The sequence below is a fragment of the Ranitomeya imitator genome, chromosome 5, assembly GCF_032444005.1.
Source record: "Ranitomeya imitator isolate aRanImi1 chromosome 5, aRanImi1.pri, whole genome shotgun sequence".
Classification (NCBI taxonomy): domain Eukaryota; kingdom Metazoa; phylum Chordata; class Amphibia; order Anura; family Dendrobatidae; genus Ranitomeya; species Ranitomeya imitator.
The window spans coordinates 585518861-585807218 of NC_091286.1; the positions used below are offsets into that span (position 1 = coordinate 585518861).

At 46.0% G+C, this 288358-nt stretch overlaps 1 protein-coding gene across 2 annotated transcripts; it reads right to left on the reverse strand.

The window, feature by feature from the left end:
- Nucleotides 1–55329: 55329 nt before the first annotated feature.
- RYK (receptor like tyrosine kinase) lies at nucleotides 55330–213752 on the reverse strand. Of its 2 annotated transcripts, none has more exons than XM_069727924.1 (16): nucleotides 213363–213752; nucleotides 150628–150749; nucleotides 135661–135760; nucleotides 129912–130046; nucleotides 126363–126422; nucleotides 125710–125854; nucleotides 124055–124155; nucleotides 123394–123447; nucleotides 120874–120999; nucleotides 114256–114342; nucleotides 100336–100405; nucleotides 92909–93041; nucleotides 75300–75409; nucleotides 74921–75080; nucleotides 56611–56747; nucleotides 55330–55962 (listed from the first exon to the last, which is right to left on the reverse strand). In XM_069727924.1, the coding sequence occupies exons 1-16, from the start codon at nucleotides 213712–213714 to the stop codon at nucleotides 55851–55853; spliced, it is 2004 nt and encodes a 667-aa protein (XP_069584025.1). In that variant the 5' UTR covers nucleotides 213715–213752; the 3' UTR covers nucleotides 55330–55850. The 2 variants fall into 2 exon arrangements, with proteins under 2 accessions (XP_069584025.1, XP_069584026.1); XM_069727925.1 differs by having other exon boundaries at nucleotides 124037–124155; nucleotides 213363–213728.
- Nucleotides 213753–288358: the final 74606 nt, after the last annotated feature.

Sequence of the window (288358 nt, forward strand, 5' to 3'; positions counted from 1 at the left end):
GCCTGAACTACTTCTTAATACTTTAGGGGAACCAAACAGAATTCTGGTGGGTTGAGGGGTTGAATAATAAATGACCCTCTGAAAAGACTTTTCACAATTTAAAAAAAAAATAAACAAAGAAATAACATTCTTTTTTGCTGCAGTGCATTTCACACTTCCAGGCTGATCTACAGTCCAAATGTCACAATGCCAAGTTAATTCCAAATGTGTAAACCTGCTAAATCTGCAGGGGGTTGAATACTACTTGTAGGCACTATATATATATATATATATATATATATATATATATATATATATATATATATATATATATATATAGACAGTATATATGTTTTGTTTTTTTTTTAACACATGGATCCCTTGTATAGCCGTTTGTCGGTTTTGCAAGCCTGTGATAAAAACACGCAGTACGGATGCCATACGGATTACATACGGAGGATGCCATGCGCAAAAAACGGTGACACACCCTGCCTACGGAGGAGCTACGGACCAATATTTTCGGGACTTTTCAGCGTATTACGGCCGTAATATACGGACCGTATTTTCATACGCTGAGTGTGACGCCGGCCTTAGACTTTGGTTTCTGAGGCTGTACTGATAGTGGCCCACAAATCTACATGTGGTGGACCTGCCCTATAGCCCAGAAATTCTGGAGTAGGAAACAAAACCAAAGAGGGCACCACCCTATCAAAGGGATCAACCTAAGTCATGTGAAACTGAGCAAAAAGACATAAGAAAATAAATTGGGTATTTATATAACCAGGTGCATGTAGTCCATATTGGACCATCTGATTGGAATTGATTTCTTCAGTATATGTGTTTTCGGTTTTCTGTATTGTCTCCCTATACCAATCCACAAACGCGGCATCGCTTTAGTATAATGACATAAGAAAAGAGTCATACCATGCAAAGAGGGATCACCATAAAATACTAAGTAAAATAAATTAACACGGCACTCTGTAAAGGAGTAGTTGTTGGTGCTCGAGTAGTAGTAGTAGCAAAATGTTTTTGAAAACGAAAGATTCAATTTAATTTGCTTCCAGACATAGAACCAATTGTTAAACGTTTTCGGTCCAAAGTAGACCTTCCTCAGAACAGTTCAATGTTATCTAGAGCAACAAAGTTTTTTACAAGAATAGAAAAAATAGAAAAAAATATATGAGTAAAATATACATAGAAAATCAAAATTTAAAGACATCAAAAGGATAGAATCCTATAGTCTGTCTGATACCGCGTGGTGATGACTATACTAATCGGCATATAAATGTCACAGCTTGAAAACATATGGATAACTAAACGTTGCAACATGAGGCGTATCTAAAGGTACCGTCACACATAACGATATCGTTAACGATATCGTTGCAACGTCACGCTTTTTGTGACATAGCAACGATCTCGTTATGTGTGACAGCGACCAACGATCAGGCCCCTGCTGGGAGATCGTTGGTCATTGGGGAATGATCAAGACCATTTTTTGGTCGCTGATCACCCGCTGTCATCGCTGAATCGGTGTGTGTGACGCCGATCCAGCGATGTGTTCACTTGTAACCAGGGTAAATATCGGGTTACTAAGCGCAGGGCCGCCCTTAGTAACCTGATATTAACCCTGGTTACCATTGTAAAAGTAAAAAAAAAAACAAAAACAGTACATACTCACATTCTGATGTCTGTCACGTCCCCCCGGCGTCCACTGTGTCAGCGCCGGCCATAAAGCAGAGCACAGCGGTGACGTCACCTCTGTGCTCTGCTTTACGGCTGGCGCTGACACAGTCAGTGCAGGGAAACTCTCGGCAGCAGCGCGTGCATTAGCAGCACTCTTGCCGAAAGCAGTTTTAACCCTGTGGACGCCAGCGGGGGACGTGACAGACATCACAATGTGAGTATGTAGTGTTTTTTTTTTTTTACTTTTACAATGGTAACCAGGGTAAATATTGGGTTACTAAGCGCGGCCCTGCACCTAGTAACCCGATGTTTACCCTGGTTACCCGGGTGCTGTAGGGGGACTTCGGCATCGTTGAAGACAGTTTCAACGATGCCGAAGTCTTTCCCCTGATCGTTGGTCGCTGGAGAGAGCTGTCTGTGTGACAGCTCCCCAGCGACCACACAACGACTTACCAACGATCATGGCTGGTCGTGATCGTTGGTAAGTCGTTTAGTGTAAAGGTACCTTAAGGAGCAAAAGATATGCATCTAAGGAGCAAATGGTATCTTTACAGGTATAGCAACCCCATGATCAGGGTACAAAAGAGGTGACCTCTTGTGGAGACATACTAAAAAGGATATATAGGTTCCTCAGTATATAAAGTGCAATTTCCTTGTCGATCTAGTTATATCATACAGACGGACTTCTTCCATGTAGCATGGAGTAATAAAGTGCAAAGTGTGACGTGCCTAGAGAAACAAATATAACAGTGGTGTTTAGAACGTGCTATATAAACCCTCGTGATAATAAGAACAACACATGTAAACAGCATTAGGGTACGTGTCCACGTTCAGGATGGCCGGCGGTTTGGACTGAGCGGCAAACTCGCTCCGCCCCCTTCTGGGGACGCGATGATGCCGGATGTGTTCATTGCACACATCCAGTATTATCGCACCTCACACATAGGGCCCTGTGCTATACCTTGCGGCAGCGCAGCGGCGCCGCAAGGTAAACGGACATGCTGCGATCTAAAAAGAAGCGCTGCGTGTCCGGAATCGCAGGGCCCCCGGGTGCGTGTTAACACGCATAGTGGAGACGGGATTTCATTAAATCCCCTCCACTATGCTGTAACATCTGGACGCTGCATGTTTGACGCTGCGTCTCTCTGCAGCATCAAACATGCAGCGTTTTCTGAACGTGGAAACATACCCTTACAGTGGTGGACACAGTGGTACCGAATCGAGAGGCAGAAGGTGTTGAATAATGGACAGTGTATGACACGTGTGTCCAGATTAGCCTGGTACTGTTCCACAGGTATAGTGTGCAAAAGGAGTAAACAGAGTTAAATTGGGTTGAGAGGCTTAATATTCACCTGGAATATAATGGCAATGCGAATGGCCAGATGGGAACTCCCCCTGTTCTTTTTAGAAGGCTGTCCTCAATAACATGTGCTGTAATGATAGAGGCAAAAAATCATTGGTAAGGTGGTGAGAGGGTTAACGCTCACTCATGTAGATGTCCTTACCTAGTGTATGGACCCAGGGCAGGTGGCGTGCTACGCCGTTAGGTAGTTCAGTGGTCCACGCTCTATAGGGGGATAATGTATATAAATAGTCCGTAGTACTGAAGGGGTGGACACAGGGCGCCTGCTTACCGTTTTAGAGCTCCAGCGCTGGTGGCGTGCTCTGTTGCCTGGGAAAGTGTGCTGTGTAGGGGTAAGCACTTGTTTAAGTGCCCGGGAGTCACGTGATACTGCTCATCATAGCGGTCACGTGTGTGGGAGAGTGTGCGCTGTAGGTCCAGCTTCATAAACGGACATAGAGAGTCCTGGCAGCCTGCCCTTAATGGGTATTACGTATATAGAGCGGTGAATGTGAACATCCCGGGCCATGTATTGTACCAGCGATGTGTGCCTTAGGTTCCCATATGTAATATGCAATATATCTGTGGGAAGGAGGAGGGCTGTGGTGGTGCCCAATTACTGTGGAGAGCCACTTGCGGAGTGAAGTATGTGTGTGTGACATAGATGTACTGGCTCGTGAGTGCATCCGAGAATTAGCGGAAACAATGCACTATAGAAAGTTATATAGCGCTGTATATACCGTATACCATACCGTGGAGAGAGTAGGGTGCACAGTGAGAGACAAAGGAGGAGGACTATCGATTCTAAAGAGGGAAAAAAAGGAGAATGTGGATTAAACATAATACATTAACTGATATTTCTATGTCAACGTTTCAGTACTACATGTCCTAATGAAGTTCAAAAAATGGCATATTCATAGGAAACTGGACATATCATAATCCCTGTTGAGTCCCTTTGGTTCCGAAGTCTGTAGGGTAAATATCCAATAGGATTCACATTTTTTCAACAACTTAGTCCTGTTTTGTCCCCTTTGGTTTTGTTCAATTTGCTCCAAGACTTGAAACCTGAGTTGAGCTACACTATCTCCCATTGTCCGAAAATGGTGTGGAAGGGGGAGATGATCTCTGTTTCAGCGTATGTTAGACTTATGTTGCGATATTCTATCGTGTACTGCCTGAGTTGTCTCACCTAGCAATAACCTATCATACGTATCATACAATTAGGTTCTGTAGAAGGACGTAGATCTGGGAATTTATTATGATGGAATATAGGCTGAACTGGATGGACAAATGTCTTTTTTCGGCCTTACTAACTATGTTACTATGTTACCTATGTAGGCTAAACCACAGGGACATTTTATCATGTAGATCACATAAGAGAATTCACAGGTAAAAAAGCCTTTTATGGGGATACCCCTTCCAGTGTGGGGGTGGAAAATTTTGTCTCCTTTTTGGATATTATTGCATTGTAGACAGTTGAGGCATGGGAAAGTCCCCCGTTTTTGTGTACGCAAAAAAAACTGTCTAGGTACTCTGTTACTTGGTCCAATATCCGCCCTTACCACCTTATCCTTGATGTTCGAGGGGCAGTGGTAGCAGGAGAGAAACGGTTGTTGAAATTCGGGAACATTGGGGTAGCTTTTAATCAAAATGCTCCAATGTCTATGGAGTGAGGCTTGAATCCGCCTAGAGTAAGGATGGTAAGTATTTACAAAGGGTATACATGACCCGGGTGTTTTGGGCTTAGGGGTTGAGTGTCTAGCCACTGATAAGAGTGTCTTAGGGTAACCCCTGCTGGAGAATTTCTCTTCCATTTCTTGTAGTCTCTGATTCCTAGTATCACTATCAGTTACTATCCTTTCAACCCTCTGGAACTGTGATATTGGGATGGATTTTTTTATCGCTGGAGGGTGAAAACTCGTGAATTGTAGGAGGCTATTCCTATCGGTAGTTTTGGTATCAATGAACCTTCGCCATGTATTGGAATGCTGTTTATATAATGGACTAGCTGAAGAGCCCGGCGTTGCCTGGGCATAGTAAATATCTGTGGTTAGTTATAGCACCTCACTTCTCTTATTTTCCCATCACACCTCTCATTTTCCCCCTCACATCTCTTGTTTTCTCCCTTACACCTCTCATTTTCCCCCTCACTCCTCTCATTCCCCCCTGACACTTGTCATTTCGACCTCACATCTGTCATTTTCCGATCACTCCACTATTTTCCCTCACTCCTCTCATTTTGCACTCACAACCTTTTCATTCTCACCTCACACCCCTCATTTTCACCTCACACCTCTTATTTTGCCCTCAGTATATACCTGTATGTCATCTCCCTTATATATAGTATACACCTGTATGTCATCTCTTGTATATAGTATATACCTGTATGTCATCTCCCCTGTAAATAGTATATACCTGCTGTATGTCATCTCCTCCTGTATATAGTATACACCTGTATGTCATCTCCTGTATATAGTATATACCTGTATGTCATCTCCTCCTGTAAATAGTATATACCTGTGTGTCATCTCCTCCTGTATTAGACCGCGTTCACACGTTATTTGCTCAGTATTTTTACCTCAGTATTTGTAAGCTAAATTGGCAGCCTGATAAATCCCCAGCCAACAGGAAGCCCTCCCCCCTGGCAGTATATATTAGCTCACACATACACATAATAGACAGGTCATGTGACTGACAGCTGCCGTATTTCCTATATGGTACAGTTGTTGCTCTTGTAGTTTGTCTGCGTATTAATCAGATTTTAATTTTTGAAGGATAATATCAGACTTGTGTGTGTTTTAGGGCGAGTTTCATGTGTCAAGTTGTGTGTGTTGATTTGCGTGTGGCGACATGCATGTAGCGACTTTTGTGAGATGAGTTTTGTGTGGCGACATGCGTGTAGCAACTTTTTGTGTCGAGTTGCATGTGACAGGTTAGTGTAGCAAGTTGTGTTGGATTAATAATGGATAGGTGTCATAATTGACGCCTCTCCATTATTAATCTAGTTTAATGTCACCTTACAATAGCATGGTGACATTAACCCTTCATTACCACATATCCCACAGCTACACGGGAGTGGGAAGAGAGTGCCAGAATAGGCGCATCTTCCAGATGTGCCTTTTCTGGGGTGGCTGGGGGCAGATGTTTTTAGCCAGGGGGGGGGGGGGGCAATAACCATGGACCCTCTCCTGGCTATTAATATCTGTCCTCAGTCACTGGCTTTACCACTCTGGCGGAGAAAATTGTGCGGAAGCCCACGCCAATTTTTTTTCGGGATTTAACCCTTTAATTTAATAGCTAGAGACCCCAAATTTGACATACACTTCTTACATTACTAAAGAGGAATATGTAATAAAATAAGGGATATGAGATGGTTTACTGTTTGGAAACCATGCCTCATATCCTGTCGGGTTTGAGAAGGAGATAGGAAAAGCCGGCAATTGAATTACCGGCTTTTCTGCTAACTAGCGCTGTATGAAATATTAATATATATATATACCGTATATATATGTGTCTCACTGACATATATATATATACAGTGGGGCAAAAAAGTATTTAGTCAGTCAGCAATAGTGCAAGTTCCACCACTTAAAAAGATGAGAGGCGTCTGTAATTTACATCATAGGTAGACCTCAACTATGGTAGACAAACTGAGAAAAAAAAATCCAGAAAATCACATTGTCTGTTTTTTTTAACATTTTATTTGCATATTATGGTGGAAAATAAGTATTTGGTCAGAAACAAACAATCAAGATTTCAGGCTCTCACAGACCTGTAACTTCTTCTTTAAGAGTCTCCTCTTTCCTCCACTCATTACCTGTAATAATGGCACCTGTTTAAACTTGTTATCAGTATAAAAAGACACCTGTGCACACCCTCAAACAGTCTGACTCCAAACTCCACTATGGTGAAGACCAAAGAGCTGTCAAAGGACACCAGAAACAAAATTGTAGCCCTGCACCAGGCTGGGAAGACTGAATCTACAATAGGCAAGCAGCTTGGAGTGAAAAAATCAACAGTGGGAGCAATAATTAGAAAATGGAAGACATACAAGACCACTGATAATCTCCCTCGATCTGGGGCTCCACGCAAAATCCCACCCCGTGGGGTCAGAATGATCACAAGAACGGTGAGCAAAAATCCCATAACCACGCGGGGGGACCTAGTGAATGAACTGCAGAGAGCTGGGACCAATGTAACAAGGCCTACCATAAGTAACACACTATGCCACCATGGACTCAGATCCTGCAGTGCCAGACGTGTCCCACTGCTTAAGCCAGTGCATGTCCGGGCCCGTCTGAAGTTTGCTAGAGAGAATTTGGATGATCCAGAGGAGTTTTGGCAGAATGTCCTATGGTCTGATGAAACCAAACTGGAACTGTTTGGTAGAAACACAACTTGTCGTGTTTGGAGGAAAAAGAATACTGAGTTGCATCCATCAAACACCATACCTACTGTAAAGCATGGTGGTGGAAACATCAAAACATCATGCTTTGGGGCTGTTTCTCTGCAAAGGGGCCAGGACGACTGATCCGGGTACATGAAAGAATGAATGGGGCCATGTATCGTGAGATTTTGAGTGCAAACCTCCTTCCATCAGCAAGGGCATTGAAGATGAAACGTGGCTGGGTCTTTCAACATGACAATGATCCAAAGCACACCGCCAGGGCAATGAAGGAGTGGCTTCGTAAGAAGCATTTCAAGGTCCTGGAGTGGCCTAGCCAGTCTCCAGATCTCAACCCTATAGAAAACCTTTGGAGGGAGTTGAAAGTCCGTGTTGCCAAGCGAAAAGCCAAAAACATCACTGCTCTAGAGGAGATCTGCATGGAGGAATGGGCCAACATACCAACAACAGTGTGTGGCAACCTTGTGAAGACTTACAGAAAACGTTTGACCTCTGTCATTGCCAACAAAGGATATATTAAAAAGTATTGAGATGAAATTTTGTTTCTGACCAAATACTTATTTTCCACCATAATATGCAAATAAAATGGTAAAAAAACAGACAATGTGATTTTCTGGATTTTTTTTTCTCAGTTTGTCTACCATAGTTGAGGTCAACCTATGATGTAACTTACAGACGCCTCTCATCTTTTTAAGTGGTGGAACTTGCACTATTGCTGACTGACTAAATACTTTTTTGCCCCACTGTATATGTATATATATATATATATATATATATATATATATATATATACAGTATAGACAGTATATATCTTTTTATGATTATTTGAGCCCATGGATCCATTGTATGTCCATTTTGCAAGCCTGCGAGAAAATCTCGCAGTACGGATGCCATACGGATTACATACGGAGGATGACATGCGCAAAATACACTGACAGACCCTGCCTATGGATGACATACGGATCACTATTTTGGGGACATTTCTGCGTATTACGGGCGTAAAAAACGGACCGTATTTTCATACACTGAGTGTGACGCCAGCCTTAAATGGATTACATTGGAACAGGGAGTATTCTGTTGGTTTATTTTAATTTTTTTTCCAGGTGATCGAGGGCTTCAGGGACTAGGTGATTAGTGAGTATATACTGTATATTATATGTACTGTATGTCTATATGTCTATGTGTTTTTTTTTTACACTTGAACACAGTAGCCGGATGATGGGACAGCAGTAGCTACCTGTCACTGTAGCAGGCATAGCCGGATGGGACTAGTAGTCCCACCAGATGATGCCTGCCTACACACAGACACACACACACACACACACACACACACACATACAGCCCTGCACACATACAGCATACAGCCCCCACACCCACACTAGTACACACAGCCCCGCAGACACACAAAGACACACACAAACACCCGCACACAGCCCGCACATCTTCTCCACTCACACACAGTCTCCACCCAAACACTCTTCCCCCTCCCGATCTGCAGCATTTCTCGCCTGACACAATGGAAGTTGATGGGTGCAGAAACGCTGCAGATCCGCAAAAAGAATTGACATGCTGTCGAAAGAAAAACACTGCTATTCCGCGCATTTTTTTCTGCAGCATGTGCACACCAAATGCCAATTTCACATAGACTAACATTGCTTGTGCACTACACTGTGGATTTGATGCAATTTCGCGCATTCAAAAACACTGCGGACCTGCATCAAAATCTGCAACGTGTGCACAGACCCTAAATGTTTATTGAAACTAATGCAAGCCAAATAGTTAGAAACACTTAAAAAGACAGTTGGCACAATACATACTGTAGACCAAATCAGCCCACAATGAAGCTGAATCCCACCTAGCCTATTCACTGAATATATAAATATTAGACATATAGATATACAATAGGTACATCAATAAATGACCAAACACAATACACTATTGTGATGTTTTAATGTCAAACATGATCATTTTATTTCAGTGTATTTTTAGATACTGTTTTATATGTTCGTCCCATTCCCCTTGCGATGGGTAACAGGCAGAATGTTGCCAACTTTTGCCTATAATCTCAAAAAAATACACTTTGAAGCATAAAATATCGGCATTTTTGAGGCTAAAGTTCACACTGCTGAGATGGAGAATTTGAAACAGTCCAGTTTTCCGGTATTAAACCATTAGCACTGTAGATATTGTAGTTGGAAGCATTGGATGGCTCTCTCTAAAGAACTCTGGGTTTTTTGCTGGTTTGCAATCCAACATGTCCCCTATACAAACATTCATGTAACAGGTGTACAGAACTGGCCAAAAGTTCTGAGACTGACATAAGTTTTCATTTTCACACAGTTTGCTGCTTCAGTGTTTTTAGATCTTTTAATCAGATGTTTCTCTGTATAAAGAAGGAAAATTATCAGCATTTCATAAGTTTTGAAACTTTTATTGACAAATACATCAAGTTTCTGCAAAAGTGTTCACCCTTGTATTTGAAAACTTCTGCCCTTCCCCCTGGCAGCTGGATAACAGCTTCTGGGCCCAATCCTGACTGATAACAAATAGTGACGGGTGAGAACTAAATTGCTCAGGTGCTCGTTACTCAAATCGAGCAAATCGTAATGCTCGGGTGCTTGTTTCAAGTAACGAGAATAATGAAAGTCAATGGGAAACTCAAGCATTTTTCCAGCAGAGCCTACCAGGAGTTCTGGGAGGGGGCCTAAAATCGTTGAAATGGAATGGGAAGGGCATGGGGAAGGGACCTGGATGCATCTCTGACTCCCAGGTCGCTACTGGGAATGTTGTCAGAGAATTTTGCCACTTTTACGGACTGACAATAAAACATATAAAACAGAAGATAAAATTGATTTTACATGAAAAAAATGTTAGGAAACACTCTTCCCTGTATAATGACTTGTATTTAAGGCAACATAAAATAGAGAAGAAAAAAAACGCCATCTCTCACCGCATTTCCCTGTCGTTTTTAGCAAAACATAAATTAATAATTCAAAAGAGAGGCTTGCTGTCCCCCTATCTTTAATAACCGCTACGGCTAAACAGGCAGCTGCGGGCTGATATTATCAGGCTGGGAAGGGCCATGATTATTCCTACTTTTTTTCACCAATTTATTTCCCACGCCAGTCTGTTGCAGACCAATGGATTTGCCATAATCCACATCGATGTCCTATGACGAGCTCCAACCAAAAATTCTGCTTATGCAGCCTCGTTCAGCATGAGAACCAGCAGCGGCTGCTACAGCATAATAAGCTTCATTATGTCGGAGCGGTGATCGTGGTGCTGTGGACTATGTCAGATCTGCGTGGGACCTTTACTTTCTAATAAAAGGGTCAATGAGAGGAATTGACGGGGAGTGTTTTTTAAAATGTAGGCCTTTTGTGTGTGTTCATTAGTGATGAGCGATGCCTTCCGATATCCAGAAGTATCGGTATCTGATTGGATCGGCCGATATCCCAAAAATATCGAATATCGCTGATACCGATACCCGATACTAATGCAAGTCAATGGGACACAAATATCGGAATGTAAATAAGCCCTTTCTGTCCTTCTACATCCTGTTCCGGAGGGGGGAAGCCGACGGCCGAGGGCCAATATTTGTAGCCTGCTATGAATATCAGCCCACAGCTGTCTGCGTAGCCTTTACTGGCTTTTAAAATAGGGGGACCCCCCAAAAAATGATGTGGGTCCCCCTATATTTTATAGCCAGAAAGGCTACGCAGACAGCTGTGGGCTGATATTCATAGCCTAGAGAGGGGCCATGGATATTGGCCCCCCCCCCGGCTACAAATACCAGTCCGCAGCCGCCCCAGAAATGGCGCATCTGTAAGATGCGCCAATTCCGGCACTTAGCCCCTCTCTTCCCACTCCCATGTAGCGGTGGGATATGGGGTAATAAGGGGTTAATGTCACCTTGCTATTGTAAGGTGACATTAAGCCGGGTTAATAACGGAGAGGCGTCAATAAGACGCCTATCCATTATTAATCCAATAGTAATAAAGGGTTAATAAAACACGCACACATTAGGAAAAAAGTATTTTAATATTCTTCATTTAACCATACTTACCATACTTCAGTACCTGCAAAAAACGTAAAATTATAAACCGTATACTACCTGTCCGCCGTAGTCCAATTAATAACGAGTGTCCCACGACGATCTCCCCTATAGAACAGTGACATCGGGTGAGGTCACTGCTCTATAGGACCCTCAATGACACATTGACAGGAGACAATGGCTCCTGCAGTGCATCACCGAGAGGTTACCTTAGGACAAAGTCTCACTTTATGGCAATTGCTGCGTGGGAAAATTTCTCACACAGCAATGCCAAAAGTGAGACTAGGGACTATTTTTTTTACAGGAATACAGTGCGGAAGGATACCTTCCTCCCGTCATTGTGTTCCTGGAGCCCCTGGGGAGCGGTTGCATCAGCTGATGCTGCCGTTCTCCACGGGAGATCGTCATGGGACACTCGTGGATATCTGTGGACAGGGAGTATATTGGTTGTTTGTTATTTTAATCTTTTTTATAGATGACACTGGCTTCGGGGAACAAAGTGACAAGTAATGGTGAGTATGTACTCTATGTTATATGTACTGTATGTCGGTATGTATGTATTGTATGTAATGTATGAATGTACTGTATGTAGTATGTATGTTGTATGTATGTAGTATGTAGTATGTATGTAGTATGTATGTATGTAGCATGTATGTAGTATGCAGTATGTATGTAGTATGTATGTATGTAGTATGTATGAAGTATGTATGCAGTATGTATGTAGCATGTATGTAGTATGTATGTAGTATTTATTTATTTATTTTTACATTCAACACATTAGCCGGATGATGGGACTACTACTGTCCCATCATTGGCTAATGTGTCAATCACTGTCACTGTAGCAGGCATCATCCGTTGGGACTTGTAGTCCCATCAGACGATGCCTGCACACACACACAGAGCCCGGGCAGACCCGCACAGAGCCCCCGGCAGGCCGCACAGAGCCCCGGCAGGCCCGTACAGAGCCCCGGCAGGCCCGTACAGAGCCCCGGCAGGCCCGTACAGAGCCCCGGCAGGCCCGTACAGAGCCCCGGCAGGCCCGTACAGAGCCCCGGCAGGCCCGTACAGAGCCCCGGCAGGCCCGTACAGAGCCCTGGCAGCCTGCATAGAGCCCCGGTAGGCCCGCACAGAGCCCCAGCAGGCCGCACAGAGCCCCGGCAGACCCGTACAGACCCCGGCAGGCATGCACAGATCCCCATGGTCATGCACAGAGCCCCGACAGGCCGCACAGAGCCCCGGCAGGCCCATACAGAGCCCCGGCATGCCCGCACAGAGCCCCGGCAGGCTGCACAGAGCCCCAGCAGGCCCGCACAGAGCCCCCGGCAGGCCGAACAGAGTCCGGCAGGCCGCACAGAGCCCCGGCAGGCCCATACAGACCCCAGGGAGGCACGCACAGACCCCCACGGTCATGCACAGAGCCCCGGCAGGCACGCATAGACCCCTGGCAGCCCGCACAGAGCCCCGGCAGGCTCGGACAGAGCCCCGGCAGGCCCGCACAGAGCGCCGGCAGCCCGCACAGAGCCCCGGCAGCCCGCACAGAGCCCCGGCAGGCCGCACAGAGTCCCGGCAGGCCGCACAGAGTCCCGGCAGGCCGCACAGAGCCCCCGCACACGCAGACGCAGTCTCTGCCCACGCACCGCCCACACTCCATTATAGTGCATCATTGCACTATGGGAATTTCCGATTCCGGTATCCGATATCGCAAAAGTATCGGAACTCGGTATCGGAATTCCGATACAGTGAATATTGTCCGATACCCGATATTTGCAGTATCGGAATGCTCAACACTAGTGTTCATTTGTTTTTAAATAACTCACCTGCCAGTTAAGCAGATGTAAATGCTTAATGAATATTCACTGCTTCTCCTGCCCATTTCTCAGTGTTTTGGTGAAACAGTGAATATTCATTTTATCCTCTGATTTCAGAGGACATTGGGCTTAGCATCAGGTCCCCGGGTCTTAGATAGACTTGTTGGCAACATGGCTACTGCATTCCTGTGTATGGCAGGCAATCCATGGATGTTAATTGGCTGTCTAACAGCCGCAAAACATGTGGGACAAGGACTTGAGCAATGGCACGCGAGCACCGCTGATACACGGCTGAGTAACGAGCATGCTGAGCACTCTAATGCTCGATCGAGTAACGAGCAGTGCCACGCACGCTCACTCATCAGTGATGACAACCCATTCTTGCCTAATCTGTGCTTGGAGTTTATCACAATTTCTGTGTTTTGTATCTTCACCCACTTTTTGAGGATGGACCACAGGTTCTCAAGGGGATTAAGATGTGAATCATTGGCTGAAGTTGCCCTGATGCAGCCCCCTTCAGACAGTTTGGGACATATGGTATGAAATAGGAGGGGAGCTGACAGCCTTCAGATTGGAAGGACTCCTATGGCACATCCAGAAGGAGAGAATGCCTAAGAGGATAAGCACAGCTCAGTCCTAAGTGAGAATATTGAGTGAGAATTACTAGAGGGACAGCCCGAGAATGAGGGAACTGAATGGATGAGACAAGTATCTCACAGGGATCTGCCTGTCGGCATGTATGAGTTAACCATTGACCACCAATTACCTACTGTGTGTATATAGTTATTTACCCAGTCATCATTAATAAAGAGAGTGTTTTCCTCAAGTTCACGCAGCTTCTTCATGAATTGGGATAAGGTGCATAAACAACCATCACCCCTTCCTTCCCCACTTAAAGAGGCAGCTACTGTGCAAATCATCATTCTCCACATTAGCCTCTCTGATGTGCGCAGATTTGGGATTAGTTACCAGCCCTCTCCAACTGTCCAATACGCATCTACTATTGCTAAACTACTGTATTTCCTATTGTTACATTTTTTAATATTTTTCTTGTGTGACTTTGTGTGTGTAATTGGAAAGGAAGAAGAGGCTCATCATGACAGAAAGCTTGGCCACCATGACGCAGGCTGTAGACCACCAGGAGCACAAACCCCATTGACGTACACCGCATGAGATTACCGCATCAACAAAGCTTTTTCCATTTTTCCAGCACTGATGAAGACTATGTCACAAGACAAAAGTGATAATAAAGTAGCTCGGTAAACAAAAGATTTAAATTTTGGGTGCATGGCCAAGAAACTCCCCAGATCTCATTGAGAACCTGTGGTCAAATTTAATATAAAAAATGTCAATGTTTTGTCCATTTACTTATTACTTTTGCCTTGTGACATGGTGTCGACCATGCTGGAAAAAGCATTGTTCATCACCAAATTTCACCTCCTGGATTGTTGGGAGAAGTTGCTCTCAGAGGATGTGTAGACACCATCTTTATTCCTGGCAGTATTCTTAGGCAAAATTGTGAGGGAGCGCAGTCAATGGATGAAAAGCAACCCCACACATGAGTGATCTCAGGATGCTTTACTGCTGGCATGACACAGGACTCATGGTAGAGTACCGTATATACTCGAGTATAAGCCAACCCGAGTATAAGCCGAAGGATCAGTCAATCAAGGTATATCTATAAAATAACGCTGGGAGCGTCACTCTGTCCGAAGCCTTTATAGACTGCGCAGGCGCAAGCGCCGGCGCAGTCTGGCCCCCACAGAGTGACGCTCCCAGGAGATCGCGGTATGCGTAAGCACTGAACGCATACCGCGATCTCCACCGGAGAGTCAGGGACCGCCAGGAGGGAGGGTAAGTATATTCACCTTTCCCGGTTCCAGCGCTGTGTGCGGCTCAGTCTCCCGGCTCCTCTGCTCCCGGCTCCGGAAAGCGCGGACTGCGCAGGCGCCAATTCCTGCTGCCGGAATCGGCGCCTGCGCAGTCCGCGCTTTCCGGCGCCATTTTCTTGAAGACACACTCGGCTCCACTGCAGGTGTGTCTTCAAGAAAATGGCGCCGGAAAGCGCGGACTGCGCAGGCGCCGATTCCTGCTGCCGGAATCGGCGCCTGCGCAGTCTGCGCTTTCCGGCGCCATTTTCTTGAAGACACACCTGCAGTGGAGCCGGACGATAGGTGAGTATGGTATTTTTTTTTTTTTATATGGCAGCAGCATACGGGGGCATACACACTGGAGCGTCTTATGGGGGGCATATAATACAATGGTGGCGCAGGATGGGAGCAGCACATGACAGAACGGGCGCAGGATGGCAGCAGCACATGACAGAATGGGCGCAGGATGGCAGCAGCACATGACAGAACGGGCGCAGGATGGGAGCAGCACATGACAGAACAGGGGAGCAGGATGGGAGCAGCACATGACAGAACAGGGGAGCAGGATGGGAGCAGCACATGACAGAACGGGCGCAGGATGGGAGCAGCACATGACAGAACGGGAGCAGGATGGGAGCAGCACATGACAGAACGGGCGCAGGATGGCAGCAGCACATGACAGAACGGGCGCAGGATGGCAGCAGCACATGACAGAACGGGCGCAGGATGGGAGCAGCACATGACAGAACGGGCGCAGGATGGGAGCAGCACATGACAGAACGGGCGCAGGATGGGAGCAGCACATGACAGAACGGGCGCAGGATGGGAGCAGCACATGACAGAACAGGGGAGCAGGATGGGAGCAGGATGGGAGCAGCACATGACAGAACGGGGGCGCAGGATGGGAGCAGCACATGACAGAACCGGCGCAGGATGGCAGCAGCACATGACAGAACGGGCGCAGGATGGGAGCAGCACATGACAGAACGGGCGCAGGATGGGAGCAGCACATGACAGAACGGGCGCAGGATGGCAGCAGTACATGACAGAACGGGCGCAGGATGGCAGCAGCACATGACAGAACGGGCGCAGGATGGGAGCAGCACATGACAGAACAGGGGAGCAGGATGGGAGCAGCACATGACAGAACAGGGGAGCAGGATGGGAGCAGCACATGACAGAACGGGGGCGCAGGATGGGAGCAGCACATGACAGAACCGGCGCAGGATGGCAGCAGCACATGACAGAACGGGCGCAGGATGGCAGCAGCACATGACAGAACGGGCGCAGGATGGCAGCAGCACATGACAGAACGGGGGCGCAGGATGGGAGCAGCACATGACAGAACCGGCGCAGGATGGCAGCAGCACATGACAGAACGGGCGCAGGATGGGAGCAGCACATGACAGAACAGGGGAGCAGGATGGGAACAGCACATGACAGAACGGGGGCGCACGATGGGAGCAGCAAATGACAGAATGGAGGCGCAGGATGGGAGCAGCACATGACAGAACGGGGGCGCAGGATGGGAGCAGCACATGACAGAACGGGGGCGCAGGATGGGAGCAGCACATGACAGGATGGGGGCGCAGGATGGAGCAGCACATGACAGGATGGGGGCGCTGGATGGAGCAGCACATGACAGGATGGGGACGCAGGATGGAGCAGCACATACCAGGATGGAGACCATATACCAATATAAATGCTCTCCCCCCCGGTGTAGAACGGGTTCAATAGCTAGTAAAAATATAACAAACTTTATTAGAAAAAATAATAATACATAGTAACAACACAAAAAATAAAATAGGACTATACAGGTGTATTTGGAACCGGTCAACATACAGTAGACCAACTACAGCAGAAATTCCACAACATACAACACCAAAATAACAACATCAGTTAATTTATAGTAACTTTAGATATGTCCATCTAGTATGTGTAGGTACATCAATAAATAACATGGTCCAATTCTAAAGAATTAGCCCTACACCAACATTGAGCTCTAACCTCACTACAAAAAGCCCATGTAAAAAGACTTAAATTCTAGGTAATTTAGAGGGCAGGCTCTCATGTTGCCACAGCCATAGCTTGCATATTAGTTACCTGTGTCCATGGCAAAGGGATATATTACTGCTGTGACCACCTCGACGTGCGTTTCACCGCAGCTTGCAATTTCGTCAGGAGGTGGAGTAGCATACAATGTGAGTCGGTCCCTATTGTACTATTTCTACTGTGGTGAAATTGATGCCACTTTGGTATTGTCTGCCAATAATTTTCTGAATGTGAACACTCCTGGTTGGGTGTCCATCTGCTGGATTAGATGTAGTGGAAGACCTGTCAGTCCCTATTATACTATTTCTACTCTGGTGAAATGTATTCCACGTCTGTGGTGTAAGGCCCTCATTTGTTTAAATGTGAACACTCCTGGTAGTGTCTCCATCTGCTGGATTGGGCGTAGTGGATGACCTGTCGGTCCCTATTATACTATTTCTGCTGTGGTGAAATTGATGCCACTTTGGTGGTGCCTGCCAATAATTTTTGGAAATGTGAACACTCCTGGTTGGGTCTCCTTCATGCTTGTTGCCTGTAGTAGTAGGCCTCCAAGACGATCAGGGCTCCACTTCCTTGGACTCTATCACCCGTGTTACTATCCTTAAATTTTTCTGACAAAAGTAGTCTACGAAACTGATATTTGTGCCACCTGAGTGTGGCACAGCATGAAAGCAGGCAGAGGTGTTGCATGTGGTATCAGGGCTCCCAGCAAAGGGGTCCTACATTGATCCTTCACCCAACTCATCTTACTGTGACGTTCAATTGAAAACTGTAAATGCTATCTCAGACCCCGATACCTCATGCCTGGCTGATTGCCCCTGGTGTCTGCCCCTAATTTGATGTGTTTTGGCAGCATTTGAGGCCGTTATAAGGTGTTTTGCATGCATTTGTTTTGCCTCCCATTGAGCTGAATGGTGTTTGGTTACGCTCGGTGAATATTTGACAAATCAATCTGCGAATATTTAAATTCAGTAAATAATCCGAACCGAACATTGAAATATTCGCTCATCGTCATCTCTAATGAGGAGCTCTAGCCCAGCAAACGTCTGAAAGCGAAACCTTCCTGCTCATGCCGTGATATATCCCTTATTCCAGTATCACATCTTAATATTTATCATTATCCTACGTAGTTACATGACAATTTCTCTGTGAGCTGTAATGATGGCCATAATAGTTGTAACTTGTTTCCTGGAAATAAGAAATGGCTAGAGTGTTTAACAACTCAATATTTCATCGCTTTGCTTCCTGTGGATGTATTTGCCAAATACAGAAATCTCTACCCTCGCACCAGGAGCTGACGTCATTTTCCACGTCTATACTTTAAATAAGAGTCGATGGGAGAGAATTTCAAGCTCTATATCAGGCCATGCTCGGGACAGGAAGCGGAGTTAGTCAATTCTAGGTAAGTATGACATTACTCTCAGCGGAGGACTTCATTACGGGAATAGAGAGCAAGTAAATGCATTAAGTAAATATCTATACCCGTGGCTTTACCTCCGCCTGGCATCAGTTGTAAACTATGAGAATCTGCTTCCCGTAACTCCAGTAAGAATGTAAACTGCGAAATGTAAGAAGGAGAAAGAAGAGAGATGTCAGCGACTGCAGTCGGGAAGTTCTGCGACCAATCCATAACTTACGATATAACTTACTGTATAGCTCAGACTCTGTTCACATTATTTGGGCATAAGTGCAGTGTTATCGCCCATGGCCAGTGAGAGATTCAGCTCTTCAGTCGGCTACAGCATGAGTGACAATACAAGTGACCAGCAGGGCCGGACCTGGCCCCATTATGGCATCAGTTTTTAACGTATGCATTCTGTCCCTATGTCCAGAGCCCTGAGAGCCTCCTCCTACCCGCTGGCGTCCCTGATGCTCCGTCTAATTCGCATGCTCGGAGCATCGCCATGTGTGCATAATGTTGATGTCATGCTGGGCCTATTAATCAGAAAAGGCGCTTGCTCTGCCGGAAGGTAAGAGAAAGTTTTCAGGGTCCTTGTCCAGCGGCTACGAACTACTGACGGATAAAAACATGTCTGAATGGCGGCTTAGGGCCGGCCTTACTTATCACTTGCATTATCATAGACTCCCGACATCGTTACTAGACTACAGATGTAACTGCTGGAATATGGTACAGCAAAAAAATATTCTCATTTCTAGAAACAAAAAAGAAAAAAAACTGTTTGTGGTTAGTTGCACCAAACCTTTCTGGAGTAAACTGTGTTCTTGGAGTGACTGAAGAGGCCATCATTTCCTTGAGACATCAATCCCGTGAGCTTATCCCTGTGAATTGACAACAATTTTTTTTATTTTACAGATGTTTGTATTTTATATATTTATGTTTTACAATTTCTCTTTTTACGTGTTGTGGTCAGGACCCATGGTTGCGCATCATTGACTGACTGTACACCGCGGTTGATGTTCATCACAGTCATCCCTCGTTTGTTCTTCAGATATCTTTCATATACAAAGCATATCTATAATATAACGCTGGGAGCGTCACTCTGTCCGAAGCCTCTATAGACTGCGCAAGCGCAAGCGCCGGCGCAGTCTGGGCCTCACAGAGCGACGCTCCCGGGAGATCGCGGTATGCGTAAGCACTGAACGCATACCGCCATCTCCACCGGAGAGTCAGGGACCGCCAGGAGGGAGGGTAAGTATACTCACCTTTCCCGGTTCCAGCGCTGCTTGCGGCTCCGTCTCCCGGCTCCTCTGCTCCCGGCTCCGGAGGGCGCGGACTGCGCAGGCGCCGATTCCTGCTGCCGGAATCGGCGCCTGCGCAGTCCGCGCTTTCCGGCGCCATTTTCTTGAAGACACACTCCGGCTCCACTGCAGGTGTGTCTTCAAGAAAATGGCGCCGGAAAGCGCGGACTGCGCAGGTGCCGATTCCTGCTGCCGGAATCGGCGCCTGCGCAGTCCCCGCTTTCCGGCGCCATTTTCTTGAAGACATACCTGCAGTGGAGCCGGACGATAGGCGAGTATGGTATTTTTTTTTTTTTATATGGCAGCAGCATTCGGGGGCATACACACTGGAGCGGGGGGCATATAATACAATGGTGGCGCAGGATGGGAGCAGCACATGACAGAACGGGCACAGGATGGCAGCAGCACATGACAGAACGGGCGCAGGATGGCAGCAGCACATGACAGGACGGGCGCAGGATGGGAGCAGCACATGACAGAACGGGCGCAGGATGGCAGCAGCACATGACAGGACGGGCGCAGGATGGCAGCAGCACATGTCAGAACGGGCGCAGGATGGGAGCAGCACATGACAGAACGGGCGCAGGATGGCAGCAGCACATGACAGAACGGGCGCAGGATGGCAGCAGCACATGACAGAACGGGCGCAGGATGGCAGCAGCACATGACAGAACGGGCGCAGGATGGCAGCAGCACATGACAGAACGGGCGCAGGATGGCAGCAGCAAATGACAGAACGGGGACGCAGGATGGGAGCAGCAAATGACAGAACGGGCGCAGGATGGGAGCAGCAAATGACAGGATGGGAGCAGCAAATGACAGAATGGAGGCGCAGGATGGGAGCAGCACATGACAGAACGGGGGCGCAGGATGGGAGCAGCACATGACAGGATGGGGGCGCAGGATGGAGCAGCACATACCAGGATGGAGACCATATACCAATATAAATGCTCGCCACCCGGGCGTAGAACGGGTTCAATAGCTAGTACTACTATAACATGCAAATGAATAAAAAAATGAGATTTGTTACCCTTTTTCTGGATTTCATTGCACATGCAAAAGCAGAGTGGTGTGTAGCATCGCAGCACGGTGGGCAGCACGGTGGCTCAGTGGTTAGCACAGCAGCCTTGCAGCGTTTGAGTCCTGGGTTCAAACCCCACCAAAGACAACATCTGCAAAGAGTTTGTATGTTCTCCCCGTGTTTGCGTGGGTTTCCTCCCACATTCCAAAGACATACTGATAGGGACCTAGATTGTGAGCCCCAACAGGGACAGCGATGATAAAGTGTGCCACCTGTAAAGTGCTACGGAATATGTTAGCGCTATATAAAAATAAAGATTATATTATTTATTAGCATGGCAGAAGCTCTAAGCTGCACCCCTGCTATAACTGTAATGTCATCATCCTATACATGCCCTCGTTCCAATTGAATGGGTTATTTAGGACTAAATCTTTTTTTTTTTTACTATGAGCCAAAAATTGAACAGGCAGGTAATTGCTCACCAGTTAGCAACTACCTACCTGGCTCAGACGTCAGCCGCTACCCTTTTTGTAACTTTGCCCCCAGATTCACACATCACTTTTTTTCTTTTATGCAATAAAACATTTTAAATCGGCGCTCTAAATCTAATCTTCAGGTTGTTTTTAGTCCAGGTTCTTGCAGTTTTTCTCTTATGAGTAAAATCAAAAAGAAAAGCATGCTGCCATTTTTTATTTTTGCAGGCCCATTCACTTTAACGAGCGAGATTGATACACAAATGAGATCAAAATCCAATATTTATTTTTTCGCGGACTAATGGTCTGCCAAATGAAAAATGGACACGTGAAAACACTCAGACAATAACAGATAAGTGTTTTATCCTCAAAATAAATATACAATAAGTACATGAAAATTGGACATGTGAATGGGGCATTAGTGGGGAAAATGATTAGGATGATCATGAACGCTGTGGGAGAGTAATGTGACTATGGGGTTTCCCGTTACCATTCTACTGGGTTGATATACAGGACATGGGGATGAGGCTTATTAGACTCTTTCTCTACTTTATGGATATTATTGGTAGAAAATACTTGGACACCATTGGATCGGTCTTATAAAAGGGGCCTAGAGTGTTGCTTTAATTTATTTGGATGGTTGAAAAATAAAATGGAGCTATACTGGAAGGCTACAAATACCCAGCTCCAAAAAGCTGACTTTGCTGTCTTTTAACTTGGTTACCGGACAGGAAGCCAGCTGTTCAAATCAAATGCTTCCTCTCATAATTAATATGTCAACATGGCAGCGCATATTATGGGAAATATCTCTTTCCGCTTCAGATTTATGAATATATGTGGCAGGAAATGTGTAGAGTGAAGAATATGATTATAGAGACACCTTGAGAATAGAACACAATGCATAATTCAAGTGAAAAATAATAATAAAAAAGAAAAATAAACAGTAATAATAATATAGTGGACCAAAAATATTTTGGAGGAATTGTCCAGCTTTACAGTATGTAATAAACCCTTAAATGTGTCAGCAAGATGAGCCAAAAACAGGAATACACCCTGGGATAGTAAACAAGAATCCTGTGACAGCCAAAAGTTATAGATCGCACCGCCCCTCAGAGTGCATGGCGGTTTCCCTATTCGCAGCTGCCCAGAAATGTATGACAACCATGTACAATACCAAGCATTGGCTGCCTATTTTTAAAAACACAGTGCAGATCGTATAATGGAGCTGTTTTTCAGGACTTGGCTCCCCATTTCCAGTTTTAGAACCAACCAGACTATTGTTGCTTCCAACTTTGTGACCACAATATGTTGAAGGTCCTTTTCTGTTACAACATTACTCCAACGTATGGTGCACAGAGAAGCTTCATGATGAATTTGAAATGGAGGAACTGTACAGAGCCATAAGCTCAACGCCAGCAAATACCTCTTGGATGAAATTTAAAGATTATTGCAAGGAAGAACTTTTCATTCAACATCAGGTCATACATTTTCAAACACACTCCAGAACTTTTTCAAAGCCTTTCAAGAAAATTGGAGGCTGCAAAAGGAGTCCAACGCTATAGTAAAATTGGTGGTTTGGAATGGGATGTCCAAAAAGCTGAAATACGAGGGGGTACCCCCAAAAAGTGAGAATTATTTTTTCTAGGTAAGTGGGTTGACAGTGCTGACCTCTCCCTGCTCAGTTGGCCAAGTCACGTTCATGTGAAAGCATCGCAGCAGAGTTATTACTGTATATTGTTTTCTTAAGCCCCTCCAAACGCTCTTGGCCAATTTGCAATGACAAACTTTAAGGAGCAATACGCCAACATCATTTCTATGTCCTGTTAAAGCAAACAGTTTCAATGCTTTGGGAAGGAAGCTCTAAGCCAGGCAAGAATTTGCAAGATGTTTGCCTGGTTCAGAAGTGGCTAAATGTCACTTACTGATAAACTCCGTTCAGAACATACAAAAAAGTTCAAAAAGTGCATGATGCCATCATGTTTGATTGTCGCAAAGCAATCAACAAAACGGAGGAAATAACTGCAATTTCCTGGAGTTTATACCAAAGAATCATAACTGAAGATTTGAACATGAGATGTTTCACGGCAAAGTGTGTTCCACGATTCCTTAGCAATGACCAGAGGGAGAACCATCTGAGAGTGTGTCAGGAATTGAAAGAACAGGCACAAACTGACCCTGTTTTTTTGTCAAAAGTCATCACAGGGGATGAATCTAGGTGTTAGAGGAAGACAGTTTAATTGCCCAGACCAAAAACAGCACGGCAATTGAAATCAAAGTTGAAGTCCATGACAATGATGGTTGTTTTTTTTACATCAAAAGAATCATCCACTTTGAATTTGTTCCTCAGGGCACCACAGTGAACCAATATGCAAGTGCTGAAGCAAATGCGTGAGGCAGTGAGAAAAAAATTAAGTGAAGTTTGGCGATGGGATGACTGATTGCTTCATCATGACAATGCACCTGTCCATACAGCTTTGAAAATCAACCATTTTTGGGCGAAAATGGCATGACAACGGTTTCTCACGCCACCTTACTTGCCCGACCTAGCTGCCTGCAATTACTTTTTATTCACAAAAATGAAGAAAAACCTAAAGGGAAAGGATGTAGAAGCACTTAATAGCATTAGTTCAGAAGGGGATTCATGTTTTCAAGATGTTATTGTGAATAAAAAAATGTTTAAATAAATAATTCTCTTTTTTTTTTTTAGATACCCCCTCATAGATGTGATGGCCAGATGTCCACCTACGTTTGGCTATATATACTGTGTGCAAAATTATTAGGCAAGTTGTATTTTGATCACATGATACTTTTTATACATGTTGTCCTACTCCAAGCTGTTCAGGCTTGAGAGGCAACTGCAAATTAAGTAAATCAGGTGATGTGCATCTCTGTAATGAGGAGGGGTGTTGTCTAATGACATCAACACCCTATATAAGGTGTGCTTAATTATTAGGCAACTTCCTTTCCTTTGGCAAAATGGGTCAGAAGAGAGATTTGACGGGCTCTGAAAAGTCCAAAATTGTGAGATGTCTTGCAGAGGGATGCAGCAGTCTTGAAATTGCCAAACTTTTGAAGCTTGATCACCGAACAATCAAGCTTTTCATGGCCATTAACCAACAGGGTCGCAAGAAGCGTGTTGGGCAAAAAAGGCGCAAAATAACTGCCCATGAATTGAGGAAAATCAAGCATGAAGCTGCCAAGATGCTATTTGCCATCAGTTTTGCCATATTTCAGAGCTGCGACGTTACTGGAGTATCAAAAAGCACAAAGTGTGTGATACTCAGGGACCTGGCCAAGGTAAGGAAGGCTGAAAAACGACCACCTTTGAACAATAAACATAAGATAAAACATCAAGACTGGGCCAAAAAATATCTTAAGACTGACTTTTCAAAGGTTTTATGGACTGATGAAATGAGAGTGACTCTTGATGGGCCAGATGGATGGGCCAGAGGCTGGATCAGTAAAGGGCAGAGAGCTCCACTCTGACTCAGACGCCAGCAAGGTGGAGGTGGGGTACTGGTATGGGCTGGTATCATCAAAGATGAACTTGTGGGACCTTTTCGGGTTGAGCATGGAGTGAAGCTCAACTCCCAGACCTACTGCCAGTTTCTGGAAGACAACTTCTTCAAGCAGTGGTACAGGAAGAAGCTGGTATCGTTCAAGAAAAACATGATTTTCATGCAGGACAATGCTCCATCACATGCCTCCAACTACTCCACAGCGTGGCTGGCCAGTAAAGGTTTCAAAGAAGAAAAAATAATGACAGGGCCTCCTTGTTCTCCTGATCTGAACCCCATAGAGAACCTGTGGTCCCTCATAAAATGTGAGATCTACAGGGAGGGAAAACAGAACACCTCTCGGAACAGTGTCTGGGAGGCTGTGGTGGCTGCTGCACGCAATGTTGATCTTAAACAGATCAAGTAACTGACAGAATCTATGGATGGAAGGACGCTGAGTGTCATCATAAAGAAAGGTGGCTATATTGGTCACTAATTTTGGGGGGTTTTGTTTTTGCATGTCAGAAAAGTTTATTTCTAAATTTTGTGCAGTGATATTGGTTTACCTGGTGAAAATAAACAAGTGAGATGTGACTATATTTGGCATTTATTAAGTTGTCTAATAATTCTGCACAGTAATAGTTACGGTACCTGCACAAGCAGATATCCTCCTAAGATAGCCCAATCTAAATAAAACCCACTCCAACTTCCAAAAATATTAAACTTTGATATTTATGAGTCTTTTGGGTTGATTGAGAACATAGTTGTTGATCAACAATAAAAATCATCCTCTAAAATACAACTTGCCTAATACAGTAATTCTGCACACAGTGTAGTATATATTATAAAGTAAGTAATATAAGTATTTTTCCATTATACTATGAATATATATATAGGGAGTAGGACTCCTTTTAACATATTTGCCTGCATTATACATTTTGCTGACTGAGGAATATGCATTCACTACTTTCGAACCCGCAGATTCTTCTTTCTTATAGAAGCTTCATTCATGAGCAGAAAAATCTAGATAATAATCTATAGCTCACTACATCTTTGAGGCTTTAGGGAATAACATTTTTTTAAGTTGGAAACAGGTTAATGTTTGACACCTGAATTCCCCCCCCCCCCCCCCCCATGTTGTAGGTTAAGAGGTCAATATCTATAATGCCTTGAGGAAAAAACTTAAAACTTGAGGAGAAACCTTGCAAGCAGCTGTGGGAAACTTGTTCTTGTTTGAGGAACTCATAACTTAAGGTTTGTGGTAATAACAAGACTGAGTAGACATGAATACACTGGTAGACACAAAAAGAGCACAGCGAGGTCAAAAATACTCTGTTGTAAAGAAGTCATAGTAAATGAGCAAGTGCTAGTCAAAAAATGAAAAAAATACAGGGTATTTAGTTAATACATTTTTTTGCAAAAAAATGTATATTAAATAGCCTCTGTCACCCCCTCCAGCCGTTATAAACTATAAGAGCCACCTTGTGCAGCAGTAATGCTGCATTTTAACAAGGTGGCTCTTTTAGTTTTTGGTGCAGTTATTGCCAAAATAAAGCAATTTATAATTTCGCCAAAATACCTTTCTTTAGACAGGGAGGCAGGTTTTAACCCCCCTGCTGGAAACGCCACACTGCCGTCAATCAAATCTTCAGGGGCACCGCGTGCCGCCCCCTCCATGAAATCCGGCGCCTATGATCACCTCTGTATAGTACCTGTATAAGCAGGGTTCAGAGAGAAAATATCCATGTGGACATGCGGGATGGAACAGCTTTAGTGCAAGCGGCCCACAGAGGAGTGGTGGAGTATTTTTTACCTCGCTGTGCTCTTTTTGTGTCTTCAAGTTTCTTGGTGGTGTGAACAGGTTTCTACAGACTTGTTCACTGTGCAAGTAGTTCATGTGTTTTTGCTTCTATGAATACACTGGTGTATAATCAGTGAGGTTAAGCCAACCAAGAAAATCAATGTTCTCAATTTTGTACAGTGATCACAGTAACTGTTGTGGCTCAGTGTTATCACCATTATAGGTGGCCTATTTGAATGCTCTGAACCTCAGGGTAGTCTTCCTGACTTTGATTATGCAGTTTGCTGTCCCGTAAGCTCACTGTTTTGGATGTATGGCTGGTACCATGACTCCCTCTTCTGACTACCTCCTGAAGCTTGCTTTGTACTTCTACCCTTTGGCTATTGACTCTTGGCTAACATGAACTACATCATACTTACCAACATCAGAATTGGTAAAATAGGGAAATTGAATCGCTCCTCCACCAAGATCACTGTTGGAACAAGCAAAAATAAAATGGCCAAGAATAACACCAATTAACACCAATATAACTTTGCTTCTCTCAGAAGTGCTATTTTTTTCTATATTCCTTTTTGCATATATGGTAACTTTTTAGATTGGAACATGACCAATTTTTCTGGGACTGTTTTGGAAAATTTTGAAACATTTTGGAAACTACCACCAAATTTGAGACTGTTGGTAATTATGCTACACATTTATATGTGTCCACAAAAGCTTGCTTGACATCATTGGCATATCTGCCACAAAGAAATAGGTTCTCTATTGACTATGACCGGGGAATCAAGCCGTGAGGGTCACTGGAAATACTTTCAGTGTATATATCTAATCTAAATGCTACAGTTGCATATATCATCAAAAGTCCATCATTGAAAAACAAAATACCCCCACCCCCCCATAAATAATGCTTTGCACCCTGTGGCATAGGAAAGTACATGTTTATGTATAGTCATCTCATCACAAACGAGAATATCCAGCTAGTTTGGATTAATATTTGCGCATGTTTTTGTATGCAATGTGATGGATGTCAAAAGTTGACTATCAATCTATCTCCCTGATGTGAGACCGTGGAAATGTTTGACATATGAGCCAGGAGCAATAGCCGAATACTTACTGCAAACACTGTAATAAAGCTATTGTAAAACTTGCATGTTCTTCATGGCTTCCTCAGTTGATCTCAGTGGTAGTTGCTACCTACCTGCCTGTTGTGCCTGGCGCCGGTCATTGCCTGTCAGGCATTCAGCTGCCGCTGCTGACATCAAGTCGACAGAGCGGCTGCTTCTTTTCTGCTTTGCTCTGTTGACGGGGCTTCAACGTAATTCTGATTGACAGCCAGATTCCCATTGCCTGAGTGAACAGACTGTCAATTATTATTATTATTTATTTATATAGAACCATTAATTCCATGGTGCTGTACATGAGAAAGGGGTTACATACTGGGTTATAGATATCATTTACAGTACACAAATTTATGATGGCAGACTGGTACAGAGGGGAGAGGACCCAGTCCTTGCGGACTTACATTCTACGGGATACTGGGTAAGAGACAGAAGGTCGGGGATGCGGCAGCTCTGGTGAGGCGGCAGAATTGTTTTGCAGGCTGTAGGCTTTCCTGAAGTTTTCAGATTCCGTCTGAAGGATCCGAGGGTGGTGGATAATCGGATGTGTTGAGGCGTGGAATTCCAGAGAATGGGGGATATTCGGGAGAAATCTTGGAGGCGGTTGTGTGAGGAACGAATAAGTGCGGAGGAGAGTAAGAGGTCTTGGGAGGATCGAAGATTGCGTGAGGGAAGATAGTGGGAGATTAGTTAAAGGGAGCCTGGCACCTGAATTTGGCGGGACCGGTTTTCGGTCATATGGGCAGAGTTTTCAGGTGTTTGATTTACACTTTCCTTACCCATTGGCTGCATGCTGGCCACAATATTGGATTGAAGTTCATTCTATGTCAACCGTAATACATGCCTGCGCAAACACCCGAAAACTCTGCCCATATGACCGAAAACCGGTTCCGCCAAATTCAGGTGACAGGTTCCCTTTAAGAGATATAGAGAAGGGACAGGTTGTGGATGGCTTTGTAGATCACTGTTAGTAGTTTGAACTGGATTTGTTGGGGAATTGGGAGCCAGTGGAGGGATTTGCAGAGGGGTGAAGCAGGGGAGTAGCGAGGAGAGAGGTGGATTAGCCGAGCAGCAGAGTTGAGGACAGACTGGAGTGGTGCAAGGGAGTTAGCGGGGAGGCCACAGAGGAGGGTGTTGCAGTAATCGAGGCAGGATATGATGAGGGCATGCACACGTTTTAGTAGATTGACGAGTTTAGGAAGGGATGGATTCTGGCTATATTTTTGAGTTGGAGGCGACAGGAGGTGGAAAGAGTTTGGACGTGCGGCTTGAAGGACAGGTGCAGGAGAGCGCGTGGTGCCATTTACCATAATAGATAGATCAGGTAGGGGGGATACGCGAAATGGGGGAAAGATGATGAGTTTTAGGAAGCAAGAGTTGAAGAAGGCGGATATGGCTGATACACACTCCAGGATTCTGGACAGCAGAGAGGTGACATCTGGGCCAGAGAGGTAGATCTGAGTGTCATCCGCATACAGGTGGTACTGGAAGCCATGGGACTTTATGAGTTTTCCTAGGCCAAGGGTATAGATGGAAAAAGGAAGGGCCCTAGGGCAGAGCCTTGAGGGACTCCAACAGAGAGAGGGCAGGATGAGGAGGTAGTGTGGGAGTGGGAAATGCTAAATGTGCGCTCGGAAAGGTATGAGGCAATCCAGGACAGGGCAAGGTCTTTGATGCCAAGGGAAGAAATAATCTGTAGCAGTAGGCAATGGTCGACTGTGTCGAAAGCAGAGGACAGGTCGAGAAGGAGGATGGAAAACTGTCTGTTAGATTTGGCTGTGAGTAAGTCATTGGTAATTTTGGTCAGAGCAGTTTTGGTGGAGTGATGGGGGCGGAAGCCAGATTGGAGGTTGTCAAGAAGAGAGTTAGATGAGAGGTGGGAGCAAAGTTGAGCGTGGACATGCTGCTCAAGGAGTTTGGAAGCAAACAGGAGCACTGATATGGGGCGATAGCTGGGCATAGCAGTTGGGTCAAGGTTAGCTTTTTTGAGGATGGGTGTGATAGTGGCATGTTTGAAGGCAATGAATATGATGTAAGCCACGCCCTGTTGACAGAGCAGGGCAGAAAAGAAGCTGCCTCGGTGGATGTAATGTCAGCAGAGGCGTGAATCCCTGGCAGGAGTGGTCGGTGATCTCTCTGTGACGGCGATGAATGGTGCCGTGCACAACAGGCAGGTAGGGAGCAACTTTAATAGTGTTTCACAAAGTCCTGGATATACCCTTTAACAATATTAAAATATTTAGTAGAGCTGTGCACCTGAGCATTATGGGTAATTGATCTTTTTTTTTTTTGCTGGATTAATATTGGTTGTAGCATTAATGCTAGATTGCCAGCTGCATGACAGATACAGCTTGGAAGCTGTCAGCTATCTGGTTTACTGGTGGCAAGTCAAGGGGAGCATTTACACTGCTCAGGCATCAGAAATTAGAGAAACCTAGGAAAATTCATTTCCTGATAACCAGCCAGACTAAACAGGCTGCCAGTCACAAATAAAGCAATTGCTCCTTGGTGAAAGTATGTGTAAGGTTGCTTAAAAACCATTGTTGTCGGCAGCACAACAATGGGTAAACAGAAAATGTGCTGTCGAGAACACTAAGGCTCTGTGCACATTGACATTTTTCTGCACTATTAACCGGTGTCTTGACAGTAAAAACACTTAGTAAAATAAGTGCATTTTTATGCATTATCTGCTTTTCCTCCCTTATTAGTTTGATTCCGTGAAGAAAGCTGCAAAAATGGTGAAAGAATTGCAACAGCAATAAAACAAAAGTGTGAACAAGCCCTAACAGTCTGTGGGCACAGAAACCCATAAATTTAACTTAATGTCCTAATAATGGAAAAAACCCATATTCAAGGGTAAGCCCACTTCACAAAAGCCCACTTCACAAGGGTAAGCCCACTTCGCTACACTCATCAGGAGGGCGTTAAACTAGAAGAAGAGGGGACGGGAAGAAAAACATTAGACTTGAACAAAGAAGACCCAGGAAAACATGCTCAGATGGGAGGTAAGAACATTTCTAAAACAATCCACAGCGAGGAGATTGGAACAAAACAAAATCCTCTAAACTGCATGCTCACAAACGCCAGAAGCCTGACAAACAAGATGGAAGAACTAGAAGCAGAAATATCTACAGGTAACTTTGACATAGTGGGAATAACCGAGACATGGTTAGATGAAAGCTATGACTGGGCAGTTAACTTACAGGGTTACAGTCTGTTTAGAAAGGATCGTAAAAATCGGAGAGGAGGAGGGGTTTGTCTCTATGTAAAGTCTTGTCTAAAGTCCACTTTAAGGGAGGATATTAGCGAAGGAAATGAGGATGTCGAGTCCATATGGGTCGAAATTCATGGAGGGAAAAATGGTAACAAAATTCTCATTGTGGTCTGTTACAAACCCCCAAATATAACAGAAACCATGGAAAGTCTACTTCTAAAGCAGATAGATGAAGCTGCAACCCATAATGAGGTCCTGGTTATGGGGGACTTTAACTACCCGGATATTAACTGGGAAACAGAAACCTGTGAAACCCATAAAGGCAACAGGTTTCTGCTAATAACCAAGAAAAATTATCTTTCACAATTGGTGCAGAATCCAACCAGAGGAGCAGCACTTTTAGACCTAATACCATCTAATAGACCTGACAGAATAACAAATCTGCAGGTGGTCGGGCATCTAGGAAATAGCGACCACAATATTGTACAGTTTCACCTGTCTTTCACTAGGGGGACTTGTCAGGGAGTCACAAAAACACTGAACTTTAGGAAGGCAAAGTTTGACCAGCTTAGAGATGCCCTTAATCTGGTAGACTGGGACAATATCCTCAGAAATAAGAATACAGATAATAAATGGGAAATGTTTAAGAACATCCTAAATAGGCAGTGTAAGCGGTTTATACCTTGTGGGAATAAAAGGACTAGAAATAGGAAAAACCCAATGTGGCTAAACAAAGAAGTAAGACAGGCAATTAACAGTAAAAAGAAAGCATTTGCACTACTAAAGCAGGATGGCAACATTGAAGCTCTAAAAAACTATAGGGAGAAAAATACTTCATCTAAAAAACTAATTAAAGCTGCCAAAAAGGAAACAGAGAAGCACATTGCTAAGGAGAGTAAAACTAATCCCAAACTGTTCTTCAACTATATCAATAGTAAAAGAATAAAAACTGAAAATGTAGGCCCCTTAAAAAATAGTGAGGAAAGAATGGTTGTAGATGACGAGGAAAAAGCTAACATATTAAACACCTTCTTCTCCACGGTATTCACGGTGGAAAATGAAATGCTAGGTGAAATCCCAAGAAACAATGAAAACCCTATATTAAGGGTCACCAATCTAACCCAAGAAGAGGTGCGAAACCGGCTAAATAAGATTAAAATAGAGAAATCTCCGGGTCCGGCATACACCCACGAGTACTAAGAGAACTAAGTAATGTAATAGATAAACCATTATTTCTTATTTTTAGGGACTCTATAGCGACAGGGTCTGTTCCGCAGGACTGGCGCATAGCAAATGTGGTGCCAATATTCAAAAAGGGCTCTAAAAGTGAACCTGGAAATTATAGGCCAGTAAGTCTAACCTCTATTGTTGGTAAAATATTTGAAGGGTTTCTGAGGGATGTTATTCTGGATTATCTCAATGAGAATAACTGTTTAACTCCATATCAGCATGGGTTTATGAGAAATCGCTCCTGTCAAACCAATCTAATCAGTTTTTATGAAGAGGTAAGCTATAGGCTGGACCACGGTGAGTCATTGGACGTGGTATATCTCGATTTTTCCAAAGCGTTTGATACCGTGCCGCACAAGAGGTTGGTACACAAAATGAGAATGCTTGGTCTGGGGGAAAATGTGTGTAAATGGGTTAGTAACTGGCTTAGTGATAGAAAGCAGAGGGTGGTTATAAATGGTATAGTCTCTAACTGGGTCGCTGTGACCAGTGGGGTACCGCAAGGGTCAGTATTGGGACCTGTTCTCTTCAACATATTCATTAATGATCTGGTAGAAGGTTTACACAGTAAAATATCGATATTTGCAGATGATACAAAACTATGTAAAGCAGTTAATACAAGAGAAGATAGTATTCTGCTACAGATGGATCTGGATAAGTTGGAAACTTGGGCTGAAAGGTGGCAGATGAGGTTTAACAATGATAAATGTAAGGTTATACACATGGGAAGAAGGAATCAATATCACCATTACACACTGAACGGGAAACCACTGGGTAAATCTGACAGGGAGAAGGACTTGGGGATCCTAGTTAATGATAAACTTACCTGGAGCAGCCAGTGCCAGGCAGCAGCTGCCAAGGCAAACAGGATAATGGGGTGCATTAAGAGAGGTCTGGATACACATGATGAGAGCATTATACTGCCTCTGTACAAATCCCTAGTTAGACCGCACATGGAGTACTGTGTCCAGTTTTGGGCACCGGTGCTCAGGAAGGATATAATGGAACTAGAGAGAGTATAAAGGAGGGCAACAAAATGAATAAAGGGGATGGGAGAACTACAATACCCAGATAGATTAGCGAAATTAGGATTATTTAGTCTAGAAAAAAGACGACTGAGGGGCGATCTAATAACCATGTATAAGTATATAAGGGGACAATACAAATATCTCGCTGAGGATCTGTTTATACCAAGGAAGGTGACGGGCACAAGGGGGCATTCTTTGTGTCTGGAGGAGAGAAGGTTTTCCCACCAACATAGAAGAGGATTCTTTACTGTTAGGGCAGTGAGAATCTGGAATTGCTTGCCTGAGGAGGTGGTGATGGCGAACTCAGTCGAGGGGTTCAAGAGAGGCCTGGATGTCTTCCTGGAGCAGAACAATATTGTATCATACAATTATTAAGTTCTGTAGAAGGACGTAGATCTGGGGATTTATTATGATGGAATATAGGCTGAACTGGATGGACAAATGTCTTTTTTCGGCCTTACTATGTTACTATGTTAAAATTGAATTAAATTACAACAAATAACCCTAGGTCAATGCGGACCTTGGGTTGAAAAGAAGTGTTTCAAAGAACAGTGTATATTAAAAAAATATTTTATTAAATTGTTAATCTAATAAAAACAAAAGAAAGGTACAAGAAAAGGATGAAGATAGAGGGACTGGAATGTACAAATAAATTTTGCAGCAGGTATATTTTTCAAACTTTCTTGAATCACATCAAGTCGACATGATTACTAGGGTTAAGCGAAACAAATTCAAAAATCGCCGACTTTCGGCAAAGTCGGGTTTCATGAAACCCGACCCGATCCTAGTGTGGGATCGGCCATGAAGTCGCCGATCTGCGTGCAAAAGTTGCGTTTCATATGACGCGTTCAGCGCCACTTTTCAGCCAATGAAGGAGGACGCAGAGTGTGGGCAGCATGATGACATGGGTCTCGGTCCTCACCATCTTAGAGAAGGGCATGACAGTGATTGGCTTGCTTTCTGCAGCGTCACAGGGACTATAAAGGGGCGTGCACGCCGACCGCCATCTTACTTCTGCCAATCTAAGCATAGGGAAAGGTTGCTGCAGCTTCATCAGAAGAAGGGATATAGTTAGGGAGGGAAGATTAAGCCCCGAAACTGCTTGTGCTGTAGCGATTTCCACTGTCCAACACCACCTTTTCTTTGCAGGGACAGTGGAGTTTATATTTTTGTGCATCAGCTCTGTGGCTTATTAGGCTGCCTTATAAGGCTCCCTGATAGCTGCATTGCTGTTTGTACGCTGCTGTGCAAACCAACTGCTTTTTTTAAAGCAAAAATCCTGTTGCTCCTTTCTGCACAGTTCTCTTGTTTACTTGTCCACACTTTTGTGTGCAGCAGTCCTTTTTATTGCTGCCATACTTGTCCTGAGATCATTGTAGGGAGATTGCAATTGTACTACAGTCCTTGTATTTTTTCAAATATCTTCCAGCCACTTACATTGTGCTGTTTTATACACTGGGCCTGAGTTTTGGTTCAGTCTCCCCCCAAAAAAGTGAGATTCAAATTCTCACAAAGTGGATATACTTCAGTCCTGTTAGTTTGTCATATATCAGCCAGACACTTTCTGCCACTTACATTGTGTTGCATTACAGGAGCTTACTTGCCCTGCTGCTAGTTTGCCATCAGAAAGAGTCTTCAGTGCTGCTGGTTCAATACTGACCAAAAAAAGGACACGTCTGGCTACCCAGAATGTTTATGATCTAACCTTCATTAAAATGAACCAATCATGGATTTCAAATTATTTTGCCCCACCTTCTCCTGCTGACACGTAGCTTGCCGGAAAAATGTCTTGCTTTTGGCCTCCTCTTACGGACTTCTCCAATTCCTCCATTTGCAGCTGCTGAATGTCCACCATAGGCCATTTTTATACCTCCCTAAATGGGCTGACTCCCGCCACAGGGCCGTGGTCACCACCTGGCGCAAGCACCCGTGCCAGTGACGTTTGCCTGGACATGTGGGTGCACCCACTCTTGGGCGACGGCACTGGCACAGGGTCCCACATAGTACAATGAAGTGTCTCTGATGGTGGTGGTGGTGCACAACCAACGTCAGACACACCGTCGTAATATGAGGGGCCCTGTGCCAGTACTGCCGCCCACGAGAGTGTTCCGTCCCCCCAGCTAGAACAGTGCTCTACCAATTGCAATACTTACCTCTCCCTGCTCCACCACTGTGTAGTCTGTGCTGTTAAATCTTTCAATGGCACTGCCAATACAAATTTGTTGAAATGATAGATGATAGTTAAAATATACAGGGGCCCTGGCCTCCATTTAGACCAGTTAATACTTTGCACCAACTACCACTGTCTGCTACTCAGCAGAGGAGCCCACCCCAGTACCTAGCTATGCCACCTGTTTATTTATGAACAATTTTTTGGCAGACATTTAGCCCACTTTTTTATTTTCGGCCTACTAACTGTGTCTGCCACTCATTACAGTTTTCCTCCACTGAACAAAGCAATGCCGCCTGTTTAGTCCTGTTACCAATTTTGAACTGCATTTAACCTACTTTATTATTTGGGCCTATATCTGTGTTTCCTCCTCATCCTGCCCATTGCCCAGCCAGTGATAGATGAGTCTGCTGGTATATTGACCCAGACCACTACATTCCCCTTGCACTCTACACAGCCAGAATCTGACCCTGCTGAAAGTCAGGTTCCCCTTCCCGCATACTATACCACCTTACACGGGGACAAAGAGGAAGGTGCAGATGAAAGTGCAGGTTCCTTCATCGGGTGGGGGGGCATACTCGTTGGCACTGGCACAGGGCCCCTCATAGTACGCAAAAGTGTCTCTGGCAGTGGGAGGCGCCACCCGCCATCAAACACACCACTGTACTATGAGGGCCCCTGTGCCAGTGCCAACTAGTGGGCCCCCCCTGCTTACTTACCTCTCCCTGCTCCACCGCCGTGACGTATTCTGCGTTTCCTGGGCCCACGAAAATCTTGAGCCAGCCCTACCCTCCCACAACTTTAGCCAAATGACCCCCAGTTTTCAATGCCTAACTATTATTATAAAGTAAATTAAGATTGACAAGCTTAAGTAATAAGAATTGATGTTTTTGGCATTAAAATGGGCACTGTAGTTGTTTTCCTGTCCTCCACTCACTGCCAACTTTGATTCCCCATTGACTTGCATTGGGTTTCGTGTTTCAGTCGGCCCCCGACTTTTTGCAATAATCGGCCGATTTCACCCGACTTTTGACAAAGTCGAGTTTCGCGGAACCCGACTAGATCCGAAAAAAAGTAAAAGTCGCTCAACTCTAGTGATTACATCAAAATAATTCTAGGTTCAAAGTGCTTAAAAAATGAAAGGTAAAAAATCAATACAACATGCTGAATAATTCTTATTTCACTGAACCTTAAGAATGTCTATTCGAATAGTAATTGGGTCATGTCTTTTGATGTCATGCCATATGAGATAAATATAAAGTGCTAAGGGTACATGAAAAAAATAACTTTGAGAATCAAAGTAAAGTGCAAAAGTGCTCAGATACTAATTAATTATAGATTCATGTAGTGCATAATAGATAACAATTCTGCATGAATAATTTGCAACCAAATATTATTCATTGTACAAACCCCTATGCATCAATTTTATTGCACTTAACGTATAAAGGCAGCATGACGAACGTTAAGGTATGGAATGTCATAATAGCAATAACATAATACTGCTGGAGTTTGTTACCTGAAGTTATATGCAGTGTTAAGAAGATTAAACACACCGGTCCCTCTGCCCCGAAGTGCACATTTCGCCCTCTGTCACACACCGCTCCCGGCACTTTAACTTCTGATATGCTGCAATTGAATGAGATCGCAGCATTCCGGGAGCCGGCAGAGGGCTGAAAGCCCCTCTGCCTTTGGATCGGAAACCCCGTGGCGTGACCCGATGTCGTCATGATGACATCCGGGTCACCAGAGCTAGGAAACTTGCAAGTTTCTCTGTCAGTGTACAGGGCTGAGCTTATACAGCATGGGGATGATGCTCCATCCCCATGCTGTACAAGCGATCAACCTGCAAAAAATGATAGTCCCATAGTGGAACTAAGTAAAAAAGTAAAAAAAAAAAATAACCAAAGTGTTTAAATAATTGTAAGAATTATATATACATATATATATATATATATATATATATATATATATATTTTGTATTTATAAATATTTGAATGAAAATAAAATGTATAAACAATAAAAGTACACATATTTGGTATCGCCACGTCTGCAACGTCCCGACCTATAAAACTGTCCCACTAGTTAACCCCTATAGTGAACAACATAAAAAATAAAAAACAAGGAAAAAGACAATGCATCATACTGCCGAACAAAAGGTGGAATAAAACGCGATAAAAAAGACGGATATAAATAAACATGGTCCCGCCCTAAAACATCATCTTGTCCCGCGAATAACAAGCCCCCATACAGCTCCATGAGCAGAACAATAAAAAAAAGTTATAGCTCTCAGAATAAAGTGATCCAAAAATAATTATTTTGTCTATAAAATAGTATTGTGTAAAAGAGCCAAAACATAAAAAAAGATATAAATGAGGTATCGATGTAATTGTACTGACCTGAAGAATAAAACAGTGTTACCAATTTTACCACACGGAACAGCATAAATCTCCCCCCTCCCACCACCCCCAAAAAATTCCTGAATTACTTGGTTTTTTCATTCTGCCTCCCACAAATCGGAATAGAAGGCGATCAAAAGAGGTCATGTGCCCAAACATGGTACCAATAAAAATGTCAACTCGTCCAGCAAAAAAACAAGCCCTCACATGACTCTGTGGGTCAAAATATGCAAAAATTATGACTCTCAAAATATGGTGATGCAAAAACTATTTTTTGCAATAAAAAGCGTCTTGTAATGAGTGACAGCAACCGAACATAAAAACCCGATATAAATCTGGTATTGCTGTAAATCACACCAATTCGAAGAATAAAGTTGCCTAATCGCTTATATCGCACGAGGAACTGCATAAAAAAATAAATTAAACCAATTTTTCACATGCTGTTGATTTTTTCATTCTGCCTCCCAAAGATCACAGTAAGGCTCGGAGCACATTTATCCTGCGCTCTGCATTGAGCACATACACTGGAGTTTTCATGTAAATCTCTGAAATACGTGACTCAGACGTTACCTCTGGTGGAAGATTCCCTATAATGAGGCAGATGGAGCACTGTGGACGCCGTCTGACCTGTGATCCTGTGGTGTACATCTTTTTAGGATTGCATAAAAGTGCTGTCGGCCACAGTTTTCCACACTTCTGAAAAGGACATCGCTGAGCAGAGGCCAGATGGAGTCCAGAGTAACTCTGCTGCCTCATTATAGTGAATGGATCCCTCAGGGGTTTCATCTGAATCGCGTCACTCGGAGATTTAGATTGAAGCCCCAAAGTAAGTGGTCAGGGCAGAGTGCCGGATAAATGTTATGTAAAATGTTCCCAATAAAAGTTTCAACTCAATCCACAAAAAAAGCAAGTCCCCACTCAGGTTTGTCATCTGTTAACGGAAATATAGGGAGCTTCCACGTTACTGGTAGTAAAAAGGCTCTGGAAAAGCAAAATGGGTTCTCACGCGACAAAAGAAATTCAGCAAACTCTCCACACTCAAATCCAAATGTCTCCACCCTTCTGAGTCCCACTGTGTACCTAAACCACATATTGCATCTACGTTTGGCATTTCTGAAGCAATGAGAGCCTGCCTAACTTATGGGTGGATGCCTCCTGAAGCACGGGCTGGGCATAACATACTGGTGACTGCAACGTACTGGTCACTACAGCGTACTGGTCATTACAATGGCAGTTTGCCATTTTCACTTGGCAACATTCATTGCTGCTTGTTTCTGGAAAATAACCATGGATTCAATCGCCCCTAGGGGTATTGTTTCCAAAATGGGGTCACTGGAGGGAGGATTCTGCTCTTCTAGCAATTAGGGGCTCTGTATATGGAGTCCGCTAACTGTTCTAAGAAAATCTGCGCTCCAGGAGGCAAATAGCGCTCTGTTGCTTCCGAGTCTCTCCGTATGACTAAGAAGTACTGTACAGGCACATATGGGGTATTGCCACGTTCAGTAGAAATTGTGGGAAAATTTTGGTGCCATTTTTACCCACTTCTTGTGTGAAAATGTAAAATCTGGGTCTAAAACAAAATTTTGGTTGTAAAAATGTAGTTATTTTGTCTTCACTGCCCAATGGTATAAAATTCTGTGATACACCCGTGGTGTCAATACGATCACTGCACCCCTAGATGAATTCATTGAGAGGTGTAGTCTGTAAAATGGAGTCACTTAGGGGGATTCTGCTGTTTTGGCACCTCATGGGCTCTAACAGGCCCTCCTTGCCTTCTGAGCTTTGCACTGTGCCTCAAAAATATTTCCCGATTACATGTAGGGTATTGGTGCACTCAGGAAAAAATTAAACTAAGTTTGTTGTAAAAAAAAAATCCTATTAGCCCTTAGAAAAATTAAAACTTGGGGCTAAAATAACATTTTAGTGGTAAAAATGTAATATATTCTTTCTTCACCACTCAGTGGTGTAAAATTCTGTGACTGCACCCCTAGATGAATTCATTGGGGAGTGTAGTTTGTAAAATAAGTTCACATATTGGGGGTTTCTGTTGTTGTCACCTCAGGGGCTCTGCCAATGTGACCCTCAAACCATTCCAGCAAAATCTGAACTCCAATATGGCATCTCTTCCCTTCTGAGCTTTGCACTGTGCCTCAAAAGTAGTAGCAGTGTACTCAGGAGAATTTGCACAACAAACTGTATGGTGCAATTTCTCCTGTTACTCTTATGAAAATGCAAAATTTCTGGCCAAAACATTTTTGCAGGGGAAAAAGTGATTTTTTTTATTTTTAGCTTCACGTCTCAATGTTATAAACTTCTGTAAAAGCACCTGGGGGTTCAAGGTGCTCACCATGCATCTAAATACATTCCTTGAGGGGTCTAATTTCCAAAATGGGGTCGCTTGTGGGGGGGGGTTTCCACTGTTTAGGCTCATCAGGGGCTCTCCAAACTGGACATGACATCTGCTAATGATTCTAGGAAATTTCACATTCAAAAAGTCAAACGGCGCCCCTTCCCTTCCGAGCCCTGCCGTGCGCCCAAACAGTAGTTTTCAGCCTCATATGGGGTATCAGCATGCTGAGGAGAAATTACACAAAAAATTTTGTGGGCCGTTTTTTCCTGTTACACTTGTCAAAATAAAAAAAAAAATTGGATCTGAAGTCAATTTTTTTGTGAAAAAAGTAAACTTTTTTAAAAACCTGTGAAGCACCTAAAGGGTTAATAAACTTCTTAAATGTCGTTTTGAGCACCTTGACTGGTGTCAACTTTGGGTATCTTCTATCATATAGGCCCCTCAAAATGACGTAAAATGTGATGTGGTCCCTAAAAAAAAAATGTTTTTTTGTACATTTTGCTGGAAAAATGAAAAATCGCTGGTCAAATTTTATCCCTTATAACTTAAAAAAAAAAATTGTGGTTCCAAAATTGTGCTGATGTAAAGTAGACATGTGAAAAATGGAAATGTTACTTATTAAGTATTTTGTGTAACAGATCTCTGTGATTTAAGGGTATGAAAATTCAAAGTTGGAAAGTTGCAAAATTTTCCACATTTTCGTCAAACTTCCGTTTTTTCCACAAATAAATACAAGTCATACCGAAGAAATTTTTATCATGAAGTACAATATGTCACAAAAAAAAATCTCAGAATCCCCGGGATGCATTCCAGAGTTATTACCTAAAGTGACGGTGGTCAGAATTGTAAAAATTTGCCCGGCTATTAACGTGCATAAGACCCTCCTCAGGGGTAAAGCAGTTAATATTGGAGTAACCTGCTGCCTCCTCTTTTCCATGAACTGATGGAGAGACGGATATTAAAGGGAACCTGTCACCTGAATTTGGCGGGACCAGTTTTGGGTCATATGGGCGGAGTTTTCAGGTGTTTGATTCACCCTTTCCTTACCCGCTGGCTGCATGCTGGCCGCAATATTGGATTGAAGTTCATTCTCTGTCCTCCGTAGTACACGCCTGTGCAAGGTAATCTTGCTTTGCGCAGGCGTGTACTACGGAGGACAGAGAATGAACTTCAATCCAATATTCCGGCCAGCATGCAGCCAGCGGGTAAGGAAAGGGTGAATCAAACACCTGAAAACTCCGCCCATATGACCCAAAACTGGTCCCGCCAAATTCAGGTGACAGGTTCCCTTTAATATGTCTCTAGCCAAAGTGAATATTTATGTACTTCTTGAATATTCGTGTTGTCATAGATGTGTGAATGTTGCCCAGCTCTGAGAGAATACAGCGGCTTGATCTTAAGGTAAAATGTAGCATTGACATTGAGTTATGATGAAAGCCAGGAAGGTTACAAATTATATAAATATTCCACTTCTAATATCTATTTATATTTCCGTTTACATCTGGGTCAATGAGTGGCAGGTTATTACATTTCTGATGCTTTTTGATATTTTGCCATATACAGTTATAATAATTAATGAACAGAAGATTTATGAATATTGGTACTTGGCAATGTGTACAATATATAAGGAGCCTTTAGAAAAACTAGACAGTCTCAGCACTAAGAAGCGGTAGGATCACGTACAAACATCTAAACAAGTGGATGTCTCTCTGAAGAGGACATTTTCTTCGCACTAATCATCACCTCTAACAGACGGAGAAGGAAAGTTGTGAATTTGGTGGACAGTGAGACTTCCAAACAACCATCTGAAGATCTAAAGAAAAATACCACAAATCCCTGTTGTCTTCATCAGGATGGGAGGCCGACAACAAAAGATCGATTATTTCAATCTATTAGATGTTTTGATCACATTCCTGGTGGAAACACTGCACAGACTTTGGGGAATAATACTGTGGAACAATTTGTAAAAATCACCAGTAAACCACAGCTTTCCACGCTCCTTAAAGGAGACGAACGTTATTCACAGATCAAAAATGTGATCATGTGAATGTTGCTACATACCGGAATCAGACAGTTGTACAATGGCCGTCTTTTTATATAGAATCCTAACCGTGGCCAATGTTCAGTTCAGTAGAAGCACAGCGTAATCCAACTGAAACCATACTTAAGAAATTTCCCCTAATTAGCCAGAACATTAATCTACACTGAGCCATCATGGCATGGACTCCACCTCTGGAAGTGTCCTGTAATGAATGGCACCAAGATCTTGGCAGCTGCTCATTTAGTCCTGAAAGCAGTGGCCTCCATGGATTGACCTTCCTTTTCCTGCACATCCCACAGATGCTCAATCAGATTTAACAATTTGGAAGCAGAAAGTTTTTTGGGTCATCGTCTATGGCAGCCGATGAGCAGAACAGATTCTCCCTCGATGCAACATTCCTGGTTCTCATTGAGCCCTGTCCTATTTCATCTTCACTGAATGGGTTAAACATCACATATTGAGATGTCTTTTGTTTCGGCAGTAGGTGGTAGTTTTCTATGGCCAGAGTGTGAACACGTTTGTAGATTTCTTCTGGGATAGAGCAGAAAGCCATTCTTTATAGTCTTTGTACGATGTAGCTTCGCAATGGACCTCTGCCACATCTCTACGTCATTAGTATGGCGCTTTACATGTGAAAAGGGCTATACATAGTAAAACAAGAACAATAGTCTTGAACAACACAACTCATCGATTGGTAGAGGAGAGGATCTTGCCTATGAGGGTCACAGTCTACATGATGCCACCACGATTCTCCTTCAGCGACTTCCTTTTCAGGAACAGGTATTTTATCTCTATGCGCACTTCGCGTTTCTTCGTTCTTGAAGTGTCACATCTCTTCATAAAAAATATATTTCTCCAGAATTTCAGATATCGTACAGGAAGCTCAGGGACAGGTTCTCAGGGAGATCTATGTCCAGTCTATAGATATTAACGGCTCATTTACTTATAAGAAAAACATGGATTTCTCTGGAATAAGACATCGGGATCACAGATCTCAAGGTATGACTTTATTCAGCTTCTTATGACCTACATGTCCATATAGATGGCTTAGGAGGGATGATCCTACTGACAGATTCCCTTTAACACTAGGTTATGCTGAAAGCAAAATTCTGGTGGTGAAGCACTGTGCTCCTGCCATCTGGTGAAGTGACCCAGCACATGGACCAGGGCTCTCGTGAGAGGAGATCAGGGTGGAGCCCTTAGGATATGTGTATCAAGGTTCAGTGCAGACTTTTCTGTGGTCCTTTTTTTTTTTTAACTATTATTTGCTTTGATTTTTTTTAGTGGCTAAACACTACACAAATAAAACTGTGGATAAGTTCTAAAAACTGGTACAAGAGGAAAGTGGAGCAAATGGCCATAGCATAATATTCTCTAAGGTAGGGGCTTCATAGCAACATGTGTTAAACAGCAGCAATTCCCAGACAAGTCGACCAAAAACATTCATCACACGAATATTTAAGAGCTCTGATATTTCTGTTTTGCTGTGTGTATATATGTAATATTATATATATATATATATATATATATATATATATATATATATATATATATATATATACACACACACATATATATACACACATATATATATATATATATATAAACAGGAAACAGATGACATCAGAGGACAAAAATATACAGGAGACAAATATTTAAAAAAAAAAAAAAAAAAAAAAGCAGAAAAAACTAAGATAAGTTGCATTGAAACCTATGGCAAGCGAGTCATGTGTGACTTGCGAGAGAATCTTACACATTTCAAAACACATGTTATTAATGTCATAATGTGACATCACAGGAAGATGTAGCAACATAAAGCAGGAATCATATCGTCTCACCAAAAAAAAAAAAAATACAGCCCTGGCCTAAGGCTATGTTCACATGGAATTTTTTTTGTACATTTTGGAGGATATTCTGTAATCAATAATCCACATCAAATACTCTGTGATTAAGCTTCCTATTGATTCCTATAGTGCACAGTCCTGTTTTTTTCCCATTTTTTTTTGTTTTTGTGGAAACAAAATCAAACCATGAAAGAGATCGACAGCATATTTAAATATATTTTTTTTATTTCACAACATATTAAAAAAATATATTTGGATAATTCTTTGTCATTTAATTAGAAGACTGTGCGAACTATAATGGCGGATAACCCTACAAATGGCAGAAACTACGGTACATCAAAAGGTAATGTCGATGACAAAAGGGGATTTAGTAGTATGTAAGCCTTATTCACATAGTACAGTTCTGACACCCTAACAAGGCATGGTGATAACATTGGGAGTATAAAAAGGCAGCTTTGTATATCCCATACATTCATCCTTAGCTCTGGCCAATATGCTGAAAACCTGTGTGATACTGCACGGTGTGTACTGGGCCTTATGTGGAGGCTGCAGCGGTAGCAACCTAGAAGTTTTGTGTTTGTGCTAATTCACATGACCGTATTACGGACATTTTTTTTTTTAAATCTAAATAATTTATGGTCGTAGTTAGCGCCGTGATGCGGACTACATTTATATAGCCACGTAATATGGAGACGTGAGCCGTCCCCGAGGATGGATTTATGTGCGGCAGATAGGTTTTGGAAATTTCGGAGACTAGATGCAAGTACCGTATTTAGTGGCACGTCTCTAGATTTCTGCAAGTTCTACTCAGACAAGTGTAGAAATTTCTGCGATGCGGATTCACGCATAGAACCTACACAGTTGTGTCTTGTACCATGCAAATGTCAATGTTCCAGAAGTGATAATTCAGGGGCAAAGACCCCCCAACACAGCCTTATTCAAAAAGTTCCTTGGACTTAGAAATTGCAGTGTCACATGGTTTCTACTTTTTGAAAAGCAGCGGCACTTTTGTTCATGGGCTATTGTGTCAGCATTAGTAACTTGGCCACAAATGGGACCTGCTCACGGTTTTGAGGGAAAGGTTTTCTGGAGATCCCCCATTAAATTATGTTCTTTCAAGTTAACTGTAAACACTTTACTGTCACCATGATCTTAAAAGGTGAGAGGGGGAATGGTAGAGGTAAGAAGTACCAAAGTAACGGAAGCAATTCAGTGTAGTCAATAAATCATTAGAAGGAACCAGTCATCAGATTCAGGTTGACCAAAACGTGGGTTACATGAATCAGACACCATCTTTCAGAACAAGCATACTTTGAAAAGCCGGCTGGGGACTGGGTCTCTCAGCTAACTAGTCCAAGGCAGGTCCCGTTCCTGGTTGTCTCAGCCCCGATAGCCTTTGATTGACAGGTCTCTCCATATGTTCACATATAGGGAGAGACTTACTCAGCCAACTGGTCTGGAAATGTTGCTGGGGACCAGTCTCTGACCAGTGATCCAAGATTCACAGTCTCCGGCAGCTTTTCAAAGTATATGTACTGAAACGCCGCAGCGTTCCACAGTAAAACATACCTGGCTGCAATCACATAGCCACTGTGCGAGTCACGATGGTTGTGGTTCGGGCAGCATGAACCTGATCTCCCTTTAAACGGATATTAGATTTCTGCAAAAGTCTCACTATATCTCACCGATCAGCTATGCTTTTTAGATTGTGATATATAGACAGAAGCACTGGTATTTGCCTTCATTATTAGGTTATCATAAACATTACACAACCGTGGGCTGAAGGCTGGACAATTACCATGTTTCCCAAAAATAAGAACTACTCCAATGATCTTACAGAATTTTTGGAGTATGCTTGAAATTTAAGACCTACTCCAAAAATAAGCCCTAGTCACAGTCCAAGCCAGCACTAGGGGGGAGTCGAAACTGGGCAATTGCCCAGGGTCCTCATTTTCTTAGGCCCCCCCCACGTCCGTGTCGCGCATGTGAAAACCAAGCTCTGGCGCCGGCACTCCAGTGCGGAGCGTGCGGCCGCATAGCAACACATGGAGCCGCACGCTCCGCTCCCAAGTGCCGTTCCCGGTGACTAACCTCTTGAAGCTCATCAAGAGAATGCCAAGAGTGTGCAAAGCAGTCATCAAAGCAAAAGGTGGCTACTTTGAAGAACCTAGAATATAAGACATAATTTCAGTTGTTTCACACTTTTTTGTTAAGTATATAATTCCACATGTGCTAATTCATAGTTTTGATGCCTTCAGTGTGAATGCACAATTTTCAGTCATGAAAATACAGAAAAATCTTTAAATGAGGTGTGTCCAAACTTTTGGTCTGTACTGTACATGTGTGCGCAGTGTGCGTGCATACATACGTGTGTGTGTGCGCGCAGTGTGCGGGCGTACATACGTGTTTGTGCGCAGTGTGCGCATACGTGTGTGTGCGTACATACGTGTGTGTGCGCAGTGTGCGTGCGTACATACGTGTTTGTGCGCAGTGTGCGTGCGTACATTCGTGTGTGTGTGCGCAGTGTGCGTGCGTACATACGTGTGTGCGCAGTGTGTACATACACGTGTATGCGCAGTGTGCGTGTGTACATACATGTGTGTGTGTACATACGTGTGTGTACATACATGTGTGTGTACATACACGTGTATGCGCTGTGTGTACATACACGTGTATGCGCTGTGTGTACATACACGTGTATGCGCTGTGTGTGTGTACATACATGTGTATGTGCAGTGTGTGTGTACATATGGATGTATATACATTTCTGCCAGCACTTGCAAGATTCCCAATTTATCAAGTGGTGAGCGCCTTTTAATGAATTATGTGCATCTTACTCCAGCAGGCCTGTTCATTCAGACTCTGCTGCACAACGTCAGGCTAACTGGATCAGGGTCATTGTTCTAGTTAGCACATCGCCCAAAGTAAACAGGAGATGTGCTGCCGATAACTTGATAGTTATGTGAACAGACTGATCTATTAGTGATCGTTCTAACCCCATCGTTCTTCATCAGCCTGTGCAAACAGTAGACTGTTGTACAGGGAAAGAGGATCTCAAGAAATGAAATGATGGAACTTAGTGTTTGTAGAGTTATGTTAATCTTTCAGAATGTGAGGACATGATTATATTTGGCATAAACATTCAGTTTTTGGTCAAGAATAAATGTGGATTGCTGTTCATGGGTAAAAAATAAGACATCCCCTGAAAATTAGGCCAGGGTCACATTGCATTAGGGCAGTCCGTTTAGCGCATAGTGCTATGGACTGCGCTAACGCAATGTCTCAAAAGGGATCGCGTTAGCCGATCCCGCTAGCGCAGTACCCCAATCTGCGCTAGCGAGGAACGGACCGCGAACGCTGCAAGCAGCGTTCGCAGTCCGTCACTCAAATGACGGCACATCGCTAGCGCACGCCCAATGTGGGCGTGCGCTAGCGATGCGTTCGCCATTACAGGCTATGGCGGCATTAACGGACTACGTTATGCCGCGGTGTAACGTAGTCCGTTAAACACGGTCACATAACGCAATGGGACCCTAGCCTTAGCCTCAACGCATCTTTTGGAGCAAAAAAAAAAATCCCACAAAACCCTGTCTTAGTTTTGGAAAAACATGGTAGATATATATTTTCGTCCATTTTGGCCATTACAGTTGTTTAACCTGGTCATACATGATCAATGACACCAGGAGAAGGACTGAGAATGTCCATTCGAAGAAAGATCATTCATGAGAACAAAAGATCTTGCTTCTGACTATGGGGCAATAAACAGAAACATCAGTAACACCTAGAAGATGTCGGTATGTTACAGGCGGCTAGAACAACTTTTTTCCACCTGCTAAACGCCGATTATGGTTGAAACTTTTGACTAATGTGTATGACCATCTATACGATCAATCAATGTAGACCAGAAGGATGCATGTGATCAGTTAGTCATGTCATGTAAGGATCGTGAATGGGAGAATCGTACCACTAAGATTTTTCCAAGAGTGAATCAAAGCCATTGTGGAGTTTTTGGCACCTACCATGGAAATGAGCGACTCCTTTTATTCTGTATAAGATCAACCTTTTGTTGCAGTGGATAGAAATGCAGGGACTAAAGGCGACTGCACACTCTGGGCACAAATATTAGGGGAGTATTTTGACCAGATCATCACTTTTATGCAGATTTTCACCCTCCAGGCTGTAACAGTGTGGATGCTTATTAGATGAAGCAGATCAGGTGATGTGTATTTGTGTAATAAGGGAGGGTGAGGCCTAAGGATATTATACCCTTTATCATGACAAGCAGAATTATTAGGCAGCTTGTTTTCTTTAGACAAAATGGGCCAAAATAGCGGTTAAAATGGACTTTGTAAAGTAAAAAATTGTCAAATTCTTATCGAGGGATGCGAAGAAAAAAAAATTGCAACGCAGTCTGCAGAGCGCTCAGATGAAAGGCACGGGGCCAGTGGTGAAGAGAATAAAAACCTTTAATCTACAACGCATTTCAACAGCATTTCGCCGTCTTCATCAGGTGGTAACATGCCGTTGAAGCGTGTTGTGGATTAAAGGTTTTTATTCTCTTCATCACTGACTCCATTGTTCAAAAAGAAGTGCGAAGAATAAAACGTGAAGCAACCAGGAAGCCATTATGCTCCAGTGCTGTCATATTCCAGAGCTACAACCTACCTGGAGCCCAGAAGTACAAGGTATTCAGTGCTCAAAGACATGACCGACTGAAGGAACCTGACCACCACTGATCAAGACACAAAAGAAGAAACTTCAAAACCGGGCCAAGAAATATCTGAAGACTGATTTTTCAAAGATTATATGGACTGATTAGAGGAGAGCAACTCTTAATGGACAAGATGGACGGGTTCTTGGCTGGATCAGTAACCAGCACAAACTTCCACTTTGGCTCACACGCGAGCAAGGTGGAGGTGGGACCTGCTATGGGTTCGCATTTATTAAAGATGAGCTAGTTTGACATTTTCGACTGAAGACGAACTAAAGATCAACTCCCAAACCTACCGCCAGATATTAGAGGACACTTTCTTCAAACAGTAATAGAATAAAAAGTCTGAATCTTCCAAGAAAACCACAATTTTTTTTTTATGCAGGACTAATGCTCCATCGCTGCATTGAAGTAAAAATACAAATTGTCTAATACTTGTGCACACAGTGGACATCTTGTATGTCTGCCGGCTGAGTACTTTTTGTTTCAAAGATTTTACTGGACTTCGCAAAGCCTAGTGGTAAGGGGTTTTTAATGGGAGAGTGGTGTAAGTAGTCAGAAAAAGCTAAGGCCTGTGCAACAAACCAGCCTCGTCTGTACCCTCAGGAAAAATGCAGAGATAGCTATGGAGGATATCCACTAAACTAAAACATAACCTTTAATAAATATAATAAAAAATTCCGATCCTAAACAAGACACATACATGAAAAAACACAAAAAAGTGCTCAAGTGAACCAGTGCTCAAAATAAAAAATTGGATCGGTCTTACCAATTCTGACGGACATATGGAATGGATCCCTCACAATCCATGAGGGTGGTGCTCCCAGGTTCTAAGGGCCAAGGGTAGGGAAATATACACTGTCTTCCCTGTAAACCCTTGAAAAAGCTCCTGTCCTGACAAGGACAGGCCCCGAGTGAGCCCTGCTATGGGAATCCACCAACCCAAATGCAGCCCTAAAATGTCTCTCTTCTCCCTACGCGTTTCAACTCCGATGGGGGAGCATCATCAGGGGAGTTTTATGATCAAAAGAGGTGCCAATGGGTCCCCTCAGGAGTCCTAAGTAGGGCAATCAAAAAGTATATGCAAGTCTGTATAAGTCCGTATCATGGGTCCCGCAGTGGCTGGGAGATCCCAGAAAAGTTCCAAGATGTTTGGCTGTGTCCGTGTCTACAGCTTAGATGAGTCCTAACCCGCTGACCGAGAAGCCCCCCCTTTTTATGATAATGATACAGGGTATGCAGCTGTGGTGGATTCCCCCCTAATTAGTTAGAATAATGTCCGTACATACCAAATGTAAGCCGGGTGGCACGCCATAGCGTTCCGGAACAGTGCGCGCACCTTACCGGAAGTGCCGCCGCCATATTGAGCGCGTCACTTCCTCCCACCATTTTACCGGAGCCCCGTGTAACTACAGGGTATCGTGAGTCTGCACACCGCGCCTAGCGCTCCAGCCATCACCACCGCTCCTATCATCCGCTCATAAGGAAAGAGAATGTAGAGGCAATCCCGCCATGCTGCGAGTGTAAATACCGCTATACCTGGCGGGCGCCATCTTCCAGGAGTGCAAGTGGTCAAAACTATCTTTTATGGCGGGCGCCATATTTAGGGAGTCAGAATAGTAAAACTATCATTCATGGCATGCGCCATGTACAAGGAATCAGAATATATAGTATTCAGTACCAACGCCACAACATGTGTGCCACGCATTCTAAGCGGCAAGTTTGATGTCACCAGGTGTCAGTCAAAAAATACATGCATGTGCCACATCCACCTCCAGCCAGAGTCATCAGCTGACAGGACACGAGCACTCTACGTCACATGCCGCTCATAGAATCACTGGCAGATACCACATAAAGTACCAAACAGCCACACCCCAATATGTATATATATCTGCACTGTGTGTAATTAGCCCCATATTGATAGAGTCCGGATGGATAAGGGGAGGTAGATGCCATGACATATATGCTATATCTCCCAGTACCTATGGGCAACAGATTACAGATGTGCCAATATGTCAGCACCCTTAGATGTGTACCAAATACACCGCCATATTTATAAGATCCTAGTGGACACGTAAATTGCTATATGTCATGTCCGCCGTCATGTTTGGGAGGTCCTAATGCATACGTCAATTGTTATACATCATATCCATCGTCATATTTGAGGCGATCCCAATGGGGATCTATCATGTCCACCGTCATACTTGGGAGATCCCAGTGGGGAAATCTCCGCACCCTAAAATGTGGATTATATGTAAGGTCATTAATGAGAACACAGATAATGGATTCCTAGGCATCCTATTGATGCAAACCTCCAAACACTGAAAAAAATACGCCCTCCTATCAGGTAAGGCTAGAATGGGAATAACAAAAAAACAACATGCCCTCTAGAAATACAGGTGCCCTATCAATAAGAATATATGGAATAGTCAAATCTCACAGGCATCCATGTGTAAAAAGGGGGGGGGGGGCTGACAGAAAAAACCATAGATAAACATCAGTATGTACATATTCCACCATATAACTGTCATGTCCTAAAAGGCTACAAATTGGTCAAGAGTCAGCATGAAAAGACAACCTAAGTGACATAAAAGTTAGGTCCGAAATCAAGAAAGAAAAGCTCCCATCAGGGCTAGCAAACGGATTTAAGGCCCCATGAATGGGGTCCCCATTAAATACGCCACTGAAGGTAAATATAGTAGGGAACAGTGGCTCCTATACTACATGTTTAAGACAGTACGAATTATTTTTGTTTTCTTTGGCCAACTCTATAGCTAAGGATCCCCTACAACAGAGCCGGGGTCACTAAATGGAACCCAATAACCAGAATGAAAAGGATGTTCACATAATTAGTCTATGAGTAATCAAAGAGGTCATAGGGTGGGGAGGGAGAAGGGGAGGGGAAGGAGGGAGAAAGGGGGGAGCGGGGGGGGGAGAGGGGATAAGTAGCTCTTACAAAAAACACCCAAAGTTGATCTGGTCGTTCAAACCCCGAGGATGGCAAGTGTCCAGCGTGAAAATCCAGCTGGCCTCTCTCTGCAACAACAATCTATCCAGGTCACCACCTCTAATGGGCATGTCGATTTTGTCAATCCCCATGAATCGCATAACCTTGGTGTCCCCTCCATGTAGACCATTAACATGTTTTGCGATTGGAGTATCTCTTTGATGTCGTATATCGCCAAGGTGTTCCCCCACCCTTCTTCTAAACTCCCTTATTGTCTTCCCGACACACGTGATACCACATTTGCAAGTGGCTCTGTAAATAACACCTGTACTCCTACAGTTAACGAATTTCTTCAGCTTGAAAGTTTCCTGAGTATTGGCATTAAAGAACTCCTTTCCGGTGCACATTGACTCACATGCTATACATCCACCACACTTAAAGCACCCAGCTGGTCTTTGTGGGAGCCATGTTGTTACCTTGGGTGCAGAGAAATGACTATGTACGAGTCTATCACCTAATGTCCTAGCCCTGCGATAGGTGATGACTGGTTCTCTCCCTAGGGTGTCTTTCAAATCCTCATCCATTTTTAGCACATCCCAGTGTTTCCGTATGATGTTTTTGATAGATGATGCTCCATTATCGTACGTACAGATAAGTCTCGTTACTGTGGAGGATTCTCCCTCTTCCCTACGTGGTATAAGGAGGTTTTCCCTCTTTTGTCTATTAGCATATCGGAATGCCTCTCGCAAAATCCGATCCGGGTAGCCTCTAGCCAGAAACCTTAGCCTAAGGTCATCGGCCATGACTTTAAAGTCCCTCTGGTTGGAACAGTTTCGTCTTAGTCTCAGATACTGGCCTTTTGGGATCCCTTTCTTAAGAGAGTAGGGGTGGCTACGTCCCATCTTAACAACGAGTTAGTTGCAGTGGGTTTTCTATATATAGTGCTTTCCAAATGGTCCCCATCCCTCGATTTGGTAATTAGTACGTCAAGAAAGGGCAATTGGAACTCTTGGATGTCGAAGGTAAATTTAAGACCGACAGAATTCTTATTCAAGGACATCATAAATTGGCCAAACTCTTCCTTTGTCCCTTTCCATATCACAAAAATATCATCAATATACCTGACCCATAAATCAATATGGGCCAGGTGGTTGATATGTTGGTCTGAAAAGGCAATATTGTCCTCCCACCAGCCCAGGAACAGATTTGCGTAAGTAGGCGCACAGGGATTACCCATAGCGGTGCCCCTGAGCTGGTGGAGGATCTTGCCATCAAATGTGAAATAGTTGTTAGTGAGTACAAATTCAAGGAGAGTCACAATCAACTCGTTATGTGCATTGAATTGACGGCCCCTAGCACTGATGAAATGGCGCACCCCTTGAATCCCACAGTCATGCGGAATTGAGGAGTACAGGGCCTCAACGTCAATGCTAGCAAGTAAAGTGCCTGGCTCAAGAGATATACCCTCGAGTTTCCGTAGTAGGTCCATGGTATCCCTAATGTAGGACGGGAGTGATAATACAAAAGGTCTCAATATATCATCCAAGTAGATACCAATGTTTTGGCCAATACTCCCTATGCCCGACACTATAGGCCTACCTCTCAAGGGGTCCAGGCCTTTATGGACCTTAGGTAGGGCATAGAATGTTGCCATAACTGGATGACGAGGTAACAAAAAAGATAACTCCTCCTCACTAATAAGTCTGTCTGTCTTTGCTTTTCCAAGAATTACCCCTAGCGTTTTGAGGCAGTTGCTAGTGGGGTTTGAGGCTACCCGTGTGTAGGTGGTATGGTCATTCAATATAGATAAGCACATGTCCCTATATTTCTCTACATCCATTACCACAACATTCCCCCCCTTATCAGAGGGTTTAAAAACCCGGGACTTATCTGTTTCTAAATTACGGAGTGCTGCCATCTGTTCTCTGGTGAGGTTATGTCTCGACTGGTTTGTAGCATGTTCCCTAATGTCACTAATACTCAGGTTAAGAAACACATCTATTGCAGACAAATCTCCCCCCACTGGTGCCATGTTTTTACTTGTGTTTTTTAATTGAGTAAATGGGCCACACCCATTGCTGTTGTAATGTAGGGTCTCTAAGTCTGCCAAAAGGCGTACCTCAGGTAAGATATCTGGCGGAATATTCAAATCATAGCATATCCTTTTATCCTTCAGTTTAAAGAACTTATGCCATCTCAACTTCCTCACAAAGAGATTAAGGTCCTTAACAATGTCAAAAGCCTTAAGGTCCGTAGTGGGTACAAACGAGAGTCCCTTTGATAGTACTGCCATCTCGGCTGTGGTTAACTGTTTACTAGATAAATTTAGAACCTGTGACTCTCCTCCCTGTTGAAGGCAGTCTGACTCCGAAGTTGGTTTGGCCGATCTAAAAAACCGGTTCTCGGATTCGAATTTTGATATTTATTTCCCCTGCGGTACCCACCCCCTCTTCCCCTTTGGCGACCCCTAGGATAATTCCCTCTACCCTCAGTGTCTGAAATATCTGTTTCAGTAGAGGACAGGTCAGTTTCTCTCTCTCTCTCAGTTCTATCTGATGTGACCTGGTAAATTCTCCCCTCTTTGAAATCTTGCAGGTCCCTGAGATATTGTTTGTGTTTCCTTTCTTTGAGATTATATTGAAATTTCTCAATGGAGTTCTGTAATTGATTCTCCTTGACTGTGAAGTCACTTTCAGATTTAAATTTTTTGGTGATGTTAATCTGTTCTTTAAGTTTATTATTCAATTTTTCAAGGTTTAACTTTTCTTCACTCGCCAAAATTTGCATAAATCTCAGGGAACTGCAAGTGGCCTCTTTTTCCCAGAGGCACATCAACTGGGGAGTCCTACACCGTATAGCTGGGAGCAGGGGGATACGTAGTCCTCTTGGGATTTATTAAAGGTTATGTTTTAGTTTAGTGGATATCCTCCATAGCTATCTCTGTGTAAGTAGTCAGACACCTCTGCTGACTGCTTATGTCCCGAAAAAATCCAAAAGATTTGTTATTTTAATTCTGGGAATAATCTGTTGGTGGGAAGAATCAGGAGGCACACACTAGATAAACGTTCATGTGTATGGGGCCTCAAGGTAAGGGATTGGCTATGTTCTTAACCATAGCCAAGAACTCATGTTTTTTCACTTATTCCCTGGACTCACCAAGTGTCTGGTTACCCACTTGTCCTACAGATATTGACTGACCTAGATGACATGAGGTTTAGTCTAGAAGGGGTTGTTTAGAAACTGATGACCTAGTCTAGAAAAGTCATCAATGTGAGATGGGTGGGGACCAATATCTGACACCCCCACCAATCAGCCGATATCGGCTCTGACAGTAGCCAGATGTAAGCAATCTTTAGGCAGAACCTCACTGTTTAGTGGCCTCGACTGAGTTCACTTGACATGGAGATAAAGTGCAGATGCTCTAGGACTAGGGGATAAATATGTACATCCCGGACAACTCCTTCAGGAGGTGAATCCTGCAAGTGTATTTATATCCATGTCAGAAATGGAATAGTACAACTATGGAATAATAATAATAAAAAAATCCAACAGTAAATAAATGTACGAGTGTACCGCAAAATAGATGTAGTGCGAGCGTTGTAGAAAACAAGTTATCCTTTATATACAAAGTGAACTGATGCATCAAAGTCAATGAAAGCATACATGAGGAGGCATTGTCTAGAGTTATAACTTATTTTTCACCCTTTTACAAAGGAACAATGCATCTTAAAGACGTCCAAACATACCATTACAAAATAAAAAAGGTCCTATATATTAAAAAAAAAAAAAGTAAAAATGGGAAGGCTTAAAATAAAATAAAAACGTCCAATATTTATAAAATACAAAATGTCCTCATGGCATTGAGTGTCCTTCGTAGAAACTATTCATAGTGTCTTGCAACAGAGACCAGATGGCGTTGTGTTCTTCTGTATAATGTTCAATCCGCCCAGGTCTACAAAACCAAGATCTAACAGCTATAAAATACTTGATATAAAAGTATTTTACAAAAAAAAAAAAAAAGTAAAAAATGAAGATTAACGTAGTATCCTAAGGCACTGTGCTGTGAGATCTCTGCAGTGCATGCAGTGTTCTTCTTCCGGAGGAGTAATTGCCCTCGCTCACACGTACGCTCCGAGGGCGGAGTGGAACTCAGTCAGACATTGTACCAGTTGCTGGAACTTGGGCCTTTCTTCAGGGTCCAAAGCCCAGCAGCATGCCATGACTGCAAACCTGGAGAACAGGAGGGTGGTAGAAGGTTATACATGGCCATGATGCAACATCAACAGCAAAAATGAAGCCTAACAGGTGTCATCTTCTCTGTATCTGTAGATACGAAGGATGGTCTCAAGATGGAGGAGGTACAACTTTATTAGGGGAGGTGCAGAAGGTGTTGTGATGGGGAGCCTAGGGCTGATAAGTGCACAGTGGGAAATGTCCATGTGAGTAGTGGAGTGTTCAGAGCAGGATGTCCTGCCTATTAGAGGGTGCCCGGCCAGGGGGCCGATCTGAATTTCCAAATAATCCGGTAACAGAACATGCTGTGCATGCAGCTCAATGACTAAACATAACGGGCCAGGACGGTCAACGCAAAAGATGTTCCTACATAATCCTCTATACAATGTTCATAATGGGGCACAAGTTAAGGGGTCTTTTAGAAAACCAAAGTATTTCAACATTCAGACATGTCAATAAATCATACAGAGAACTAAATGACACGGTCTGTAAAGCGCTGCGGAATATGTTAGCGCTATATAGGCATAAATCAAAGAATAACTTGGGTATGAAGGACATCAGAAAGCAGCATCAGAGCCATTCCCACCACCAAAGTCCTGTTTGTCTCCTCTACATACTGGCACGTCGTACAGAACTCATACTTACAGTTCGTCGGGGCAGTTGATCGGCTGAGCTATTCTATAGCCGTCTTTTAGGTAAGCAGCCATCTCGAATGGGTCAATATCAACATAAGGAGTCTGTCCCAACGTCATCAGTTCCCACAGTGTTACTCCAAATGCCCACTGCAAGAAAGCGCAATACACACGGTGCGTGAGAGCAATTCTGCATCCAGACAGCAACCAACCAGCTACTGCAAACATCAGATTATAACTTTTTTAATTGCATTTCTTCATGTAAGATTTTAAAATTTTACAAAAAAACCCAAACAACCGGATTTCCCCTTTGCTGCAGAGCAAAAGCCTCCATTTATGCCGGGTCCTTGTATGACAGAAGGGCTCGGCTATTACCACTACCTCTACAACCCCTATGGCTGCAGATCTGAAACTGCTCCAAATTATGAATCACTCAAAATTATGTGCTTTTTATTTTTTATAAATGTTGATTATTAGATTTTTGATTAAAGGAAATGTACTCTACATGTTTTGGGCAAGAGACATGTTTTGGGTCACCACTGACTGGCGTGGGGCGATCTACTGAAGCTTGCAGAACCTCCGCTGCACACAGATGTATCGAGCTGTAGGTGAAGCTCCACATCCATCCTCCACAGTCAGGAACAGAAGTATCTTAGTTCCTAGTCCAAGTACAGTAACAACCTGCCTGCAGAATGACATAATATAGCAGCCCCCGTAGTAGCGTCTGTGCCCCCTCCGCCACCTTCCAGCTTTGCCAGCTATTTGGTGGGGCAAGGGACAAAGGTAAAACATAAATCCCGATTGTTGGACAATGCAGAGAAGTCTGTAGGGACCAGCCATAGAAAGCGATGATAAATAATAATGACTCCTTGAACCAGGTCATTTTCTACTTTCTGCTGGGAACAAGACTCTCGAGTGTTTCTTCAATAGAAGGAAGTCTGATTTCACAAGTCTGAAATCACACAGATATTGTGGAATGTTCTGGGCACTCGGGACATTTCTGAAGTCTTGGCTGCTGATAAGATAAGTGAGTTTTCATATTTGATATAATGGGAATCAGATTAGTGACATAATAAAACAACACAACCATTTATATAAATGTGAAAATAGAAAACGTGCCATTGTAAAGGGTGCGGAGACGATGATGTAAGGTGCAGGTGACCCCAGACAGGGCACCTTCTGTACAGCCCTGGTAAGACGCCATGAGTGTGTAACACAAGAGATGATTTATTACAGGGCTGCTCTGTGTAGGTAGAGCATGAGCCCAGTAGCACCAGCAGCCCGGTGAGTAAACCAGCGCAATGCTTCCACCTGTCAGCCTTATCTGTGTAGCTGATAGAATAGGTTTCACTTTAGCAAATTATATCTACACTTACAGAAAATCTAAAGTGAAACAAGGAGGAGTAAGTGAGGCAGGGAATTATAACTGGGTGCGGACAGAAATCATGTGATAAAAATAAAAATCATCAATATAATTACCATTAAATACTATTCGTTTGCATATATTGGTGCAGAGGCAGCTGCCGAATTCTTATCTGCACACATTGCACTATTGTGAAACCAGCCGCTCTCTACAAAGTGGGGGAACACAGAATTTGCACCTTATCGGTCTACAATTAGATCCAGAAATATTTGGACAGTGACACACATTTTGGCATTTTAGTGGTTTTCAAAAACATATTCAAGATATAGTCATGTACCATCATGTACCATATTTTTCGCTTTGTAAGATGCACTTTTTCCCCAAAACTTTTATTGGGGAAATGGGGGTGCGTCTTACAATGCAGCTATACCTTATCTATGCTGCCGCTGCGGGTATCCGGCGCTTGCCGCCGTGCTTTGTCCCGTGCTGCGTAGGGAGCTCTGCCGTTCCATCCATGCTTTCCTGTGCATGTTCAGTGGATTCCTTCCGGGAAAATGGCCGCCGGGAGGTGGCGCATGCGCAGATGGAGATCTCGGCACTGAAATTTCACGGAGATTTCAGTGCAGAGATCCCCATCTGTCCATGTGCCGCCTCCCGGCGGCCATTTTCCCGGAAGGAATCCACTGAACATGCACAGGAAAGCATGGATGGAAAGGAAGAGCCCCACACGCCACATGGGACAGATTGCAGCGGCATGCACCGGGGGACAGAGCGCGGCAGCAGCAATCAGCAGCACCAGCAATCAGCAGCACCAGGGACAGAGCGCAGCTGTTGCATCGGACACCCGCAGCGCCGCACATCTAGACTCCACCTCATCCCAGCATGTGTCCTGCAGCAACGTTCCACTCCTGCCTCCTTTAACAGCAACCCCGCTTCACTGCAGCTACCACCCCCGGGATAAGAAACATGGATTATAAGAAGCATCATTATTTTATTTAAAAAAAAAGTTTTTTTTCCTATTTTCTCCTCAAAATATGGGGTGCGTCTTATAATCCGGAGCGTGTTATAAAGCGAAAAATATGGTAGTTATGGGCTTAAAGTGAAGACTTAGTTTTAATTTTAGGATATTCACATCCTAAATTACAGCTCTGTAGCCACCTCTTTCAAGGAACCAAAAGTAATTGGACAATGATCAAAAGCTCTTTAATGGGCTGCATGGGCTATTCAATCGTCAATCCATGATCAATTAAGCAGGTTAAAGGTCTAAAGCGGATTCCAGGTGTGGCATTTGCATTTGGAAGCTGATGCTGTGAACCTACAACATGCGGTCAAAGTAGAACTCAATGGAAGAAACTGACCATCATTAGGTTAAAAAAAAAAAAATCTATCAGAGCTCGAGAACTTAAAAAGGCCTGGACGTCCACCGACGACAACAGTGGTGGATGATCGCAGAATCCTTACCATGGTAAAGAAAAACCCCTTCACATCATCTACCTAAGTGAAGAACACTCTCCAGGAAGAAGGTGTTTCGGTATCTAAAGAGGAGAATTCATGAGAGCAAATATAGAGGGTTCACCACAAGATGCAAACCATTAATCAGTCTTAAAAATAGAAAGCATATATTAGACTTTGCCAAAAAACATCTAAAGAAGCTGCCCAGTTCTGTAAAAGCATTCTCTGAACAGATTTAACTAAGATTAACCTGTTCCAGAATGATGGGAAGAAGAAAGTATGGAGAAGGCGTGGAATGACTCATGATCCAAAGCATCCCACATCCTGCAACACATGGTGGGGGCAATGTGATGGTGCGTGCACGCATGGCTCCTAATGCCACTGGGTCACAAGTGTTTATTGATGATGTGACTGAAGACAGAAGCCGCTGGATGAATTCTGAAGTGTACAGGGTGAAACTGCTCAGATTCAACCAAATGCACCAAGGTTGACTAGATGATGCTTCACAGTACAGATGGACAATGACTGTTGTGAATTCTGTGGCTGAATTCACTCCTGTGGTCACAAGTGGTACTGCAGCTTCTGAGCTTCCTCCCTCAGGTGTTCTGGTGAGCTCGTTAACTGCTTCATTACTTAACTCCGCCTGATGCTGCTATCCTTGCTCCTTGTCAATGTTTCAGTGTTGGATCTGAGCTTCTCCTGATTGTTCCTGTGACCTGCTGCTCTGTATAGCTAAGTGCCTTTTGCTTTTTTGTTGCTTTTTTTCTGTCCAGCTTGTCTTTTGTTTTGCTGGAAGCTCTGAGACGCAAAGGGTGTACCGCCGTGCCGTTAGTTCGGCACGGTGGGTTTTTTTTTGCCCCCTTTGCGTGGTTTTGCTTTAGGGTTTTTTGTAGACTGCAAAGTTCGCTTTACTGTACTCGCTCTGTCCTAGAATATCGGGCCCCACTTTGCTGAATCTATTTCATCCCTACGTTTTGTCTTTTCATCTTACTCACAGTCATTATATGTGGGGGGCTGCCTTTTCCTTTGGGGAATTTCTCTGGGGCAAGTCAGGCCTATTTTTCTATCTTCAGGCTAGCTAGTTTCTTAGGCTGTGCCGAGTTGCCTAGGTAGTTGTTAGGCGCAATCCACAGCCGCTTTTAGTTGTGTTTAGGATAGGATCAGGTGTGCAGTCTACAGAGTTTCCACGTCTCAGAGCTCGTTCTTGTATTTTTGGGTATTTGTCAGATCACTGTGTGCGCTCTGATCGCTAAGCACACTGTGTTTCTGGATTGCCTTCATAACACCTGTCATTAGCAAACATAACAGTACAAGGAGCCAAACTAATGATTCTCAATAGAGGGAAAGAAAAAGTTCTGACATCATTTTTTTTTTTTTTTTTTTCTGCTCTGTGTTCACTTTTTTTTTTTTCCCCCTAGACATTTGGGTGATTCTGGACACAGGTGTGGACATGGATATTCAGGGTCTGTGCTCTTCAATGGATAATCTCGTTATAAATGTACAAAAAATTCAAGATACTATTGATCAGAAATCTATGTTAGAACCAAGAATTCCTATTCCTGATTTGTTTTTTGGAGATAGAACTAAGTTTCTAAGTTTCAAAAATAATTGTAAGCTATTTCTGGCCTTGAAACCTCATTCTTCTGGTAATCCTATTCAACAGGTTTTGATTATTATTTCTTTTTTGCGCGGCGACCCTCAAGACTGGGCATTTTCTCTTGCGCCAGGAGACCCTGCATTGAGTAGTGTCGATGCGTTTTTCCTGGCGCTCGGATTGCTGTACGATGAGCCTAATTCAGTGGATCAGGCTGAGAAAAATTTGCTGGCTTTGTGCCAGGGTCAGGATGATATAGAAGTATATTGTCAGAAATTTAGGAAATGGTCAGTACTCACTCAGTGGAATGAATCTGCGCTGGCAGCTTTGTTCAGAAAGGGTCTCTCTGAGGCTCTTAAGGATGTCATGGTGGGATTTCCTATGCCTGCTGGTTTGAATGAGTCTTTGTCTTTGGCCATTCAGATCGGTCGACGCTTGCGCGAGCGTAAATCTGTGCACCATTTGGCGGTACTGCCTGAGGTTAAACCTGAGCCTATGCAGTGTGATAGGACTATGACTAGAGTTGAACGGCAGGAATACAGACGTCTGAATGGTCTGTGTTTCTACTGTGGTGATTCCACTCATGCTATTTCTGATTGTCCTAAGCGCACTAAGCGGTCCGCTAGGTCTGCCGTCATTGGTACTGTACAGTCCAAATTCCTTCTGTCCATTACCTTGATATGCTCTTTGTCGTCGTTTTCTGTCATGGCGTTTGTGGATTCGGGCGCTGCCCTGAATCTGATGGATTTGGATTATGCTAAACGTTGTGGGTTTTTCTTGGAGCCTTTGCGGTGTCCTATTCCATTGAGAGGAATTGATGCTACACCTTTGGCCAAGAATAAACCTCAATACTGGGCCCAGCTGACCATGTGCATGGCTCCTGCACATCAGGAAGTTATTCGCTTTCTGGTGTTGCATAATCTGCATGATGTGGTCGTGTTGGGGTTGCCATGGCTACAAACCCATAATCCAGTATTGGATTGGAATTCCATGTCGGTATCCAGCTGGGGTTGTCAGGGGGTACATGGTGATGTTCCATTTTTGTCGATTTCGTCATCCACCCCTTCTGAGGTCCCAGAGTTCTTGTCTGATTATCAGGATGTATTTGAAGAGCCCAAGTCCGATGCTCTACCTCCGCATAGGGATTGTGATTGTGCTATCAATTTGATTCCTGGTAGTAAATTCCCTAAAGGTCGATTATTTAATTTATCCGTGCCCGAACACGCCGCTATGCGCAGTTATGTGAAGGAATCCCTGGAGAAGGGACATATTCGCCCATCGTCATCACCACTGGGAGCAGGGTTCTTCTTTGTAGCCAAGAAGGATGGTTCACTGAGACCGTGTATTGATTACCGCCTTCTTAATAAGATCACTGTTAAATTTCAGTATCCCTTGCCATTGTTATCTGACTTGTTTGCTCGGATTAAGGGGGCTAGTTGGTTCACTAAGATAGATCTTCGTGGTGCGTATAATCTGGTGAGAATCAGGCAAGGAGATGAATGGAAAACTGCATTCAATACGCCCGAGGGTCATTTTGAGTATCTAGTGATGCCGTTCGGACTTGCCAATGCTCCATCTGTGTTTCAGTCTTTTATGCATGACATCTTCCGTGAGTATCTGGATAAATTCCTGATTGTTTACTTGGATGACATTTTGATCTTCTCAGATGATTGGGAGTCTCATGTGAAGCAGGTCAGAATGGTTTTTCAGGTCCTGCGTGCTAACTCTTTGTTTGTGAAGGGATCAAAGTGTCTCTTCGGTGTGCAGAAAGTTTCATTTTTGGGGTTCATCTTTACCCCTTCTACTATCGAGATGGATCCAGTTAAGGTCCAAGCCATCCAGGATTGGATTCAGCCGACATCTCTGAAAAGTCTGCAAAAGTTCCTGGGCTTTGCTAATTTTTATCGTCGCTTCATCTGTAATTTTTCTAGCATTGCCAAACCATTGACCGATTTGACCAAGAAGGGTACTGATTTGGTTAATTGGTCTTCTGCTGCTGTGGAAGCTTTTCAGGAGTTGAAGCGTCGTTTTTGTTCTGCCCCTGTGTTGTGTCAGCCAGATGTTTCTCTTCCGTTCCAGGTCGAGGTTGATGCTTCTGAGATTGGAGCAGGGGCGGTTTTGTCACAGAGAGGTTCTGATTGCTCAGTGATGAAACCATGTGCTTTCTTTTCCAGGAAGTTTTCGCCCGCTGAGCGTAATTATGATGTGGGCAATCGAGAGTTGCTGGCCATGAAGTGGGCATTCGAGGAGTGGCGTCATTGGCTTGAAGGAGCTAAGCATCGCGTGGTGGTATTGACTGATCATAAGAACTTGACTTATCTCGAGTCTGCCAAGCGCTTGAATCCTAGACAGGCCCGTTGGTCGTTATTTTTTGCCCGCTTCGACTTTGTGATTTCGTACCTTCCGGGCTCTAAAAATGTGAAGGCGGATGCTCTGTCTAAGAGTTTTGTGCCCGACTCTCCGGGTTTATCTGAGCCAGCGGGTATCCTCAAGGAAGGAGTCATTGTGTCTGCCATCTCCCCTGATTTGCGGCGGGTGCTGCAAAAATTTCAGGCGAATAAACCTGATCGTTGTCCAGCAGAGAAACTGTTCGTCCCTGATAGGTGGACTAATAAACTTATCTCTGAACTTCATTGTTCGGTGTTGGCTGGTCATCCTGGAATCTTTGGTACCAGAGAGTTAGTGGCTAGATCCTTCTGGTGGCCATCTCTGTCACGGGATGTACGTACTTTTGTGCAGTCCTGTGGGATTTGTGCTAGGGCTAAGCCCTGCTGTTCTCGTGCCAGTGGGTTGCTTTTGCCCTTGCCGGTCCCAAAGAGGCCTTGGACACATATTTCGATGGATTTCATTTCTGACCTTCCCGTTTCTCAAAAGATGTCAGTCATTTGGGTGGTCTGTGATCGCTTTTCTAAAATGGTCCATCTGGTGCCCTTGGCTAAATTGCCTTCCTCCTCTGATTTGGTACCTTTGTTCTTTCAGCAAGTGGTTCGGTTGCATGGCATTCCTGAGAATATTGTTTCTGACAGAGGTTCCCAGTTTGTTTCAAGGTTTTGGCGAGCCTTTTGTGGTAGGATGGGCATTGACCTATCCTTTTCCTCGGCTTTCCATCCTCAGACTAATGGCCAGACCGAACGAACCAATCAGACCTTGGAAACATATCTGAGATGTTTTGTTTCTGCAGACCAGGATGATTGGGTGTCCTTTTTGCCGTTGGCTGAGTTCGCCCTTAATAATCGGGCCAGCTCGGCTACCTTGCTTTCTCCATTTTTTTGCAATTCTGGGTTCCATCCTCGTTTCTCTTCAGGACAGGTTGAGTCTTCGGACTGTCCTGGTGTGGATTCTGTGGTGGATAGGTTGCAGCAGATCTGGACTCAGGTAGTGGACAATTTGATCTTGTCCCAGGAGAAAGCTCAACTTTTCGCTAATCGCAGACGCCGTGTGGGTCCCCGACTTCGTGTTGGGGATCTGGTTTGGTTATCTTCTCGTCATATTCCTATGAAGGTTTCCTCTCCTAAATTTAAACCTCGTTTTATTGGTCCGTATAGGATTTCTGAGGTTCTCAATCCTGTGTCTTTTCGTTTGACCCTCCCAGACTCCTTTTCCATACATAATGTATTCCATAGGTCGTTGTTGCGGAGATACGTGGCACCTATAAAATCTCCGGGTCCGGATGGCATACACCCACGAGTACTAAGAGAACTAAGTAATGTAATAGATAAACCATTATTTCTTATTTTTAGTGACTCTATAGCGACAGGGTCTGTTCCGCAGGACTGGCGCATAGCAAATGTGGTGCCAATATTCAAAAAGGGCTCTAAAAGTGAACCTGGAAATTATAGGCCAGTAAGTCTAACCTCTATTGTTGGTAAAATATTTGAAGGGTTTCTGAGGGATGTTATTTTGGATTATCTCAATGAGAATAACTGTTTAACTCCATATCAGCATGGGTTTATGAGAAATCGCTCCTGTCAAACCAATCTAATCAGTTTTTATGAAGAGGTAAGCTATAGACTGGACCACGGTGAGTCATTGGACGTGGTATATCTCGATTTTTCCAAAGCGTTTGATACCGTGCCGCACAAGAGGTTGGTACACAAAATGAGAATGCTTGGTCTGGGGGAAAATGTGTGTAAATGGGTTAGTAACTGGCTTAGTGATAGAAAGCAGAGGGTGGTTATAAATGGTATAGTCTCTAACTGGGTCGCTGTGACCAGTGGGGTACCGCAGGGGTCAGTATTGGGACCTGTTCTCTTCAACATATTCATTAATGATCTGGTAGAAGGTTTACACAGTAAAATATCGATATTTGCAGATGATACAAAACTATGTAAAGCAGTTAATACAAGAGAAGATAGTATTCTGCTACAGATGGATCTGGATAAGTTGGAAACTTGGGCTGAAAGGTGGCAGATGAGGTTTAACAATGATAAATGTAAGGTTATACACATGGGAAGAGGGAATCAATATCACCATTACACACTGAACGGGAAACCACTGGGTAAATCTGACAGGGAGAAGGACTTGGGGATCCTAGTTAATGATAAACTTACCTGGAGCAGCCAGTGCCAGGCAGCAGCTGCCAAGGCAAACAGGATCATGGGGTGCATTAAAAGAGGTCTGGATACACATGATGAGAGCATTATACTGCCTCTGTACAAATCCCTAGTTAGACCGCACATGGAGTACTGTGTCCAGTTTTGGGCACCGGTGCTCAGGAAGGATATAATGGAACTAGAGAGAGTACAAAGGAGGGCAACAAAATGAATAAAGGGGATGGGAGAACTACAATACCCAGATAGATTAGCGAAATTAGGATTATTTAGTCTAGAAAAAAGACGACTGAGGGGCGATCTAATAACCATGTATAAGTATATAAGGGGACAATACAAATATCTCGCTGAGGATCTGTTTATACCAAGGAAGGTGACGGGCACAAGGGGGCATTCTTTGCGTCTGGAGGAGAGAAGGTTTTTCCACCAACATAGAAGAGGATTCTTTACTGTTAGGGCAGTGAGAATCGGGAATTGCTTGCCTGAGGAGGTGGTGATGGCGAACTCAGTCGAGGGGTTCAAGAGAGGCCTGGATGTCTTCCTGGAGCAGAACAATATTGTATCATACAATTATTAGGTTCTGTAGAAGGACGTAGATCTGGGTATTTATTATGATGGAATATAGGCTGAACTGGATGGACAAATGTCTTTTTTCGGCCTTACTAACTATGTTACTATGTTATGGTTCCAACTGTTGAGCCTCCTGCCCCGGTTTTGGTGGAGGGGGAATTGGAGTATATTGTGGAGAAGATTTTGGATTCTCGTGTTTCTAGACGGAAACTCCAGTATCTGGTTAAATGGAAGGGTTATGCTCAGGAAGATAATTCCTGGGTTTTTGCCTCTGATGTTCATGCTTCCGATCTTGTTCGTGCCTTTCATGCGGCTCATCCTGGTCGGCCTGGGGGCTCTGGTGAGGGTTCGGTGACCCCTCCTCAAGGGGGGGGTACTGTTGTGAATTCTGTGGCTGAATTCACTCCTGTGGTCACAAGTGGTACTGCAGCTTCTGAGCTTCCTCCCTCAGGTGTTCTGGTGAGCTCGTTAACTGCTTCATTACTTAACTCCGCCTGATGCTGCTATCCTTGCTCCTTGTCAATGTTTCAGTGTTGGATCTGAGCTTCTCCTGATTGTTCCTGTGACCTGCTGCTCTGTATAGCTAAGTGCTTTTTGCTTTTTTGTTGCTTTTTTTCTGTCCAGCTTGTCTTTTGTTTTGCTGGAAGCTCTGAGACGCAAAGGGTGTACCGCCGTGCCGTTAGTTCGGCACGGTGGGTTTTTTTTTGCCCCCTTTGCGTGGTTTTGCTTTAGGGTTTTTTGTAGACTGCAAAGTTCGCATTACTGTCCTCGCTCTGTCCTAGAATATCGGGCCCCACTTTGCTGAATCTATTTCATCCCTACGTTTTGTCTTTTCATCTTACTCACAGTCATTATATGTGGGGGGCTGCCTTTTCCTTTGGGGAATTTCTCTGGGGCAAGTCAGGCCTATTTTTCTATCTTCAGGCTAGCTAGTTTCTTAGGCTGTGCCGAGTTGCCTAGGTAGTTGTTAGGCGCAATCCACAGCCGCTTTTAGTTGTGTTTAGGATAGGATCAGGTGTGCAGTCTACAGAGTTTCCACGTCTCAGAGCTCGTTCTTGTATTTTTGGGTATTTGTCAGATCACTGTGTGCGCTCTGATCGCTAAGCACACTGTGTTTCTGGATTGCCTTCATAACACCTGTCATTAGCAAACATAACAAATGACCCAAAACAAACCGTGAAAGCAACTCAGGAGATTAAGGAAAAGAAGTGGAATATTCTGCAATGGCTGAATCAATCACGAGATCTCAGCCCCACTGAGCAGCATTTCACATGCTTAAGACAAAACTTACCAATGCAGAAAGACCCACAAACAAGCAACAACTGAAGGCAGCTACAGTAAAGGCCGGCGAAGCATCACAAGGAAGGAGACACAGCGTTTGGTGACGTTTGTGGCTTCCAGACTGCAGGCAGTCATTGCCTGCAAAGAATTCTCTACTAAGTATTAAAAATTAACATTTCATTTATGGTAAAATTAAATTGTCCAATTATTTTGAGCCCCGGAAATGAGGATTCTTTTTAGAAAAATGGTTGCAATTCCTAAACGTTTCACAGGATTTTTTTATCCAACCACTTTGATTAAACCAGTAAGTCTACACATTAATTGCATCTCAGCTGTTTCATTTTAAATAAAAATTAGTGGCCTAAAGAGCTGAAATCACAAAGATTCGGTCACTGACCAAATACTTCTGGACCTACGTGTATTTCCATCTCAAGCATTCGCAGCACATCTATATCCAGGTTTAGGACCAGCATCTATCTCTGGATAGAGCCCGGATACACCACGGTCATGGAGGAGCTAGATTGCAAATGGTCTGTAAATTTATGTACAATCAGCAAAAAAACAAAAAGTTTTTTTTTTCCCTGTGGTCAAAAAATAAAAAATCATCTGCAATTCTTTAAAACCTTTGATCAGTATTTACCGCGCATGTGCTAAAAGAGACTAAGCTGCGCAGTACAAACTAAAAAAGGAGGCCAGAGAAGAAATCAGATTTTCCATTTCCCATCGATCTGCTAAGACTGCCTCTTCTGCTTCTTCCTGTACCACCCGCTCGCCCTTCTCCACACTGCTTTTGGCTCCGAGCCTCTGCCAGTCAGACACCACATTGCAGTTCCAGCAAGTTGGGGGAGAACAAGAGGGAGGAACGTAGGGAGTAGACAAAGTGGAGGTAAATAGTCTCTGCCAGAAGAGACAAGCGCAAACGAGGGCAGTGAAAGAGGGTTCACAGCAGAACGCAAAGACTAAGGGTACCGTCACACTGAGCGACGCTGCAGCGATACCGACAACGATCCGGATCGCTGCAGCGTCGCTGTTTGGTCGCTGGAGAGCTGTCAAACAGACAGCTCTCCAGCGACCAACGATGCCGGTAACCAGGGTAAACATCGGGTTACTAAGCGCAGGGCCGCGCTTAGTAACCCGATGTTTACCCTGGTTACCATCCTAAAAGTAAAAAAAACAAACGCTTCATACTTACCTTCCGCTGTCTGTCCCTCAGCGCTCTGCTTCTCTGCCCTGTGTAAGCACAGCGGCCGGAAAGCAGAGCGGTGACGTCACCGCTGTGCTTTCCGGCCGCTGGGCTTACAGTGAGTGCAGGAAAGCACAGCGCCGAGGGACAGACAGCGGAAGGTAAGTATGAAGTGTTTGTTTTTTTTTACTTTTAGGATGGTAACCAGGGTAAACATCGGGTTACTAAGCGCGGCCCTGCGCTTAGTAACCCGATGTTTACCCTGGTTACCAGTGAAGACATCGCTGGATCGGTGTCACACACGCCGATTGAGCGGTGTCAGCGGGAGATCCAGCGACGAAATAAAGTGCTGGACTTTCCTCAGCGACCAACGATCTCCCAGCAGGGGCCTGATTGTTGGTCGCTGTCACACAGAACGATTTCCTTAACGATATCGTTGCTACGTCACAAAAAGCAACGATATCGTTAACGATATCGTTCAGTGTGACGGTACCTTTAGACCTGACTTATCTCTTGCCTTGGAAATGCCCCTGAGAAACAGAACAATAGTAAAACTGAAGAAATGTCCATGTTGGCTCTGCGCTCACACATCCCGACTACACCCAAGGAAGACTTAGGGAATGGGGTGGTCTCGTGGGTCCGAATCACTTCTCCTGTACTGTATATGGGGTGTAATTCTCAGTATCTGCTCTTATTCTGTAAGTCTTTATTAGGGATGTGGTCTTTCTAAAGGGGCATGAGGAACATTATTAAAAATCAATGAGTTTTTGACCAGTTGTCCAGAAAACAACAACTTGACAAGCAGGTTGGTAACCCTGGTGGGGAGGTGACAGCACATGCCCATCTCTCCTAACATTGAAGAGCACACTTCCTAGTTACATTTAGGAAGCCTTATACAAATCATTAGAGAGCTCCTCACTATTCAGTACAGTGCACAGCAGGACCCCATTATCCAGCTAGACACAGTGGGATCAGCAGCCATCACAGAATTGCCAATATTCTCCCAACTTGGGCGACATGGTCACAGAGCACGTGCCAGCTCTCCTGACAGGTCTGTTCCAGTAAATCCCTCTGCATCAAAGTTTCTTACTTTGGGTCATGCTGTTCCTCTGCTTCGCAACTTAGAACAATATGAAGACAATGACAACTAAGCGTGACTATTTCACGTATCAGTAGTGTGGCCATGTACAGCGGGGCACTGCTGAATCCGTGCTGCCATTCCTCTTATTAATAGGGGTAAGTAACAAGAAGGAAGTAAAGGCAGTGAACGTCCTGAGCCCAATGGAAAACGATCGCCCAAGTGCTGATCTCGTGCCTGAGCACTAAATGACACCAGTATCTCTCCTCCTGTCTGTAATCCCCTCTCCTCGTACTTCTGTGCCCACCTTTGCCCTCTGCGGTGAATGAAACATCTAAGCGTAGAAGTCTTTGTTCTAATCCCAAACAAGTGTCCGACTAACATCAAATAAACACTTCTAAAGAGTGTGGAAAGAATGACCAGAGTAGGATGCTATCCCTGATAGATGGGCGTGCAGCTCCTCTACATACACAGCCATTACCAGATTATCCCATTCTACGTCCGTGGTGGGAAGCGAGCATTAGCTGCCACGCACCGCCACACGCCTCTACGGATTTAAGTCTAATAGGTTTCTTTTTATTAAAAACACTGCAGTCATTAAAGGGTGTAGCTTTATGATAATTGTCCCAGTGGTCATAAAATCAGTGTAAGACAACATACACCCGTAGCCTCCATTGGGCGATACTGTGCAGGGCGAGGGACATCATCAGCGTCGTTCATTCAGGGTGATGGACAGGTCTGGTCACCCGGCCCTCCAGCAGAGGCCATATTCAACCGCAGATAGGAAAGAAAGAAGAACACTAGATGTGCACACTGTCATCACCTTATTGGCATCTCTCTGGAATTTTAGAGATGTTACTAAAGGGGTCGTCCACTACTCAAACAGTCCCATGTCAAGCCATACGTTTCCCCCCAGTCGCGGTGTTCCAGACATTGTTGGGTCATGCGGCAGCTCTCACTTCCTCCGGATGTATTATCTATCTGAAGGATTGGAGAGTAAAGCCAGCGCTGATCGGGTGCAGGGCGCGAGTGACAAAGTCATATAAGCCCATGGAGAGCCAGTGCCAGCACCAGAGGGGAGTATAAGGTGGTGTTTTTATAAAGGGGTAACTGTGATTGAGAAGGGCTTGTCTGAGTAGTGGACAACTAGACCAAACCCAAAAGGCAATGATTATGTGTCAATATAAGAAGAGCAGAGACGAGAATGTAATACCTGAAAATCTATCACCTGTGACTGGTGTTATGGACTTCCTTACTCAGATGCCTCGATCCATCGGCATGTGTAACTGGCAGGACTGGTCTAGTGGTATAATGCTACATTCTGCAGCGTTGTGCGGTCAGACATTTTATAGGAGGATGGTACACACATATGCAGCAATGCTAATGGCAGACCACAGCCCCGGCCCCCAGCTTTACAACCAGTTGGAGCTAGTCACCATTTTGAGCCCTATGATTTTTCTGACACACGTTCTGAAAAAAAAAAAAAAAAAAAAAAGCCGAAAACTGTGATATCATCCAATCCTTAGGAGTCTGGCTATTTGACCCGGTTACGGCCACGCTAAGAAGCCTCATTCCTGCCTGGCCCCTCCAGGATTATACTTAGCCCGAGTCTGCCAATAACCATGCACCTCACATAATACATGGATCTCACCAACAGAATACTCTGATCAGTCACTTTCCGCTCATATCCATAGGTTCTGACAATCTATATAGTAACAGAAAGCTCAAAAGAGAAAACCTACACACTGATGGTGTAGGATATACAGAGCAGGATCAACTTTTGGCCCCGTGCCCCAAAGATTAATTACATGAGTAACAACTAAAGAGCGGCAGCTCCACGTTACAACGGTTGAGAACTTATATACGGGAGGCTGATGTATATCTACATAGTGTGAAAGAGAGAAAGTCAGAAAGACTGGGAAAGGGTTATTTCCAAGATGAGAGTTTCCACCTATCCACAGGACTGGCGATAATGCTGAGAGAGAGAGTCAGACAGGGGGAGTCCGAGAGACTGGACATTTCCACCTATCCACAGGACTGACGATAACGCTGAGAGAGAGAGAGTCAGACAGAGGGAGTCCGAGAGACTGGACGTTTCCACCTATCCACAGGACTGGCGATAATGCTGAGAGAGAGGGTCAGACAGGGGGAGTCCGAGAGACTGGACATTTCCACCTATCCACAGCACTGGCGATAACGCTGAGAGAGAGAGAGTCAGACAGGGGGAGTCCAAGAGACTGGACGTTTCCACCTATCCACAGGACTGGGGATAATGCTGAGAGAGTCAGACAAGGGGAGTCCGAGAGACTGGACGTTTCCACCTATCCACAGGACTGACGATAACGCTGAGAGAGAGAGAGAGAGAGTCAGACAGGGGGAGTCCGAGAGACTGGACGTTTTCCCCTATCCACAGCACTGGCGGTCACGCTGAGAGAGAGTCAGACAAGGGGAGTCCGAGAGACTGGACGTTTCCACCTATCCACAGGACTGACGATAACGCTGAGAGAGAGAGTCAGACAGGGGGAGTCCGAGAGACTGGACGTTTTCACCTATCCACAGGACTGGCGATAACGCTGAGAGAGAGAGAGAGAGAGAGAGAGAGAGAGAGAGTCAGACGGGGAGTCCGAGAGACTGGACGTTTTCACCTATCCACAGGACTGACGATAACGCTGAGAGAGAGTCAGACAGGGGGAGTCCAAGAGACTGGACGTTTCCACCTATCCACAGGACTGGGGATAATGCTGAGAGAGTCAGACAAGGGGAGTCCGAGAGACTGGACGTTTCCACCTATCCACAGGACTGACGATAACGCTGAGAGAGAGAGAGAGAGAGAGAGAGAGTCAGACAGGGGGAGTCCGAGAGACTGGACGTTTTCCCCTATCCACAGCACTGGCGGTCACGCTGAGAGAGAGTCAGACAAGGGGAGTCCGAGAGACTGGACGTTTCCACCTATCCACAGGACTGACGATAACGCTGAGAGAGAGAGTCAGACAGGGGGAGTCCGAGAGACTGGACGTTTTCACCTATCCACAGGACTGGCGATAACGCTGAGAGAGAGAGAGAGAGAGAGAGAGAGAGAGAGAGAGAGTCAGACGGGGAGTCCGAGAGACTGGACGTTTTCACCTATCCACAGGACTGACGATAATGCTGAGAGAGAGTCAGACAAGGGGAGTCGAGAGACTGGACGTTTCCACCTATCCACAGGACTGGCGATAACGCTGAGAGAGAGTCAGACAAGGGGATTTGAGAGACTGGACGTTTCCACCTATCCACAGGACTGGCGATAATGCTGAGAGTCAGACAAGGGGAGTCCGAGAGACTGGACGTTTCCACCTATCCACAGGACTGGCGATAATGCTGAGAGAGTCAGACAGGGGGAGTCCGAGAGACTGGACGCTTTCACCTATCCACAGGACTGACGATAATGCTGAGAGAGAGAGAGAGAGTCAGACAGGGAGAGTCCGAGAGACTGGACGTTTTCCCCTATCCACAGCACTGGCGGTCACGCTGAGAGAGAGTCAGACAAGGGGAGTCCGAGAGACTGGACGTTTCCACCTATCCACAGGACTGACGATAACGCTGAGAGAGAGAGAGAGTCAGACAGGGGGAGTCCGAGAGACTGGACGTTTTCACCTATCCACAGGACTGACAACGCTGAGAGAGAGTCAGACAGACAGGGGGAGTCCGAGAGACTGGACGTTTTCCCCTATCCACAGGACTGGCGGTCACTCTGAGAGAGAGTCAGACAGGGGGGGTCCGAGAGACTGGACGTTTTCCCCTATCCACAGGACTGGCGGTCACGCTGAGAGAGAGTCAGACGGGGAGTCCGAGAGACTGGACGTTTTCCCCTATCCACAGCACTGGCGATAACGCTGAGAGAGAGTCAGACAAGGGGAGTCCGAGAGACTGGACGTTTTCCCCTATCCACAGGACTGGCGATAACGCTGAGAGAGAGAGAGAGTCAGACAAGGAGTCCGAGAGACTGGACGTTTTCCTTTATCCACAGGACTGGCGATAACGCTGAGAGAGATAGAGTCAGACAGAGGGAGTCCGAGAGACTGGACGTTTTCCCCTATCCACAGGACTGGCGATAACGCTGATCGGTCAGGATCTGATCATTGGGACACAGAACAAGACTCTGAAATTCCCAGTTGGAATCAAGCAGGGGAGGAGCAGAATTTCCAATTTTGGGAATCACCCTTTGAGCAATATGGATTATAGACAAAAACTATGTATTGAATAATGCGCCTTTATTGAATATACAGTATCATATCACTGAAAACGACTTGAAAGGCTCACCGTTTGAGTAGCTGAAAGGGGTGAATGAAGACAGCAGCTTTTTAACTCACATCTGGAGCGCTGCCATTTTTTAACGTAATTATTTGGAGGATAAACTGCTGCTTTCATTAGCAGACATGTGCTGAATTATAAGCAATGAATGAAACAGTAAAAGGTTTTTCCCAAAATCAAAAGCTATTTCCTACATGATAGAGAAAACCTTTCTGATTGCTGGGGATCACACTGTTGGGGTCCTTTGTGATCCCAAGTTTGGGGCTGTGGAACCCGAGAATCAGACTCTGTCTCCCTGTCGTGTATGGAGCTTGGTGCAGGCGCTCGGTCTCTTCTGCATTCATTGTCATTTGGAGAAGAGAAAGAATGGCGTGGAGGCTTGACATGCACACCTACCCTCCCATACAACATGGGGCTGCTCTTGGGATTCAACAACCCCTCTATATCACCTGGGGTGCAAGCGGCCTTCCCAGCAATCAGCTAGTTGTTCCCTATCCGGCAAGTAGGTGATAACTTGTGAATTTGGGAATAGTTGTTTAATACATACACTAAAATATTGTAAATACATACATTATAAAAAAATAAGTTCCCACAATATAAGTTTATGACAATGGAAAAAAATTCCTTCCTTCCCGCCACCACTGCATTGTTGCAGCACTAGCCCTGGCTCAATCACCCTCACAATTAAATCCTAAACAATAAGCACCATTAGAGCATGCCTACACTGGGTGGATATGCTGCAGATTCTCTGTCCGGGGTTGTGGGTGGAAATATTGCAAAGTATGGGGCTTGATTTCTATCTGCAGCATGTCAATTCATGCTATGGATTCTCATGATCGATTTTACTCCTTCCAAAGCGTAGGCTGAAACCTGTGACAATTCGCTAGTGGCGCAAACATTTTGCCCCATGTGAACATACGCCGTTCCATACCCTCCGAGGAAGGAAACCAGTAAGAACTTACCACATCGCCAGCACTGGAAAACTCTTTGTTCACCAGACTCTCGAGAGACATCCAGCGTACCGGTCGGTTCTCATTGTCACCCAGACAATGGTAATCCATAGGGAAAAGGTCTCGTGATAGAGCGTTATCTGTGATCTTTACCTGCAGAGACTCGTCAATCCTGGAGAAACCGAAAACTAGTATGAATATAAAGGTCAGTGATAATGTATAAATGGCAAATGGTTGATAAAGTGAAAGTTTATTCCATTGTGATTTTTTGGGGACATCAGCTTCAGTTTCCATTGGATTGATAGGCAGAACAGTCTACTATGGCAGTCTACACATTAATAGCAGAAGACACACAGTGAGCGAGGCCAGCTCTGAGATCCAAACTACTTACACACAATTTCTAGCAGCAAGGTCTTTGTGGATAACTTCCCGCCTGGCCAAGTAACTCATCCCGCAGGCTATCTGAATCGCCATGTGTACAAGATCTTGCTGGGAGATAGCCTAGAGGAGGAAAAAAAAATATTGTAAAAAAACAGGACATCATAGTGTCAAACATACCAAGATCTATTGCTAAGAGGACAACTAGTCAACAACTTATTCTGCCCGGTCTCCACGTCGATAAGCCGGACTGGTGGCTGAAAAGTCAAAGAACAAAACCAAGAAGCCTCTATAGCTGAAATTCCTGAAAATATATGAATTTATCATAAGCAAACCCTGATTATTAATGTCTTCTAAAGCAAGGCCTCATACCCTGGTCCTTTATAATGTGATGTGATCACCGGGTGCCTCCGTTCTTACATGGAATAGAAATGGGGCAGAGTGCAGGATTTTCATAGCTCTTATGGAAAAGAACAGTGAATTGGGACCATAAAGCCGAGAACATTGGAGGGAAGTTTGTTCATTTTAGTTTTAAACTGAAGTATGTATAAAAGTTGTTCTAAGAACACAGCAAAAATACAACAAAGATGTAAATCCTATAGATCCACAGTAAATGTACAAGACTCGGTTCTCTGCGAGTTGTGGCGAGGAATCTCCTGTATGCCATGCACATCAAACATTCGACAACCAATACAACAACTTGTCCACACTAGCTAGCGTGTTTTCACAGACATGAAGGTGAGGGGATGACCGACATGTTATTTTAGAGTATTTTAGAGTTTTTGTTTTTTTACATTTACAACGGTAACCAGGGTAAACATCGGGTTACTAAGCGCGGCCCTGCGCTTAGTAACCCGATATTTACCCTGGTTACCAGTGAAGACATCGCTGGATCGGTGTCACACACGCCGATTCAGCGATGTCAGCGGGAGATCCAGCGACGAAATAAAGTTCTGGACTTTCCCCTGCGACCAACCATCTCCCAGCAGGGGCCTGATCGTTGGTCGCTGTCACACAACGATTTCATTAACGATATCGTTGCTACGTCACAAAAAGCAACGATATCGTTGTGTGACGGTACCTTAACCCCTTCCCGACCTTTGACGCCACGTAGGCGTCATGAAAGTCGGTGCCAATCCGACCCATGACGCCTATGCGGCGTCATGGAAAGATCGCGTCCCTGCAGACCGGGTGAAAGGGTTAACTCCCATTTCACCCGATCTGCAGGGACAGGGGGAGTGGTAGTTTAGCCCAGGGGGGGTGGCTTCACCCCCTCGTGGCTACGATCGCTCTGATTGGCTGTTGAAAGTGAAACTGCCAATCAGAGCGATTTGTAATATTTCACCCATTATAACGGGTGAAATATTACAATCCAGCCATGGCCGATGCTGAAATATCATCGGCCATGGCTGGAAATACTAGTGTGCCCCCACCCCACCCCACCGATCGCCCCCCCACCCCCCCGATCTGGCCGGTACACTGCTCCGGCTCCCCTCCATCCAGTGCTCCGCTCCCCCCCGTGCTCGTGTCCGCTCCCCCCGTGCTCCAATCACCCCCCCGTGCTCCAATCACCCCCCCTGCACTCCGATCCACCCCCCCCCCGTGCTCCGTTCCACCCCCCCGTGCTCCGTTCCAGCCCCCCCGTGCTCCGTTCCACGCCCCCCGCGCTCCGTTCCACCCCTCCCGCGCTCCGATTCCCCCCCCCCCCGTGCTCCGATCCCCCCCCCGTGGTCCCCCCCCACCCTATCATACTTACCGATCCAGCCGTGGTCCCGTCCGTCTTCTCCCGGGCGCCGCCATCTTCCAAAATGGCGGGCGCATGCGCAGTGCGCCCGCCGAATCTGCCGGCCGGCAGATTCGTTCCAAAGTGCATTTTGATCACTGAGATATAATCTATCTCAGTGATCAAAATAAAAAAAATAATAAATGACCCCCCCCCCCTTTGTCACCCCCATAGGTAGGGACAATAAAAAAATAAAGAAATTTTTTTTATTCCACTAATGTTAGAATAGGGTTAGGGGTAGGGTTAGGGTTAGGGGTAGGGTTAGGGTTAGGGCTAGGGTTAGGGAGGGTTAGGGCTAGGGTTAGGGCTAGGGTTAGGGTTAGGGTTAGGGCTAGGGTTAGGGCTAGGGTTAGGGTTAGGAATGTGCACACGTATTCTGGTCCTCTGCGGATTTTTCCGCTGCGGATTTGATAAATCCGCAGTGCTAAACCGCTGCGGATTTATGGCGGATTTACCGCGTTTTTTTCTGCGCATTTCACTGCGGTTTTACAATTGCGATTTTCTATTGGAGCAGTTGTAAAACCGCTGCGGAATCCGCACAAAGAAGTGACATGCTGCGGAATGTAAACCGCTGCGTTTCCGTGCAGTTTTTCCGCAGCATGTGTACAGCGATTTTTGTTTCCCATAGGTTTACATTGAACTGTACACTCATGGGAAACTGCTGCGGATCCGCAGCGTTTTCCGCAGCGTGTGCACATACCTTTAGAATTAGGCTATGTGCACACGGTGCTGATTTGGCTGCGGATTCGCAGCAGTGTTCCATCAGGTTTACAGTACCATGTAAACATATGAAAAACCAAATCCGCTGTGCCCATGGTGCGGAAAATACCGCGCGGGAACGCTGCGTTGTATTTTCCGCAGCATGTCAATTCTTTGTGCGGATTCCGCAGCGTTTTACACCTGTTCCTCAATAGGAATCCGCAGGTGAAATCCGCACAAAAAACACTGGAAATCCGCGGAAAATCCGCAGGTAAAACACAGTGCCTTTTACCCGCAGATTTTTCAAAAATGGTGCGGAAATATTTCACACGAATCCGCAACGTGGGCACATAGCCTTAGGGTTAGGGTTGGAATTAGGGTTGTGGTTAGGGTTAGGGGTGTGTTGGGGTTAGTGTTGTGGTTAGGGGTGTGTTGGGGTTAGGGTTGTGATTAGGATTATGGCTACAGTTGGGATTAGGGTTAGGGGTGTGTTGGGGTTAGTGTTGGAGTTAGAATTGAGGGGTTACCACTGTTTAGGCACATCAGGGGTCTCCAAACGCAACATGGCGCCACCATTGATTCCAGCCAATCTCGTATTCAAAAAGTCAAATGGTGCTCCCTCACTTCCGAGCCCTGACGTGTGCCCAAACAGTGGTTTACCCCCACATATGGGGTACCAGCATACTCAGGACAAACTGCACAACAATTACTGGGGTCCAATTTCTCCTGTTACCCTTGTGAATCTAAAAAAATGCTTGCTAAAACATAATTTTTGAGGAAAGAAAAATGATTTTTTATTTTCACGGCTCTGCGTTGTAAACGTCTGTGAAGCACTTGGGGGTTCAAAGTGCTCACCACTATCTAGATAAGTTCCTTGGGGGGTCTAGTTTCTAAAATGGGGTCACTTGTGGGGGGTTTCTACTGTTTAGGCACACCAGGGGCTCTGCAAACGCAACGTGACACCCGCAGACCATTCCATCAAAGTCTGCATTTCAAAAGTCACTACTTCCCTTCTGAGCCCCGACGTGTGCCCAAACAGTGGTTTACCCCCACATATGGGGTATCAGCGTACTCAGGAGAAACTGGACAACAACTTTTGGGGTCCAATTTCTCCTGTAACCCTTGGGAAAATAAAAAATTCTGGGCTAAATAATTATTTTTGAGGAAAGAAAACGTATTTATTATTTTCACGGCTCTGCATTATAAACTTCTATGAAGCGCTTGGGGGTTCAAAGTGCTCACCACACATCTAGATAAGTTCCTTTCAGGGTCTAGTTTCCAAAATGGGGTCACTTGTGGGGGGTTTCTACTGTTTAGGCACATCAGGGGCTCTGCAAACGCAACGTGACGCCCGCAGAGCATTCCATCAAAGTCTGCATTTCAAAACGTCACTACTTCAATTCCAAGCCCCGGCATGTGCCCAAACAGTAGTTTACCCCCACATATGGGGTATCACCGTACTCAGGAGAAACTGGACAACAAATATTGGGGTCAAATTTCTCCTGTTACCCTTGGGAAAATTAAAAAATTCTGGGCTAAATAATTGTTTTTGAGGAAAGAAAACGTATTTATTATTTTCACGGCTCTGCATTATAAACTTCTATGAAGCACTTGGGGGTTCAAAGTGCTCACCACACATCTAGATAAGTTCCTTTGGGGGTCTAGTTTCCAAAATGGGGTCACTTGTGGGGGGTTTCTACTGTTAAGCCACATCAGGGGCTCTGCAAACGCAACGTGACGCCCAGAGCATTCCATCAAAGTCTGCATTTCAAAACGTCACTACTTCACTTCCGAGCCCCGGCATGTGCCCAAACAGTGATTTACCCCCACATATGGGGTATCAGCGTACTCAGGAGAAACTGGACAACAACTTTTGGGGTCAAATTTCTCCTGTTACCCTTGGGAAAATAAAAAATTGCAGGCTAAAAGATCATTTTTGAGAAAATAATTTTTTTTTTTATTTTCATGGCTCTGCGTTATAAACTTCTGTGAAGCACTTGGGGGTTCAAAGTCCTCACCACACATCTAGATTAGTTCCTTTGGGGGTCTAGTTTCTAAAATGGTGTCATTTCTGGGGGATCTCCAATGTTTAGGCACACAGGGGCTCTCCAAACGTGACATGGTGTCCGCTAATGATTGGAGCTAATTTTCCATTTAAAAAGCCAAATGGTGTGCCATCCCTTCCGAGCCCTGCCGTGCGCCCAAACAGTGGTTTACCCCCACATATGGGGTATCAGCGTACTCAGGACAAACTGGACAACAATATTTGGGGTCCAATTTCTCCTATTATCCTTGGCAAAATAGGAAATTCCAGGCTAAAAAATCATTTTTGAGGAAAGAAAAATTATTTTTTATTTTCATGGCTCTGCGTTATAAACTTCTGTGAAGCACCTGGGGGTTTAAAGTGCTCAATATGCATCTAGATAAGTTCCTTGGGGGGTCTAGTTTCCAAAATGGGGTCACTTGTGCGGGAGCTCCAATGTTTAGGCACACAGGGGCTCTCCAAACGCGACATGGTGTCCGCTAACAATTGGAGCTAATTTTCCATTCAAAAAGTCAAATGGCGCGCCTTCTCTTCCGAGCCCTGCCGAGTGCCCAAACAGTGGTTTACCCCCACATATGAGGTATCGGCGTACTCGGGAGAAATTGCCCAACAAATTTTATGATCCATTTTATCCTACTGCCCATGTGAAAATGAAAAAATTGAGGCGAAAAGAATTTTTTTGTGAAAAAAAAATTACTTTTTCATTTTTACAGATCAATTTGTGAAGCACCTGAGGGTTTAAAGTGCTCACTAGGCATCTAAATTAGTTCCTTGGGGGGTCTAGTTTCCAAAATGGGGTCACTTGTGGGGGAGCGCCAATGTTTAGGCACACAGGAGCTATCCAAACGCGACATGGTGTCCGCTAACGATGGAAATAATTTTTCATTCAAAAAGTCAAATGGCGCGCCTTCCCTTCCGAGCCTTACCATGTGCCCAAACAGTGGTTTACCTCCACATGTGAGGTATTGGTGTACTCAGGAGAAATTGCCCAACACATTTTAGGATCCATTTTATCCTGTTGCCCATGTGAAAATGAAAAAATTGAGGCTAAAAGAATTTTTTTGTGAAAAAAAAGTACTTTTTCATTTTTACGGATCAATTTGTGAAGCACCTGGGGGTTCAAAGTGCTCACTATGCATCTAGATAAGTTCCTTGGGGCGTCTAGTTTCCAAAATGGGGTCACTTGTGGGGGAGCTCCAATTTTTAGGCACACGGGGGCTCTCCAAACGTGACATGGTGTCCGCTAAAGAGTGGAGCCAATTTTTGATTCAAAAAGTCAAATGGCGCTCCTTCCCTTCCAAGCCCTGCCGTGCGCCAAAACAGTGGTTTACCCCCACATATGAGGTATCAGCGTACTCAGGACAAATTGGACAACAACTTTCGTGGTTCAGTTTCTCCTTTTACCATTGGGAAAATAAAAAAATTGTTGCTAAAATATAACTTTTGTGACTAAAAAGTTAAATGTTCATTTTTTCCTTCCATGTTGCTTCTGCTGCTGTGAAGCACCTAAAGGGTTAATAAACTTCTTGAATGTGGTTTTGAGTACCTTGAGGGGTGCAGTTTTTAGAATGGTGTCACTTTTGGGTATTTTCAGCCATATAGACCCCTCAAACTGACTTCAAATGTGAGGTGGTCCCTAAAAAAAATGGTTTTGTAAATTTCGTTGTAAAAATGACAAATCGCTGGTCGAATTTTAACCCTTATAACTTCCTAACAAAAAAAAATTTTGTTTCCAAAATTGTGCTGATGTAAAGTAAACATGTGGGAAATGTTATTTATTAACTATTTTGTGTCACATATCTCTCTGGTTTAACAGAATAAAAATTAAAAATGTGAAAATTGCGAAATTTTCAAAATTTTCGCCAAATTTCCGTGTTTATCACAAATAAATGCTGAATTTATTGACCTAAATTTACCACTAACATGAAGCCCAATATGTCACGAAAAAACAATCTCAGAACCGCTAGGATCCGTTGAAGCGTTCCTGAGTTATTACCTCATAAAGGGACACTGGTCAGAATTGCAAAAAACGGCAAGGTCTTTAAGGTCAAAATAGGCTGGGTCTTGAAGGGGTTAACAGGTAAGCAGCTGGCTACACCTGAGGTGAGAAATGTACAAAACACTCCGAAGAGAGAGAAAACACAGATGTGTGAACGTTTCCATTCTCCGAAGAACATGGAGTAAAGTGGCCTGAGAAAGAAATGTCAAAGGGCCAATTGTTCTCCAGCTCGACAGGACCGCTGCTGATATCACCTCCACACCTAATGGTGGAACGACAATGGCAGCAGTCAGGGACAGTTTCTTTCATCATTTCAGAATTGGAGTGAGGACCGCAAGATCGTCTTGTGCTTGTACGGGATTTTTCTTAAACATGTTGTTAAAAGGTGTTAAGCCTGTATGCTCGCAATATACTGGAAGGACATCCACTCTTGTTAAAGAGGACCTTCCATTTATTTCACTTTGACTAGTGGCAGCGGAACAGAATTAAAAGTTTTTATGGGGGCGTGTACTTTTGCCCCCTGTATGACATTGACCAATCATAAGAAGGCAACAACTTAGAAGTGCATAAGGAACTAAAGATATATTACACAGCAGAGGTGTCGAAATATTAACTCCATGTAATACTTCCGCACTTCTGCAATTCAAGTTGCTGCCTGCCCAGAGAAAACTATCTGATAGCACCTACTTGGTCTTATTTGGTGCCAAATATTTGACTGCCAATATCTCAGGAACAGGGGTGGAATATATTGTGTGTGTGTGTGTATATATATATATATATATATATATATATATATATATATATATATATATATATATATATATATATATATATATATGTATACACACACATATATACACACATTATATATATATATATGTACATACACTACATACATACACACATATATACATATATATTTACTTTGGTTATACATCTGTTTTTATCTTTAACCCTTTTTTTCCTTGGAGATTTCCATAAATCAGTTGCTGGTGCACCCCTATATAACCATCACACATAAAATACATAGATTGGAGGGGATTTTGACAATCTGATTTAGATTAGATAAACTGAAAAATAGTGCTCAAAAGGTAGATAATACCCTTAAGGTACCTTCACACATAACGATATCGTTAACGATACCGTTGCTTTTTGTGACGTAGCAACGATATCGTTAAAGGAAATCGTTCTGTGTGACAGCGACCAACGATCAGGCCCCTGCTGGGAGATCGTTGGTCGCTGAGGAACGTCCAGAACTTTATTTCGTCGCTGGATCTCCCGCTGACATCGCTGGATCGGCGTGTGTGACACCGATCCAGCGATGTCTTCACTGGTAACCAGGGTAAACATCGGGTTACTAAGCGCAGGGCCGCGCTTAGTAACCCAATGTTTACCCTGGTTACCAGCGTAAAAGTAAAAAAAAAAACAAACTTCATACTTACCTACCGCTGTCTGTCCCCGGCGCTCAGCTTCTCTGCACTCCTCCTGCACTGGCTGTGAGCGTCGGTCAGCCGGAAAGCAGAGCGGTGACGTCACCGCTCTGCTTTCCGGCCACTGTGCTCACAGTCAGTGCAGGAGGAGTGCAGAGAAGCTGGGCGTCGGGGACAGACAGCGGTAGGTAAGTATGTAGTGTTTGTTTTTTACTTTTACGCTGGTAACCAGGGTAAACATTGGGTTACTAAGCGCGGCCCTGCGCTTAGTAACCCGATGTTTACCCTGGTTACCGGCATAGTTGGTCGCTGGAGAGCTGTCTGTGTGACAGCTCTCCAGCGACCAAACAGCAACGCTGCAGCGATCCGGATCGTTGTCGGTATCGCTGCAGCGTCGCTTAGTGTGACGGTACCTTTACTGCAAGGAACACCTTTTACTTGGGTACTGGGATCTGCACAAAAAGTGTTCACTGAATGCTATAATATGCAATGGGAAAATAGAAGAGAATAAAGGGATATGGAGATATATATATATATATATATATATATATATATATATATATATATATATATATATATATATATATATATACACACACACACATACATGCATTATATATTTATTAAAAAAAAAAATTATTCTGCTCTTAAGCCACTATTACAGAACATCATGGATCCAGTTCAGCGTGAAAAATTTGGAGGAAATTGGGAGGAGTTTTCACGACAGGAGATACACATGCACACAAAAAAAAAAAAAACAGTGGCCAAATCCACATTTAGTAAGCTTGAAAGTTGGCGGGATCTGGCAGCTAAGTAGTTGAACAAACAAGTTATTTATTGCCGCTCAGCCGCGATAGACCGGTGATGGGGTTGTATAAATCAAGCGATATAGTGTCCAGTGTCCTGTATGGCTTCTCTGGAGGCCAATTATCGGGAACAGGTGTACCTGCATTACAGAGGTTCGGCCTGTTCCAACAAGTGACATTACATTGAAAGACACACATGTCCCTGGCAAAAAAAATAAAAATAGATTTTTTTCAGCGATAAACTTCAGTTTCTGCCAAAATTCTGTCCTCAGTTGCCAGTCGTCAAGCCTTCACATGCATTAATGTAATGACAAACTAATGCGGATCTTCACAAAGAAGCTATTGAGCAGTAAGTTACAGGACCACACATCAGAAAATCACAGATTGTGATTGACTTGCCAAACAAGTATGTCCTACTAACCTTGGGGGACTCTGAAACAAGGTAAAAGGTATTGAGGGTAGAGCACCGCGCACAGTCCTAGGAGGAGGTCATAATAAGGTCCCATTACCCAAGTCACAAAGCACTCTTCAAAGTGCTGGGATCTGTAAGGTGTAGATACACCCTTGTATCCGTCGGTGTGTGGAAAGGGCCATCCATTACATACACTGATGACGCTACGTAGTTCGGGTCAGGAGACCTGTGGCCGGGCCGTGCTCGGACTGACACGCGGATGAGTGAATCCAGAATTAGCACATGTATTAGACCGGGGTCACACGAGTGTATAATCTCTCCTCCCAGAGAATGGCATCGATCATGGGAATGGCAGTCCGACCAGAGACTGAGCCGAGTTTGATCAGAGCATCAGCATAGTGTGATCAGATTATTTCCGATGAGTAGAAGATGGAGAACAAAATGTCTCCATCTTCTCCATTGTGCGAGACAGCGGAAATCGTACTGCACGCTGTTTTTTTTTCTTTCTAATATTGAACCAGTATGAGGGAAAAAAAAAAAATGTATACGCTCATGTGAGCGATGCCAGAATAGCCTAGGGTGATGACACTGCTCGGCACACATCTTTCTAGAGGTAAAGTAAACATTTAACTTTACTTTTTGTTAATGGATTTTGCAGAATCTAAACGCATACAATACTATCTCCCTTTTTTGGCAGTCCTGTGAGGTACACCTGCCAGTCAGGGGCCAGAAGGACACTTGGCCTTTACATGGCAATAGCGAGCTATGAACAAGAAAGAAGCTTCTCCGCCGCACACGTTAATCATAGGGACTGTCGACATGTTCTTGCATTAACACACACTTTGCTTTCCTACTAAGCAAAGACTTCCCAATGAATGTTGGTGTGCAGCAATTCAGAATATAGACTTTCCAAGGGCAATGGACGCTCTTCTTGCCCATGATCGTCAGTGCGCCATGAGGGACTCCGATTGAGCAATCCGGCAGTGCTAAAGAACATTATCAGAGTGGAAATATACACACATTCCTCCGGTATCTCCTGAGACTGGAGCTCATATCCTCATGTTTTCCTCTGGAAGCTGGCAACTCTGCAGCTTTTTAAGATAACCAAGCGTGACCTTTGGGATCCTCCCTGTTTGGGAGAAAACAGGGCACTGGAAGCCCGTCAGCAAAATATGCAATGGATGAACGTAGTCTCCCACTTCAGACACGTATTTCATCGCCGACATCCATCATCACCAAGAAGTACTATAGTGGAAAATGTTAAGGCTGTGTCCTTAAAGTCCACCAGAAAATGACCTACCGAACACACACTGTTTGTGCGTTAAATGCATTTTTATTTTTGCCAATTTTTTTTTTTGCATAGCACAATCTATATTAAAAATAAAATATAGAATTTTGCGATTTTCACACTGTGACTACAGGCCCTTTTTAGACTCAATTTCTTTTGGTTCATGAAATAACACATGTACATTATCAATGGCCAGTCTGGAAGCAATCTTTTACCCATCATTGTAATCCTGCCTATGCTGATAAGAAAACACATGGAAACTCATCCTGAAATAAAATGAAGTAGGACTCCAAAAAAACCCGCAGTGGTCAGTGTTAACATTTTTTTGCAAGATTACTAGGTCCAAAAATATTTGGACAGCGATGCAAGTGTTGTCATTTTAGCTGCTTACCAAAACATATTTAGGATACAGTTTTATAATCAACATGGGCTTAAAGTGCAGACTCTCAGCTTCAGTTTGAGGAAATCCACCTCCCTATTGGAGTAAGGGTTTAGGAATTACAGCTCTTTAATATACAGCTGCCTCTTTTTAAGGGACCAAAAGTAAATAGACAATTATCTGAAGAGCTCGAGGGTATGTGCACACGTCAGGATTTCTTGCAGAAATTTTCCTGACAAAAACCGGACATTTCTGCCAGAAATCCACATGCGTTTTTTTTTTTCGCGTTTTTGACGCATTTTTTATGCGTTTTTTTCCCAAATGCATAGAATTGCGGGAAAAACGCAGAAAATCCGCAAAAATAATGAAACATGCTCATTTTTTTTACCGTGATGCGTTTTTTCGCGGAAAAAAATGCATCCATGTGCACAAAACATGCAAAATGCATTCTAAATGATAGAATGCATAATGTATGCGGTTTTAATGAGTTTTTATAGCGTTTTAGCGTGAAAAAAAACACGAAAAAACCTGAACGTGTGCACATGGCCTTAATGGGCTGCATGGGCTTTTCCCTAGACAATCCGTCAATTAAGCAGGTGATTCTAGATGTGGCATTTGCATTTGGAAGCTGTTGCTGTGAACCCACAACATGCAGTGAAAGGAGCCATCAATGGAATAGAAACAGACCGTCATTAGGCTGGAAAAAAAAAATCCATTAGGGTGTGTTTCCACGGTCAGGAAAGGCTGCGTGTTTGACGCTGCGTAGAGCTGCAGCATTAAACACGCAGCGTCCAGATGTCACAGCATAGTGGAGGGGATTTCCTGAAATTCCATCTCCACTATACATTAAAATACGCATGCGGCAGACCCGCATAAACGAACATACGGCGCGTCTTTTCAGAACGCAGCACGTCTGTTTACAATGCGGCGATGCTCCGTCGACGCACCGTAAATTTCCCATAGACAATCAGATGCGGTAAAACCACATCTAATGATTAGTCACATGCGTAGTAACTGCGTTAATGCAGCTTACTACGCATGTCGGTTAACTAACATATAGAGAGAGAGAGAGAGAGAGAGAGAGAGAGAGAGAGAGGTTAGTGCATTTGAGAGAGAGGTTAGTGCATCTGAGAGGTTAGTGCATCTGTCCTCTCTCTTTCTTTTTTTAAATTAATAGCCTTCTGCGCGAAGCCCAGCTGCTTACCGGAAGAGATGCCCCGGTTGTCACGTGGAATGAATTTCTCGCGGCCAGCTAATAGTACAGGTGACCGGCCATTACCCTCTCCCTGGCGGTGTATTGTATTTCTCACGGCCAGCTTATCGCGATAAGTTCTGTGCATGTGACTGCCGGGGGACGGGGTAATAATCTCCGGTCACCTGTACTCTCGCGATCAGCTTAGCCTGGCATCCAGATGTAGCAGAGCTGGACTCGTCGTGGGACCTTCGTTATTTTGGACAACGGCGGAACAGGGAGTATACTGTTGGTTTGTTTTTGTACAGTAGATCGAGGGCTTCGCAGGAATGAGAGTACAATAAAAAGATGTTAAAACTGCGTTGTGTTTTATTTCATTAAAATATTTTATTCTGGCTGTGTATTTTTTTTTAACCATTTACAAACTTTGGATTAAGAATGGATAGGTGTCGTATTGACACCTCTCCATTATTAGCAGGGCTTATAGGGACTCTGTCACCCCCACCAGCCATTAGAAACTAAAAGAGCCACCTTGTGCAGCAGTAATGCTGCATTCTGACAAGGTGGCTCTTTTAGTTATTGGTGCAGTCAAAGCAGAAATAAAGCGTTTTATAATTTTGCAAAAATACCTGTCTTTAGTCCCGGAGGCAGGTCTTAACCCCCCTGCTGCACACGCCACACTGCCGTCACTCAAGGCTTCTTCGGCGCTGGGCGCCGCCCCCTCCGCACTGTTTTCAAATCAAATCCGGCACCTGCGCTGTTTAGTACCGGCTGGGGCAGGCGCAGTGAGCGCTGCCCGTCTGACCTCAAATGCAGTCTCGCAGACTGCGCCTGTGCGGCCGCCCAGCTTGTAAGTTCCAGCCCCGCAGTGTGTTATGCTTTATGCACAGTGCGGGGCTGGGATTCACTGCCCTGCACTGCGTCTCTATGCAGCCAGTAGTGGCCAAATAAACGGTTTGGTACTCTGCTTTTTTTTTCCTTTTTTTTTTTTTTGCACACTGGTGAGGTGAATGATTGCAGAATCTTTTCCATGGTGAAGAAAACCCTTTTTCACAGCATCCACCCAAGTGAAGAACACGCTCCAGGGAGTAGGTGCTTCAGTATCCAATTCTTGAAGAGCCCAAATCACAATGATCTGTCACTGTCCTATTATTTCCGGACCTGACTGTATATAAAGCATATAAAGGCAACATACACAGTGTCAATGTTAATATAGAGAAATGTGTCAATGCAGAAGGATTAGTCCAAAAGGTTCAGTGCATTAAAGCATATAGAGGAAAAAAACACACCAAAAAGGAACTATAGTGTAAAAATAACAGGTATAACTTTATTGAATTATTAAAAATTTGTACAGAGCTTATAGGATGATGAACAGTGATAACCGGACAAGATGGAGCCGCAGATCGGAGGAACAGAAAGTAAAGAAAGGCACATCAGCAGAAACACGCGTTGGGGCGGTGGCACCGCAGGTCTCCAGTATCTATACAACCATCTACATGCTATACCTCAGCTATCTTTATACACATGTCTACTTTCACTGACGGGATGACACTTTTTCTTGATGTATTAGGTACTTACCTTACTATAGATCTGAACCATCATTCTGTATTCAGACATATTTGAACTTGCTATCTGTACCTCCAACCTGCGGTTCAATCTTTTCTGGTCATCACCCTATAAGCTCTGTACAAATTTTTTAATGATTCTATAAATTTAGACCTGTTATTATTACACTATGGTTCCCTTTTGGGGCGTTTTTTCGCTATATGCTTTAATTTGTATATAAACCTGCCATCAATTCATTTCTTTTACAACCAAACTGGCAACACAAGAACCCGACTGAGACTAAGGGTCATTTTCGGATGGCAGCTTTCCTTTAACTGGACCTGACGGACAATTGGCACCACTATCGCCAGGATCTCCCTGGTGCTTACACAAAGGCCGCGTTCCTACAGCGGCACGTCCCGGTAGATTACATTCTTCAGCTTTATGCCAGCAGAGCTGATGTAAAGATAACTACATACACATTAGTCATGGCGCGGATCTGTGCAGCATGAAGAATATTCCTCAGAGACTTAATTTCTAAGAAATGACGGGGGTCAAAGTACGATCTGCAAGAATGTCGCGTGAAGAATGTCTACATCCAGGTGTGTGCTCAGCTTCTATGCAGCGGGACCCAATATATGGCTGTCCTCCAGCAACAGCTCACGAGGAACAGCCCGCGGCTGCAGGCCTCATCACCAGCGCCATACAGCAACCCGCCGGGACTACTGTGGATATGCAGGACTGAACAGTCCTCGGTGTGTGGGTGTATATGCCAACAAAGACCGACCTGACCGCTGCGCCCAATACTGCCAAGCACATCCTGCCGCCTCCGGACACATGTCCAAGCCGTTCTGGAGGCTTCACAGACCAAGGTCAGAATAAGTCTTATCCTCTGGGTCCCTTCACATCAGGAATGAAACTGGGAAGGGAATTTGTCACCACGTTTTTGCTTCCTCACCTAAGAGCAGCAAAATACCGGGGCAGAGATCCTGATTCCAGCAATGTGTCACTTACTGGGCTGCTTGCTGTCATTTTGATAAAATCGCTGTTTTCTCTGCTGCAGAATTACTCGTGTTAGGAATACGGAAGCTGTGTATAACCCCGTCCACACCACTGATTGGCAGCTTTCTGGGCACACTGTGCATAGGCAGAAAGCCGCCAATCAGTGGTGGTGGCGGGGTTATACAAAGCTCAGGAACAACAGCAGGTTTACTAGTCATCTAGTGATAAAGTCTCTAAATACAGCAAGTAGCCCAGTAAGTAACACGTTGCTAGAATCAGGGCCTCTTTCTCTTCATTACGCTTTTCACAGATCAGGTGGCAAAAACCTTGTGACAGATTCCTTTAAGAGACGCAATATAAAGATGGGCAGAAACTAAAAAATAAAAAAATACTGGGTGCTAGACAAAAATTCAGGACTGTCAAAACATAAAATGGTGTGTGAACAAACTAAAGTTTATTGTATGACAATGAAGAGACACTGTGCATACATACTAAAGACACCGCTGGCCACCCGAGCCCTACCGTAGCCGCTCCCGGCCAGAGAGGGTGTATGGAGCACATATGGACCTGGAGCTTGGCACAGCGGGTACACTTTGGGCTCGGTATACTGGTGCTTTCTTCATGCAGAGGTAGCAGTGCCCATGTGGGAAGGGATAGTCAGTGAATCAAATGATTTAATCCATGGGCTGACACTTTCTTTATGGGTTAAGCTTTGGGAATAGTTTTGTGACGTTCACAGTTTCATAATTTGGGAAAATCTGTCATATAAATTAAAATAAAGGCCCACGGGGAAAAAAAAGAAAACCTGTCCAGGTTCACGGAGAGCGATCCATAGAGCGTAAATTCCTGCTCAGGCACGCCAATGAGCTTACTAATACACGAGCGAGATTACTGTGCACTACACGAGAACTCGCTGCTTTCCTCGGAATAGGAGGAAAACATGAAGACGGCGCTCCACAGACTACAGCGATACATGTGCTGACTGCAAGAAACACCATCAGCAGCAGTGGCGACCACTCCGGGAGGAGAAGGAAGCACACTACTCCGGGAAAATGAGAAACTTTGTGTCATGGTATCGTATACTATTGATTTCTGCAGGAAAATTAAAAATAAAATGACTGATACTTACTAAAGCTAAATAAATATACCGTAATAGGTCCTCACTAAGGGTACCGTCACACAGTGGCACTTTGGTCGCTACGACGGCACGATCCGTGACGTTCCAGTGATATACTTACGATCTCGCTGTGTCTGACACGCTCCTGCGATCAGGGACCCCGCTGAGAATCGTACGTCGTAGCAGATCGTTCGAAATTTCTTTCGTCGTCTAGTGTCCCGCTGTGGCGGCATGATCGCATGGTGTAACAAAGGTGTGCACGATATTGTATACGATGTGCGCATAGTAACCAACGGCTTCTACATCGCACATACGTCATGAAATTATCGCTCCAGCGTCGTACATTGCAAAGTGTGACAGCAGTCTACGACGCTGGAGCGATCTTGTTACGATGCTGGAGCGTCACGGATCGTGCCGTCGTAGCGATCAAAATGCCACTGTGTGACGGTACCCTAAGACATCAGATAAAAGGGAAATGTGATGGGATTATTCTGATACAAGGATCATTACTAAACAAGCCAGGCACTTGTGGATACTACCATCCCGCTCCATAACAGAGTATGTGGGAAACTACCGTACATTGCTTTCCGGTGGAAATAAAGAAACTGCCTGAAAGAGTCAGGACATCAGGGACAAGACCAAAGCAGGTGAATTTGTAACATGAGCACAGGAAATTCTGCATTTCCTGCACTGACTGACCGTGTTTACCTCCACAGACCCCATAGTAATAGGGACAATGGTCAGGAAGCGCGGTGTTTGTTTGCACATTGTATCGGACACATGACATTCTCTCCTGTCTCTGCCGCACAACACTGCGCTGTATCAAAGACGCCTTCAGCGGCTCCGAGCACTGAACGTGATGTGGCCAAGACACAAGGCAGATTTGTTCCTGGTGCAGAGTTAGCAGGACAAGGCACAAACCGGGATGCAGGGCTCTGCTGGAGGAATAAAGCAGCGCTGCAAGGTGGCGTGTGTACCGTGGGTGTACCATAAACATTTCTGCAGAAACATTTCAGAAATTAATTTGTAGATTTCATAATGTATTTAACTCAGATTTCAAGTGTTGTATTACAATTACAAACAAAGCACATTTTAAACAATTTTATGCATTAAAAATTGTTCCTGTGCCAAGATAATCTTACAAATGTGCCCCTGCTATGTACAGTGTAATGGCTGTGCCTGACCATATAGAGCTGCTCCAGTTCATGGCACATACCTCAGCTACTGGGCAGGGGGACAAGCATCAGTCAATTATGATAAGTGAGTATATGGGCAAAACAGAAGGAGCTTGCAGCTGCTGCTTCCTCTTGTAATACCTTTCCCTGCCTGGCGAAACATGAGTGACTGTTTCTTCCCTGTCTCTAGCTCTCTGAGGTCATCAAAAATCAAGTCAGTGATGTAGATGCACCAGTGGCCACTGAGCTTATAGGTCACTGACTTTATTTATGAAGAGCTCACAGGACTGGTCATGCGACAAACACTCACTCATGTGATAAAACAGGCAGGGAAATGTGTTACTTTAGAAAGGAGCAGCTGCGTTCCCCTGCGGTTTCATCTGTATACTCACTTATCAAGTGTTATATGCTTCCCTCTGGCCAGGAGCTGTGGCATGTGCATGACCATGAACTGCAGCAGCTCTGCATGGTTGGACGCAGCAATGATTAGTACAGAGTAGGGGCAACATTTATAAGATAACAGCACAGGAATTATTATTTTTTATTTTTATTTAACACATCCGGTTGTGGAATTTATTATTATTCTAAGAACTAATAATTAAAGTGCACTTTGTTTATGGCACAATCCCTTTAAAATCTGCAGCATAAATTAAAAGACCGTGAATGTCAAATCTGCGCATAGCCGATCAATTTATGCTCGCAAATTCTGATAGTGTGGCGATTATGAAGACGCGGTCAGTGATGTTGATACCTGTGGGTTGTTGGCCTCCACCAGCTTACACTGCCGCAGGAACAGCTTCAGATTCCCCCAGTTCATAAAAGGCAGCAACACCATGGGCTTTTCACCATCCTCTATACAGACATGACCGATAGGGAGAAGATTCCTACAAAAACAAAAGGTGATAATTTTGAAAAAAATCTTCTGTACAAGTCAATTCAGTGTTTAACTTTGAAATTTAAAAACATTTAAAAAAATAAATTAAAAAAAGTTACAAAAACAAACCCCACATACAGAGATGAAAGATTTGGGATAGAACACTGGGCAATGAGACAAAGATTTAACAATGACACAAGTGTTGGCCCCCATAGGAGTACCGAAAAAAGTGGTACAGAGGTCCTGGATGTTTCCCATGTTCCAGAAGCCTGCTCTCAGGATCATTGGGGGCCCCAGTGACCGCACACCCAGTGATCAGTATGGACGCAGAGATCTGTAATCGTGACGAGCGAATGTGGCAATCCCCACGTGTTGAGCCGCAAATCAAGCAGCCGCAGGGACTCGAACATAATATAAGAGCACGCCCAGATGCTCGGATAACACCCGAGGGTGCTCGGATAAGACGTTATCCAAGCACGTTGGCTCATCACTAATCTGTAAGACAGACACGGTCCATATACCTGGCTGCTGCAAAACAATTGAGTGATCAAATGTAAATCCTATTGGAAATAAAAGCGAATTGGGAAGCCTGGCCCACAGTAGTCAGCTGAATCAGGGCTGTGGAGTCGGAGTCGTAGCCCATTTTGGTGGAGTCGGAGTCATGGAAATTGAGGAGTCGGAGGTTTGGCTTACCGACTCCACAGCCCTACAGCTGATCACTATTTTAATAAGGGGCCTTGGGAGACAATCCCGATAATGGAAATTATCTCTAAGGGCCCCAACACATAATCCCAGTGGCAACTTCAATATGTGGTGCTACTAATGTGCATTTCCTACATGGCCTCTCAGATGTGACCATGAGGAGCCATCATCGCTCCGTGCGAACTAGAGGCCCTGGTCTATTCGCTTCATACAAAGCAGCATGTATAAAACTGGCGTAAAAGACAGCTGTAAGGAACGGAGCGTGGAGAGACACAAGTCCCCATAAGCGGACATCATCCCCCAGGATGAGACTCCATGTGTCCATAGCCACAGGGACATGGAGGTGCTGGCACAGAGCAGGGCTATCGCTTACCACATCTGCAGCTGCACACGACATTGCAAAATGTTCTTTACAGCCAGGGAAGAGAAATTGGCGTTCTTTCAAAGTTTAAGCCATGACATTAAACCTCTCCCCACAGGGCACAAGTGAGTAAAACAATCAAACCACTATTTGATATGTACTCGGAACTGAGAAATGGTATTGAAACAGTCACCGGCATCGTGAAGCCGCCTGCGGCTACTGAAAACTACGACACGTGCCTCACTAACGAAGCAAAGGAGGAAAAAAAAAGTGTCGGAGGATATAATGGAGATAAAACACAGAACAGAAGCAGCACGTAATCCCTACTGAATCCGGCACAGTCCACAGATATCGGAGCAGGCAGACCAGGGGCTACTATGTGACTACCACATAACCGGACACCAGAACGGCCACGCGCTTCTGGGTCTCTATGGATCTACTCATTGTACAAAAGTTTCCACAATTTAAGAGAATACGGTTGTGCAAAGTCCATCTACGCTCCCCTCCCTAAATCTTTGGCTGGGAATCCACTAAGAGCAGAGATCACACGGATACACGGGGGCCGGAGTACCGTAATGCAGAGACGCGGCACCGTGCCACCAAGGCTTCTGAAATAGTAGACTACAGGACACCGCATGGAGCGTTACATTCCTCCTGTATACCTGTGACTGAGACCCTGGGCTTCTATGTGTGCTGAACAAGGCGACCATGGCTGTGATGTGGCCTGCATAGCCAAAGACCTCTATATGCCACCTACTACATGAAACTACTGTGACCCGCCATGTTCCAAGACCCAAAAAATCCAAAATAGTTGAGACTTTTTGTGGTACCTTGTGGGTCCCTGTGACTGACTTCACATTGGAGGTGTGGACATAATGTCCCGTCTTCAGTGACTCCTCATCATCATCATCACACCACGGTGATGTGCACGGCGGATCATCACACATCCCTGCATTACCCACTGTGGAAAATCCATGATCTCACTACAGGTTCACAAAGAACTACATGTGGTGGTGCCAACTATCCACGGTGATGACAGACCAGGAAGACGCACTGTAGGCCTCGGAGGGGAACAGCATGGAGCTAGCGCACTATTTATACAGTCGGCGCACATTTTCTGCTCTTAATCCTCCCTCAATTCCAGATGGATACTCTCCGAGCAGATCCAAACACGCAGCAGCTCAAGAAGATTCCCTGACACAAAAGGGGGATTAGCCTTGTGTTTTATGGCCCGTAATGCAGACTCGGCTGAAAAACCTTCCTGCGTCATAACACTGAGGACTCCCCTGTATGGCAGCACACGTGTCAGCAATATGTCACCTACACTATAACACAGCGGGGATTCTCCGACGTCACATCCTACATCCGCAGGCAGTAATATGGAGCCGGCCCATTTATAAACTATAAAAGCTGCTACTCTTCTCCAAAGACTTTCAGCAAGATTTCAGGTGTCTGTAGGAATGATTACTCCTTCATCCAGAAAAACATTTGTGAGGTCAGACCTTGATGTTGGGAAGAAGACGGGCTCACAACCGCCAAAGGTGTCGGATGGGGCAGCACAAACTTCGGCAGCACAGACTCCCCCAGCCATGCCTCTATGGACCTTGCTTTGCACTGGGGCACAGGCATGCAGGAATAGGAAAGGGGCTTCCCTAATCTGTTCTCTGAGACCCCGCTCCACGGCAGAGTTGCTGCGGCTCCTAAACACGTCCACCTTTCATTACGGTCACTCAGAGCTGATCGAGTATTTAGGAGGATCTTATTACAGGACCACACTCAGACACAGACATGCTTACTGTCAGTCTAGCTGAATTAAGCAGAGATTTCCTTGCAGAACTATGAATGCAGCTCTGGGCAATAAAGCAGGTTATACCTCAGGATAACTACAAGTCAAGTTATTTCATGTCAATTCCTTTTAGATACATGAAAATTGGCAAGGAAAGAAGGGGTAAAAAAGGAAGAAGAAGGACGGAAATGAAAAAAATAATGCCACTGTATGAAAATTGACAAAAAAAGGTCTGACTGTGTAATCAGACAGACCCACGAATAAAAGGTAAAACAAACACGGTCACCTCTCCAGTTACCTTAAAACCACCACTCCAGTGTTTTTTTTATGTCAGCGCTGGAGCGGTGCTCCTAACCATAGTTCCCTGCCCCTAGTCTGACACTTACCAGCCGCCATCTTCAACTATTTCCAGAGCCACTCTGATCCAGTGCCTGTATCTTGTATCCGCAACTTCTGACTTACTGGAAGTCAGGGGTAATGGTCACAAGGAGCGATGAATGAGCGTGCCCATTACTCAGGTGCAATCGGGTGCCATTGCTCCAGTCCCTGTCCCGTATGTTTTGCGGCTGTGCCAGGCTCTCGTCATTCCACCGGGCAGGAGCCCCAGGAAGAGCGAGCAAGGCGGCAACAGTGCCGGCACGGGAGAGGTGAGTAGAAGATTTTTTTATTTTAAATCGAGGCCAAGTGTGGGGTATGAGAAGGAGTTGTCCAAGGAGTGGACAACATCAAGCATTTACATCTGCTTAAGCGACAGATGAGTTATATAAAAACAAATGAACACACAGACATGAGACAGAGAGTGAGCAAAGAGCGCCACAGAGAGCGAGAGAGGGGGACTTTTTCCAGCTCCAAAGTTCGGGTCCCTATTGATTTCTATGGGGTTCAGGTTCAAGTTCGGGTACAGTTCTGTTACCCGGACCGACCAACCTTTTATATCAATTACTTTTCATAAATTGATGATATTATTTTAATTGAAATATATATATATATGATCCCTGTGTGGCCTATATTAAAAAAAAAAAAAAAATTAATTAACTGGTTCATGCAGCTTTACATGAACACCCAAGCCTTACACTATGGCTGGTCCGAATAACTATAGCAATTGTTACCATCCACCTCTCGTGTCTCCCCTTTTCCTCATAGTTTGTAAGCTTACGAGCAGGGCCCTCACTCCTCTTGGTATCTGTTTTGAACTGTATTTCTGTTATGCTGTAATGTCTATTGTATGTACAAGTCCCCTCTATAATTTGTAAAGCGCTGCGGAATATGTTGGCGCTATATAAATAAAAATTATTATTATTTTTATTATTATTAATATATATATATAATATATATATATATATATATATATATATATATATATATATATATATATATATATATATATATATATATATATATATATATATATATATATATATATATATATATATATATATATACATATATATATACACATACACTAGATGGTTGCCCGATTCTAACGCATCGGGTATTCTAGAATATGCATGTCCACGTAGTATATAGCAAAGCTACGTAGTATATTGCCCGGCCACGTAGTATATTGCCCGGCCACGTAGTATATTGCCCGGCCACGTAGTATATTGCCCGGCCACGTAGTATATTGCCCGGCCACGTAGTATATTGCCCAGCCACGTAGTATATTGCCCAGCCACGTAGTATATTGCCCGGCCACGTAGTATATTGCCCGGCCACGTAGTATATTGCCCGGCCACGTAGTATATTGCCCGGCCACGTAGTATATAGCAGAGGCACGTAGTGCAGTATAGTGCTCAGTCACGTAGTATATTGCCCAGCCACATAGTATATAGCAGAGCCATGTAGTATATTGCCCAGTTACGTAGTATATTGCCCAGTTACGAGTATATTGTCCAGCCACATAGCATATTGTCCAGTACAGAGCCACGTAGTATATAGCAGAGCCACAGAGTATATTGCCCAGTCACGTAGTATATTGCCCAGCACAGAGCCACGTAGTATAGAGACGTAAAAAAACTAAAAACATATACTCACCTTCCGAAGGCCCGTTGGAAGTCCTGCTATACTTACCATCCGCCGCCTTTCCCGCTCCTCGCCACGCTCCCGGGACCGCTCCATTGCAAGCGGCAAGGTCCTTGTCGTGCAGGACCTGCCGTGACGTTGCGGTCACATGACCGTGACGTCACGGAAGGTCCTTTTCGCGCAGGCGCACAGGACTTGTGATGACGTTGCGGTCACATGACCGTGACGTCATGGCAGGTCCTTCTGCCACACCATCCGTGCCACCTATAGCCTGTTGAAGTCCTGCTATACTTACCCTCCATCGCCTTTCTCGCTCCTCTCCACGCTCCCGGGACCGCTCCATTGCAAGCGGCAGCTTGCGCTCCCGTCCCAGGGCTGGTGTCAGCAGGACCTATGAAGACGTCGCGGTCACATGACCGACCGTGGGACGGGAGCGGAAGCTGCCGCTTGCAATGGAGCGGTCCCAGGAGCGTGGAGAAAAGCGGGAAAGGCGGCAAAGGGTGAGTATAGCAGGTTTTTTGTTTTTTTTTTAAATTATTTTTAACATGACATTTTTACTATTGATGCCGTATGGACAGCATCAATAGTAAATAGTTGGGGACACAGGGTTAATAGCCCGCTCCATAAACCCCTCCACTCACCGCTCACACTGGGTTAATGGCAGCGGTAACGGCCCGCGGTGTAACGCACTCCGTTACCGCTGCCATTAACCCTGTGTGAGCGGTGAGTGGAGGGGATTATGGAGCGGGCGCCGGGCAGTGAGTGCAGGGGAATAGGGGAGGGACTAATTGGACTGTGGCCGTCGCTGATTGGTCCCGGCAGCCATGACAGGTAGCTGCCGAGACCAATCAGCGAACGAATAACCATGACAGAAGGACAGACAGACAGACGGAAGTGACCCTTAGACTATATATATATATATATATATATATATATATATATATATATATATATATATATATATATATATATATATATATATATTTCTTTGGTTATACATCTGTTTTTATCTTTAACCCTTTTTTTCCTTAGAGATTTCCATACATGAATTGCTGGTGCACACCTATATAACCATCACACATAAAATACATAGATTGGAGGGGATTTTGACAATCCGATTTACATTAGATAAGCTGCAAAATAGTGCTCAGAAGGTAGACAATACCCTTACTGCAAGGAACACCTTTATTTGGGTACTGGGATCTGCACAAAAAGTGTCCACTGAATGCTATAATACGTGCAATGGGAAAATAGAAGAGAATAAAGGGAATCTTACAGTATTAATATAATGTCTCTGGTATTCGGGGGAACACAAATTTCCTAGGTGTGTTTTTTTTTGTCTGTTTTTTTTGTTTTTTAGAGAACCTGCTTTTGCTTTTAGTTTTGGAATACTGTATCTTTTCTGCCTCACTGGTGCACAGAGGCTCAACTGTTACATTAAACCTAATTTCTCTGAAATGGTAGCAGGACGCTAAATGATGGCGTGGGTGTGATTACCAAGGAGGATATAGGATGGTCACTTACACAGAAGCCGTAAATGACACCAAGTTTAATGACTTTCTGAACCCACAGATCTTGTTGCATAATAGATTGGGTAACTGCTGGGGTCAGACGGTGCTGCAGTGATTGTACCCAATACTCTAATCCAATGTGGTTCATAGATTTATTCCGCACATACATCTCGGCAGCTGTAGTCATCACATAATTAGAGCTGTTCCAGGACCTGCATTTCTGCCACGGCATGTGTGCACATATTTTATAGTGGAAGACTAATCGGTTTAGGGAAAACTGTGAAAAGAGGTTTTGTGAAACCCGTCGTCTGCCATGGCTGGAGTTTGTGGTAGAAGGAAAAGACCCTGTTCTTTTTTCCTCACCTTATTTTGGTGTAGCGCTCAGTCTCTGCTCCTGGTGCCCATTATTGTCGGCTGCACTGACACCACACTAACAGCACTTAGCCAATAACTAAGCGCAGCAGCTCTGAGAAAGAAAACCGCCCCACCAGCCACACCACAGCATGGATGTATTCTAGGAACTAGACTTGGTGCATGGAGAGTCTCTGTGGGTAGCACACACTTTCCATAGCGGTACACAGATCCGTTATAACAACCCCCTCCTCTTATTATTTGCGGAGTAATGCACTTTGAAAGTTACAAAGCATTCCGGCTTTATTGATCTGTGTGCGTACTTACAGTCAATGTAAGTGGTATTTGAAGGAGGATATGTTGACAATTATACAGTTAACTCCATTCTACTACATAAGACGTATGAAGGATTTACTGTACTCAATACCATGCACTCAGCATTTGCCTCCGGCTGTAATATGGAGTCACATGTGAAAGAAGCAATAATCGGTAACAATGTGTTTCTGATAAAGTCAAAAGCACCAAGAAAACAAATTACAAAGTATAGGAATTTCAGGATCCCGGCACTTACCTGTGGTGCAAACCCCTCAACTTGCAGCTCTCGGTTAGCATCATTGTGATCTGAGCTTCAGATGCTTGATCTAAAAACCAAACGAGAAGGAAAGATTATAGAAAATATCTAACAGCGGTTACTTATCATAGATGTGAAATATTTTATGGATAGAAATAATCAGTACCACAGACATGAAGCTGCTGATCCACAATGGAGCAAACTATTGGTCAGTAACAGTAATAATGCCGACCCCATGTGCCCGTCCTCAGTGACCGCATGCAGTCTCTCAACTTGTGACATTCAACACTTTGTGCTGTAAAAGTCTGTGCAGAGGAAGCGCGGCGGGGAGACGCGCAGACGAAGGGCGGCGGGGAGACGCGCAGACGAAGGGCGGCGGGGAGACGCGCAGACGAAGGGCGGCGGGGAGACGCGCAGACGAAGGGCGGCGGGGAGACGCGCAGACGAAGGGCGGCGGGGAGACGCGCAGACGAAGGGCGGCGGGGAGACGCGCAGACGAAGGGCGGCGGGGAGACGCGCAGACGAAGGGCGGCGGGGAGACGCGCAGACGAAGGGCGGCGGGGAGACGCGCAGACGAAGGGCGGCGGGGAGACGCGCAGACGAAGGGCGGCGGGGAGACGCGCAGACGAAGGGCGGCGGGGAGACGCGCAGACGAAGGGCGGCGGGGAGACGCGCAGACGAAGGGCGGCGGGGAGACGCGCAGACGAAGGGCGGCGGGGAGACGCGCAGACGAAGGGCGGCGGGGAGACGCGCAGACGAAGGGCGGCGGGGAGACGCGCAGACGAAGGGCGGCGGGGAGACGCGCAGACGAAGGGCGGCGGGGAGACGCGCAGACGAAGAACGGCGGGGAGACGCGCAGACGAAGAACGGCGGGGAGACGCGCAGACGAAGGGCGGCGGGGAAACGCGCAGACGAAGGGCGACATCCACAGGAAAGACAGCAGGGAGACATCCACAGGAAAGTCAGTGAGACATCCAAAGGAAAGAATCAGAAAACAAAGGAAAACATCCACTGATGATTTAACAAGTCACAGTAAAGGCATCAACACAGACTAACATTGGCAAAACTCAGATATCAACGTGTTTAGCTGATTGTCTATTGTGTATTACATGTACTGTATAATCACCACTGACATGTCTGCATTACATCCCACGTACTGTATAAACACCACCGGTATGTCTGCATTACATCTCACGTACTGTATAACCACCACTGGTATGTCTGCATAAAATCCCACATACATTATAACCACCACCGGTAGGTCTCTATTACATCCCACATACTGTATAACCACCACTGGTATGCCTTCATTACATCCCACATACTGTATAACCACCACCGGTATATGTCTATTACATCCCACATACTGTATAACCACGACTGGTATGTCTCCATTACATCTCACATACTGTATAACCACCACCGGTATTGTCTCCATTACATCCCACATACTGTATAACCACCACCGGTATGTCTCCATTACATCCCACGTACTTTATAGCCACCACCGGTGTTGCCTGCGGAGCTGTGGAGTCTGTATAAAATGGACCGACTCAGACAATATATAATACACTGGGTACAGTAGTTCAGTGCAGGATGTGCTGTAAATTTTTTCATAAGAATTTGGGAAAGTTATGAAATGTCCTATAAATGTCTGTTCTGTTCTTGATCTAAGGACCTAGGCTTTAAGTTGAGATTAATCTGTGCTGCACGTTATATGTACATGCTCAGTAGTGAGGCCATGTTGTGGAGTCGGGAGTCAGGGAAATTGAGGAGTTGGAGGTTTGGCTTACAGACTCCACAGCCCAGATTGCCTGCATTACATCCCACGTACCATACAACCACCATTGGTATGTCTGAATTACATCCTAAGTTCAGTATAACCATTGGTAGGTCTGCATTACATCCGACGTACCATACAACCATCACCGGTATATCTGCATTACATCCTAAGTACAGTATAACCATCGGTATGTCTGCATTACGTCCCATATAACCACCACCGGTATGTCGGCATTACATTCTAAGTACAGTATAACCATCCGTATGTCTGCATTACGTCCCATACAACCACCACCGGTATGTCGGCATTACATCCCAAGTACAGTATAACCATCCGTATGTCTGCATTACGTCCCATACAACCACCACCGGTATGTCGGCATTACATCCTAAGTACAGTATAACCATCCGTATGTCTGCATTACGTCCCACGTACCATACAACCACCACCGGTATGTCTGCATTGCATCCTAGGTACAGTATAACCATCGGTATGTCTGCATTACGTCCCATATAACCACCACCGGTATGTCAGCATTACATCCTAAGTACAGTATAACCATCCGTATGTCTGCATTACATCCCATACAACCACCACCGGTATGTCGGCATTACATCCTAAGTACAGTATAACCATCGGTATGTCTGCATTACGTCCCATACAACCACCACCGGTATGTCGGCATTACATCCCACGCACTGTAGAGTCACCACAGCTATGTCTGCACATATACTCTGGTATTTGGTAAATTTTAATAATTATGGTAATCCTAATTGACCTAAAACGGGAAAGGTTAATTCTGATTTCATGTCAGATAATGAGAAAATCATGCAAGTGTGTCTTTTTATATAGTGTATGTAAACATCTGGTTTCATCTGTATACTTCTTTACCGGGTAAGTATGGAGCACAGATGTATAGGACATAATGAGTGTGATTACTAGCTGATTTAATGTAAGCAAATGACAGCTTAGAAACACAAGGACAGTATTTGGAGGACAGATCTCTTTGATCTTTTCATGAAAGGAGAACACAAGACTGAGCAAGCAAAACATCACTTACGAGAGTCTCAAATGAGCAAATCAAGGGACGTGCAGGCATTTGCACCTTGCATGCTTACCTAATACTTTGGAGGAGGAATAAGGACTGCTTACTGCTCCGCGTTACACTCACAAGCTGCTTACAAATTGATCCCTTTTTTCTCCCCCTCTTCACAGAAGACCACTACTAATTATAATAAGAGAAAAGCGAGGGCAGAGGCACTGTGGATGAATCCTATGTGGATGCTATGGAGCCCCTGGCAAGAAGATATTGTGCTATAGGTGGCACATCAGCCAGCACAAGGTTGTGGTCACCACAGGGAGTGCAATGGTAGAAAATGAGATCGTAAAAAAAGTAAGAATAGGGCAGAAGGCATCAGGACTTCACATGTCAGTGGCATAAAAGGCTCGGTCCAGTGTGTCCACTGAAGACTCCCAGGATGTAGAAGGCATCATTCACCAGAACGGTGTCCCTATGGCCTCCATTATGCTGTTTTTCGTCACTATACACTTTTTTTTTTTTTTAATACTATATAATAAAAAACAAAAGTGGACCACACTGTTCTATGAAGAAGGATTTATGCCTTGACCTATAGCGACCCATGTATGGTGGCATAAAAGTCAGAAATCCCTCCAGACTAATACGGCCAACAGAAGGCTTGATTTTCCTTCTGGATACTAAGTCCAAAACCAGGCTAGCATTATGGTTCTGTAAAAAAAAAAAAAAAAAACTTTGTAGCAGTTTTGCCATTTATTATAGATGGGGTATCAATGAAAGGCAATGTCACCATTCACAAAAGCTGATGGTCCCGGCTCACCGCCTCCCTGCACAAGGACCTCTGCACAGATTCCAGAGCATGCCTGAAGGCTCTATTGCAGAAGTTAATCAGTTTGGCACATAAATAATTGGCACTGCATTCAAAAGTCAGTCTTGGGCTATGTTCACATGTTCATAAATGATCAGAACGGATCCAGCAGCAATCCGTTGGCAGAAAAGTTGTGACGACAGACTAAGAGGCCTTTATAGACACTGCGGAAGCCTTTGCAGGTGTTTATTGATAATTATTCTAATTTACTGAAATTATGACTTTTGGGTTTTCATTGGCTGTAAGCCATAATCATCAACATTAACAGAAATAAACACTTGAAATAGATCACTCTGTTTGTAATGACTCTACATAGGAGATTCACTTTTTGTATTGAAGAACTGAAATAAATTAACTTTTTGACGATATTCTAATTTAGTGAGAAGAACTAGATTTCCAGAATGGAATGCCTTTCCCTGGCTAGGATTTATTACAAAACAATAAGAGTAATACATTCCCTTTATGTTGCATCTAATGGGCAGTAAGTGAACGGCAGAGGGTAGAACCTTAGATGTTTTTTCTCTTCTTTCAGAGGCTTCTACGAACGCATAGTCTGTAGTGAGCTGCCGCAGATTCTCCAGCCTGAAATACTAATAGAACGCAGTGGTAGCAGACGGGGAAAGATCCATTCCCCCTGCGTTCCCTCCCGGTACTTCAGCCTGCGGCCTTCCTTCCACGGGGACATGATTGATAAGCAGGAATCTGTCACCTCCAACACTTCTCCTTCCCATTGTTTCCTCGCCGTACAAGCAAGACGGTGAGATTTATTTTTCTTGGATTCTGGAGCGGCGGATTGCTGTTCTGCGAGACTGTATGAGGAAACGCAAATCTTATCGGAGTGTACAGTTCCAGCATCCGTATTGTATGTTCTTATCAATATTATTTCCTTCTTTTTCTCCACGCACGCAGAGATGCCATTCAGACCCGGCACAATGCTCTATAAATTTACACAGCGCGATCCGATTGTGAGAACGTTTAAGAGAGATGGATAGGATTAAAAAAAAAAAAAATAATAATAACATTAAATAAATCAAAAAAAGAAATGAGTTTGAACACAGTCGTACCAATGAGGTTCTCACATTGGGACAAAGGGTCCTTATGAAACACGCAAACCAAATCTAAGTGTACTAATCTGGCAATCTAGAAGAACATTGCCCATAGTCCTGCGTAATACCGCGCAACAAAGGAGCGGAAAGACAATTCTCAAAGGGACACAAAATAGAAAGGGCGTAATGGCCAAAACCGGGACATTATGAAGTCAAAAGGGAAGAAAAATAGTTGTTTTGTTAAAGGGACAGGCGTGTACTATGGAGGACAGATAATGAACTTCAATCCAATATTGCAGCCAGTGGGTAAGGAAAGGGTGAATCAAACACCCGAAAACCCCACCCCTATGGCTGAAGATTGTTCCCTCCAAATTCAGGTGACAGAGTCCCTTTAAGCGTGAGGCCCAATGGTCCTGGGACAAGTCTGAACTGCACAAGCACGGGTTAAGGGTAAGTTCACATTGCGCGTTTATGCTGCTTTTTTTATGCTAATTTTCAGCTGCTTTTTACAGTACCAGCAAAGCCTATGAGATTTCAGAAATCTCATGCACACACATTGGTTTTTGTGTGATCAGAATTTTGTGCTTTGTGGCGTTTTTTGTTTTTTTACACAGAGCATGTCACTTCTTTCAGCATTTTCCACCAATTGACTTGAATGGATGGTGAAAAAAACGCTGCAAATACGCAGGTTGACTTTTCTTGCAGCGTATTTGCTGCAGAAAAGTCAAGGACAGCAAAATGTAACGTCACACTCGGCTCTGCTACATCCAGATGACAGGCTGTATGATGCGTCCATGCAGCCCGTCATCCAGCAGCGGACCCGATCCCCATTCACTTGAATGGGGGTCCGACATTACAGTGTTTGACAAGCTGTCATATGCGTGAAATCCTTCCCACTGGTCATAGAGCAGCTGTCAGAAGAGAGCAAGAGCGCTCAGCTGTGATCGGAGGTGTAAACTGGCTTCCAATCACTGGTGTCAGATGATGGGACTACTGCTCCCATCATCTGACACCTACAGCCGCTAATTACAGTGAGAGCAGGAGCGGCGGATCGGAGTTTTCATCTGCCGCTCCTGTGGTATAATTAATAGAAAAAAACCGGCATGTCTTCCCCCCATTCTTAATAACCAGCCTGACAAAACTCACAGCTGGGGGCTGCAACCCCCAGCTGTGTCAGCTTCAGCAAGGCTGGTTATCAAGAATAGAGGGTGTGGTGAATATATATATGTGTGTGTGTGTGTGTGTAGGGACATATGTCTAGGGTTATATGTGTGACTAGTGATAATGTAACATCTGTCCTGAAGGCAAGCCGCACCTAGGTGTTAATAGGTACTTCCTTGGGACTAGTAGAAATTCTGTCTCCATACCTCACCAGGGGGTCTAGCTAGGGCAGAGAAGAAAAGCAACATTTGGCACCTTCTAGGTCTTGGAGGGGAGATGCTAATTGCGGTTGGAGGGCTAGCTATCCCTGGGAACCACATCACAAGTGTCTCCAGAGGAAAATAATATATTCAGTAGTAGAGCGGCCGTGGCCAATCAAACAGACCGCAATTATGATATTAACCTGGGGGGCCAGTCTAGAAACCTGACCTCAGGCCAAAGTTATAAATTTAGGCTGCAGACAGACTTGTGTTCACATGTGAGGGCTGCCTGAGAAGCTGATATGTTCCACCAACTCCATCCACCCCCACTCAGGGAGCAGAAAGCAAACTACCAGTTAGATGATTTCTGTAAGTTTTCTCCTGTTTATTTTGACACTGTTTTGCATAAGTTGTATGTCTTTTTATTATTATATTTTTATACCTTTTTCTTATTGTAAGCATTGAACCTTTTGCTATTAAAGTATAAAACTTTAACAAGATGAACCTTGAATGTTCTAAAAGAATCCATAGCCTAAAGGTGTGTGAGCCTTATGAGTGATAGACTTATTTTTATTAGTATTATTGTTAGTTCCGGGACTCATCGCCCGTGTATTCGATGAGTGGTGGCAGCACGAATGAGCGGGTGTGTGGCCTGGTTCGGTGTGTGATTTATGCTCCCATTACAGCATAGGACAGAGGTTCAATGCTGGACTGAGAGTGGGGAGATAGATTAACCTTTGCAGGCACAACCCCAAGTCACGTGTGAGAGCAGGCAAGTGACACCACAGAGGGTAGGGATCCGTGACAAGAAGGGTCTGCACGTTTTTTTATTTAAATAGTTTTAAAAAAAAAAAACGGCATGGGGTCCCCCCCATTTTTGACAACCAGCCTTGCTTAAGCTCAGAGCTGGGGGTGGTATTCTCAGGCTGGTAAGGGACCATTGATATAGGCCCCCTCCCAGCGTAAAAATAGCAGCCCGCAGCTGCACAGAAAAGGCACATCTATTAGATGTACAAATTCTGGCGCTTTGCCCGCCTCTTCCAAATTGCCCTATAGCTGTGGCAAGTTTGGTAATGAGGGGTTAATGTCACCTTGCTATTGTAAGCCGGCTTAGTAATGGAGAGGCGTCAATAAGACATCCATTACTAATCCTATAGTACTTAAAGGGTTAACACATGCAGAAAGTCTTTTAATGAAATAAACACCACACAGTTTTGGCATCTTTTTATTGTTCTGCCATTCCAAGCAAAGCCCTCGATCTTCTGAAATAAAAATAAAATAATAAAACAATAATATACTCCCTGATCCATCGCAGTCCAATATAACGAGTGTCCCACGCAGTATCTGGGGGAGATAAGGCTTACACCCGGGAGCGATGCTAATGTGGCCACCACTGGCTGTAAGCTACTGGGGAATGAATGAGATGGAGCGGGCTCAGGCTCAGTAACTAGCGGTGACGTCACCGAGCCTGCGCTATCAATCTATTCCACAATCTATTCTTTTCTCTGCTATAGATGCAGCAGTGGTCAGAATGCTGAGCTATGTATAACCCACCCACATCACAGATTGACAGCTTCCTATGTATCTTTTCAGCAAGCAGCCAATCAGAGATAAGGGCGGGGTTACACAAATTGCTCTGCACTGCTCTGCATGTGAGACCTAGTCCCGAAGTGATAATCTCCGTCTGATAACACACTGATTGTATGGAGACGACAACACAGCCTAAAAATTGACATATCACTGTATATAGTATTGTGCATAGTATTCTGCTACAGATGGATCTGGATAAGTTGGAAACTTGGGCTGAAAGGTGGCAGATGAGGTTTAACAATGATAAATGTAAGGTTATACACATGGGAAGAAGGAATCAATATCACCATTACACACTGAATGGGAAACCACTGGGTAAATCTGACAGGGAGAAGGACTTGGGGATCCTAGTTAATGATAAACTTATCTGGAGCAGCCAGTGCCAGGCAGCAGCTGCCAAGGCAAACAGGATCATGGGGTGCATTAAAAGAGGTCTGGATACACATGATGAGAGCATTATACTGCCTCTGTACAAATCCCTAGTTAGACCGCACATGGAGTACTGTGTCCAGTTTTGGGCACCGGTGCTCATGAAGGATATAATGGAACTAGAGAGAGTACAAAGGAGGGCAACAAAATTAATAAAGGGGATGGGAGAACTACAATACCCAGATAGATTAGCGAAATTAGGATTATTTAGTCTAGAAAAAAGACGACTGAGGGGCGATCTAATAACCATGTATAAGTATATAAGGGGACAATACAAATATCTCGCTGAGGATCTGTTTATACCAAGGAAGGTGACGGGCACAAGGGGGCATTCTTTGCGTCTGGAGGAGAGAAGGTTTTTCCACCAACATAGAAGAGGATTCTTTACTGTTAGGGCAGTGAGAATCTGGAATTGCTTGCCTGAGGAGGTGGTGATGGCGAACTCAGTCGAGGGGTTCAAGAGAGGCCTGGATGTCTTCCTGGAGCAGAACAATATTGTATCATACAATTATTAGGTTCTGTAGAAGGACGTAGATCTGGGGATTTATTATGATGGAATATAGGCTGAACTGGATGGACAAATGTCTTTTTTCGGCCTTACTAACTATGTTACTATGTTACTATGTTACTGGAATCAGGCTTTCTTGCTCTATATTATGCCATTCTCAGATTATATTGAAAAACCTGCTTACAGATTCCCTTTAAAATAAAAAATATATTATATATATATATATGTGTGTGTGTGTGTGTGTGTGTGTGTGTGTGTGTGTGTGTGTGTGTGTGTGTGTGTGTGTGTGTGTGTGTGTGTATGCACACACACACACACACACTAGATGGTGGCCCGATTCTAACGCATCGGGTATTCTAGAATATGAATGTCCACGTAGTATATTGGCCGTCCACGTAGCATAATGCTCTATGCAGTTATGGCCCCATAGATGCCCCGTATAATGCTCCATGCAGTTATGGCCCCATAGATGTCCCATATAATGCTCCATGCAGTTCATTATGGCCCCATAGATGCTCCGTGCAGTTATGGTCCCATAGATACACTATTTAATGCTCCATGCAGTTATGGCCCCATATAATGCTACATGCAGTTATGGCCCCATAGATGCCCCATTTAATGCTCCATGCAGTTCATTATGGCCCCATTGATGCTCCATACAGCATTGTGCCACATGTAATGCTGCTGCTGCAATAAAAAAAAAAAATTAAGTTAAAAAAAAAAAAATCGCATACTCCCCTTTCGTCGCTGCTCCTCAGCGTCCCGTCTCTCCGCACTGACTGTTCAGGAGGAGGGCGGTGCACACACTAATACGTCATCGCGCCCTATGACCTGAACAGTCACTGCAGAGGACGAAGAAGACGGAGCGGCGCCCGGCGAATGGAACGCGGACAGGTGAATATGAAATACTCACCTGCTCCTGGTGCTCCTGACGCTGTCCCTGCCTGTCCTATGGCACCGCAGCTTCATCGCGCCTGCGCGAGAAGGATCTGCCATGACGTAACGGTCACATGACCGTGACGTCATGGCAGGTCCTTCTCGCGTAGGGCCTGCAATGACGTCACAGTCACATGACCGTGACGTCATGGCGGGTCCTTCTCGCGCAGGGCCTGTGATGACGTCGCGGTCACATGACCGTGGCGTCATGGCAGGTCCTTCTCCCATACCATCATTGGCACCGTAACCTACCGCTTCCATGGAGAGGTCACCGGAGCGTCGCGAGGAGCGTGAAAGGTGAGTATATAATAATTTTTATTACTTTTTAACATTAGATCCTTTTACTATGCAGCGTCAATAGTAAAAACTTGGTCACACAGGGTTAATAGCTGCGGTAACGGAGTGAGTTACCCGCGGCATAACACGGTCCATTACCGCTGGCATTAACCCTGTGTGAGCGGTGACTGCGGGGAGTATGGAGCGGGCACTGACTGCAGGGGAGTAGGGAGGGACTTATCGGACTGTGGCCGTCGCTGATTGGTCGCGGCAGCCATGACAGGCAGCTGCCGAGACCAATCAGCAAATGAATAACCGTGACAGACAGAAGGACAGACGGAAGTGACCCTAAGACAATTTTATATCTACTATATAATTGTCTAAGGCAGTGGTCCCCAACTCCAGGCCTCGATGGCCGCCAACAGTGCAGGTTTTCAGGATTTCCTTAGTATTGCACAGGGGTTGGAATCATCACCTGTGCAGATGATCACATTACCACCGATGCAATACTAAAGAAATCCTGAAAACCTGCACTGTTGGCGGCCCTCGAGGCCTGGAGTTGGGGACCCCTGGTCTAAGGGGTACTTCCGTCTGTCTGTAACGGAAATCCCACATCGCTGATTGGTCATCAGTGACAGGCTTAGTCCGGCCGAGAATTGGCCCCTCCATACTCTCCTCAAGTCAGTGCCCCCTCACTCCAGTCAGCACCAGTGTGTTGACCCATCCCGGACCAACTTTCTACTATTGATGCAGCAAAAAAAAAAGGGGGCTCTCCAGGCTTATAGTATTGATAGCTTGAGTCAGAACAGGTCATTACCAGATTGGAGGGGGTCAGGCACCTGCCACCCCCAATAGCAGAGGCTTCTCTGCACTGAAGGGAGCGGTGCATTGCAGCTGTTTAATATGTAGTTAGGCTAATAGCAGCTTATGGTGGGGCCGCTGGGTGTCAGACATCAACTGATAATAACTGGACAGCCCCTTTAAGGCCGGTTTCACACGTCAGTGGCTCCGGTACGTGAGGTGACAGTTTCCTCACGTACCGGAGACACTGACTCATGTAGACACATTAAAATCAATGTGTGTCTGCACATGTCAGCGTGTTTTCACGGACCGTGTGTCCATTTGGAAAACACGGAGACATGTCAGTTTTCGTGGGATCGCACGGACCCATTAAAGTCAATGGGTCCGTGTAAAACACGTACCGCACACGGATGTTGTCCGTGTGCCGTGCAGGAGACAGCGCTACTGTAAGCGCTGTCCCCCCCACGTGTGGTGCTGAAGCCCCATTCATTTCTTCTCTCCAGCAGCGTTTGCTGGAAAGAAGGAATGAATAATCTTTTTTTTTAATTTTTTTTTGTTTTTAAAATAAAGTTGCCGGTAATCTGCCCCCTCCCACTTCCTGTGCGCCCCCCCGCTGGCATTAAAATACTTACCCAGCTCCCTCGGTGCTTACATCCTCTCAGCGTTGCTGCTTGTTCTGTATGAGCGGTCACGTGGTGCCGCACATTACAGTGATGAATATGCGGCTCCACCTCCCATAGGAGCCGCATATTCATTACTGTAATAATGTAATCATGGCCACCGGTGACCTGACCGCTAACCGTTAGCAGGGTGAGGTGACTGGTGACCAGGACGTCATTGAACCCAAGTCATGTGGAGACTGGCCGAACTGGAGGAGCGGAGGCGGTGTATTCAGCTGATACGTGTTCCTTCTTCCATTCCACTGGGCAATGTTTAGCAGTACTGGTAACCCCTCTTAGATGACCTGATGCCATTCCTGACATGTAATATTTTAGTAAATACTTGTATTCCTCATACAATGTACATTTGGATTAACTGAAGTACCATTCCTCCTATTGATGTCTGCGCTGGGTGTTACCAGTCTCATAGTCTGAATATTATTAATCTCCAGGAGGCCAAACCAGAGGAGCCGCACCACACAGATCTCTAATACATGCTCCACAATACTTATTTCACTGGGAATGCAAGTGTTAAGTAAAAAAAAAAAAAAAACATCTGAAGAGACGGTAGATCCTCCTTAACTGAGGTCTTATCCTACATTGTATGCAGTCTATATAAACGATGTGAATGCTACAGGGTGATCTCTGCAGAACAGGGTGGATGTAACCTTACAGAAATAATGTTGGAAGTGGTGGTGAGAACAACAGGAGGCTTCAGTGGAGCCCGGGGAAACGGAGGTGATATGAAAAAATGGAGTCCTGCAAATCACAGCCCGGCAGCGGTCTACGCCGAGTCAATGTGTCCCACTCCCGCACTGACATATCCCAGGCCTGAGACCTTCAGCTTTTCATCGTTCCTGCAATGAAAACATTGGCTTCATCCCTGCTGCCAAAATAACCCTACACTGTTCATTCAAAGTGAAGAAACCCGAGGAAAGTAAATATGTCAGGACAAAATGTTGCCTCCGGCTTGTTTTTAAGTAAATGATCTGTTTACCGAGGCTGGATTAGCCCGTGCACTCAGCAGGCTTTTTAAGACTTGAGATGTACAACGTTTTTCTAACATTTTGGCTGAACTTCTAACCGAGAGGTCTGAAGAAACACGAATGTAGAAGAAAAAAAAAAAAGACCCTACAGCCCTGTGATAAGCAGCCATCAGGGATATATGGCTATAAATACTTCATTTATAGCTACGTGTGATTTCCACTGCTACAGTGCACCGAAAATATCCAAACTAACAAATGTGACTAATCCGGATTAATAACCTCCTGTGGTTTTCTGTACACAGCTCACCTGCGGGACAGTGTGCGTCTATGGTTACAGATACAAACTAACCCTGATCCGAGCTTATCACCACACAGGTGAATAACCCTCATGCAGCAGCCCAGAGTAACCCCACTCCTCATTCAGGAGATTTGGGGGTTTTGTGTGAAGTTATGTCCAATTGTCCAGTTTTCTTTTTTTTGGGCGTTTTAACTTCTTAACGACCGTTAATACACCTTTTAACGGTGGTATTTAAGAGCACCCGGAAGATCTTTGGGGTCTCGGCTGCCAGGGGTAGCCGAGACCCCAAAGAACATGAACAGGGTCGGTTTTTACCGACCCCTGTTTTGTGATCGCCGGTAAATAACCGTTTACCGGCGACCACAAAAAGAAAAAAAAAGCGGCGTGTCATTCTCTGTCGTCTGATGTGATCGCATTTTTTCCTTCCACATTGTTTCTGCAGTGCGCAGGCGCCGGAAAGGTCAGAGCACTCAACAGGACAGATAAAGTACGCCTGCGCCGAAGCCGCGGCGTGAAGACCAGAAGAGGATGTCATGGAATGAAGATGGGAGGCCCCGGACTGGACCTGGGTGAGTATAATCTAACCTCTTTTTCTCCTCTTTCAGGTTAACATCGGCGGCTTATCTACAGCATTACAGAATGCTGTAGATTATTATTATTTATTATTATAGCGCCATTTATTCCATGGCGCTTTACATGTGAGGAGGGGTATACATAATAAAACAAGTACAATAATCTTGAACAATACAAGTCACAACTGGTACAGGAGGAGAGAGGACCCTGCCCGCGAGGGCTCACAATCTACAATAAGCCCCTGATGACAGTGAGCTTACCTCACCATCGATTTTGGGGGTGACAGGTTCCCTTTAAGTACCAAATTGGCTCTGTCACCAAGGGGTTAATATGCACAAACTAAATAAACATGTGTACAACAAAACATGTGTAACTGCAATGAAATACTTCATTTTCTAGAACAATTTCAAGGATGCCAACACTTTCATGCGTGACTGTATATACAGTAAAATGATATAAATGTGAATTCAGGGGCAGACGTATCATTGGTGCAACCTGTCCGGCCGCACATGGGCCCATATGTAGCTCCAAAGCAGGCGCAGTTTTGCATTTTTTTTTTTTAAGGAGCTCTTGGGCTCCAAAGGATCCATATATTTTTCTTGCCCAGGAACCTTTTCTGTTTTTGTCCGCCAGTGTGTGAATTATAACCTAAGTGCGTGGAAAGTCACACACACAGAACAAGGGAATCTATTCACAGACTTCCACTGGTCTGGAAAATCAACCAGTGCCAATTATCTGTACCCAGGCCTGATTCAGGAGCAGTGACCTACCCTTCACAGCTTTTACAAACACGGGCTTCTCTTTGCTTGGATCCTTGTCGTCCACCAAAATGCCGTGGAATATTCGCCCAAATGTCCCTGGGGAGAAGAAAAAAAATATTCAGAAAAAGAATGAAAAAATACTACTAAAATGTACAAATATAAATAACCTAGAGATGAAAGTGGCAATGACACATCCTCACCACAAAACACAAAGTGACATCTGCAATTCTGCCCACCAGCAGGCACCAATGGGCGCTGGACTGATTTTACTTCACATTTAAACTTTCAATTCATTATCAACTTTTACCAATCTTAAAGGAATATTCCAGTAATAAATGACCACCCATGCGCCGGACATCCCCTTGCCCACCCGCGCGCCGGACATCCCCTGCCCACCCGCGCGCCGGACATCCCCTGCCCACCCGCGCGCCGGACATCCCCTGCCCACCCGCGCGCCGGACATCCCCTGCCCACCCGCGCGCCGGACATCCCCTGCCCACCCATGCACTGGATATCCCGCTCCAATGAAGAGGTGAATTGTTATATTGGTGTAAGTCCCAATACTGTGACCCCTTTCGATGTGAGCCCAAATGTCTGTAGGACAGAAGACGGCAGCCAGGAGGAGCTGGATGTAGCGGCCAGCTGCGCATGTGTTCAGAGGCACCATCCATCGTCTATGGGAGTGAAGATGACGGCCGATCTTCATCAGTGCCATAGACAATGGATAGATCCACACCTCTCCTGGCAGAATTATACAGCTCAGTTGTCAATTTATTCATTCCCAGGATGAACAACAGATACACAAAGTGCTTAGGAAAGATACTACAAAATCATTCTAAGGCTACTTTCACACTAGCGTCGGAATCTCCCCGTCGCAATGCGTCGGGGAGAGATTCCGACGCTAGCGTTTAACGCATTGCACAACGGAGGCAGCGGATGCATTTCTCCGGCGCATCCGCTTCCCCATTGTAAGGTGCGGGGAGGTGGGGGCGGAGTTCCGGCCGTGCATGCGCGGTCGGAAAAAGCGGTCCGTCAGGAGCAAAAAACGTTACATGTAGCGTTTTTTGCTCCAGACGGTCCGCAGAAGCATGACGCATCCATCGCACGACGGATGCGACGTGTGGCAATCCGTCGCAATGTGTCGTCAATACAAGTCTATGGGGAAAAAACGCATCATGCAAGCACTTTTGCAGGGTGCGTTTTTTCTGCAAAACGACGCATTGCGGCGGATTGCAGTTAACGCTAGTGTGAAAGTAGCCTAATAGAAAACAGAAGGATTTATAAAAGTAAATGTCAGGATTCTTCATTAGATGACATAGCAGCAAAAAAATAAATACTAAATAAAACGTTGACTATATCCAGGACTGAACTTCTGACCATAAAAGATGTATATGTAAAATAATCATATGTAACTATATATGTAATCATATGTAAAATATTATAAGTGAAATTCCCTCAAACCTTTCCTGAAAGGCTGTGGTGAAAAGTCAGCTTTGTTCAACAAAAAAAAAAAAATCCCTGAAGATAGGCACACCGTCATTCATCTGATCTGTGTTCATGCGTAAGCAGGCTAGCCCCGAACAAGCCGAGACTCGGCCGGACGTAACGACATGCCATAAATGATGCAAGTCAGAGTAAACTCTGCATTGTTCCACGGACACCGTGCGTTACATGTACGGAGACCCGATCAGAGCACACGTCAACTCACATCACACAATGTCAACCTCACACCAATACACACAGCACACCGCCTAGCCATGTGATGGGCAAACGTGGCACAATTCTGCCCAGCCCATCCATCAGGGAGGCTGTAAATGCTGAGAGTTCTTCAGGAGCTCGGTAACATTATGTGTCTTGTGTGTGGGACGGGTATCCAGCTCCTGCCTCTGATTGATGGGATGAAGGGGCAAAAACACACACTGTACCTGCACTTTCAGGTAACTTTCCCGCATATGCTGTGTACATGAGGCCATTATAAGACTTGTACACCTCATTTTCCACCAGTGTTCTCCTCTGCCAGCTCTACAGTCATTTTCAGATGTCTCTGAGCTAGTGAGAGGAGACTAGCTGCTGTAATCGCTTAGTACAGAGTCCTGAGGGGCTCCTGCCTCTGTGTACGCAGCACAACTAGCAGTATGGATGACATTATACATCATATTATAATATACTGAACTATCGAGATGTGTAGCTGTGCATCCAACTCTGGGAAACACTGACTAGAAATCAGCAGCAGGATCTGCCTGTGCCTCTCCATAGACTTCAGTTATCTCTGTATCCTGACGACGTTGGGAGACCATCTTGACTTGAGCAAGGGAATTCAGCGATTTTTAGAGAAGATGAGGAGTCCTGCGTGGCGGAGTTGGACATGGCACAAAAGTGTTGAAAGAAGCATATTTCTCTGATAAAAAAATATGACATCATTTTCCTATACTATTTATGCAAAGCATGTTGATAGGATAGTTCCTATATAACGGAGCCCTTTGGCTGTGAAGGTCTAAGCCAGACATACACCACCAACCTCACCTCCCCAAAGACCACACAGCCGCATGCTACTGCCCCTACATTTCAATTATAATGGGAGGTCTCAGCACCAGGACAACACTAATTATTATTTACACATTTATCTAGGAGAAGTCAACATTTTTTTTAAAATGACAATTACACTTAAAAACAAAAAGATAACCACAGCTGCCAGAAACAAAACACCAGGAGGTGAAGACTAATGGGTGGGATTTACTGAAGTCTCTGCACTACATGTACAGTGGGTACGAAAAGTATTCAGACCCATTTAAATTTTTCACTCTTTGCTTCATTGCAGCCATTTGGTAAATTCAAAAAAGTTCATTTTGTTTCTCATTAATGTACACTCTGCACCCCATCTTGACTGAAAAGAGCAGAAATATAGTAATTTTTGCAACTTTATTAAAAAAGAAAAACTGAACTATCACATGGTCATAAGTATTCCGACCCTTTGCTCAGTGTTGAGTAGAAGCACCCTTTGAGCTAGTACAGCCATGAGTCTTCTTGGGAATGATGCAACAAGTTTTTCACACCTGGATTTGGGATCCTCGGCCATTCTTCCTTGCAGATCCTCTCCAGTTCTGTCAGGTTGGATGGTGAACGTTGGTGGACAGCCATTTTCAGGTCTCTCCAGAGATGCTCAATTGGGTTTAGGTCAGGGCTCTGGCTGGGCCAGTCAAGAATGGTCACAGAGTTGTTCTGAAGCCACTCCTTTGTTATTTTAGCTGTGTGCTTAGGGTCATTGTCTTGTTGGAAGGTGAACCTTCAACCAAGTCTGAGGTCCAGAGCACTGGAAGAGGTTTTCATCCAGGATATCTCTGTACTTGGCCGCATTCAGGTTTTCTTCAATGGCAACCAGTCGTCCTGTCCCTGTAGCTGAAAAACACCCCATAGCATGATGCTGCCACCACCATGTTTCACTGTTTGGATTGTATTGGGCAGGTGATGAGCAGTGCCTGGTTTTCTCCACACATACCGCTTAGATTTAACACCAAAAGGTCTATCTTCGTCTCATCAGACCAGAGAATCTTATTTCTCACAGTCTGGGAGTCCTTCATGTGTTTTTTTTTTTTCTAGCAAACTATGCGGGTTTTCATATGTCTTGCACTGAGGAGAGGCTTCCGTAGGGCCACTGCCATAAAGGCCCGACTGGTGAAGGGTGGCAGTGATAGTTGACCTTTCTCCGATCTCCCTACTACATCTCTGGATCTCAGCCGCAGTAATCTTGGGGTTCTTCTTTACCTCTCTCACCAAGGCTCTTCTCCAACGATTGCTCAGTTTGGCTGGACGGCCAGGTCTAGGAAGACTTCTGGTGGTCCAAAACTTCTTTCATTTTAGCATTATGGAGGCCACTGTGCTCTTAGGAACCTTGAATACTGCAGAAATTCTGTTGTAACGTTGGTCAGATTTGTGCCTTGCCACAATTCTGTCTCTGAGCTCCTTGGCCAGTTCCTTTGACCTCACGATTCTCATTTGGTCTGACATGCACTGTGAGCTGTGAGGTCTTATATAGACAGGTGTGTGCCTTTCCAAATCAAGTCCTATCAGTTTAATTAAACACAGCTGGACTCCAATGAAGGAGTAGAACCATCTCAAGGAGGATCACAAGGAAATGGACAGCATGTGACTTAAATATGAGTGTCTGAACAAAGGGTCGGAATACTTATGACCATGTGATATTTCAGGTTTTCTTTTTTAATGAATTTGCAAAAATGTCTACATTTCTGTCATTTCAGTCAAGATGGGGTACAGCGTGCACATTAATGAGAAAAAAAGTGAGATTTTTTGAATGTACCAAATGGCAGCAATGAAACAAAGTGAAATATTTTAAGGGGTCTGAATACTTTCTGCACCCACTGTACATTACAAGCAGAGTAGATCTTTTTTCCTCCATGTAGCAGACTACGTATCTAGAGTCAAAAAAGGATGTGATCTCATTGCCAAGTGGACTCTCTTATCTAGGAGGCACTCTCACTGCCGTCAGGAAGGCTGGGACCGCAGGACTTGTGAAAATATCGCATGTAACAATGGCAGAGCGCGGACACTTCAGCCAAGCTTTCCATGATAGTAGTTAAACACAGATAACAGCCGGCACGGATTTCTCAAGTACAAGACGTCCAAACTGCAGACTATTTGTTATAGGTCAGGATATCAGCAAAATGCCGGATGAAAACTCATGGAAATTCATGGATCCGGAGGTGATGAGGACTCCTGCAACCAGTCATTGGGGCCCATTTCCACAAGCCAATAATCAGCTAAACAGTTCAGCAATCTCCCAATGAACAAAACACAAACAACAAAATGCTCGTACATTGGATGAAAAGGGGATTTTTGACGATTGTTAAAAATAATCGTTCTCGGCAGCACATCTTCCTTTTTATACAGATGTGCTGCCGAGAACATGAAGTTCTATGCACAAAAAACAAGCATTCTAATCATCGTTCTACGCACATGGAAGTGTGGCCAGGCCAGCTAAACACATGGCTCATCAGAAGCGGATTACCGGCCTTAAGACGCGTTCACACATTCAGTATTTGGTCAGTATTTTGCCTCAGTATTTGTAAGCCAAAACCAGGAGTGGGTGATAAATACAGAGGGAAAGTGTAATAGAAACACGTCACCACTTCTGTATGCATCACCCACTCCTGGTTTTGGCTTACAAATGCTGAACGTGTCCGTATAGTTCGCTAAGGGGCTGGAACACAGCCAACCCTTACATAGGAGTTTTATACCCGCTGATCAGTGGGCCCATACAACAGGATCACAATCGAAGGAGCCAAGTATCAAGAAAAACCCCAAAGATCTCCTAACTCTGATTGTACACATCAGCAGGGCCCCGGAGACCATATTATGGTAGTCATTATACTATGGCACTGTCCAGCATGTATTCCATATAAGAGCCTGTACTTGGTTTCTTAATGATGGCTCCTGAGCCCGATAAGCAATAAAACCATCCACGACTGCCAAGATAAATGGCTCTGTAATCTGACTAATTACGGCGAGGAAGCGCTCTTATCAGTTCGGAGCGTGTTGTGGGAATCAGTCATTTATGTGGCATCGTTAATTTGCAGGAATTGTTTTATTTCTGAATCATTCCCTCAGAGTATCATAAACACGTGAAAGGGAAGTTGCAATAAGCCGAGTTAATGGCCAGAATTCTCCGAAGGTTGTTCAGTAGTCCTGATGAGAAACTCCCGGAACACAGCGAGAGGCAGAGACATGCAAAGATGGAAAAGGTGAACAAACGAAACACCTACAAATCATGATCATTAGTTCCAGGCTGAAAAAAGTGCCTGATCACAGGCAACAAACATGCTACAATGGTGCAAGGGGTTAATACTATTGGTAAAGTGTCTTTGTACCACCACACATGGAAATTCCTTTAATAGTACAGATCCTCCATTGGGACTCTGCATCGGCTCAGGGAGAATCTTTGGTCCTTCACCAGCTTAAAGCGTCAGCCTTCACACAATCAGAAGTGATGAGAAAACTCTGCAGCCCCCACGCGTCACGCCCCCTGCAGCCCCCCCACGCAGCCCACCCCCTGCAGCCCCCCACGCGTCACGCCCCCTGCAGCCCCCCACGCGTCACGCCCCCTGCAGCCCCCCACGCGTCACGCCCCCTGCAGCCCCCCACGCAGACCTCACACGTCACCCCCCACGTCATGCCGCCTGCAGTCCCCACACGTCACACCGCCTGCAGCCCCCACACATCACACCGCCTGCAGCCCCCACACGTCACACCGCCTGCAGCCCCCACACGTCACACCGCCTGCAGCCCCCACACATCACACCGCCTGCAGCCCCCACACATCACACCGCCTGCAGCCCCCACACGTCACACCGCCTGCAGCCCCCACACGTCACACCGCCTGCAGCCCCCACACATCACACCGCCTGCAGCCCCCACACATCACACCGCCTGCAGCCCCCACACGTCACACCGCCTTTCTTACCCATGGAGGCATCATCCCACTTAAATACTTGCAGCTGAAAACATAATAAAATTGTCCAACATTCCTCTAAACCTACCCGCGCTCCGCGCCTGGCCATCCATTACCAGTACTGAACGCTAGAAGGAACATACAATAGAGAAGGGATTTCGTACCTTCCTGCAGGACATCTTTAAGGGTCACTCTTTCTCTGGAGATGGCGATGTCCTTCACCTTGGCCTTTGCTTCCTGGAGGGTGACACTTTTAAGGTCATTCTTCTCGATCCGGAGCGTTGGATAAACTGTGGAGCCAACAGAGGCAAACAATAGCAATATGAATACCCCGGCTGTGGTCCGTCCCACCCATGGTAATACACTGGGTGCCGATTCATTCAGCCACATCCATCACATGACAAGGTCCCTCCATCAATGCTTTGTGACTATAGATCTCCTTTTACATATTTCCATTGCATTGTAATATTGAAAATAGCATTTCGTGGCTTTTTGGGCTATGGAACTATTTTATGATCAGTGGGGGGGGTCGAATTCTGGGTCCTCCTTGATCCTGAGAATGAATGAGATGCGGAGCTGGGGCAGTGAAGAGGAAAACACCTTCAAATGTTAAAAGTGGGATCAATGGACATTCATAAAAATGACTGCCATCGCGGCACCTTAAATATAAAAGCAGTTAGTTGCCTTGGAGACAGACCACTGCTACTACACCGTAGAATATGGCCGTGCTTACAAGCTCCTTTATGTTGAGCGCTGCTTTGAAGCTTCATTGCCGTGCTTACAAGCAAGACAGCAGCGGTGGTCGGTATCCTAGGCAACGAGCTGTAACCGAGAGTTGTAATATCTCAAAAATGCCTGCAAATTTTTATAAGCAGTAAATCACAACAAAAAACAACAAAAAAACAACAAGTTTTTAGAAGCTCCATCCAACAATATCCATCCATGAAGATGAAAATCGCACTCTGAGGACCAGGGGACGTATTTTTCACAAAGCGTTAAACTGAAATCAATTAGACTGAATAAACAGTCCTCAAAGGGTTAAACAACATCCCCTCTTGGAGCTGTAAGAATTTAAAAAATGGCTTTTTCCCCCCCATCTCTAACGTCACATCAGAGGCAAGCGACCTCAAGGACAAACCAGAATTTTCTTGATCGATATGTCCAGCACTCAACATTTCAGTCATTCCTCTGTGACAAAGTGAACATGTCACTTACTCTGTGGATTACTTCACTAAAAGCAAGACAAAGTCTAAAGGAAAAACATCCCCCGGATTCTGAGAGCAGCTTATAGTAGGGGCAGGGACCCTGATTCCAGCTGTCATTCGCTGAGCATCTTCCTGCAGCTTTGATAACCTCACTGTGCCATCTGCTGCAACTCTGCTAGTCTCAAAAATAAGCCTTGTATAACTCTGCCCGATACGGACGGCTCCCTGTCTCTGAACTGCATGTATGCAGGCAGATGATGGGATATTCAGCCATCATGTGCCTCTAACAGCCGCCAGTGAAGAGAACAGTCAATCTGTATATGTGTGTGTGTGTGTGTGTGTGAGAGTGAGAGTGAGAGTGTGTGTGTGTGTGTGTGTGTGTGTGTGTGTGTGTGTGTGTGTGTGTGTGTGTGTGTGTATATATATATATATATATATATATATATATATATATATATATAATCTCAATATGAAAAATTGATGTTTATAAAAAAAAAAAAGAGCAGAATCATCCCCTTTCCACCCATTAAAAATATACAAAGATAATACACTTATGTGGCATTGCTATGTCCATATTAGTCAAATTTATCAAAATATAAAATTAATTAACCCGCTTGGTTAACGGTGTATTGGGGGGAAAAAAGAAAAAAACAATACTGCCAGAATTGAAAGTTTTGGCTACATCACCACAAAATAAATGGTGAACAAAACAATGCATCTATCCCAATATGGTATCAATAAATAAAAATGTTGGCTCAGGGTGCAAAAACAAGCTGTCACATAACTCCATCAAATGAAAATGTTAGAGGCTTCAGAAAATTGATACAAGTGGTCTTTTTTTTTTTCACGAATTCCTGATTTTTTTTATATTATTTTAAAAAACAATTGTGGAATTGCACTTTTTTTGCAATTTTGATGCACTTGGATTTTTTTTATCTGCTTTTATGAACATCACATAATAAATTCCATGATGCAAAAATACACCGTATCTTGAAAAAAAAAAAAAAAATACCCCTTGTACAGCTCTATCAGCACAAAAATATATGGCTCTTGGATTGAGAGGAAAAGAGGAAAGCACTACAAAATACGAAATCGCCATGTTGGGAAGGGGTTAAGGGCTTATGGATATCACAGGGGAGGCAGTCCAGGGATCTGGGTTAATAAAGAAAATGAAAAAAAGAGAAAAAAAAATTTGAATACATAAGAAAACCTCACACCATGAATAAACTTAGTTTTTTAAAGATATTAAGAAAAAAAGTAAAGAAAAAAACCCCCAAGTGTGCGCTATACTGTATCACAGAGAATGTGGTGACGAGGACTGCCACCTGCTGGTGAAACCAGCTCTAACCACGCGGAAAGCACTAGTGTACAACACGAGAACAGCACGCACTGAGCAGAAATCACAGCATTTTTTTTTCCAGATTTTCTCACATTATGGCTTTTACAATAAGTGAAACCCACACAGTGTCACATACTTACCGTTTAAATTCCGCGCCGTTCCTGCTCCGCTGGTCCCGTGTTCCCCGGCTGAATCTAGACCACCAGGGACACAAATGTATTAACCTTCAAGCAAAGCACCATTCACGAGGGATATCATCATTAACTCCTTAGCCCTCCTAGGAAGATTCATCATTAACCCCTTAGCCACTCCAGACTACGGTCATTCAGTATTAAAGGAGTTGTCGTACTGGTTTTATTTTTATATTTGCTTTCCTGTGCCCCAGCATCTCCAGCGCGGGTCGCTCTGGAGGTCTCCAGTGCTGTGAGTACAAATAGAGACGGCCACTACATGCGGAGACCCCTGGAGCGGGCTGCGTTAGACCAGCAGGAAGGTGGCTTAAAAAAAATAACAACATTTTAAGGTCACAAAAACCCTTTAACTTTGAGCTACGTGTTGCTGATAGGAACTTCAAGATATGAAAATCTCAAACTCCATATTTAGTATCAGAAAAATAGCATACAAGTTCTAGCCTCCCTTGTGTTTGGTTCTAGATACTAGCCACGGGGGTCACATTTATGGAGAGCGATCTGTATGTGCCTGCGTGGCACACAACTGCATCCGTGCTTCCTACGTACACGTCTGCAGACATACAAAAAGATGTGAACAGCGCCCCACACGTACTATGCGGAGGGCTCTTACTGGTGACTGGCGCGGCGTTGTTAGGGGTGTCTGCTCGGAGGTACTGCGTGGTCTGGGTTGATGGCTGGGAGAGCCCCTGGGAGCTGCCGCTGTCGCTCATACTGAAAGCAGAAGGCACCACATCAGTCCATCACATACATGGGAATTATTACACATTTACACAAGGAGTTCCCACGGCTGTCAGGGCTCCATGGACCCACGGCTGTCAGGGCTCCATGGACCCACGGCTGTCAGGGCTCCATGGACCCACGGCTGTCAGGGCTCCATGGACCCACGGCTGTCAGGGCTCCATGGACCCACGGCTGTCAGGGCTCCATGGACCCACGGCTGTCAGGGCTCCATGGTCAGGGCTCCATGGACCCACGGCTGTCAGGGCTCCATGGACCCACGGCTGTCAGGGCTCCATGGACCCACGGCTGTCAGGGCTCCATGGACCCACGGCTGTCAGGGCTCCATGGACCCACGGCTGTCAGGGCTCCATGGACCCCCGGCTGTCAGGGCTCCATGGACCCACGGCTGTCAGGGCTCCATGGACCCACGGCTGTCAGGGCTCCATGGACCCACGGCTGTCAGGGCTCCATGGACCCACGGCTGTCAGGGCTCCATGGACCCACGGCTGTCAGGGCTCCATGGACCCACGGCTGTCAGGGCTCCATGGACCCACGGCTGTCAGGGCTCCATGGACCCACGGCTGTCAGGGCTCCATGGACCCACGGCTGTCAGGGCTCCATGGACCCACGGCTGTCAGGGCTCCATGGACCCACGGCTGTCAGGGCTCCATGGACCCACGGCTGTCAGGGCTCCATGGACCCACGGCTGTCAGGGCTCCATGGACCCACGGCTGTCAGGGCTCCATGGACCCACGGCTGTCAGGGCTCCATGGACCCACGGCTGTCAGGGCTCCATGGACCCACGGCTGTCAGGGCTCCATGGACCCACGGCTGTCAGGGCTCCATGGACCCACGGCTGTCAGGGCTCCATGGACCCACGGCTGTCAGGGCTCCATGGACCCACGGCTGTCAGGGCTCCATGGACCCACGGCTGTCAGGGCTCCATGGACCCACGGCTGTCAGGGCTCCATGGACCCACGGCTGTCAGGGCTCCATGGACCCACGGCTGTCAGGGCTCCATGGACCCACGGCTGTCAGGGCTCCATGGACCCACGGCTGTCAGGGCTCCATGGACCCCCGGCTGTAAGGGCTCCATGGACCCCCGGCTGTCAGGGCTCCATGGACCCCCGGCTGTCAGGGCTCCATGGACCCCCGGCTGTCAGGGCTCCATGGACCCCCGGCTGTCAGGGCTCCATGGACCCCCGGCTGTCAGGGCTCCATGGACCCCCGGCTGTAAGGGCTCCATGGACCCCCGGCTGTCAGGGCTCCATGGACCCCCGGCTGTCAGGGCTCCATGGACCCCCGGCTGTCAGGGCTCCATGGACCCCCGGCTGTCAGGGCTCCATGGACCCCCGGAGCCGCCCGGCCTCCATGGACCCCCGGAGCCGCCCGGCTGTCAAGGCTCCCATTTATATTATAAGCAAATGATGAGTATAAGCTAAATACTTGATCAAACTAGTAAACATTTGAGTAACAGCGCTCTAGTTTTGGAGTAAATCACACCATTAGTCAATGAGTGGCGCCATCTAGAGGACCAAGTCTTACCTGTCATCCAGCTCCACTCGCTTCATGCTGTGAAGATGCAGCACAGCCAGGATAATCGCCACCAGGAAAATAACTGCGCAGCAAACACCGACACTGATATAGAAAACACGCGTGGAGGTGGTCGGGGCGACATTCACAGGGTCAACTGAGAAAAAGAAGATGATGAGGACATTGCAGAAGATTCAGGAGGAACAGTAGAATATCCACCATACCCAGGACACACAAGCCCCATAGTGAGGAGCTGCCATATTCCCCATAATATCACACATCTGGAGAATCTCTTCTTAGAACCTCGCATTGTGCTGCTCCTCTGTTATTCCTCCTGGAAATGTATGAATACACCGAGAACTGAGTGTTCGAAACGCGTCCCTAGAGTCTGACATGGTCAGGTCAATCAGTGCTGTCAGTCTACAGGGACAGCGCCTCTGACAAGGTGACTGGTAACGCCCAGTTGTCAATTTGTGAAATACTTTCTAGGAGGAATAACAGAGGAACAGCTCAATAAGAAAGGAAGCTCCAGAAGTAATATGTTCTGAAGGGAGCCATACTGCCTGCCGTGGCAGCTCAGCAGCTGTACGGAGCCATGATACCCCGCCAGCGTACACGCGGTAAGTGATAGGACCGCACACAATGGAGGACGCTCAGGGACTTACACTGAATTCTGGAGCTGTTCCTGTCTAAAGATATTGGAGGTCTCACCTCAGGCTCAATCTCTGTGGGGTAAAAACAAAAGTCATCACATGTAGTCATGAATATATTCCCATATTCTGCCCTATAGCCAGCAGACAAAGGGTGTGCACAACAAGGGAGGTGCCACCATCGCCAGATCAGGAGCTCTGCCCCTACATCATGCTTCACATTACAGAAAGCAAATCCAAAGAGCACAAGCTGCTACATGTGAATGACTAGGAGCACGTTCACACCGGCCATTACACAGAAACAGACTGAGCAGATACCCTGCTAGAAGCACAGAAATAACATGGGGTACACAGTAAACACGATCCGTCCCGGCTGGGTACACCTTGGCGCTGGTGCGATGGCCTTTCCCGCTTCTTTTGATTTTTCCTTCTTGCAGGGAATATGTTCATTTTGTTTCTATTTCGGGTCTCCCCTGTGTACACTGTACACTGATATACACGCTTGTCACTGTAGACGTACGCAGTACAAATCACCTGCATCACTACACAGACATCTTATACCTGACAAGGACGCCATGTTTACTTTGAGAATCCATGTAAGAATGGCTGTATGATTAAGTATAAACTTTTATAAGATTATCTCCACCCAGCTAGCCTGACTGACAGCTCCTCAGTGTCCCTCCTTCCTGCTGAGATCTCACACAGCTAAGCACAAGCTGCCACTCAGGCTACGTGGGTGCAGTCTGAACACAGCAGGACTCATGAGCCTTCTCTTACTCTTTACCTGAACCTAATTTATTATCAGAATCATACATTTTCCCTGACATGGTTTTTCAAATAATTACACCAGCATCATCAGGTTTAAAGAGAGATTATTTAGTGACAGATGAGTGCCGGAGACCCCTGTGAAAGCCAGCCAGTGGCAGGTATTCATAAGAGACTGATTTTTGCTATATATATTTTTGCTCTATCTAGCACAAGCGATCAGATAAATAAAAATGTGTTTTACATATATTACGACTTTTAAAAAAGAAAAAAATAATAATAAATATATATATTTATATTTTGATATTATATTTTGCGGACTATAAGACGTACCTCAAATTTTTGGCAGGACTACAGGAATAATTTTTAATAAAATGGCGGTGAATCTTATAGTCTGCTTTTAGGTTAGCTTACCGCGGGTAGGCGCCTGCGGTGAAGCAGGGTCCTAGGAGGCAGGGTCGCGGATGCAGGAAGCTGGCGGTGGAGACAGGAGTGGGGTGATGCGGCGGGGGTGGGGTATTTGGCAGTGCGAGGCTGTGGTGGGCACCAGGCCTTCAGAAAATGTCGAGAATCCCATTTCCCATGCTTTTCACTGTGGTCTACTTTGGGAAAATGATCGCTGGGGGTGGCGCATGTGCAAATTGAGATCTCGCTTCCCGGCCATTTTCACAATGTCCACCGCAGTGAAAAGGATGTTAAGTGCAGCCTCGCACCGCCGAACACCCCCTCCTCTCAGTCCAGTGCCTGCAGCATCACCCCACTCCTCCAGCTTCCTGCAGCAGTGACCCAACTCCTGGGACCCCGTCCACTGCAGCCGCCAACACCGTCACCATGCTACTTTTGGATTACAAGACGCACCCCCATTTGCCCCCCCCCCCCCAATTTGGAGAGGGGGGGGCATGCATCTTATAATCTGAAGACGATAGATAGATAGATAGATAGATAGATAGATAGATAGATAGAAATCACAACCCTTTTTTCCGCACTAAAAAATAAGGAAAGTACAAAAAAAAACAAACAAAGAAAAAACACACGTGGCATCACTATGACCGTAAGAGTCTGATTTATCAAACTATCAAATGAATTATCCTGATCAGTGAGTGGCGTAACAACAAAAAAAACGCCACCATTGTGTTTTTTTGGCCACTGCAACAACGCACAAAATGCTATAAAAGGCAATGAAGACTGCATGTACCCCAAAATGGCATCAATAAGTGTCAGCTCAGAGCAAAAAACAAGCCCCGACAGATTGATTACCCAAAAATTGAAAATGTATATATAAACATAAAAAAAAAAAAAAAACAATTGCAGTATTTTGCTTTTTCACCATTTTGTTGCAGCTTTCCAGTACATCACATCACAAAAAAAGATGGTGTCACTGAAAAGTACAACTTGTCCTGCAAAAAAACAAACCCTCACACAGTCATGGCAACAGAAAAGTGAAAAAAAGATTAAGGTTTTCGGAAGAAGGGAGGAGGAAAAAACAGAAGCTCAAAAACAAACAATCGCTCAGTTGGGAATAAGTAAAAAATAGTGCAAATTAAAATTATTAGGAGCAAATTAAAAACAGGTGAAAAACATCTGGTCACAAAAAAAAACACAAGAAAGAGAGGTGCAAATGCAATAATGATTTGGGCTCTACCATCCCAGGGCAGCACAGTGGCCCAGTGGTTAGCACTGCATGGGGGCCCAGTGGTTAGCACTGCATGGTGGCTCAGTGGTTAGCACTGCACGGGGGCCCAGTGGTTAGCACTGCATGGTGGCTCAGTGGTTAGCACTGCATGGTGGCTCAGTGGTTAGCACTGCATGGTGGCTCAGTGGTTAGCACTGCATGGGGGCCCAGTGGTTAGCACTGCACGAGGGCCCAGTGGTTAGCACTGCACGGGGGCCCAGTGGTTAGCACTGCACGGGGGCCCAGTGGTTAGCACTGCACGGGGGCCCAGTGGTTAGCACTGCATGGGGGCCCAGTGGTTAGCACTGCATGGTGGCTCAGTGGTTAGCACTGCATGGGGGCCCAGTGGTTAGCACTGCACGGGGGCACAGTGGTTAGCACTGCACGGGGGCCCAGTGGTTAGCACTGCATGGTGGCTCAGTGGTTAGCACTGCATGGTGGCTCAGTGGTTAGCACTGCATGGGGGCCCAGTGGTTAGCACTGCATGGGGGCCCAGTGGTTAGCACTGCATGGTGGCTCAGTGGTTAGCACTGCATGGTGGCTCAGTGGTTAGCACTGCATGGGGGCCCAGTGGTTAGCACTGCATGGGGGCCCAGTGGTTAGCACTGCATGGGGGCCCAGTGGTTAGCACTGCACGGGGGCCCAGTGGTTAGTATGGCATGGGGGCCCAGTGGTTAGCACTGCATGGTGGCTCGGTGGTTAGCATGGCATGGGGGCCCGGTGGTTAGCACTGCAGCATTGGGGTCCTGTGTTGAAATCTCAGCATGGACATCTGAAGGAGTCTGTATGTTCTCCCCGTGTTTGCATGGGTTTCCTCCGGGTTCTCCGGTTTCCTCCCACAATCCAGAGACATACTGATAGGGAATCTAGACTGTGGGCTCCATCGGGGACAGTGATGATGTCTGTACAGCGCTGCTGAATATGATGACGCTATATAAGCCAGCATAATAAATAATGTGTGCAGCCATCACAGCCTGCTGGGAGTTGTAGTTCGGCACTGCGATCACTGACTGGTTGCCGTTCCATAGTGTTAGGACAGTAAATCTTTACTTTTGAGAATACGCGTTCCCACACCCGGAAGTGTCTGTGGCCGGTGTGTGCGGCGCCCCCCACAGGGTCACACTTACTTCTGTAGCACATTTTCCTCCGCTTGAAATTAAGGACTGTGATGTTTTTGGCAGAGCTGATGGTTATGTTGAGCTGCATGACGAGCATGACCTCCATCTCCATTTTCCCAGAGCAGAAAAGATCAACTCTGAACACTGCCAAGAAAAACAGATGCAAAAATGATTAATGTCAGAAGTGAGAGGGCTGCGTACAACTGGGTGGTGTAACCCGGGCACGCGGAGGGCTGGTGTTACTGATACCGGCACAGTCTGGGGGCACGCGGGGCCGGGCAGCTACCACGGAGGGCCTTCAGCAATGACTTTACAGGACAGGAAAACGATCTGAAGAACCCGAGGAGCAGAAGTGTTAAGGAGGGCTCTCCGACCCACCCGTCTCCCACGGCCTCGCCTGGACACACGCACATTGTGATGAATACGACACCCAGCGGGTGTGCATGACACGCTACGGTCAGCCCCTCTCACCTGCTGCAGACCCTCTATCAGGAGCAGTAATAGAGAAACCTCTTGTCCATGTTGGGGACAGGGCAGTCAGAAGACAAAGCTCCAAACTGAGGCTGCTAAATATTTACATTTAAAAAAAAAACATTTTTGCTACACCATGTGAGAGCAACATTACACATGGACAGAACCTGATTCCAGCAATGTGTCACTTACTGGGCTGGTTGCTGCAGCTTTGATAAAATCCCTGTTTTCTCTGCTGCAGGTCTAGCAGTTCTCTGAATGCTGGGCCCTGTGTAACCACGCCCACACTCATGATTGACAGTTACTGTGTACACCGACTCTACTGAAATTACAAGCAGCCCAGTAAGTGATCCATCACTGGAATCAAAGTCTCTGCCACTACATCATGCTGCTCTCAGATTACAAAGTAAAACCTGCTGACAAATTGACTTTAGAAGGTTATGGACATAAGTTTGGGGCTTTTGCTTTTTTTAAATTACCGTTAAGTCTCATGATCGTTCTGTGGATTGCAGCCACCTGATCAGTAGATCTAGCTCTTCAGCAGCAGTGATGCCAAGTGATGTAAATACACAGGATTTTGCACAGTTTGCCTCCTATAGATTCCTGCACTGCCAATTGCTGGCTGCAGAACAGAGCTCACAGAGTCCGTCAGTAAGCCAGCTTTGATAGAAAAGTTTAGAATTATTATTATCCGTCTTTTTCGGAGCTCCTCTCAGATGACTGATGACTATAGACTGCATCAAAGGTGAGGTGGACATAAATCAGCTGTAAGGAGCTCAGAAAAAAACAAAATAGATAAAGGAGTTACAAGCTTTCCTATGAGAAGGCTCGGCGGGAGTCTGCGGTAACTGCAGCCAGCGATGTGCAGAGAAAAAAGACAAATGGGGCAACATTTCTAATGAAACTGAATTAAAAAAACAATGTCCTAAAAGGTGCTCATATCGCCCAATCACCCTGTAAGGGTATGTGCACACGATGCGGATTTTGCTGCGGATCCGCAGTGTTTCCGTAGCTGCGGATCCGCAGCAGTTTCTCATGAGTTCACAGTACAATGTAAACCTATGGGAAACAAAATCCGCAGTGCACATGCTGCGGAAAAAAACGCGCGGAAACGCAGCGTTTTATTTTCCGCAGCATGTCAATTCTTTGTGCGGAATCCGCAGCATTTTTACACCTGCTCCGATAGAAAACTGCAGATGTAAAACCACAGCGGAATCCGCAATAGAAACCGCAATAAATCCGCAGGAAAAACCGCAGCGGTTTTGCACTGCGGATTTATCAAATCCACTGTGGAAAAATCCGCAGAGGAGCTCTATACGTGTGCACATATCCTAAATCGGTGAGGGTCCATCAATCGCACAAGCAGTTGGGCAGACGTCGCCGGCTCGCCAGGCTGCAGCGCTCACAAGTGAATAGAAGCAGAGAGTACTCTGATATGCCCACGCACAGGGTAAGGTCATTCAGGGTAAGGTCAGGGTAAGGTGGTATGAGCGATAATGGAAACTCAAACACGACCTGCACCAATCTAAAGTATTGGGAAGGAACTACATAAAAAAAGTCACACAGGTCTAGACACTTTACTGGGAACCTGACAGCTGATAATTACTGCGCAAACTACAGGCGGCCCAGAGCAGGTGGCCCACAGCAGGAGGCCCAGAGCAGGTGGTCCAGAGCAGAGCAGGCGGCCCAGAGCAGAGCAGGCAGCCCAGGAGCAGAGCAGGCGGCCCACAGCAGGAGGCCCAGGAGCAGGCAAGCCCAGAGCAGAGCAGGCGGCCCACAGCAGGAGGCCCAGGAGCAGGTGGTCCAGAGCAGAGCAGGCGGCCCAGACCAGAGCAAGTGGCCCAGGAGCAGAGCAGGCGGCCCACAGCAGGAGGCCCAGGAGCAGGCAAGCCCAGAGCAGAGCAGGCGGCCCACAGCAGGAAGCCCAGGAGCAGGCAAGCCCAGAGCAGAGCAGGCGGCCCACAGCAGGAGGCCCAGAGCAGAGCAGGCGGCCCAGGATAAGGTGGCCCAGAGCAGAGTAGGCGGCCCACAGCAGGCGGCCCAGGAGCAGGTGGCCCAGAGCAGAGCAGGCGGCCCAGAGCAGAGCAGGCGGCCCACAGCAGGAGGCCCAGGAGCAGGTGGCCTAGAGCAGAGCAGGCGGCCCACAGCAGGTGGCCCACAGCAGGAGGCCAAAGAGCACGTAAGCCCAGAGCAGAGCAGGCAGCCCACAGCAGGAGGCCCAGGAGCATGCAAGCCCAGAGCACAGCAGGCGGCCCACAGAAGGCGGCCCAGGAGCAGGTGGCCCAGAGCAGAGTAGGCGGCCCACAGCAGGCGGCCCAGGAGCAGGTGGCCCAGAGCAGAGCAGGCGGCCCACAGCAGGCGGCCCACAGCAGGCGGCCCACAGCAGGCGCCCCAGGAGCAGGTGGCCCAGAGCAGAGCAGGCGGCCCACAGCAGGCGGCCCAGGAGCAGGCGGCCCAGAGCAGAGCAGGCGGCCCACAGCAGGCGGCCCAGGAGCACGCAAGCCCAGAGCACAGCAGGCGGCCCACAGCAGGCGGCCCACAGCAGGCAGCCCACAGCAGGCGGCACAGAGCAGGCGGCCCAGGCATCTCTCCTGCCGGGGATGCAGGTAGATCTATAGGACAGGGCACACTAGTTAAGTGGAGGTGATATTTATTTGCAATCTAACTAAATGCAATCTGTACCTGAAGAAGATCCAAGTCATTGACCCAAAATGTTACATAATATCGCCTCAATGTAATGACTGAGTGCCTAGTCCTATTATAAATGGTAGGATACCACTAGTGCACCACCTATCCAGAGTGCCGCGATCTATACCTAGAGGTACACAGGATGTCTCACTCAGAAACGCTGCAGTTTCAGAGAAACCATACATTTAGAGGCTGGCTGAGGATCACACTGGTGACTACTCCAAATGGCCGGCCCCTGCCCTGCTTCCCATGAGGGACTGGTCTCTCCCTGTGGGTATAAGGGGTGACAGGTCTTTTGCAGTGGTCACCTGAGCAGCTTGGCCTATGGATAACGTTCATAAGTATGTTTTTCTCTAAAACGCCGCAGTGTGGTAGAAATTATACCGCCAGACGCTGTCCTGATTTGTGCAGCAAGAATCAAGAGAGTCAGATTCCCTTTAGAATAAATCTGTTCCAGTATCTAGGACACTGCTTGATCTTTCTCATAGCGCCCTCTTCTGCTCGGTTACGGTCCTCTAACAATGCCCACCTCCAGTGCTGGTGACAGGAAGCCTGCACGATACTTAAAGGGAACCTGTCACCCCTTTTTTTCAATATGAGCCAAAAATAGCGTTCAATAGGACCTGAGCTGTGCTTTACAATAGTGCCTTTATTATCCCCTGATTCTCCACCTTTGCTGCCAAAATACCTTAGTAAACTCGCCGTTGCGCTGCGCTGGGAACAGTACAACACGGCGACTGGTAAGCATCAGGGAATAAATACTGTACACACATTACTGATGGCTAACAGAGGAGGCAATGAACAAAAAAAAAAAAAGGCAAAACTTAAAAGCTGCACTGGGCCCACATATTTTATAATGGCCCACATTAGTAAAGCCTGTATTCTGCACGTGCTTTGGTTTGGTTTTGCATAGGAAACCTGCAACTAGCACAGTCATTTGTGACGTAAAAGGCTTAGAAAACTTAATTGTAAGCAATAGAAAAAATTAAAACATCTGTAGCAGATTTCATATCCAGCATGTGAAACAGAGGATAGTTTCTTGTACTGACATTCTTGTACGTAGCAGAAGTCAGGATTCCAGCTCTTGAGTTACATGTGCATTGCTGGGATGTTCAGATTTTTTCCTGCAGTGTCTGCTTCCCAGCACATTTCGGTCAGGTTTGGACCAATATGGCCGTAATCGTGTTGTAAACGTGGAGTGTACCGGGTACCTGCTTATACCATGAAAACCACAAATACCACTCATATGGTATATTCAAAAATATTTCACGGATCCGTACATTCCTAAACAAAGAATCTGCAAAAACCCTAGTCCATGCCCTCATCATCTCCCGCCTTGACTACTGCAGCCTCCTGCTCTGTGGCCTCCCCTCTAACACTCTCGCACCCCTCCAATCTATTCTAAACTCAGCTGCCCGACTAATCCACCTGTCCCCCCGCTATTCCCCGGCCTCTCCCCTCTGTCAATCCCTTCACTGGCTCCCCATTGCCCAGAGACTCCAGTACAAAACCCTAACCATGACGTACAAAGCCATCCACAACCTGTCTCCTCCATACATCTGTGACCTCGTCTCCCGGTACTTTCCTGCACGCAACCTCCGATCCTCACAAGATCTCCTACTCTACTCCCCTCTTATCTCCTCTTCCCACAATCGTATACAAGATTTCTCTCGCGTATCACCCCTACTCTGGAACCCTCTACCACAACACATCAGACTCTCACCTACCAACGAAACCTTCAAAAAGAACCTGAAGACCCACCTCTTCCGACAAGCCTACAACCTGCAGTAACCACCGATCGACCAAACTGCTGCATGACCAGCTCTACCCTCACCTACTGTATCCTCACCCATCCCTTGTAGATTGTGAGCCCTCGCGGGCAGGGTCCTCACTCCTCCTGTACCAGTTGTGACTTGTATGGTTCAAGATTATTGTACTTGTTTTTATTATGTATACCCCTCATATGTAAAGCGCCACGGAATAAATGGCGCTATAATAATAAATAATAATACGCAAAAAAATTATGTCTGAATAAGATCTAAGGAGTGTGTGATTCTGCAGCACATTATGGCTCCTGTGAACACAGCTTGAAGAGGCTGTCTAGTACTCAGGATGCTGGACCACTATCCTCAGACTGGTGGGAATCCATGGGGGCCCAGCAAGAGCAGACACGTGGGGGTGCAGCGTCACTCAGCAGGTTTCTGGTCTTATTCTTAGCCCACAACATGAACAAAATATCAAATACCAAAAAACAGATTTTTTTCCATTTATTAGAACAAGCATTGCATAATACCACTAAGGGTTTTTTCTATTACTGCTATCACTTTAAACTACAATGGCCCATCTAACCACATCTAACTTCTGTGTGTGACTATATATGAAGGGAGCGCTGGTAGTCAGTCTCATTTTTATGCCGCGCAGAAATGGACAAATGTCATGGTCATAAACGTCAGCTGTAGTCACTACTTATCACCACTAGGAGGTGCTGCAGTGCCTCGGTGCCAGTGGATGGGACATTCCCAGAGCCGCTGTCATTTCATTGCTTTATATCCAATGCTGGTTATGATCAGAAGATATTGTACCCGAGAAAGCCACTAACCTGACAACGAGCGAGGCACGTCCCCCTGCAGCGAAATATTGGTCTGTGGTAAGTCCATTGCCAAGGAATTGTTCACCTGAAATCCCAGCTTGTACTCCACCTGAGGAGGAAATCACAAATCATAAAAATCAATGCAGATACACAGCCCCGTTTTCTCGTATAAACGTAGTCGAACTATTGGGTCTACTCTGGTGAAGTCCGATATAAGGTTATTCAAAAAACAGGGTCAGGCCACACTTACTGGCAACAGTAGGAAAGGTTGTTTTCCATGCTTGTCCTGAATTAACTGTAATTTGATGCTCAAGGGGTCTAATTTCTTTCATCCCATCACGAATGAGGAATATAGGATACAGCGTTATTTGACATGCGACTCAGAGTTTGTTGTTTATTTACTTCAGTGTCCTTGCTCCTTATGGTATGTCGCTGAAACTACGTGTGATTTCAAGACTAGAATCAATCAACACCGACACCATAAGGAAGAAACGTTTGGATCTACCAGTGTCTAAACATTTCACAGAGAAATGTCATACTGAAAAAAAACTGCGCCTCCGTATTATTGATATGGTACCGGTTCAGAGAAGGGGAGGTGACCGTATACGGTTACTTAAAAAGAGTTGGAATGGATAAAAAAACTCAATACTTTAAAACCTTATGGTCTTAATGTGGATTTCAAACTTAATTCAATTATGTAAATGTGATAGAGGTTATATTCTCTCCGAAGTGTATATTTTATATATATTTTTTATGTTTTAAAAGAAACTTATGGAGTTATTTGTCCTTTTTCAGGTGTTCTATCTTACATACCGAGATACTACAGTATATGGTGGCTATGACTTTGAACAATGGATGCGTACTGATTATAATGTGAATTATTTTGCTTTCCTTTTTCCTTGATCTCTGCATTTCTCTTGATATTTTGATTATTTTTTTGGATATATAATTACAGAGAATAAAAGCTTGAATTTATAAACATAGGAAACTCCCCTGCTTTGGTCATTTGGTCTTTTATGTTTCTCTAGGGATGTTGAAGATGTAGCCAAAGATTGGGTCATGTGTGTCATACTGTAGGGGTTTGGAGAAACGCGGGGGGTACCCGCCCCCAAAGGTCTCCGTTTCTTTACTCAGGGTCAGGATGCCCCACTTTAATAAGGGGGGCTTCCTGGATCTTGGTGACGTATTACAGACTTATGTCTGGGTCCCTTTAAATACGGCGGCACATCGAGTATGTTCCCGAGTAGAGAAGACTATTCTTATACATATGACCATGTATGGAGCAGTTTAATTTTGTACATAATTTATATATACATTATGTGTGTATATATATATATATATATATATATATATATATATATATATATATATATATATATATATATATATATATATATATATATATTATATTCTTTATTTATTTTTTATGTTTTTCATATTCTGTACAGTAATTCCTGAGTAATGCAGAGTTCGGAGTTACTAGGATCGCTACTGTATTTTTTATATTGCTATTGCAATAGTTATGTGGTTCCGTCCTCCGTGTGGGCAAAGCCGCCCCTAGCTAACATGGCGCCATGGTCCTCGGAAGGCTCTGAGCAGCTGCAGGGCAGAGCATTGTGGGTCCCTGACTGATGTCACGGACATGTGCAGTAGGCACTTGGGAACGCCGTGATCATGGCTGCCATTACTGAGCTGTGTATGTAAGTGTACTTGGATTATAATATCGTTAGTTAGGACACCTGATTTGTTTTTAATAACAATTGGCCATTAAGCTATTTTTAATTATTTTCACGCAGTATGTTATTCATAATACCCGTCAATAGCTGTGGTTTGATGGGCTGAGTAACTTGCACAATTGCACTGTTACACTGATGATGCACAATAACACTGTTTAATACTATTGACTTTATTATATTTAATGATTTTCTAATGAGGTATGTATGTGTTGGATATAAAATGTGGTCTCACTCTTGTATTCATTGCTTGACAAAGGATAACACATCTGAAACGTTGCCACGCCGTTCAGGCATTAAAGTCCACTTTTTTTCAATTATTTTGTGCTGCTTTTCCTTTTTTTGAGTATATCTCACTCATGGTGGAGCTCACAGGACGCGTATGGGGGAGCTCACAGGACGCGTATGGGGGGAGCTCACAGGACGCGTATGGGGGAGCTCACAGGACGCGTATGGGGGAGCTCACAGGACGCGTATGGGGGGAGCTCACAGGACGCGTATGGGGGAGCTCACAGGACGCGTATGGGGGAGCTCACAGGACGCGTATGGGGGAGCTCACAGGACGCGTATGGGGGAGCTCACAGGACGCGTATGGGGGAGCTCACAGGACGCGTATGGGGGAGCTCACAGGACGCGTATGGGGGAGCTCACAGGACGCGTATGGGGGAGCTCACAGGACGCGTATGGGGGAGCTCACAGGACGCGTATGGGGGAGCTCACAGGACGCGTATGGGGGAGCTCACAGGACGCGTATGGGGGAGCTCACAGGACGCGTATGGGGGAGCTCACAGGACGCGTATGGGGGAGCTCACAGGACGCGTATGGGGGAGCTCACAGGACGCGTATGGGGGAGCTCACAGGACGCGTATGGGGGAGCTCACAGGACGCGTATGGGGGAGCTCACAGGACGCGTATGGGGGAGCTCACAGGACGCGTATGGGGGAGCTCACAGGACGCGTATGGGGGAGCTCACAGGACGCGTATGGGGGAGCTCACAGGACGCGTATGGGGGAGCTCACAGGACGCGTATGGGGGAGCTCACAGGACGCGTATGGGGGAGCTCACAGGACGCGTATGGGGGAGCTCACAGGACGCGTATGGGGGAGCTCACAGGACGCGTATGGGGGAGCTCACAGGACGCGTATGGGGGAGCTCACAGGACGCGTATGGGGGAGCTCACAGGACGCGTATGGGGGGAGCTCACAGGACGCGTATGGGGGAGCTCACAGGACGCGTATGGGGGAGCTCACAGGACGCGTATGGGGGAGCTCACAGGACGCGTATGGGGGAGCTCACAGGACGCGTATGGGGGAGCTCACAGGACGCGTATGGGGGAGCTCACAGGACGCGTATGGGGGAGCTCACAGGACGCGTATGGGGGAGCTCACAGGACGCGTATGGGGGAGCTCACAGGACGCGTATGGGGGAGCTCACAGGACGCGTATGGGGGAGCTCACAGGACGCGTATGGGGGAGCTCACAGGACGCGTATGGGGGAGCTCACAGGACGCGTATGGGGGAGCTCACAGGACGCGTATGGGGGAGCTCACAGGACGCGTATGGGGGAGCTCACAGGACGCGTATGGGGGAGCTCACAGGACGCGTATGGGGGAGCTCACAGGACGCGTATGGGGGAGCTCACAGGACGCGTATGGGGGAGCTCACAGGACGCGTATGGGGGAGCTCACAGGACGCGTATGGGGGAGCTCACAGGACGCGTATGGGGGAGCTCACAGGACGCGTATGGGGGAGCTCACAGGACGCGTATGGGGGAGCTCACAGGACGCGTATGGGGGAGCTCACAGGACGCGTATGGGGGAGCTCACAGGACGCGTATGGGGGAGCTCACAGGACGCGTATGGGGGAGCTCACAGGACGCGTATGGGGGAGCTCACAGGACGCGTATGGGGGAGCTCACAGGACGCGTATGGGGGAGCTCACAGGACGCGTATGGGGGAGCTCACAGGACGCGTATGGTGGAGCTCACAGGACGCGTATGGGGGGAGCTCACAGGACGCGTATGGGGGAGCTCACAGGACGCGTATGGGGGAGCTCACAGGACGCGTATGGGGGAGCTCACAGGACGCGTATGGGGGAGCTCACAGGACGCGTATGGGGGGAGCTCACAGGACGCGTATGGGGGAGCTCACAGGACGCGTATGGGGGGAGCTCACAGGACGCGTATGGTGGAGCTCACAGGACGCGTATGGGGGAGCTTAGATGTTGGGGGTTAGATGGATGTTGAACATGACTGGTGCATAAATTCATAGATGATAAATCCCCGTCACAGATGTATAATAGGTGTTTATCCCCTCTCCCTATTCAAAATGCGTGTGCCAAAAGGAGTCGCTGTCCAGCAGGTGTACAGCCATCCTTACACAAGTACGCTCATCCAAGACCGCAGCAGGCACAATGTGACCGTGGTGTGACTCAATGGTGCCAAAATCTGCAGACCTGGTCAGGGTTTCTTGTAATAATGGCCACATGGCACATTAGCTGCAGTAATAAACACGTTCCTGATGCTTCATGTACCTGTGACACAGTATAGCAGTCTCAGGCGCTTTCAGGAAACTAAGAAAAAATATAGTAAAATAAAAACTTAAAGTTTTACAATATATAAAAATAAAAATGTATCTATTAGGTTTTTTAAGAACAAAAATGTAAAGTCTGAATCACACGCCGTCCTCCAATTTCTAATAAAAAAGACAAAACACATCCGGTTGCTGCATTCATGGAGTGCGATCTATGACAGCATAAAATTGTTCCGTTTCATAAACTTGTAAAGAAAAGAAAAAAACGTCAGCCAAGAATTACCACATGACCCTATGGAAAGGCAATAAACATTGGTGAAAAACATGAATGTTGCCCTGAATGGGATCAATAATAACATTTGCCTGTCGCAGAAAAACCCGGATCTCATAAAGCTCATGGGGAAAACACAACACATCACATGGATCTTGGAAAATGGGGAGGAAAAAATCCCAAGAGGTTAGAAATGAAAGATGGCCCGGATAGAGGGGACAAAAGGGACGGGTCACTGCTGCTGACTAGGACCCCGCAGCAGCTGCTCCACTTCACAAAGAGCTGCGCTCTGCATAGGCCTTAATCACCAAGACCAGCAATATTCTCATCCTTTTAATAAGGGGAGCGCAATGAAGTCAGTGGCTTCTGATTCATTAAGACATGCACTCCTGATAATCAATCAGAGCTCATGACAGAACTCTTACTCCAGTCGATCTCCCGCCTCACCCCGTCCCGCCAACACTAGCGTGAGAACACAATAGTTACAACAATTTCACTCAACCTCAGGTTTAACCCCTTAAAGGGAAGGTGCCACCAGTTTTCTTGTATTTTGTTTTTTTGTGAAATTAAGCTTAAAATAGTAATTAAAATGTATTAATGCAATGTTTGCACTGTTTGCAAACATTCCTATATGAAAAATATTATATATTTTTCTACAAATATACATATTTACCACTAGGGGGAGCATTTTCCGTTTTAGACCTCAAGCAGCTATAGTAAGATTTAGCAGCTCTGCCCCAGGGATATTAGACCACCCAAAAGGGGAGGGAAATGGTGATGTCAGCTGTTACTGCCCCAACAGTAAGAATGAAGAGCAGCATCACAGGGCAGAGCCATTTTGTGTGTGACTGCCCTGTGACCTGCTGTCACCAGCAGTTACTGCATTAGAGGAGCAGAACACAGTGGGCTCAGCAGCATCTGGACCCAAGAAGAGTGAAGACATGTGGTGTGCATGGAGCAGCATTAGGAGCTGTGTGGGAGCTCCAGCTCTGCAGTGAATAGCCAGGCATTATGGAGGGAGGGGAGAGAGGCATTGTATGGCTAAGGCCGGGGTCACACTAGACCGCAATACGGACGAGTGCAATGCGATAAAAAAATCGTATAGCGCTCGTCCCAATGTTAATCAATGGGGCAGCTCCCATCATCCGATATTTTCTCGACCGTATTCAGGATCCGAGTGAAATCGCAGCATGCTGCGATTGTCAGCGTATCTCGGCCGAGAATCGCCAATGAAAGTCTATGGGGTGAGAAAAAATAGCACAGCACATGGACCATCAGTGTGACTTGCGAGAAATTCTCAGGCATTGGGCAGGTGACAGGAAAGGCTCAGCCATTATTTGCTCATTTTGCAAGTGTTTGAGAAAATCTCACCATACGGACGCCATACGGATGTCACACGGATGCCAAACGGATCACTGGATGCGAGAAAATCGCATCCTCGCACTGCACACGGATCACTGTTTTGGTAACATTTGTGCGATTCTCGTCCGTCAAAAACGGACCGTTTTTTTATACGTTGTGTGTGTCCCCGGCCTAAGAGTGACTGATGGGAGAGAAAGAGACGTGAAGTATGATGAGTGAGACACATATGGAGTGTGATGGGGAGATACACATTGAGGCTGTGTGCACACGTTCAGGATTTTTCGCATTTTTTTGCGTTTGCTCGCTATAAAAATGTGATAAAAACAATTTAAAAATGCATACATATGCATCCCATCATTTATAATGCATTCCGCATTTTTTGTGCATATGTTGCGTTTTTTCTGGGGGGAAAAACGCATCGCAGTAAAAAACGCAACATGTTCTGCGCATGTCGTGTCTCCTCCTTTGATGTGGGCTCCGGCGGTGAGCCCACATCAAAGTCACGACATGTCGGCTGTTTTGTACAGCTGACATGCGCGCGCAATAGCGGCAGGTGAAATCGCAATTCACCCGCCGCTATTAACCTGTTAAATGCCGCTGTCAAATGCTGACAGCGGCATTTAACTACCGCTTCCAGCCGCGCGGCCAGAAATGAGCGCATCGTCCACGCCCGTCACATGATCAGGGGTTGGCGATGCGTCAGGATGGTAACCATAGAGGTCCTTGAGACCTCTATAGCTACTGATGCCGGCCTGCTGTGAGCGCCACCCTGTGGTCGGCGCTCATAGTAAGCCTGTAATTCAGCTACGGAGCAGCAATCTGATGATCGCTGCTATGTAGCTGAGCCGATCGAGTTGTGCCAGCTTCTAGTTTCCCATGGAGGCTATTGATGCATGGCAAATGTAAAAAAAAATGTTTTTAAAAATATGAAAAAAAAAATAAAAATTAAAGTTTAAATCACCCCCCTTTTGCCCCATCAAAAATAAAACAATAAAAAAATCAAACCTACACATATTTAGTATCGCCGCGTTCAGAATCGCCCAATCTGTCAATAAAAAAAAACATGACTGACATGTGCCTGCAATAGCGGCAGGTGAGATCGCGATTCAACCGTTCCTCTGTATGCGTTTTCCATCCGGCGGAAACAGCTGTTTTGACGGATCCTGCAAAAAACGGATGAAACGTGTGGCCATCCGGCGCTAATACAACTCAATGAGAAAATAACGGATCCGGCGAAAAAAAACTGATCTGGCAGAAAAAAAAGTAAATTGTGGAAAAAAACGGATAAGGCGGAAAAAAACGGATCCGGCGGAAAAAACTGATCTGGCAGAAAAAAAAGGAACTTGTGGAAAAAAACGGATCCGGCGGAAAAAAAAACGGATCAGGCGGGAAAAAAAGGATCCGATGGAAAAAAACTGATCTGGCAGAGAAAAAAGAAAATTGTGGAAAAAAACGGATCTAGCGGGAAAAAAAAAGGATCCGATGGAAAAAAAACTGATCTGACAGAAAAAAAAGAAAATTGTGGAAAAAAACGGATCAGGCGGGAAAAAAAAGGATCCGATGGAAAAAAAACCTGATCTGGCAGAAAAAAAAGGAAATTGTGGAAAAAAACGGATCCGGCGGGAAAAAACGGATCCGGCGGAAAAAAATGGATCCGGTGGAAAAAACGGATCTGGTGGAAAAAAACGGATTCTGCAAATGTGCTCGCAGGATGCGTTTTTTCCCATAAACTTGTATTAGCGACAGATCGTGACGGATGGCCACACGTCGCGTGGTCGCGTCCGTCGTGCAATGGATCCGTCGTGTTTTGGCGGACCGTCGGCACGAAAAAACGTTCAAGTGAACTTTTTTTGTCCAGCGCGTCCGCCATTTTCTACCGCGCATGCGCTGCCAAAACTCCGCCCCCTCCTTCCAGACTTCAGAATGGGCAGTGGATGTGTTGAAAAACTGCATCCGCTGCCCACGTCGGGCACAAATTTCACAACGTGCGTCGGTACGTCGGCCCGACGCATAGCGACGGACTCGTACCGACGCAAGTGTGAAAGAGGCCTTTATGAGGGTTGAATTTAAAAAAAAAAAAAAAAAACCGCGTGGGAGCCCGTGCAATTTTCTGCGCCAGAGGGGGAAAGCCAACGGCCGGGGGCCAATATCTGTAGCCTGCTATGAATATCAGCCCGCAGCTGTCTGTATAGCCTTTACTGGCTATTAAAATAGGGGGACCCCAAAAAAAAAAATTGTGTGGGGTCCCCCTATATTTTATAGCCAGAAAGGCTACGCAGACAGCTGCAGGCTGATATTCATAGCCTAGAGAGGGGCCATGGATTTTGCCCTCCCCCCCCCCCCCCCCCCCCAGGCTACAAATACCAGTCCGCAGCCGCCCCAGAAATGGCGCATCTGTAAGATGCGCCAATTCCGGCACTTAGCCCCTCTCTTCCCACTCCCGTGTAGCGGTGGGATATGGGGTAATGAAGGGTTAATGTCACCTTGCTATTGTAAGGTGACATTAAGCCGGGTTAATAACGGAGAGGCGTCAATAAGACGCCTCTCCGTTATTAATCCAATAGTAAGAAAGGGTTAAAAAAAAACACCCACACATTAGGAAAAAAGTATTTTAATATTCTTCATTTCACCATACTTCAGCGCCTGCAAAAAACGTAAAATAATAAACCGTATACTACCTATCCGCCGTAGTCCAATTAATAACGAGTGTCCCACGACGATCTCCCCTATAGAACAGTGACATCGGGTGATATCACCGCTCTATAGGACCCTCAGTGACACACTGACAGGAGACAATGGCTCCTACAGTGCATCACTGAGAGGTTACCTTAGGACAAAGGCTCACTTTATGGCAATTGCTGCCTGGGATAATTTCTCATACAGCAATGGCATAAAGTGAGACTAGGGACTTTTTTTTTTACAGTGGCGGAGGAATACAGTGGTGGAAGGATACCTTCCTGCTGTCATTGTGTTCCTGGAGCCCCTAGAGAGCAGTCGCATTATCTGATGCTGCTGCTCTCCACAGGAGATCGCCGTGGGACACTCGTGGATTTCTGCGGACAGGGAGTATATTGGTTGTTTGTTTTTTTAATATTTTTTTTACAGATGACACTGGCTTCGGGGAACAAAGTGACAAGTAATGGTGAGTATGAACTCTATGTTTAATGTACTGTATGTCTATATGTATATAATGTATGAATGTATTGTATGTAGCATGTATGTAGCATGTATGTAGCATGTATGTAGCATGTATGTAGCATGTATGTAGCATGTATGTAGCATGTATGTAGCATGTATGTAGCATGTATGTAGCATGTATGTAGCATGTATGTAGCATGTATGTAGCATGTATGTAGCATGTATGTAGCATGTATGTAGCATGTATGTAGCATGTATGTAGCATGTATGTAGCATGTATGTAGCATGTATGTAGCATGTATGTAGCATGTATGTAGCATGTATGTAGCATGTATGTAGCATGTATGTAGCATGTATGTAGCATGTATGTAGCATGTATGTAGCATGTATGTAGCATGTATGTAGCATGTATGTAGCATGTATGTAGCATGTATGTAGCATGTATGTAGCATGTATGTGGCATGTATGTATGGAGTATTTTTTTTTTTTTCATTCAACACATTAGCCGGATGATGGGACTATTACTGTCCCATAATTGGCTAATGTGTCAATCACTGTCATTGTAGCAGGCATCGTCCGATGGGACTTGTAGTCCCATCGGACGATGCTTGCATACACGCATAGAGACCCCCCCACGCCGCACAGAGACCCCCCCACGCCGCACAGAGACCCCCCACGCTGCAGAGACCCCCCCACGCCGCACAGAGATCCCCCCACGCCGCACAGAGATCCCCCCAAGCCGCACAGAGACCCCCCCATGCCGCAGAGATCCCCCCACGCCGCACAGAGACCCCTCCACGCCACACAGACCTCCCCACGCCGCAGAGATCCCCCCACGCCGCACAGAGACCCCCCACGCCACACAGAGACCCCCCACGCCACACAGAGACCCCCCCACGCCACACAGAGACCCCCCACGCCACACAGAGACCCCCCACGCCGCACAGAGACCCCCCACGCCGCACAGAGACCCCCCACGCCACACAGAGACCCCCCCACGCCGCAGAGACCCCCCACGCCGCAGAGACCCCCCCACGCCGCAGAGACCCCCCCCCACGCCGCACAGATCCCCCCCACGCCACAGAGACCTCCCCACGCCGCACAGAGATCCCCCCACGCCGCACAGAGACCCCCCCACGCCGCACAGAGACCCCCCATGCCGCAGAGATCCCACCACGCCGCAGAGACCCCCCAATGCCGCACAGAGACCCCCCAATGCCGCAGAGACCCCCAACGCCGCACAGAGACCCCCCCACGCCGCACAGAGACCCCCCCACGCCGCACAGAGACCCCCCCACGCCACACAGACCCCCCATGCCGCAGAGACCCCCCCATGCCGCACAGAGATCCCCCCACGCCGCACAGAGACCCCTCCACGCCACACAGAGACCTCCCCACGCCGCAGAGATCCCCCCACGCCGCAGAGACCCCCCACACCACACAGAGACCCCCCCACGCCACACAGAGACCCCCCCACGCCGCAGAGACCCCCCACGCCGCACAGAGATCCCCCCACGCCGCTCAGAGACCCCCCCCACGCCGCTCAGAGACCCCCCCACGCCGCACAGATCCCCCCCACGCCGCAGAGATCCCCCCACGCCGCAGAGACCCCCCAATGCCGCACAGAGACCCCCCAATGCCGCACAGAGACCCCCCAACGCCGCACAGAGACCCCCCCACGCCGCACAGAGAGGGAGAGCGACACAGGGGGAGAGTGCAGTTTACCGGAGATCACTGGGATTGTGGGGAGGCGGAGACAGAGCAGAGGGAAGCACACGGCAGAGTGTGAGAGCAGAAGATGTCTGCCCAGAACCTGCTGTGCCTGGAGTACAGAGGAGAAGTGAGGGCTTCTTCTGTCCTGTGATAGAGAGCAAGTGGAGCTCAGCAGATAGCACAGGGCTCTAATAAAATGGCAGCTAGTCACACCTACAGCAGTGAGTTGTGCAGCCCACAGAGGCGTGCCCAGCTCACTGCTAATGCTGCTGCAATGTTACAGATAGGGTCCGAGCCGGTCTATTATCTCCTATGTCCATGGGGTGCCGTAATCTGACACTGATAGTGACGTACTACTGCTGCAAAACCAAGATGTCAGCCCCCAGTGCATTCTTTCTACTCATATATCACACAAAATCTGTTTTACATGCATTCAAATCTGGGTTATAACAGCATGTTATGCTACATTACATTGATTAATTAATGATCTACAAACACGGTACCTTCCCTTTAATGACAGCCAATACGTCTTTTAACTGACCTCACATATAAGAGACTAGCCTCCCCATACAGGTGACAATCCAGCAGCTGTCGGCTGTGCACTATAGCTGACAACTTTCTGCATCAGCCACGATCAGTGTTTGCACCGTCCAAATCTGTTTAACCCCTTAGATGCTGCTCTAAATAGTGACTACATCATTATATATGGTTAACAAAGTGTGGGGGCTTCCTCTTTATCCCATTTGGTGCCCTCAGATCATGATTGTGTGGTCCTGATGTTTGCGATGGCAATTCACGACCAAATATCGGCCTTAGAGTCTGACGGCTGTTGTAACCTGTTCAGAAGTTAGAGGCATTTAGGTGGTAAAAATGCACATTTTCATTTCTGTCATACCACTTTGCATTCATTCCTGTAAAGCACCTGAAGGGTTAATAAACTACCTGACAGCAGTTTTCAGTATGTCAGGGGGTGCCATTTTTAAAATGGTATCACGTTTGGGGGTTTCCCAATATATGGGACCACTAAAGTCACTTCAAACATGGATAAGTCCACAAAAAAATAAATTTTGTAAATTTCCTTGAAAAAATGAAAAATTGCTGCTAGATTTTTAAAACCTCCGAAAATGCTAACAAAATAAATTAACATTTTACAAATGGTGCTGATGTAAAGCCGACATGAGGGAAATGTTATTTATTAATGTTTTTGTGTGTTATGATTATCTGGATTAAAGGGATAATCATTCAAAGTTGGAAAATTGCTAATTTTTAAACATTTTTCTAAAATTTTTGATATTTTTTATAAATAAACACAAAACATGTTGACCTAAATTTACCATTATCATAAAGTATAATGTGTCACGAAAAAACAGTCAAAATTACTGGGATTTGTTGAAGTATCGCAGAGTTATTACCACATAAAGTGACACTGGTCAGATTTCAAAAATTTGGATCCGTCACTAAGGGGTTAAAAAAATTCAACAACTTTTCAAAGCAATTCATGCCAGAAGTCTGGAAAACATTGCCTCGATGAAATGGGGTCCATGGGGCAGGCACCAGAGACATAGCTGCTCGGTGGGGTGACTGGAGTAGGATCCCCACTGATCCCATAGTTATGGCTAATCCTATGGCCAGGGGAGTATTATGTGTGACCAGACAACCCCCATAACAATATGATAAATGACTTACAGTAACAAGTTGGTGTAGATTTCCTCCCCAGACCTAGGCCGGTTGGTGAAAATGGCCACGTGGGCCAGAGTTGCTGAGCAAGAAAAAGCTTAAAGGGAACCTGTCACCCCCCAGGCGTTTTTAACTAAAAGAGCCACCTTGTGCAGCACTAGTGCTGCATTCTGCCAAGGTGGCTCTTCTTTTTGTGCTCCCTTACAACGCTGCAATATTACATTTGTTATCATTTTTGCGCCATACCTTTAGTCTATCCGGGGGGGGGGGCACGTCTTTTCCCCTCGACACAACTGCCTCCCAGCCATCAGTCAGCCCCTCCATGCGCCGCCTCATCGGTCTTCAGTAACATACCCGGCGCTTGCGCTGTAATTTCCAATTTCGAGCATGTACTGTTTGTGCTGCCCTTCGACTCACATCACCTGATGGAATTCATCTTGCGTCTGCCCGATATCCTGCCCCGCAGTCTGTTCTGATTTATACACACAGCAGGGCGGGATCTCGGGCATGATGAATTCCATCAGGTGATGTGAATCGAAGGGCAGCACAAACAGCGCATGCCCGAAATTGGAAATTACAGTGCAAGCGATGGGTACGTTACTGAAGACAGAGGAGGCGGCGCACAGAGAGGTTGACTGATGGCTTGGAGGCAGTTGTGTCCAGCGGAAAAGACGTGCCCCCCCACGAATAGACTAAAGGTATGGCGCAAAAATTATAAAAATTAATATTGCAGCGCTGGAAGGGAGCACAAAAAGAAGAGCCACCTTGGCAGAATGCAGCATTAGTGCTGCACAAGGTGGCTCTTTTAGTTAAAAACGCCAGAGGGGTGACAGGTTCCCTTTAATGAACAAAATAATAGAACATGGCTGTGATACATGAGAAAAATGTGGGTATACCTTCCTCTCCGGGTAATACATGACGCAGGCTATGAGAGGACTCGGCATAGGCAAAAAATACACATCTATATCAGCCAGAAAAGGCCAATGCTCAGAGGGAGCCAGCATCACAGTAAGGAGGAATCCGCTGTGAAACAAGCCACCCACAGCCAGGGAATCGGACTATGGAAATGTACACACACGTATGCTCAGCACAAAGCCCAGCGAGGACGGGGAGGAATGTCAATAGCCGAGAAGAGCACAGTCTAGAGCTGCCGGCAGGCAGACACGGGCCACGTGTGCTAAGGAGCCGCATGGGATAACCCATAGAAGTTAGGAGAGGAGCCAATAAGTATCACAGTATCTCTGCACTCATTCAGGTATTCTCGGTTAGGTGGCGAAATGGGATTTAAGGTACCGTCACACATAACGATATCGTTAACGAAATCGTTATGTGTGACAGCGACCAACGATCAGGCCCCTGCTGGGAGATCGTTGGTCGCTGGGGAAAGTCCAGCACTTTATTTTGTCGCTGGATCTCCCGCTGAATCGGCGTGTGTGACACCGATCCAGCGATGTCTTCACTGGTAACCAGGGTAAACATCGGGTCACTAAGCGCAGGGCCACGCTTAGTAACCCGAAGTTCACCCTGGTTACCGTTGTAAATGTAAAAAAAACAAACACTACATACTTACATTCCGGTGTCTGGTCAGGTCCCTCGCCGTCAGCTTCCCGCACTGACTGGTGAGCGCCGGCCAGCCGTAAAGCAGAGCGGTGACGTCACCGCTGTACTTCACGGCCGGCGCTCAGTCAGTGCTGGAAGCTGAAGGCGAGGGACCTGACCAGACACCGGGAATGTAAGTATGTAGTGTTTGTTTTTTTACATTTACAATGGTAACCAGGGTAAACATCGGGTTACTAAGCGCGGCCCTGCGCTTAGTAACCCGATGTTTACCCTGGTTACCCGGGGACTTCGGGATCGTTGGTCGCTGGAGAGCTGTCTGTGTGACAGTTCTCCAGCGACCAAACAGCGACGCTGCAGCGATCGACATCGTTGTCGGTATCGCTGCAGAATCGCTTAGTGCGACGGTACCTTTAGTGATTTAGGAGCTTATCAGTTTCAAAGAAAGTTTGGTTACAACCAACAGAGCCGATAATTGATGGACACGTGACTTCCTGAGAGTTCAGCAAGGTGTTCTGCCTAGTTAGAACCCAAGGCACATGGCTGAACGAGCTGCAGACAGTGATGTAGGCTCCATGTACTGTAGCTGCACAGAGGCCACGTCACAACCAATCATTTACTGAGGTGCAACCTGTCGACTGTGTATCCAAAAGTGACGTCAATGCAAATTAAAGGATTTCTCTCTTTTTGTCCTCACAGCGAAACCACAGCTCTAAAATAACTGCACCACAGTGAGGAGCAGAGACGCGCGTCCACCTGCGCGAGCTGACCGACAATTGCTGCCCCGTGACACCACCATGTACACCCGGCCGTGCTTGGAGGGCTATGAGCGGCTGTCAGACCCCCTTGCTGTGCTGTATAGATGAGACATTGGACACTATACACACGAGATGACGGGCTGATCCCCTTTGTATGGCCAATGGCAACACATGAGGCAGGAGCGTTTTACTTGTAGTTCCCAAGAAAGAAGAAAAAAGGAAGAATTAACAACGCACCTTAGATTTGGCGTGCCAGCTGAAGTGGAGACTGCTGGTCTCGGTGGGAACAAGCAGGTTAAAGGAAAGGGCATAATGATTGACTATATCGTTCCTGACATAGTACAGCTCCGCATCCAACCCTATATGAAAGAAAGAGACGAGATTATTAATGGAGCAACAAAACCCAAAACCAGAATACACTCAATACCCAGTAACAGCACAAACGCCCCAGTGATATGTACCCGCCAGAGCTACGCACGCACCCCCGGGGCCAGAGCTACGCACGCACCCACCGGGGCCAGAGCTACGCACGCACCCCCCGGGGCCAGAGCTACGCACGCACCCCCCGGGGCCAGAGCTACGCACGCACCCCCCGGGGCCAGAGCTACGCACGCACCCCCCGGGGCCAGAGCTACGCACGCACCCCCCGGGGCCAGAGCTACGCACGCACCCCCCGGGGCCAGAGCTACGCACGCACCCCCCGGGGCCAGAGCTACGCACCCCCGCCCGGGGCCAGAGCTACGCACGCACCCCCCGGGGCCAGAGCTACGCACGCACCCCCCGGGGCCAGAGCTACGCACCCCCGCCCGGGGCCAGAGCTACGCACGCACGCACCCCCGGGGCCAGAGCTACGCACGCACCCCCCGGGGCCAGAGCTACGCACGCACGCACCCCCGGGGCCAGAGCTACGCACGCACCCCCCGGGGCCAGAGCTACGCACGCACCCCCCGGGGCCAGAGCTACGCACGCACCCCCCGGGGCCAGAGCTACGCACGCACCCCCCGGGGTAGGGTGCCAGGTAACCAGACTCACTGCTCCACAGGATGGAGGGGAGACTGCAGCCACCATTTATCATACAGATCTGGGGGCTAGAGTCTGACAATCAGTGGCCGCACAAGGTACATCAGTGCCGCCCAGGACGATTATGTGTACAGCAGCCGAATGGCGCACAAAGTCACAAACCATGAACCAAACAAGACAGCGGAGTACAGGCCATGCGGTAATCTCATCGCTGCCCCACACAGCACACATGTATAACAGACATTGCCAGCTGAAGCCCATTAATATGGGATGTATACTGCTGAGAGATTTTAGGCAAAATATCAAAAACTGCAGCACGAATGCTACATCTGAATTTAAGCTTACACGACAAAGGGAAAAAAAATGTCTCTGTCTATAGTTACAAGAATGTAAATTCCACATTGCTCCCAGCACAGGTGTCACAGTACAACCAGGAGTCAGCGTAGAGGCCGGCCCGTCTCCTGTAGGGCGTACAGAGCCTAATGGATGCGACATATACAGGAGTGTACACCAGCCATAATACGCAGAGGGGTTCACACAGATAGCATTACATGTATATAGGGGAGCAGAGGGGATCACACAGATAGCATTACATGTATATAGGGGAGCAGAGGGGTTCACACAGATAGCATTACATGTATATAGGGGAGCAGAGGGGATCACACAGATGGCATTACATGTATATAGGGGAGCAGAGGGGTTCACACAGATAGCATTACATGTATATAGGGGAGCAGAGGGGATCACACGGATAGCATTACATGTATATAGGGGAGCAGAGGGGATCACACGGATAGCATTACATGTATATAGGGGAGCAGAGGGGATCACACGGATAGCATTACATGTATATAGGGGAGCAGAGGGGATCACACAGATGGCATTACATGTATATAGGGGAGCAGAGGGGATCACACAGATGGCATTACATGTATATAGGGGAGCAGAGGGGATCACACAGATGGCATTACATGTATATAGGGGAGCAGAGGGGTTCACACAGATGGCATTACATGTATATAGGGGGAGCAGAGGGGATCACACAGATAGCATTACATGTATATAGGGGAGCAGAGGGGTTCACACAGATAGCATTACATGTATATAGGGGAGCAGAGGGGATCACACGGATAGCATTACATGTATATAGGGGAGCAGAGGGGATCACACGGATAGCATTACATGTATATAGGGGAGCAGAGGGGTTCACACAGATGGCATTACATGTATATAGGGGAGCAGAGGGGATCACACAGATGGCATTACATGTATATAGGGGAGCAGAGGGGTTCACACAGATGGCATTACATGTATATAGGGGGAGCAGAGGGGATCACACGGATAGCATTACATGTATATAGGGGAGCAGAGGGGATCACACAGATAGCATTACATGTATATAGGTGAGCGGAGGGGATCACACAGATAGCATTACATGTATATAGGTGAGCAGAGGGGATCACACAGATAGCATTACATGTATATAGGTGAGCAGAGGGGATCACTCAGATAGCATTACATGTATATAGGGGAGCAGAGGGGTTCACACAGATAGCATTACATGTATATAGGTGAGCAGAGGGGATCACACAGATGGCATTACATGTATATAGGGGGAGCGGAGGGGATCACTCAGATAGCATTACATGTATATAGGGGAGCAGAGGGGTTCACACAGATAGCATTACATGTATATAGGTGAGCAGAGGGGATCACACAGATGGCATTACATGTATATAGGGGGAGCGGAGGGGATCACACAGATAGCATTACATGTATATAGGTGAGCAGAGGGGATCACACAGATGGCATTACATGTATATAGGTGAGCAGAGGGGATCACACAGATAGCATTACATGTATATAGGTGAGCAGAGGGGATCACACAGATAGCATTACATGTATATAGGGGAGCAGAGGGGATCACACAGATAGCATTACATGTATATAGGGGAGCAGAGGGGATCACTCAGATAGCATTACATGTATATAGGGGAGCAGAGGGGTTCACACAGATAGCATTACATGTATATAGGGGAGCAGAGGGGATCACACAGATAGCATTACATGTATATAGGGGAGCAGAGGGGATCACACGGATAGCATTACATGTATATAGGGGAGCAGAGGGGTTCACACAGATGGCATTACATGTATATAGGTGAGCAGAGGGGTTCACACAGATAGCATTACATGTATATAGGTGAGCAGAGGGGATCACACAGATAGCATTACATGTATATAGGGGAGCAGAGGGGATCACTCAGATAGCATTACATGTATATAGGGGAGCAGAGGGGTTCACACAGATAGCATTACATGTATATAGGTGAGCAGAGGGGATCACACAGATGGCATTACATGTATATAGGGGGAGCGGAGGGGATCACACAGATAGCATTACATGTATATAGGTGAGCAGAGGGGATCACACAGATGGCATTACATGTATATAGGGGAGCAGAGGGGATCACTCAGATAGCATTACATGTATATAGGGGAGCAGAGGGGTTCACACAGATAGCATTACATGTATATAGGTGAGCAGAGGGGATCACACAGATGGCATTACATGTATATAGGGGGAGCGGAGGGGATCACACAGATAGCATTACATGTATATAGGTGAGCAGAGGGGATCACACAGATGGCATTACATGTATATAGGTGAGCAGAGGGGATCACACAGATAGCATTACATGTATATAGGTGAGCAGAGGGGATCACACAGATAGCATTACATGTATATAGGGGAGCAGAGGGGATCACACAGATAGCATTACATGTATATAGGGGAGCAGAGGGGATCACTCAGATAGCATTACATGTATATAGGGGAGCAGAGGGGTTCACACAGATAGCATTACATGTATATAGGGGAGCAGAGGGGATCACACAGATAGCATTACATGTATATAGGGGAGCAGAGGGGATCACACGGATAGCATTACATGTATATAGGGGAGCAGAGGGGTTCACACAGATGGCATTACATGTATATAGGGGAGCAGAGGGGATCACACAGATAGCATTACATGTATATAGGGGAGCAGAGGGGATCACACAGATAGCATTACATGTATATAGGGGAGCAGAGGGGATCACACGGATAGCATTACATGTATATAGGGGAGCAGAGGGGTTCACACAGATGGCATTACATGTATATAGGGGAGCAGAGGGGATCACACAGATGGCATTACATGTATATAGGGGAGCAGAGGGGATCACACAGATGGCATTACATGTATATAGGGGAGCAGAGGGGTTCACACAGATAGCATTACATGTATATAGGGGAGCAGAGGGGATCACACGGATAGCATTACATGTATATAGGGGAGCAGAGGGGATCACACGGATAGCATTACATGTATATAGGGGAGCAGAGGGGTTCACACAGATGGCATTACATGTATATAGGGGAGCAGAGGGGATCACACAGATGGCATTACATGTATATAGGGGAGCAGAGGGGTTCACACAGATGGCATTACATGTATATAGGGGGAGCAGAGGGGATCACACGGATAGCATTACATGTATATAGGGGAGCAGAGGGGATCACACAGATAGCATTACATGTATATAGGTGAGCGGAGGGGATCACACAGATAGCATTACATGTATATAGGTGAGCAGAGGGGATCACACAGATAGCATTACATGTATATAGGTGAGCAGAGGGGATCACACAGATAGCATTACATGTATATAGGGGAGCAGAGGGGATCACACAGATGGCATTACATGTATATAGGGGAGCAGAGGGGATCACTCAGATAGCATTACATGTATATAGGGGAGCAGAGGGGTTCACACAGATAGCATTACATGTATATAGGTGAGCAGAGGGGATCACACAGATGGCATTACATGTATATAGGGGGAGCGGAGGGGATCACACAGATAGCATTACATGTATATAGGTGAGCAGAGGGGATCACACAGATGGCATTACATGTATATAGGTGAGCAGAGGGGATCACACAGATAGCATTACATGTATATAGGTGAGCAGAGGGGATCACACAGATAGCATTACATGTATATAGGGGAGCAGAGGGGATCACACAGATAGCATTACATGTATATAGGGGAGCAGAGGGGATCACTCAGATAGCATTACATGTATATAGGGGAGCAGAGGGGTTCACACAGATAGCATTACATGTATATAGGGGAGCAGAGGGGATCACACAGATAGCATTACATGTATATAGGGGAGCAGAGGGGATCACACGGATAGCATTACATGTATATAGGGGAGCAGAGGGGTTCACACAGATGGCATTACATGTATATAGGGGAGCAGAGGGGATCACACAGATAGCATTACATGTATATAGGGGAGCAGAGGGGTTCACACAGATAGCATTACATGTATATAGGGGAGCAGAGGGGATCACACGGATAGCATTACATGTATATAGGGGAGCAGAGGGGATCACACGGATAGCATTACATGTATATAGGGGAGCAGAGGGGATCACACAGATAGCATTACATGTATATAGGGGAGCAGAGGGGATCACAGATAGCATTACATGTATATAGGGGAGCAGAGGGGATCACACAGATAGCATTACATGTATATAGGGGAGCAGAGGGGATCACACAGATAGCATTACATGTATATAGGGGAGCAGAGGGGATCACACAGATAGCATTACATGTATATAGGGGAGCAGAGGGGATCACAGATAGCATTACATGTATATAGGGGAGCAGAGGGGATCACAGATAGCATTACATGTATATGGGGGAGCAGAGGGGATCACACGGATAGCATTACATGTATAAGGAGGGCAACAAAATTAATAAAGGGGATGGGAGAACTACAATACCCAGATAGATTAGCGAAATTAGGATTATTTAGTCTAGAAAAAAGACGACTGAGGGGCGATCTAATAACCATGTATAAGTATATAAGGGGACAATACAAATATCTCGCTGAGGATCTGTTTATACCAAGGAAGGTGACGGGCACAAGGGGGCATTCTTTGCGTCTGGAGGAGAGAAGGTTTTTCCACCAACATAGAAGAGGATTCTTTACTGTTAGGGCAGTGAGAATCTGGAATTGCTTGCCTGAGGAGGTGGTGATGGCGAACTCAGTCGAGGGGTTCAAGAGAGGCCTGGATGTCTTCCTGGAGCAGAACAATATTGTATCATACAATTATTAGGTTCTGTAGAAGGACGTAGATCTGGGGATTTATTATGATGGAATATAGGCTGAACTGGATGGAGAAATGTCTTTTTTCGGCCTTACTAACTATGTTACTATGTTACACAGATAGCATTACATGTATATAGGGGAGCAGAAGGGTTCACACAGATAGCATTACATGTATATAGGGGGAGCAGAGGGGTTCACACAGATAGCATTACATGTATATAGGGGAGCAGAGGGGTTCACATAGATGGCATTACATGTATATAGGGGGAGCAGAGGGGTTCACACAGATAGCATTACATGTATATAGGGGAGCAGAGGGGTTCACATAGATGGCATTACATGTATATAGGGGGAGCAGAGGGGATCACACAGATAGCATTACATGTATATAGGGGAGTCCAGAGGCCAATCAGTGAACGCTGCGCTCGCCTTACACTACAAACAGGTCACCCTTGCCCCAGTCCGTCCCACCATCTTTTACATATTGATGAAGGTCTCTAGTTCCCGCTTGTCCTCAATCACTGTCATACGTTTTACACAGTAACCCTCCACTGATGCGTCTATTCAGCCGCAGCACAAAAGAAAAGCCGAGACTAATTGGGCCAATTAAAGGAGGCACTTAATCCTCCAGAGCAGCGCTTGCTGGCACCAATACAACTCTCAGGTGGCATTGTGTGGGCACAACCTCAGGGCTTGGGAAACAGGCGGCAACATTATTACTCCACACAGCACAGAAGAGCTGCACATCCATCATGTCTGTCAGGGCTCTAAGCTAGGAGTGTGTGTGTGTGTGTGTATCTGTATGGTGTGTGTGTGTCTGTATGTAGTGTGTGTGTGTGTCTGTATGTAGTGTGTGTGTGTGTCTGTATGTAGTGTGTGTGTGTGTCTGTATGTAGTGTGTGTGTGTGCGTGTGTGTGTCTGTATGTAGTGTGTGTGTGTCTATGTAGTGTGTGTGCGTCTGTGTGTGTGTATGTAGTGTGCATGTATCGTGTGTGTGTGTGTGTGTGTGTGTGTGTGTGTGTGTGTGTGTGTGTGTGTGTGTATGTAGTGTGTGTGTGTGTATGTAGTGTGTGTATCTGTATGTAGTGTGTATGTATCTGCGTGCAGTGTGTGTGTGTGTATATCTGTATTTAGTGTGTGTATGTGTATGTAGTGTGTATGTATCTGTATATAGTGTGTCTGTATGTAGTGTGTATGTATCTGTATTTAGTGTGTGTATGTGTATGTAGTGTGTATGTATCTGTATGTAGTGTGTCTGTGTGTGTGTGTGTGTGTGTATGTAGTGTGTATGTATCTGTGTGTAGTGTGTGTACAGTCATGGTCAAAAGTATTGACATCCCTGCAATTCTGTCAGATAATACTCTGTTTCTTCCTGAAAATGATTGCAAACATAAATTATTTGGTATTATTATCTTCATTTAATTTGTCTTAAATGAAAAAACACAAAAGAGAATGAAGCAAAAAGCAATACATTGATCATTTCACACAAAACTCCAAAAATGGGCCAGACAAAAGTATTGGCACCCTCAGCCTAATACTTGGTTGCACAACCTTTACCCAAAATAACTGCGACCAACCACTTCCGGTAACCATCAATGAGTTTCTTACAATGCTCTGCTGGAATTTTAGACCATTCTTCTTTGGCAAACTGCTCCAGGTCCCTGATATTTGAAGGGTGCCTTCTCCAAACTGCCATTTTTAGATCTCTGCACAGGTGTTCTATGGGATTCAGGTCTGGACTCATTGCTGGCCACCTTAGAAGTCTCCAGTGCTTTCTCTCAAACCATTTTCTAGTGCTTTTTGAAGTGTGTTTTGGGTCATTGTCCTGCTGGAAGACCCATGACCTCTGAGGGAGACCCAGCTTTCTCACACTGGGCCCTACATTATGCTGCAAAATTTGTTGGCAGTCTTCAGACTTCATAATGCCATGCACACGGTCAAGCAGTCCAGTGCCAGAGGCAGCAAAGCAACCCCAAAACATCAGGGAACCTCCGCCATGTTTAACTGTAGGGACCATGTTCTTTTCTTTGAATATCTCTTTTTTTCTCCTGTAAACTATGTTGATGCCTTTGCCCAAAAAGCTCTACTTTTGTCTCATCTGACCAGAGAACATTCTTCCAAAACGTTTTAGGCTTTTTCAGGTAAGTTTTGGCAAACTCCAGCCTGGCTTTTTTATGTCTCGGGGTAAGAAGTGGGGTCTTCCTGGGTCCCTACCATACAGTCCCTTTTCATTCAGACGCCGACGGATAGTACGGGTTGACACTGTTGTACCCTCGGACTACAGGGCAGCTTGAACTTGGATGTTAGTCGAGGTTCTTTATCCAACATCCACACAATCTTGCGTTGAAATCTCTTGTCAATTTTTCTTTTCCGGCCACATCTAGGGAGGTTAGCCACAGTGCCATGGGCTTTAAACTTCTTAATGACACTGCGCACGGTAGACAAAGGAACATTCAGGTCTTTGGAGATGGACTTGTAGCCTTGAGATTGCTCATGCTTCCTCACAATTTGGTTTCTCAAGTCCTCAGACAGTTCTTTGGTCTTCTTTCTTTTCTCCATGCTCAATGTGGTACACACAAGGACACAGGACAGAGGTTGAATCAACTTTAATCCATGTCAACTGGCTGCAAGTGTGATTTAGTTATCTGCGTGTAGTGTGTGTGTGTGTGTGTGTGTGTGTATGTATCTGCGTGTAGTGTGTGTGTATCTGCGTGTTGTGTGTGTGTGTATCTGTATTTAGTGTGTGTGTGTGTGTGTGCGCGTGCGTGTGTGTGCATGTGTATGTATCTGTATGTAGTGTATGTGTACCTGAATGTAGTATGTAGTGTGTATATGTATTAAGTGTGTGTATGTATGTAGGTATCTGTGTGTAGTGTGTGTGTGTGTATGCATGTAGATCTGTATTTAGTGTGTGTGTGTGTGTGTGTGTATCTGTATGTAGTTTGTATGTATTAGTGTGTGTCTGTAGTGTGTGTGTGTGTGTGTGTGCGCATCTGTATGTAGTGTGTAGTATGTATTAGTGTGTGTAGTGTGTGTGTGAGAGTTAGTGGAGTGTGCGTGTTTATCTGTATGAGCAGCACGGTGGCTTAGTGGTTACTCCGGTTTCCTCCCACACTCCAAAGACATACTGATAGGGATTCTAGATTGTGAGCCCCATCGGTAACCGCGATGATAATGTGTGCACACTGTAAAGTGCTAAAGGGCATGGCCTCACTAAGGTCGCAGCTTGGCATGCGACACCCTGCAGAAAATTTTGGACGCAAAGTAAAGCAACTAAGAGGATGTAAACTAGACTAGACGTCCACAGATTCCCCAAATGTATCACACAGTAAGGGTACCGTCACACAGTGGCATTTTGATCGCTACGACGGCACGATTTGTGACGTTCCAGCGATCTCGCTGTGTCTGACACGCTCCTGCGATCAGGGACCCTGCTGAGAATCGTACGTCGTAGCAGATCGTTTGAAACTTTCTTTCGTCGTCTAGTGTCCCGCTGTGGCGGCATGATCGCATGGTGTAACAAAGGTGTGCACGATATTGTATACGATGTGCGCATAGTAACCAACGGCTTCTACATCGCACATACATCATGAAATTATCGCTCCAGCGTCGTACATTGCAAAGTGTGACAGCAGTCTACGACGCTGGAGCGATATTGTTACGATGCTGGAGCGTCACGGATCGTGCAGTCGTAGCGATCAAAATGCCACTGTGTGACGGTACCCTTAGAATACACTGTGCTGAAGTTAGAATTAATAAATGTGCCCCACTGCAGTATATGACGGGTTAAAGGGTATGTGCTGACGATCAGTAAACGCTGCGGGTTGGAAGCTGCGGACTACACTGCGTCCAGATATTACAGCATAGTGGATGGATCAAGAAATCTCACATCCACTCAGCGTCCAGAGACACCGGGGAATCACTCGCGGAGACTGACATGTGGCGCGTCTTTACAGACCGCTTGTCTCCACAAGAGAAATGTCACCAATGGAAATGTATTGGATGCTGCCAATCCGCACGGTTCAGATCCATGCAGATCCATGTGCGGCATCCGACACGCTGCCAGTTCCAGACCATCGCCACATAGCCTTACACTATACGATAAGCCTGATCATACCAGCCGAAGTAACGAGCGAACAGCAGCAATGACTGAATGTCCGGAGCTATCGCAGCCACACAGTGAACGCCATCGGAGGACCCAGCTCCGGTTCTGTACACATCGGTGCTTTAGTTGTTCCCTTTGGCTTCTCTTCTCACTGTGAGCCATACCATTATTTGAGTACCATTATTTGAGCACAATATTTTTGTGCCATCAAAAAAAATTATACAAGCCCCTGAAAGAACTGCTGAGCCTTTTATCAGTCAGTAGGGTCTGTCCGATGTGGTCACATTATAAACAGAAGCCATAATAAAAGTGTACATGACTCAGCCTTATACAGAGGCTTTGTGCCAGCCCCTCGCTGGAGTCACCACAAACACCTGACTGCCCCGCCATATTACCGGCTGAAAACGCTTTTACCATCACACGCTTGGTAAAGATCGTAGTGAGAAGGGATAGTGCACTAGGGAGAAAGATCCAAAGAGACAAGTCCATACAGATCTGCGGAGATGAAAGGGTTCCCTAAAGGAATCCTGATATTCGGGGACACCTCCTACACAAGGGTAAGCGCTGGCATGGTGCCCGGCCGCCATTACCGCCCATGTCAGACAGCACCTGGAAATACAAGTGATTTTGCAGTTTATTATTAATTAAAATGTTCAGCCGTTCTTCAGATATTAACCCTTTTGTTTGCAGCTCGTTGCCTTGGAGACCGACCACTGCTGCTGGACAGCAGAACCCGCGCAGTGCTCACAAGCTCTTTTCCGTTGATCTGATAAGCACTGTATAGGAGCTGCCACGATCACTGGGGGCGCTGTTAGCCCCTAATCTCAGCCAGCGTCTGTGCATCGCTTACACGCTAGACAGCAGAGGTGGTCGGTCTCCAAGGCATTAGGTAACAAACTAAACAAATGATAACATCTCAAAAACGGCTTCAAATTTTAATATGAAATACATATCAAAAGTGCTTATTTTTACAAGAATTAGCTGACAATACCATTTATGAAGATGGGAATAATCCTTTAAAAGGAAGAGGTCACACGAGTTTGGTCACGTTTTCACAACGCTGGCAAAATCCGTTTCTGCCACGCGTTTTCACAAATCACGCCGGAAACTGCAATTTGACCAAATTCCTTCTTATGGTAAAATGGAGATTGCAGGCCGGTGTCACAGAGCAGCTCTAGAAGACCAGCGCCATCCAGGCCTTGTGGACGGAGAGGGCTCAGCGGTATAATGATTCTGAGAGTATCGAAAAAGCTCAGGTTCTCCTTCAGATCCAATGGGTTAGACAAAGCATGCACAAAAGGAGGCTAGTGCCCCCTACAGGTGGCAATCCAATGCCAGGAGAGAGGGGCTTCTTCCTTCTGGAGGAGACACGTTGCACATAATGGAGCGGCTGGGAACAAAATATGAAAGAACAATGGTTCACTGGGAAAACAAACATTTGTTGAACCATCAACTTACTTCTATATAATGAGTACGGCCACAATTCTGCCTAGCCACAAGCCCACCCGGCCACCCAACTTGGGAGGCCCCCACTATGCTCTGCCCGTTTCAGGCCATCAGACTACAAGCCGGAGTGACCCTGACGCGTTTCATCCTCTCCGGGGTGCACACATCATGGGTCCTACAGTAATGAGCAGCAGGAGGACAGGATCGCACGCATTCTGATGGAAATGATCCTAGCATGGATACAAATAGCGAGTGCTTTTCATTATGGACCCGACTAAACAAATTACAGTCAAACAAGGGAAGAACGTGTTGAATGGATTAAGCAGAAATCTGTTTCCTGAATTAACCCAAATGAGATTGATTTCATGGCAGGAAGTCAGGCTTTTCTTGTGAGCAGCACCACGAGGGCACATCCATCCCGGCACCTCGGGCATCCGCTCACATGGGCAGCAGCTCCCCTCCGGCTGCCGCAGGCTTGTTATTCTGGATTTATAGTGTTGGGACAATGGGGATTACATGTTAGTATTAGCAGAGGTCACAGTCTGACCTCCGGCCCTCGCTGCTCCCAGGACTGGGCTATAGAATGACTTCTGCCCACACTTGGCTACAAAAACTCGGCCCAAAGCAACGCTGCCAGGTACACTCCCAAGGGGAGACCTCTGTTTGTGTCTAACTTTTAATTATGGAAAAATCTATTTATTTTAGGTCTAATCCTAGAAAAACCCACCGTCAGACCAAGGCTATATCATTCTCCAAGCAAAACGGCCAGGTCAAACCATACGCTGCCGTTACTAAAGCCAGAATCTGTCAGTAGGTTTGTGTTATGTAGTCCGAGAGCAGCATGATGTAGGGGCAGAGATCCTGAGTACAGCGATGTGTCACTTACTGGGCCGTCTGCTGCTGTTACAATAAAATCAGTGTTTTATCAGCAGGAATACATCACTACAGGACAAGTCACTTTGTGCCTCCTAGTCCAACCACAACTTCACCACTGATTGGCTGCTGTGTTTACTGTGCATAGGCAGAAAACTGCCAGTCGTATGGGCGGAGCTATACAGCGCTCAGTAGTCAGAAAACTGCAATATCTGCAGCAGAAAAAAAAACAGGGACTGCTTTAAAATAACAAAAAACAGCCAAGTAAGTAGCACATTCCTGGAATCAGGGTCTCAGACCCTGCATCAGGCTGCTCTCAGTCTACATAGCCAAAACCTGCTGACATACTCCCTTTATAGTGTCTCACTACTTTCAGAAAACGATCAATTGATGAAATGTAGAAGTATTCAGCTGTATGCTTCTGCCCTAATGACTATTGTCGGCGGCCACTGAGGATACATGCAGAGCATGACATGCGGGAAAGACAACTATGCACAGCCACAAAACCTTTACAGAAATTATATGGAATCTTGTTTCACAAGCCTTTTGCACTGTCAGGAGTTCCACTTTTGATGACCCTTTTCCAACAGGTGCTCTTATAGCGACAAATCACAGCTGCTACAGAGGTTAGGTTAATCTCACTCATGGCTGCTCAAATCAGTCATTGTCATGTTAAAAGCATCTAACCCAGCCATGAAGGCAAAATGCAATTCTAGATGTAAAGAGGCTCCCCCCAAGAGAGACACGCCCCAGAGGGGTCCCCCCCCAAGAGAGACACGCCCCAGAGGGGTCCCCCCCCCCAGAGAGACACGCCCCAGAGGGGTCCCCCCCTCCCGGGAGAGACACGCCCCAGAGGGGTCCCCCCCCCCGAGAGAGACACGCCCCAGAGGGGTCCCCCCCCCCAGAGAGACACGCCCCAGAGGGGGTCCCCCCCCCCCCAGAGAGACACGCCCCAGAGGGGTCCCCCCCCCCGAGAGAGACACGCCCCAGAGGGGGTCCCCCCCCCCCGAGAGAGACACGCCCCAGAGGGGTCCCCCCCCAGAGAGAGACACGCCCCAGAGGGGTCCCCCCCGAGAGAGACACGCCCCAGAGGGGTCCCCCCCGAGAGAGACACGCCCCAGAGGGGTCCCCCCCGAGAGAGACACGCCCCAGAGGGGTCCCCCCCGAGAGAGACACGCCCCAGAGGGGTCCCCCCCGAGAGAGACACGCCCCAGAGGGGTCCCCCCCGAGAGAGACACGCCCCAGAGGGGTCCCCCCCCCAGAGAGACGCCCCAGAGGGGTCCCCCCCCAGAGAGACACGCCCCAGAGGGGTCCCCCCCGAGAGACACGCCCCAGAGGGGTCCCCCCCCGAGAGACACGCCCCAGAGGGCCCCCCCCCAGAGAGACACGCCCCAGAGGGGTCCCCCCCCCCCCGAGAGAGACACGCCCCAGAGGGGTCCCCCCCCGAGAGAGACACGCCCCAGAGGGGTCCCCCCCCCCCCCGAGAGACATGCCGCCTTCATAAAAACCATGAGAATTAGCACTAAATAAAAATTCCTAAGTCTTTAGAACCATTTGGAGGATTAACAATATATCTGAATAAATTAAGAGAGGAACTTGACACTTTTTAGCTGGTGACCGGTCCGCTATAAAGTGGCTGCACAAGCCTTCCAAACCAATTGCCCATTAGGATAGGTTACGAACATCAGATCGGTGGTGGGTCAGACACCCGGCACCCCACAGATGAGTATGTGACGGTCCTGGTCGTACACCTTGTGCTGCGGACAGAACCATTCCGAACACTGTGTAATGGGTTCTGCAGCTCAGATCCTGCTCACTTCCATAGTGGCTGAGCTCCAGTACCTGAGTGAGCACTAGTGTTGATCTAGCAGCTGTATCATTTATCGGAGCGTCTTACGGGCACATCAAGTAACAACAAAAATGCTAACAAATAGGAGGAGATGCATTAGGGAGTTTACAAGTCCTCGCCCAATGTGATGCAGAAAACATGACGGCTCCACAACGCCTGACAAACAGTCTGATGCCTTATTTAGGCAGGAGACGCCGTGGGAGTAATGTGCTCTGCTGACAGAACATCATCTTCCCCACCGAGAAGGAGAACACCAGAGTGATCCTCCAGACAAGTTATATCAGGTCATGGACACCAGACAGGCACAATCCCCCAGAGAGGAAAAAGGAGCATTTAGGAGCTCAGCAGTGGAGATGGGCAGCTGGCTAAAGACTCGGTCACACGGATAGACGAAGTATCCTTTATAGTTTGTGCTGCTCAACACGTCTAAAAAAAAATATCCAAAGACGTTTGATCTTTTGATCCGAGTTGCAAAATAAAACCACCAGTGCAAGTGTATGGACCATGAAAATCACCGTCAGCACGGGCATGTAAGAAAATCACTGATGGTCAATACAGATGCACAGGACAAATACGGATAACTCTGATCCAGCACAATGATGAACACTTGTCTGCTTTCTCATGAACAGTTTCTCGAAGGCGGATATTAAGACATATCCTATATACACTGCTCAAAAAAATAAAGGGAACACTTAAACGACAGAATATGGCTCCAGGTTAATCAAACTTCTGTGAAATCAAACTGACCACTTAGGAAGCAACACTGTTTGACAATCAATTTCACATGCTGTTGTGCAAATGGAATAGACAACAGATGGAAATTATTGGCAATTATCAAGTCACTCAATAAAGGAGTGGTTCTGCAGGTGGGGACCACAGACCACATCTCAGTACCAATGCTATCTGGCTGATGTTTTGGTCACTTTTGAATGTTGTTTGTGCTTTCATACGCGTGGTAGCATGAGACGGACTCTACAACCCACACAAGTGCCCAGCCCACGTAGTATATTGCCCAGCCACGTACTATATTGCCCAGCCACGTACTACAGGTCCTTCTCAAAAAATTAGCATATAGTGTTAAATTTCATTATTTACCATAATGTAATGATTACAATTAAACTTTCATATATTATAGATTCATTATCCACCAACTGAAATTTGTCAGGTCTTTTATTGTTTTAATACTGATGATTTTGGCATACAACTCCTGATAACCCAAAAAACCTGTCTCAATAAATTAGCATATTTCACCCATCCAATCAAATAAAAGTGTTTTTTAATAACAAACAAAAAAACCATCAAATAATAATGTTCAGTTATGCACTCAATACTTGGTCGGGAATCCTTTGGCAGAAATGACTGCTTCAATGCGGCGTGGCATGGAGGCAATCAGCCTGTGACACTGCTGAGATGTTATGGAGGCCCAGGATGCTTCAATAGCGGCCTTAAGCTCATCCAGAGTGTTGGGTCTTGCGTCTCTCAACTTTCTCTTCACAATATCCCACAGATTCTCTATGGGGTTCAGGTCAGGAGAGTTGGCAGGCCAATTGAGCACAGTAATACCATGGTCAGTAAACCATTTACCAGTGGTTTTGGCACTGTGAGCAGGTGCCAGGTCGTGCTGAAAAATGAAATCTTCATCTCCATAAAGCATTTCAGCCGATGGAAGCATGAAGTGCTCCAAAATCTCCTGATAGCTAGCTGCATTGACCCTGCCCTTGATGAAACACAGTGGACCAACACCAGCAGCTGACATGGCACCCCACACCATCACTGACTGTGGGTACTTGACACTGGACTTCAGGCATTTTGGCATTTCCTTCTCCCCAGTCTTCCTCCAGACTCTGGCACCTTGATTTCCGAATGACATGCAAAATTTGCTTTCATCAGAAAAAAGTACTTGGGACCACTTAGCAACAGTCCAGTGCTGCTTCTCTGTAGCCCAGGTCAGGCGCCTCTGCCGCTGTTTATGGTTCAAAAGTGGCTTTACCTGGGGAATGCGGCACCTGTAGCCCATTTCCTGCACACGCCTGTGCACGGTGGCTCTGGATGTTTCCACACCAGACTCAGTCCACTGCTTCCTCAGGTTCCCCAAGGTCTGGAATCGGTCCTTCTCCACAATCTTCCTCAGGGTCCGGTCTCCTCTTCTCGTTGTACAGCGTTTTCTGCCACATTGTTTCCTTCCAACAGACTTACCATTGAGGTGCCTTGATACAGCACTCTGAGAACAGCCTATTTGTTGAGAAATTTCTTTCTGGGTCTTACCCTCTTGCTTGAGGGTGTCAATGATGGCCTTCTTGACATCTGTCAGGTCGCTAGTCTTAAGGTACCGTCACACTTAGCGACGCTGCAGCCATACCGACAACGATCCGGATCGCTGCAGCGTCGCTGTTTGGTCGCTGGAGAGCTGTCACACAGACAGCTCTCCAGCGACCAACGATGCCGGTAACCAGGGTAAACATCGGGTAACTAAGCGCAGGGCCACGCTTAGTAACCCGATGTTTACCCTGGTTACCATCCTAAAAGTAAAAAAAAACAAACACTACATACTTACCTACCGCTGTCTGTCCTCCAGCGCTGTGCTCTGCACTCCTCCTGTACTGACTGAGCACAGCGGCCGGAAAGCAGAGCGGTGACGTCACCGCTCTGCTTTCCGGCTGACCGACGCTCACAGCCAGTACAGGAGGAGTGCAGAGCAGAGTGCCGGGGACAGACAGCGGTAGGTAAGTATGTAGTGTTTGTTTTTTTTTACTTTTAGGATGGTAACCAGGGTAAACATCGGGTTACTAAGCGCGGCCCTGCGCTTAGTTACCCGATGTTTACCCTGGTTACCAGTGAAGACATCGCTGAATCGGTGTCACACACGCCGATTCAGCGATGTCTACGGGAGTCCAGCGACCAAATAAAGTTCTGGACTTTCTTCCCCGACCAGCGACAGCACAGCAGGGGCCTGATCGCTGCTGCCTGTCACACTGGACGATATCGCTAGCCAGGACGCTGCAACGTCACGAATCGCTAGCGATATCGTCTAGTGTGACGGTACCTTTACCCATGATGGGGGTTTTGAGTAATGAACCAGGCAGGGAGTTTATAAAAGCCTCAGGTATCTTTTGCATGTGTTTAGAGGTAATTAGTCGATTCAGAAGATTAGGTTAATAGGTCGTTTAGAGAACCTTTTCTTGATATGCTAATTTATTGAGACAGGTTTTTTGGGTTATCAGGAGTTGTATGCCAAAATCATCAGTATTTAAACAATAAAAGACCTGACAAATTTCAGTTGGTGGATAATGAATCTATAATATATGAAAGTTTAATTGTAATCATTACATTATGGTAAATAATGAAATTTAACACTATATGCTAATTTTTTGAGAAGGACCTGTATATTGCCCAGCCACGTACTATATTGCCCAGCCACGCACTATATTGCCCAGCCACGTACTATATTGCCCAGCCACGTACTATATTGCCCAGCCACGTACTATATTGCCCAGCCACGTACTATATTGCCCAGCCACGTATGTCACAGGTTAAAAAATAAAAAATAAACATATACTCACCTTCCGATCCGACGGCCCCTTGTAGTTCTGTTGCCAGCTTCCGGTCCCAGGGCGTGATGACGGTCACATGACCGTGACGTCATGGCAGGTCCGCAGCCTCAATAGTAAAAAGATCTAATGCTAAAAATAATTAAAAAAATAAAAAAATCATCATACTCACATTCCGGCGCCTTTCCTGCGCCTCGCGACGCTCTGGTGACCAGTCCATGCAAGCGGCAGGTTCCGGTGGCAAAGATGGTATGCGACAAGGACCTTCCATGACGTCACGGTCATGTGACCGCGACGTCATCACAGGTCCTGAGCCCATACCAACACTGGGACTGGAAGCTGCTGGGTGCACCGCACGCAGGGCCAGGACTTCAACGGAGGGTGAGTATATGTTTATTTTAAGTCTGTATACTACATGGCTCTGTGCTGCATACTCAGTCGCTGGGCAATATACTACATGGACATGCATTTTCTAGAATACCCGATGCGTTAGAATCGGGCCACCATCTAGTGTATGTGTGTGTGTGTAATATATATATATTTTATTTTTTTTATCTATATTTTTCTTTTTCCATACGTCAGATGATAGGAACATAGAGATAACCATTCCAACAGAAGACAAATAGCTAATGTAACACAAAGAAGAGTGGAGTTTAGGGGAGGCCCGGCTATGGCTCATGGCCGACCCAGACTCCTCGTTAGTTCTCAATCATCTGCTCAGGATGAGGGCAAAGAGTTCAAGTAAAATATGGCAAAGAATGAGTCTGACCGCACAAACATGACATGAGATTTGTAGCAGGACATTTCATTTATTTTTCATGTCTAGACACCAGAGGAAATCAGCCTGCGGTGGAGAAAACCTATTTCGCTGACTGCATTGCTGAAGCATTTGGTTTAGATGAAGTCCCCATGACCACATCTCCCACCCTGCAGGTTTGGCCTTTGTCAAAGTCCACCGGAGTGCAGGTTATCAGATGAAGCCTACATGTGGCACACATTTATTTCTTCCTTAAGCACAAGCGTTTGCGAACAGAGTGATGTACTGCACAAGGTTATGACTGGTCATCACCACCCACCACTGCAGGTGCCAAGTCTACATTAGTATGGAAATGTGAAGTGGTCGCCTGCATACTAATGCACAAATCATATCAGCTGGGGTCCAAAGGCCTACACAAGTGCCAAGCTTCACCCACTATTCTTCTGTGGATACTCATTATGGATATTACCTCTCCTAAATCTGCAGAACTGCACCAGGAAAATATCCAAGATTTCCAATCACAAGCTTCACTCCTGAGTCAGGCCGGCCACGCTTCCAGAGACGGTGCGCACCTCTAGGACAGCTGGAAGGAGTATATGATACCAGCTTGGATTTTAAGCCCATTCATGCCTTAATATTTTTTTTTCACCCAGATTCGACAACCCCCTTAAGAATTTAAGATATTAACCCCTTAAGCCCCGAGGGTGGTTTGCACGTTAATGACCGGGCCAATTTTTACAATTCTGACCACTGTCCCTTTATGAGGTTATAACTCTGGAACGCTTCAACGGTTCCCAGTGATTCTGACATTGTGTTTTCGAGACATATTGTACTTCATGATAGTGGTAAAAATTCTTTGATAGTGCCTGCGTTTGTTTGTGAAAAAAACGGAAATTTGGCGAAAATTATGAAAATTTTGCAATTTTCCAACTTTGAATTTTTATGCAATTAAATCACAGAGATATGTCACAAAATACTTAATAAATAATATTTCCCACATGTCTACTTTACATCAGCACAATTTTGGAACCAAAATTTTTTTTTGTTAGGGAGTTATAAGGGTTAAAAGTTGACCAGCAATTTCTCATTTTTACAACACCATTTTATTTTAAAGGGACCACATCACATTTGAAGTCATTTTGAGGGGTCTATATGATATAAAATACCCAAGTGTGACACCATTCTAAAAACTGCACCCCTCAAGGTGCTCAAAACCATATTCAAGAACTTTATTAACCCTTCTGGTGCTTCACAGGAATTTTTGGAATGTTTAAATAAAAATGAACATTTAACTTTTTTTCACAAAAAATTTACTTCAGCTCCAATTTGTTTTATTTTACCAAGGGTAACAGGAGTAAATGGACCCCAAAAGTTGTTGTACAATTTGTCCTGAGTACACCGGTACCCCATATGTGGGGGTAAACGACTGTTTGGGCGCATGACAGAGCTCGGAAGCGAAGGAGCGCCATTTGACTTTTCAATGCAAAATTGACTGGAATCGAGATGGGACACCATGTTGCGTTTGGAGAGCCCCTGATGTGCCTAAACATTGAAACCCCGCACAAGTGACACCATTTTGGAAAGTAGACCCCCTAAGGAACTTATCTAGAGGTGTGGTGAGCACTTTGACTCACCAAGTGCTTCACAGAAGTTCATAATGCAGAGCCGTAAAAATAAAACAAAAATTTTTTCCCACAAAAATTATTTTTTAGCCCCCAGTTTTGTATTTTCCCAAGGGTAAGAGGAGAAATTCGACCCCAAAAGTTGTTGTCCAATTTGTCCTGAGTGTGCTGATACCCCATATGTGGGGGGGAACCACTGTTTGGCCGCATGGGAGGGCTCGGAAGGGAAGGAGCGCCATTTGGAATGCAGACTTAGATGGAATGGTCTGCGGGTGTCACATTGCGTTTGCAGAGCCCCTAATGTACCTAAACAGTAGAAACCCCCCACAAGTGACACCATTTTGGAAAGTAGACCCCCTAAGGAACTCATCTAGATGTGTTGTGAGAGCTTTATACCCCCAAGTGTTTCACTACAGTTTGTAATGCAGAGCTGTGAAAATAAAAAATCTTTTTTTTTTCCCACAAAAAATATTTTTTAGCCCCCTGTTTTGTATTTTCCCAAGGGTAACAGGAGAAATTGGATCCCAAAAGTTGTCCTATTTGTCCAGAGTACGCTGATACCCCATATGTTGGGGTAAACCCCTGTTTGGGCACACGGGAGAGCTCGGAAGGGAAGGAGCACTGTTTTACTTTTTCAACGCAGAATTGGCTGGAATGGAGATCGGACGCCATGTCGCGCTTGGAGAGCCCCTGATGTGCCTAAACAGTGGAAACCCCCCAATTATAACTGAAACCCTAATCCAAACACACCCCTAACCCTAATCCCAACAGTAACCCTAACCACATCTCTAACCCTGACACACCCCTAACCCTAATCCCAACCCTATTCCCAACCGCAAATGTAATCTAAACCCTAACCGTAACTTTAGCCCCAACCCTAACTGTGGCCCCAACCCTAGCCCTAACCCTAACGGGAAAATGGAAATAAATACATTTTTTTAATTTTTCCCTAACTAAGGGGGTGATGAAGGGGGGGGGGGGTTTAATTTACTTTTATAGCGGGTTTTTTAGCGGATTTTTATGATTGGCAGCCGTCACACACTGAAAGACACTTTTCATTGCAAAAAATATTTTTTGCGTTACCACATTTTGAGAGCTATAATTTTTCCATATTTTGGTCCACAGAGTCATGTGAGGTCTTGTTTTTTGCGGGACGAGTTGACGTTTTTATTGGTAACATTTTCGGGCACGTGACATTTTTAGATCGCTTTTTATTACAATTTTTGTGAGGCAGAATGACCAAAAACCAGCTATTCATGAATTTCTTTTGGGGGAGGCGTTTATACCGTTCCGCGTTTGGTAAAATTGATGAAGCAGTTTTATTCTTCGGGTCAGTACGATTACAGCGATACCTCATTTATATCATTTTTATGTTTTGGCGCTTTTATACGATAAAAACTATTTTACAGAAAAAATAATTATTTTTGCATCGCTTTATTCTCAGGACTATAACTTTTTTATTTTTTTGCTGATGATGCTATATGGTGGCTCGTTTTTTGCGGGACAAGATGACGCTTTCAGCGGTACCATGGTTATTTATATCTGTCCTTTTGATCGCGTGTTATTCCACTTTTTGTTCGGCGGTATGATAATAAAGCGTTGTTTTTTGCCTCGTTTTTTTTTCTCTTATGGTGTTTACTGAAGGGGTTAACTAGTGGGCCAGTTTTATAGGTCGGGTCGTTACGGACGCGGCAATACTAAATATGTGTACTATTGTTTTTTTTTATTATTATTATTTAAAGAAATGTATTTATGGGAACAATATTTTTTTTTTTTTTTAGGAATTTTTTATTTTTTTTTACACATTTGGAAAATTTTTTTTTTACTTTTTTACTTTGTCCCAGGAGGGGGACAGTACAGATCGGTGATCTGCCAGTTTGCACAGCACTCTGACAGATCACCGATCTGTCTGAGGGCAGTGCAGCGTTACCAAGTGCCTGCTCTGAGTAGGCACTTGGTAAGCCACCTCCCTCCCTGCAGGACCCGGATGCCGCGGCCATCTTGGATCCGGGTCCAGCAAGGAGGAAGGAGGTAGGAGACCCTCGCAGCAACGCGATCACATCACGTTGCTGCAGGGGGCTCAGGGAAGCACGCAGGGAGCGGTGATCGCGGTGTGCCGGGGGTTAATGTGCCGGGGGCGGTCCGTGACTGCTCCTGGCACATAGTGCCGGATGTCAGCTGCGATAGGCAGCTGACACCCGGCCGCGATCCCCCCGTGAGCGCGGCCGATCGCCTATGACGTACTATACCGTCGGTGGGAATTAAAGCCCACCCCACCTCGACGGTATAGTACGTCATATGGGATTAAGGGGTTAAAGCATTTGATGTAGCTGATTTTCAGCACCTATTAGCTATATTACAGGTCCTTCTCAAAAAATTAGCATATAGTGTTAAATTTCATTATTTACCATAATGTAATGATTACAATTAAACTTTCATATATTATAGATTCATTATCCACCAACTGAAATTTGTCAGGTCTTTTATTGTTTTAATACTGATGATTTTGGCATACAACTCCTGATAACCCAAAAAACCTGTCTCAATAAATTAGCATATTTCACCCATCCAATCAAATAAAAGTGTTTTTTAATAACAAACAAAAAAACTAACAAATAATGTTCAGTTATGCACTCAATACTTGGTCGGGAATCCTTTGGCAGAAATGACTGCTTCAATGCGGCGTGGCATGGAGGCAATCAGCCTGTGACACTGCTGAGATGTTATGGAGGCCCAGGATGCTTCAATAGCGGCCTTAAGCTCATCCAGAGTGTTGGGTCTTGCGTCTCTCAACTTTCTCTTCACAATATCCCACAGATTCTCTATGGGGTTCAGGTCAGGAGAGTTGGCAGGCCAATTGAGCACAGTAATACCATGGTCAGTAAACCATTTACCAGTGGTTTTGGCACTGTGAGCAGGTGCCAGGTCGTGCTGAAAAATGAAATCTTCATCTCCATAAAGCATTTCAGCCGATGGAAGCATGAAGTGCTCCAAAATCTCCTGATAGCTAGCTGCATTGACCCTGCCCTTGATGAAACACAGTGGACCAACTCCAGCTGCTGACATGGCACCCCACAACATCACTGACTGTGGGTACTTGACACTGGACTTCAGGCATTTTGGCATTTCCTTCTCCCCAGTCTTCCTCCAGACTCTGGCAACTTGATTTCCGAATGACATGCAAAATTTGCTTTCATCAGAAAAAAGTACTTGGGACCACTTAGCAACAGTCCAGTGCTGCTTCTCTGTAGCTCAAAAGTGGCTTTACCTGGGGAATGCGGCACCTGTAGCCCATTTCCTGCACACGCCTGTGCACGGTGGCTCTGGATGTTTCCACACCAGACTCAGTCCACTGCTTCCTCAGGTTCCCCAAGGTCTGGAATCGGTCCTTCTCCACAATCTTCCTCAGGGTCCGGTCTCCTCTTCTCGTTGTACAGCGTTTTCTGCCACATTGTTTCCTTCCAACAGACTTACCATTGAGGTGCCTTGATACAGCACTCTGGGAACAGCCTATTTGTTGAGAAATTTCTTTCTGGGTCTTACCCTCTTGCTTGAGGGTGTCAATGATGGCCTTCTTGACATCTGTCAGGCGCTAGTCTTACCCATGATGGGGGTTTTGAGTAATGAACCAGGCAGGGAGTTTATAAAAGCCTCAGGTATCTTTTGCATGTGTTTAGAGTTAATTAGTTGATTCAGAAGATTAGGGTAATAGGTCGTTTAGAGAACCTTTTCTTGATATGCTAATTTATTGAGACAGGTTTTTTGGGTTATCAGGAGTTGTATGCCAAAATCATCAGTATTAAAACAATAAAAGACCTGACAAATTTCAGTTGGTGGATAATGAATCTATAATATATGAAAGTTTAATTGTAATCATTACATTATGGTAAATAATGAAATTTAACACTATATGCTAATTTTTTGAGAAGGACCTGTAGGTTGTGTTTTTTTAAATGCCTTTTTATCCTGTTTCGGACGCTGTGGTTTGTCTCCTTAGGGTATGTGCACACGCTGCAGATTTTGCTGCGGATCCGCAGCGGTTTTCCATGAGTTTACAGTACCATGTTAACCTATGGGAAACGAAATCCGCACTGCACATGCTGCGGAAAAAACTGCGCGGAAACGCAGCATGTCAATTCTTTGTGCGGATTCCGCTACGGTTTTACACCTGCTCCAATAGAAAACTGCAGGTGTAAAGTCTCAGCGAATCTGCAGTAGAAACCGCGATTAATCCACAGGAAAAACCACAGCGGTTTTGCACTGCAGTTTTTCCAAATCCGCTGCAGAAAAATCCGCAGCCCTCCAGAATACGTGTGCACATACCCTGAAGCGTCATGTTTTAAACAAAGCAACTTTGTTTTTTATACTTCCTGATATTTGACAAAACATAACTATCAATAAAGTGTGGATTACACACAATTTTTGGTACATATTTGCAGTGGAAAGCAAAAAAAAAAAAACGCATGTGCATTACTTTTACCAGAAATTTTCGCATCTAATACTATTGTATGGAGAAAATCTGCACAGTTCACAAGTTGGAGGGGAAAAAATGTATCAATTTCATCCAGAAATTTTTTTCTTTTCAGTTGTCATTCGTATTCGGTTATTTTTTTTATTTATTTTTTTTTTTACAGGAGCAGCCATTAATAATTTAGTTTCCTACGTTACAGAATTGCAATGTGTGTGTAATTAAATAGAAAACGGATACCACACAGTGGCTCGGTACGGCATATGATCATTTTTGTGCACCTATGGACATGAATGGGCGAGTCTCGCGCAGATTCGGTCAGTGAAAAAAATAATAAAAATAAATAAATGGCTTGTTTGAGCGGCCCCATTAAGTGACATTGGACCGCACTCTGACCACTTTTTCAGAGACTGCAAATCAGAAAGAAAATACAGTAGTGAATTTACCCCAAGAGTGAGCTTTCTCGTGTCAAGAATCTGCCGCTGCCCCTTGGCTCTCTGCTTCATTTTTGGGGGCTAATCTACACTTAGCTACTGGACACGGCCTCCACATCAATAAGTGACGACCCAGTTATTGTTTCTTCTGCTATGCTGGTTTTCAGTCCTCACCAGATGAGCTATTGAAGAAGTTCTGAGACTTGAACCTAAGGGGTTTTTGTTTGGACAGAAATCTGCGAGAAACACTGGACTGACATATATTGAGGGGGCACAACAGGACAAGTTTTATGGGTTCCATCCCTCGGCCTACCTAACACACGGACCCAGTAATAGAAGAAAAAGCAGTAGGCCATAAAGAGGGGATCACCATGAGACATGAACATGATATATACATTTTATTGGATGTTCATGTCTCATGGTGATCCCCTCTTTATGGCCTACTGCTTTTTCTTCTATTAATAAATCTGCGAGAAAGGCACGCAATGTGGCTATACACCTAGTCAATAACTGGTTCAAGCGTAAAAGTCAGAATTATAATTTCTTTGGCCTTTGCCTAATAATGGATGCACAGCACTCAAATATCGGTGCTTGAGTAATGGTTCCACTCTATATCAACCAGAATGTGAAGTACTCGGCGCTCAGAATTGAAAAGAATCTATTTATTTGTAAAGCAATAGCAAAGAAACCTTACAACGTTTCGTCCCTACGGTATGGGCTTTTTTCAAACTGATTGCAACCACTGAGATAACCTTCATAAAAAAAAAAAAACGGAGCAGATTCTGTCCAAACAAAAACCCGTTTCCTTTTACTCTCAGAACTTCTCCAGTAGTTAATTTGCCTTACAAATTTGAGGGCTGAGTCCTTCATATTCTGGCCTCTGCCTTCTGGACGTGACTCGCAGCCTGAGGGTCTTTACCATAGTCTCCAGGGCCGATTGATCCTGCATGTCACCATAAGTGACAACACTGGACTATTCTTGTAGTTTGACCTTCAGGTTAAGCGAGACGACCGCATCTTGTGTGGTCAGGTTCAACCTAGAGGAAACATTTCATATGGACTCAAACGTGAGCTCGTCCTTCTGTCAATACTTTTTCCATAGAAAAGTCCTCCTACACCAAACATTCACAAGGAGCTTGAGGACGGCCTCATCCTCACCATCACATTATAGCAGATAGTTTGGTTTCTACATTTTCTGTCCATCCGTAGATGTAAGGGTTGGCTTTTCTTGGACTGTTCTTCGGCGTCCCGAACACTTGGGGCCCTGAAAAGAGGACGCATTAAGCAGACAGGAGCCGTATGTGCACACTTGTCTCCGGAGAATGTGCAGGTCAGCTTGGGAATAGTAAATGTCACAGACAGATGGGAGATCTCAGCAGCCTCACAAATACTTTCCTACAGTGCTACGGACAAATTCTGACCGGCCCAGGGCACAAACATCAGTTTAAATATTGCCAAGTCTGGAGGCCAAACAAGGCAAGATGGATGACTGCAAGGGGAACAGAATAAGAGGTTATTATCTTTACAGGATCGAGAGATGCGGTCATCGATTCCTTGGATAGAAGATGAAACCTGCAGACAAAACGAGAGCTGCAGACACTGAGCCCCGGCTGAAACGTACAGGGGTCTCCAGGCCTTAATCGGAACATTTCACTGTAGCAAAAAAATTAAAAAGAAAAAAAAAAAAAAAAAAACATCCATAAACCCCAGAGCACAGAGACCCTTTTAAGTTTTGTCCACATCTGGACTTGGCCTCATTCAGACGTCTGCGATTCACATCCGTGATAAGTGATTTTCACAGAGAGCATTAGAATCTATGGAGCTGGTCACGTCTGAGTTTTTTTGCAGGCTGTTTGTATACATAAAAAAAAAAAAAAACAGAGGCAGGTCCCACAGTAGGGCCACGTTTATAAGCCGCCACGCATCCACATTTCAGGCTTTACAGTGGTCTCTAACAAATATCTATTTCCCAACAGATCTGTAGTCAGAACCATTTATAATATTGCAAGCCCTGATATTTCATCCGTAGTAAAAACAACTCCCCAAGTCAATGCTGATGTAAGGAAGCCATGCGGCCCCTGCGAGAACGGCCGGCAGAATGTAAGGTCAACCATAATATAGATCACCAGAGCGCCCCCGCCATGGGCTCCAGAGGCGGACCACTATATATTAGAGAGAGTGCAGCGCTTTATTACCGGAAACCGCACAATCCCCTCTCACTCATTTCTAAACAAAGACATTTTAGAGATTTTGACAGTTTACTTTACAGGTTCCCAGATGGGATCGGCAGCACGGCCGCCTGCAATCTGAAGAGCTTTTTGTTTTATTAAACTCCGAAGGGTACAGAAGTGATTTACTGAAAAACTGGAGAGAGAAGGAAAGAAATAAAAGGGGGAAATAAAAACCACCTAAAAACCTCAGACTCACAAGAAAAAAAAAGGTATTTAACTAAAAAGGTGTTTGCTCCCGTCACTCCAGAAGGATTACATCCAACCCGGATAGAAAAAAAATACAAATAGAAGCATAAAACCCTCCGCTGCGCTCGTTAGTTTCCTCCAGGTTCCCGCTAGTCTCCACTTTCAGCCTGCTCAGCCAATCAGAGGCCACACTGCAGCTCCGCCCCAGCCAGTGATTGGCTCGGCATCAAGTTGTGGCATTTCTTGCGCGTCGGGTCAGGTAGGAGACCAGCGGGGACCCCACCTGCGGGGATTGGTAAGGTGAATATTACTCCTTTAAGGGTATGTGCATGTAGTGAGCTGGCCGGCTGTGACTGTTCTGTTATCATTGACATAGAATCTGTGACAGACACTGCCCCCGTGTGGCCAGAAGTTATACCTATGCCAAATGTGATTACAGAGGGACAAACTGTATTGGCAAAACTTCCCCCTGTGATGTCATGTGAACAGGAAGGGGAGGAAAAGAGAAAGCCCGGGAAACTGGTGTGTGCAGAGAGAGGTCTGTGTCTGCTGGCGTCCTCCTGTAGATGCGATATAGAAGATTGCCTGGATGACTGCTATCTCTTGGAAGCCGACATCCAGATTGTTCCCAGCTCCCACACTGCGGAGCACCCAACGGTGACATCTTCACAGATCCTGGAGCCCATGAACTGTAAGCGGGTCCTCTGTTGAGAGGCCGAACATTCCACCCTTACCTGTTGAACCCCAAGGACTACAGTCTGGACCTGAGAGACGGAGTTTTGTTCAATCCCTGTTGTTTTTCTCTTCGGCTGGAGCTGCAGTGACAGACAGGCCTGCGACGTGGGAAGATAACCTCCTGGAGCAAAGGAACTGGTAACGTGTGGATAGGGAAAGTGAGGGACAGTTTGTTATTACACGTTATCTCTGTGAATAGGCATATTTTGTACTGTATATTATTGTGTTCCGCTGTGTTAAAGAAAATGTATAACAGTAAAGATACGGTTGTTAAAATAGAATCTGAGTGTGGAAGTTTTGCTGGGCCAGATCATGGATATACATGGGCGACCTTGCCCTCGGTCACTTCATGCACACAAGACTTCGCCCCTCCAAAAATCTACAACAACATTTGTAAAGGATTTCCCACACATTCCAGACTTTTTTTTCACCTTTTTGGCGCGATTTCTGCAGCATAAATTGACATGTTGTGGATCTCCTCAGCACACCGGACAGTCTGGATTTTATAATTGAGCAAATTAATTTCACTAAAATTACAAAGTGGGAAAGAAAGGTTTTGGTTTCCTTCCCACAGGAGTCGGCAGCACTTGTGCTCCTGGTGATATACAGCGACACTTGTGATTAGAGAGAATTCCACAATGTGTGGGAAGGAGAAGCTGAAATAAATGCCAGCAGGACGGACAGTAAACCAGGGTGTCAGGACGAGGTCATATAGGGTGCAGCTCCAAGAGAAGGGAGACCGCCATTACATGACAGCATTGGAAAGCTCCTGGGACCACGTACCTTTAAGGATCCATAGACTATGTGCACACGTTCAGGATTCTTTGCAGAATTATCCTGAACAAAACCGGACTTTCTGCAAGAAATGCGCTCGCTTTTTTTTTTTCCATGTTTATGCGTACTTTTCCCGAGCTTTCCACTACAATATTACATAGTGGCAAATCCAGAGATTTCCGCAAAATTAACATGCTGCGGTTTTTTTGGCGGAAAAAAACAACATGTGCACAAAAATTGCGGATTGCATTCTAATAATAGGATGCTTAATGTAAGCGTCTTTGCAGCAGACAACCGCCGGAAAAAACTTGAAAAATCCTGAACATGTGCACATAGCCTTAGTGTTACATATTTTTTTCCTATGGCGATCAGTGAGAATTTCGGCATGAATTTAATAAAAAAAAAAAAATCAAACTAAAAGCAAGGCATCGGGACCCTGTACAACACAACAGGTTAAAATGTTATTTGGTGCCTATAGTGTAATTTATCCAGGAGCCATACCGATTCTCATGCTCTGTAAATTATTAAACTTTTTTTTTTTTTAGTAGGCAGTGGTTCATCATCATCAGCATTCTGCTTGCACTATAGGTGCTGGAACATCTTATTCCTCACTTCCGAGCCTCCGTTACTGCTCTGTGCAATGTGACAGACAGGAAAGCAGAAGCAAAAACACAAAGCGCTGCCTCCTGTAATAAAACTAGGGGTCCCTGCTACAAGGGGTGGATTACACTTTGCAACAAGTAGTGTACAGCAGGTTACATAATAAAAGAACACCTAATACAGATTTTGGGGGGGGGGGGGGGTGGTAGAGTAGGGAGGTGTTAGGAGGGTAAGGTGCACTCGTCTACTGTCACCACTTTGGATCCATCCACTCTGGTGATCGGTAAGGCCTGGGATTGGCTGTAGTAGTCATGTGACTAGAACAGCACGTCATTAGGTTTCTCTGATGACAGAACATTCTGGTCACCTGACTACTGCAGCCAATCACAGGCTTCAGTGGAAGAATGGCGATACTGTCACTTCTGCAATATCCAGTATGACGGCAGGCGTGGATTTGGGATTGTGTTATTTCACCCCATTTATGCTAACAGTGACATACTGCCTGACTCGGCGGGTGATCTCCTGGGTGCTTATGCCTTTGGTAACAGCCGGTATGTATGGTAAATAAGCCTCCCTTAATTAGGTGTCTTCTGTGATGAATTGCTTGTTGGGACTACCGCTTCATTGCTAAGCAATGCATGAAAAATATAAGCACCCATATACAAAAGGGAAATATTACTAAGCTCGCCTTTCATTCATTAGTAAGAAGAGCCATGCATCAGAAAACACAGTATGTGTGATATTAAATCATACAGAGACAAAAAGGCAGAGAAGGGGACGCACCAAACCCTCAAAGTCTCTGCACAATCTGCAAGTAAAACTATACTGTGAGGGCCCATTCAGATTGGAACATAATTGGGGAATGAGAGTTTGTGAACCATTGTTTTGGGTCTGTCTAACCAGGTCTGAGGTGGGTCAAGCGCTCCTAAGTCGGGTACACTTAAAAAAAGATGGTTAGGCTAGCTTAGGGTCAAACTTCCATAGTGCTCATCATAAAGGAAGCCCACAGTGACTGTCAGCTTCATTTACATGAGTGGCTCCGGCAGGGCTATATTGGGTTTTCTGTAAATCTAGTTTTTTTTGAGACTTCTAAAGAAACCCTGACCTAGTGTTCAATGACGAGCACTATGCAGCTTTGACTCTACCTAATCTAACCTAATGATACATTTTAAAGTCTACCCAACTAATGAGCTGTTTGCCTTCTCAGGTGTTTGCCAGCCTGCTTAGACACACTCTGAAGTAGTGCTCAAAAGAAAACACTGCCTTCATTAAGGTAGTCATCCACTGCTCAGACAACTCCTCCTCATAGCCCTAGCTTGGCCTATACTCCCTGCTGCGCCAGCACGCGCTCTCCCCAGCTGCTGCTGTGATACCCCAGCGACCAATCAGCTCTGGCGTCACTGTCCCCGCCTCCCATCAAATAGCGCATGAAAAGTGAGACCAGCTGCAGGCCGCACGTCCCCTTCATGTTCGAAGTCTCTGAAGGCGGGGACAGTGACGCCAGAGATGACTGGGCACCGGGGTCACGTGTAACAACACCGCCCGAGAGACCCGCGAGTGCCAACACCAAGGGAACAGCGTCGGCACGAGGGGAGTATGGGCTTTATTATTTTATGGGGGCCAAACATTTTGATTGAGAATGGGATGTCCTAATAATGCACAGCCCCTTTAATGTGCACCAAGCCCTATCTGCAGATTAGATATTCTATGGGCACAGACAGATCCTATTACCGTAAATGTTCTGCACACCTAAAGTAATGAAAGCATATTTATACAGGTCATTTAACGGCTGGAGATCAGTTCTATAGAGGCGGTCGCTTAATGTCCATGATTGGCTTGTGTAAAAGGGGCCATTAGGCCATAGGCAATTAACCCAGTTACTGCTGCCTGTATAAAAACTTTCCACAACTCTCTCTAACCTATAAAATGTGTTAAAAGACGCACAAAATAAATTGCAGCACTAATATTCTAACAATCTGAAATGGGACAAAGAAAAGTGTGCGACTCTGGAGGGGTTTCTTCTCCTCCTCCCTGTCCTGTTACTCGACCACAACATGGTCGCACTTACAGATCTACATTGTGGCCACCTGACTACGGGTTGTCGGAGCTGAACACATCATAGGAATCTTTCCTGCTGGTAATACAGGTCGGGGATCCAAACCATAAAAGTATTTTGTGCAAGCTCAAACCTGGATTACACAAAACCATTCTTCCTCTTTAACAGCCTCAAAAAAAAAAAAAAAACAGATTTGTTCTCTGTCCCGAATGATCCTATATTTAAACAAAATAGCTCAAATGTCAGAAAATAGGCAGCGCCCCCTCCCTAACCCCCCAGAAACATGTGGTGATTGAAAGATGAGGGCAGGAGCCTGTGTGGAGGAAAACCATCTTCCTCTCCGATTTCACTGATGTAGTCGAAGGCATTTAACAAATGTCTCCTCTGAGCAGGAAGCTGTGAAATTGCTATTAAATGATTCACCCAAAAGCAGCTTGGAGAGAGCAGATCAGAGCGGATCTTATTAAATCGGCCCGAGTATGGCTCACATTAATAGCGCCCATAGTTAAAGACACCAGATCCTTTATGTGCAGCCCCACACATGCAGTAATGCCGGCATATAACCAGATCCTTGCTCCACATCCCGGGCAGGTCGCCAGCACGGCACTTACTACTGATTTACCTCTGGCATAGTCACTTCTGATCCAGTGACCACTGTGTCAGTCACAGACCGCGCGGCATGCACGAAGAACGCGCCACACACACAAAAGTCCAAATTAGGTGAAAACTCAACTTTATTTTTTGCAGTAAAGTTACCTAGCAATATGGATTATCAAGGTCAGTACAATTACGGTGATACCAAATTTGTAAGGTTTTTATATACACATTTTAGTAATTAAAGGGGTTGCCAGGCTTGGGACAAAAGTGTGCAAACTATTGAATGGTGACAGTGAGTGGTGTGCGCAGGCTGTCACAATTCTCTGGTATTATGGGTATGAGCGGGCAGTCAGGTGACACATGCGTCACATGCCGACCAGTCGAGTTCAGCTTGATGCAATAGAAGTTTATTGAGAGAAGTCAGAGAGGTCTAGTTGGCATGTGACCGCAAATCGCATACATGTGTGCTTGCACCAGGAACACCAGGGAATCGTAATAGATCACGCACCACACACGGTCCTCATTCAATAGTCTGCAGTCACAATCAGCAACTAACACTTTTGCCTCAGTCCCTTTTACATTAAATCATCACTGTTAGAAAGAAAAAAAACATTGGTTTGTGTCTCCATTTTCTGAGACTAGTTTTTTGTGTTCTCTCCCAAGAAAGTGTATTCAGGGTCAGCCTAGCAGCAAAATACCACTGCAATGCCCTCCAGCTGTTAAAATAGCCCTCTATAAAGGAGTTATGAGATCTACTTATAGTACGGCGCCACCTGGTGTTCAAAGCATACAGAAATGTGCACATCCACCCAACAGGCCAAATACGGGTGGTCACACAGGATCAGTCACTGTCCTCACAGACAGATCTCTGCAGAGCAGCGGATACCAAGGCTTTCTGCCCCACAAGTCAGGCACAACCCTAGTAATCAGCAGCTGACAGCAGGGGAAGACATGGACAGCCAAACATAGCAGTCACCGCAAGCTAATGAGTCACTCGTATGAAAGGTGCTCCATGTTACACGCGGATGGTCCTACTCCACCACGTACTGTTAAGCAGCGGCTCACTACTGGGTCTCATGAAGAGGGGCCCCGAGCTTTTGGGCCCCCTGTATAATTTCCATATGCTGGAATAGGGTGCATTCACAAGGGGGTTCTTAAGATAAAGCCTTTGTGCAATGACTTTAAAGTACATCACCAAACTATTTACGTGTCATTTCACCTCCGCAAAACATTGTCACGGACAATTTAGCCAGAAGGCAAGAGAAGAATAAAAGTAATACATGGCTGCAGCTCAGGATCACAATGCTGCCAGAACAATAAAGCAGCTGGTACATGACGCTGCCAATACGGAAAAGGCCTCCATAATTCACATTAGTCTTATATGGAGGAGGGTCTACAGCCCAGCTCTAGTCACGCTGCCAACAATCACTAGAGCCAGTCTGTGATAGAGAGCAGTACCGCTGCAGACGCACGGATCCCCTCACTGGTATGGATCGCCAGTCGTGTCGCTGTATTACAGCAAACACAGAAAAAGCACGGCCCCCATAATCCACCGACATGAGACATATGGATGTGGAGTAAGAGCACAATTACTGATTTAGTGGCAGTGGGTCAGTAATGGTGTGGGGGGGTGGCATTTCTTTGGAGGGCCGCACAGCCCTCCATGCGCTCTCCAGAGGTACCCAGCCTGCCATCAGGTACCGGGATGAGATCCTCAGACCCCTTGTGAGACCATACGCAGGAGGCCCTGGGTTCCTCCTATTGCAGGACAATGCCAGACCTCATGTGGATGAAGTGTGTCAGCAGCGCCTGCATGATGAAGGAACTGATTATATATTAACCATTATCCACACCCATTTTGTTTATATTTTGAGGTGAAAACAAAAAAAGTGTTGTAAAAGCGTGATAAATGTGGCATGTATGTGCCAGGATTCTGGTGCAATTAGAAATAGTAAAGCGTCTGCCTATCTAAAAATCACTGGCTGATGTAAACGTTTCGCCATAAAAAAAATCATCATCATGTGCTAACCAGGACGTTAAACCACCACAAAAATAAATAATTCTTGTCAGCAGCCCATGACCCCAAAGGCTACGTCGTCACAATGATCACCCTAAAGTTACCTTCCCTTCATGAGCTTTTGGTGCGTTTTTGACACAATCTGACATCTCTAGAAGTCTCATTCCCACTGTATTTTCTACTTAGCATATTCTGACCTGTTCTGCGCGTTTCAAATCTGCAACGTGAATTTCTCTTGTGGGTACGCTGAGGTCTCTGTGTGGATTTTCCCCATACACTTGCATTTGATGAGGAAAGACATCAAAAATGCATTGAAACCGGAGAGAAGTATATCAAAGTTTTGTCAAAGACAAATACCAAGAAGTAACAAAGATAAAGCAGATTTAATTTAAAAGTGTGGGACACATGCACATTGTAATGAGGATTGTCCTGTGCTCCGTCTTGTCGGCCCGTGTGAATGGGATATTAAAGCACATGACAACAGACTTGTGTACAATAGATTGGCGCGGATTCCTGGGCTGGAATTGGCCAGTGTACATGGAAATAAAGTTGGAGTGGTGGTGGTCCACTGGGCTTGGCGGAAATGCAAATGCATTCTCTGAAATGATGACCCGCGCTTCACAGACTAAGGCTCATCTCACACCACATGTTTGTAATAGGAGTTTGGCCGATGGCAGGAAAATGATTTCTTCTGAAAAACACGATGCCAACTGTACAGTTTGCTGGAGAAGGAATAACCATCTGGGGAGAATATTCGAAGTTCCAGTCCCAAATGAAATTAAAGCCTTCGTGTTACATCAGACAATACATGCGAATGAACGGTGTGCTTCCAGCTTTGTGGCCACTTTTGCGATGGCTCCTACCTAACAGTGCCCTGGAAGGGTCTAGCCTCATTATCCAAAATCGTAACTGTCCCGATAATCAGTGTTATACTTCTTGTATACGACTGCCCGATCAGGTTGTCAGACACTTGAAAAAGATAAAACGTTAATTTCATAACCAAAGTGTTAGGTCTAATTATGTAGTATTCCACCCACTGGTGCACAACGTGTACAGAACTGTGCAGTCCACCTGTGAAGCTGGTGGTCAGAAGTCCTCCCCAGAGCCAGATTACTTCACTGTGACCTCAACCTTATCAAAGAATATCCAAAGAGACGCTGCACAAGTCACTTGACTGCTGCAGCCAATCACAGGCCGTAGGGATCCGACGGCTGGTGGATCCACTTCCTGTTTCTGCAAGGACCATGGAGTGGCCTGTGATGGATCCAGGTGGGTGTGAGAAGGCGACTAGAACCAAGTCTGTAATGTTTCATGTATCCAGACCCATGGGCAAAGTTCTCCGGGACAACCCCTTTAACAGTCTGGAGTAAAAATATTGTTTACGGTAAAATCCCGGCAGTTACGGTACAAAGTCTGATGTAATGTTCAACCATGACGGCGTCACAAAAGGGAGGATGCGGTGATCGCAGCAAGGGGTGGCATATATAAATAAACCATTATGTAATATAATTAAAAAATACTAGAATAATCAGGAGGGTACCAAGACAGAAGAGAGAAAACTGACATCACAGCAATGTAGGAAAGATGGAAAACACAAATGTCCATTATACTGAGAAACACTGGTTACACAGCAACCCCTCAGCCACGCAGACAGCGGCAGCGTGCCCGGACTCTCACCAATGGTCCAATATATGACCTAAGAGGCTTTCCGTGGTCTTCACCGATAGCAATTGTACTTGTACTTACATAGTGCTGTGCACATGTCCAATCTTTTCCTTGGACAGAGTGGTCAGCAGAAAGAATCTGAAACATGTCCTATTTTGATCTGAATTTTCCCCCTCCACGTCTGAGAAAAACTGATAAAACCGTCTCTTTCACACACCAGTTTTTTATGGTGCACGTGCTATCCCTCATTTTTGCAGATAGATCATGGAAACGTTACAATGAACGAACCTTTACGCAACTTTTTTTTTTTTATGGACCGACATTCTGAAAAAACAAACATTTGAGCCTTTACTTTGACGCTTGTAGATCAAACTGGTAATAAAAGTTGATTGCCCAGCCGTAAATAAAATGTATACCACACACACACACACACACACACACACGTCATCCACGTGCTTTCTGTATTTTACTGTTAAATGAGAAGTTATAAGATATTTCCTCTTACGAGAGTAAGGCTGCTTACACAATCCGTCACATTTTAGGGGAAAAAACAGATCCGACACAGATTGTGATAAACTGATGACAGATCCGTTTTTTCGATGGGTCCGACTAGCTGATCCAGCTAATTGGATCTTTAAAAAAAAAAAAATGGAATCTGTCGCTGGATTCCATCATTTGACGGATCCGGCGCCTATAGGCTTCCATTCCAGCAAACGACGGACAGCAACGGATACGTCGCTGTCCGTTTTTTCACAGGAAACAAAAACATTACTATGTCCGCCGGATAAACAAATTGACGGATCCTGCAAAAAAAAACGGATAAAAAGTGAGGCCATCCGTCGCTAATACAAGTGTATCAGGGGAAAAAAAAACAAAACTGATCCGGCGGCATCAATCGCCGGATCGGTTTTCTAAAATTTGACAGATTGTGACTGATGGCAAAAAACTGAGGTGTGAAAGGGGCCTAACACATACAATACATTAATGCTTACACACAGCACATTAGTCAGCACTAAGCAATGTGCTGCAGGAGAAACGCCGTCTACGCTGGCCTTGTGGTTAACCAGATTTCTCAGGGAGGTTTCAGTTCTCTTTGAAGTACGAGTGCCAAGTTCACAATAAAACTCAGACGTTGAGCTGGAGAGTGCAGAATCACACTTCGTACAAAAAAAAAAAAAAAATACATATCTTAAGACCCAAACGGATTTCCTGCATTATCCCTTCACTGAATCATGGGTGGGGGGGTTCAACAAAGGAAGTCCACTGGAGGCTGGAGTAATCACATTAGTAAGGGTCTGGTACAGAACATGTGAGCGAGCGGCCTTCCTATTATCCAATATCCTATGCAGATTGCAGCCCACGCTGGCTCGGATACAAGGCCCATAAACAATGTAGATACTGTAGGAATATAGGAATGTTGTGCAAGGGAGCAGATGTTCGGGTTTATGGGTGCAAGTCATTTACTGAGCCCAGAATCAAAGGGAAATGTGCCCAGGGGTGTCTGAGCAGGAGGTAACACTAGGAAGATGAAAAAAAAAAGCCGGATTACGTACCGGTAATGCTCTTTTAATGAGTCCACGACAGCACCCCACATGAGAGAGAGGGATCCGCCCATAGGAACAGGAAACCTACAGAATAAAAGGAGGCGGTCCCCTCTCCTCCTCAGTTTAGTTACAGAGTATAAAAAGGGGAACCGCAAAAGTGTTAGTATTCATTCTTATTCAGTCACATAAATTTCTTAACTCTATACAACCATTATTTGTGACCTTAAAGGAAAGAGCTGTGCATAATTTAGGGAGGGTAATACATGGGTGCTGTCGTGGACTCATTAAAAGAGCATTACCGGTACGTAATCCGGCTTTTTACCCTTCGCCACGACAGCACCCCACATGAGAGATTTTCAGACAGTCATTATTTGGGTGGGATTACTGTATTAAGAACAGCTCTACCAAAGGTCAGATCAGAAGACGTGGACAGATCAAGTCTATAATGGTTGTAGAAGGTAGAAGGTGTAGACCAAGTTGCAGCCTTACATATTAAATGGATCGGTACATCTGCTTGTTCCGCCCAGGAGGAAGCCATGGCTCGTGTTGAGTGCGCTTTTATACCCACTGGAGGAATCTCGCCTTTTGACGTATAGGCCAAGCAGATAGCCTCTCTGATCCACCGAGATATGGTAGCTCTCGTGACCCCATGTCCTTTCTTGTGGCCCTGAAAGGAGATAAACAGAGCCCTACTCTCCCTCCATGTCTGACACCTTTCTATATAAGTCAGGATGGCTCTTCTGACATCTAAGGTGTGGAACTTATGATGTTCTGGAGTTACAGGTGAATCAAAAAAGGAAGGGAGAAATATTTCTTGTGACCTGTGGTAGGTGGACGCTACCTTAGGGAGGTATGAGGGGTCTGGTTTCAGGACTATCCGATCATGAAATATCAGTAAGAAAGGTGGGTCTACTGATAGGGCCTGGATGTCACTAACCCGTCTAGCTGAGGTTAGGGCTACTAGTAAGGCTACTTTATATGTTAGGATTTTTAAAGGTATTGAATCTAATGGTTCAAATGGAGAGCTTGTTAAGGCCTCTAATACTAGATTTAAATCCCACGGAGGTAGACGGGGAATATGGACCGGTTTACTACGTTCACAAGATTTTATGAATCTGGAGATCCACCTATTAGCTGCTATATTGCATCCATATAGGGCTCCTAATGCCGAGACCTGAACTCTTAAGGTATTTACAGATAGTCCTAACTCTCGGCCTTTTTGCAAGAACTCTAGGATAGGTGTGAGTGGAACTTGCTTAGTGAACGGTACCGTGTAGAAGTCTAAAAATTTATTCCATACCCTACTATATATTAGGGTGGTAGATCTTTTCCTGCTCAATAAGAGGGTGTTTACTAGTTCTGTTGAGAACCCTCTGGAACTTAATAGTTGCCTCTCAAATTCCACGCCGTCAAGTGAAGACCTTTCACTTGCGGGTGGAAAAAGGGGCCTTGGTACAGCAGCTCCTTGTCTGATGGGAGGATCCAAGGATCGCATAGGCACATGGTCTGGAGACAAGAGAACCATGGTCTTTTCGGCCAGAATGGTGCAATGAGGATTACTCTTGCCTGTTCCCTCCTGATCTTTCTGATCACTAGAGGAATCAGAGACATTGGAGGAAAGGCATATGCCAGTCTGAACCGCCAAGGATGGTGGAGAGAGTCCAACATATCTGGGTGATCCCTGGTGTTCAGGGAAGCGAACCTTTGTACTTGCCGGTTGTCTCTTGTGGCAAATAGGTCGATTTGTGGTATCCCCCATGCTTCTGTTATCCTTCTGAATATGGATTTGTTTAAGGTCCATTCTCCTTGACGCAACTCGTTTCTGCTGAGGTAGTCTGCCCTGATGTTCTCTACACCTTTGATGTGCAGGGCTGTTAAGGATGTTAGATGAGCCTCTGCCAGCTGAAAGATGTTTGCAGCTATGGTCATCAGACTTCCTGACTTTGTACCACCCTGACGGTTCAAGTATGCCACTGCGGTGGAATTGTCTGAGTAAATTCTTACATTTGTTCCATGAATCTGCGGAAGAAAATGATATAAGGCACATTCTATTGCTTTTAACTCCTTCCAGTTGGAGGAACATATTAATTCTGTCTGATCCCAAGTATTTTGGGCCAGATTGTCTTCCATATGTGCTCCCCACCCAATAGGGCTGGCGTCGGTGGTAATTATTTTAGACGGGTCTATTATCCATGGCACACCCCGTGATAGGTGGTCCATGTCTAGCCACCAGGATAGCGATTCTAAGACATTACTGGAAAGAGTTATTCTACTTTCTAAATAACCGTCTTTCCCCTGAGCCGACAATACTTCGTACTGCAATTGACGGGTATGGAATTGTGCCCAAGGTACAGCAGGGATACATGATGATAATGACCCCAGTAAGGACATGGCCTTTCTTAGTGTCATGTAGGGTTTGCGTATTGCGTCTGATACCTTTGATTGTATAGTCAACCTCTTTGACTGAGGAAGAAAGCATTTCTGACTTACGGAGTCTAGCTGGATTCCTAGAAATGTCTGAACGGTTTCTGGATTCAGCCGAGATTTTTCGAAGTTGACGATCCAACCTAACTCCTGTAGGGACGAGATCGTATTAGATAAACGAGTTTTACATTGAAGTGCAGAGCTTCCTACCACTAGAAAGTCATCTAGGTAGGGTATTATCAAGGTATCTCGTTGGCGTAGATGAGCCATCACTTCTAGTATCACCTTAGTGAAGACGCGGGGAGCCATAGAAAGCCCAAATGGCATTGCAACATATTGAAAGTGACGAACCTTTCCCTCCAGGGTGACTGCTACCCTTAGGTACTGCTGATGTTCGGCATGTATGGGAAGATGGTAATAGGCGTCCTTTAAGTCTATTCCGGCCATGACACACCTAGGGAATAAGAGTTTTATGGTAGAACTAATGGATTCCATTTTGAAGGTATGATTACGCAGGAAAGAATTTAATTTTTTAAGATTTATGATGGTTCTATATGAACCATCTGGTTTATTAATCAGGAATAAAGGGGAGTAGAACCCTTTCCCTTTTTGATCCTGGGGAACTTCAATCAGGACTTTCTTAGATAGAAGAGATAGGATCTCTATTTCTAGAGCCCTCTGTTGGTCCTGACCTTTTGGAGATGTTATTATGAAGGAATCCCAAGGGATTCGATCAAATTCTAATTTAAGGCCGTATTGCACAATGTCCAGAATCCACTGGCTGGATGTTATCTGTCCCCATTGGGGAAGAAAAAATTTTAATCTGCCGCCTACTTCCTGGTTAGCGGTATTTACGTCTCGGATTATGGGACCCGCTAAAAAAGGCACCTTTTTGCTTTGGGTCCTTCGACTCCCATCGCTCTCTTTGTTCAAGCGGCTTGTTCCTAGTAAAGGGGCGTCTCCTGAAGGCTCTCCTGTAGGATGGAAGATACTGGTTAGGGAAGCCTTTCTTCCTTTCACCTGCTTTATTCAGGAGTTCATCCAGCGTCTTCCCAAAAAGGAACTCACCCTGACAGGGAATCGCACAAAGTTTTGCTTTAGCTTGTGCGTCCCCCTTCCAATTCTTTAGCCAGAGTGCACGCCGGGCTGTGTTGACTAGGCCGGCTGACCTGGCTGCAAGACGTAGCGAGTCCACTGAGGCATCAGCTAGGAATGCTACTGCTTCTTTAATTTGAGGCAATTTCAGCAGGATAGATTCCCTCGAAGTTTTGCCTCTAATCTGTTCCTCCAATTGCTCCGTCCATACTAGTAGAGATCTTGCAGTACAGGTACTAGATATGGCGGGCCTGAACGCCCCCGTATTGACTTCCCATGACCTCTTTAGTAAAGCTTCTGCTTTACGGTCCAGCGGGTCTGTTAGGACCCCTGAATCCTCCACTGGTAGGACCGACTGTTTGGTTGTGGAGGCTACCGCAGCATCAACTTTTGGCACCTTTGACCAGGTGTTTAGGTCTTCATCGCTGAAGGGATAGCGCCTTTTAGAGGATGATGGTAAAAACCCTCTATTCTGCTTGTCCCACTCCTTTTTGACAATATCTTTGATGGTTTGTATGACGGGGAAGGACCTACGTTTCTTCTGTCCTAACCCCGCAAACATTATGTCCTGTGCTGATTTCTTTTCTTTCCCATCTGGGCACCCCATCGTGCTCCTGACAGATTTTATTAAATTGTCCACATTACTGTTGGGAAGACAAAGTCCCCCTTCAGTCTCGGATGAGCTCGGCTGAGATCCCTCTTCGTCTGAAGAAATACATACACCCTCTGACTCCGAACTAACCGGAGACCGGGACCTGCTAGGCTGACGGGTACTGGCGCTACTTGTCTGCGCCAAACCCTGCATCTCTTCTCGGATAATAGCTCTGACATCTGAGGGAGTCATGATATTTTCCTGCCGTAGAGTTTGCATGATACACTCTGCACACAGTTTTTTGGCATAATCATCCGGGAGGGGCTGCGTACATAAAGCACACTCTTTATGCTTAGATTTGTGTGTCCTTTTCTCAGTCTAGAGGAAGGATACAGGAGGAACATATATCAGCATATAGGAAGAGACTCTTTCAAAAACTCACCCAGTGAAGCTGACAGGTACCGGTTCTGGAGGCGGAATTCGTTTGGTGGTAGAACTCTTCTCTGGAGGTCGGCCACCACTCTTTGTGCTGCTCCTCGTGCTTCTCTCCCTGCTGGGAGAGCGCTGTTGCACTGCGGGCAGGTGCGCTTCGTCGGCCGGTGAAGCCATTTCACACACACCGGCCCGACGCTAGCGCTGCATTTTTAAACTTGCCGCCCATTCTCCTGCCTCCCCGGACCAACCCGGAAGTGCTCCCGCGACTTCCGGGTTAGACGCGCCGCTCTCACCACCATGCGGCCGCCAGAGGCTATTAAGCCGGCCGCTGCAGCGCGCGCGTCCTCACAGTGCCGGCCGGACCTACGGTGACCGGACCCGGACCGTGGATGTTTGGCCAGACGAGGGGGGAGGCTGCAAGCAGGGGCTCCCCCGCCGCTGCTTCTGGTACCGCAGCCCCTGCCGTTCCCACAGAAACCGGCGCAGGCGGGTGCATGGCCCAGGGATCCTCTTCATCTGTAGGTAAGCCGGGTCCCTGTAGGAACAGGAAACCTAAACTGAGGAGGAGAGGGGACCGCCTCCTTTTATTCTGTAGGTTTCCTGTTCCTATGGGCGGATCCCTCTCTCTCATGTGGGGTGCTGTCGTGGCGAAGGGTAAAAAATCATGTACAGATGGGGCAGAGTAGATAACTTTTTAGGGCCATGTTTAACAAGCTAATGGCTGATTAGGAACCTGAGCCATTAAAAAAAAAAATTTTTGCAATGGCCTTCTACTTATTTAAAGGGAACTTGTCACCTTGAGAAACGCTATTTACCTGCAGATATAGAGTTAATCTGCAGGTAAATAGCATCACAACAATGCTCCGCAGCCTCCTTACTGAAGGCATCTCCTCCAGGGAGCCCGCTGGCTTTCAGTCATGGGGGCATGCACAGAGCGGCTACAGTCACTGCTCGCTATAATGTAAGTACACCCTGAGACTTTGATTAACAGCCTTCTCAGCAGAGTGAGCCATCAAAGCCCCAGGTCGTGCTTATAGCCACCGTTACAGTATAGCAAGCAGTGACTGTAGCCACTCTGTGCATGCCCCCATGACTGAAAGCCAGCGGCTCGTGGGAGGAAAGTTGTTTTTCTCCCGATACATGCACTTTCAAGAAGGCAGCATTGTAATGCTATTTATCTGCAGATTTAGGGCTCATGCAGACATCTGTGGCTTTCTGTCTGGTCACGGACTGGAGAATTAACGTTTCCTATATTTCTATGAGGCCATCACTCTCGGGTCAGGAGATCCCCGGCCAGTCCAAGCATTGCGATCACTGATCGGACCGAAATCCACAGATGGCTGCATGAGCACAAAGGGTATGTGCACACGTAGTATTGTCCACTGCGGATTTTTCCGCAGCGGATTTGATACATCTGCAGGGCAAAAACGCTGCGTTTTTGCTGCAGATTTATCGCGGATTTACAGCGGTATTCACTGCGGTTTTACAATTGCGGTTTTCCATAGGAGCAGCTGTAAAACCGCTGTGGAATCCACAGAAAGTGACATGCTGCGGAATGTAAACCGCCGTGGAATGTAAACCGCCGTGGAATGTAAACCGCTGCGTTTCCGTGCGTTTTTTTCCGCAGCATGTGCACAGCGTTTTTTGTTTCCCATAGGTTTACATTATACTGTAAACTCATGGGAAACTGCACATACCCTAACTGTACGTCTGCGGGTAAATAGTTCTCTTTACACAAGTAGAGGACCATGCCACACTTTTTTTTTTTTTAGTAACAAACAATTTTTGGATTGTGGTGCCATTTTTCAAGTCTATTTTTTCTGCCAATTGCTTTTTTTTTTTTTTTTTACAAAATGGACCGGCGTACGTACAATGTTTTAATTGCATTTTTTGGAGCATATACAGTGACCAAAAAAGAAGCAAATCGAAAATTTGTATTTTCCCCCTCTACCATGCAGGATAATTAAATTTATAAATTGGACTTTTATAGGTGCAGCAATACCAGATAAGTTCAAAAATAAATGTTAAAAAATGAACTTACGGCATATATTTGTTGTGGCTCCATTCACTTAAATTGGCATGTTTGTTTCACAAATCACAACATCCTCCAAAAGGTGACAAGGGGCCATTGAGTATAACTAGTCTGTGTTATCTGTGAAAAAAAGTGTAGAGCACGTACATGACAATCGCACACGTGAACAAGGTCTTACATCAGCTAATTGGCAGATAATTCCCTTTTAGAGTCATTTTATGGCACATGAGTCACGTAGGGGCCACTCATGCTGAAACCAGACAAATTACCGAAATAACGTGACAGAATAGAAAATCTGTCAGAAAAAATAAATCTGACATACAGCATACAGTGATTGCTGTAAGTATAGACACCCCTGCAATTCTGTCAGATAATACTCAGTTACTTCCTAAAAATGATTGCAAACTCAAATTCTTTGGTATTATTATCTTCATTTAATTTGTCTTAAATAAAAAAAACACAAGTGAATGAAGCAAAAAGCAAAACATTGATCATTTCACACAAAACTCCAAAAATGGACCAGACAAAAGTATTGGCACCCTCAGCCTAATACTTGGTTGCACAACCTTTAGCCAAAATAACTGCGACCAACCACTTCTGGTAATCATCAATGAGTTTCTTACATTAGGGGGCGACGTGCTGCCGAGAGGTATGCTTGCACAAGCCAATAATAACCAAAAAACAAGATTTCTAATGAACACTTATTACCAATTATCAGCTTGATTAAATATGCCTTCAGTAAAACCACAAAAACAGCTGCCGTTCCTGGGAGTGGGGGGCCCTGTATTCTGGAGACCACAGGTCGGACCAGCATTTATTAGTCAATTATGGCATATCCACAAAGCTGAAGAGCGTGCATGAGCCTTAGGCTACGTTCACACCACCACATGCTGAACCAAACAGTGTAATTTAACTATACACAAAAGGTTAAAAGCGGTCGTCAGTCCGGTCAGAGACACTTGGGGCATGGACGACTTTCATCTGTTTTGCAAACCATATAAGAGGGATAATCTGCCGAAAACATACTTTGGACTTCATCTAAGCTTCACGGATCCATTGTTAATAGCCAACAGAGAATAAATACAAAACAACAAGGAAGCAATTTATATGGGCTAGAAAAAGAGTGGTCCATTTCTCATGATATAAAAAGACGCAGGAGTGTGAATGTTGCCTTAGTGCTCAGAAAGTCACCATTACATTTAATTTCTAGGCAGAATGAATACTAACTTTTATCCAATTTGTAAACAAAGCTAGCAGGAGAGTCCCCTCCGCATGTGTGTGTATGAATATATCTGTAAAGTTCAGAGAAGTCCCCGGAGCCAAGGGCTTAAGGTACAGTCACACTAAGCGACGCTGCAGCGATACTGACAACGATGTCGATCGCTGCAGCGATGCTGTTTGGTCGCTGGAGAGCTGTCACACAGACAGCTCTCCAGCGACCAACGATGCCGAAGGCCCCGGGTAACCAGGGTAAACATCGGGTTACTAAGCGCAGGGCCGCGCTTAGTAACCCGATGTTTACCCTGGTTACCGTTGTAAATGTAAAAAAACAAACACTACATACTTACATTCCTGGTGTCTGGTCACGTCCCCCGCCTTCAGCTTCCCGCACTGACTGAGCGCCGACCGTAAAGTACAGCGGTGACGTCACCGCTGCACAGCGTGCTTTACGGCTGGCCGGCGCTCACCAGTCAGTGCGGGAAGCTGACGGCGGGGGACATGACCAGACACCGGGAATGTAAGTATGTAGTGTTTGTTTTTTTACATTTACAACGGTAACCAGGGTAAACATCGGGTTACTAAGCGCGGCCCTGCGCTTAGTAACCCGATATTTACCCTGGTTACCAGTGAAGACATCGCTGGATCGGCATCACACATGCCGATTCAGCGATGTCCACGGGAGATCCAGCGACAAAATAAAGTTCTGGACTTTCCCCAGCAACCAACGATCTCCCAGCAGGGGCCTGATCGTTGGTCGCTGTCACACATAACAATTTCGTTAACGATATCGTTGCTACGTCACAAAAAGCAACGATATCGTTCAGTGTGACGGTACCTTTACCCCCGTGATGCTGCAGTGCCCGGGCACTGTACCTGCTGCTTGTCTCCGCAAGAGAAATTAGCATACTGGTCTGGAAAGACGCGCCGCATTTCCGTCTCGGCGGGTGAGCCGCAGGCGACTACGGACCCATAATGGGCATGAAATCCCATCCACTATGCTGTAACATCTGGACGCTGTGGGTTTGACAATGCATAAAAACACAGCGTCAAACCCACAGCAGTTCCTCATCGTAGGCACAAAACAGATCCCACAGACATCGGACAGCAACTTGGCAAATGGACAGAAGCGAAACAGACGAGGTCTTAATCCAGGAGAATGAGGCAGTAAAATAACCCCAGAGGACACCATGACTGGAGAGCAGCAAGTCCGACTTGAAAAACGGCCCGAACACCATTCCCCTTTCTGTAGGCCGGACACTGTGGGAATCTTTTGTGCTTACGTTACACTGAAGGTAAAAAAGTGATTAAAGATTTCCTACTGAAAGCGGCTAATAAAGGTCTCATGTTACTGAGCGCAATATTGCAGCCTCCGGTCTGTGCGGTGCAGGATGAGGACATGATAGGAGTCCTAGCTGCACAATAGTCACAGCCCACATGTCATCAATTACTGTGTAGGAGACATCTCAGGAGGAGCAGCCCTGGAAAACCTACATGTGTAACCTCACCTAAAGAAACAACCCTCCTTCCTCCACACTGCGCCCCCAGGCACAACAAGGCCATTCTCCTCCGCCATTGTTTACAAAGCAAGCTCCATAAATCTTACAAGTCAATTATGTCAGAACAGATGAGCGACTTCCAACCTGACATGTAGACGAGTCAGGGCCATTAACAAAATGCTCCACAATATGCCGGAAAAAGTGCTGGACGAAAGGATTCTGCGCCTGTCACTTCGCACACAGAGCACCCCGCTCCCCACACAGAGCACCCCGCTCCCCACACAGAGCACCCCGCTCCCCACACAGAGCACCCCGCTCCCCACACAGAGCACGCCGATACACTTTGCTCCTCTCTACCCCTACACCCCCATTCACATGTTCAATGTGTAGAAAGGACAAGCCGCTGCCAGACATCTCTGGTGGCAGCTTGTCTACCCCAAGCACAAAGAATTGGGAATGAAGAAATTGAACATGTGCGATCCTTTCGTTCAGTTATGGCGGAGAGTTGGGACACCCATATATCACATGGTCATCTGGTGCCGCTGACATCAACAGGTTTAAGGCTAAGTTTCCACTAAGCGCTTTTGGAGCTTTTTTTTTTTTTTTAGCCATTTTTATGCTAATTTTCAGCTGTTTTACAGTACCAGCAAAGTCTGAGATTTTAGAAATTTCACTCAGCTTGGTTTTTTTGTCATCAGGATTTTGTGCTTCGCATGGTTTCTTGCACAATGGAGAATGTCACTTCCTTCAGCGTTTAGTCAGCGTTTTTCACCCATTGAAATGAATGGGTGGGGGAAAACCCCCCACAAAAAACGCACCAAAAATGAAGGCATCAGGTTCTGCTGCATTTTTTGTGTCTAAACCTGATTCTACAGACTGCGCTGCTTTTTAATTCTGGGTAAATGGATCTGTGAGGCACTTTTTAAACAGCATATTAGTTTATCTTATGGTAAATATAAGGGTATGTGTCCACGGGACGGATAACATCCGGATTAGCAGCGGATTGGATGCTGCGTACAACCGCAGCGTCCAGATGTTACAGCATAGTGCAGAGGATTTTATGAAATCCCGTCTCCACTATGCGAACACGCATCTGGTGGCCCTGCGATTCCGGGCATGCGGCTCGTCTTTTTAGATCGCAGCATGTCTGTTTACCTTGCAGCGACGCTTCATCGCCACAAGGTAAATCACAGGGTCCTATGAATGGGGTGTGGAGATTCCGGATGTGTGCAATGAACACATCCGGAATCACCGCACGTTCAGAAGGGTTTTCCGCTCCGTCCAAAGTATCGTAAATTCGGACAGCGGACACACACCCTAAGGGTTTTTATATGCAGATTTTCCCCATAGACTTCAATGAGTTGAGTAAAATCAGCAGATAAAAAAAATATGTACTGTATGTGGTTTTTTAATGCATATTCAGTGTGAAAACATAGGAACTACTCATATAATCTGGACATAACTATCAAAGTTATGACAAAGCAGCGTAAATCCGACAATAGGAAGTTTCCAAAATAAAGTTTCGCCTAAAACTTGACATTTAAAAAAATAAATAAATAAAAATTAAAATACCACTAAAAACAAGCATGTAGCCTAAATTGGCTAATTGGTGCAGAAAATCTGCAGCAACAAAAACACGCCATATACTCATTGTGTAAATGCAGCGTAAAGGGTGCAGATCCTGGCACAATAATCGTGGCAGTATTGCTAAGGTCTATTCACATTGCTTTTCTGGAGCCCTGAACGGGAATCCTACAATCTGCACTAGCCCAGTGTGAACAGGACTCTAGCAGTATATAGGCAAAAATGAAAACAGCACTGCTCATTCTGAGCATATAACTAGGTCACTAATTACAAGGCTACTGACATTCACCATATACATTAAAGGGGATTTCTGGCACTCTGATATTGATGTACTAAAACAAATAGACTTACAAATCCTTGTAGTCCAAAGAGAACCATGAATGTAAAAAGCAAAAAACTTTATTGAAAATCCATACAATTACAAACAAGACCTAAGGAATATTCAAGCAAGCATGTCCAGTAGGAGGGGCCCTCAGTACAAACAGCTCCACATATCAAGCATGGTAAATATATGACTCCAAGATCTGACAAATTCATTAGGAATAAACATCAGTAACAATGTACACATTAAAATATATGTGCTGAATAGATAAATTTAGAGCCAGAAAGGATACTGGCAAAGGACACTGTCAATACAAAGATTGTATTCTAAATAAACCTAATTACTGGACACCATGTAATAAAGTGAAAAATCCCACCTAGGTAAAACAGCTAGTGCAATCCTGATAAGAAAGAATGTCATACAGGAGATCAGCAAGGGTGGATGGGTAAAGATATTACCTATAGTGTCACACGACAGCGGCCGATGCCAGGACCAGTGCCGACTTAGGGACCCTCTCCACCCCAACAAGCGTTTCGCCCTAGCTTCTTCCGGGGCCATGTCTGGGGAGAGGGAATCCCTTTAAAGTGCCAGGAACCAATCGGAACAGGTTAAGCTAAGCATGATGGAAGTGAAACAGCGGCAGGTGAAGATCTGCTAACTGGGACCTCCGGCGCATGCGGTGCATATCCGGTCCTAAATAAATGTCACTTCTGGTGCGGCGCTCGGTGGAACGTACACTGTATGCTTTTAGCCATCTTTTATAGGGGTTCTTTTTTATATATATATTTTCTTTTGATTGTTTTTCGTTTTAATTAGTTTTTCTCTTTTCAGTGACCGGAGGATCAATCAGGGTTTGAATGGAAGTGATGTCATTCTACTATCTTGGAGGTTGTGAATGACGGGACATGGACCTCATCTTTCAGAGAGAACATTTACATACTTTACATGCTTGGAAGACACGGGATCTATAGTAGGCCAGGATGATCTGTCCATTTTATTGGATAGTGTTCTATCTAGTTGATCTCAGTATTAGGCTGGGGTCACACACAGCGAGATCCGGCCGAGTCTCGCAGGTTAAAACCAAGCTCTGGCACCGGCACTCCAGAGCGGAGCGTGCGGCCGCATAGCAATACATGGAGCTGCACGCTCCGCTCCGGAGTGCCGGTGCCAGAGCTTGGTTTTAACCTGCGAGACTCGGCCATATCTCACTGTAGTGTGACTCCGGCCTTAGAAGGGGGTGTTCTATTTTCTGATGTTTTTAGGATTTTTCTATGATGTTAACTATTTATATGGTAAATGTCATCTATATAGGCACTTATGGTTTATACTTGCATTTGAACTGTATAGTTCTGTGTCTAATTACGTGGGAAAACAGACCAGGTATGATCATATTAGTCTCTGCTTATGTACTAGGGATTTCCAGAGAGGATTGGCACTGTTTTATAGGGTATTAGTCACTTCAATTTTTATTTGTGTGTATGTAGGTATATATATATGTACATTTAATGTTTTTATATCATTATTCCGTAGGTGGATTTTCATGATATATTGTTGCGATTCTTTTTCACAGCACATTGTGGTGATTTTGATCACCTATTCTTCACTCTATAAATGCACTTTTAATATATTTATATATTTTTTGTAATGTGTCAATACTATTATTGATGGATTTTTATGACATCTTAACATAGTAACATAGTTAGTAAGGCCGAAAAAAGAAATTTGACCATCCAGTTCAGCCTATATTCCATCATAATAAATCCCCAGATCTACGTCCTTCTACAGAACCTAATAATTGTATGATACAATATTGTTCTGCTCCAGGAAGACATCCAGGCATCTCTTGAACCCCTCAACTGAGTTCGCCATCACCACCTCCTCAGGCAAGCAATTCCAGATTCTCACTGCCCTAACAGTAAAGAATCCTCTTCTATGTTGGTGGAAAAACCTTCTCTCCTCCAGACGCAAAGAATGCCCCCTTGTGCCCGTCACCTTCCTTGGTATAAACAGATCCTCAGCGAGATATTTGTATTGTCCCCTTATATACTTATACATGGTTATTAGATCGCCCCTCAGTCGTCTTTTTTCTAGACTAAATAATCCTAATTTCGCTAATCAATCTGGGTATTGTAGTTCTCCCATCCCCTTTATTAATTTTGTTGCCCTCCTTTGTACTCTCTCTAGTTCCATTATATCCTTCCTGAGCACCGGTGCCCAAAACTGGACACAGTACTCCATGTGCGGTCTAACTAGGGATTTGTACAGAGGCAGTATAATGCTCTCATCATGTGTATCCAGACCTCTTTTAATGCACCCCATGATCCTGTTTGCCTTGGCAGCTGCTGCCTGGCACTGGCTGCTCCAGGTAAGTTTATCATTAACTAGGATCCCCAAGTCCTTCTCCCTGTCAGATTTACCCAGTGGTTTCCCGTTCAGTGTGTAATGGTGATATTGATTCCTTCTTCCCATGTGTATAACCTTACATTTATCATTGTTAAACCTCATCTGCCACCTTTCAGCCCAAGTTTCCAACTTATCCAGATCCATCTGTAGCAGAATACTATCTTCTCTTGTATTAACTGCTTTACATAGTTTTGTATCATCTGCAAATATCGGTATTTTACTGTGTAAACCTTCTACCAGATCATTAATGAATATGTTGAAGAGAACAGGTCCCAATACTGACCCCTGCGGTACCCCACTGGTCACAGCGACCCAGTTAGAGACTATACCATTTATAACCACCGTCTGCTTTCTATCACTAAGCCAGTTACTAACCCATTTACACACATTTTCCCCCAGACCAAGCATTCTCATTTTGTGTACCAACCTCTTGTGCGGCACGGTATCAAACGCTTTGGAAAAATCGAGATATACCACGTCCAATGACTCACCGTGGTCCAGTCTATAGCTTACCTCTTCATAAAAACTGATTAGATTGGTTTGACAGGAGCGATTTCTCATAAACCCATGCTGATATGGAGTTAAACAGTTATTCTCATTGAGATAATCCAGAATAACATCCCTCAGAAACCCTTCAAATATATTACCAACAATAGAGGTTAGACTTACTGGCCTATAATTTCCAGGTTCACTTTTATTATTATTATTTATTGTTATAGCGCCATTTATTCCATGGCGCTTTACATGTGAGGAGGGGTATACATAATGAAAACAAGTACAATAATCTTAAACAATACAAGTCATAACTGGTACAGGAGGAATGAGGACCCTGCCCGCGAGGGCTCACAATCTTTTAGAGCCCTTTTTGAATATTGGCACCACATTTGCTATGCGCCAGTCATGCGGAACAGACCCTGTCGCTATAGAGTCCCTAAAAATAAGAAATAATGGTTTATCTATTACATTACTTAGTTCTCTTAGTACTCGTGGGTGTATGCTATCCGGACCCGGAGATTTATCTATTTTAATCTTATTTAGCCGGTTCCGCACCTCTTCTTGGGTTAGATTGGTGACCCTTAATATAGGGTTTTCATTGTTTCTTGGGATTTCACCTAGCATTTCATTTTCCACCGTGAATACCGTGGAGAAGAAGGTGTTTAATATGTTAGCTTTTTCCTCGTCATCTACAACCATTCTTTCCTCACTATTTTTTAAGGGGCCTACATTTTCAGTTTTTATTCTTTTACTATTGATATAGTTGAAGAACAGTTTGGGATTAGTTTTACTCTCCTTAGCAATGTGCTTCTCTGTTTCCTTTTTGGCAGCTTTAATTAGTTTTTTAGATAAAGTATTTTTCTCCCTATAGTTTTTTAGAGCTTCAATGGTGCCATCCTGCTTTAGTAGTGCGAATGCTTTCTTTTTACTGTTAATTGCCTGTCTTACTTCTTTGTTTAGCCACATTGGGTTTTTCCTATTTCTAGTCCTTTTATTCCCACAAGGTATAAACCGCTTACACTGCCTATTTAGGATGTTCTTAAACATTTCCCATTTATTATCTGTATTCTTATTTCTGAGGATATTGTCCCAGTCTACCAGATTAAGGGCATCTCTAAGCTGTTCAAACTTTGCCTTCCTAAAGTTCAATGTTTTTGTGACTCCCTGACAAGTCCCCCTAGTGAAAGACAGGTGAAACTGTACAATATTGTGGTCGCTATTTCCTAGATGCCCGACCACCTGCAGATTTGTTATTCTGTCAGGTCTATTAGATAGTATTAGGTCTAAAAGTGCTGCTCCTCTGGTTGGATTCTGCACCAATTGTGAAAGATAATTTTTCTTGGTTATTAGCAGAAACCTGTTGCCTTTATGGGTTTCACAGGTTTCTGTTTCCCAGTTAATATCCGGGTAGTTAAAGTCCCCCATAACCAGGACCTCATTATGGGTTGCAGCTTCATCTATCTGCTTTAGAAGTAGACTTTCCATGGTTTCTGATATTGTTGCGTAAAAAATTTTTTTCACAGCATATACATACATATTTGTCTATAGGGTACTTCCGTCTTTCTGTCCTCAACTTCCGGAACGGAAATCCCGCATCGCTGATTGGTCTCGCCAGCTGCCCATCATGGCTGCCGCGACCAATCAGCGACGGGCACAGTCCGATTAGTCCCTCCCTACTCCCCGCAATCAGTGCCCGGCGCCCGCTCCATACTCCCCTCCGGTCACCGCTCACACAGGGTTAATGCCCTGCGGTAACGGACCGTGTTATGCCGCGGGTAACGCACTCCGTTATCGCTGCTATTAACCCTGTGTGCCCCTAACTTTTTGCTATTGATGCTGCCTATGCAGCATCAATAATAAAAAAATGTAATGTTAAAAATAAAAAAAAATAAAAAACCTGCTATTCTCACCCTCAGTAGTCTGCCGAGCCGCCCGCGGCTGCCGCCATCTTCCGTTCCCTGAGATGCATTGCAAAATTACCCAGAAGACTTAGCGGTCGCTAAGTCACGTGGGTAATTTTGCAATGCATCTTGGGAACGGAAGATGGCGGCGGCAGCGCGCTCATCGCCTGCGCCAGAGCCTCGCTGGATTGGATACCGGCAGGTGAGTATATAACTATTTTTTATTTTAATTATTTTTTTTTAACAGGGATATGGTGCCCACACTGCTATATACTACGTGGGCTGTGTAATATACCGCGTGGCTGCTATATACTACCTGGCCAGTGTTATATACTGCGTGTGCTGTGCTATATATCATATAATAAGTTTTCAATTTTTACTTTATTTCTCCTTTTAGGTTTGGGGATACACAATTCATTATTAATTGGCACTATGTGTACTTATTCGCACGGATATGTAGTCATGTTTATAGTGTACTCTAATTATGGTATTGGTTCATCACAATAATCGGACACCTGAAGATGATGGCATTGGCCAAATTGTATTTCTTATCGGTTTTCTTAGTGCCTACAACACGGGCTAGAGTATATGTCTGCTGACCTGGGCAGTGTGCATGCGTTGGCGATCCTGGTTTCTCGCACTTCCGGGGGCGCTCAATATTGGATGCACATGCGTTCCAGTGTGCGTTCCAATGAGTGGCGCACCGTAAGTGACATTTAATTAGGACCGGATATGCACCACATGCGCCGGAGGTCCCAGTTAGCAGATCTTCACCTGCTGCTGTTTCACTTCCATCATGTATAACCTGTTCCGATTGGTTCCTGGCACTTTAAAGGGATTCCCTCACCTCCAAAAATGCCCCCGGACAAAGCTAGTGCGAAACGTGCGTTGGGGTGGGGAGGGTCCCTAGGTCGGCACTGGTCCTGGCTCCGGCCACTGTCGTGTGATCCGCAGCCAAATCCGCAACATGTGCACATACCACTACAGTACATGGTGGTCAAAAACAACTAATTGTCTAGTGGAAACTGCTTCAGGAAAACACTCCTCCTTTGGGGAGTTTTTGAAGGTGTTTTTTTCCTGAAATGTTTCTCTCTAGTTTTGAGAGGTTTCGTTCTGGAAAGAAGGACATGCATTTTATTTTTACCACAAGGCATGTACAAAACCTGCTTAGGGAAAAAAAAACTCACAAGAACAGTAAAGTGGAATGCTCATAGAAATGAATTACGGTAGTAAAGTCTTTGAGCATTTTTGGACTAACTCAAAAAAAACAAAACCTCCATGCGCACACTTCCTAACAGACCTGGATGGAGGTGCGAGACACTAGGAAAGACATCACATGTAGCGGACATAAGTGAGTCAAATGGCTCAAAGAGCCATCAATACTGGTAACAAAAGTATAACTGGGAAGGAGCTGTCAGGGGAGGGGGAGGTCTGGGATTTGTTGGGGGTTTGGAAAATGTTAAAATGTTGTAATATACTGGAAAATGCATAAAATGTATTGTTCATGTTCGCTTTCAATAAAAATCAATTTAAAAAAAAAAAAAAACACATCACATGTATTACTATCAACAAAAATAGTTACAATTATATTGAATGTTCTCTGGTAAAACCCAAAACTTGACACGTGTTACAAATCTGATTACGAAGCGATGATTGACCGGACCCAGACATGGAGAGGTTGAATTAGGTCATGAAGAAATGCAAGTTTATATAACCAGGCCCCGGCTGCACCAGACTCCTCCAACTTGAGAGCTTTGGTCTAAACAGAATTACATTATCCCAATATCGACCTCTCTGAAAGCTCCAGGTCATAAAGCTACGCCAAATCTGAGAGACCAAGGGCTGCTTGGATTAGATACTCTGGATTACGAGCACAGAGCTATTCTGTTAAGACGCCAACTCCTATCAACAGGACAGCTGATAACTTTTAGATTAGTGGGAGGTCCAAACACCAAGCCCCTACCAAAAGCTAGGACAGGGCAGTTTTGTGTGTCCCCCCACCCCTGCTAAAATGGAGCGGCAGGGCACGTTTGTCTCAATCTATTCATCCTCTACAGGACTGCTGAAGATAGCACTGTATATTCGGACCATAGAAGGAAGGAAGAGGTACAGATGTCGAATGAATGCAGGGCGCATGCGCGAGATTCCGGAGCCACAACTGCACAGGTCCTTGTGACAGCATAATGGAGAGAGGAGAAGAAATCATTAGCATAATGAAATAAAAGTCTATTTCTCCACATCTAGACAGCAACTATGAGGCATACAGGTAAGACTAGATTAACATTTCTATTATCTGTATGCTCATAGTGATAGCTGAAAAGCGTCCCAGGTGGTGACAGATTTCCTTTAAAGGGAACCTGTCACCTCCAAAATAGAAGTTGAGCTAGCCACCAGCATCAGGGGCTTATCTACAGCATTATGTAATGCTGTAGATAAGCCCCCGATGTAACCTGAAAGATGAGAAAAAGAGGTTAGATTATACTCACCCAGGTGCGGTCCCGGCTGCGATCCGATGGGCGTCGCGGTCCGGTCCGGGGCCTCCCATCTTCTTACGACGAAGTCCTCTTTTTGTATTCACGCTGCGGCTCCGGCGTACTTTATCTGCCCTGTTGAGGGCAGAGCAAAGTACTGCAGTGCGCAGGCACTGGGAAAGGTCAGAGAGGCTCAGCGCCCGCACACCGCAGTACTTTGCTCTGCAGACAAAGTACGCCTGCACCGGAGCCACAGCGTGAAGACAAGAGGACGTCATCCTATGAAGATGGGAGGCCCCGGACCGGATCGCAACGCCAATCAGAACGGACCGCAGCGGGACCGCCCCTGGGTGGGTATAACCACTTTTTCTCATCTTTCAGGATACATCGGGGGCTTATCTACAGCATTACAGAATGCTGTAGATAAGCCCCTGATGCCGGTGGGCTTAGCTCAAATTCCATTTTGGGGGTGACATGTTCCCTTTAATAAGGGGTTGTCCATTAGTGGACAACCCCTTTAAGTAGTAGTAAATTCCATAAATGTACATTCATCGTCCAAAATCTAGAAAAGGCAAACACCAGCAAACACTACTGCCTAAAGATCTCTGAACGTAACACTGTCGACTCCAGTGAGACAAAGTCAGCAGGACAAACCGGACCAAGAACGTTCAATGTGTGAGAACAGATGTACATGTACTGCACAGTGGAGGGGGGTCCTCACGGCTCCTTGTAATAGTCTCGTGCTCTACAACATGGGTGTGAACAAACAAACAAAACTGTCCTCACACAGCAGCGCTCACCACCGCTCAAAATCTGAGATCACAGGACTGAATCACGTCACTTCAAGTCATCGGTTTCATGATTTCATCACCGCAGCATCTACTGTCATGTAAGAGCCCCCCACCACCACCCCTGGACACAGCAGCGGAAGGGATATTGAGATTGGCACGCAGACAAAAGGGACCTCTGCCCAGAATAGGTCAAAGCAAAGGCACAGCATACAGATATGTTCAGCAGGGACCCCCGATATTTTTTTACTCCACTATGGTGTACGTTTTTACTGTACGCCGCTCTATGACGTGGTGCACCCCACTAATCTATTCCATAAAACACCCTTAGACAGGAGCCCTATAGACACACTAAACCTACATCATTATCATTAGGTGAGTACCATCTCATAAGCGCGGTTTGCTTTTTTCCTAACACTGAGAATTTCTTAAAGGGGGACCTCATGCACATTAGATAAAAGGCAACTGAGCACTCAGATATCAGCGAGATCAGCTAAGCATCTAATGTGTAAGCAGCCCTCCCGACAGATGATGTCAGAGGAGAGGAGAGCCAGCATCAGGACATTCTTTGTGGGCGGAGTCAGCATGCCCTGCACTCCCACCCACGAATAAAGACAGCAGCCTCGGTGGCTCCCATGTGATGCGCATACGGCAGCCTCGGTGGCTCCCATGTGATGCGCATACGGCAGCCTCGGTGGCTCCCATGTGATGCGCATACGGCAGCCTCGGTGGCTCCCATGTGATGTGCATACGGCAGCCTCGGTGGCTCCCATGTGATGCGCATACGGCAGCCTCGGTGGCTCCCATGTGATGCGCATACGGCAGCCTCGGTGGCTCCCATGTGATGCACATACGGCAGCCTCGGTGGCTCCCATGTGATGCGCATACGGCAGCCTCGGTGGCTCCCATGTGATGCTCATACGGCAGCCTCGGTGGCTCCCATGTGATGCGCATACGGCAGCCTCGGTGGCTCCCATGTGATGCGCATACGGCAGCCTCGGTGGCTCCCATGTGATGCGCATTCGGCAGCCTCGGTGGCTCCCATGTGATGCGCATTCGGCAGCTCCTATGCGATGTATATAACAGTCTTGTTGTTTCTATGTGATGAATATACTGCAGACCTCCCACTGATTGAGTTCTATAATTATTACATTAGCAGTGATGAATGTCCCCAGTTGAGGAGACCTGCAATGTAATATCAGTCTGTGCTTAGTACAACTTACTGCTGCGAGTTCTTTACAAAACTTATTGCAAAGTGTTAACTGCACTCCAGATTGACACAAACCTGGAAAATCAGATGCAAGTAACAGCATCATAACCACCTCACAGCCTCACCAGAAGAAGTTACAACCATCACATTAGAGTTGAATTAAATGTTTGACAAAATAAATACATTTTAAGTTGATAATTTTGTATGGTCCACGAATGATGATAAAAATATCCTAACGGTCCTTGGCCGAAATAAGGTTCCCCACCCCTGCTTTATATAAAGCAAGGGAGCACGGGGCAGTCTATAGGAAGATGCAGTCATGTGACAGGTACCACAGTAATACAAGGGAATAGTATAATTACATTGGTCAAAGGCAGCCAATGATAAATCGCGTAAGATAAATAGCCACTACTAACAAATTAATAAATCTGGCACGTTTTAAACTCTCCAAACCCATTTTCCCACTTTTTCCAGACACTTTGGATAAGCTAGTGAGGAGCAAAAAGATTTGCAGGATACTGGTTGGCAGTCTATGGTGCCTGGACCTGAGCCCTGCAACCCTCTTACCAGCCAGCACCTCTTCTGTTCAGTAGGAATTGCGCAGCATCATCCTTGTAGCACGACGCACATGACGGCGCTCCGCGTGTATAAAGGTACCGTCACACTCAGCAACTTTGCAAAGAGAACGACAACAATCCGTGACGTTGCAGCGTCCTGGATAGTGATCTCGTTGTGTTTGACACGCAGTAGCGATCTGGATCCTGCTGTGCCATCGCTGGTCGGAGCTAGAAGTCCAGAACTTTATTTTATCGCCAGGTCGGCGTGTATAGTCATGTTTGACATCAAAAGCAACGACACCAGCAACGAGCATAGGGCCCCTAGACGTGTGTCGGATCGGTACACTCCGGCTGTTTGACATGGAGCGAACAACCAGCGAGAACGAGAAGTGAGTCGCCGTTACGTCACTGGATCGCTCCTGCATCGTTCTGGAGTTGCTGTGTTTGACGTCTCTACAGCGACGCTCCAGTGATCTAGTTTAGGTTGGCTCGTTGTCTATATCGTTGCAGCGTCGCTGAGTGTGATGGTACCTTTACTCAGCGGTGAAGGCGAAGGAAAGGATGTCAGGGCTCTGGTTCTGTCGCCACTTACTAAAGACCAGGATCCCGCAAATCTTTTTTGCACAACTCTGACCAACTTCTGTTTTCTTTGGCACAGAGCAATAAGTTATTCTACAATGATTTGCAACCAGAAAAAGAAGTGCTCAACTTAGGATTCTGGCACAACTGCATTAGTACATTACATGCAAATCAGAGTCAGAAAAATATGAAAGTGACTGGTGGCAGCGCCAATTATATCTATGTGATTGCACATTCGTAAATGCGGACCCTGTATTCAACTGCTCTCCACCAAGTACTATAGAGGGCGGCCCAGACGGGTCCCTTGTAGGCAACCAAATTCACTAGCACAGAGGCTTTTGCGTAATCAGACCAACTAACAAGTACAGTGGCCCGGACATTCACCCTCTATAGATGGCACTGATCAGAGGCCCACAGCACATGCCCATTATCTTGTAACCTGTGCCATCAGGGAGAAGACGCCTCTGGCTACAACTTCCATTTTCTTGCCATCAAAATCCATAAAAATGTTGTCGTCCAGTCAGCTGCAGTCATCAGCTTAATAAGGACAAATCCCCACAAGCACAACAGATACATGATGTCAGGATTGAGCCAGTCGCATTCGGTGCCATCTGTGTTCCCCAGGCCCCGTTAATAGTGGCAGGACAATGACTATATTACCAGTGTCCTATTACCAGGCTCTGCCACAGACAATGGCCATGGTACCAGTGTACCCTGTGCCCTATGACCAGGCTCTGCCCCAGACAGTGGCCGTGGTACCAGTATATCCTGTGCCCCATTACCAGGCTCTGCCACAGACAGTGGCCGCGGTGCCAGTGTACCCTATTATTGTGCTCTGCTTTTATTGTGCTCTGCTCTCGCACAAAGGCTGTGGTACCAGTGTACCCTATGACCGAGCTCTGTCCCCAGATAATGGCCGTGGTACCAGCGTACCCTGTGCCACATTTCCAGGCTCTGCCCCACACAATAGCCATGGTATCAGTGTAACCTGTGCCCTATTATCGGCCTCTGCTCCCACACAATGGCCGTGGTACCAGTATACCCTGTGCCCTATTACCGGACTCTGCCCCAGACAATGGCCGTGGTACCAGTGTACCATTACCAGGCTCTGCTCCTGGACAATGGCCGTAGTACCGGTGAACCCTGTGCCCTATTACCAGGCTCTGCACCTGCACAATGGCCGTGGTACTGGTGTACCCTGAGCCCCATTACCGACTTCTGCCCCCGGACAGTGGCCGGTGTACCCTGTGCCCTATTACCAGGCTCTGCCCCCGGACAATGGCACCAGTGTACTCTGTGCCCCATTACCGAGCTCTGCCCACAGAAAATGGCCGTGGTACCGGTGTATACTGTGCCCCTTTACCAGGCTCTTCCCCCAGATAATGGCTGTGATACCGGTGTATACTGTGCCCCATTACCAGGCTCTTCCCCCAGATAATGGCCGTGGTGCCGGTGTATACTGTACCCTATTACCAGGCTCTGCCCCCAGATAATGGCCGTGGTACCAGCGTATACTGTGCCCCATTACCAGGCTCTGCCCCAGATAATGGCCGTGGTACCGGTGTATACTGTGCCCCATTTCTCTGTACTGTGCCCCATTACCAGGATCTACCCCCACACAATGGCCGTGGTACCAGTGTATACTGTGTGCTATGACCGAGCTTTGCCCCCAGATAATGGCCGTGGTACCGGTGTATACTGTGCCCTATTACCAGGCTCTGCCTCAGATAATGGCCGTGGTATCGGTGTATACTGTGCCCCATTACCAGGCTCTGCCTCAGATAATGGCCGTGGTATCGGTGTATACTGTGCCCCATTACCAGGCTCTGCCTCAGATAATGGCCGTGGTATCGGTGTATACTGTGCCCCATTGCCAGGCTCTGCCCCAGATAATGGCCGTGGTACCGGTGTATACTGTGCCCCATTGCCAGGCTCTGCCCCCAGATAATGGCCGTGGTACCGGTGTATACTGTGCACTATTACCAGGCTCTGCCCCGGACAATGGCCGTGGTACCGGTGTACACTGTGCGCTATGACCGAGCTTTGCCCCCAGATAATGGCCGTGGTATCGGTACATACTGTGCCCCATTACCAGGCTCTGCCTCAGATAATGGCCGTGGTATCGGTGTATACTGTGCCCCATTGCCAGCCTCTGCCCCCAGATAATGGCCGTGGTACCGGTGTATACTGTGCCCCATTACCAGGTTCTGCCCCAGACAATGGCCGTGGTACCGATGTATACTGTGCGCTATTACCAGGTTCTGCCCCAGATAATGGCCGTGGTACCGGTGTATGCTGTGCCCTATTACCAGGCTCTGCCCCAGATAATGGCCGTGGTACCGGTGTATACTGTGCGCTATTACCAGGCTCTGACCCCAGATAATGGCCGTGGTACCGGTGTACACTGTGCCCCTTTACCAGACTCTGCCCCCAGATAATGGCCGTGGTACCGGTATACACTGTGCGCTATTACCAGGCTCTGCCCCCAGATAATGGCCGTGGTACCGGTGTACACTGTGCCCCTTTACCAGGCTCTGCCCCCAGATAATGGCCGTGGTACCGGTGTATACTGTGCCCTATTACCAGCCTTTGCCCCGGACAATGGCCGTGGTACCGGTGTACACTGTGCGCTATGACCGAGCTCTGCCCCGGACAATGGCCGTGGTACCGGTGTATACTGTGCCCTATTACCAGGCTCTGCCCCAGATAATGGCCGTGGTACCGGTGTATACTGTGCGCTATGACCGAGCTCTGCCCCGGACAATGGCCGTGGTACCGGTGTACACTGTGCGCTATGACCGAGCTCTGCCCCGGACAATGGCCGTGGTACCGGTGTATACTGTGCCCTATTACCAGGCTCTGCCCCAGATAATGGCCGTGGTACCGGTGTATACTGTGCGCTATGACCGAGCTCTGCCCCGGACAATGGCCGTGGTACCGGTGTACACTGTGCGCTATTACCAGGCTCTGCCCCAGATAATGGCCGTGGTACCGGTGTATACTGTGCCCTATTACCAGGCTCTGCCCCAGATAATGGCCGTGGTACCGGTGTATACTGTGCGCTATGACCGAGCTCTGCCCCGGACAATGGCCGTGGTACCGGTGTACACTGTGCGCTATGACCGAGCTCTGCCCCGGACAATGGCCGTGGTACCGGTGTATACTGTGCCCTATTACCAGGCTCTGCCCCAGATAATGGCCGTGGTACCGGTGTATACTGTGCGCTATGACCGAGCTCTGCCCCGGACAATGGCCGTAGTACCGGTGTACACTGTGCGCTATGACCGAGCTCTGCCCCGGACAATGGCCGTGGTACCGGTGTACACTGTGCGCTATGACTGAGCTCTGCCCCGGACAATGGCCGTAGTACCGGTGTACACTGTGCGCTATGACCGAGCTCTGCCCCGGACAATGGCCGTGGTACCGGTGTACACTGTGCGCTATGACTGAGCTCTGCCCCGGACAATGGCCGTAGTACCGGTGTACACTGTGCGCTATGACCGAGCTCTGCCCCGGACAATGGCCGTGGTACCGGTGTACACTGTGCGCTATGACCGAGCTCTGCCCCGGACAATGGCCGTGGTACCGGTGTACACTGTGCGCTATGACCGAGCTCTGCCCCGGACAATGGCCGTGTGCTCCGGTTCTCCCCGCCCCACTCACCGATCAGCCGCCGCACCTCCTCCTCGCTCATGTACACGTTCAGGCCGGGTTCTCCGCCGCTCCCGGGTCCAGACTGAGCCTCACTGACTCCAAGGAGAACGGCAAGTAACAGCAGCAGGGACGGACACCACAGCCCGGGGCCCGGCTGCCTCCCCCATCTCCTCCTCCACCCCGGGGGGACCGGGGCCCCGGGCAGCATGTCTCTCACAGGCCGTGCTGAGAGGAATTGGCGCCCCGGACCATCCCTGTACTCGCGGTCTGTCCTGCCGTCGAAAACACAACACCACGGACAAGTTACACGACCCTGGCGCGCTCGGTCTCCCTCACGGAGGATACAATCCACTACACGCATGCGCTGTCTGTCCTCTCTCTGTTCTGAACGCTGCACAATTTTGCCTCTTCCAAGCCGCCGTCGTCCGCTGTGGCTCCCATGCGCCCTCTTCTGGATGGATTCTGTTTATTGTCTTTTTTTAAAACAAACTTTATTGATAACAGAAGTAATAGGACATAGATTTAGAAACAACAAGATAGAACTGAGGTGTTCTCTGTGGGTTGTAACCATGCACATTAGCTCCTGTCCTCAGAGGGGCTCATAATCTGATTAACCCTGTAAGGACCAGCTTTTTGTTTTGTTTTTTCATTTTTGCCCCTCCACTTTTTCAGCTGGGATGCATGTAAAGCTACTTTCACACTAGCGTCGGCCCGTCGCAACGCAGCACAACGGGGGTAGCGGATGCAGTTTTACAACGCATCCACTGCCCCATTGTGAGTTGCGGGGAGGAGGGGACGGAGTTCCGGCTGTGCATGCGCGGTCGGAAATGGCGGACATGACGCACAAAAAAAGTTACATGGAACTTTTTTTGTTCCGACGGTCCGCCACGACACGACGCAACCGTCGCACGACGGTTGCAACGTATGGCAATGCATCGCTAATGTTAGTCTATGGGGAAAAAACGCATCCTGCAGACAACTTTGCAGGATGCGTTTTTTCTCCAAAACAGTGCAATGCGACGTGCGTAGTATGACGCTAGTGTGAAAGTAGCCTACGGATGAGACGTTGATTTATGTTGGACAACTCATGTTATCTTTTGACACTGGTTATTTTCTAGTTCTTACCGTCATGTATCACACCAAACAACATGTTGGATGAACTCTTCAGGATTCTGCTTATGTGTATGTAATAAAAGGAATTTTATATGAAAAAAATGTTTTAATCATCTTGCAGTGGGGGCGGAATATTTTTAGTTTTACTTAAGTATATATATATATATATATATATATATATATATATATACAGTACAGACCAAAAGTTTGAACACACCTCATTTAAAGATTTTTCTGTATTTTCATGACTATGGAAATTGTACATTCACACTGAAGGCATCAAAACTATGAATTAACACATGTAGAATTATATACTTAACAAAAAAGTGTGAAACAACTGAAAATATGTCTTATATTCTAGGTTCTTCAAAGTAGCCACCTTTTTCTTTGATGACTGCTTTGCACACTCTTGGCATTCTCTTGTTGAGCTTCAAGAGGTAGTCACCGGAAATGGTTTTCCAATAATCTTGAAGGAGTTCCCAGAGATGCTTAGCACTTGTTGGCCCTTTTGCCTTCACTCTGCGGTCCAGCTCACCCCAAACCATCTCGATTGGGTTCAGGTCTGGTGACTGTGGAGGCCAGGTCATCTGGCGTAGCACCCCATCACTCTCTTTCTTTTTCACATAGCCCTTACACAGCCTGGAGGTGTGTTTGGGGTCATTGTCCTGTTGAAAAATAAATGATTGTCCAACTAAACGCAAACCGGATGGAATAGCATGCTACTGCAAGATGCTGTGGTAGCCATGCTGGTTCAGTATGCCTTTATGTATTTTGAATAAATCTCCAACAGTGTCACCAGCAAAGCACCCCCACACCATCACACATCCTCCTCCATGCTTCACGGTGGGAACCTGGCATGTAGAGTCCATCCGTTCACCTTTTCTGTGTCGCACAAAGACACGGTGGTTGTAACCAAAGATCTCAAATTTGGACTCTTCAGACTAAAGCACAGATTTCCACTGGTCTAATGTCCATTCTTTGTGTTCTTTAGCCCAAACAAGTCTCTTCTGCTTGTTGCCTGTCCTTAGCAGTGGTTCCCTAGCAACTATTTTACCATGAAGGCCTGCTGCACAAAGTCTCCTCTTAAGGCTGGCGTCACACTGGCGTATTGCATCCGATGCGAGATCATCGGATGTGATATGCTAATGACACTCGGCTCCTGTTCGCAGCAGAGCAGGAGCCGAGTGTCATGCGTCTGTGCTCTGATTCTCTCGCACAGGGAGGATTGGAGCACAGCTGCGGAGGAGGGGGAGAAATGAATTTCTCCATCTCCTCCATTGCTGGGGTCCGCTTATAACGCACATCACTCAGATGATATCCAAGTGGTGTGCGCAGTCTCACTCGCACCCATAGGCTTATATGGGTGTGAGTGAGCCGAGAGTTTTCCTCTGTCCGAGACAATCGCAGCATGCTGCGATTGTCTCGGACTGAGGAAAACGGCCGACAAAAAGTCGGCTGCTGGGAGCGGCCCCATATGGTAACATTGGTCCGAGTGCAATGCGATTTTTTATCGCATTGCACTCGGCCGTATTACGGTCTAGTGTGACCCTGGCCTAACAGTTGTTGTAGAGATGTGTCTGCTGCTAGAACTCTGTGTGGCATTCACCTGGTCTCTAATCTGAGCTGCTGTTAACCTGCGATTTCTGAGGCTGGTGACTCGGATAAACTTATCCTCAGAAGCAGAGGTGACTCTTGGTCTTCCTTTCCTGGGGCGGTCCGCATGTAAGCCAGTTTTTTTGTAGCTCTTGATCGTTTTGCCACTGCCACTTGGGGACACTTTCAACGTTTTCCCAATTTTTCGGACTGACTGACCTTCATTTCTTAAAGTAATGATGGCCACTCATTTTTCTTTACTTAGCTGCTTTTTCCTTGCCATAATACAAATTCTAACAGTCTATTCAGTAGGACTATCAGCTGTGTATCCACCAGACTTCGGCACAACACACCTGATGCTCCTAACCCATTTATAAGGCAAGAAATCCCACTTATTAAACCTGACAGGACACCCCTGTGAAGTGAAAACCATTCCCGGTGACTACCTCTTGAAGCTTATCAAGAGAATGCCAAGAGTGTGCAAAGCAGTCATCAAAGCAAAAGGTGGCTGTACTGTGTATATACAGTGGGGCAAAAAAGTATTTAGTCAGTCAGCAATAGTGCAAGTTCCACCACTTAAAAAGATGAGAGGCGTCTGTAATTTACATCATAGGTAGACCTCAACTATGGGAGACAAACTGAGAAAAAAAAATCCAGAAAATCACATTGTCTGTTTTTTTTAACATTTTATTTGCATATTATGGTGGAAAATAAGTATTTGGTCAGAAACAAAATTTCATCTCAATACTCTGTAATATATCCTTTGTTGGCAATGACAGAGGTCAAACGTTTTCTGTAAGTCTTCACAAGGTTGCCACACACTGTTGTTGGTATGTTGGCCCATTCCTCCATGCAGATCTCCTCTAGAGCAGTGATGTTTTTGGCTTTTCGCTTGGCAACACGGACTTTCAACTCCCTCCAAAGGTTTTCTGTAGGGTTGAGATCTGGAGACTGGCTAGGCCACTCCAGGACCTTGAAATGCTTCTTACGAAGCCACTCCTTCGTTGCCCTGGCGGTGTGCTTTGGATCATTGTCATGTTGAAAGACCCAGCCACGTTTCATCTTCAATGCCCTGGCTGATGGAAGGAGGTTTGCACTCAAAATCTCACGATACATGGCCCCATTCATTCTTTCATGCACCCGGATCAGTCGTCCTGGCCCCTTTGCAGAGAAACAGCCCCAAAGCATGATGTTTCCACCACCATGCTTTACAGTAGGTATGGTGTTTGATGGATGCAACTCAGTATTCTTTTTCCTCCAAACACGACAAGTTGTGTTTCTAACAAACAGTTCCAGTTTGGTTTCATCAGACCATAGGACATTCTCCCAAAACTCCTCTGGATCATCCAAATGTTCTCTAGCAAACTTCAGACGGGCCCGGACATGTACTGGCTTAAGCAGTGGGACACGTCTGGCACTGCAGGATCTGAGTCCATGGTGGCGTAGTGTGTTACTTATGGTAGGCCTTGTTACATTGGTCCCAGCTCTCTGCAGTTCATTCACTAGGTCCCCCCGTGTGGTTCTGGGATTTTTGCTCACCGTTCTTGTGATCATTCTGACCCCACGGGGTGGGATTTTGCGTGGAGCCCCAGATCGAGGGAGATTATCAGTGGTCTTGTATGTCTTCCATTTTCTAAATATTGCTCCCACTGTTGATTTCTTCACTCCAAGCTGGTTGGCTATTGCAGATTCAGTCTTCCCAGCCTGGTGCAGGGCTACAATTTTGTTTCTGGTGTCCTTTGACAGCTCTTTGGTCTTCACCATAGTGGAGTTTGGAGTCAGACTGTTTGAGGGTGTGCACAGGTGTCTTTTTATACTGATAACAAGTTTAAACAGGTGCCATTACTACAGGTAATGAGTGGAGGATAGAGGAGACTCTTAAAGAAGAAGTTACAGGTCTGTGAGAGCCAGAAATCTTGATTGTTTGTTTCTGACCAAATACTTATTTTCCACCATAATATGCAAAAAAAATGATAAAAAAACAGACAATGTGATTTTCTGGATTTTTTTTTCTCAGTTTGTCTCCCATAGTTGAGGTCTACCTATGATGTAAATTACAGACGCCTCTCATCTTTTTAAGTGGTGGAACTTGCACTATTGCTGACTGACTAAATACTTTTTTGCCCCACTGTATATATATATATGCTAAGGCACTGTGCTACACATAAGTGAGTACACTTTATACTAAGGGACTGTGTTAGACATAATGATCGATAATAACGTCTTCCTCCACCTCCCCGTTCCTAAATCCATTATAAATCCCCTTTCCTCTTATCCCAATCCCCCACACCCCCATCCCATTATTGCCCTCTCCCCCACCCCCATGATTGCCCTTTTCACCACCTCCATTATTGCTTTCTCCCCACCACCCCATTATTGCCCATTCACCACCTCCATAATTTCCTCCTCCCCCACCACCCCTATCATTGCCTTCCGCCCCATCACCCTCACCCACAGCCATGTAGCATATAACAGCCCACGTAGTATATAGCACAGCCCACGTAGTTTATAGCACAGCCATGTAGCATAGAACACAGCCCACGTAGCATATAGCACAGCTACATAGTATGCAACAGCCTGCATCCCCTCCCACTTTCAGAAAATGGCCCCACAGTCCAGTACTCACTGTTATAGTAAAAATAAAAACACAATCCTCAGCTCTCCTCGTGCCCGTGCTGCTCCCTGCTCCTGTCTCGGCTGCCGCCGCTGCACTGCCTGGCACACAGTGAGTGCACGATGACGTCATTGCGCACCCGCAGTGTCAGAGGCAGAGCGAGGAATGATGGGAGAGGGAGCATCAGGTGACGCAATCTCCTCCATCATTGGTTTGAACTGTACCGGCAGAAGCTGGTATAGTTCAATGCGGCGGGGGAGTCGGCGCTGGCGGCAGGCGGGCCCCCCTGCCTCACAGGAGTCCCATAGCGGCTGTGTGATGTGCCGCTAGCTGGAGGCCCCTGGTGGAGCGGGGGCCCTAGGCAGCTGCTTGCCCCTAATGCCCTGACTGCAGGGGCCCCCGGAGCCTCCGGTCCCCGGTGCAGTTGAACTGGTGGTATGTCTGCCCATGAGTCTGCGCATTCCCTTCTTGTAAACCTTTTCTGTATGACACCTCCAATCAAGTTTACTGTCAAGGTGGACCCCCATATACTTGTAGCTCTCAACAATCTCAACCTCCTGGCCAGCAATAGTGATCGGTAAGTAATCCTCCTTTTTCCTTCTATAACTCACTACCAACTCCTTGGTTTTCTTTACATTTAGTTCTAGTCAGTTAGTCTGACACCAATCCACAAAGTCAGAAAGCACCCTTTTATATTCCTCCTCCCCCCGGCCCCCACAATGCCCCGTACAATCACAGAGTCATCTGAGAATTTTTGGAGGTGACAAAAATCTGATTTATACTGAAAGTCAGCTGTATGCAATGTAAAGAGGAAGGGCGATAGCACTGTACCCCGAGGAGGTCCAACACTGCTCAATACACTGACAGATACCACCTCCCCCATCCTTACAAACTGCGGCCTGTCCATCAGGTAGTCGTTTATCCAGTTCACCATCCCCTCATCTACTGCCATATCAGTCAGCTTATTATGTAGTAACAGCGGCTGTAAGGTATTGAAGGCACTTGACAAGTCAAAGAACATGGCGCGCACTACAGATCTATCATTGTCCAAGAATGAGTGTATTGTATGTAGCAGAGACACTACAGCATTATCCACCCCCAAACTCTGCTGGTACGCAAACTGTAGGGGGTCAGTAATAGCCCTCACCCTCGGACACAAGTAGGCGAGTATTATTCTCTCCAAGGACTTCATAGCATGTGATGTTAAGGCCACTGGACAATAGTCTTGTAGGGAAGTTGGAATAGTGGTCTTCAGTACTGGCACCAGGCAGGTGGTCTTCCACAGTTCTGGTACACCCTGTGATTGAAGGCTCCAGTTAAACAGGTGCTGGAAGACAGTAAACAGTTGGTTTGCACACGCTCTGAGGACACGTAGGCTGAGGCCATCAGGCCCAGATGCTTTGCCAATAACTAGTCTACTAAACAGTTTTCTCACATCGCTTTGGGAGACAGTGAAAGCGGGCAGTTTATGTCAATGCTGCCGATCATTTCCCAGCTCCATCCCCCATTCCTGATGATGCTGTGCTTGTACTGGTGAATCTGTTGAAAAACTCATTTATTTCATTAGCCAAGGGCAGATCCACTTCCCCAAGCTCCGGCTTTGCCTTAAACCCAGTTAGCCATTTCATGCCTGACCACACCTCCATGGAATTGTTGTCAATTTATTTACATCATAGTAATGTAGTTGGTTTTTGGATATTTTTTTGGCTATATAATTGGGAACTATCTGGCGTAGCATAATTATTATATTGATATATGAACACTAGCTATTGAACCCGTTCTATGCCCGGGTGGGGAGCATTTATATTGGTATATGGTCTCCATCCTGGTATGTGCTGCTCCCATCTTGCCCCCCCATCCTGTCATGTGCTGCTCCCATCTTGCCCCCCCATCCTGTCATGTGCTGCTCCCATCTTGCCCCCCCATCCTGTCATGTGCTGCTCCCATCTTGCCCCCCCATCCTGTCATGAGCTGCTCCATCCTGTGCCCCCATCCTGTCATGTGCTGTTCCAACCTGCATCCCCATCCTGTCATGTGCTGCTCCACCCTGCTCCCCCATCCTGTCATGTGCTGTTCCAACCTGCATCCCCATCCAGTCATGTGCTGCTCCATCCTGCATCCCCATCCTGTCATGTGCTGCTCCCATCCTGCGCCCCGTCTTGTCATGTGCTGCTCCCATCCTCCCCATCCTGTCATGTGATGCTCCCATCGTGCGCAACCATTCTGTCATGTGCTGTTCCCATCCTGCGTCACAAATTTTGTCATGTGGTGCTCCCATCCTGCGCCCCCATTCTGTTGTAACGTGCTGCACCCATTCTGCCTGTTACTGTTTCCATTCTGCCATATGTTGCTCCCATCTTTCTCTCTCCGGCTGTGCTGCCCGAGTGCGGCTGTGCTGAGTGCGGCTGTGCTGAGTGCGGCTGTGCTGCCTGAGTACGGCTGTGCTGCCTGAGCGTGGCTGTACTGTCTGAGTGCAGCTATACTGAGCGCGGCTGTACTATCTGAGTGCAGCTATACTGAGCGTGGCTGTACTGCATGAGTGTGGCTGTATGCGTGAGTGTGGCTGTACTATCTGAGTGCAGCTATACTGAGTGCGGCTGTACTGCATGAGTATGGCTGTATTGTGTGAGTGTGGCTGAGTGTGGCTGTATGTGTGAGTGTGGCTGTACTGTGTGAGTGTGGCTGAGTGTGGCTGTACTGTGTGAGTGCGGGCGAGTGTGGCTGTTCTGTGTGAGTGCGGGCGAGTGTGGCTGTACTGCGTGTGGCTGTACTGTGTGAGTGTGGCTGTACTGTGTGAGTGTGGCTGTACTGTGTGAGTGTGGCTGTACTGTGTGATTGCGGCTGTACTGCGGGAGTGTGGCTGTACTTACTGCCTGAGTGCGGCGCTGGCTATAATGGATACAGCACCCCTGCAGCCAGCACAGCGAGGGCTGACTCTGCCCACTTGCGTCACTGGTCACATGCTGGTGACATCATCGAAGGTCCTGGAGCTCCGCTGGACTCTACATCTACCCTGACCGGAGCTGCAGAGCACGGAGCCCCCATGGCCGCTATATTATGGGGGATACACGAGTGTGTGGAGACCCCATGGCCGGTTTTTTGGGGGGGGGGATAAGTAAGTTCGGCTGCGTCACTCTTGTCCAGACTGCGCAGGCGCGGTGCGTCGTGATTGCGTAGTCTATAAAGGCTTCGGACAGAGTGACGCTCCCACCGTTATATTATAGACTAGCTATTGAACCCGTTCTACGCCCGGGTGGCGAGCATTTATATTGGTATATGGTCTCCATCCTGATATGTGCTGTTCCATCCTGCGTCCCCATCCTGTCATGTGCTGCTCCATCCTGCGTCCCCATCCTGTCATGAGCTGCTCCATCCTGCGCCCCCATTCTGTCATGTGCTGCTCCATCCTGCACCCCTATCCTGTCATGTGCTGCACCCATCCTGCGCCCCCATCCTGTCATGTGCTGCTCCATCCTGCGTCCCCATCCTGTCATGTGCTGCTCCATCCTGCGCCCCCATCCTGTCATGTGCTGCTCCATCCTGCGTCCCCATCCTGTCATGTGCTGCTCCATCCTGCGTCCCCATCCTGTCATGTGCTGCTCCCATCCTGCGCCCCCATCCTGTCATGTGCTGCTCCCATCCTGCGTCCCCATCCTGTCATGTGCTGCTCCCATCCTGTGCCCCCATTCTGTCATGTGCTGCTTCCATCCTGCACCCCCGTTCTGTCATGTGCTGCTTCCATCCTGCACCCCCGTTCTGTCATGTGCTACTGCCATTCTGCGCCTATGAAGGAGTAATGCCCTCAGTGCTCACCTAAGAAGGAGTAATGCCCTCAGTGCTCCCTTATGAAGTAGTGATGCCCTCAGTGCCCCCTTATTAAGGAGTGATGATCCTCAGTGCCCACTTATGAAGTAGTAATGCCCTCAGTGCCCCCTTATTAAGGAGTGATGATCCTCAGTGCTCCCTTATGAAGTAGTAATGCCTTCAGTGCCCCCTTATGAAGTAGTAAGTGCCCTGGCGCCGGAAAGGAATGGCGTAAGTAACAAATTGCTGTGGCATGAAGTGCCACAGCCTTATGGCACAGCAAGTTTTTACTTACGCTATTCCTTTAGGGCGCCATTGTCTTGCTCTTGGTGCCGGAATCGGCGCCTGCAGAGTCCGCGCTTTCCGGCTCCATTTTCTTGAAGACACACTGCTGTGTGCTGTGTGTCTTCAAGAAAATGGCGCCGGAAAGCGCGGACTGCGCAGGCGCCGATTCCGGCCCCAGGAGGAGCAAGACAATGGCGCGCGAAACGAATAGCGTAAGTAAAAACTTACTATGGCGGCGGATTATTTGCATAATCAGGGCGCAAATATGTAGACGGCGTCCCCGTGCTCCCGACCCCCTGCTCTCGGCGGCATTTTTTCTATAATGTAACGCTAGGAGCGTCGCGCCTGCGCAGTCTATTAAGGCTTCGGACAGAGTGACGCTCCCAGCGTTATATTATAGATAAGCATATCTCATTAGCTCCTGTTTGATAGTCATATTGACTGTATTATTACTTGAATGAGTCTATGCACTAGCTGCCTTTGGTTTCTCTGATATGATGTTCCAAAATATTATTCTATGTTGTTTTGTTAATTTTGTTAACATTTATTTAATAAAATTGGTACTTTTATTAAGATTTATGAACACTGCTCCTTCTTACATATCTACATACCAGATTGATGTAAGTACTTTACTTGCTCTTTTTTCTTGGCTAAAATGGATTTAGCAATTGTCATAGCAATTGTCCTTGACTAGGGGTATATTTTAGGGGCTCTTGTTTTTAGGCCCAGCTATTCATATATTGTCATATATATATTTCAGTTTTAAAAAAATATATTTTTTTTTGTACGTATGTACTGGCATCACCCTTTTTTAGGAATACTCTGCTTGCATCTTAGTTATATCTGATTATCTATATTTCATTTTTTTAAATATTGAAATAAAATGTGATGTTTTATGAGACCTCCTTTGTATGATAGCACAATTGTTTTAATGAGTTGTTCTGTCTGCTTCAATGGGTGCAGCAGCAGTCTATACAAGGAACACCCCTTCACTACTACTCTCATCAGAGTCCAGCGAGGCCACAGATTGTAATGGTGACGGCAGAGCGAACGTGTGCCCTGCCATGCACTTTTTTCGGGAGTAAACGCCTACAGGAGGCGAACACAGATGCAGTCTACTACGTCTGAGTGTCCGCCTCCAGTAGATGTACACTCCCGAAAATGACGCCCACAAGAACGCACGCTCGCTCTGCCGTCACCATTACAGTCTATGGCCCCATCGGTGCATGTGTCCGGATCCCGTTTTGCAGGGGATTTTGGACATATGCCCTGAAAGGCACACAGAACGCAATGTGAATACACCCTTAGGTAATAAAATACGTAAAAAATGTTGGGTAATCACAATGGCAGCAAATTTGCTGTGGCTCCATTGTCCTGGAGATGCAGGTACAGTACAGTTAAAGGATGCAGAAAAATCTAAAAAAAAAAATTATTCAGTGTACTTCAGGCACCTCTAAATTTCTTCCCTGCTCCTCTTCATGTTGTAAATGGAATCTGTGACTAGTCATTAGAGATTTCGGTTTGGTTCAGATTCAACGAATGTTCCTGGACACCATTAAATTGAAAGGGAGGCGAAACCAAATGCATAGACAACACCTTAAGGGGTGACAAAAAGCTTCGCAAACAGCTAAAATTAGGGGTAGACACTATGAAAACTGTCATCAATTGATCCACAGTTGCAATGTGCAAATTTCACAGCAGCAGTCAGCCATGGGCCATGCATGAGATATGAAGGTCTGGCCCAGCTTGTTTCATGGAGTACTATTGATAGAAAAATGTAAGAATAGTAACACAGGTAGTTGACTGATCAATAGACCCACAGTAGATCATTTTATAATGGCACATAAGCAGTCAGCCATGGGCCATACATGAGGTATCAAGATCTGGGCCAGCATTTACAGCTTGGAATTGAGGTTTCAATTAAGACGAGGAGGCTGAGGGACCAGTGTAAGCCTTCTATCCTGGGAGCTTTGATACCTCATGCAACATCTTAAACGTGATTTTTGATCAATCACACTCAGGTGGCACAAATGTTATAAAAATTTAAAGAAAGTAACACAGGTAGTTGTCTGAAAGTAATTGCAGGCTTGCAGGTCTGGGAACCCTAATACCATAGGCAACATACATGAACGAGACCTAACTCGGAGTACAAACATTTCCCAGAATTATTGGCACACACCACTAAAGTGTCATCAATTTCACAGAGTAGAAATATAATTGCGCAGTTTTTTTAAAACTTTGCTCCAAATATCACAGCAAGTGGTTCTGTATGACTCCCGGCCTATGATCCCTGTGATAAGTGGATGGCCATTCCAATCTGTTGGCGACGGAAATGCTGCCTTTCCTCCTTATGGCTACAGACGGTTTCTGAAAGCTGATGGCCGGCGCAGTCACCCAGTACTAGTTGCCCAGTCACCATTACTTCTCTAAGAAAGATGTGCCTGTGCTACACCAGCATGTTGCCGACAACATCACCCATTCCTTGAAAAAAAATCGATGTGTGACAGGGTGCACTAACACCTGGATGAGCGGGTATGGACATCTTGCTGGCTGAGCACTGAGTGACTCTGGTGGCTGTGAGGGCAGGAGGGGAAGGGGCTTCTCCGCAAGTCTTGGAATCCCCAAGGCTTGCAGGGTGCTTAGGGATGGAGAACTAAACCACCACATACCATAAGAAGGAGAACTAAACTACTATACAATAGGGCTTGTTGAAATAAGCTACTAAATACCTAAAGTTGGATAACTAAACCACTATACACCAGAAGATGGAGAACTAAACTACTAACACCTAGTTTTTGAGAACTAAACCACTACACACCAAGGGATGGTGAACTAAAACACTACTCATCAAGGGATGAAGAACTAAAACACTACACACCAGGTGATGCAGAGCTAAACCACTACTCATCAAGGGATGGTGAACTAAACCACTACACACCAAGGTGTCACTAAACAGCAAATCTTGAAATCCCCTCACTTGCGGGACAAACACTTCATCCAGTGCTTCTGGCTCCTCCACCTCCTTTAGGGCCTCCACCTGTGCCCTCAACCTCTCCCTCAATGAGAAACACTTTTCAACAGTGCAGAGAATATCCCCCCCACCGTAGTCAGGGAAAAACGCAATCAGGCAGTGTTTAAACTAATATGCCTTGGAGATTGCAGTCATACAGCTCAAGCGTTGTGGTCAGCTATCCAGGCCGAGTTAGAGCAATGGCTGTCTCTACTGAACCTGGAGTCAGTGAAGGCATTGTGCGATAACGTTGTGAACCCGGTGTTGGACCTACGCCGGGCAATTTCACACACGTGCCTTGCATGGCTCACGTCCTCAACCTGGTGGTACAGCAATTTCTACACCATTATCCCAGCCTTCATGTGCTGCTGCAGAAAGCACATTCGCTGTGTGCTCATTTCTGGCATCAACACCACTTGTGGTCATCGACTTACATTGCTCTCAGAGGTCTTCCGGGCTACTGGATAACCGGTTGATATGCGCTGTGCCCACACTGTGGAATAACACTTGTCACATGTTGCAGTGAATGTGGCAGCAGTGATGAACCCTGGTAAAGTATGACATTTTGCATAGTCTGTTCCAATGCTGTACAAACCTGTAACAAATCATGCTTGCGAAGTGGGCACAGATGAAGGACCTCTTCACCCTTTTGCACTGTTTCGAAATTACTACTTAGATGGTTAGTGCTGATGTTGCCATCATAAGCATCACTATTCCGGTCATCTACATGCTGAAGCACACTTTGAATAGTCTGCAGGAGGATGTGGTGGTCCCAGAGGAAGAGGAGGAAGCAGAGGAGAATGCAGAAGTGAAAAAAAATATCTCTAATTTTTGGACTGTCATCGCATAGGTGGGTGCCATGGGAGGGTGGATTCTAGTGATCGAGGGTGACTCAAGGTAGCAGACAAACTGTTAGTAAAGGTGCATGAGCAGAGGAACAAATGGAGTAGGATGAAGAGGAAGAGGTGATGGGCACGCAGCAGTCATGAAGATGATAAATATCCCTTCTCTGTTGTCAGTGGTTGGCAGGAGGGGACTGAGGAAGCAAGCTTGCGTGTTACCCCGCCACCAACACACCATGTACTTGGACCTCATGGAAGCGGCCGACACATGAGCACCTTCTTGTTGCACTATGTGCAACATGATTGTTGGCCGTATTGTTAGGATTAGAAACAGTGCTGATTACTGGATTGGCACTCTGTTAGATCCACGATACAAGAGTAAATTTTGCCAGATGCTTCACGCAATAGAAAGGGATGCGGGTATGCTGGAGTATCAAAACACTCTTGAAGACAAGCTTAAGAGTGACTTCTCGCAAGACAGCAGTGAGGCACACAGTGTGCATCACAGTTATATACTTCCAACCTCAGTAATGTTGAGTCGTCAACGCAAAAACATTAGCAGCAGCAGTGTAAGTGGCAGAGGCAGCACAGTGGCTCAGTGGTTAACACTGCAGCCTTGTAGCACTGGGATCCTGAGTTAAAAGACCACCAAAGACAACATCTGCAAAGAGTTTATATGTTCTCCTCGTGTTTGCGTGGGTTTCCTCTGGTTTCTCCCGCACTCCAAACGTATACTGATAGAAAATTTAGATTGTGAGCCCCAATGGGGACAGTGGCAAAAATGTCTGTGAAGTGGCGTGTATTTAATGGTGTTATCTAAGTGAGTAAAATAACTAAAAATTAAAATAAGCAATTTCTGTGAGTCGTTTCATACATTTATTAGACCAACTTGTGCACCAGCAGAACAGAGTACAAGTCTGACACGTTGTGAACGAGGGGAGAGGATGGTGCAGGAGTATTTTGAGCTCAATATCGATGCCGTCAGGGAAGTTTGGACCCTTTTGCATTTTGGTCTTCAAAAATGGAAGAGTGGCCTGAGCTCGCCTGTCACACCTTGGAGGTTTTGTCATGCCCGACAGCCAGAATTCTCTCAGAACGTGTCTACATCACTGCTGGTGGTGTCCTGACAGATAAGAACATCCGCTTGTCCCCTGAAAGTGTAGAACACCTAACTTTCATCAAGATAAACGAGTCATGGTCCTTAAAATGACTATTGCACCCCAGTAGCAGACTGGGCAGACTAGGCCATGGTGTCGTTTTTAGTGTGCTGCATTGATCTCACGTTATTGTAGTCTGTGACACCTTTATCGTGGCTTCTGTGCCTGCTGTTGCTACTGCTGCTGATGTTACAAACAATGTTATGAAATGTGAAGACTCTAAATTGGGTCTCAATCTGATGGTCTGTCTGTAGTGGAAGGGGTATCAGAGCCCCATTATACTATTTCTACTCTGAGGAAATTGATAATATCTGTAAAGAACTGTGGAATTAATGACGCTATATAAGTGAGTAAAATAAATAAAATAAATTAATGCCTCAATAAAGGAGTGGTTCTGCAGGTGGAGACCACAGACCACATCTCAGTAGCAATGCTTTCTGGCTGATGTTTTGGTCACTTGAATGTTGGTTGTGCTTTCACACTCGTGGTAGCATGAGACGGACTCTACAACCCACACAAGTGGCCCAGGTAGTGCAGATCATCCAGGATGGCACATCAATGTGAGCTGTGGCAAGAAAGTTTGCTGTTTCTGTCAACGTAGTGTCCAGAGGCTGGAGGCGCTACCAGGAGACAGACCAATACACCAGGAGACGGGGAGAGGGCCGTAGGTGGGTAACAACCCAGCAGCAGGACCGCTACCTCGGCCTTTGTGCAAGGAGGAACAGGAGGAGCACTGCCAGAGCCCTGCAAATAACCTCCAGCAGGCCACAAATGTGCATGTGTCTGCACAAATAGTTAGAATCCGACTCCATGAGGATGGTCTGGCCCGCCCGTTCCCAAGACCTGAATCCGATTGAACACATCTGGGACATCATGTCTCACACCATCCACCAACTTCACATTACACCACAGACTGTCCAGGAGTTGGCGGATGCTTTAGTCCGGGTCTGGACCATCAGGAGACCATCTGCTGCCTCATCAGGAGCATGCCCAGACGTTGTAGGGAAATCCTACAGGCACATGGAGACCACACACACTACTGAGCATCATTTCCTTGTCTTTAGGCATTTCCACTGAAGTTGGATCAGCCTGTAACTTCATTTTCCACTTTAATTTTGAGCATCATTCCAACTCCAGTCATCCTTGGGCTATTAGTTGTGATTTACGTTTGATCATTTTTAGGTTTTATTGTTCTCAACACATTCCACTATATAATGAATAAAGATTTACAACTAGAATATTTCATTCAGTGTGTGAGGCACCGGTAGTAGTGAATAGGTAGTGACCCACAAAGTTCAAACATAAAAGTCTCTTTAAAGGGAACCTGTCACCCCGTTTTTTGAGATTGAGCTATAAATACTGTTAAATAGGGCCTGCGCTGTGCGTTACTATAGTGTATGTAGTGTACCCTGATTCCCCATGTATGCTGAGAAATACATTACCAAAGTCGCCGTTTTCGCCTGTCAATCAGGCTGGTCTGGTCAGGTGGGCGTGTTCACAGTGCTCTTTTCTTCCCCAGCTTTCCGTTGGTGGCGTAGTGGTGTGCGCATGTCCAGAGTTCCGACTTCCCATTTTCCCAAAGCCGAGTTTGCATCTCGGCTTTGGGAAAATGGCCGCCGCGATCTCTAATGCGCACGCGCGGCATCCCGCGGCCATTTTCCTGAAGCCCCGTGCAGCAGAGCACTCCATCTGCGCACGCGCGGCCCCAGGAAGATGGCCGCCCCCACCGATGCAAGGGATTACAGCGCAGATCGCGCGCTGTGTCTTCACGTGGGCGCAGGGAAGTCGGAACTCTGGACATGCGCACACCACTACGCCACCAACGGAAAGCTGGGGAAGAAAAGAGCGCTGTGAACACGCCCACCTGACCAGACCAGCCTGATTGACAGGCGAAAACGGCGACTTTGGTAATGTATTTCTCAGCATACATGGGGAATCAGGGTACACTACATACACTATAGTAACGCACAGCGCAGGCCCTATTTAACAGTATTCATAGCTCAATCTCAAAAAACGGGGTGACAGGTTCCCTTTAATGCGTTATCTTCACACAGAAAAGGTTCCAAGCATATAACATAAATGCACATAACTTTAGTGTTCAATTCACACCAGTTCATAACCGGCTCCTTTAGATTGCAGTCACTACACATGCTAGTCCTCCTCTGACTAGTTCCATGGGTGTCCTGCACCGCTGTATCACAGTCTCTACTCACAGCCGTACACAGACCTTGACATCCTCCTAACGTATAAGAAACAGCAACTGACAGCACATCAGATGATCAGGATGCACGCTCAAAGATCCATTGACCCAAATGGATGAAGTACTCACAACTAAAGAAAAGCGAGCAGCATCCAGTCCAGGTGAAAAAATATATATAGCTTCTTTATTCAGCCATCAAAGTCATGCAACGTTTCGACCAAACATGGTCTTTATGAAGTACTTGATAAAGACCATGTTTGGTCAAAACGTTGTATGACATTGATGGCAGAATAAAGAAGCTATATATATTTTTTCACCTGGACTGGATGCTGCTTGCTTTTCTTTACTTGACCTCCTCCTGTCTGCAGCTCTGACACACGCTGGTCCTTCGGGCACAGGACAGTCTACGTCCGGTTCACCTCCAGGCACAAGACCTGTCCACATCCGTGACCATTCATCGTGGACAGCAGCACCACTGTGTATGCTGTGGGTTATCAGGCTTCACTTTGGCCCTGACACACCTGAGACTCCCCAGACTCAAATCTAAAAACCTCTCTATACTACAGGGCTTTTAACAATTGTAATCACAGCCACACCTGCGACTGTAACGACCCCTCATGGCCTCACTATGCCCCTGTGCGCATCCTGGGGAGAACAACCAGCGACCCCTAGCTGTAACAGGGGTCACTGTCTCACAAGTGATATCTAGGATGTGGGATTTTAGTGTTCCCTTTATTTTTTTGAACAGTGTATTTTGAACTGTGGACTCCAGCCTAGGCCAAAATATTACCAGCACAACATATTATTCTGCCAAAATGTGGCATTGTTTCAGGACAAACTTTGATGCTGGAAGATCGATTTCACACAGGACAAGTTCACTTTCAGCACCAGCACTAGCGCAGGAGCGACCTCTCTGCACTGTGACACTGAGCAAATGACGCCAGCAAAACAAGATGTCCGCTTTTTATATGGCCAGAGACATGTGACTTCGGCAAACAATCACAGAAAACCTTGTGTCATGATGTTGTGGATGGTTTCTGCGCCCCGATTGGCTGCCGGAATCAACACACATAAAGTTACAGTGGGTACGGAAAGTATTCATACCCCTCTAAATTTTCACTCTTTGTTTCATTGCAGCCATTTTGTAAATTCAAAAAAGTTCATTTTTTTCACATTAATGTTCACTCTGCACCCCATCAGTAGCGTGCGCCGCTCCTGTAATTTCTTCAGACACTCCTTTAACTTCTCCACACCCAGTCCTCTCATCAAACATGTCCTCCCTGCTCATCATACAGCACCACTATCCTAGCCAAAGTAATACAACAAAGGCATTAGTGGAAACGCGATGAATTACCGAATTGTGACTGACTTTTGCCGACTTTGTGTAAAAATGCTTGTGAAAGCGAACACGAAACCGAATGTGCTACCTTTTTGTCGAATTTGAGATTGGAGAACATTTTCCAAACCCGTTCGCTCATCTCTACTTGACATACAGTCGTGGTTGTAGCAGTGCCTGCGGCTGTAGTCAGTTCACCTCTGAGTGCCCTCTAGTGGTCAGTATGGGTAATGCAAAAGAGAATCATACGTTGAATAACAACACAACCATAAGACTAGGATCACAAGTGCATAGAAGCTGTTACGGAACTGCAACACCGGACTAGGGTAGAAAGGGAAAAACTGACCCTGCACTATGACTAGGCAGATACCCCACGATGGAGTGGGCGACCTATTCCTAGCGAATAGACCCATCAACGATCCTAGGTTAATCTCAAGCAAAGACCTATAGATAAGGGGAAGGGGTTCCCTGAAAGATATAAGGACTGGGTACAAAAACAGGTCACAGCCTATAAGAAGGCACAGAGAAGGCTGCAGAAACCAACTGAAAACAAAAACAAAGATTAGCAGAGCCAGAAGTCCCAGAACTGCACAAATAATACACACGGAAGACAAAGCAAAGCACCAAGCTAGAACTCAAGCAGATTAACACTGTTGTCCAGCAAGGACTGGGAGGCAGGTGCTGGTTGATATAGAGTGATACAAACACCCGACCCAAAACGAACCCAGCACCAGAGGAAAAAGACCAGCAGCCAGAACTCCACAAGAAAATGGCGGACAGTCACAAACTAAACAGGTTCTAACAGAAGCCTGCAATGGGAGATGCCATTGCAGATCTGTCCTTTTTACCAGAACAAATACCTGCAATTTATTTTCTTGAAAAATAATTATAACCCTAATGGAAACCTGAAAGGCCCCATTGTAAGTAAATGTGATCTGTCTGGCACTCATGGTGACTATAACTATGTCCTGTCCATCTGTAGCGGGTAATCTGGAATTTGGTTTTCAATAGTGAAGAGAATAACGGAGTTCAGAACGCTGGGGTGAACCTAGCCGGAGCTCATGGTACCTTGAAGGAGGCAAATTCTTATACATTTATGACATAAAAAATATTTTGCTAGAAGCAGGGCAATGTAGACATTTATAATTGTTTTATAAAATAATACAATGATAATTTCATCTCAATATTTTGTTATATATCCTTTGTTGGCAATGAGAGGTCAAACGTTTTCTGGAAGTCTTCAGAAGGTTGGCACACACTGTTGTTGGTATGTTGGCCCATTCCTCCATGCAGATGTCCTCTAGAGCAGTGATGTTTTGGGCCTGTCGCTGGGCAACACGGACTTTCAACTCCCTCCAAAGGTTTTCTATAGGGTTGAGATCTGGAGACTGGCTAGGCCACTCCAGAACCTTCATATGCTTCTTACAAAGCCACTCCTTCATTGCCCTGGAGGTGTGCGTGGGATCATTATCATGCTGAAAGACCCATCAACACTTCATATTCAATGCCCTTGCTGATGGAATGAGGTTTGCACTCAAAATCTCAGATACATGGCCCCATTCATTCTTTCATGTACATGGATCAGTTGTCCTGGTCCCTTTTGCAGAGAAACAGCCCCAAAACATGATGTTGCCACCCTCATGCTTCACAATGGTATGGTGTTCTTTGGATGCAACTCAGCATCCTCCAATAAGTTTTGTTTCTACCAAACAGTTCTACTTTGGTTTCATCAGACCATATGACATTCTCCCAATACTCTTCTGGATAATCCAAATGCTCTCTAGCAAACTTCAGACGGGCCCGGACATGTACTGGCTTAAGCAGGGGAACACGTCTGGCAGGATCTGAGTCCCTGGCGGCATAGTGTGTTACTGATGGTAACATTTGTTATGGTTTTTCCAGCTTCATGCAGGTAATTCACTAGGTACCCCGTGTGGTTCTGGGATTTTTGCTCACCGTTCTTGTGATCATTTTGACCCCATGGGGTGAGATCTTGTGTGGAGCCCAGTAGCGTAGCTACCGGGGGGCAGAGGGGGCCATCCCCCGGGCCCCGCGCTCTGAGGGTGCCCACCGGGAGCTACGCTACTGTAACTGTATCGGCGCACGCAGCGAGCCGATGCAGTTACATTCTGCGGCAGAGCAGGGAGAATCGATCTCCCTGCCCTGCCGCTATGGGGCCCCTGTGCAGGCGGGGGTGCCTGGTGCCAGCAGTGGGCCCCCCGCCTGTCATGGCATGGTGAGCTGTATCGGCATCTAGCCAATACAGCTCACCGCAGTGATGAGGGAAGGAGCGCTGCGCTCCTCCCATCATCCCCCACACCGTCTAACAGCGGGCGCGATGACGTCACAGCCCAGCGCCCGCTGTCAGACGAGCAGGAGCAGGAAGCACCGCTGGAACGAGGAAGAGAGGTGAGTATTTATTTGCTGTGTTTTTATGGGGGCTGCCTCATATACAATATCTGCCTATAGGGGAGGGAGTGCTGCCTCATATACATTATCTGCCTATAGGGGGGGGAGTGCTGCCTGATATACATTATCTGCCTATAGGGGGGAGTGCTGCCTCATTACAATATCTGCCTATAGGGGGGAGTGCTGCCTCATTACAATATCTGCCTATAGGGGGGAGTGCTGCCTCATTACAATATCTGCCTATAGGGGGGAGTGCTGCCTCATTACAATATCTGCCTATGGGGGGGAGTGCTGCCTGATATACATTATCTGCCTATAGGGGGGAGTGCTGCCTGATATACATTATCTGCCTATAGGGGGGAGTGCTGCCTCATTACAATATCTGCCTATAGGGGGGGAGTGCTGCCTCATATACAATATCTGCCTATAGGGGGAGTGCTGCCTCATTACATTATCTGCCTATAGGGGGGGAGTTGTTATGGCTGGCAATCAGGCAACACAGCGTGCAGTAATCAGCGCACATACAGAGATCTGGCAATAACCAAAAACAATAGGACGAGCTCTGAGACGTGGAATCTCTGTAGACTGCAGTACCTGATCTATCCTCACACAACTATAAGCAGCAGTGGATTGCGCCTATCACTACCTATGCAACTCGACACTGCCTGAGGAGCTGACTAGCCTGAAGATAGAAATACAAGCCTGACTTACCTCAGAGAAATACCCCAAAGGAATAGGCAGCCCCCCACATATAATGACTGTTAGCAAGATGAAAAGACAAACGTAGGAATGAAATAGATTCAGCAAAGTGAGGCCCGATATTCTAGACAGAGCGAGGATAGCAAAGAGAACTATGCAGTCTACAAAAAACCCTAAAACGAAAACCACGCAAAGGGGCAAAAAGACCCACCGTGCTGAACTAACAGCACGGCGGTGCACCCCTTTGCTTCTCAGAGCTTCCAGCAAAAGTTAATAGCAAGCTGGACAGAAAAAACAGAAAACAAACTAGAAGCACTTATCTAGCAGAGCAGCAGGCCCAAGGAAAGATGCAGTAGCTCAGATCCAACACTGGAACATTGACAAGGAGCAAGGAAGACAGACTCAGGTGGAGCTAAATAGCAAGGCAGCCAACGAGCTCACCAAAACACCTGAGGGAGGAAGCCCAGAGACTGCAATACCACTTGTGACCACAGAAGTGAACTCAGCCACAGAATTCACAACAGTACCCCCCCCTTGAGGAGGGGTCACCGAACCCTCACCAGAACCCCCAGGCCGACCAGGATGAGCCACATGAAAGGCACGAACAAGATCTGGGGCATGGACATCAGAGGCAAAAACCCAGGAATTATCTTCCTGAGCATAACCCTTCCATTTGACCAGATACTGGAGTTTCCGTCTAGAGACACGAGAATCCAAAATCTTCTCCACAATATACTCCAATTCCCCCTCCACCAAAACAGGGGCAGGAGGCTCCACAGATGGAACCATAGGTGCCACGTATCTCCTCAACAACGACCTATGGAATACATTATGTATGGAAAAGGAGTCTGGGAGGGTCAGACGAAAAGACACCGGATTGAGAATCTCAGAAATCCTATACGGACCAATAAAACGAGGTTTAAATTTAGGAGAGGAAACCTTCATAGGAATATGACGAGAAGATAACCAAACCAGATCCCCAACACGAAGTCGGGGTCCCACACGGCGTCTGCGATTAGCGAAAAGCTGAGCCTTCTCCTGGGACAAGGTCAAATTGTCCACTACCTGAGTCCAGATCTGCTGCAACCTGTCCACCACAGAATCCACACCAGGACAGTCCGAAGACTCAACCTGTCCTGAAGAGAAACGAGGATGGAACCCAGAATTGCAGAAAAATGGAGAGACCAAGGTAGCCGAGCTGGCCCGATTATTAAGGGCGAACTCAGCCAACGGCAAAAATGACACCCAATCATCCTGGTCAGCGGAAACAAAACATCTCAGATATGTTTCCAAGGTCTGATTGGTTCGTTCGGTCTGGCCATTAGTCTGAGGATGGAAGGCCGAGGAGAAAGATAGGTCAATGCCCATCCTACCACAAAAGGCTCGCCAGAACCTCGAGACAAACTGGGAACCTCTGTCAGAAACAATATTCTCAGGAATGCCATGTAAACGAACCACATGCTGGAAGAACAAAGGCACCAAATCAGAGGAGGAAGGCAATTTAACCAAGGGCACCAGATGGACCATTTTAGAAAAGCGATCACAGACCACCCAAATGACCGACATTTTTTGAGAAACGGGAAGGTCAGAAATGAAATCCATCGAAATATGTGTCCAAGGCCTCTTCGGGACCGGCAAGGGCAAAAGCAACCCACTGGCACGTGAACAGCAGGGCTTAGCCCTAGCACAAATTCCACAGGACTGCACAAAAGCACGCACATCCCGTGACAGAGATGGCCACCAGAAGGATCTAGCAACCAACTCCCTGGTACCAAAGATTCCTGGATGACCGGCCAGCACCGAACAATGAAGTTCAGAGATAACTTTACTAGTCCACCTATCAGGGACGAACAGTTTCTCGGCCGGACAACGATCAGGTTTATTAGCCTGAAATTTCTGCAACACTCTCCGCAAATCAGGGGAGATGGCAGACACAATGACTCCTTCCTTGAGGATACTCGCCGGCTCAGATAACCCCGGAGAGTCGGGCACAAAACTCCTAGACAGAGCATCCGCCTTCACATTTTTAGAGCCCGGAAGGTATGAAATCACAAAATCAAAACGAGCAAAAAATAACGACCAACGGGCCTGTCTAGGATTCAAGCGCTTGGCAGACTCAAGATAAGTAAGGTTCTTATGATCAGTCAATACCACCACGCGATGCTTAGCACCCTCAAGCCAATGACGCCACTCCTCGAATGCCCACTTCATGGCCAGCAACTCTCGGTTGCCCACATCATAATTACGCTCAGCAGCAGAAAATTTCCTGGAAAAGAAAGCACATGGTTTGAACACTGAGCAACCAGAACCTCTCTGTGACAAAACCGCCCCTGCACCAATCTCAGAAGCATCAACCTCGACCTGGAACGGAAGAGAAACATCAGGTTGACACAACACAGGGGCACAGCAAAAACGACGCTTCAACTCCTGAAAAGCTTCCACGGCAGCAGAAGACCAATTAACCAAATCAGCACCCTTCTTGGTCAAATCGGTCAATGGTCTGGCAATGCTAGAAAAATTACAGATGAAGCGACGATAAAAATTAGCAAAGCCCAGGAATTTCTGCAGACTTTTTAGAGATGTCGGCTGAGTCCAATCCTGGATGGCCTGAACCTTAACCGGATCCATCTCGATAGTAGAAGGGGAAAAGATGAACCCCAAAAATGAAACTTTCTGCACACCGAAGAGACACTTTGATCCCTTCACGAACAAGGAATTAGCACGCAGTACCTGGAAAACCATTCTGACTTGCTTCACATGAGACTCCCAATCATCTGAGAAGATCAAAATGTCATCCAAGTAAACAATCAAGAATTTATCCAGATACTCACGGAAAATGTCATGCATAAAAGACTGAAAAACAGATGGAGCATTGGCAAGTCCGAACGGCATCACCAGATACTCAAAATGACCCTCGGGCGTATTAAATGCCGTTTTCCATTCATCTCCCTGCCTGATTCTCACCAGATTATACGCACCACGAAGATCAATCTTAGTAAACCAACTAGCCCCCTTAATCCGAGCAAACAAGTCAGAAATCAATGGCAAGGGATACTGAAACTTAACAGTGATCTTATTAAGAAGGCGGTAATCAATACACGGTCTTAGCGAACCATCCTTCTTGGCTACAAAAAAGAACCCTGCTCCCAATGGTGACGACGATGGGCGAATATGTCCCTTCTCCAGGGACTCCTTCACATAACTGCGCATAGCGGTGTGTTCAGGTACGGACAAATTAAATAAACGACCCTTAGGGAATTTACTACCAGGAATCAAATCGATAGCACAATCACAATTCCTATGCGGAGGTAGGGCATCAGACTTGGACTCTTCAAATACATCCTGAAAGTCAGACAAGAACTCTGGGATGTCAGAAGGAATGGATGACGAAATAGACAAAAATGGAACATCACCATGTACTCCCTGACAACCCCAGCTGGTTACCGACATAGAGTTCCAATCCAATACTGGATTATGGGTTTGTAGCCATGGCAACCCCAACACGACCACATCATGCAAATTATGCAGTACCAGAAAGCGAATAACTTCCTGATGTGCAGGAGCCATGCACATGGTCAGCTGGGCCCAGTACTGAGGCTTATTCTTGGCCAAAGGTGTAGCATCAATTCCTCTCAACGGAATAGGACACCGCAAAGGCTCCAAGAAAAATCCACAACGTTTAGCATAATCCAAATCCATCAGATTCAGGGCAGCGCCTGAATCCACAAACGCCATGACAGAATACGATGACAAAGAGCACATTAAGGTAATGGACAAAAGGAATTTGGACTGTACAGTACCAATAACGGCAGAGCTATCGAACCGCCTAGTGCGTTTAGGACAATTAGAAATAGCATGAGTAGAATCACCACAATAGAAACACAGTCTGTTCAGACGTCTGTGTTCTTGCCGTTCTACTTTAGTCATAGTCCTGTCGCACTGCATAGGCTCAGGTTTACTCTCAGACAATACCGCCAGATGGTGCACAGATTTACGCTCGCGCAAGCGACGACCGATCTGAATGGCCAAGGACATAGACTCATTCAAACCAGCAGGCATAGGAAATCCCACCATTACATCCTTAAGAGCTTCAGAGAGACCCTTTCTGAACAAAGCCGCTAGTGCAGATTCATTCCACAGAGTGAGTACTGACCACTTCCTAAATTTCTGACAATATACTTCTACATCATCCTGACCCTGGCATAAACCCAGCAGATTTTTCTCAGCCTGATCCACTGAATTAGGCTCATCGTAAAGCAATCCCAGCGCCTGGAAAAATGCATCAACATTACTCAATGCAGAATCTCCTGGTGCAAGAGAAAACGCCCAGTCCTGTGGGTCGCCGCGCAAAAAAGAAATAATAATCAAAACCTGTTGAATAGGATTACCAGAAGAATGAGGTTTCAAGGCCAAAAATAGCTTACAATTATTTCTGAAGCTCAGGAACTTAGTTCTGTCACCAAAAAACAAATCAGGAATCGGAATTCTTGGTTCTAGCATCGATTTCTGATCAATAGTATCTTGAATCTTTTGTACATTTACAACGAGATTATCCATTGAGGAGCACAGAGCCTGAATATCCATGTCCACAGCTGTGTCCTGAAGCACTCTAATGTCTAGGGGAAAAAAAAGACTGAAGACAGAGCTAAGAAAAAAAAATGATGTCAGGATTTCTTTTTTCCCTCTATTGGGAATCATTGGTGTGGCTCCTTGTACTGTTATGGCTGGCAATCAGGCAACACAGCGTGCAGTAATCAGCGCACATACAGAGATCTGGCAATAACCAAAAACAATAGGACGAGCTCTGAGACGTGGAATCTCTGTAGACTGCAGTACCTGATCTATCCTCACACAACTATAAGCAGCAGTGGATTGCGCCTATCACTACCTATGCAACTCGACACTGCCTGAGGAGCTGACTAGCCTGAAGATAGAAATACAAGCCTGACTTACCTCAGAGAAATACCCCAAAGGAATAGGCAGCCCCCCACATATAATGACTGTTAGCAAGATGAAAAGACAAACGTAGGAATGAAATAGATTCAGCAAAGTGAGGCCCGATATTCTAGACAGAGCGAGGATAGCAAAGAGAACTATGCAGTCTACAAAAAACCCTAAAACGAAAACCACGCAAAGGGGCAAAAAGACCCACCGTGCCGAACTAACAGCACGGCGGTGCACCCCTTTGCTTCTCAGAGCTTCCAGCAAAAGTTAATAGCAAGCTGGACAGAAAAAACAGAAAACAAACTAGAAGCACTTATCTAGCAGAGCAGCAGGCCCAAGGAAAGATGCAGTAGCTCAGATCCAACACTGGAACATTGACAAGGAGCAAGGAAGACAGACTCAGGTGGAGCTAAATAGCAAGGCAGCCAACGAGCTCACCAAAACACCTGAGGGAGGAAGCCCAGAGACTGCAATACCACTTGTGACCACAGAAGTGAACTCAGCCACAGAATTCACAACAGGGAGTGCTGCCTCTTTACAATATCTGCCTATGGGGGGGGGAGTGCTGCCTGATATACAATATCTGCCTATAGGGGGAGAGTGCTGCCTCATTACAATATCTGCCTATATGGGGGGAGTGCTGCCTGATATACATTATCTGCCTATAGGGGGGGAGTGCTGCCTCATTACAATATCTGCCTATAGGGGGGGAGTGCTGCCTGATATACAATATCTGCCTATAGGGGGGAGTGCTGCCTCATATACAATATCTGCCTATAGGGGGGAGGGCTGCCTGATATACATTATCTGCCTATAGGGGGGGAGTGCTGCCTCGTTACAATATCTGCCTATAGGGGGGAGTGCTGCCTGATATACATTATCTGCCTATAGGGGGGAGTGCTGCCTCATTACAATATCTGCCTATGGAGGGGAGTGCTGCCTAATATACATTATCTGCCTATAGGGGGGGAGTGCTGCCTGATATACATTATCTGCCTATAGGGGGAGTGCTGCCTCATTACAATATCTGCCTATGGGGGGGAGTGCTGCCTCATTACAATATTTGCCTATGGGGGGGAGTGCTGCCTCATCTATATATATAATTGTCTAAGGGTTTTTCCGTCTGTCTGTCTGTCTGTCTGTCCTGGAAATCCCTGCTCTCTCTCCAATCAGAGACCGGCACAGCATCGACGTAGAAATCCCGCGTCTCTGATTGGTCGAGGCCGCCAGGCCTCGACCAATCAGCAACGGGCACAGCGACGATGATGTCATAAAGGACGTAGACATCCTGCGTCTCTGATTGGTCGAGGCCGCCAGGCCTCCACCAATCAGCAACGGGCACAGCAACGATGATGTCATAATGGTTGCCATGGCGACGATGATGTCATAAAGGTTGCCTCGACCAATCAGCAACGGGCACAGTCTGCCGCGAATTCTGGAATCATCATTGTCCATATATTACAGGGACATGCATATTCTAGAATACCCGATGCGTTAGGCTGAACTGGATGGACAAATGTCTTTTTTCGGCCTTACTAACTATGTTACTATGTTATGTTACTATGTTACTATGTTAGAATCGGGCCACAATCTAGTCTATATATATAATTGTCTAAGGGTTTTTCCGTCTGTCTGTCTGTCTTTCTGTCTGTCTGTCTGTCTTTCTGTCTGTCTGTCTGTCTGTCCTGGAAATCCCGGCTGTCTGATTGGTCGAGGCCCCCAGGCCTCGACCAATCAGCAACGAGCACAGCGACGATGATGTCATAAAGGACGTAGAAATCCCGCGTCTCTGATTGGTCGAGGCCGCCAGGCCTCGACCAATCAGCAACGGGCACAGCGACGATGATGTCATAAAGGACGTAGACATCTCACGTTTCTGATTCAGCGACGGGCACAGTATCGACGTAGATGTCATAATGGTTGCCATGGCGACGATGATGTCATAAAGGTTGCCTCGACCAATCAGCGACGGGCACAGTGTGCCACGAATTCTGGAATCATCATTGTCCATATACTACGGGGACATGCATATTCTAGAATACCCGATGCGTTAGAATCGCCATCTAGTCTATATATATAATTGTCTAAGGGTTTTTCTGTCTGTCTGTCTTTCTGTCTGTCTGTCTGTCTGTCTGTCCTGGAAATCCCACGTCCCTGATTGGTCGATGCCGCCAGGCCTCGACCAATCAGAGACGGGCACAGTATCGACGTAGAAATCCCGCGTCTCTGATTGGTCGAGGCCGCCAGGCCTCGACCAATCAGCGACGGGCACAGCGACGATGATGTCATAATGGTTGCCATGGCGACGATGATGTCATAAAGGTTGCCTCGACCAATCAGCGACGGGCACAGTCTGCCGCGAATTCTGGAATCATCATTGTCCATATACTACGGGGACATGCATATTCTAGAATACCCGATGCGTTATGGAGCATCATGTGCGGCCAATATACAGTATAGAGCATCATGTGTGGCCAATATACAGTATGGAGCACTGTGTGGCCATTATACAGTACTAGATTGTGGCCCGATTCTAACGCATCGGGTATTCTAGAATATGCATGTCCCCGTAGTATATGGACAATGATGATTCCAGAATTCGCGGCAGACTGTGCCCGTCGCTGATTGGTCGAGGCAACCTTTATGACATCATCGTCGCCATGGCAACCATTATGACATCTACGTCGATACTGTGCCCGTCGCTGAATCAGAAACGTGGGATGTCCACGTCCTTTATGACATCATCGTCGTTGTGCCCGTCGCTGATTGGTCGAGGCCTGGCGGCCTCGAGCAATCAGAGACGCGGGATGTCTACGTCCTTTATGACATCATCGTCGCTGTGCCCGTTGCTGATTGGTCGAGGCCGCCATCAGAGACGCGGGATTTCCAGGACAGACAGACAGACAGAAAGACAGACAGACGGAAAAACCCTTAGGCAATTATATATATAGATATATATAGATCTGCCTATAGGGGGGAGTGCTGCCTCATATACAATATCTGCCTATAGTGGGGAGTGCTGCCTCATATACAATATCTGCTTATAGGGGGGGAGTGCTGCCTCATATACAATATCTGCCTATAGGGGGGGAGTGCTGCCTCATATACAGTATCTGCCTATGGGGGAGGGAGTGCTGCCTCATATACAGTATCTGCCTATGGGGGAGGGAGTGCTGCCTTATATATAGTATCTGCCTATGGGGGAGGGAGTGCTGCCTTATATACAGTATCTGCCTTAAGGGGAGGGAGTGCTGCCTTATATACAGGATCTGCCTATAGGGGGGAGTGCTGCCTTATATACAGTATCTGCCTATAGGGGGGAGTGCTGCCTTATATACAGGATCTGCCTATAGGGGGGGACTGCTGCCTTATTCTACAGGATCTGCCTATGGGGTGGTGCTGCCTTATACTACAGGGTCTGCCTCTGGGGGGTGCTTTAAACTACAGGGTCTGCCTATAGGGGTGCTGCCTTGTGCTATATTGAGGACTATCTGGCACATTATACTATATAGCGGTTATCTATGGGGCCATCATACAGTGTGGGGATTACAGTGTTGGAGCCATCAAACAGTTTGAAGGCTACTAAGGGGTCAGTATACTGTGTGGGTGGTACTATACAGTTAGGGGCATTATAGTGTGTATAGGGGAGCTGTACGGGGGGGAGACTCGGGACATTATTAAATTTAAAGTGGGCACTTATTGTAATAGGGGAACTCAGGTTACTGTGACTATCAAAAGGGCACACAGATGGCATTATTACTTTCTAGGGGGCAAAATGTGGGCTCTGTTTTCTAGGGCACTTGCACCCGGCATTACTATATTATAGAGGGGTGCTTTAGAATTTAGAGGGTACAGAGAACCACAGAGTAGGTGCAGTAATAGGGTCACATACGGCAGCAGAGGCTCAGTATTGGGGTATCAGGTGCAGTAATAGGGACACATACGGCAGCAGCGGCTCAGTATTGGGGTATCAGGTGGAGTAATAGGGTCACATACGGCAGCAGCGGCTCAGTATTGGGGTATCAGGAGCAGTAATAGGGACACATACGGCAGCAGCGGCTCAGTATTGGGGTATCAGGTGCAGTAATAAGGTCACATACGGCAGCAGAGGCTCAGTATTGGGGTATCAGGTGCAGTAATAGGGACACATACGGCAGCAGTGGCTCAGTATTGGGGTATCAGGTGCAGTAATAGGGACACATACGGCAGCAGAGGCTCGGTATTGGGGTATCAGGTGCAGTAATAGGGACACATATGGCAGCAGCGGCTCAGTATTGGGGTATCAGTGGCAGTAATAGGGACACATACGGCAGCAGTGGCTCAGTATTGGGGTATCAGGTGCAGTAATAGGGACACATACGGCAGCAGTGGCTCAGTATTGGGGTATCAGGTGCAGTAATAGGGACACATACGGCAGCAGCTGCTCAGTATTGGGGTATCAGGTGCAGTAATAGGGACACATATGGCAGCAGCGGCTCAGTATTGGGGTATCAGGTGCAGTAATAGGGACACATACGGCAGCAGAGGTTCAGTATTGGGGTATCAGGAGCAGTAATAGGGACACATACGGTAGCAGCGGCTCAGTATTGGGGTATCGGGCAGTAATAGGGACACATACGGCAGCAGCGGCTCAGTATTGGGGTATCAGGGGCAGTAATAGGGAGACACATATGGCAGCATCGGCTCAGTATTGGGGTATCAGCAGGATGAGGGGTTTGTGCAGGTTGGGAATAGATGGTGATGGGGCTGGAATGTGAGAAGTGAAATGTGTCTGTGTTGTTTTCTCTGCAGACAAGTTGTAGCTGGAAGAAGTTGTCATGTCGGTCTGGGCCAGATGGAAAAGACGGGAAAAGTGACGATTCCATCATGAAGAACGTCAATGGTAAGTCATTATCTATAACTGTGCTGTGATCTCTTATATGTTCTGTAGGGCTAGTATCTACCACTGACCATATGGCGTTAATATCCATGTTGGTCGTTATATAGAGATTATCTTCAGTAACAGCGCGGTCATCTGCTGAGGTTCTCCACTATTAGGGGGCGTCATCGAGTTGTAATCAAGGTTACCTGGTTAGGGGCCCACTCAGAAGCTTCGCCCCCCCTGAGCCAAAACCCTAGCTACGCCTCTGGTGGAGCCCCAGATCGAGGAAGATTGTCAGTGGTCTTGTATGTCTTCCATTTTCTTATTATTGCTCCCACAGTTGATTTCATCACACCAAGCTGCTTGCCTATTGCAGATTCAGTCTTCCCAGCCTGGTGCATGGCTACAATTTTGTTTCTGGTGTCCTTCGACAGCTCTTTGGTCTTCACCATAGTGGAGTTTAGAGTGTGACTGTTTGAGGTTGTGGACAGGTGTCTTTTATACTGATAACAAGTTCAAACAGGTGCCATTACTACACGTAATGTATGGAGGACAGAGGAGCCTCTTAAAGAAGAAGTTACCGGTCTGTGAGAGCCAGAAATATTGCCTGTTTTTAGGTGACCAAATACTTATTTTCCATCATAATGTCCAAAACAAAATCTTGCCAAATCAGACAAGGTGATTTTCTGGATTTGTTTTCTCTATTTTGACTCTAATAGTTGTGGTCTACCTATGATGTCAAGCCTCTCTCTGTTGGTGGCTGACTAAATACTTTTTTTCTGCACTGTACACCACCGATTCTGACGCATAGAGAATCTATGGGGTATTGTCAAGAGCAAGATGAGAGACACTAGACTGTTATGATACGGTGGTCTAGGAGCAACATGGAACGAGCTCTGAAGGAAGTGGTAACTGTACTGACCGCAGTCCCTAAGCTCAACATAACACTAGAAGTAGCCGTGGAATGCTCCTAACTCTCCCTAGGCATCTCGTCACAGCCTAAGAGCTAACTACCCCTAAAGAAAGAAGCAGGAAAGCTATCTTGCCTCAGAGAAAATCCCCAAAGGATAGATTAGCCCCCCACAAATAATGACTGAGTGGAGAGGGAAAAGACATACACAGAATGAAACCAGGATGAGCACAGGAGGCCAGTCTAACTAAATAGATAGGACAGGATGGAATACAGTGTGGTCAGTATAAAACGCTACAAAAATCCACGCAGAGTTTACAAAAAATCTCCACACCTGACTAAAGGTGTGGAGGGCAAATCTGCCTCCCAGAGCTTCCAGCAAGACAGAATTAATTCACACTGATAAGCTGGACAAACATAGAAAGCACAGAATGGATAAGTCCACAATCTATGGACAGAAAAGGGCAAGCAAAAACTTAGCTTAGCTGAACTGGTCAGGATAACAGGGAACCAACCAGGAACCATTTACAAGTGTGTTGTGAATTCTGTTATCGAACTCCCTCCTGTGGTCATGAATGGTACTTCGGCGAGTTCTGTCCATGGACTCCCTCTGGTGGCTGTGAGTGGAGCTGCTGCTTCTGAGGTTCCTTCCACAGGTGACGTAGTTTATTCTTTGGCTGGCTGCTCTATTTAACTCCACTCTGATCGTTACTCCATGCCAGCTGTCAATTTTCTTGTACTGGTTCAGTTCGCTCTTGGATCTTTCTGGTGACCTGTCTACTCCAGCAGAAGCTAAGTCCCTGCTAGTTAATTATTTGTTCATTGTTTTCTTGTCCAGCTTGCTATCATTATTTTGCCTTGCTAGCTGGAAGCTCTGGGATGCAGAGTGGCACCTCCGCACCGTGAGTCGGTGCGGAGGTCTTTTTGCACACTCTGCGTGGTCTTTTTGTAGTTTTTTGTGCTGACCGCATAGATACCTTTCCTATCCTCAGTCTGTTTAGTAAGTCTGGCCTCCCTTTGCTGAAACCTGTTTCATTTCTGTGTTTGTGACTTTCATCTTAACTCACAGTCAATATATGTGGGGGGCTGCCTTTTCCTTTGGGGAATTTCTCTGAGGAATTTCTCTGAGGCTTTATTTTCCAGCTCTAGGGCTAGTTAGCTCTTAGGCTGTGAAGAGGCATCTAGGCAGAGTTAGGTACGCTCCACGGCTATTTCTAGTTGTGTCATAGGATTAGGGGTTGCGGTCAGCAGAGCTCCCACTTCCCAGAGCTTGTCCTGTGTGAGTTTAACCATCAGGTCGTTCCGGGTGCTCCTAACCACCAGGTCCATAACAGTACAGCTGGCCCAAAGTATTAATGCATCTCAATAGAGGGATAAGAGAAGTTCTGAGACCATTTTTTTTCTCTGCAGTGTGTTTTGTCTTTCTTTTCCCCTTAACCTCTGGGTGGTTCAGGACACAGGTGTAGATATGGACATTCAAGGTCTGTCCTCTTGTGTGGATCATCTCACTGCAAGGGTACAAAACATTCAAGATTTTGTGGTTCAGAATCCGATGTTAGAGCCTAGAATTCCAATTCCTGATTTGTTTTCTGGGGATAGATCTAAGTTCCTGAATTTCAAAAATAATTGTAAACTGTTTCTAGCTTTGAAACCCCGCTCCTCTGGTGACCCCGTTCAACAAGTAAAAATCATTATTTCTTTGTTGCGTGGTGACCCTCAAGACTGGGCATTTTCCCTTGCGCCAGGAGATCCTGCATTGCGTGATGTAGATGCATTTTTTCTGGCACTTGGATTGCTTTATGATGAACCAAATTCAGTGGATCAGGCAGAGAAAATCTTGCTGGCTTGGTGTCAGGGTCAGGATGAAGCGGAGGTATATTGTCAGAAGTTTAGAAAGTGGTCTGTGCTTACTCAGTGGAATGAGTGTGCCCTGGCGGCAATTTTCAGAAAGGGTCTTTCTGAAGCCCTTAAGGATGTCATGGTGGGATTTCCCACGCCTGCTGGTCTGAATGAGTCTATGTCCTTAGCCATTCAGATCGATTGGCGCTTGCGTGAGCGCAAAGCTGTGCACCATTTGGCGGTATTCTCTGAGCATAGGCCTGAGCCTATGCAATGTGATAGGACTTTGACCAGAGCTGAACGGCAAGAACACAGACGTCGGAATGGGCTGTGTTTTTACTGTGGTGATTCCACTCATGCTATCTCCGATTGTCCTAAGCGCACTAAGCGGTTCGCTAGGTCTGCCACCATTGGTACGGTACAGTCTAAATTTCTTTTGTCCGTTACTCTGATTTGCTCTTTGTCGTCCTATTCTGTTATGGCATTTGTGGATTCAGGCGCTGCCCTGAATTTGATGGACTTGGAGTTTGCCAGGCGCTGTGGTTTTTTCTTGGAGCCCTTGCAGTATCCTATTCCATTGAGAGGAATTGATGCTACGCCTTTGGCCAAGAATAAGCCTCAGTACTGGACTCAATTGACCATGTGCATGGCTCCTGCACATCAGGAGGATATTCGCTTTTTGGTGTTGCATAATGTGGTCATTTTGGGGTTGCCATGGCTACAGGTCCATAATCCAGTATTGGATTGGAAATCTATGTCTGTGTCCGGCTGGGGTTGTCAGGGGGTACATGGTGATGTTCCATTGCTGTCAATTTCGCCTTCCACTCCTGAAGTCCCTGAGTTTTTGTCAGATTACCGGGATGTATTTGATGAGCCCAAATCCAGTGCCCTACCTCCTCATAGGGATTGCGATTGTGCTATTAATTTGATTCCTGGTAGTAAGTTTCCTAAGGGCCGACTGTTTAATTTATCTGTGCCAGAGCACGCCGCTATGCGGAGTTATATAAAGGAATCCTAGGAGAAAGGTCATATTCGCCCGTCGTCATCACCGTTGGGAGCAGGGTTCTTTTTTGTGGCCAAGAAGGATGGTTCTTTGAGACCTTGTATTGATTACCGCCTTCTTAATAAGATCACAGTCAAATTTCAGTACCCTTTGCCGCTGCTGTCTGATTTGTTTGCTCGGATTAAGGGGGCTAGTTGGTTCACCAAGATAGATCTTCGAGGGGCGTATAATCTTGTGCGAATTAAACAGGGCGATGAATGGAAAACAGCATTTAATACGCCCGAGGGCCATTTTGAGTACCTGGTTATGCCATTCGGGCTTTCTAATGCTCCATCTGTGTTTCAGTCCTTTATGCATGACATCTTCCGAAAGTACCTGGATAGATTCATGATTGTATATTTGGATGATATTTTGGTCTTTTCGGATGATTGGGAGTCTCATGTGAAGCAGGTCAGAATGGTGTTCCAGGTCCTTCGTGCGAATTCCTTGTTTGTGAAGGGGTCAAAATGTCTCTTTGGAGTTCAGAAGGTTTCATTTTTGGGTTTCATTTTTTCCCCTTCTACTATCGAGATGGACCCTGTTAAAGTTCAGGCCATTTATGATTGGACTCAGCCGACATCTGTGAAGAGCCTGCAGAAGTTCCTGGGCTTTGCTAATTTTTACCATCGCTTCATCGCTAATTTTTCTAGTGTTGCTAAACCGTTGACTGATTTGACCAAGAAAGGTGCTGATGTGGTCAATTGGTCCTCTGCGGCCGTAGAGGCTTTTCAGGAGTTGAAGCGTCATTTTTCTTCTGCCCCTGTGTTGTGCCAGCCAGATGTTTCGCTCCCGTTTCAGGTCGAGGTTGATGCTTCCGAGATTGGAGCAGGGGCTGTTTTGTCGCAAAGAAGTTCTGATGGCTCGGTGATGAAACCATGTGCCTTCTTTTCTAGAAAATTCTCGCCTACTGAACGCAATTATGATGTTGGCAATCGAGAGTTGTTGGCCATGAAGTGGGCATTCGAGGAGTGGCGACATTGGCTTGAAGGAGCCAAGCATCGCGTGGTGGTCTTGACGGATCACAAGAATTTGACTTATCTCGAGTCTGCCAAACGGTTGAATCCTAGACAGGCTCGATGGTCGCTGTTTTTCTCCCGTTTTGATTTTGTGGTTTCGTACCTTCCGGGCTCTAAGAATGTGAAGGCTGATGCCCTGTCAAGGAGTTTTGTGCCTGACTCTCCGGGTATTCCTGAGCCGGCGGGTATTCTCAAAGAGGGGGTAATTTTGTCTGCCATCTCCCTTGATTTGCGGCGGGTGCTGCAGAAGTTTCAGGCTGATAGACCTGACCGTTGTCCAGCGGAGAAACTGTTTGTCCCTGATAGATGGACTAGTAGAGTTATCTCTGAGGTTCATTGTTCGGTGTTGGCTGGTCATCCTGGAATCTTTGGTACCAGAGATTTGGTGGCTAGATCCTTTTGGTGGCCTTCTTTGTCACGGGATGTGCGTTCTTTTGTGCAGTCCTGTGGGACTTGTGCTCGGGCTAAGCCCTGCTGTTCTCGTGCCAGTGGGTTGCTTTTGCCCTTGCCGGTCCCGAAGAGGCCCTGGACGCATATTTCCATGGATTTTATTTCAGATCTCCCTGTCTCTCAAAGGATGTCGGTCATTTTGGTGGTTTGTGATCGCTTCTCTAAGATGGTCCATTTGGTACCCTTGTCTAAATTGCCTTCCTCCTCTGATTTGGTGCTATTGTTTTCCCAGAATGTGGTTCATTTGCATGGCATTCCGGAGAACATCGTCTCGGACAGAGGTTCCCAGTTTGTTTCGAGGTTTTGGCGGTCCTTTTGTGCTAAGATGGGCATTGATTTGTCTTTTTCTTCGGCTTTCCATCCTCAGACAAATGGCCAAACCGAACGAACTAATCAGACTTTGGAAACATATCTGAGATGCTTTGTTTCTGCTGATCAGGATGATTGGGTGTCCTTCTTGCCTTTGGCTGAGTTCGCCCTTAATAATCGGGCCAGCTCGGCTACTTTGGTTTCGCCTTTTTTCTGTAATTCTGGTTTCCATCCTCATTTCTCTTCAGGGCAGGTTGAGCCTTCGGACTGTCCTGGTGTGGATACTGTGGTGGACAGGTTGCAGCAGATTTGGACTCATGTGGTGGACAATTTGACATTGTCCCAGGAGAAGGCTCAACGTTTCGCTAACCGTCGGCGCTGTGTTGGTCCCCGACTTCGTGTTGGAGATTTGGTTTGGTTGTCGTCTCGTTATGTTCCTATGAAGGTTTCCTCTCCTAAGTTTAAGCCTCGTTTCATTGGTCCGTATAAGATTTCTGAAGTTCTCAATCCTGTGTCATTTCGTTTGGCCCTTCCAGCTTCTTTTGCCATCCATAATGTGTTCCATAGGTCGTTATTGCAGAGATACGTGGCGCCTATGGTTCCCTCCGTTGATCCTCCTGCCCCGGTGTTGGTCGAGGGGGAGTTGGAGTATGTGGTGGAGAAGATTTTGGATTCTCGTATTTCGAGACGGAAACTCCAGTACCTGGTCAAGCGGAAGGGTTATGGTCAGGAAGATAATTCCTGGGTTTTTGCCTCTGATGTTCATGCTGCCGATCTAGTTCGTGCCTTTCATTTGGCTCATCCTGATCGGCCTGGGGGCTCTGGTGAGGGTTCGGTGACCCCTCCTCAAGGGGGGGGGGTACTGTTGTGAATTCTGTTATCGAACTCCCTCCTGTGGTGATGAATGGTACTTTGGCGAGTTCTGTCCATGGACTCCCTCTGGTGGCTGTGAGTGGAGCTGCTGCTTCTGAGGTTCCTTCCACAGGTGACGTAGTTTATTCTTTGGCTGGCTGCTCTATTTAACTCCACTCTGATCGTTACTCCATGCCAGCTGTCAATTTTCTTGTACTGGTTCAGTTCGCTCTTGGATCTTTCTGGTGACCTGTCTACTCCAGCAGGAGCTAAGTCCCTGCTAGTTAATTATTTGTTCATTGTTTTCTTGTCCAGCTTGCTATCATGATTTTGCCTTGCTAGCTGGAAGCTCTGGGATGCAGAGTGGCACCTCCGCACCGTGAGTCGGTGCGGAGGTCTTTTTGCACACTCTGCGTGGTCTTTTTGTAGTTTTTTGTGCTGACCGCATAGATACCTTTCCTATCCTCAGTCTGTTTAGTAAGTCTGGCCTCCCTTTGCTGAAACCTGTTTCATTTCTGTGTTTGTGACTTTCATCTTAACTCACAGTCAATATATGTGGGGGGCTGCCTTTTCCTTTGGTTAATTTCTCTGAGGCAAGGTAGGCTTTATTTTCTATCTCTAGGGCTAGTTAGCTCTTAGGCTGTGAAGAGGCGTCTAGGCAGAGTTAGGTACGCTCCACGGCTATTTCTAGTTGTGTGATAGGATTAGGGGTCGCGGTCAGCAGAGCTCCCACTTCCCAGAGCTTGTCCTGTGTGAGTTTAACCATCAGGTCGTTCCGGGTGCTCCTAACCACCAGGTCCATAACACAAGTGGCACTGGCTGAAGATAGAGCCAGACTTAAATAGCCGAGCAGAAGAGACGATAAGTGGAGGCAGCTGATGACAGCTAACTCCAAGGAGCAGCCATGCCACTAGAAACCACAAGAGGGAGCCCAAGAGCAGAACTCACAAAAGTGCCACTTACAACCACCGGAGGGAGCCCAAGAGCGGAATTCACAACACTAGACCCAACAATGCAGAGGAGCTGAAGGCTGCTATCAAAGCAACCTGGGCTTCAATAACACCTCTGCAGTGCCACTGGCTGATCGCCTCCATGTCACACCACATTGATGCAGTAATTGATGCAAAAGGAGCCCCGACCAAGTATTGAGTGCATTTACTGAACATACATTTCAGTAGGCCAACATTTCTGATTTTAAAATCATTTTCCAAGCTGGTGTTATAACATATTCTAATTTACTGAGATAATGACTTTTGGGTTTTCATTGACTGGAAGCCATAATCATCAACATTAACAGAAATAAACACTTGAGATAGTTCACTCTGTTTGTAATAACTCTATATGAGTTTCACTTTTTGTATTGAAGAACTGGAATAAATTAACTTTTTGATGATATTCTAATTTTGTGAGAAGCATCTGTTTAATACAGCAGCATGGCTGGCTGAACATCCAAATGAGACTATCACCAGCAAAAAATGTCAGCAGAGGGAACATATAAATAGCTGCACCCGAAAGATGATAGGGCAGACAAATGAGTAAAACACCTGTTATCCTTGCTTCAGTCTATTTAGAGTAACAAAAACGAAACACCAAGAGAAAAGGTGTATCTGCTGTTGCTCAGTGGAAAGAGAAGCCTACCACAAAGCACAGGCTCAATGATTCAAACCCAGGCACATGACAGTATCCACCCAAGCGGCCACTGGACCTACTGAAATCCACAACTGCTAACGCTTTTAACAGAATTCCCTCACTAGGTGATCCACATGCAAATCTTCTGCATCAACCCAGGAATTATCCTCTGGACCAAAGCCCTTCCATTTAACTAAAAATATTGCAGTCGACATCTGAGGCATCCAGAATCCAAAACTCATTCCACCTCATACTCCTTGTCCTCCTTTTAGTCAAGCGTAATGATGTCCTGAGGACTCCGTGTACCCTCAGACATTTTAAGAACGGAATGGAAGGAATTATTTATCCTGCACGCAACCAGAACTTGGAGCTTTAACATCACAGGATTAATGATCTTAATTACATTACATGGACCAACAAATTTAGGAGAACATTTACTTAATGGAACTTTAAGACGAAGATTTTTTGAGGATAGCCAAACAAAATTTCCCACCTTAAAGACAGAGGATCTCCTAAGTCTGTGGTTCGCAGTTCTCTTGGTCCAATCAAAAGTTATCAAAAGACTTTTTTCAACTTCTCTCCAGACCTTAATCAAATGAGAAGAATATCTTTCCTCCTCTGGAACCCCAGACTGAAAACCAGAAACATTTGTTAAAACTGGATGAATACCCATACAACAAAAAGGTGAGGTACCAATAGCAGTAGTAGTAGTGCAGTTATTGAGAGCAAATTCAGCCAAAAGAAGAAAATCCACCCAGCCCTCTTGATTAGATGAAACAAAACATCTGAAAGTTTCCAAATTGATAAGTCTGCAGTCACTCTGTGTGACTGCAGACTTATGAATCTCCCCAGTGCATGCACTGTGGGGATTAGCCGATTTCTGACCTATATATGCCTTATATTTCTCCCGGCCAGTGGTTGCAGCCTTGCTTCCATACACTAGACTGGGCGAGGTCTTGTTCAGTACAACAGTATGGAGCAAGGCCATGCCCACTAGACGGGCATTGGCCCGGGAGTATGTACAATGCATACTGTACATAGCCTCCGTTCCTGGGTTAGAAATCAGTGAACCACAGCAGCACACAGTGCATGCACTGTGGGGATTCATAAGTCTGCAGTCACACAGAGTGACTGCAAACTTATTGATTTGGACTTGATAACCCCTTTAATTATTATTCCAATTCTTGGTTTATTCTCTCTGACCATTATTCTCAGATGATAACCTGAGGAGAACGAAAACTTAATTCCTAATTTTGAACAAAAGCTACACTAAAAGCTAGCATAAACTGAACTCCTCTATCAGAAATAATGTTTTTAGGAGCACTATATAACTTAATGATGTGAGTGATAAACAATATAGCTAAACTCTTAGCAATAGGCAATTTAAGTAGTGAACCAAGAGAACCATTTTGCTGAAACAGTCAACCACCATCCATACTACATATTACCACCAGAATTCGGCAAATTTGTGATGAGGTCTATGGGGTAAGATTTCTCCTTGTGGAGAGTGACATATCAGCTCTGGCTTGTCAAGGTAAGGAGGCTTATTTGTCGTGCAATGCTCCTTTGGGAAAATTAATATGCAAATTGCCTCTTCAGAGAAAAAGAGGACTTGAATTCTATAGCGCCACCTGATGAAATCTATGCACGAATGGGTCCAAGGTTGAGACGGAACCTTGTTAAGCAAAAGAAACCCTTTTGGGGCCTGGCAATAGTCTTTAGACCTGGTGTAAACTCTGCACTTCTGGACATACTCATCAATATCCTTTTGAACACTTGGCCACCGAAAGACCTGGAAACAGCTCTCAAGGTGGCAGGGGATCAGGATATCTGGCCAACACAGAGTCATGCACTTCGTTAAAAAGATCACTGCAAAGCGAGGACAGCAAAAAAAGCTTGCCAAATGACAAGCAATCTGGTGGACCAGCCTGAGCTTCCACAATGTGCTGTCTGTAGTCAATCCCCAGAGCACCTACCATCATCCCTTTGCTAAGAATTTTGACCACATTTTTGTCCCTCAACTCTGGAATAAAACTACGTGCTAAAGCACCAGCCTTAACATTCTTAGTACCAGGGAGATATGTCACAGAGAAATCAAACCAAGCAAAAAAAGAGGGCCTACTGGCCCTACCTAGTATTCAAGCACTTAGCTGCATCAACATACAGTAAATTTTTGTGATCAGTAAAGACCGTTACTCTATGCCTAGCTAGCCCCCTCCAACCAATGCCTCATAGAATCATAGAATAGCAGAGTTGGAAGGGACCTCCAGGGTTATCTGGTTCAACCCCCTGCTCAAAGCAGGGTTCAGTAAATCATCCCAGACAGATGTCTGTCCAGCCTCTGTTTGAAAACTTCCATGGAAGGAGAACTCACTACCTCTAGTGGCAGCCTGATCCACTCAATGATCACCGTAACTGTCAAAAAGTTTTTTCTAATATCTAATCTGTCTCCTCCCATTCAGTTTCATCCCATTGCTTCTAGTCTTTCCTTGTGCAAATGAGAATAAAGATGATCCTTCTACAATGGGATAGCCCTTCAGATACTTGTAAACAGCTATTAAGCCTCCTCTTAGTCTTCTTTTTTTGTAAACTAAAGATTCCCAAATCCTGAACCGTTCCCCATAGGACATGGTTTGCAGACTGGTCACCATTCTGGTCACTATTTTCTGACCTCACCTCCATTCCTCAAAATCTTGTTTAACAACCAAGAGTTCCTGATCGCCTATATCATAGTTGGACACTGCTTGTGAGAATTTCTAAGAAAAAAAGAACAAGGATGAAATAACTGTCCTTCCTCTGTTAAAGAACAGCAGCACCCATCCCCACAGAAGAAGTGTCTAACTTAACCACAAAAGGCAAATCAACATTGGGTTGACTGAGGACAGGAGCGTTAGGAAAGGCTGTCTTGAGATCAGCAAAAACATTAAAAGCCTCAGTAGGCCAAGGGGAGAAGTCAGTATCCTTCTTGGTCATCAGTAGAGTTGAGCGACTTTTACTTTTTTCGGATCAAGTCGGGTTTCTCGAAACTGACTTTGTCAAAAGTCGGGTCAGGTGAAATCGGACGATTATTGCGAAAAGTCGGGGGCCGACTGAAACACGAAACCCAATGCAAGTCAATGGGGAATCAAAGTCGGCAGTGAGTGGAGGACAGGAAAACACCTACAGTGCCCATTTTAACCCCTTAGTGACCGAGCCAAATTTTTGAAATCTGACCAGTGTCACTTTATGTGGTAATAACTCTGCAACGCTTCAACAAATCCCAGTGATTTTGAGATTGTTTTTTCGTGACACATTATACTTTATGATAATGGTAAATTTTGTTCAACATTTTTTGTGTTTATTTATAAAAAATATCAAAAATTTGAGAAAAATGTTAAAAAATTAGCAATTTTCTAAATTTGAATGATTATACCTTTAATCCAGATGGTCATACCACAGCAAACCATAAATAAATAACATTTCCCACATGTCTGCTTTACATCAGCACCATTTGTAAAATATTATTTTATTTTGTTAGCAGTTTAGGAGGTTTAAAAATGTAGCAGCAATTTTTCATTTTTTCAAAGAAATTTACAAAATTTATTTTTTTAGGGACTTATCCATGTTTGAAGTGACTTTAGGGGTCCCATATATTGGGAAACTCACAAACGTGATACCATTTTAAAAACAGCACCCCCTGACATATCAAAAACTGCGGTCAGGTAGTTTATTAACCCTTCAGGTGCTTTACAGGAATTAATGCAAAGTGGTATGACAGAAATGAAAATGTGTATTTTTTACCACCTAAATGTCTCTAACTTCTAAACAGATTACTACAGCCGTCAGACTCTAAGGCCGCTATTTGGCCATGAATTGCCATGGCAAACATCAGGACAACAAAATCATGATATGAGGGTACCAATTGGGACAAAGAAGAAGCCCCCACGCTCTGTTAACCATTTATAATGATGTAGTCACTATTGACAGCAGCATCTAAGGGGTTAAACAGATTTAGATGGTGCAAATACTGATCGTGGCTGGTACAGCAAGTTGTCAGCTATAGTGTACAACTGACAGATGCTGGATTGTCACCTGTATGGGGATACTATTCTCTTATATCTCAGGTCAGTTAAAAGACGTATTGGCGGTCATTAAGGGGTTAATGCCAAAAACATCAATTCTTATTACTTAAGCTTGTCAATCTTAATTTACTTTATAATAATAGTTAGGCATTGAAAACTGGGGGTCACTTGGCTAAAGTTGTGGGGGGGGGTAGGGCTGGCTCAAGATTTTCGTGGGCCCAGGAAACACGGAATACGTCACTGTGGTGAAGCAGGGAGAGGTAAGTATTTCAACTTTGCAAGTGCTGTGATTCTGAGCAAGCAGGGGGGGGGCCCCACTCGTTGGCACTGGCACAGGGCCCCTCATAGTACGGCGGTGTGTTTGACGGCGGGTGGCGCCTCCCACTTCCAGAGACACTTTTGCATACTATGAGGGGCCCTGTGCCAGTGACGTCGCCAACGAGTATGCCCCCCCACCTGATGAAGGAACCTGCACTTTCATCTGCACCTTCCTCTTTGTCCCCGTGTAAGGTGGTATAGTATGCGGGAAGGGGAACTTGACTTTCAGCAGGGTCAGATTCAGGCTGTGTAGAGTGCAAGAGGAATGTAGTGGGTCAATGTACCAGCAGACTCATCTAGCAGTGGCTGGGCAATGGGCAGGATGAGGAGGAAACACAGATATAGGCCCAAATGATAAATTAGGCTAAATGCAGTTAAAAATTGGTAACAGGACTACACAGGCGGCATTGCTTTGTTCAGTGGAGGACAACTGTAATGAGTGGCAGACACAGTTAGTAGGCCCAAATGATAAAGTAGGCTAAATGCAGCTAAAAATTGGTAACAGGACTACACAGGCGGCATTGCTTTGTCCATTGTAGTACTGAATTGCCTTTCATAACAGTACAGGAAGCCAAAAGTACTAATGATTCTCAATAGAGGGAAAAAAGAAGTTCTGAGACCATTTTTTTTTCTTTGCACTGTGTTTTGCCTTTTTTTTCCCCTAGACATTTGGGTGGTTCAGTACACAGGTGTAGCGATGGACATTAGAAGTCTGTCTTCATTTGTGGATCAGCTCTCGGCAAGAGTACAAAAGATTCAAGACACTATTGATCAGAAAGCTATGTTGGAACCAAGAATTCCTATTCCTGATTTGTTTTTTGGAGATAGAACTAAGTTTCTGAGTTTCAAAAATAATTGTAAATTATTTCTGGCCTTGAAACCTCGCTCCTCTGGTGATCCAGTTCAACAGGTTTTGATTGTTATTTCTTTTTTGCGCGGCGACCCTCAGGACTGGGCATTTTCTCTTGCGCCAGGAGATCCTGCATTGAGTAATATCGATGCGTTTTTCCTGGCGCTCGGATTGCTGTATGATGAACCTAATTCAGTGGATCAGGCAGAGAAAAATTTGCTGGCTCTTTGTCAGGGTCAGGATGAGATAGAGGTATATTGTCAGAAATTTAGAAAGTGGTCCGTGCTCACTCAATGGAATGAATCTGCGCTGGCAGCTATGTTCAGAAAGGGTCTCTCTGAAGCCCTTAAGGATGTCATGGTGGGATTTCCTATGCCTGCTGGTTTGAATGATTCTATGTCTTTGGCCATTCAGATCGGTCGACGCTTGCGTGAGCGTAAATCTGTGCACCATTTGGCGGTATTACCTGAGCTTAAACCTGAGCCTATGCAGTGCCATAGGACTTTGACCAGAGTTAAACGGCAAGAACACAGACGTCTGAATGGGCTGTGTTTCTACTGTGGTGATTCCACTCATGCTGTCTCTGATTGTCCTAAGCGCACTAAGCGGTTCGCTAGGTCTGCCACCATTGGTACGGTACAGTCAAAATTTCTTCTGTCCGTTACCTTGATCTGCTCTTTGTCATCATATTCTGTCATGGCATTTGTGGATTCAGGCGCTGCCCTGAATTTGATGGACTTGGAGTATGCTAAGCGTTGTGGGTTTCTCTTAGAGCTCTTGCAGTGTCCTATTCCATTGAGAGGAATTGATGCCATGCCTTTGGCCAAGAATAAGCCTCAATACTGGACCCAGCTGACCATGTGCATGGCTCCTGCACATCAGGAGGTTATTCGCTTTCTGGTGTTGCATAATCTGCATGATGTGGTCGTGTTGGGGTTGCCATGGCTACAAGTCCATAATCCAGTATTAGATTGGAAATCCATGTCGGTGTCCAGCTGGGGTTGTCAGGGGGTACATGGTGATGTTCCATTTCTGTCAATTTCGTCATCCACCCCTTCTGAGGTTCCAGAGTTCTTGTCTGATTACCGGGATGTATTTGATGAGCCCAAGTCCGATGCCCTACCTCCGCATAGGGATTGTGATTGTGCTATCAATTTGATTCCTGGTAGTAAATTCCCAAAAGGTCGACTGTTTAATTTATCCGTGCCTGAGCACGCCGCTATGCACAGTTATGTGAAGGAATCCCTGGAGAAGGGGCATATTCGCCCGTCATCGTCACCATTAGGAGCAGGGTTCTTTTTTGTAGCCAAGAAGGATGGTTCGCTGAGACCTTGTATAGATTACCGCCTTCTAAATAAGATCACGGTTAAATTTCAGTACCCCTTGCCATTGTTATCTGATTTGTTTGCTCGGATTAAGGGGGCTAGTTGGTTCACCAAGATAGATCTTCGTGGTGCGTATAATCTGGTGCGAATCAGGCGAGGAGATGAATGGAAAACTGCATTTAATACGCCCGAGGGTCATTTTGAGTATCTAGTGATGCCATTCGGAGTTGCCAATGCTCCATCAGTGTTTCAGTCCTTTATGCATGACATCTTCCGAGAGTACCTGGATAAATTCCTGATTGTGTACTTGGATGACATTTTGATCTTCTCGGATGATTGGGAGTATCATGTGAAGCAGGTCAGAACAGTTTTTCAGGTCCTGCGTGCTAATTCTTTGTTTGTGAAGGGATCAAAGTGTCTCTTTGGTGTGCAGAAGGTTTCATTTTTGGGGTTCATCTTTTCCCCTTCTACTATCGAGATGGATCCTGTTAAGGTCCAAGCCATCCATGATTGGACTCAGCCGACATCTCTGAAAAGTCTGCAAAAGTTCCTGGGCTTTGCTAATTTTTATCGTCGCTTCATCTGCAATTTTTCTAGTATTGCCAAACCATTGACCGATTTGACCAAGAAGGGTGCTGATTTGGTCAATTGGTCTTCTGCTGCTGTGGAAGCTTTTCAAGACTTGAAGCGTCGTTTTTCTTCTGCCCCTGTGTTGTGTCAACCAGATGTTTCTCTTCCGTTCCAGGTCGAGGTTGATGCTTCTGAGATTGGAGCAGGGGCTGTTTTGTCGCAGAGAGGTTCTGATTGCTCAGTGATGAAACCATGCGCTTTTTTTTCCAGGAAGTTTTCGCCTGCTGAGCGAAATTATGATGTGGGCAACCGAGAGTTGCTGGCCATGAAGTGGGCATTCGAGGAGTGGCGTCATTGGCTTGAAGGAGCTAAGCATCGCGTGGTGGTATTGACTGATCATAAGAACTTGACTTATCTTGAGTCTGCTAAGCGGTTGAATCCTAGACAGGCTCGTTGGTCGCTGTTTTTTGCCCGTTTTGACTTTGTGATTTCGTACCTTCCGGGCTCTAAAAATGTGAAGGCGGATGCTCTGTCTAGGAGTTTTGTGCCCGACTCTCCGGGTTTGTCTGAGCCGGCGGGTATCCTCAAGGAAGGAGTAATTGTGTCTGCCATCTCCCCTGATTTGCGGCGGGTGCTGCAAAAATTTCAGGCTAATAAACCTGATCGTTGTCCAGCGGAGAGACTGTTTGTCCCTGATAGGTGGACCAATAAAGTTATCTCTGAGGTTCATTGTTCGGTGTTGGCTGGTCATCCTGGAATCTTTGGTACCAGAGAGTTGGTGGCTAGATCCTTTTAGTGGCCGTCTCTGTCGCGGGATGTGCGTGTTTTTGTGCAGTCCTGTGGGATTTGTGCTCGGGCTAAGCCCTGCTGTTCTCGTGCCAGTGGGTTGCTTTTGCCTTTGCCGGTCCCGAAGAGGCCTTGGACACATATCTCTATGGATTTTATTTCTGATCTTCCCGTTTCTCAAAAGATGTCAGTCATTTGGGTGGTCTGTGATCGCTTTTCTAAGATGGTCCATCTGGTACCCTTGTCTAAATTGCCCTCCTCCTCTGATTTGGTGCCATTGTTCTTCCAGCATGTGGTTCGTTTACATGGCATTCCAGAGAATATCGCTTCTGACAGAGGTTCCCAGTTTGTTTCAAGGTTTTGGCGAGCCTTTTGTGGTAGGATGGGCATTGACTTGTCTTTTTCCTCGGCTTTCCATCCTCAGACTAATGGCCAGACCAAACGAACCAATCAGACCTTGGAAACATATCTGAGATGCTTTGTTTCTGCTGATCAGGATGACTGGGTGTCCTTTTTGCCTTTGGCTGAGTTTCGCCGTTTTTCTGCAATTCTGGGTTCCATCCTCGTTTCTCTTCAGGACAGGTTGAGTCTTCAGACTGTCCTGGTGTGGATACTGTGGTGGACAGGTTGCAGCAGATTTGGACTCAGGTAGTGGACAATTTGACCTTGTCCCAGGAGAAGGCTCAACTTTTCGCTAATCGCAGACGCCGTGTGGGTCCCCGACTTCGTGTTGGGGATCTGGTTTGGTTATCTTCTCGTCATATTCCTATGAAGGTTTCCTCTCCTAAGTTTAAACCTCATTTCATTGGTCCGTATAGGATTTCTGAGGTTCTTAATCCTGTGTCTTTTCGTCTGACCCTTCCAGATTCTTTTTCCATACATAACGTATTCTATAGGTCATTGTTGCGGAGATACGTGGCACCTATGGTTCCATCTGTTGATCCTCCTGCCCCGGTTTTGGTGGAGGGGGAATTGGAGTATATTGTGGAGAAGATTTTGGATTCTCGTGTTTCTAGACGGAAACTCCAGTATCTGGTTAAATGGAAGGGTTATGCTCAGGAAGATAATTCCTGGGTTTTTGCCTCTGATGTCCATGCTCCCGATCTTGTTCGTGCCTTTCATGTGGCTCGTCCTGGTCGGCCTGGGGGCTCTGGTGGGGGTTCGGTGACCCCTCCTCAAGGGGGGGGGTACTGTTGTGAATTCTGTGGCAGAGCTCCCTCCTGTGGTCACAAGTGGTACTTCGGCTGATTCTCTCTGTGAGCTTCTGTTGGTGGAGGGAAGTGGTACCTCTGCTTCTGAGTTTCCTCCCTCAGGTGATCTGGTGAGGTCGTTAGGTGCTTCTCTACTTAACTCCACCTAATGCTTTGATCCTGGCTTCCTGTCAATGTTCCAGTGTTGGACTTGCTTTTCCCTGGATCGTTTCTGTGGCCTGCTGCTCTGCATAGCTAAGTTCTTCTTTGCTATTTGTTTGCTATTTTTTCTGTCCAGCTTGTCTAATTTGTTGCTGGAAGCTCTGGGACGCAAAGGGTGTACCTCCGTGCCGTTAGTTCGGTACGGAGGGTCTTTTTGCCCCCTTTGCGTGGTTTTCTTTAGGGTTTTGTGTAGACCGCAAAGTTACCTTTTCTATCCTCGATCTGTTAAGAAAGTCGGGCCTCACTTTGCTGAATCTATTTCATCTCTACGTTTGTCTTTTCATCTTAAATCACAGTCATTATATGTGGGGGGCTGCCTTTTCCTTTGGGGTATTTCTCTGAGGCAAGGTAGGCTTATTTTCTATCTTCAGGCTAGTTAGTTTCTCAGGCTGTGCCGAGTTGCATAGGCAGAGTTAGGCGCAATCCACGGCTGCCTCTAGTGTTGTTTGGAGAGGATTAGGGATTGCGGTCTGCAGAGTTCCCACGTCTCAGAGCTCGTTCTATGATTTAGGGTTATTGTCAGATCACTGTATGTGCTCTGACCGCTATGTCCATTGTAGTACTGAATTGCCTTTCATAACACAGGACTACACAAGCGGCATTGCTTTGTTCAGTGGAGGACAACTGTAATGAGTGGCAGACACAGTTAGTAGGCCTAAATGATAAATTAGGCTAAATGCAGTTCAAAATTGGTAACAGGACTAGACAGGCAGCATTGCTTTGTTCAGTGTAGGACAACTGTAATGAGTGGCAGACACAGTTAGTAGGCCTAAATGATAAATTAGGCTAAATGCAGTTCAAAATTGATAACAGGACTACACAGGCGGCATTGCTTTGTTCAGTGGAGGACAACTGTAATGAGTGGCAGACACAGTTAGTAGGCCCAAATGATAAAGTAGGTAGGCTAATTGCAGTTCAAAATTGGTAACAGGACTACACAGGCGGCATTGCTTTGTTCAGTGGAGGACAGCTGTAATGAGTGGCAGACACAGTTAGTAGGCCCAAATGATAAATTAGGCTAATTCTAGTTTCACATTTGCGGTAGAATCCGCAGCGTTCAATCCGCATCCGCAAAAGCAGGAAAAAACACATAGAAACACGTACAAACACGGTGCGGTTAAAAAATGCAGTGTTTGTATGTGTTTCTATGCGTTTTTTTCTGCGTTTGCGTTTTTGGTGCGCAGGGTGAAAAATGTAACAGGAGAAAAATCTAGATAACCAAACAGCGCCAATGGGACTACAGAGGGCTTGTATTATGGGATCTCAATATATAGACCCTTGAACAGCTGAAATCTTCAGATTTTGCTCCTGTATGCTGTGTCATAATGGATCTTCGCATGGAGAGCTTTGATTTCAACCTGGATTTAAGCATCAAGCTGTTTCTTGCCTGTGCGTTTGCTTGGGAGCAAGACAGAAATCGCGAAAGATTGAGAAGGAGACGGCGTAGGCATTTTTGGAGACACCCCATTATTAAATTAAGTGAGAGACGTAGAGCCTATCACACGCTGTATGGCGAGCATAATGCCAACCCGGAGAAATTCCATGAATATACAAGGATGTCGCAAGACTCGTTCCGGGATTTGCTTTTTCGTGTCCAAGGAACCATACGGAGACAGGACACCCAGCTCTGTAGAGCGATTCCACCAGAGGAACGTCTGCTGGTTACATTAAGGTACGTTCCAAATCCAAACCAATGACAGTCCAAATTTTGGGTGTTTTGACATGTATTGTTTGGGTATTTTCCTTTCTGTCTTTAGCGTAACCAAACCATAAATAGAATAGATTGTAAAAAATTTTTTTCTTACAGATTTCTGGCAACCGGAGAGAGTTTTTCATCCCTCCACTTCCAATACCGGCTTGGAATTTCCACCCTGTCTGGAATAGTTGCGGACACCTGTCGGGCTTGTGGAATGTTCTCCAGGATGAGTTTATACCCCTATCCACCTTGGACATGTGGCTTGAAATTGTGGAAAAATTCTGGAGTGTGTGTGATTTCCCCAACTGTTTGGGAGCGGTTGATGGAAAGCACATCCGCATTATCAAACCAGCCAGAACAGGATCGTAGTACTTCAATTACAAAAAAATATTTTTCTGTTGTGCTCATGGCAATAGCCGATGCAGACTGTCGCTTCATCGCCGTGGACATTGGAGCTTTTGGCCGTGGCAACGATTCCCAGACTTTTATGAACTCTGATATGGTGTGTATGGCAAAAATTTTAATTTTCCACGGCCACAACCGCTCCCCAACTTTCAAGGTCCACCGATGCCATTTGTTATGGTTGGGGATGAGGCCTTTCAGAGGTGTGAAAACCTACTGAAGCCATATTCCAGTCGGGACTTGAACCACACTAAAAGGATCTTTAACTACAGACTGACCAGGGCCCGAAGAACAGTAGAGTGTACCTTTGGCATTCTGGTCTCAAAAATGGCGCATTCTTGCATCAGCGATTAATCTAAAAATGGAAACAGTTGACGAGGTGGTCAAAGTCGGTGTGGTTCTGCACAATTACATAATGGTTAAGGAGCGACCCAACATTGAACCGGATGAACCAATTACACACCCACTGCCCGATTACCATCATCACCCGCTGCGGTCAACTGCTGAAGTTGGTCACATGCGAGACCAATTTGCCGCATTTTGTGATTTTGATATTGGACGTGTGTCATGGCAGGACAATGTTGTGTAAATGTCCTGTTGTAATTTTATCTGTACCAGTAATTTTCTTAAAGGTAATAATATTTCTCATTAATAAACTTTATTTTTTGTTGTCTTGACCGTGTCTCCTATGTATTTCCTCTACAAACCTAGGCTGTCCTCAAACTAGCAGTATTTGGTCTGTATTTAATATCAGTATTTGTAATCCAAAACCAGGAGTGGGTGATAAAGGCAGAAGTGCTAGTTATGTTAATATTATAATTTACCTCTAATTGTTTCACTCCTTGTTTTGGCTTACAAATACTGATATAAAACACTGACCACATACTGCTATTGTGACGGCAGCCATGTTGCTTTAGTGGTAAGGTTGTTGACGTCATTGCGTCCTGATTTTGTTCTGCTTTGCAGTATCCATTGGACACAGACTGAAGAGACAATGACTGTCATACAAAACAGATCTATACTCATCAAGTCAGGTGTCAGAAATAATGAATTCATGATGCACATATAACAGCCTCATGAATTCACTATTTCTGACACATGTACAGGTGAGCATAGATATGCCGTGTTTATGACCACCATCGTCCCTTCACTTTGTGTGGAATATTACGTACACAGATGAGAAAATGGAGGTTATACAAGGCAGTTCTCTACTCACCAGGTAAGGTGTCCTAACTAATGAGTTTTTGGACACCTGACCTGTTGAGTATAGTTCTGCATTGTATTTCCGCCATTTTCTCTTCAGTCTGCAACACTAGTCACAGACTAAAGGAAGAGATTATGGAGATAATACATGAATAATTTTTTTTGGCTCACCTCATATCTCTATACTAAAGACACACAAAGCTGCAGTCATTTATTTGCTAACTACTGGAGCTATGATGTGGCCAAAAAATTAAGTGTTCGGCGAACGGTGTATGTTGACGGCGGCGAAAGACACAATAAACCACACATAATTGGGGGCAAAAGAACATTATTTATTTATTTTTTACACAAACTTTTAATTTAACTGCGCCTGCTTGGGGTAGAGTGATGTAAAAGGGGGGTCTGAAGCAGTGAGGCCTGGCCAACAGTGGACGATGCAGGGGTGGCAGGAGAAGGGGCAATGAAACTTAAGGGATCTGGTAGTTTGGGGATAGGGCTTGACACATGAGAGGCTTGAGATGCACTGGATGGGTGAGACAAACCTGACATTACAGACACACTGGGAGGTGAAGGGGGAGGAATACTAAGAGTCCGCTGTTTTTTTTTTTCCTTTCTGCCGGGTTCTGGGAAGCCTCGGAGGACTCATTTGTCATGGCATGGTCGTGGTGGGTGACCTGTTAGGGTCCGGCTGCACTGTGCCAGAGTCCATAGTGCTCGTAGAGCGTGCAGCCATGCCAGAGTCCATAGTGCTCGTAGAGCGTGCAGCCATGTGGAGCGCCCCCAGACACAGGGCCACAGGTCACTCGGTACCGGTCCTTTCTGTCTCAGTTCTGGGGTTGTCACGGTGGCTGGACCCGGTCCGTGACCCTGCTAAGGGTGATAGGAGTCTGTCAAGGTTTCGTGACGCCACCTGTGGTGTTCGGTCAGGATGATCGACGCTGCTTGGGGCCCGCTGGGGTGATGGAATGGCAGCTAGATGGTATACCTTCCCACAGGTGAAGTATGTCCCCAGGGCTTCCCAGTGATGTAGATGGCGATGGTGTGGGGTGCAGACAATAACGAGGACACAAGGTTGCAGTCTCTTTACCTCTTTACTGAAGACTTCAGGATCCTCAATCCAGAGCACGGTTAACAGGGCTTTCTGAGACCGGCAGGTCTGATGGGCACTTCCAGAGTTCCCTTTGCAGGTGGAAATCGTTCTCTACCACTAGCGCCTGTGTGTTGTAGTGCTACCCTGCTGAGCATTCGGAATAGTCCTCACAACTTCTGTTCTCGTTCGTTCGTTCTTTCTAGTTCTTTCTAATTCTTTCTCTTTCTCTTGTTCCAGATGTTACTAGTTTCTCGTCCCCCAGATATGTTATGGCTAGGACGTACCCGTATGACGGGAAGGCTCGGAGCTCTTCCGGGACCCTAGAGATGCCCCTCTCCACGCGTTGCCCCCTATGTCTTCGTAGGAAATTTAAGGTAGACAGCCAACCTATAATTAACTGTCCTGCGGAGTTCGATGTAAGGCATAGAGTCAGTTACTTCTGCGGTGTTCTGGCCACCGGCTACGCGCCTCAGTAGGATGTTGCCTCGGTCTCACGGCACGACTCCTACTGGCTCTCCTTTGTGCTTGATCTCGTTTCTCACTGTTCCACAATACCCTTTGCTTCGTGTCTCTTTCTTAGGATACCGCCGCAAGGTAGTGCAGGCGCGGTTCAGTAACATTCTGCTCTGTTCGCTAGGTACCTGCCAGGTTCCCACGCCCGACAGGGACCCCCCTGTGTCTTCTCCCTGCAACACCCCCTGCCATGGGATGTTGCCTGAATCCAACCCAGTCAGCTTCTGACTAACTTCCTACCCAACCCCTACTTTTACCAGTGTGAGGAGTGGCCCAATAAATAAAGCCTTTTTCTCCCCCTAGTGGCCGGAGTGTGAAGTGTAATGTGTGCTGGTGATACCTGGTCAGTAGAACTCCTTCAGTGCCATCAGACGTACCATCACTCCCCTTAGTGGCAGAGTGTCATACTGCAACGACCAGATCTCTGGGGCGCTGCACTCCCCCCCGGTTAAATCCAGTACTCCGGGACTGGGAAGAAGAACAACAATACATATCAGCACAAGACATACAAAATTTTGAAATGCTTGAAACAAGTAAATATAACAAAGCTTCCCTTTATGGGAGGTGAGGACACTTGAACGTTACAAACAAAAGCAAGATTAAATATTTTTAAATAGCATTCTGACTACAAATAACTTCTAGTACCCCGCCGGGTATTCTACTAAGTGCAAATTCTGAACAATAATTTAACTTTTCCTTTAAGGGCGTATAAGCTAAGCCCACTAAAGGCCTACTATAAAATACTATAAAATAACTCAACTTTTTCTTTCTCTTCTTTCTAGCGTCACCAATGTAGGACCGCCTAGCTCCTTGGCCGGGCCTACTGTCATTGTCTCTCTTTCAGTAACCAACTATCATTCTACAGTTCTCAGGAGGACTCTCTGAATTTCAAAGTAGAAAAATCAGATTTTTAAAAAAAATAATAATTTTCTATCCTCGCGTGTGGCAGAGACAGTCTCCATTTTTTTTTTTTTTTTTAGGATTTTTTAATGGCTTTTGTGGTTACAAGAATTTTTTTTTTTTTTTGCGGAGCCCTAAGAAAGAGAAACAAGTGATAGTCATGTGACTTGTTTGATTTGCACCCCGGGCAGTGTTTGTGGTCGCAGTTTTGGAAACAAGATTGCCCACAGTTCCCCCAACCTATTTCCCATTACTGGATTCATTAACTTCCCAGGGGTGGGCTCCTCTGCTGAGTAGCAGACAGTGCTAGTAGGCGCAAAGTATTCACTGGTCTAAATGGAGGCCAGGGCCCCTCTATATTTTAACTATCATCTATCATTTCAACAAATTTGTATTGGCAGTGCCATTGAAGGATTTAACAGCACAGACTACAAAATGGTGGAGCAGGGAGAGGTAAGTATTGCAAGTGGTAGAGCACTGTTCGAGCTGGGGGGGAAACACTCTCTCGTGGGCGGTGGTACTGGCACAGGGCCCCTCATATTACGACGGTGTGTCTGACGTTGGTTGTGCACCACCACCGTCAGAGACACTTCATTGTACTATGAGGGACCCTGTGCCAGTGCCGTCGCCCAAGAGTGGGCCCACCCACCTGTCCAGGCAAACGGCACTCGCACGGGTGCTTGCGCCAGGTGGTGACCACGGCCCTGTGGGGGGAGTCAGCCAATTTAGGGAGGTATAAAAATGGCCTATGGTGGACATTCAGGAGCTGCAAATGGAGGAATTGGAGAAGTCAGTAAGAGGAGGCCAAAAGCAAGACATTTTGCAGGCAAGCTACTTGTCAGCAGGGGAAGGTAGGGCAAAATAATTTGAAATCCGTGACTGGTTCATTTTAATGAAGGTTAGATCATCAACATTCTGGGTAGCCAGACGTGTCCTTTTTTCGGTCAGTATTGAACCAGCAGCACTGAAGACTCTTTCTGTTAGCACACTAGAAGCAGGGCAAGCGAGCTCCTGTAATGCATATTCTGCCAATTCAGGCCAGGTGTCTATTTTAGATGCCCAGTGATCAAAGGGGAATGACCTGTGAGGGAGAACATCAATAAGGGAGGAAAAGTAGTTCGCAACCATACTGGACAAATGCTGTCTCCTGTCACTTTGAATAGATGCAGCACTACCTGTCATGTCAGCGGTCATTGCGAAATCACTCCACAACCTGGTCATAAAACCCCTCTGTCCAACGCCACTTCGGATTTGTGCGCCTCTAACACCTCTGCCATGTTGCCCCCTATGGCTCATGTGAGATCCATCACCGACGCTGAGTGCTGGGAATGCCTGAACCAAACGGTCTACAAGAGTTGCTTGTTTGGTAGCCAATATTTGCTCAAGGTTCTCATGTGGCATGATATTTTGTAATTTTCCTTTATATCATGGATCCAGGAGGCAGGCCAACCAGTAATCATCATCGGTCATCATTTAGATAATGTGGGGGTCCCTTTTTAGGATACGCAAGGCATACTCAGCCATGTGGGACAATGTTCCAGGTGTCAATTCACTGCTTGTGCAGGGTTGAGGAGCACTTTCTTGCAAATCAACATCACTTGTGTCCCGCAAAAACCCTGTACCTGACCTTGCAACGCCACCAGTTTCTATTGCCCCCTGAGGAGCATCCTCCTCCCATGAATATTCATCCCCATCATCCTCCTCCTCTTCGTCCGCCACCTCGTCCAGGAGAGTTCCCTGAGCAGACAATGGCTGACTGTCATCAAGGCTTCCCTCCTTCTCGGCTGCAGACGCCAGCTTTTTAATGTGCGTCAAACTTTGCATCAGCAGACGCATTAGTGGAATGCTCATGCCTATGATGGCGTCATCTGCACTCACCAGCCGTGTGCATTCCTCAAAACACTGAAGGACTTGACAGAGGTCTTGGAGCTTCGACCACTGCACACCAGACAACTCCATGTCTGCTATCCAACTGCCTGCCCGTGTATGTGTATCCTACCACAAATTAATTACAGCACGCCTCTGTTCGCACAGCCTCTGAACCATGTGCAGTGTGGAGTTCCACCTTGTTGCAACGTCGATTATTAGGCGGTGCTGGGGAAGATTCAGCGATCGCTGATCGTTCAGCATATGGCTGGAGTGTACGGGCGACCAGCGGATGTGCGAGCAAAGTCTTCGCACCTTCAGGAGCAGGGCTGGTAACTCCGGATAATTTTTGAGGAAGCACTGCACCACCAGGGTCAAGGTGTGAGCCAAGCAAGGAATGTGTTTTAGATCTGAAAGGGCTATGGCAGCCATAAAATTCCTTCCGTTATCACTGACTACCTTGCCTGCCTCAAGATATACACTGCCCAGCCATGACTGAGTTTGCTGCTGCAAGTACTCGGCCAGTACTTCCACGGTGTGTCTGTTGTCGCCCAAACACTTCATTTGTAACACAGCCTGCTGATGCTTACCACTAGCTGTTCGATAATGGGACACCTCGTGTGCAACACTGGCAGCTGCGGATGGAGTGGTCGTGTGACTGCGCTCTGTGGATGAGCTTTTGCCTCTGGAGGAGGAGGAGGAGGGGTGGCGAATGCCTACAGCCAACTGTTTCCTAGACCGTGGGCTAGGCAGAACTGTCCCACTATGGCTGTCCCTTGTGGACCCTGCATCCACCACATTAACCCAGTGCGCCGTGATGGACATGTAACATCCCTGGCCATGCCTACTGGTCCATGCGTCTGTTGTTAGGTGCACCTTTCTACTGACTGATTGCCTCAGTGCATGGACAATGCGGTCTTTGACATGCTGGTGGAGGGCTGGGATGGCTTTTCTCACAAAGATGTGCCAACTGGGTAGGTCATAGCGTGGTACTACGTATTCCATCAGGTTTTTGAAAGCTTCGCTTTCAACCAACCGGTAGGGCATCATTAGTATAGCAATGTGGGCGTTCAAACCCTGTGTACGCGGATGAGAGGAAGAGTACTTTCTTTTCCTAACGAGAGTCGCTTGTAGGATGAGCTGGACTGGAGAGGTGCATATGGTGGAACTAGCGGTGGTGGTGATGGACATGGCAGATTGAGAGAGGGTTGCTGTTGGTATTATTGATGTTGGCCTACATACAGTGTTTCCTACCAATAACCTTGTGATTCCCTGACTGCTTTGGCCTTGCGACGATACCTCTACATTTGCTGCTGGTGGTGTCCTAACCGGTGGGCTTACAGTGAGGGAAGCAAAGTAGCGTTGCTGACTACCTTCATTCTGAGCAGGTGCACCAACGGTACGGGACGTTTGGTAGTTAGTCCAGACTTGCAAGTGCATACTGGTTAAATGTCTAAGCATGCACGTTGTATTTAAATTTTGAAGATTCTTCCCTCTGCTAAAGGTCTTTGAGCAATTCTTACAGATCACTTTTGACTGATCATTCGGATCTTGGTTAAAAAATTGCTACACTAAATATCTTCCTACTATGGAATACCTTTTCAGGCATTGCACGCTGTGCTACTTTCACCGGATGGCCACGCTGTCCTAAAACTGTTTTTGTTTTTGACAAACAAGGTAGAAGGTGTATATAAACTTGTTGAGAATTTAAATCTCCATTTTTTTTGGGAGACTGAAACAAAACTCAGGCCCTGTGCATAAAACAACACAATGTAAGTGGCAGAAAGTGGCTGGCTGATATACGACAAACTAACAGGACTGAAGTATATCTGCAGCGCCCCAAAGTCCTGGTCATTGCAGTAATGTTATTTTTCCACCAGGGGGGAGTGATGTTACGTCTGAAGGCAATGAAGGAGATCTTCTGTCCAGGTATCACAACCACAAAACACACTTCACACTTCAGTCCGCCAGGGAGAGCCATGCTTCTATCTATTAGGGCACTCTTCACACTTAGGTAAAACTGGTGGGTTGGTTAGGAAGTTAGACAGAAGCTGACTGGAGGGAGAAGGAGATAGTCAGTGAGTCCCGGCCAAGTTTGGCAGAGGCTGGTTGGAGTGGGTTCCAACCAGCTCCAGACTGCGGCCTGCGGAAGACGAGGGTACATGGAGCTGCGCCTGCATCCCATGCGGCAGCATCCAAAGAAAGATACATTGAAAGGAATTGTGTTGCAGTGAGTGAGCAACGAAGTCATAGCAACAGGAGAGGAACATCAGCGGGAGACCAGCTAGAAGCAGGCTGCCTTCTTCTGAAGCGCAGTACTGGTAGCCAGAACACCGAGGGAGTAAGGATCTCTATGCCATTACTTCAGAGACTGGCAGGACAGTCAATTCCACGTTGGCTGCCCAAGCAAATACCCAGGAGGCAGGGTGGCAACTTGTGGGGGCCGGGGCGTCTCTAGGGTCCCTATAAAAAGCCTCAGGCCACCAGTCATACGGGTTTGTCCTATCCGTCAGGGGGACAGAGAGGAAGAGACTTAACATCTACAATAGTTGTGAGAAAGATCTCAGGGTGAATAAAACAAACCACAAAATAAAAGATCAAGAAAGTACTGATAGAAAATATGCCGCCTACTTCCTAAAAGAAAGGAGATAGGTGTAGGAAATGAACATAAACAGCAAAGAGATAAACCTTAGCTTATCTTTCACTGACTGGCTTATATGAGCAGCACAGCACTATGGCTGAACATCCAAATGAGACTGTCATCAGCAGCAAATGCTAGAAGGGTGAAAATATATAAAGCCGCACCCAAAAGGTGATAGGGCAGACAAATGAGTAAATGAGTAAATGAAAACACCTGTTACACTAAAAAGACTGAAGAAAAGGATAGCAGAAAGTACACCCAGAGAAAAGGTGCATCTGCTTTGACTTGGTGGAAAGAGAAGCTAACCGCAAAGCACAAGCTGAGGGGTTCGAACCCAGACACATGATGATATGTTAATACTGTATGTTTGTTTCTTATATTTAAAGGGAATCTCTCACCAGGTTTTTTCTATGCCATCTGAAAGGAGTATGATGTAGAGCAGAGGGCCTGATTGCAGTGATGTATCACTTGCTGAGCTGTTTGCTGCAGTTTTGATAAAATCACTGTTTCATCTGATGCAGTTCTCTGAATACAGAGGCCTGCATAAACCCGCTCATATCATAGAATCATATAATGTTAGAGTTGGAAGTGACCTCCAGGATCATCTGGTCCAACCACCTGCGCAATGTAGGAGTCACTAAACTATCTCAGGCCTGTTTCACACGTCAGTGTCTCCGGTACGTGAGGTGACAGTTTCCTCACGTACCGGAGCCACTGACACGTAGACACATAAAAATCAATGCATCTGTGCAGATGTCATTGATTTTTTGCGGATCGTGTCTCCGTGTGCCAAACACGGAGACATGTCAGTGTTCGTGGGAGCGCATGTATTACACGGACCCATTAAAGTCAATGGGTCCGTGTAAAACACGTACCGCACACGGATGTTGTCCGTGTGCAGTCCGTGTGCCGTGCAGGAGACAGCGCTACATTAAGCGCTGTCCCCCCCACTGCCCCTCGCCCTCGCGCCCCCCCGCTGTTCTGAAAATACTTACCCAGCTCCCACGTTGGCTGTCGCTGCTTCCTGTTCTGGCCGCATCTTCTCCTGTATGCGGTCACGTGGGGCCGTCGTTTACAGTAATGAATATGCGGCTCCACCCCTATGGGAGGTGGAGCCGCATATTCATTACTGTAAATGAGCGGCGGGGGGGGGGGCGCACAGGGGGTGGGAGGGCGGTGGGCACATAGATCTTTATTTTAAACACTATTATTCATATCTTCTCTGCAGCAAACGCTGCTGCAGGGAAGATATGAATCGCGGCTTCAGCACCAGATGCTGGTACGTGTGGTACCCAGCACGGTGCGTGTGGTACCCAGTGGGCACACGGGCGGCACACGTGTGCTGCACGTGTGCCACACTGATGTGCCACAGAAACGTAGGGGCACACGGACACGGATAATTCCGGTACCGATTTTTTCCGGTACTGGAATTATCTGGACGTGTGAAACCTGCCTCAGACAGATGTCTGTCCAGCCTCTGTTTGAAGACTTCCATTGAAGGAGAACTCACCTGATCACTCTCACTGTCAAAAAGTTTTTTCTAATATCAAATCTGTATCTTCTCCCTATCAGTTTCATTCCATTGCTTCTCTTGCTTCCATGTGAATAATGATGATCCCTCAACACTGTGGCATCCCTTCAGATATTTGTAGACAGCTGTTAAGTCTTTTCTTAGCCTTCTTTTTTGAAAGCTAAACATTCCCAGTCACTGATTGGCTGACTTTTGTGTACACTGTGCATAGGCAGAAGGCTGGTGTGTGCAGAGTTATACAGAGCTCATGAATATGGAAAATTAAATGGCAACAGGTTACAAGTCCTCTAGTGATAATCTCCTGCTGATAAAATCATGATTTTTTGAACCCTACAGTAAGCAGCCCAGTTAGTGACAAATCACTGGAATCAGGGTCCCTACCACTACTTCATGCTGCTCTCAGATTAGGTGGTAAACATCTGGTGACAGATTCTATTAAACTGTGTTTTGTGGAGGACTGCCTGGCAGCAAGTTTATTAGTCCTCTAATGATGAAATCACAGTTTTATCAGCAGGAAATTATCAAGCCTACATTAAAGCGAACCTGTCACCTGGTTTGGCCAATATAAGATACGGCCACTGCCTTTCATGGCTTATCTACAGCATTCTATAAGGCCGGCTTCACACTTGCGAGTTTTACGGACGTAAGAGCGCAGAAACTACGTCCGTAAAACTCGCAAAAAATACGGCACAATTATTCTCTATGCCCCTGCACCTATCTGCCGTATTTTACTGATCAGTATTATACGGCTTTCTACGGCCGTACAAAATCGCAGCATGCTGCGTTTGTCACCGTACTGCGCAAGAAATACGCCAATGAAAGTCTATGGAAGCGTGAAAAATACGGATTACACACGGACAAGCAGTGTGACTTGCGAGAAATACGCAGCGCTGTTAGAGAGAAAAGCCGGTAATTCAGTGCGGTGTACAGTAAAATCACACTGACAGCTTACAGTCCAATAGGTAGAATAAATGTGTACACATAGAATAGGTATATATATATATATATGTCAGTGAGACACATATATGTATATATATTAATATTTATTCCAGCGCTATACAGCTTGAAAGCCGGTAATTCAATTACCGGCTTTTTCTTTCTCCTTCCTAAACCCGACATGATTTGAGATCGTTGGTCGCTGGAGAGCGGTCTGTGTGACAGCTCTCCAGCGACCAAACAGCGACGCTGCAGCGATTCGGATCGTTGTCGGTATCGCTGCAGCGTCGCTAAATGTGAAGGGGCCTTTACAGATGTGCCTTTTCTGGGGTGGCTGGGGGCAGGTGTTTTTAGCCAGGGGGGGCCAATAACCGTGGACCCTCTCCAGGCTATTAATATCTGCCCTCAGTCACTGGCTTTACTACTCTGGCGGAGAAAATTGCGCGGGAGCCCACGCCAATTTTTTCCACCATTTAACCCTTTATTTTAAGAGCTAGAACGGCCAAATTTTGCAGATACACACTACTGACATTAGTAGTGTGGAATCTGCAAAAAAAATGGAGAGAAGACATGGTTTACTGTATGTAAACCATGTCTCAAATCATGTCGGGTTTAGGAAGGAGAAAGAAAAAGCCGGTAATTGAATGTCTACTGACATATATATATATATATATATATATATATATATATATATATAGACAGTATATATATATTTTTTTTTCTTTTTGGGACACATGGATCACTTCTATAGCGGTATGTTGGTTTTGCAAGCCTGCGAGAAAACCACGCAGTACGGCTGCCATACGGATTACATACGGAGGATGCCATGCGCAAAAAACGCTGACACACCCTGCCTACGGAGGAGCTACGGACCACTATTTTCGGGACTTTTCAGCGTATTACGGCCGTAATATACGGACCGTATTTTCATACGCTGAGTGTGAAGCCGGCTTTAGTAATGCTTATAAAACCTACTAGAATGCTCACAAAACTTGAGCTTCACTTGAGTTGGTACACTTGCAGCTCATAAGCATATGTTCACATTGGCCATGAAACATATAAAACCTACAAGAGAGAAAATAAGCAGAAACCCTGGTGTAACTAAGTAAATAAAAAGCAAAAAGAGCATTTAAATAACACAGAGTTTTTAGTAATACTGTTTTTCATCAAAAATAGCACAAAAGCCATCCCACCAGACAAAAGAACCGGGCCCAACCAGTGAAACACCAGTTTTTTCTTTGTATTATAATATGCAAATTGCCTCTTCAGAGAAAAAGAGGACTTGAACTCTATAGCGCCACCTGTTGGAAGTAGCGATCCTACAAGTCACAATCAACCCTTTAACGAGTCGTGCAATTTGACTTAGGATAAAAGCCAAATCAGTATCTCAATTCGCAGACACGGTGTTTCGGGCTGTTGGCCCTCGTCAGTGCGAAGCATGAGAACCGGTTCAGCTAGGTGAGAGGCTCTGGACTGGGCACTAAGGCCTCTTTCACACTTCCTTCTTTCTTTTTACGTCACAATCCACCGTTTTGTGAAAAAAATTGATCCAGCAAATGTTTCTGCTGGATCCGTGCTTTTTCTCATAGACTTGTATTAGCGACGGATTGTGACAGATGGCCTTCCGTTTCATCCGTCGTGCACTAGATCCATTGTAAAATTGCTGTCTGTCAGGCAGAGACAACGCACAGAGGAACGTTTTTTCTGTATGTTGGAAAATGGCTCCGCGACGGATCCTGTGCTGCCCGTCGTTGGCTATAATGGAAGCCTATGGGCGCAGGATCCGTGACTGTGAAAAGCAGGAATCCAGTGACGGATGCTGTCTTTTCAAACTGAGCATGCGTGGCAGAATTTCCCATCAGGGAAATTCTCTCTCGCTCTCTCTTTTTACTATTGATGCTGCCTATGCAGCATCAATAGTAACAAGATATAATGTTAAAAATAATAGAAAAAATAAAAAATTGTGATATTCTTACCTTCTGGCATCTCCCGCAGCCTTCCCACGGCCCCCCCGATGCTCGCGATGCTGCCGGCAGCTCCCGTTCCCAGTGATGCATAGCGAAATGACCCGATGACGTAACGGTCTCGCTAGACTGCTACGTCATCACAGGTCATTGTCTCGCTATACTTCACTGGGAACGGAGCATTGCGAGCATCGACAAGGCTGCGGGGGCTGCGCGAGACGCCGGAAGGTAAGAATATTACGATTTTTAAAAAAAAATTTTTAATTATTTTTAACATGGGTTGTGTTGTGTATGCGTTTTCGCAGTGAAAAACCACAGCGAAGACACATACACAACGTGTGCACATAGCCTTTTAGGATGCACTGGAGCCATAAAAAAAAACGCTCCAGTGCATCCGTTTTTTACAATCAGCACAGGATCCATCTTTTCAACATTTTGACGGATTGTGACTGATTGTGAAAAACAGAAGTGCAAAAGAGGCCTAAGGGGTAAGGTTTCTCCCTGTGGAGAGTGACATACTTTGTATTATTGTGTTCTGTGTGGCCTCCCTTTTTCTGAGATAGAGATTGTATACAAGGCTCCCCCAGACTGGTGTTCCACTGGTTGGGCCCAGTCCCTTTGTCTGCTCTAAGGCTACTTTCACATTTCTGTTTTTGTGTGTACGTCGCAATGCGTCGTTTTTGGAAAAAAAAGCATCCTGCAAATGTGCCCGCAGGATGTTTTTTTCCCATAGACTTGTATTGCCGACGGATTGTGACGTATGGCCATAAGTCACGTCCGTTGTACACTGGATGCGTTGTTTTTTGGCAGACCGTCGTCACGAAAAAACTTTCTAGGGAACGTTTTTTCGTACGTCGCATCCTGCACTTTGGAGTGCGCATGCCCGGGCGGCGATCTCTATCTTTAGACTGGGCAGCGGATGCGTTGAAAAACTGCATCCGCTGCCCACGTTGTGCCGAATTTTAACAACGTCCGTCCGTATGTCGCGCCGACGCTTAGCGACGGCCGTGTACTGACAGAAATGTGAAAGAAGCCTAAGTCATATTGCAAGGCTCGTTAAAGGGTTGATTGTGACTTGTAGGATCGCTACTTCCAACAGGTGGCGCTATAGAGTTCAAGTCCTCTTTGTCTGAAGAGGCAATTTGCATATTATTATACAAAGAAAAAATTGGTGTTTCACTGGTTGGGCCCGGTTCTGGTGGGATGGCTTTTGTGCTATTTTTGATTAAAAACAGTATTACTAAAAACTCTGTGTTATTTAAATGCACTTTTTGCTTTTTATTTACTTAGTTACAGCAGGGTTTTTGCTCATTTTCTCTCTTGTCGGTTTTATATGTTTCATGGCCAATGTGAACATGCGCTTATGAGCTGCAAGTGTACCAACTTAAGTGAAGCTCAAGTTTTGTGAGCATTCTATAATGCTGTAGAGAAGCCCCCAATCCAACCTGCAAGATAAGAAAAATAAATTTTATTATACTCACCCGAGGGGTGTCCGGTCAGATGGGTGTTGCAGATCTGGGTCCTGTGCCTCCCATATTTTTATGATCGCTGCCCTCCAGCCTGCATCATCGCTCCCCGGCGCAAGCATACTTATCTGCCCTGTTGAGGGCAGAGCAAAGTACTGCAGTGTGCAGATGCCAGGAAAGTTCAGAGGGGCCCAGCACGTGCGCACTGCACTACTTTGCTCTCAACAGGGCAGATAAGTATAACTGCACTGCACAGGAGCATGATGCCGGGAGCCATGACGCAAGCAGGAGGGTGGCATCGCCAGAAGATGGGAGGCACCGGACACGGACCTGCAACACCCATCGGACCGGACCGCCTTCCCCCCCCCGGGTGAGTATAAGAAAACTTATTTTTCTTATCTTCTCAGGCAGTGGCCATATCTTCTATGGGCCAAACCTGGTGACAGGTTCGCTTTAAGCAGCCCAGTAAGTGACACATTGCTAGAATCAGGGCCTCTTTCTCTTCATTCTGCATCTCTCAGATTAGGTGGTGTAGTGCAGCGGTACCCACTCTGTGCAATGATGAGGCAGTGACCCAGCAAAGTTCAAAGCAAAAGTCTCTTTAACCCCTCTCTGACCTTCAACGTACTATCCCGTCGAGGTGCCCTGGGCCTATCTGACCCTCGACGGGATAGTACGTCATGCCCTTTAATGCGATACCGCGACTTAAGTCGCGGTGATCGCATTAAAATTCCGACGCCATCTTACCTGGGGGAAGATGGCCTCGGCATCCAGGGCATTGTCGCCGCCCACCCGCCCTCTCGATCGCTGTGATTGGCTGTTCAATTCTAAACAGCCAATCACAGCCATTCTCATTGTTTCAGCCAATCGGAGCGGCTGAAACAATGAGGTGACAGGCTAGGATCGAGTACCGATGTACTCAATACTAGGTCCGGTGCCTGGCAACGCCAGGCACCGGCAAGAACACCCCGGATTGGCGCGATCGCCGATCACATCGATCGCGTCAATCGCAGGGCACCGCGCGGTATTACCGCGCTGTGCCCTGCCGGAACCTGCGTGGATCGGTGCTCTAATAGCACCGATCCTAGGATAGGACACAGTGCAGGCCCAGCAGGGCCTGCAGGAGCCGATTGGCGCGATCGATGTCATCGTCGATCGCGCCAATCACAGGGTGCAGCGGCGATCACGCTGTGACCGCTCTGTGCCCTGCAGGTGACCTGGCTGTGACCTGCCTAGGAACGGCGCGAACAGCTCGATCCTAGGCAGGTCACAGCCAGGTCACCAGGAAAGCTCTGATTGGTGGGATCGATGTTATGGTCGATCCCACCAATGACAGATCACAGCAGCAGCATGACCGCTCTGTGACCTGTCTGTGTCACCTGCCTGACCTGTGTATGACCGCTCTGCAGGGTCCTCATTCTAGCTGAGGATTCCTACAGAGCGGTCATACTGCTGGATCTCCCTGCTGGATTTTGTGCCTGGATCTCCCTGCCGTGCTGGGTATTGTGGTGCCACAGCAGCCTGTAGCACCACAATCCCTGCTAAAGAAGAAGACAACTAAACGTAAGTTTTATCCGTGCCCAATCCCCATTCATCCGTGCCCAATCCCCATTCATCCGTGCCCAATCCCCGTTCATCCGTGCCCAATCCCCGTTCATCCGTGCCCAATCCCTGTTCATCCACCCCAATCCCCCCTTCCCCCTCTTTTTACCCCCTCCGCCCCCATTTGTGCCGCCTCCGAGCGCACATTTAGTAGCCACCGAGCGTTGATTGGTGACGCAGTTCACCGATCAACGCTCGCGCTCGCTTTTTTTCCCTCACCCCCGTTGCGCCAACTCCGTACACACATCCCGCAGCCGCCAAAGTTTGATAAGTGACGCAGTTCACTTATCAGAGTTTGTGCCTGCCGTTTTCCTTTTTTTTTTTTCCCCCCCCCCTTTGCGCCACCTGACTACAACCGTACATTTTGATCACTTATCCCTACCCAATCCTCACTTCCACCCCCATCTCCCTTCCCCCTCTTTTTACCCCCCTTTGCACCTCCTTCCGTGCGCCCATTTAACAGCCGCCGAGCGTTGATTGGTGACGCAGTTCACCGATCAACGCTCGCGCTCGCTTTTTTTCCCTCACCCCTGTTGCGCCAACTCCGTACACACATCCCGCAGCCGCCAAAGTTTGATAAGTGACGCAGTTCACTTATCAGAGTTTGTGCCTGCCGTTTTCATTTTTTTTTTTTACCCCCCTTTTGCGCCACCTGACTGCAACCATACGTTTTGATCACTGATCCCTGCCCAATCCCCACTTCCACCCCCATCTCCCTACCCCCCTTTGCACCTCCTTCCGTGCGCCCATTTAACAGCCGCCGAGCGTTGATTGGTGACGCAGTTCACCGATCAACGCTCGCGCTCGCTTTTTTTCCCTCACCCCCGTTGCGCCAACTCTGTACACACATCCCGCAGCCGCCAAAGTTTGATAAGTGATGCAGTTCACTTATCAGAGTTTGTGCCTGCCGTTTTCCTTTTTTTTTTTCACCCCCCCTTTGCGCCACCTGACTACAACCGTACATTTTGATCACTTATCCCTGCCCAATCCTCACTTTCACCCCCATCTCCCTTCACCCTCTTTTTACCCCCCTTTGCACCTCCTTCCGTGCGCCCATTTAACAGCCGCCGAGCGTTGATTGGTGACGCAGTTCACTGATCAACGCTCGCGCTCGCTTTTTTTCCCTCACCCCCGTTGCGCCAACTCTGTACACACATCCCGCAGCCGCCAAAGTTTGATAAGTGACGCAGTTCACTTATCAGAGTTTGTGCCTGCCGTCTTCCTTTTTTTTTTTCACCCCCCCTTTGCGCCACCTGACTACAACCGTACATTTTGATCACTTATCCCTGCCCAATCCTCACTTCCACCCCCATCTCCCTTCCCCCTCTTTTTACCCCCCTTTGCACCTCCTTCCGTGCGCCCATTTAACAGCCGCCGAGCGTTGATTGGTGACGCAGTTCACCGATCAACGCTCGCGCTCGCTTTTTTCCCTCACCCCCGTTGCGCCAACTCTGTACACACATCCCGCAGCCGCCAAAGTTTGATAAGTGACGCAGTTCTCTTATCAGAGTTTGTGCCTGCCGTTTTTTTTTTTGTTTTTTTTCCCCCCCTTGCCCGACCCTCGTGCGCACATCAAGCAGCGGCCAAATTTTGATAAGTGAAACAGTTCACTGATCAGAGCTGGGCCTGCTGTTTTAGACTTTTCTTTTTACAGGTTTTTCTTCTCCTTTTAGCATTTTCTTTTCAGATAAGTTTGCACAAATCACTATCCCCCCACACATACACATACAGTTATCAATAAAGTGCACCCAATCACCATATTCACACAAAAATGTCCCGCTCGTCCCGTTCGTCCCAACAGCGCTATTCATTGGAGGAGGCATATGCTTTCCTTGCCTCCGACACTGATAGCGAGGGAGAGGATCCCACTTTTCTTTACTTTTCTGATTCTTCATCCTCTTCTTCCTCCTCCTCCTCTTCCTCTTCCTCCTCATCTTCCTCCTCGGGCCCTGCGGAACCGCCACACAGACGCCCCAGGACAGAAGATGAGGCAGCCCCCACCACTCCTAAACCAGCGCTCCCCACTGCGGAACCCACATGGACCTCGCCCCCCGAAAATTACGAGCCACTGATTCCTGATTTTGTGGCAGAATCAGGAATCAAGTTTGACACCGTGGGCCTCACAGAAACAGACTTTTTCAAAGTCTTTTTCTCTGAGGATTTTATTAACCTCATGGTGGAGCAAACTAATTTGTATGCTCGTCAATTTTTGGAGCAAAACCCCAATACATCATTTTCCAACTGGTCTCCTGTATACGCAGTTGAAATGATGCAGTTTTGGGGCCTGGTCCTCCACATGGGGATCGTGAAGAAGCCAGAAATTCGGCAATATTGGAGTGTAGATGTTTTATATAACACTCCAGTGTTCCGAATGGCCATGGTTCGGAGACGTTTTGAGGCCATCCATAAATTCCTGCATTATTCCGATAATGCACAGTGTCCCGCACGAGATGACCCCAACTTTGACCGTCTGTTCAAAGTTTGGCTGGTCATCGAACACTTCAACAAAAAGTTTTCTGAAGTGTACGTGCCCAAAAGGGACATCTGCGTGGATGAGTCCTTGGTCCATTTTAAGGGGCGGCTCGGATTCCGTCAATACCTGCCCAACAAAAGGGCAAGGTACGGAATCAAACTCTACAAGCTGTGTGAGAGTGCCTCAGGGTACATCCACAGGTTTAGAGTGTATGAAGGGAAGGACACCAGGATTGAACCCCCTGAGTGTCCTCCTGACCTGGGAGTGAGTGGGAAGATCGTGTGGGATTTGGTGCACCCACTGCTGGATAAAGGTTATCACCTCTATACTGATAACTTTTATACCAGCATCCCACTCTACAGATCCCTCTATGCGCGAGGTACCGCAGCCTGCGGTACTGTCCGCAAAAATCAGAGAGGCCTCCCAAAGACGCTACTTGGGCAGATGCTCAGAAAAGGTGAGAGCAAGGCCCAATGTAGCGACCACCTGCTGGTGGTCAAGTACAAGGACAAGAGTGATGTCCTTCTCTTGACCACCATACATGGTGATGGCAGAGCCCTCAGCACTGTACGGGGTACCTCTACACAGGTCTGCAAACCGGACTGTGTACTGGGCTACAACAAAAGCATGGGGGGGGTTGATCTCTCTGATCAACTCCTCCAACCATACAGTGCTTTGAGAAAGGCCAAGGTGTGGTACAAAAAGCTGGCCGTGCACATTGTACAAATGGCAATGCTCAACGCTTTCCTGCTGTTACGATGTGCACGCCACACCGATACGTCGTACCTTCAGTTCCAGGAGGTAGTGGTTAAGGCCCTGATATTTGGTACTCCGGAAGGAGAGGGCCCCAGTACTTCCGGAACTGAAGGTGCTCGTATCGTACCAGGCCAGCATTTTCCGGGGGTGGTCCCGCCAACCGACAGAAAAGGTAAGCCGCAAAAAAGGTGCCGAGTGTGTTACAAAAGGGGAATACGCAAGGACACCATTTATCAATGCGACACCTGCCCCGAAAAACCTGGCCTGTGTATGAAGGATTGCTTCAGATTGTACCACACCTCCATGCACTACTAATTTACTTTACAAGAAAGCATACATTAGTTCCAAAAAGGGGGCACATCTAAATAAGTTCCTTGGGGGGGGGGGTCTAGGTACCAAAATGATGTCACTTGTGGGTTTTTTTTACTGTTTAGGCACATCAGGGGCTCTGCAAAGGGAACATGACGACCACAGACCATTTCATCAAAGTCTGCATTCCAAAACGTCACTACTTCCCTTTCGAGCCCCAACGTGTGCCTAAACAGTTTTTTCCCACATATGGTGTACCAGCGTAATCAGGACAATTTGGACAACAACTTTTGATGTCCAATTTCTCCTGTTACCTTTGGGAAAATTAAAAATTGGGAACTAAAATATCATTTTTGTGGAAAAAAATAGGATTTTTTATTTTCACGCCTGGGCATTATAAACTTTAGTGAAGCACATGGGGGTTCAAAATTCTCACCACACACCTAGATAAGTTCCTTAGGGGGTACAGTTTCCAAAATGGGGTCACTTGTGGGAGGTTTCTACTGTTTAGTCACATCAGGGGCTCTGCAAATGGAACATGATGCCAGCAGAACATTCCATCAAAGTCTGCATTCCAAAACGTCACTACTTCCCTTTCGAGCCCCAACTTGTGCCCAAACAGTAGTTCCTCCCCACATATGGGGTATCAGCCTACTCAGGACAAATTGGACAACAACTTTTGGGGTCCAATTTCTCCTGGTACCCTTGGGAAAATTAAAAATTGGGGACTAAAATATCATTTTTGTGGGAAAAAATAGGATTTTTTATTTTCACGCCTGGGTATTATAAACTTTAGTGAAGCACATGGGGGTTCAAAATTCTCACCACACACCTAGATAAGTTCCTTAGGGGGTACAGTTTCCAAAATGGGGTCACTTGTGGGGGGTTTCTACTGTTTAGTCACATCAGGGGCTCTGCAAATGGAACATGATGCCAGCAGAACATTCCATCAAAGTCTGCATTCCAAAACATCACTACTTCCCTTTCGAGCCCCAACGTGTGCCCAAACAGTAGTTCCTCCCCACATATGGGGTATCAGCGTACTCAGGACAAATTGGACAACAACTTTTGGGGTCCAATTTCTCCTGGTACCCTTGGGAAAATTAAAAATTGGGGACTAAAATATAATTTTTGTGGGAAAAAATAGGATTTTTTATTTTCACACCTGGGCATTACAAACTTTAGTGAAGCACAATGGGGTTCAAAATTCTCACCACACACCTAGATAAGTTCCATAGGGGGTACAGTTTCCAAAATGGGGTCACTTGGGGGTTTCTACTGTTTAGTCACATCAGGGGCTCTGCAAATGGAACATGATGCCAGCAGAACATTCCATCAAAGTCTGCATTCCAAAACGTCACTACTTCCCTTTCGAGCCCCAACGTGTGCCCAAACAGTAGTTCCTCCCCACATATGGGGTATCAGCGTACTCAGGACAAATTGGACAACAACTTTTGGGGTCCAATTTCTCCTGGTACCCTTGGGAAAATTAAAAATTGGGGACTAAAATATCATTTTTGTGGGAAAAAATAGGATTTTTTATTTTCACGCCTGGGCATTATAAACTTTAGTGAAGCACGTGGGGGTTCAAAATTCTCATCACACACCTAGATAAGTTCCTTAGAGGGTCTAGTTTCCAAAATGGGGTCACTTGTGGGGGGTTTCCACTGTTTAGGCACATCAGGGGGTCACCAAACGCGACATGGCGTCCGATCTCAATTCCAGCCAAATTGAGCTTGAAAAAGTCAAACGGCGCTCCTTTCCTTCTGAGCCCTGCCATGCGCCCAAACAGTGGTCCCCCCACATATGGGGTATCAGCGTACTCAGGACAAATTGGACAACAACTTTTGGGGTCCAATTTCTCCTTTTACCATTGAGAAAATAAAAAATTGGGGACTAAACGATCATGTTTGTGGAAAAAATAGGAATTTTTTTTTTCACGCCCGGGCGTTATAAACTTTCGTGAAGCACTTGGGGGATAAAAGTGCTCATGACACATCTAGATAAGTTCCTTAGGGGGTCTAGTTTCCAAAATGGGGTCACTTGTGGGGGGTTTCCACTGTTTAGGCACATCAGGGGGTCGCCAAACGCGACATGGCGTCCGATCTCAATTCCAGCCAAATTGAGCTTGAAAAAGTCAAACGGCGCTCCTTTCCTTCTGAACCCTGTCATGCGCCCAAACAGTGGTCCCCCCCCACATATGGGGCATCAGCGTACTCAGGACAAATTGGACAACAACTTTTGGGGTCCAATTTCTTCTTTTACCCTTGAGAAAATAAAAAATTGGGGACTAAACGATCATGTTTGTGGAAAAAATAGGAATTTTTTTTTTCACGCCCGGGCGTTATAAACTTTCGTGAAGCACTTGGGGGATAAAAGTGCTCATGACACATTTAGATAAGTTCCTTAGGGGGTCTAGTTTCCAAAATGGGGTCACTTGTGGGGGGTTTCCACTGTTTAGGCACATCAGGGGGTCGCCAAACGCGACATGGCGTCCGATCTCAATTCCAGCCAAATTGAGCTTGAAAAAGTCAAACGGCGCTCCTTTCCTTCTGAGCCCTGCCATGCGCCCAAACAGTGGTCCCCCCCCCACATATGGGGTATCAGCGTACTCAGGACAAATTGGACAACAACTTTTGGGGTCCAATTTCTCCTTTTACCCTTGAGAAAATAAAAAATTGTTTACTAAACGATCATGTTTGTGGAAAAAATAGGAATTTTTTTTTCACGCCCGGGCGTTATAAACTTTCGTGAAGCACTTGAGGGATAAAAGTGCTCATGACACATCTAGATAAGTTCCTTAGGGGGTCTAGTTTCCAAAATGGGGTCACTTGTGGGGGGTTTCCACTGTTTAGGCACATCAGGGGGTCGCCAAACGCGACATGGCGTCCGATCTCAATTCCAGCCAAATTGAGCTTGAAAAAGTCAAACGGCGCTCCTTTCCTTCTGAGCCCTGCCATGCGCCCAAACAGTGGTCCCCCCACATATGGGGTATCAGCGTACTCAGGACAAATTGGACAACAACTTTTGGGGTCCAATTTCTCCTTTTACCATTGAGAAAATAAAAAATTGGGGACTAAACGATCATGTTTGTGGAAAAAATAGGAATTTTTTTTTTCACGCCCGGGCGTTATAAACTTTCGTGAAGCACTTGGGGGATAAAAGTGCTCATGACACATCTAGATAAGTTCCTTAGGGGGTCTAGTTTCCAAAATGGGGTCACTTGTGGGGGGTTTCCACTGTTTAGGCACATCAGGGGGTCGCCAAACGCGACATGGCGTCCGATCTCAATTCCAGCCAAATTTAGCTTGAAAAAGTCAAACGGCGCTCCTTTCCTTCTGAGCCCTGCCATGCGCCCAAACAGTGGTCCCCCCCCCACATATGGGGCATCAGCGTACTCAGGACAAATTGGACAACAACTTTTGGGGTCCAATTTCTTCTTTTACCCTTGAGAAAATAAAAAATTGGGGACTAAACGATCATGTTTGTGGAAAAAATAGGAATTTTTTTTTTCACGCCCGGGCGTTATAAACTTTCGTGAAGCACTTGGGGGATAAAAGTGCTCATGACACATTTAGATAAGTTCCTTAGGGGGTCTAGTTTCCAAAATGGGGTCACTTGTGGGGGGTTTCCACTGTTTAGGCACATCAGGGGGTCGCCAAACGCGACATGGCGTCCGATCTCAATTCCAGCCAAATTTAGCTTGAAAAAGTCAAACGGCGCTCCTTTCCTTCTGAGCCCTGCCATGCGCCCAAACAGTGGTCCCCCCCCACATATGGGGTATCAGCGTACTCAGGACAAATTGGACAACAACTTTTGGGGTCCAATTTCTCCTTTTACCCTTGAGAAAATAAAAAATTGGGTACTAAACGATCATGTTTGTGGAAAAAATAGGAATTTTTTTTTTCACGCCCGGGCGTTATAAACTTTCGTGAAGCACTTGAGGGATAAAAGTGCTCATGACACATCTAGATAAGTTCCTTAGGGGGTCTAGTTTCCAAAATGGGGTCACTTGTGGGGGGTTTCCACTGTTTAGGCACATCAGGGGGTCGCCAAACGCGACATGGCGTCCGATCTCAATTCCAGCCAAATTGAGCTTGAAAAAGTCAAACGGCGCTCCTTTCCTTCTGAGCCCTGCCATGCGCCCAAACAGTGGTCCCCCCACATATGGGGTATCAGCGTACTCAGGACAAATTGGACAACAACTTTTGGGGTCCAATTTCTCCTTTTACCATTGAGAAAATAAAAAATTGGGGACTAAACGATCATGTTTGTGGAAAAAATAGGAATTTTTTTTTTCACGCCCGGGCGTTATAAACTTTCGTGAAGCACTTGGGGGATAAAAGTGCTCATGACACATCTAGATAAGTTCCTTAGGGGGTCTAGTTTCCAAAATGGGGTCACTTGTGGGGGGTTTCCACTGTTTAGGCACATCAGGGGGTCGCCAAACGCGACATGGCGTCCGATCTCAATTCCAGCCAAATTGAGCTTGAAAAAGTCAAACGGCGCTCCTTTCCTTCTGAGCCCTGCCATGCGCCCAAACAGTGGTCCCCCCACATATGGGGTATCAGCGTACTCAGGACAAATTGGACAACAACTTTTGGGGTCCAATTTCTCCTTTTACCATTGAGAAAATAAAAAATTGGGGACTAAACGATCATGTTTGTGGAAAAAATAGGAATTTTTTTTTTCACGCCCGGGCGTTATAAACTTTCGTGAAGCACTTGGGGGATAAAAGTGCTCATGACACATCTAGATAAGTTCCTTAGGGGGTCTAGTTTCCAAAATGGGGTCACTTGTGGGGGGTTTCCACTGTTTAGGCACATCAGGGGGTCGCCAAACGCGACATGGCGTCCGATCTCAATTCCAGCCAAATTTAGCTTGAAAAAGTCAAACGGCGCTCCTTTCCTTCTGAGCCCTGCCATGCGCCCAAACAGTGGTCCCCCCCCCACATATGGGGCATCAGCGTACTCAGGACAAATTGGACAACAACTTTTGGGGTCCAATTTCTTCTTTTACCCTTGAGAAAATAAAAAATTGGGGACTAAACGATCATGTTTGTGGAAAAAATAGGAATTTTTTTTTTCACGCCCGGGCGTTATAAACTTTCGTGAAGCACTTGGGGGATAAAAGTGCTCATGACACATTTAGATAAGTTCCTTAGGGGGTCTAGTTTCCAAAATGGGGTCACTTGTGGGGGGTTTCCACTGTTTAGGCACATCAGGGGGTCGCCAAACGCGACATGGCGTCCGATCTCAATTCCAGCCAAATTTAGCTTGAAAAAGTCAAACGGCGCTCCTTTCCTTCTGAGCCCTGCCATGCGCCCAAACAGTGGTCCCCCCCCACATATGGGGTATCAGCGTACTCAGGACAAATTGGACAACAACTTTTGGGGTCCAATTTCTCCTTTTACCCTTGAGA

Bases quoted from the DNA above. Each gene is read 5' to 3' on its own strand.
- RYK (XM_069727925.1), bottom strand. From the start codon at position 213,714: ATGCGTGTAGTGGATTGTATCCTCCGTGAGGGAGACCGAGCGCGCCAG. The intron at 135,761-150,627 runs GTGCGTTGTTAA...TTTCCTCCTCAG, and splicing joins GCTGGCACGCCAAATCTAAG to GTGGAGTACAAGCTGGGATT. The intron at 121,000-123,393 runs GTAAGTATGTGA...TTGGCTCCACAG, and splicing joins AACGGCGCGGAATTTAAACG to TTTATCCAACGCTCCGGATC.